This window comes from Rhinolophus sinicus, linkage group LG05, assembly GCF_036562045.2.
Source record: "Rhinolophus sinicus isolate RSC01 linkage group LG05, ASM3656204v1, whole genome shotgun sequence".
NCBI classification, from domain to species: domain Eukaryota; kingdom Metazoa; phylum Chordata; class Mammalia; order Chiroptera; family Rhinolophidae; genus Rhinolophus; species Rhinolophus sinicus.
In genome coordinates, this window is record NC_133755.1 from 68,507,502 (window position 1) to 68,790,997 (window position 283,496).

Genomic DNA, 283,496 nt, shown 5'->3' on the forward strand with positions numbered 1-283,496 from the left:
ATCTACAAAGAAATTTTAAAAATCTTGAAACAAGTAAGAACGTAAACATACATACCAAAAATTAAAGGATGCCAGCAAAAACAGTTCTAAGAAGTAAGTTCATAGCTATAAACACCTATGTTAAGAAAAAAAATATATACTTCAAATAAACAACCTAACTTTACATCTCAAGAAACTAGAAAAAAAGAGAACAAATAAGTCCAAAGTTAGCAGAAGAAAGGAAATAACAAATATTAGAGCAGAGATAAGTGAAATCAAGGTCAGAAAAACAATAAAGATCAGTTGGACGAAGAGCTAGTTTTTGAAAAGATAAACAAAATTGACAAACCTTTAGCTAGATTAAGAAAAAAAGAAAGAAGACTCAAATAAATAAAATCAGAAATGAAGGAGGAGACATTACAACTGATAACACAGAAATACAAAGGATAACAAGAGACTACTAGTATGAACAATTACACACCAAGAAATTGGATAACCTAGAATAAATGGATGAATTTCTAGGCATATACAACCTACCAAGACTGAATCATGAAAAAATAGAAAATCTGAACAGACCAAGAACAAGTAAGAACAATAAATCAGTAATCAAAAAACCTCCCAACAAAGAAGGCCCAGGACCAGATGGTTTAGTGGTCTTGGCAAGGAGTTTTTGGATATCATATCAACAACACAAGTAACAAAAGCAAAACAAACAAACAAACAAACAAAAAAACCCGGTGCGACTACATCAAACTAAAAAGCTCTGCACAGCAAAAGAAGCAATTGACAAAATGAAAAGGCAACCTATGGAATGGGGGGAAATATTTGCAAACTGCATATCTGATAAGGGGTTAATGTCATATATATGTGTGTGTGTGTGTATAGACATACATATATACATATATACATACATATATATAATAAGCTCCTATAACTTCATAGATAATAATAATAACAACAACAATAATTTTAAAATGGGCAGAGGACCTGAAGAGAGATTTTTCTAAAGAAGACATACAAATGGCCAACAGGTACATGAAAAAAATGCTGCGTATCACTAGCCATCAGGAAAGTGCAAATGAAAACCACAATGAGACATCATCTCACGCCTGTTAGAGTGTCTATCATCAAAGATATTAGCTCATATTATTGTTTCTAACCAGGACAGTACACTCTTCTTTAAGTCTTGTCTTTCAAGAAAAGTAATTGACGAATGTCTCCATCTTTAGTAAACGGCAGATTTTCTTTTTAATAGCATGTTTACTTTTCTGTACATCTATTTTGGGTACCTACTATGACAACTTGGGTTTGATATAATCCTCATGTAACATTTTGGGAAATTTGTTGAAAGTTTGCAAAGGGAAAGTATTCCAATGAAGCCAATGGTCAGTGAGCCAAACAAAGAGGTCACTATATCCTTTCAGTGATACAGTGTTTTTCCAAAGTCGCCATGCTCCACTGGCAATAGCAATTGAGTTAATTCTTGTACAATTAGAGAATGCACGTTTGTATCATTAACCTGGACTGTAAGTCTTCAAACATTTTTGTGGAATGTTTTTATAACCAAATTTGGGTCTGTCATATCACTGTGCATTTGCATCCATCATGCATTCATAGTGAGTTTGCAAATATGATAGTCAGCAGAAGCACCTTTCCCAGAATCATCTAACTGTGGTACCCAGATCCTCATCTCAGCTGTTTTGCTCATGAACAAGATCAACTGCTGAAAAGTGTTGGGAGCCGCTGAGAGAGTTCCTGGATTTCAAAGGGTATTTTTTCTCAAGGTGGTCCCTCTTTTGACAGACTCTACATTTTCATTTTTATATCACTGAATGCATGGGCAAGACACTAGGTAACTTGTCACAAACTGAGGTGGTATCGGTGGGTCTTGATTTATAGATTAAAATATTCTGGATCAGATATTCCTTTTAAGAACTCTGTAACAAACAGTTCTCTAAAAGGTAACTGTGGCTGTATAAATACTACTAATAAGTTAGCAGGAGCAAAAGGGCATGGTTGAACTGTATCACCTTCTAATATAATTAGCAAAATCATATCTCATAGAATTTTTGGAATTTGTATAGACTATCCCAACAGTTTCATTGGGATTAAAATAGAGGCCTACTTATATATGCAGTCCAATGCTTTTACCAAGGATTGCACTTGACCTGCAACTTGGGCAGTTAGCCCTGTCGCCTAACAGAGCAAATAGCACTGGTCGATTAGGGAACTCTTGCGCCAAGTCTGGACTGAGTTTCAGAGTCCTTCTCAGCATATTACTCTAGGCTACCACTGCCAAAGGATCAGACTTGACATGTTGGCATCTATTAGTCATTCTTAATTTTTTTTGGTCTTCCTCTTTCTACTAATAGCAGCCAAAAACATTACAGTATAATATGTTAAGATGATGACTTTGAGGAAATACTATCAGGGAACCTGATGTGTGACTGTTAGAGCCATACGCATGTGACATTGGACCTGGGTTATTGCTCTGCAGGTGGGGATTAATGGAAATCCACAAGAATGCAGGAGACTGCCCTAGATGTGTGTGTGTATGAGAGACCAGAGGGTGAGGATGAGTTCAGGGAGCAGGGAGGTGGCAGGAAGTAGATGATTACATCAGAATTTGAGATAAGGAACTAGAAACAGGAAAGGAAAAAGACACAGAAAGATTATAGGAATGATTTAACTTTGGATGTGGTAAATTGTTTACTTCAGCAAGAAACTCATCTGCACTGGCCTTCAAAAAAGCCATAAAGAAAAGCTTGGACAGAGGAAGAAACATCTGAGGTGGAGATGTGTCTAGCAGATCTGAAATCACAAGGTAAGTGCAACCACAAGCGGGGACAGCAAGGCTGTGAAAAGGAGAGCTTGGATGGAGAAAGCAGGGGCTCTGTGTCAGGACAGATGACCACAGGTAGATGGTAGGTAGAGGAAGACAGCAAAAGAAACACAGAAAGGAGTTTTCTGTGCAGTATATTGTTGCTGAGAAACATTGAATGTAAACACAGAGTTACTGTCTTTAGTAAAGAGAGATTATAGAGGCAGGCTGACTAAAAGTGTCCATTGCGGCATCATCAGCAGAAGAGAGAAAATCTGACAGATTGCTCACTGGATTTTGAGGTCATTGGTGACTGTGAATGAAAGCCTTTGGTCTCTTTCTACCTTGCTTTCAGACACACTTCTTTCCATTTTCCACTGCGCTCCCACAATTCTGTGGAAACAAATGTCATGACAGGCAATTATTACCTCCCTGCAGTACTAGATCCTCAAACACCTTCTCACCTCGCCTCTCAGCATTGGACACTGTTGACTCCTCTCTTTTTGGAGATTTTAAAGAGCAAGTCATCTTGATTTTCTGTTAACTCTTTGACTGCTCTTTCAGGTACCTTAAGCCTCCTTTCCTTTCCATGGCTGTTAAATGTTTAAGGTTTCCAAAGCTTTATGCCCATCCCCCTTTTCTTCTCACAGTGTAGTCTCTCTCGGACCCCATCTACATCTATGGTTTAAATGACCCCTTAAATAATAACAACTCCCAAGTTTATATATCCAGACTCAGTTTCTCTTTTGAGTCTGGAGAGTCAGCTGCCTACTTGAGTTTCACTCAAATGTCTCAAAGTCTCTCCCAACTCCACATTTCCAAAACCAAATTCAAATTATCTTCCCCACAACACAAAACAAATAAACCCTGATCTTCTTCTGTTCTATAGCTTCATACATGACATTCTGTTACATAATCTGGAAACTTCTCCTTTTCCCTCAGATCAATTCTGTCACCCCGTCAGAATTGGGTGGGTGATTTTACCTCTTAACTATCTTTTCTCCACCTCTACTATCACAACCTTAGTTCAAGCTATACGCAGCCATCACCATCTCTATTGAGATAACCTTGTTATCGACTTTTCTGTTTTCAATGTGCCCTTGTGTTCTTTGACATGTCTCCCATGGAGAAGTGAGGTATGTGTTCCAGCCCCTTCAATCTGGTTGCATTTGGAACTACACTGCCCGATTGAGCATTATTAAAGCAGCACTGTGTGACTTTGCAGCTGGGTCATAAAAGGCAATGTAGCTTTACCTTGCTTCTGGAACTCTCATGCTGGAGCCCTGAGATGCTGACATCACCACGCAGTCATGAAACCAAGGGACATGCAGAGGCCACCTATGGGCATTTTTGGTTGGCAGTTCTTGTCTTTGTGTTTCCTCCGCCAGTGCCCAGAAAGTGAGTGAGCAAGCCTTTTAGATGATTCCATCCTCTGGCTGTCAATGTACCCCAGTTTTTGAGTCTTCCCAGCGGAGGCCCCAGACACTGTAGAGAAGCAGCAAGCCGTGTCCTTTCTCCCTCTGTCTTCCACCCCTTTCTACTTCTTCACCTTCCATCCCCCAAAAGCATTAAATCAGTCAGCATGATAAAAATGTTGCTCTAAGTTCATTAATTTGGGACAATTTGTTATGCAGCAATAGTAACTGTAACACTGACATATCCCATTTGTCTCTGCACATGACTTTTTTCTTTTCTTTTTTTTAGCTTAAAACAACATAAATTTATAATCTTACAGACGTGTGGTTGGGAAGTCCAAAATGGGTCTCACAGACTAAAATCAAGATGTTGGCAGGGCTGTGTTCCTTCTGGAGGGTCTAGGGAAGAATTTATTGACATACTTCTTTTACATACAGGCCACCCACTTTCCATGGTTTGTGGCCACTTACTCTGTCTTGAAAGCCAGCAATAGTAGACTGAATTCTTTTTATGCTGCCATCTCTCTGGTTCTCTGCTGCCTTCCTCTTTCCCTCTTAAGAACTCTTGTGATTACATTGGTCCCACCTGGATAAGCCGTGGTCCTCTCCCTATTTTAAAGTCAGCTGTTTAGCAACCTTAATTCCATCTGCAATCCTAATTCCTCTTTGTCATGCAATGTAACATATTCACAGGTTCTGGTGATTAGGACACTGGATTATAACTCACAAAGAATTTACTAGGCTTTTATTTTAAGCCTATAATGGTGGTGGCATACTATCTACGTCATAGGGTTATATAATTGTTGTGCGGGGCGACTTGCGGGGTCTCAGCTCCCGCTCCCCACATAAGAATGCAGGATGTGGCTAGGCCAAAAAGGAACACCCACGGAGCCATAGGTAGGGGAGTCATACCACTATGGTCTTACTGAAGGCTGGATTCACATGACGTGCGACCTGCTGTCCGCTTTTCTGCCAACTGACCGATAATTCTCCTCGACTCGCCAACGCAGCTGTGGCAGTTATATTAGTGGCCAATGGCTCAAGGATTACAGCTGATGGCCAACTAGCCACAGCTGACGGCCATTACCTGAGCCAACACCTTTCCATGTGAGGCCGAGAGCCTGGAAACTGCTCTCTGGGGCTCTGTCCCCACAATAATGAAATTTTCAAGTATAAAGAGCTTCTTAGGACAATACTTGACATACAGGAAGCTTTCAAAACTGTTAGCTAATATGAAAATTTTGGTCATCTCCTGTTAGTACTTAAATTTTTTGACAAAGAAATTGAGCAAAAGTCCTTTCTTATATTAACTACGACATGTACATTTCTAATTCATCCTTAACACGGCAGCACCAGAGTAGACTCCCAAACTAAAACTCTTCAGTTACGTCCCACTGCTCTTAAGCCAAAGAACAACATTTTTAATATGATTTGGAGGACAGGACAAGGAATCTCCACCGTCATGTCGCACACAACCTTTGCTTTCTATTGGCCAGCCGTAGTACCCTTCTTTCCTTTCTCTGTATTTTCTGTGTTCCTCCTGCTGTGGTACTTTACACAGTTCCTTTACCTGCAATGCTTTTTTCTCCTCTCTTCAACTTATTAAAGGCAATTCATCCTGCAAGTCACAGATCAATTATGCTTCCTTATGGAACAAGTGAGATGTTCCTTCCATTTCTATTTAATATTATATTATTCAGTATTATCCTAGCCAGTGTAATAACACAGTGTAATATTGGGGGAAGGGGAAGAAGTACCATTATCTCTTTTTTTCCCAAAGAAATGAGTGTGTATGCAAAAAAAAAGTACCCAAAGGAAGGGAGAGGAGGCCACTGAAATGGTCCAGGTTACGGCTGATGAGTGCCTGCATTGGATGTTGGCAGTGGAAAGTGAGAGAAGGCCATCTGAGGACATCAGATGTCTGTGTTGTTGGCATCAGTAAGGTTTGTCACCTGCTTGGACATGGGAGCAAGGGAGAGGATTCCTGTGTGTGGAATCAGGGTGCCACGGGGCCAATAATAAAAACAAAGACCTTCTACCTTTAGAGGTAGGAAGCGGGAGTGAAAGCTGGGGAGAGAAGTCAGTGAGGGTGCAGGAGAGATAGAAGAAAGTAGCAACTTGACTTGGTGCTCTCGTCTGATGGTTCAAAGCATGGGTGCTGTTGTCATATTAATGAGGGTTTGCATCTCTGTGTGCCCTCAGCCATCTCCCCAAGCCTCAGTTATATCATCTCCCCAAGCCTCAGTTACCTCACTTATAAAATGGGAAAATAATAGCTCCTTCCCTGGGTTGTCATGAAGATTAGAGTCAAATAGTCTGTACCTGTTCAAATGTGACAGTACCTGCCACATCATGGCAACGCGGAAACAACATCTTCTGTTACTGTTCTCAGAGTCCAGGGTGCCTGGAAAAGGCATGGAAAGGGAGGTCCAAAGGACGACGTGTAAAGGTGGGTTAAGGAGGGTTGATACTGAGAAGAGCCCACAGGCTTTTGTGTTTAGCATGTTACAATCTTCACTGAGAACAATTTTGAGAGAATGGCACGCAGGGTAACTGGATTTCAGGGTTAAGCAGTAAGTGGGTCATAACAAGGTGGAAACAATGAATATAGGGACTGCTTTCTTTGGTGAAGTTGAGAAAGCAAGTGATGGGGTGCAGAATATGCTACCTAAAATATGCCTCTTTGGCATGTGGGTTATTTTGATCTGAAGGCACTCAAGACCCAGAAGAATCAAGAAAAGCTTTTAACTCCCCCTTAACTGCCTAAAGTGAATTAGAAAGGGGGCCTGTACCAGGAAGAGAGCTATCACCAGAGGTAACTCTTTATATCTGAAAGATTAATCTGCACGCCAGGGCAAACATTTGTTTACCAAACACTTGCTCCTCTTACCTCCCTGTGAATTGTCCTCCCTTTTGAAGCCCCAGACCTTGATCCCTTTCCTTATCTCTGGATGGTACATAAACCTCAATTGCCTGCCTACCTTTGAGTCTCCTGTCTTTGTGGAGAACCCATGTGTATGAAATTAAATTTGTTTTCTCCTGTTAATCTTTTTATTACTGGGGGTGGGTGGGCTCTTAGCTGGTCCTCAGCTAAGAACCTAGAAGGGTAGAGGGAAAATGTTTTTTTCCTCCTGTACACAGCCTAGTGCACATATCAGGGAGTGGTGAGTCTGAGGAACATTCTTCTTTGTTCTAGCTTTTTTCCTTGGAGTAGGGAAGACTGCGATAGGCCTTAGACTGAGAGGAGCAGTCTAATAAAGGAAAGAGCAAGTGACAGGTGACATAAGATTTTGAAGAGATGAGAACAGGATGGACTGAGAGAAATTTTTCTTCTCTAACACCAGACGGGAAGAAGAAAAAAAAAATGGATGAGGATAAAGAGATCTTCAGTTGAGGAAAAGTTCAGGGGAATACATAATAGTAAAAGAGGAGACAAGCTGGTCTGTAGAGACTGGTGAAAGTGTGGTGCATACTGGCGGCATGTTGGAGAAGTGTAGTGTAGTCACGTGAGAGACTCTGACGAGGAAACCAGTAGAGGGGAATGAAAGAATGAGAAGCACAGTGAGGGCTGGTTAGGAAGGAAGGAGAGGTGACAAATGGCCCGTGTGAACAGGAATGCACTGAGGAAGGGAATGGCTAAGTCAGGACAAAGCAGCTTTAGGAAGAGTGGATAAGACAGGTACCAGGCTAGAAGGAAGTGGTCAGCAGAGAGATTTCCACAATACAGTTTTAATTCCAAGGACGATCATTTCCAGATTGGTTCCGACTATGCCTCTGCCTAAGTGTGTCTGAGGCAGGGTGGAGATGGGCATTGTTCAAAGTGTGGGAACTGACAGATGGAAATTAAATGCCACAAAGATGGAAGCAAGAGAAGTGGATCGGCCAGCACTGGGGCTCCACACTCACCCTTATCTCAGAGGGACGGAGGCAGGAAACACCTTATGAGAAGATGGTCAATCATTAACAAAAAGGCAATTCTGAAACCAATTCCTGAAACCAACGCTACGCCCGACCTGCAGGGAGTACGTCCTTGAAGGCCCATAGAGAGCAAAGGGAAACCTTGGCTCCAGAGTCAGGGAAAGGGGCCTCCATTCGCTGGTGATTAGCTTTGCTTGGGGAGAACTCTCTGGAGGGTCTAGGGCACCAAGTTGCTGTGTGAGCTGACACTTGCCAGAAGTAGAAGTCTCTTGTGTCTATAGTACCCATGGATCCAAGACTTCACGGAACCGCCACTCCAGTGGGAGAAAATGACTGCACTTCCCAGTCAGGCAGCATGGTAGAAAGGCTGAGGAGTTTTGAACAGAGGAAGTTTAGCCTCAGTGCTTTCTTACAAATTAACATGCAGTTTGAATGTCTGAAGCCTCCTAGGGGCATGATTTTCATTTGTATCTGACAGGATTGTTCTCACCCTAGAAATACAAGTATAAGACAGGCTTGAGGCAAGGTTGTGGAGTACTAGTTTGCCAGGGATCTTTTTACAGGCAAATTAACCTAGGTAACGCTGGTTAATTTGATCTGGGAATCACCCACTGAGAACTACTTCTCTAGGAACCCATTTCAGATAAAACCCCTCTCACCTATATGTGAGGCAGGAAAAGAAATCCAAACTGATTCATACTAAAATGTGAGTGACTAATAGGAAATAATTCTGTTCAGCCTCCCATATTTAGCTACATTTCAGCAGGAACACACACTTAAAGTTATGACATTTTAGTGGGGGCGATGGGGTGTCTTCCCAGGTCCACCCAAATCACATCACATGGCAGAGGAATAAAAAGCAACGTCCTTTGTGGATTTAGAATTCTCCTAAATCACACCCAGGCCAGATAATAGATCAATGAGATAAGCCACAGCTTATGACTGTAGAACTCTGTCATTTTATAAAGTGCTCTCCCAATAGGATCTCACTCCACCCCTCCAACTATCCTGTAAGTAACATTGCTATTGTTACTTCCCATATTTAGGTTCAGAAAGCCTGCTTTGCTCAAGAAAGTGGCAGAGCTAGGACCGAAACACATGTCCTCTCATTTTAGCACTGAATCTTCCTGGTGCTTCATAGCTGCCCATGACTTTATAGCTTAACTTGTTAAGACTTCTTCAGACTTGTCCTCCATCAGCATGGCCTATGGGCCACCACTTCTAACTTTCCTGCTTAACGGAGATATTTCCAGTGTTTGTAACTATTCAGTTAAATTTGTAGCAGATATCTGGTTTCATGTGTGTTTCTATTAGGAAACATATATCTTGAGTTGGAGCAGTAACAGCAGTTTTCATCATCTGCTGAATAGAGAAGTATAATTTGAACTTGAACAAACAAAGCCAAGCAATGCAGTTGGTTTTGGTGTGGGAGTGGAGAGAAGGGATACTAAAGACATCAGGAGGGAAGAAAGGAGAAAAATATGCACAAAGGAAAGAATGTGGGAAGAGGAGAAACAGAAAGGAAGTGAGTCAAGAGTAATTCATTTCAGGAAAGAGGGTTGGGGTGAGGCCATGTCACCCACCAGATGTCTGGTGGAGAATTTCCAAGCTGGGTGGCTGTGAACAGATGAACTTCTTCTTAGGACAAGTAGGTACATGGGGAGTGTGATATGCAACTGTCATGTGCTGCACATTTCCAGCTGTGATACCATCAGAAAGATGCACTTCTTGTTAATAGAGCTTTCAAATCCCTCTTTTTTGGAACCCTTGGGGAACATATTGTCAAAGCAGATTCTGGTGATCTGAACAGAAAGAGTATCTACTCAGAAATACAGTGCAGGTACTTTCCCCAGGATCAACAATAAAAGATTCTGCGATGGGAGGGGTAGCAGTTGCTTTAAAGGAACAGGGGTCATTGCTGAGCTGTCAGGGCAGGCAGAGCAGACCCACTGGTACATACTGGTGACTTAGGCTTATCTCCATGTGATGGCAATTGGGGCGGAAAGCCAAACCCTATGTATGTCCTTTACTGCTCTGTTAGATTTTTAAAAAGTGTCTTTGAGGGCAGTTTTATGGGCAGAAAAAAACTATTCATGCATTTATTTTGGTTTTAAAGCTAATATTCAATTTATCAAAGTTAGAAATTCAAAAGTTTCGTTTATTATGAATGAAAGTTCAGCTGAAAAACCCTTTAAGTCATTTATAAACCTAGCACATTTTAATAAACTTTATCACTAGATTATCCCATTTACAAATTTAGCAAACTAAATAAATATCTTCATGTATTTTTAAACTGCATTTATAAATTTAATATATTTTATTTTCCTGCTAAAATACTTGAACTAAAATCTTCCCTCCAAATGAATTAGTTCTTATATATTTAAATTCCTTTAGACGTTCCAATGCTACACATAAATGTAAATGCTATCTATCAACTTAGTAAGGAGTCCACTTAAAATTGCAAGTCTAAATCAATTATACCTTTTAAAATAAAGTTATAGGACTGTCATTCCAATAGGTCAATTTTTTAGTCATTATAAGTACATAATTTCAAATATTCAGATTCTTTACAGACACAGAAAATTAGACTATGGTCTTGATTCTTGTTATGTAAATGTGTATCTATCTTCCTGCCCAGGTCTAAATACCATTGAGTTCAACGTGAGTCCTTCATTGTTACCACCTCAAAGTGTGTGTGTGTGTGTGTGTGTGTGTGTGTGTGTGTGTGTGTGTGTTTTATACTAAAGAGTCAGCTGCGACTCCTGGTGACCCTGTGAATGAGTGACGTCCACAGTGTCCTGACCCCAACAGCCCTGCTCAGCTCCTGGAGACTCAGCCTTTGGCTTCTTTTATGGAGTCCATCCGTCTCATAACAGGTCTTCCTCTTGTCCTGCTGCCTTCTGTTTTTCTCAGCATTCTTGTCTTTTCCAGAGAATCCTGTGTTCTCATAATGTGCCTGAAGTAGGACAGCTTCAATTTAAAACTCTTAATGGATATTAAAACATGACCCGGTTACTTAAGGATATGCCTCATGGATTTGCTTTGATGTTTGGTAAAAAAAAATTCCAACGTTATTCTACTGACAAATTGTTTGTATAGAAATATGCAAAATAAATTTTATGTACTTCTCATTTCAGCATGTGTGTTTAAACATTTAACAAATCCATTTAAATTCTGCATGATGTACTGAGTTCGAGAAGCCCTAACTGCTACATAAAGATACTTAGTCTGGTCATATAGATATTCACATGTTAGAGTCAAGATGCCCAAAGCAAGCGAAATGAGGAAAGCAGCCTCTCTTGCACAGTGATGTTCAGTGTGTTACAAACCAAGGAAGCATTCAGGCTTTTGTGGTGAGTATTAAATGAGATTATCTGTAAAGTCATCTAGCAGAGATTCTGGTAAATACCAGGTGTTGAGAAAACTAGTTGGAAAGGAATAGATTGACGGACACATCGGAGATTTTTAATTCCCTGTTATGATCATCTGGTTTATCTCTGTCCTCAGCTTTACTTTTTTTTTTTTTTTTAATTAAAGCTTATTGGGGTGACAGTGGTTAGTAAAGTTACATAGCTTTCAGGTGTACAATTCTGTGATGTATCATCTATATGTAACATTATGTGTTCACCACCCAGAGTCAGTTCTCCTTCCATCACCATATATTTGATCCCTTTTATCCTTATCTACCATCCCCTTCTCCCCTTACCCTCTGGTAACCACTAAGCTATTGTCTGTGCCTATGAGTTTTTGTTTCTTCCTTTGTTTTTCTTGTTCCTTTGTTGCTTTCATTTTTATATACCACATATCAGTGAAATCATATGGTTCTCTACTTTGTCTGATTTATTTCGCTTAGCATAATAATCTCAAGATCCATCCATGTTGTTATAAATGGCACTATTTCATCTTTTCATATGGCAGAATAATATTCTATAGTGTGTATATACCACATCTTCTTTATCCAATCATCTATCAAACTTAGTATTTCTAAGCTTTGGTTGTTTCCATGTCTTGGCCACCGTAAACAAAGCTGCAATGAACATTGGAGCACACGTGTCTTTATGGATAAATGTTTATAGATTTTTTGGGTAGATACCCAGGAGAGGGATTGCTGGGTCATATGGCAATTCTATTCGTAATTTTTTGGGGAACCTCCACATTGCCTTCCATAGCAGCTGCACCAGTCTGCATTCCCACCAACAGTCCCATGCACAGTCACCATGCATGACTGTGGAAGAGACTATGAACATTCCCTAGGCAAGTTCTGTTTTAAAGTTGTTAGTCATGCCCAACATTGTTTAGTCACTCTGTGTACACGATGTGTTTTGCATTAGTCAGTGTAGAAAAAAGAGACCAAAAATAGAGTGGCTCAAACAAGACACACATTTATGTCTCTCTCATGTAACAATGCATGGGTAACCAGGGTCTCTGGCGGTGATAAACGGCTCTGCTTCATGAAGTCAATCTGAATCCTGGATTCCTTCTAGCTTGTTGTTTCCTGTGGTGTGGTCCTCATCCTCACGGTTGGAACTGGTTCACCACTGGTGTCACAATCATGGCCCATCTAGAGGATGTTTCTGCCAAACTTGATATAGAAACTAGATGCTTGTCATACGGTTATCCAAGAAACTTGGTATTTCTTACATAGATAATATAACACCTCTCTATAGAAATACTAAGTTTAAAATTTTATTCTGCTGCTGTTTAAATACCAGGATAAAGGCATAGCTTGTGAAGCAGGAATTATCCTATATTTAGGCAAGGGGTGCTATCCATGTGCTGTGTGATTGGAGAGGACACCGAGAAGTGATTTCTTCCTTAAAATAAACCCCTCTATATGAATTTTCATCATGAAGTATGGTTCAAATCTACAAATTTTTCTTATTGCTCCTGTGGAGGAAGTACATATAATTACTACCTTACCTAGTATAATCTATGTCAAAATGTCTAGTATATAGACATTTGAGAATAATGTCTTTATGTTTGGAAAGGAAATCAACAGTTATTAAGGGTCTACTATTGCCAGACAGCGTGCTAGCTTTTTCCACATTATTATCTTATTTATATCATCTAACAACTTGGTACTAGCCCTTTGTTACAGATGAGACATCTGTGACTTATATGAAAATTTAGGTGACTTCCTCTAGGTTAGATGGTTAGAAGGTTCTTGGGTGCAGCAGTGGTCCTAGGGAACAAAGGGAGAGCACAAGATATGAGTTAAGTACTTTGAGTGAAGAGTTCTGGCTCAGTAGCTCTGTGGGTCTGTCCTTGAATTTATTACAAATTAACTGTTGACTTGGACAGTCTATAGCATCGCTGGTCTTCGTTGCCAAATAAGGGACTTGGGTGTATATATTCTTTAGATTATATATTGTTCAGAATTTCTATTCAGTTTTCTCTACATTGATTTCTACTGAGTATTTTGAGCCAACGCTAGCTGATAAAATCCCTTTTACCAAGAAGGTTATCTGATGACCCTTTAGCTGAGTTTCTAAAACTGCAACATTGTCTTTTTTTGGCAGGCTTTTTGAAACAGTGTTTAAAATCTCTTATTTCATTATCACAGTTGGTCTTTTAATGCCAAGTATAAAACCAGTGACCTTTGAAAAACTCTGAAGCTCTCTTAGCTTATGTCGCTGGGCTGCTGGGGGCCTTGGCGAAGGAAAGAAGCTTTCTCTCTGATTTGATCCTCCAATCCACTGTGGGTCCTGGAAAATTAACTCCTTTATTCGGGAGTTGAACATGAAGTTTTTCTGATCTTGACCAATTTGGTAAATAAAAAATACAGTAATTTTTTAAAATGCCTTTTTCAAGTGATGGCTCAAAACATTTATATGCACTTATGGATCATTTGCATTTTTCTTTTGTAAATTGTCAGGTTTGTAGATTTTTTTACAAAATCATTTTTCTTACTGACTCGTTAGGCCTCTTAAGGATATTAAAGACCGACACATACAATGAACCTTTTATTTTTCTTCCAGTTTTCATTTGCCTTTTACTTTGTTTAAGGATTTATTTATTTATTTAGATCGTAGATGAGAAATGGTAAAAGCTTTCATCCCAGAGGTTTTGGTGACATAAAAATTTAAAAATTTTATGTGGTGATAGGTACATATTTTCCTTGATGCTTTCTTATGCATTTTATCATGGTTATTGTGTCTTCATGAAGACGGGAATTGTTTGTTATTTCATCTTATTCTTTTGCCAGGTGACTTGGAATACAGAATATGCATAATAAATGTTTCTTGGGTAAATAAATAAAAGGTGTATGACAAATAATTATCTTCTTTGCATATTTTCTCAATGGTCATCTTAGCACTGATTGAATAAATAAGATCCATGGTCTTCCATGGTCTTGGCCAAAGTGGGCTTGGACAACCTGGAATAGAGGTGATTGACCACTGGCAATCAGGTTTAAATTACACTAGGAAACTGAAAAACAGAGATTGTGAAATGCTTATAAATGATTACAGAAGGTTACAGAAGGGTTTTCCACAATGAGGGACATTATATCTCACATGCCGTTACTGAGGCATACATTATGCCATAATTCATTTCCTTGAGTCTTTAAAATAAGGGGATTCTTTGCCTGAATTAGGTTAGATGTCATTTTGCCTGGAATTAGAAGTGTTGAATTACCACTTACATTTATCTGAAACATGTCCTTCTGTGCACCACGCAAATCTTGGAGCTAAAATTCAGAACCTGGCCAAGGTCTTTACAAATTGTGTGTGTGTGTGTGTGTGTGTGTGTGTGTGTGTGTGTGCAGGAAAGAGGAATGCTCCTGATGTAAATAAGGGTACCTGAAGGTTATCTTTTGCTTTAGGGTATCACCTTTGCACTTTTGTGATATCCTTGCCCTAGGGCTATAGCCTTGACTTTTGAGCAGCACAAATTTGGGGTTTTTTATATATTCTAGAGTCTGCCCTTTGCAGTAATAGCAGTTTATTTTCCCAGACTGGAGTGTTCATCAACATGATCGTGTAGACATAATATAAAAAATATAAATGTTAACAAATTAAAGTTAAAAAATGTATTTATTACAACATATGTTCACAAATAACATATTTCATTATAGGGAAGTAGGAAATTCAGAAGGGCAAAAAAATGAAACAAAAATCATTCTCAGTACTACTCATGCAGATAACCATTGCCGATATTCTGGAGTTGTTTCCTAGAACTTTGTGTGCATGTGTATGTGTGTGTGTGTGTGTGTGTGTGTGTGTGTGTGTGTGCATATACATACTTGTGGGGGTGTGTGTTGATGATTATAAATTGAGATCATAACTTATATTCCATTTGAAACCTGTTTGTTTTTTTACAGGTTTATTGAGGTATTGACATATAATAAATTGCATATATTTAAATTGTACAATGTGATAAGTTTTGACAAGGTACAAACCTGTCAAACCATCATCTCAATCAAAATAACGGACATATTGATTAACCTCCAACGTTTCCATATATCCCTTTGAATTCCCTCCTTCTTGCTTCTCCAGGTATCCACTGATATTTTCTCAGTCATAATAAATTAGTGTTCACTTTCTAGAATTTGATATAAATGGAATCATACAGCATGTACTCTCTTCTCTGTGTCCTTTCATCCAGCATAATTATTTTCAAATTCATTCATGTTGTTGCATATATCATTATGCCATTCCTTTTTATTATTCATAGTATTTCCTATTATTTTTTAAATATCTGTAGAAACTAATGGTGTCATCTCTCTTGTTCCTAATATTTGTTTTTGTGTCTTCTTTCTTTTGTGTCTTTTTTCCCCAGTGTAGTTAGAGATTTATCAACTTTGTTCATCTTCTCAACAAACCAGATTTTGCTTTTACTGATTTTTCTCTATTGTTTTTCTGTGTTTTCTACATTGATTTATATTATTTCCTTTCTTCTGCTTACTTTGAGTTTCCTTTGCTTTTCTTTTTCTAGTTTCTTAAGGTGGTAGCTAAGAATATTGATTTGTGTCCTTTACTCTTTTCTAATAGAGGCATTATTAAGTGTTGTAAATGTTCCTCTAAGACTACTTTAGCAGCATCTCCCAAATTCTGATATGTTGTGTTTTTACTTCCATTCAGTTCAAAATACTTTTTAATTTCTCACTTGATTTCTTCTTTGACCTATGGGTTATTTAGAAGTGTGCTATTTAGTTTCTAAATTATTGAGGGTTTTCTAGATATCTTTCTGTAGTCAATTTCTGATTTAATTCCATACTTTCTTTGTATGCCTTCAACAATTTTAAATGTATTGAGACTTGTTTAAGGGACTGGAATATGGTCTGTCATAGTAAATGATCCAAGTTCATTGAGAAGAATTCTGCTGCTATGGAGAGTTCTGTAAATATCAGCTGGATTAAATTGATTGGCAATGATTTTCAAGTTTTCTATGTCCTTACTGATATTCTGTCTATTTGTTCTATCAATTATTGGAATGAGGATATTGAAATCTATGACTAATTCAAGATTTCTCTATTTTTCCTTGAACTTTTATCAATTTTTCTTTCATGTATTTTGAAGCTTCATTGTCAGAAGTATAAACATCTAAGGTTGTTATATGTTCTTGATAAATTGACTCCTTTATCATTATGAAATGATCTCCTTTATTCCTGGTAATCTTTTTTGCTCTAAAATCTACTTTGTCTGATACTAATGTGTTTCATTTTGTATAGTCTTGATACCCACATGAAGCATTTTTCATCTGAAATATTTTAGTTTTACCTAGGACTTCTCTTTGGGTCTTTTTCATATCTCCTATGTCTCTGCTTAGCACATTAGATATTTTATGTAGCTTTCTGAACATAAGGAATCTGAATATAATAGCTGCTTTAATGTTTTTTTCTATTAGTTCTATCATCTATGTCAATTCTGGGGTAGTTTTAATTGATCGACTTTTATTTTTATTAGGAGTACTGTTTTCCACCTCCTTTGCATGCTCGATAATTTTTTTAATTAGTTTCAGGTGTAGACATTTATACCCCTCACAAAGTGATAACCCCCTTCCCCAATCTACTACCCCTCTGACATCATATATAGCTGTTACAATTCCATTGACTCTATTCCCTATGCTGTACTCCACATCCCATGACCATATATATATATATATATATATATATATATATATATATATATATATAATTATAGTTGACATTCCACAGGGATATGAAAGACAGTTTGGGGAATATAATCAATAATGTTGTAAAATTTGTTTGATAATTTTTGATTGAATGCCAGACAATGTGAATTTTAACTTCCTAGGTGTGGTGTATTTTTGTATTCCTTTACCTGTCCTTCAGCTTGTTCTGGATGAGTATTAAGTTGTACTGAAGCAGATTGATCATTTTGATTCTTCCTTTTGAGTTTTCTTAGGTGTAACCAGAGTTGCATTTAGTCTGGGGTTAATTTACTACTGAGACAAAAATCTTTCTAAGTAGCCTATTTGATGACTCATGAATTATATCATTTTCCATTCTGGATAGAAGGAATAGGTATTATTCCTGGCCCCATGTGAGCTGTGGTTATTATCCCACTCTAATCTTTTCTGGGCATTTCTTTCCTTGGCTTCAGATAATTTCCTTACAGGCATGAACTGATCTGTACTCGGTTGAGTGTTTGAACAGACTTCTGCAGATCTCTTTATGCAGTGCTCTCCTTGTTGGTTCTCTGCTCTCTGAACTCTGGTTACCTTGGCCTTCACAGAATCCCAGCTCTGACTTCTCAATTGACAGTGACATTTGGGCTCCATTTCTTTCTCCAGTGCCACACCCTAGAAACTCTCCAGGCAGAGAGCTGGGGAAATGGAGGGTTTGTATCATTTGCTTCCTATCTCTGAGTTCATTTTTCATTGTCTGCTGTCCATATCTTGAGAGATGTTGGTTCATATATTTTGTTCAGTTTTCAGTTATTTTAGGCAAGCAGTAAATCTGGTCCCTGTTACTTCATCTTGGCTGAAAGTGGAAATCACATACCCTGCTCTTTTAAATACTTAAAGTGTGTCAAAAACCTTTCCTATTCCTTTAAATATTATTATTCTACATAATTTTTGGTGACTGTGGAGTACTTAATTAGTTTAAAGTACCATAGATTATTTAATCAATTGTTTAATCTGCATTTAGTTTTTTCTCTATTATCCATAAAATTGTTAATGAGAAGATCAATATTTTTGAACATCCATGATTTCCTTAACTATATTAACTGAAGAGCAATTACCAAGTTAAGGGTATTTTGATTCAAATTTCCAAATTGCCCTTTACACTTTTTGCCAGTATTGGATATTATAATTTTGTAAAGCTTGTTTTTACAAATTTGAAAGTAAAAATGATAATGTTATTGATTCTAATTTGTATTTATTGATTAATTTTGATGCATAATATTTTTGATTAGCTTATCAAAAATTTCTATACCCTCTCTTTCGAATTGCCTGTTCATACCATTTGCTTATTTTAAAAACTTAGGTTATTTTTTCTGTTATTGATTTATAAATTAATTTTTATAAAAGTATATATATATAAACAATGAATATAAGATATATATACTATATAGATATAGATATGTACTATATTTCAAATAATTCTTCAGACTATTGCTTGCTGTTTACAGTATATTCAGATGTAATGAAATTGATTTGATCTTTGCTATTATAGTTTCTACCTTTATTGTTGTGCTTAAAAAAACCAATATTACTCTCACCTCATAACCAAACAAATGTTTTATTCTATTTGTTTATAGCTTTAATTTGTTTTATTCCCCTTCTTCCACCTCACCGCCCTCCTCCAGCCCCCCCCCCCCCGACTCCAGTTCAAGCATTGTTTCTAGTCTGGTTGTGTAGGACACAGCTCCCTGGCTCATGCTGGTATTATGAGCCTTGCACTCCCCTGGCTGAGGCAGTCAGTCGCCGGTCATCGGTCATCGGTGGGCTGCTCACAGCGGCTCACTGGCAGCTCTCGCTGGCTGCCGGCCGCTCACAATGGCTGCTGGCCACTCATGGCAGCACATGGCAGCCCACTGCAGCCCATGACAACCTCCAGCTGCTCCCTGAAGCCCAGCTCCAGTTAGCTGTAGAGGGCACAGCTCACTAGCCTATGTGGGAATCGAACCGGCGAACTCGACATTAGGAGCACAGCACTCCAACCACCTGAGCCACTGGGCCGGCCCTTTAATGTTTTTTTTTAACTTTTAATCCTCTAATCCATTTGAAATTTAATTTTTTTGTCAATTGAACTTTATTTTTCAATTGCTTTAATATATGTTGTAATGCCTATATTAAAATTTTTATAATACTTAAACACATTTAAAATGGTCTTAACACCATTTATTTGAAACCTATTCTTTCCCCCAGATTTGATATGCTGGGTTTTTTTATCATCTTGTGATAAATTCTTATGAATGTTTAGATCAGTTTCTAGATTTCCTATTCTGTTTCATCAAGCAGTCTGTCTCCTCTTATGACTGTTTCATATTGTTTTAATTACTGAAACTTTATTAGGCAACAGTTGATCCAAGAGAGCATATTTAGAAGGATAAATCACCCATTCTCCTAATCTCTTACTGTTTTTCACATTTTCCCCAAGTATTTCTGGAAAGTAAGAAGCATGACAGATATTGAGTAATAGTACAGGCTTCATTTTCATAGTACAGGAGTCACTTCTCAGCTCCCCAATGACCAGCAGGGTGACTCAGCAAATTTATTCACTACTCCATGACCCAGTTTCCTTATCTGGAAATTGGGGATAATAATAGTCCCTACCTAAAAGTTTGTTACAATGATGATGAGTATTATGATGGGTAGAACCAATGACTAACACACATGAGCACTCAATAAACACTTAGTTTTAAATATATGGTGATGGAAGGAGAACTGACTCTGGGTGGTGAACACACAATGGGATTTATAGATGATGTAATACAGAATTGTACACCTGAAATCTATGTAATTTTACTAACAATTGTCACCCCAATAAATTAAAAAAAAAGTTAGGTTTGCTATTTTTATTTTATTCTTCAATTTAATTTTAGAATTATTTTGTTAAAGTCCAAAAGAAAAATCATTAGGATTTTTATTATTGAGTCTTCTCTTCTATTAGGTTGGTGCAAAAGTAATTGCAGTTTAAAAGGTTAAAACTAATTACAAAAACTGGAATTACTTTTGCACCAACCTAATAGAAACATAACAGGACTCTCCAATTACTTGTTTTCTTATATTTCTCTTTTATATCTTCTTATTGTTTGTGTATAATGTATATAATCTTACACATATTTATATATCTTGCACAATTATATTCACATGTACACTCTTAGAAATAATGCTGAGAGGAAATATGTAGCCATGTTTAAAATCATTATCTCTAAGTATGAGAGGTAATACTCAGACATACTCAAAATTTCTTTACTGAATGTTACTTATATTCAGAAATACATGATTTAAAAATGACTCTGGTGCCCTAACATTCTGCTGCTTTGTACTTCAGACCTGAGGGCAGCACGTGTTAGATATTATGCACTACATATTACACAAGTATATCAGCAAATAGTATTTTGTTTTTTTTTAATGTATTCTCAATTAGGGAAGTTGATTTCAGGAGAATTGGACAGAATCTTAAAGAAAAACACTTTCAAGTGGATGACTAAAGGGACTTCCTAAAAATGCAAGTTGTGGTCTCTGTGAAATCACCTTTTTTTCCCTCCACAATCGTCATTCCTTCCTAAGTCTCCATTTCTTTGAAATACTTCGAAATATCAGGAATTGATCTCAGAAGATAACCTGTCATAAATATTTACAGGACTGGAGAATTTCAACAAATGAAGTTCGTGTTTAAATTCTTACCAGCCCCAGGTGAAAGCATCTAGATTTTTAGGTTTCAGAAGACCTAGGGCCATGGACGAAAAAGTTGACATTTATTTAAATAGGAGGAAAAAAGGAGAACACTACCTACAGGTTGGCCTTCCTCTTAAGCTTTTACAATGTTAGAAGGTGAGGGGGTGTTATTGACACACCAGAGAATGAAAGCCAACGCACTGGGGAAGTAATTTTCCTCATACACTCTCACCATGTTAAAGCCAAAGCATTTGTTTCAGATTTCAGGGAGCAAAATCCACAATAAGAGGAAGGCAACACATCACCACAAGAACATTTCTGATCAAGGTGAAGACTTTCTAACCAAAGTCATGCACCGCTGGCCCAAGGCCAAGCCCCAGCTCCCATCCACTGCACTAGCTAATTCATGCCTTTCCTATTGCAACTTCTGCTGCCTGCTTGCTGTGCTCCTGGCAGCCACATGTGGATCACCTCATGGTCCATAGAGACCGTTCCCATGAGGCCTCTCAGAAGCCATTGTTGACCGGTGCTGACATGCAGTATATACCCTGGAGTTTGAGGCCGCATGATAAAGTGTTGCTTTCTATGACCAAAGGAAGTTGTTTCCTTCTGATACAGGGCAAAGATCTGTTGAATATATCAAAAGAGCACATAGAGAGAAGACAATTTATCTGGTTAGATGAGGGAAGGAGTGTTTTACTTCGGAGTAATCTCTAAGACAGGAAGTTTCCTTTGATAACAGAAATTCAAGAGAAACAGCAGAAGCAGCTTCTTGACAACACAGATAGCAAAAGGCCTATTCAGTAGGTGTGGAAGTTGAATTTTTGACTGCTCCATAAGGGAAATACGATGCAGAAAAAATCCATGAGGTCAAGTTGTTTCACACTAGCAAGGACCCCTGACTTCTACCTCTGTGTTGATAGATTCACAAGGAAAGTAGTTATAGACATAGTATTATCAATTATTTATTTACTTATTTATTTGTTTATTTATTTATTTATTTATTTATTTATTGGTGTATAACAAACTACTCTAAAATATAGTTTAAATTAAAAAATAAATAAAATATAGTTTCAATAAGTGTTTGTTATCTCACCCATTTTCTGAGGGTCAGGAATCTAAGTGCATTAGCTGGGTTGTTCCACTTCTGGGTCTTTCATGAAGTTGTGGTCAAGCTGTTGCCCAGAGGGAACTGAGAGGTTTGCCTGCAGGGCTGCTCATGTGGCTTTGGGCAGGAGGCTTTGGAACCTCCCCACGCAGAACACTCCATGGCAGTGGCCGCTCAGAGTGAGAGAGGCCGAGATGCCAGCCGCAGGCCTTTTGGGTTCTAATCTTGGAAGCGGCTTATTTTATATTTCTTTGGCTAACTAGACCTACTTGGTAGAGTTGGGTAGAAGACCATACAAAAGTGTGATTGATAGGAGGCAGAGATCATTGGAGGCCATCTTGGATTCTGGCTGCCACACCTACTAAAGGTTATTTTTACGGGAGCCTCACAATTTCCAGCTAATTCTTTTGTTTAAACTACTCAAATCTTGTTCCTATTTGAACCTTGTTAAAATGTGGAGAGATCTAAGTATTTTATAGAAAGCATCGACTAAACATTTTCCATTATTTTCTTTTGGAGAGGGAGGGGACGTGTGCGTGTGTTTGTGTGTGTGTGTGTGTGTGTGTGTGTGTGTGAGAGAGAGAGAGAGAGAGAGTGAGAGAGAGAGAGAGAGAGAATATAAAAATCAAAATTTTCAGATCAAAAAACTTTTTTCTTCCAGTTGAACATATAACTTCAACATAACTCTTCTTCCTCAACTCCCAAATCAAACACCTCTGCTAAATCTGAGCAAAACAAGGATTTTTTAAAACTTTGGAATATAGGAGCAAAAAGGAAGGGAGAGAACACTAGCTTTCATGCTTGGTTTTAATTTTTGATTTCTCAAAGACAGAGAGAAATATATGAATCCAAAGTCTTAGACCTATATAGATTATACTGGGATAAGTAGGAGCCAATTATTAAGGCTAACTGCTTCAGTAAAATCAAGAACAGCCAAGTAACCACCTGAAAATAGAAACTTTTTTTTTTTTACCTTTTACGGAATCATAAAAGATCTGAATGAACTCACTGTCATGCGACTATAAAATAAAACTGAGATATTTCTTGTTAAATATGATGAGAGGAAGAGGGACCCAGGGTGAACGGTGAGGTAGAGACATACAAAGCTAGTCTTATAATGAAGTGAAGTTTCTGGCTATGTATTAGATTTGATTAGAATTTTCTGGGTTAATACACTTATCCTACAGTTTTCTTTATTTTTCAGATGTGGAGATTCTTTTATAAGTCATCAAGACATTTATATGTATAAGATTTTTTAAAGTTTGGGTTTTTTGTTTGTTTGTTTTTTAAAGAAACTCTTACTCCTTGAGAAAGTAAAGCAGCAAGTCTTACTAGCGAACAAATTCCATGGGTTGTAACAACCAGGTAAGAGGTAAGAAAGTGCTAGAAGTGGGGAAGGGTGCACATGGGGAGGTGAAGGTGAACCAAAAGCAGATGTGACAGAAAAAAGGAATTTGCAACTTGTAGCCTCAGCTTCTTTCTAAAATGGGTGCAGTCTTTCTAGCTGCCTAGCATCTTGGTGGATTTGGGGTGTGCCCATATGGGGACAGACACTGAAGAGAAGTGAAAGGCTCCTGGGCACCTCTGGAAGGGGCGGGGTAGTGATGAGCAGGAATGAGAGGGGAGGACGGAGATCTTCCACGTAATGTACAAATGTTTAGATAGGTGTAGCACATTTTAGAACTGTTTGGATTTCTTGTACAAAATGGAGGGGCTGAGTTCTGGACTGATGCTGAGCGGGACAGAGATGGGACTCCTGGGCACAGAAGCCTGAGACAGAAGGGACCTTGAGATAATGAGCCCCAGGAATTAGTATACATCATAGGGAGGGTTCTGGGTTGTCATATGGTTGTGGAATTGGTAGTGAGACTGAATTAATTATTCCTAGTTCTCCAAGGTACAATGAAGACCAGCTAACCTTGGTTTTGGAAATTCAGTGAGATTTTTGACATTATCAAAGCTCATTTTGGTTTGGGTGCAGAGATAAGATATCCTCTCCATGTCGACAAAACCCACATGGCAAACACACAAACAAGCACCTGCACACACACACACACACACACACACACACCCCACAAATGTCTTCTCTTCCAGCAGCATCAATTTGTTGTTCCCATTTCAGATGAACAAGTTTGGCCAATTTTCATCTTTTCTTTCATGTCATTGAATGTCACAGATGATGTTCTGTTTCCATAAAGAATTGTCTTCTGTTGGTTCTGGGGCACTTGGTTTAGGAAAGTCACCTCCACGGGTGACAGCCTGAGGGCAAATCATACTTGGGGGGCACTGTCAAAGGCCTTCAGGCCCAGGCAGAGATCCTCAAAGGGGCTGGGCTGTTGTCACTCCTTGGCTCACCCAGTCTGTCCATCCCAGTTGGGTGCGTCAGCAGGAGTCTCTGAATTCCATTATGCAGAGCCCTTACGGATACAGAGATTATTAAAGAGGAACTTCCTGAAGCGACCCATGGCTGCTGAGGACACTCTGTTTTCCTTCTAATGTTACCTTCTTTATTAGCAAACCTGGTGGACCCTGACAGATGTTGGCCTCCCTGAACTTCACCAAATGTCTTGAACCATTGACAGAAACATTGGAAATGCCATTTATCATTTTAATGACTACCAAACACATAAGTGTCAATGCTGAGAGACTTTTTGAAAGATAAATTTCACAGCAGAGTTGGCCCAAGTTTTTAAATACTGTTGTCTTAGCACTGTGATGATAAAGGATATTGAGAGATCTAGAGTTAGGGTAGAACCCTAGCTCAACCATGCCAGAAATGTAAAGATTTCACTCTTGAATAAAGATGACTTCGTAGTCTCTCAATAACCTATCCTATTTTTTTTTTAAATTTTGAGATTGTTGCAGATATCTAATTTAAACTCAAAATTTTTAGATTTGTGAAATGCTACATTCCACTTCCCCACCTTTTTTCATAAAGTGCAAGTTCCTTGAGGTCTTACATTTCTCTTATATCTCACATAGTACCTGAGACAATGTTGAAAATATTAAACAGTACTGTTTGGTTTATTGTTTAAGTGTTCTCTAGTAGTGGAGGAATGACCTCATGTAAAAGCATACTTCGTGTAAAGATTGTAGAGAATGTAATTGGATTCTGCTGTAGAGTTTCATCTTTTATGTAGGTGACCACGGGTAAGGAGAAGAGGTGATTTGGCTTTCTAGGTCTTGATGTAAACATGAAGGAAAATAAATTTTGAAAAATTTTTTGTTGTTATTGTTTTAAGCACAATTGTCATGGGGAGACTTCTTTGAGTATATGATAGGACAAAAAGCCACCACTACTCATTAGTGTGGCTGACCCTGGCATAACTTTTCATTTAATATTGATAACAATACCTTTTGCATAAGGGATTTAGAGATGTGGGGAATTTGCTGAAATCACGTTGCTAGTAAGAGGAAAAACAGGTTTTGTCTAGAGGTCAGCTCTTTCTATCATATTAGAGAGTTTTCTGGCAGATGGAACATTCTGATTATTTGAAAGTTAGCAATATCTTTGGAAAAGAGATCACATGATTCAAGTAGTTTATCCAGAATTCTAATAATTGCAATATATGTCCAAAAATCTGTATTATAACCATCCAACACAGGCCATCTGGTGGCATGTGTAAAGAGTCCAGCTGTGGAGGCTTTGAGTTCTGGCTTTACCTGGTTCTGGCTATTACTTTGGGGAAGGTAATTAATCAGCCTCTCTGAGCTTCCATTATATGCCTCTGATGTAAAGGGAGAGCATGTGCAAAATCCTTGCACACACAGAGCCTAGAGCACATAGAGTGGAATATTACTCAGCCATAAAAAAGAGTGAAATCTTACCATTTGTGACAACATGGATGGACCTGGAGGGAATTATACTAAGTGAAATAAGTCAAGCAGAGAAAGACAAATACCATATGATCTCACTTATATGTGGAAACTAAAGAATGGAAGAAATGAACAAATAGACTCACAGATACAGAGAACTGACTGATGGTTACCAGAAGGGAGGGCATTTGGGAAGCTGCGTGAAAAAGGGGAAGAGATTGAGAAGTACAAATTGGTAGTTACAAATTAGTCACGGGGATGTAAAGTACAGCATGGGGAATATAGTCGATGATATTGTAATAACTATGTATGGTACCAGAAGGGTACTAGACTAATTGGGGGGATCACTGCATAAATTATGTAAATGTCTAACCACTATGCTACACACCTGAAAAAAATAAATAATTTTTAAAAAGCATGTGTCAGAGTTTTCGAAATATTGACATTGAGGCATCAGCAGTAAAACTTGCTGCAAAGATGTGTGCTGTTCCCCTCTAGCTGCAGCTTTCAGGAAGTTGCAGCTGGCAGCCCACTCTCAGGGTACTAAGTGATCTGCCACCTAGATGGAGTCAGGAGGTCTTGTTGAGAAATTCACCCACAAGGAAGGTAAAATATGGTTAAGATGAAATGTGCATCTATGGAGATAACGTCAAAATTGGGAGTACAGCTTCATCAGAGATCTTTTGAATAGAGAATGTGGTGGAAACTGAGGTTGACATTAACAGTACAGTTTATCAGTTTCAGTTTATCAGTAACGTGGTTCCTGTGTCTTAACAGATAAGGAAAATGGGAGGATTTTAAACAGGGGCATGTACATTTTATTGTTTTTTGCATAGAGCTGTTGGAGACATTGGTTTCTAGAGTTGATCAACTCTGTTGGTAGAAAGTTGAGGAAGAAAGCGCTCAAGTAGGATTTGCTAATGGTAAGTGTCTTTGGGGTGTTTTTTCAAAATACTTTTATCTCAAAGGGCATGGAAATTTGAAACAAAAATTTAGGTTAAAAATAATTGCTATCGATTTTTGGTTTATGAAAAAATAGTATTACCAATGGGAAAACCAAGTTACAAACTGAAGAAGTTCCTTGAAGCCTTGCTTGTCTGGAGTTTTGGCCTCAGGTATCGGAAAATGTTCTGATGGAGGGTGGGGAAGTTTGGGGCAATGCAGAATATAGACAGAGGGTTCATATTCCAGAATCATTCTTTTCAGAATCCACTAAAATCCAGAAGTAGAATCTCATCTACTCAGATGATGGAGAAGGGAAGAGAATTAGGAAGTAAGGAGCTGCTGGGAAAAGGGGTGAGGGAGAGGTGTGTGGTGTGAGGAGGAAATATAGGGTGGAAAATGAGAGTGATGGACATGAGGAGGTGGGTTGGTGAGGGCCATTCTTTTGGGGGAGTGGGTGGGAAGTGGTGGGTAGTGAGTAAGTAGTGACTTAATTTCACATTTGTCATAGGTGACTGCTTTGAACCTCAGGTTAATGGCTCCATTCTTTTTCTCTTTGAAGGCAGCTCAACAGTAGAGTTAGTAATGGCAGAGCAGGCCACCAAAGCCTTACCCACTGAGTGTCAGTTTTTCCTTGTAATTTTGTTGTTTGTTGTTGTTGTTGTTGTTGTTGTTGTTGTTTTAACTAGCTCTGGAGGCCAAACTATTCATGTGTAATTCCCCCCACACACACACACACACCTCAATAGTGATACTGTCATTCCATTTCTGATATGCTGTGTAGAGTATTGGAGACAGAAAGTTCTGGAGCTATGCAGAGCTGCAATTACTTCCTGCTTTCACACTTATGATGTGTAACTCTAGGCAACTCATTTAACCTCTTCAAGTCTAGTATTCTGTACCTATAAAACCAGCATATTACTATCAATACCAAACTCAGAATGAGGCTTTTAAAGACTAAATGGGTGTAAAGTACTTAGCACAACACTGAGCTGGCAGCGAACACTTAGTAATGTCAGCCCTTATCGTCATTATTTCTTTCCTGTCTTGCTCTGGGAACTCTTACCTCTGAGCCCTGCAGACAGGCTGTGTGGCTGCTGGCTTGAACTGGACAGAATCCCCAGCAGGATAATCAGCTTGTCTCTGTTCTTGAACATGTAGTTTGGAGGAGGACTTTGGTCCCAACATAGTTTCCTAACTGGATGCCTCTGTGTTTGGAGATGTGGACCAATAGTTCAATCGGATCATCTGAGGTGTCACTGGTTTTCAGATTCCTGCTTTCCTAGTAGGGGGACTCTTACATCTAGGTCCTTCAAGACACTTTTGCTATGATGTCTCTGCTCACCCCTTTCCACTTCCCAGTTTTCTGTGGGTGCAAAAGAGAGGCTCTCCAAAGATTTGTGTGGCACTGATATCCAAGGGAAAATTCACTCTACTGAGTGGTACATGGTGAAGGAGTCTCCCAGCAGTGGTGACACCAAGATTGTGTGAGTGTACACACATGTGCACATGTGTGCATGGAGTAGGTCCTAGTTCAAGGTGGAGGGAAAGAAAGGTCCCTGTGGTGTGGAACAAAACCCTAACCGCAACCAAGTCCAGTTCTCAGAAAGAGAAAGGACAAGAGTTAGACGGGTTGAATGGATTATACACAGAGGCCTTTCGTTTATCAAAAATATTACTGTGGTAAAAACCCTTAATGTGAGGTCTATCATCTTAACAAATCTTGCAAGTGTATAACGTCATATTGTTAACTCTAGGCACATTTTGTACAGCAGATCTCTAGAAATTATTCATTTTGTTTAACTGATACTTTATGTTGATTACCTCCTCATTTCCCTCTGGCTCCCAGCTCCTGGATACCATTCTACTCTTTGATTCTATGTGTTTGACTATTTTAGATACCTCAGTTATGTGGAATTATGAAGTGACTGGCTTATTTCACTTAGCGTAACATCCTTAAGGTTCAAGCTGAATAGTATTCCCGTGTATGTGTATACTACACCTTCTTTATCCATTCATCTCTCAAGGAACACGTAGGTTGTTTCTACACCTTCGCTATTGTGACTAGTGCTGCAATGAACATGGGGGAGCTGATATCTCTCTGAGATCCTGATTTCAGTTCTTTGGGATGAATAGTCAGAAGTAGGATTGCTGTATCATATAATATTTCTGCTTTTAACTTATTCAGAAACCTACCTCATGTTTTCCATAACAACTGTACTATTTTACATCCCCACTAACAGTGCACAAGGGTTCCAATTTCTCCGCATCCTTGCCAACGCTTGCTCCTTTTGTTTCTTTGATAACTGCCATTCTGACAGGAGTGAGGTCATATCTCATTGTGGTTTTGGTTTACATTTCCCTGATGGTTAGTGATGAGCATCTTTTCATAAACCATTTGTATGTTTTTTGGAGAAATGTTTATTAATAATAATAATAACAATAATAGCCCAATTTAAAAAATGGGCTCTTATTATTATTGCTATTGAGTTGTAAGAGTTCCTTATGTATTTTAGAAATCAATCCCTTATCATATATATGGTTTATAAATATTTTCTTTCATTCCATAAGTTGCATTTTTGCTCTGTTGATTGTTTCCTTTGCTGTGGATAAGCTTTTTAATATGATGTAATCCTACTGTCTTTTTTTTTTTTTTTTTTTTTTGCTTTTTGTCTATTTTTCTATGTGTTTGGTGTCATATCCATGAAATCATTGTCAAGACTTATGTCATGAAGCTTTTCCCTTATGTTTTTCCCTTATATTTTCTTTTAGGACTGGGCTCAGGCACAGGGGAGAATGGAAAAATGGGGGGTGACGAAGGGGATCTGAGCAAGGGGTGAGGGGGCTCCAGCTTGTCTGGGACAAAATTGTCTTTAACACGCTTGGAATAACATAGCAGTAACAGGAACAATAATTATTTACTGAGAGTATTCTATGTGCTAGACCCCGAGCTAAGTTCCCTCCATACAAAATATCCTGTTGTTCTTATGATAATTCTGTGAAGTAGGGGTGAAATCCCAGTCTGGCTGACTCAGATCCTGTGCATTCAACTACCGTTCCATGCTAACGCTGGTGAGAGCTTTGGCTCATGGAAGCAAGACTGAATGTGAGCACGAGAATGCTTGGGTTGGCTTAGTGGGATTGGCTCTGGAGCCGCGTGTGGCTGAAAGGGGTCAGCATGCTGATGGAAAAACACAGAGTTAAGATGGTGTCCACTAGAATGCAACTGAGATTTAGACAGGAGTTTATAGCATATTCCCAAGGTGCATGGATAACTTTCAACTTCATCTGCAGACCCCGACCAGGACAACTTCCTTCAACACCATTTAAGTGGATGTTAGGTGCCTGTTTGAACTCACTCTAAGCTGGAATTAGACTTCCATATACCTTTCTCTCAGAAGCCTTGTAGTCAAAACGATGAAGGGTCTGTGTGCTGGAGCCTCCACCCTCTTGGCCCCACTGCACCCAACCAAGGCTCCCAGGATGGGGGCTTATCCTTGAGGGAAGGGAATGGGATGATGGCTATGTATCTGAGGTTCCTGGTCGCTCTCCACGCTTCTCACTCTCTCTGCCCACCTCCAGGACCAATCATCACTTTCTACATAAAGAAAGCCTTTTTCACCTGGGGTCCTCAGTTGGTCAAAAAATAGCAGCCACCCTGTGTTGGAAGCTTGGCTTATTATACACTGGTGTGTGAATATCTTCAATTCACTGTCTGAGCAGTAACCTTAAACTCTAAGGAAAATCAGAATCTCTTGACTCCCAACTTTCAAGAGGGACAAGTTTCCTTGGGTTTCACTCTCTATAGGAATGGCAAGCATAGAGGTCAAGACAGAGACTTCAGTTGTGAATTCTCTCATCTTTTTCCTCTTCTTAAGCAGGACTCTGATAGATTTTGGGCTGGAATCTTCAAAATTACTTTACCTTCATTTCAATGCGTTTTGAGCACTGTTTCCTGAATATTTGAGCATCTCTCCCACCCACCCCAAGTCTCTGTTAGATCACTGCTGATGTAAATACCAACTTTTAAAAGACATCAGAGAAATTACTTGTTACGAGAACTTCCTAGTAAACTAGGTCCAATGCAAAGTGATTAATCTTTTGAAAGTGTGGTCTGCATTAAACTTCATAAAACTAAGACACTCTTAAATCATGGTGACTAAACATATGACCTAACCTTAGAATGGATTTGGCTGTCATTAAGGAGTAGTTAAGCAAGTTAGAGGTTAAATTCAAACATGACTCCTTTGGTTTTTCCTTTTTCTCTGTCCTTTCGTATATGCTTGTTGCCACTTTAATTCTACCCCACCTTTTAAAAAATCTGTTGGTGATGGTTTGTGCCTCTAACCTCTGGGTCAAATCCAGGGCTAATTCACCCACCTCCTATTTCTATTTCCATCTTTAAAATGAAAGCATCCTTAATTCTAACTTTCCTGTAAACAAAAGAATTCAATTCAGTAAAAGTATATTTGGAGAGGAAATTAATCATTATGCTTATGAAAAAATAGACCATTCATTTGTCCATTCAAAAGGTAGTTATTGAGGACCTTCCCTGGGGATATATAAGTGAACAAAACAGAAAATATATGTGACACATAAGTCATATGTTTTATAGCTAGAAGGCTATAAAAGCCATGGAAGAAGTAGAGCAGGGTAAAGGAATTTTGGAGTGTAGGTTTAGATAATGAGTGCAGACCTCATTTAGCAGGGGGTGAGGGAATGAGCCAGACAGATGTCACACAGATGGAAGAAGAGAATCCCGGAGAGAGGAAACAGCTGGTGCAAACGCTTTGAGGTGGGGGCCAGCTTGGGGTGTTCAGGGAACAGGGAGGAGAAAATAGTGCATGGTGTGAAATAAGGGTGCGGGACACAGGAGGACGTAAACAAGGAGTGCGAGGGGTGGCTGACCATGGGGGCCTGTTTTGTCCCTCACAAGGAATTTGGGTTTCACTGAGTAAAGCGGAGGTTTGACAAGAGGAGTGATTAAAAGGATCATGCTGCGTTTTGCTTTGAAAATAGATTATAGGGGGCAAGGGAAGGACGAAAGAGACAAATTGAGAGGCTTATTGCAATAATCCAGGCAAGAGATGTTGGTGGCCTGGATCACCAGTGAGGGCCATGACAAGTGGCCACATGGTCGAGGTCTGAATCTACTTGGAAAGTAGATTCAGAGGGGCGTGCTGATGGATTGGATGAAACATATTGGAGAAAAAGAGGTATAAGAATATCTTTGTGGGTGTTGATCTGTGTGGCTGTAAAGATGGAGTTGCCATCAGCTAACACGATAAGGGCTGTTGGATGAGGAAGTTTTGGCGGGAAGAACAGTAATTTTGAGAAGTCTGGGGTACAGACCAGTGGACGTGTCAAGTTGGCAGGTGAACATCAGGATCTGAAGTTAAAGGAAAAGTCTGGACAGCAGGTTAAACTCTGAGGTGAAATCAGCATGTGGATGATGTTTAAAACCAGGAAACAGGATGGCATCATGTGGGGAATGAATTTCAATAGAAACAAAAAGAGGTTCAAGGGCTGAACAATTAGGTGGTGGGGGGAAGTGGAGATGTAAAGGAGAGGTCAGTGGGGTCCTGAAAAAGATGGAGGAGAAATTGCTTAACTGGGACAGAGGCCGTTCAGAGTTAAAGATAAGGTCAAGACTGAGGACTGACATTGGTTTCAGTAGTTACATGGAAGTGATTGGTGACACTGACAATAGCCTAATGCCATTACAGTCTTACCGAGTTATTAACGAAATTAAAATTTAAAGAAACAAATAATGCAGTGTTTCCAAAGTGGGTTCAGATTCTATAAGATTATTTGCAAAACAATGAAGACAAGAAAGAGAAACAAGAAGAGTAGGGATCCCAAATTAAAAACTTATTTAAGCTCATGCTGAATTCTCAACCCTTTTGTAGTGTTTTGCATAGAAAGATACAAATTTGTCTGTCAGGGAAAGATGGCTACCTTTCCCCAGGGAAGTTCTACAGTGAAAACAAGTTGCTCTTTGATACCCTCATAGCCTATCTACCTGCAGTCTTGAAAATTTTCATTGTTATCTGGTGAATGAAATTAGGTAATTACATTCACTCACGTAATCACCACCCCAAACAACATACAAACATTTCTTTTTCCCAGAAAGTTTCTATCTACCCCTTTCAAATCAAATTCCCACAATCCCAAACATATGCTTTGTGGTTTCCAGCTTGATATTTGCATTAGCCTGTCATTGGACTTCTTATAAGTGTAATATGAAATACATACTTTCTGTGTTTGCTTTCCTTCACTTAGCATACGTTTTTGAAGAAAAGATTTATTGTTTTCTATTTTGCGACGAAGTCAAACTTACACAGAATGTAATATTTTTTTTGGGATTCATCGTTGTGGTATATCAGTAATTCCATCCATTTTATTGCTGAGTAGCTCTCACTGCCTTTTCTTTATGCACTCCCCTGTTGAGAGACTCTTGGATTGTTTGGAATTATGAATATGGCATTTATGAACATTCTTTTACATGTGTTTTGTGGACATGTGCTTTTCATTCTCTTGGATAAATACTAGAAGTGTAATTGTTATACCACAGAGTAGATGTTGTTTAACTGTTTTGTTTGACAATTTACCTAGATGTAAATGTACCTGCAATAAAGTGAACACATTTTAAGTATAAAGTTCAATAAGTTTTGACAAATGTATACCTTATGAAACCATCTTCTCAGTGAAGATACCATCCCATAAATTTCTCTCATGTTTCTTTATAGTTAATTGACCCCCCCAGCATAAGCTGCCCCAGGTGATCACTCAGTAGCTTTACAGTTTTAGAACATTATATAAATGGGATCGTAGAGTGTGCACTCTTCTACACCTGACTTTCTTCACTTGGGATAATGTTTCTGAAATTCATTCATGTTGTATGAATCAGTAGTTCCTTCTTTTTTATTGCTCAGTAGCATTCCATCGTATAACTATAAATAGTTTATCCAATTATGTGCTGATGGTCATCAAGCTTCTGTGAACATTCATTTAAGTGTTTGTGGGCATATGTTTTATTTCTTTTGGGTAAATCCTTAGGAGAAGACTTCCTGGGTCACACAGTATTTATCAGAAACTGCCAACTATTTGACAAAGTCATTTATCATTTTATACTCCAACCAGCAACGTATGATTCTAGTTGTACCACACCCTTACAACACTTGGTATTGTCAGTCTGTATAATTTTAGCTATAAAGTGGAATCTCACTGTGGTTTTAATTATTTACATTTCTCTCATGACTAATAATTTTGAGCATCTTTCTCATGTGTTTGTTGGCTATTGATATACTTTCTTTTGTGAAATCTCAGTTCAAGTCTTTTTCTCATTTTTTGATTGGGTTATTTTGTCTTCTTTATATTGACTTGTGAGAGTTATTTATGAATTATATATACAAGCCTTTCATCGGATGTATAAATTGTAAGGATTTTGTCAGAATCTGTAGCTTGCTCTATTCAAATTTTGATGATATCTTTTGAAGAACAGAAGTTCTTAATTTTGATGAAGTCCAAGTTGTTTATTTTTCTTTCATGGATAGTGTTTTTGTATCCAGACTAAGAAATATTTGTCCTCCAAGTTGTGAAGATTTTCCACTATGTAATTTTCTATATATACAGTCCATTTTGATTTCATTTTATGTATATAATGAGATAAAGATATTTTTCAATATAGATAGACAGTTTTTCCATCACCATTTGTTGAAAACACTATGCTTTCCCCATAGACTTATGTCGGTACTATTATAAAAATCAATTTCCTGTCTATGTTTGAGTCTATTTCTAGACTGTCTTCTGATCCTTTGATCTATATGTCTATCTTTATGTGAATACCACCTTGTTTTCATTATTGTAAATTTATGTTAAGTCTTCAAGTCAGGTTGTGTAAGCTCTCCAAGTTTGTTCTTATTTTTAAACAATGTTTTGGCTATTCTAACTTCTTTAATTTTCCATGTAAATTTTAAAGTTCTCACAGAAATTATAGATGCTGATTCTAATGCTGAAAAAATAAAGAATACATTGACCCCCAAGACAAAGAAAGATGTATAGGAACTAAGTAAAGGATGACAAATGCAATAGATTCTGTGGAATTAGTATAGGAGAGATTATATGGGTCATAAAATATTAGCCTCCAAGGGATCTTAGTGATAGTTCAGTCATTTCACATATGCAAACACTTAATGCCGGCCAGTTTTCATGTGACCAGCACCTCCATTTCTCCCTCCTGTCTGTCCTCAGCCCACAGAGCTCCTCTGACTTGCTGGATGCTGACTCTCTTGCTGGCCAAGGAGTTCCCATAGGACCTTTCAAGGGTGACTTAGGCCTCACCTTACCATGAGCTAGTACAAAACAGACAGAATTTCAAGGGAGAGATGCAAAAGCATGATAGAAAGTACATTGCTCCTGTTCAGACCCATATGTAAGTACTGTATTTTCACACCCCAAAATGCCACCACCTAATAGGTTGTACTGGTTTATTCAACAAACAATTTTGAACACCTATGTTGTGCGGGCACTGTTCCAGACACGTGAGATATGTCACTGGATAAAACTGACCACTGTATCTTTCCTTCTAGAGTTCATATTCTAGTGGGGGAAAACAGAACATAAACAATAAACACATGCCCTAGAAAAAGACCAGAGCAGGGCAAGGACATAGAGAATGGGGGAGGGGATACTGCAATTTAAAATTGATTTATCAGATACACAAATACTTAGGCACCAATGTCGGTAGTAGTGCTATTCACAATAGGTGAAAGCAACCCAAATGTCCCTTAAGGGATGAATGGGTAAACAAATCGTGGTACATACATATAGGGGAATATTCAACCTTTGAAAGAAATGAAGTACTGATACATGTTTCAACATGGATGAACCTTGAAAACACTATACTAAATGAAGGAAGCCAGACACGAAAGGCACTTACTGTGTGATTCCAATTATATGGAATTTTCAGAATAGGCAAATCCATAGACACAAAGCAGAAACAGGGGAAGGAAGAAATGGGGGAGTGTCTACTGATGGGTATGGGGTTTTATTTTAGGGTGATGAAAATATTTTGGAGCTAGATAAAGGTGGTAGTTGCACAACATGGTGAATGTACTAAATGCTGCTGAATGGTCACTTTAAAGCATTTACATTTATGTTATGTGAATTTTTCACCTCAAGAAAAAAAATAAACAACAGCGAAAAGAAAAGAAAAGAAAATTGTATAGGCAGGGTAAGCCTCCTTGAGAAGATGCAATGGGAGCAGTGACTTTGAGGAGGTGACAGGGGCCACTTTGTGGGTAACAGGAAGCAACAGTCCAGACGGGAGGAAGAGCGAGTGCAGAGGGGGAATCTCCAAGGGCATTCAAGGAATGGCAGGGAGGATACAGGATTGGGGAGGAAGAGTCAGAGAAGGTGATGGCCAGCTTCAGATTCCCAGGGTCCTCCCAGCTGCTGTAAGCATGTTGGCTTTTCCTTGGGGTGAGGTGGAAAGATATTGGAGGCCTATATGATTTGACTTGGATTTTTTTTCCCTTTAATTTATTGAGGTGACAATTGTTAGTCAAATTACATAGATTCCAGGTGTACAATTCTGTATTACATCATCTATAAATCCCATTGTGTGTTCACCTCCCAGAGTCAGTTCTCCTTCCATCACCATATATTTGATCCCCCTTACCCTCATCTCCCACCCCCACACCCCTTATCCTCTGGTAACCACTAAACCATTGTCTGTGTCTATGAGTTTTTGTTTCTCATTTGTTTGTCTTGTTCTTTTGCTGTTTTTGGCTTATATACCACATATCAGTGAAATCATATGGTTCTCTGCTTTTTCTGTCTGACTTATTTTGCTTAGCATCATACTCTCAAGATCCATCCATGTTGTCACAAATGTTCATATATCATATTTTCTTACCACCAAATAGTATTCCATTGTGTATATATACCACAAATTCTTTATCCATTCATCTATCGAAGGACATTTTGGTTGTTTCCATGTCTTGGCCACTGTAAACAAAGCTGCAATGAACATTGGAGCACACGTGTCTTTATGTATAAATGTTTTCAGATTTTTTTGGGTAGATACCCAGGAGAGGGATTGCTGGGTCATATGGCAATTCTATTCGTAATTTTTTGAGGAACCTCCACACTGCCTTCCTTAACGGCTGCACCAGTCTGCATTCCCACCAAGAGAGTACGAGGGTTCCTTTTTCTCCACAGCCTCTCCAACACTCGTTACTATTTGTCTTGTTGATGATAGCCATTCTGACTGGGTGAGGTGATATCTCATTGTGGTTTTTATTTGCATTTCTCTGATGATTAGTGATGTTGAGCATTTTTTCATATGTCTATTTGCCATTTGTATGTCCTCTTTGGAGAAATGTCTCTTCAGGTCCTCTGCCCATTTTTCAATTGAGTTGTTTGTTTTTTTGTTGTTGAGTTTCATGAGTTCCTTGTATATTTTGGATATTAGCCCCTTATCGGAGGCACTGTTTGCAAAAATCTTCTCCCATTCAGTTGGTTGCCTCTTTATTTTGTTGATAATTTCTTTTGCTGTGCAGAAGCTTATGAGTTTCATATAGTTCCATACATTTATTTTAGCTTTTACTTCCATTGCCTTTGGAGTCAAATTCATAAAATGCTCTTTGAACCCAAGGTCCGTAAGTTTAGTACCTATGTTTTCTTCTATGCAGTTTATTGTGTCAGGTCTTATGCTTAAGTCTTTGATCCATTTTGAATTAATTTTGGTACATGGTGACAGATAGCAGTCCAGTTTCATTCTTTTGCACGTGGCTATCCAATTCTCCCAGCACGATTTATTGTAGAGGCTCTCTTTCCTCCATTGTATGTTTTTAGCTTCTTTGTCAAAAATTATCTGTCCATATTTATGTGGTTTTATTTCTGGGTTCTCAATTCTATTCCATTGGTCTATGTGTCTGTTTTTCTGCCAATACCATGCTGTTTTGATTATTGTAGCCCTGAAGTAAAAGCTAAAGTCAGGGAGTGTGACACCTCCATTAGTGTTCTTTTTTCTTAAGATTGCTTTGGCTATTCGGGGTCTTTTGTGGTTCCAAACAAATCTGATGATTTTTTGTTCTATTTCTTTAAAAAATGCCATGGGATTTTGATGGGGATTGCATTAAATCTGTATATTGCTTTGGGTAATATGGCCATTTTAACTATGTTGATTCTTCCAATCCATGAGCACGGAATGTCTTTCCATTTCTTTGTGTCTTCTTCAATTTCTTTCAAAAATGCCTTATAGTTTTCAGCATATAGGTCCTTCACATCCTTGATTAAGTTTATTCCTAGGTATTTTATTCTTTTTGCTGCAATTGCAAAAGGAATTGCTTTTTGTATTTCTTTTTCTGAGATTTCATTGTTAGTATATAGGAATGCAATGGACTTTTGTACGTTGATTATGTAGCCAGCAAATTTACTGTATTCGTTTTTGTTTCTAATAGCTTTTTGGTGGAGTCTTTAGGGTTTTCTATATATAGCATCATGTCATCTGCAAAGAGTGTTAATTTAACTTCTTAATTCCCAATTTGGATGCCTTTTATGTCTTTCTCTTGCCTGATTGCTGTGGCGAGGACTTCCAACACTATGTTGAAAAGCAGAGGTGATAGGGGACAGCCCTGTCATGTTCCTGAATGTACAGCAAAGGGCTTCAGTTTTTCACCATTAATTATGAGATTAGCTGAGGGCTTGTCATATATGGCCTTTATTATGTTAAGGTATTTTCCTTCTATACCTATTTTATTAAGTGTTTTAATCATAAGTGGATGCTGTATCTTGTCAAATGCTTTTTCTGCATCAATTGATATAATCATATGATTTTTGTCCTTTTTTGTTTGTTTATGTGATGTATCACATTGATGGATTTGCAGATGTTGAACCATCCTTGTGTCCCGGGGATGAACCCCACTTGGTCGTGATGAATAATCTTTTTAATGCATTGTTGTATTCGATTTGCTAGAATTTTGTTTAGGATTTTTGCATCTGTATTCATCAGAGATATTGGTCTGTAGTTTTCTTTTTTGTGTTGTCCTTACCAGGTTTTGGTATCAGGGTAATGTTGGCCTCATAAAATGAGTTAAGGAGTACTGTCTCTTCTTCAATGTTTTGGAAGAATTTGAGCAGGATTGGTATTAGATCCTCTTTGAAGGTTTGGTAGAATTCACTAGTGAAGCCATCTGGTCCCGGACTTTTTCTTTAGGAAGGTTTTGGATGACTGATTCAATTTCCTTACGGGTGATCAGTCTATTTAGATTTTCCAGTTCTTCATCGTTCAGCCTAGGAAGGCTATATGTTTCTAAGAACTTGTCCATTTCTTCTAGGTTATTGAATTCGGTGGCATATAGTCCTTCATAGTATTCTTGGATGATCCTTTGTATTTCTGTGGTGTCCGTGATAACTTGCCCCTTTTCATTTCTGATTTTGTTAATTAGTGTCTTCTCTTTTTATCTTAGTGAGTCTAGCCAAGGGTTTGTCAATTTTGTTAATCTTTTCAAAGAACCAGCTCTTTGTCACATTAATTTTTTCTATTGTCTTTTTGTTCTCTATTTCATTTAGTTCTGCTCTGATTTTTGTTATTTCCTTTCTTCTGCTGACCTTGGGTTTCACTTGTTCTTCTTTTTCTAGTTCTTTAAGGTGTAACATGAGGTTATTTATTTGGGAGTTTTCTTGTTTCTTGAGATAGGCCTGTAATGAGATAAATTTCCTCTTAAAACTGCTTTCGCTGCATCCCAAAAATTTTGGTAGGATGTATTTTCATTGTCATTTGTTTCTATGTATCTTTTGATCTCTCCTCTAATTTCTTCTTTGATCCAGTCATTCTTTAAAAGTATATTGTTTAATCTCCATATATTTGTGTTTTTTCCTGCTTTCTTTTTACAGTTGATATCCAATTTCAAAGCCTTGTGATCAGAGAATATGCTTGGTATGATTTCAATCTTGTTAAATTTGCTGAGGCTGATTTTATGTCCCAGTATATGGTCTATCCTTGAGAATGTTCTACGTACACTAGAAAAGAATGTATAGTCTGATGTTTTAGGATGAAGTGCTCTATATATGTCAATTATGTCCATTTCATCTAATGTGTCATTTAGGGCTGCTATTTCGTTATTTATTTTCTGTTTGGATAATCTGTCCATAGCTGTCAATGATGTATTGAAGTCTCCTAGTATAACTGTGCTTTGGTCAATTTCTCCCTTTGGTTCTGTTAGTAGTTATTTGGTATATTTTGGTGCTCCTTAATTGGGGGCATAAATATTGATGACTGTTATGTCTTCTTGTTGTATAGTCTCCTTTACCATTATGAAATGTCCATCTTTGTCTCTTGTTATCTTTTTCACCCTGAAGTCTGTTTCATCTGATATTATTATGGCTATACCTGATTTTCTCTGAGTACCATTTGCTTGGAGTGTCAATTTCCACCCTTTCACTTTGAGTCTATGCTTGTCCTTGTAGCTGAGATGTGTCTCTTGGAGACAGCATATGGTTGGGTTTAGTTTTTTGATCCAATCTGCTACTCTGTGCCTTTTTATTGGTGAGTTCAGTCAATTTACATTTAGGGTGATTATTGATATGTGAGGATTTCCTGTCATTCTATCTTTAGTTTTCTGGTAAGGCTGTGTCTCCATTGTTTCTTTGCCTTTTTGTTGTTGTCTATTATTTCTGTGTGGTGGTATTCTATGATGTTTCCCTCTGTTTCTTCTTTTATTACAGTATATATTTCAGTTCTGGATTTTTTTTTTTTTTTTTTGAGTGATTCCCCTTACGTTTATGTAAAAGAAAGTTTGATAATTAGAATATTCCATTTTCTTCAGCACGCTTACTTTCTCCATTCCCATATTCCGGTTCAGGCCTTTACTCTCCCCCTTTTTGAGTTGTGGTTGCCACAAATTGTCCCTATTGATGGTGGTTGAATAGCCTCATTTAGTATTTCTTGTAGTGCAGGTCGTGTATTAGAAAATTCCCTTAGCTTCTGTATGTCTGGAAAGGTCTTTATTCCTCCTTCATATCTAAAGGATATCTTTGCTGGATATATTATTCTTGGTTCATAATATTTCTCTTTCAATAGTTTGAATATTTGGTTCCACACTCTCCTGGCTTGTAGAGTTTCTGCTGAAAAATCTGATGATAATCTAATAGGCTTTCTTTTGTAGGTTACCTTCTTCTTTTCCCTGGCTGCCTTGAGGATTCTTTCTTTGTCGTTGATTTTAGACAGCTTTAATACAATGTGCCTTGGAGAAGGCCTGTTGGGATTGAGGTAATTAGGTGTTCTATTTGCTTCTTGGATTCGAGGATCCAGTTCTGTCCACAAGTTTGGGGAGTTCTCATTCACAATTTGTTTGAATATATTCTCTGTTCCCTTCTCTCTTCTCCTTCTGGTATGCCCATTATTCTTATATTGCTCTTTCTGATGGAGTCAGAAAGTTCTTGTAGAGTTCTTTCATTTCTTTTAAGTCTCAAGTCTCTTTCTTCTTCTATCTGTGTAATTTCCAGTTTTCTGTCTTCGATGTCACTGGTTCTTTCCTTCATCTGGTCAACTCTACTACCTAAGCTGGTTATTTCATTCTTAATTTCTTCTATTGAGTTCTTAATCTCCAGAAATTCTATTTGGTTCTTTTTTAAAATTTCAATCTGTTTCATAAAATGCTCATGTTGTTCTTTGATTGTGTTTCTGAGTTCATTAAACTGCCTTTCTGTGTTTTCTTGCATCTCGTTGAGTTTTTTCAGAACTGCAATCTTGAATTCTCTGTCATTTAAGTCACATATTTCCATGTCTTTAAGTTCCTTTTCTGGAGACTTTTCACTTTCTTTCTGAGCTGTCTTGTTGCCTTGGTGATTCATGGCAATTATTGATTTATTATTTCTCTTCCTAGACATCTACAGGAGTGGCTTCTGCAACAGGTTGATAGGAAGAGGTCTTTCTTTTGTTTTCCAGTACTTCTTGGTAGAATGTTTTATTTTCTCTCCGTCTGCAGCCTTTTATTCTCTCTCACACGGTAGTGCTATGTTTTCTCTGCACTATTCCAGCTTCTCACACAATGGGGGGATTCCCTGGGAGACGGGCTTCTCCTCTGTTAATAGCTTGCCTGGGTCACAGGGCGCAGTGTCTGTGTGAGTATGCGGAGAGCTTTTGAAGTTCCAAAGCTCTTCCTGCACCAGATACAGAGCCCGTATGTTTCAGCAGTTGTTTACTCCTGCAGGGATCCACCCAGATAGGTGGGGACAGGAGCAGGGTGAGTTGTGAGAGGTGGCCCAGAGCAATGGCGGCGACTACCACCACAGCCGGTCCTGCTTCCACAGCTCCCTCCCCTTTGCTGGAACTAGTTGGGCTGCGAATCTGTGTCTGCGGTCCCCAGTTCTCAGAACAGCAAATATTCTGTTCTTTTGATCTGACACTGCTACTGTTCCACTTCTAGCATGGGGCAGGTGGGGTGGGGCGAGCTCTGGGAGGGTAGGGAGGGAGCGGCTAGTCTCAGTGCCTAAGGGTTCTGTTCTCTGCTCGGCAGTGAGGGCTTAAACCACCGTTTTCAGCCTTTTTTCCTCAGTCTTTTCTCCGAGGTCTCTGCCGTGAGCGTTGGGTTCAGCCGTGGTATATGCTATCCCCTCAGCCCTGCGGGCCATAAGAGGAGCCCGATTCTCCCACCTGTAGGTGAATTCAGTAGTGGGCCTCTTCATCTTGCATGTCTGCTGTACAGGGGGTCCTTTGTGGAGTTATTGTTGTTCGATTAGTTGTAAATTCCAGGGGAGCTTTACAGAGGCTCACCTCACGCCGCCATTTTGATGACGTCCGATTTGGATTTTAACAGGATGTCTGGAGCCTGTGTATTCGGAATAACCTGAAGAGGGGTGCCGGTGGAAGCAGGGAGGACAATTAGAAGCTATTGCTAAAATCTAGACAAGGAAGGTGGCAATGGAAGTAGAGAGAAGTGGTTGCAAGGAAGGTATACTTAAAAAGTGAAAACAACCTGATGTCCTGATGGATTGCATGTCAGATATGTGAGGAAGAGAAGAGTCAGTCATGAGTGGAAAGATTTGGCGTGAGCCATTGGAGCGATGGAGTTGCCATCATTGAGATAAGGAAGCCTGTGGGAAAAGCTGCATTTCTCAGGGGTGAGGAAGGAGATCAGGAGTTTAGTTCTGGATATATAAAGACTTTGTTAATTCCAGTTTGTCCTTGAATATATACCAGTTTCTTCTAGTTTTTGAAGGGAAAAGGTGCATACAGCCAAAAGGAAGATGAAGGGAAGGAGCTGAGCATTGAGTTCTCCTAGAGTTTGGAGTATGGAAAAGAATAAAAAACTAAGCGCTTTGCCAAGGTGACACAGGGAATGGAGCTGGGCCCAGAGACTTCTCCTGAGGCACAGGCCTCTCCACCTAATGACACATGCCTCATATGTCATCACAGGCTCTACAAACATTTCATCAGGACAAATGGGCTGAAAGTGGCATCTAAAAATGTTCTCTGATGAAATAGGGAAAAGATTTCCCCTTCTTCTTGTGAGAATTATTCAGTGAGAATCTGAGTCACTTAAATTTATGGAAGTTTAACAACAGAAATTTCCTGTTTTTTGATGTGGTTTATAGTAAGACTAGGCCAGCGCTGGATCGTAAGACATTTTTATTGTTATTTTATTATTATTTAGCTACAACACCAGCCAAGACAAATGAATAAGCCTCGCATGATGTCGTGGAAGTTACGAAATATCTGGGTACCCCATTCCAAATGCTTGTAACTAGCTGTTTCTCTGGCAATAAAGGGTTTTTTTTTGTTTGTTTGTTTTATTTTGTTTTTAGTGGAAATGTCAGCAAATTAGATTATAAATAGTGACACACAAGATTTCAAAACTGAAATCCCCAAATCAGGAAAAAGTTATGACCAAATTAGATTAGATTAAGAGTGGAAATGAAGAGTAATTCTGAGAAAACTTAAAAAGCTAGCATCTGTCAGAGAAACAAGCAGACACTAGAAAGTTTCTGATTAACTTGGCAGAAATTCATGGCTGCTCAAAATCTCTCTTTTATTTATTTATTAAAAGCCCTTGCCTTTCACATTTTGTCTTGTTAAGTTGCTATAAATGACTGTAGTTTTGCACTGGGTGGTGTCATAGTAGTTAGAAGTCAAAATGGTTTAGTTCTTTATAAAGAAGAGGCTCAAGAGAAATTAGACTAGTTTATTCTGTTATATAATAACCCAGTTGCAACTATAAGAAGGAAAGCTTTACTACTCCAATCTCTCCCTTTTTAAGTTGATATTAGAAAAAACGATTACTTTAGCTTTGAGATTCGACAAATCTGGTTTTGATCCCAGCCACAGCGGGGTGAGCCTTGTCAAATGATTTAACCAGCCTCATCCTTGGGTTTTTATTTTCATCTGTAAAATTTCAAAGATGTTGAAGATAAGTACTACACAGTACGGTACTTTGGATGTCAGGACTTAACTGTTGAATGGATGACTGAATTATTTCATACTAATAGTTAGACTTCATTAATTGCTTCTGTAAGATTTCATGGTTATTATATTAAAATTCTACCGGAAACCTTATTTTTAACGCAGAAATTTTATTTAAAACCAAGAAACCAATGTAAGTGTGGCCTAATTTCATGAATAAATGCCTACATTTAATAAAATGTTTACAAAGATGTTTTAGGATACAAAATATAAGTTCATGTTCAAGTATAAGACATTTACGTTCATATTATTTTGTTGATCAAACATTGTATGGAGTTTACTGTTCTAAGCATGCCTGATTCTGTGTTCTCAGTGCCAACACTCATATGGTCTTGATAATAAAAACTTTGACAACTAAGTGGAGAATAACAAGAAGCAAGCCTAATTCCTTGAATTTATGGCAAACATTTCCTGATGAATCTCCAAGTGGTGACAAGACTATATCTCTTCTGTCAGAGCACATGACCAGTGTCAAAAATCAGATTAAACCCCATGTAGATGAGGCAGCGTGCCAGCTGCAGTCAGGGGTGGGGTGGGGGTGGCGAGGAGATACTGCTATATCTGTCATAGAGGGAGTTGTAGAGAAAACTTAGTTGTTATTATTATTATCATTATCATTATTATCTGGAATTAGTCCCTGAATCCTTCTGGGATGTGCTGAGTTTCAAAATTAAGTTGAATTACTCATACTAGAGTCATACCAGCAATGTGTAGCTAAAACCAAATTTTGGAGATAGTCCAAAAACCCACCTAGAACTCTTGCAGCACATGTTCTCTCTCTCTCTCTCTCTCTCTCTCTCTCTCTCTTTCTCTCTCTCATCAAATATTAAAAAGAAAATTTTAATTATCTATAATATCACTTCCGGGGTAACTACTACTGTTAGCATTTCATTGTATTTCCTTTGAGACACAGGTACATATATTTGGATATATCGTAGATATTTCACCTTCCCTCCCCAGCGCCCACACACAGCGTGGGATCATAGCAGCTCTTAGGAGCGCCCAAGGAGCCCCTGGCACTCTGATGAGCTGTTGGCCTGTGACAGGAACAGTGGCTGCCCGTGCACAGCACCTCCGCGCCCTTCCCATCGTCATGCTGCCTCCTGGGCATGGGCAGTATGTCCTCTCTTAACCTTCCTCACCTGGTGGCATTATGGTGATTAGGTATCCAGCCTTTGGGGGCAGCCTGCTTGGGTTCAAATTCTGACTCTACGTCTCAGCAGTATGTGACTTGGACCAGTTGCTCTGACCTCTCTATGCCTCGGTGTCCTTATCTGTAAAACGGGGATAATAATAAGAGCATCATAATCGAGTCATACCAGCAATGTGTAGCTACAACCAAATTTTGTAATTAGCATGTACTTTACATGCAGCTCAAGAGTTGAGGGTTATGGGCTTCCGCGTTACTCCTTTGAGGCAGCCTTCTTACTCGCAGCCTCCCTCTATTTCTCTGAACTCCTTCAAAAAACTTTCTTCTTCCATCCAGTCTGAAAGCTCAACAAGGACTTAAGTCTGAGGAGCTGGAACCACAAACAAAACAGCGCCAGCCCCCCCTCAAATCCTGTTTACTTTTCATTGTTTATCCACACAGTTTGCTTTTGAAACCCTCTGCGCCAAACCTGCCAACACTGTCTGAGCCTGCCCAGCTAACATCTGCCAGATGAAGTTTCAAGAGCTGTCTGGAAGAGTGATGTCAAGGTCCCAAGATTTCAGGATTAATTAGAAACAAAAGGGTAATAACATGCGGGCAAAAAACAACAAGCATTATTCAGTTTGAGGAACTGATGCTAAAATAGGGGGAGATAATCTGATTACTTCCTGTGAAGGGATCATTCAATGTCCCTGGGTTTAAATATTTATATTTTAAGGTCAAGAATTCTTGGTACATTCTGTACAGCATTTTTGAACAAGTCATGAATTTTGGCAAAAGTCAAATTTCAGAGTGGGTGGAGTGGTGACTTGTAGGATGTGTTTGAGTGTCTCCCCTCTAAAATAAAAGAGGGTGCTGGTATGGGAGGAGTCTGCAAGAACAGAGCAACAGAGCTGGATGCTATCGTGGGTTCTGTCATTGACTTGCAGCTCATTGTGTTCTGTCCTTCAGCTCAGGTAAGCATCAATTATTTATGTAAAGTCTGTAATAAAAACGTTTCTATACATGTCATAAGAAAAGTATCAACAACTCACGTTTAAAGGAAATGTGCTTTCTTGAAATACATTAAAGGTGTTGTGTTTATTCTTATATTTGTCAAGTTCTGTATTGGTTCCACCCCTCCCCTGACTTTTCAAGAAAAAAAAAAAAGTAGTTCAGTGATTCTTTTGCTGAAAGAAAAATAGGGAAATCAGGTAATTATTTTCCACAGGTGTTCAAGTATTTTTAGAAAGCCTTTGGTAAGTCTTGGGGGAAAGCTGAGGCAGGGACAAATTTTGAGGGTTCATTGCAGTGTCCAGGGTAACTATTTGATTAATGATTTACCCATCAGTTTCCTATTCCTTAGTGGCTTTTTGATGACTATTTGCATGCGTGCCTGAGTGGGAGTCACATTTGTGCCCACAGCCACCACAACCTGTGTGGATGTCTGTGGTTTCATATTAGCATCTAGAATATTTTATTTTCTAGGGTCTTTTGAATTTTATGGTTCTAATGTTTTCAAATTAGGAACTCGTTTTCTTTCTTCCTAGGTTCTTTCAGTCCATTGTCATAAGATTGTGAAATACCATGACCATGGTCGGGCCTACCTGGCCCAAAGGTTCAGTAGGAATAAATACAAAGATGCATGTCTGAAACTCTGCTGTTATAAATATTTTACGTAACAAACACCTGTTGATTAATTCTCCTAGGGGGAGTATTAAGTAAGTAAAATTCATGGCTGTAAATATTTTGCTTGTGATTTTGCATGATTTCTTTTTTCAGTAGAGAGAGGCTGACAGCTCTTTCCAACCATAAATCTTAAGGAGCACGAAGGGCTTCCTCTGGGAGACCTGCACTATCGTATGTCACCGATTCAACTTGAATAATCTCAACAGTTATCAACACTTGCTCGACTGACAAACTGAGAATGAGACTTTGGGTCTTGGCAATTTTAACACTTCTCAAACTTTCCACAGTAGCTACGCTTAGTGAGTACTGCTTTTCAACTATAAGTTAAAAAATGTTTAAGTAATTCCAAGAACTTCTGCCTTATTTTAAACTGCTTGCTTCCATTTATTCCAGTTGAATCATAACCTGGAAAATTCATTTATGCTCTGTACTCATTCTTCATCACCAATCTATCAGGACAAATTCTGCATAATAAGCTATCATAATTTTAGTTTTACATATTCAAATATGTCAAAATTTAACTTGGTGCCTGTACATAGAAGGATTGTAAGCATTTGTTGATTGACAATGTATTTTGTGTGGATCGACATGGCTGCTTTTCCACTGGAGCAGTTTGGAAGACTTAGCTCCAAATTAATCCATTAATCTATAGTAACCATTAGAACATTTCATAAAAAATCTTAATCATTTGTTTATTCTTTCTTAGTTAAAGTATAACAAAGTATGGACCCTTTCTCAATTTAATCCTAGAAGGGAATATCCTAGAATATAGGAATTGTAATCTTTTCATATGATCCTTTCAGGATCATATTCATATATATACATATTTTTTTATTTGCAGGCAAATCATCCTGGGGCATGGAAAATGAAGCTTTAATTGTGACATGTCCCCGACAAGCACAATCTAGAAACCATGTGGACTGGTATTACTCAAAAACCAACAAAAGTATTACCACCCAGAAAGAAAATCGCATATTTGCCTCTGGGAAGCATCTTAAGCTTCTCCCAGCCAACATTGGAGATTCTGGAATGTATACTTGCATTGTCAGAAGGTAGTAATCCAGGCAGCCACCATCATCTTTGTACTTGCTCTCTTTTCTGTAAGGGTTGATAGTGTGAGCTGCCTTCACTTTCTTTCTTCCCTTTGTAGTATTTTCTGGAACAGTTGAATTTACAAAATGATTTGAATGAAAGAGTGCTTCTAGGAACACCACCAGGTTGGGGTTTAGGCTTACGATTATGAACTATTTGGATGGATAACCACAGGGATTAATTTGTAGCCCAGTTAGAAAAGGCCTAGCTTTCCTGGTGACCAAGAGAACTAAGACCAATTGCTCAATTTTGGCTGAAGTGAGAACAAACCAGCACAAAAACCAATAACCTAGGTGATGGGTATCCAGGAGGCCTATGGTGGGTGCAAAGGGGGCAGTTACCAGTGCCTTATGCTGAGGTAAGCTAAAGAGGGTTATAGGAGATTGTGTGCCTACAAAGCACTTACTCTATATACAAATTGTTAAATGTTTTGACTTTGTGCCAGTATTTGGTACATAGAAAATGTCAGATGAACTACATTAAAAGGCACGATGTGTGTAGTTATGTGCCTAGGTTCTGAGGTCAGACAAGTTTCAGTTTTAAATTCATGCTCACCAGGTAGCTGTATGATGCTGGCAAGTCACTTCTCTATCCCTCAATTTCCTCATCTGTAAAATATGTTGATAATATAACCCAGTTCAAAACATTATTGTGAGAATAAAATGAGTTAATGTTATCATGATGAATGTTACATAGTGAAATGTCAATGGTACATAGTGAACTGTTTATGCTAAGAGCATTATCGCAGATATAGTGCATAAAATAATGTTTTAGGGCTGTCAGAGGGGTTATGTTTTATCTCAAATGTATCAAAATAGTATTTAAAGCCCTAGATTTTAATTATTAATTAAAAAAAGAAACCAACCATTCTATCAGTTGTTGTAAGAAGAAAAAAAATTAGTAAAATGTAGATTTGGATGAAGTTATTTCATAATCCTAAGTAATTTTTAAAAGTTGTTTGATTTACTTTAATAGTTCTAACTTCAATAAGACTGGATATGTGAATATCACCATACATAAGAAACAACCAGGTTGCAAAATTCCAGATGACCTGATATATTCAACAACATCTACATCACCAGAAAAATCTAGAATATATTGTCCTACCATTAGCCTCTACAATTGGACAGCACCTGTTGAGTGGTTTAAGGTAAAAAGAAACTGGGGGGAAATAATTGAAAATTATTCAATGTAAATAGATGTAAGTAAAGAATTACTGAAAGTGTAATGGCATTTTTCATTTCAGGGTTGTACAGCTCTTCAAGGATCAAGGTACTATACACATGGGACATATTTGCTGATTGACAATGCAACTAGCAAGGACGCGGGCGATTATACATGCAAATTTATGCACAATGAAAATGGAGTCAATTACATTGTGACAGCAACCAGATCATTAGAAATTCAAGGTAAGCTACTGAATTTAACAAAATAGAATATTTGACAACAGATCACGTGGGAGGAATGGGGACCTTCTTGTTGATTTTCCTGTGCTTCATCTTCCTGTCTGATACGTCCTCCTGCTTCATCTAATTTGCATGGTCTCTACCATGATGCAAAGAGATTTTCTAAATACACTACCAAGATTTAAGAAATTTCAGAGGGAGATTACGCTTTTAATTCAAAGCCATATCTGTTCTCTCCTTTTTGACTTCATTTTTCAAAGATCGTGTGATCTGAATGTTACCTTAATTAACTTTTTTGAATGGCCATACAACTATTTGGAGAGCAAGGTTAACTTTCCTTCTCCCAATTTGTTATCAGAGGCTCTACAAATAGAAAAAAAAAATCTTAGCTTTTAATGTAACTCACTGGGTTAGCTTTGTAAAGATACATAGATATTGTTGAGCGACTTTCAATCCTGTTTTACAATGCTCTCAACATCATCAATAACTTCACGTAGGTCACTTAATTATATGTTTTTTTTTTTTCAAATATATTTTCAATTCTGTAAAAGCCCATTTGGGGGAGAGTTCACAATCAGGAGTATCAAATCTACAAAGATATGTCTCCTTAGCTGAGCTTGAGGTCTGGCTGTACATGAAGTAGAACCAATATGTGTGGCAGATGTCTTAGGGCAAAGCAGTAGTGGGAGAAAGAGTTCCCTGCAGTTTTTCAAAGCTCCACTGTAGAATAAGCATCATCAGACCACATTTCTATCAGTGCGTCTCACTGATTCACATCAAAACCTGCAGGGATTCTTAATCACACCACCCTGAGAACCAAGGGGTGTAGAAATGCAGCAGTGCTCCAGACACCCTCTTTTCATGTCTCTAGGCATCAGGGACACTGGGAATTAGAATTTCCTAGTAGGATGGGCTTCGATGGTGGAAAGCTGTGAGCAGAAGTGTGGACTTATGTGTTTATCATTCTCATGAGTCTTTTGAACTCTTCTTTCCTGTAAAATTATGGTTTTCTAACAATTGTTTGTTGATGTGATAAATTTAATGGGTTGGACCACTATTTGTTTAATGAGATAAAAAAGAATAGAAAGTATCAAAGGGCATTATAGGTAGTAAGAGAAAGTATTACTAGATTTTTTTTGTTTCAGTCATGAGTGTGTGTGTGTGTGTGTGTGTGTGTGTGTGTGTATGTGTGTGTTTGTTGTCATTGTCATTGTCAGAAAAATTTGAAAAATATTGCTATGGAACAGAATAGAAAATGAAAATACAAGCTTTATATTTATGATAATCCAAATGCTCTTCTAATACTTACACTCTTTTGTCTTTGATTTAAGATCAGGAAGGCTTTTCTGTATTTCCAGTAATTATAGCCCCTCCACAAAATGAAACAAACGACGTGGAAATCGGTAAGAAAACTTTAAGAATGCTGTAAATGTTGCCTGGAAAATCCAAATCCTTCCCTTTGACGCCTGATCTGAATTCCCCAAGTGGGGGTCATGCAATTAGCATAGTGGGTCTTGAGGATTAAATGAGATGTCGCGGGTGGACCCACCTGTCTTGGCACATGTTAATGTTAAGAATACGTGGTCACAGCAATATGCAGCGTTTACATTTGGATTGCACTTTGTACCTCATGGTGCCTTCACATGTACTGTTGTCACTTCTATCGAGAAATTGTTCCCACTTTACCCTAGTAGATACTTAGGCTCAGCTAGGGTCAACAACGTACCCCAGGTTGTAGATAATCAATGATGGAAGGACGAGAGCCCAGACTTTCTAACTCTGTCCATCTCTGCCTTTCCTGGTCCCCAGCAAGGGTGAGATACAACTCAAAGTTCTTAGCCCATACAATGTCCCCTCACCTGGTCTTCACCTTCCTCTTGGCCCATCTGCAGCCATTAACCCCACGTACCCCATGTCCCCCCACACTGACTGCCTCACAGCTCTTATGCTGATAAATAGCATTTCCATAGTCTTCCCTGACTTGCCCACGGTGTGCCTCCCTGTCACCTCACAACACTAAGCTCAAATATCACCTCCTCTCTGAAATCCCCCCATGCCACCCTTCTTCCCTGTCAGAGAGCATGATCAGAGCCTCGTTTTTATGGAGTCCAGGGCCATCATTTACATGTGCAGCATGACAACCCTACTCCCTGCAGTGATTTCTTCCCCTGTATTCCCATGTCACTTCGTCAATCTTTCCATTAGAACACAAGGATACCTTGTGTTCTAATTGGTTATTTATACCCTTGGACCCTTCCAAGAGACGCTGAGCCCCTCATCCCTCTTCAGATGCCTAATTCTAGACACAGGAACCAAGGGCTCAAAAGGGATGGCTGAATGCATACTCTAAGGTAGGAAGGCAGCCCTTATGCTTTCAGTTGTGAAAGGAGGGATTCTCCAGTTAAGGGACTTGGCATGGAGAGGGCTCTTGCTGGACCATTAAATACCAGGTAAAACGCTTTACTTACCAAGGTAGCTTATAGAGAGGTAAAGAGAATTTGGAAGGAGAACAGTGTGCACGAGAGCTGTTAAAATGAAATTCAAATTTATGGTAAAGAGAAATACTGTATCGTAATGGGGGACTGGTGAAGCTAGAGTCACTTGTGTCTACTTTTCACTGGGGATAAGAGGAGTGTGGGGAGCTAAGCTTCAACAGAATTGTTAGTGAAATGAAGATCACGGGGATGGGGAGGAGGAAAAGGGAGGGCATAGAAAGGAGACGGTGGTAAAGATGAGGAAGGGGATTGGAAATCAATTCATGGCGCATACTAGGTGATCAATGAACTTTTTACATTATAGTAAATACTAGTTGCAGAATTTAATTTTATTGATGAGTTTCTTTACTTCTCATCTAGGAAAACCAGCAAACTTTACTTGCTCTGCTTGCTTTGGGAAAGGCGTTCAGTTTTCAGCTGCCGTCCTGTGGGAGGTTAACAGAATCAAAGTTAGGAGGTTTGGTGAAGCAAGAATTCAAGAGGGGCAAGAGCAAAACCAAAGGTATTTTCCTACTGAAGTTAGTTAAAGCACCCCCGGCCCCTTCCACACAATTGCAACGACAAAGTAAGCATTAAAAGTAACAAGTTGCGTTCTTAGTTCTAGCAATGACCTGACTTGTCGAAGCATCATCTTAAGCATAGCTGACGTAAGAGAAGAAGACTTGTCGCTGACGTACGACTGTCTGGCACTGAATTTGCATGGCTTGAGAAGACACACCATAAGACTAAGGAAAAAGCCAAGTAAGAAGTGTTTCTGAGACTTTGGCCACCAGAGTGTGCTGTATCAGCTGTAAAGCTGAAACCATTTTCTTAGAGAACAAGGTATTGCAGTGTGGTTCCAGGGCGACCCATCAAGACAACAGAAGTGGCCCGTCTCATAAAATGGGCTTCTCCTCTTGCACACACTAACTTTCTGCAGTGAGGTCTTCTCATAATGTTTCTGTTGGTCTGGCTGCTCCTCTACTGCTTTATTTCCTCCTCTCCTTCCTCTTCTTCCTTCTCTCCCTCTTCCTCCTCCTGTTGGTGCCTCTCCAACACCCAACTGCTTCCTTGGTTGTCCTTCTGCTTTCTAACTTCATTAGCTCTCTTTGTATCACTGTATGTGAAAGAAAACACACCAATAGCAAACTGTGAATATGTTCTTTTGTCACCTTCTATAACATATTATACACGTTTCCTTTTATAATGTATTTTTTGTCATTAGAAAACCACCACACATCTTGTTAGTGAGGTTGGCAAAGTGCATACAAAGGAAGTATTTCATTACTGCCCATTCCAGTAAGAAACTCTTATCCTGACATGTTGCTTACGTTGTCATTTTAAGAATGTTCTCTGGTTACATCTGGGTTGGATTTGCTTTCCTATTATATGTACTTGGTGATTTTATTCCTTCTAGTTTATTTGTATTTGTTACCTTTCACCTGTTTTTCTGCAAATCAACATGGTTATACTCTGTTTCAACAGCTGTGTAAATTAAACAAAAATTGTTGCTACTCTTGTCAAATTGTCACAATGCATTCCTTTATTTCTAATCATAGAATAAAAGAAATTACAGCATGGTCTTGAATTTTAAAAACAAAAACTTAATAAGCCTATATCCTCATTGTATTAAATAAATAGTTGATACTCATAATAATAATATTACATATTTATTCATTGTTTCCTATGTACCAGGACCTAATTATTTTACATTTAATTTCTCACTTTTTTAAAAAAATCAATACTCCAGGAGGAAAAGACTATCACTATCATCTAATTTTAAAAATGAGAAAATTGGGGCAAAGGGAAATTGAACAATTTGCCAAGTACTAGAGTTACAGATCAATAATTCAAGCCCACATGGTGTTTTCCTGTTTATAAGCACTTATAGAAAGTATTTAGTGTTGTCATCACATAAAATAAATATTTATACATTTCTAAAGCCATTAACACTTGGGAAGATATTGAACTTCAACTTCCTCTAATGTCTTGGATGAACTGCTTTCCTTCAGTTGAAAACAGCCAGACACATCCACAATAATCTCCACAAAATGTATAGATTCCTGGCAAGAGAGTTTTTAGAAAAAGTCAACTGGAGAGGAATCCTGTTGAAATAATTTACTTGGGGAAAACCGAGCATGTAAACTGATGGCAGTGCAGACTGTAAGCTGCCTGCTCATGTTCAGTTCCCCGCCAGCTTTGAGTGACTTCACCTCAGTCAATCTTGATCTCACCCAGCTGCATAGTCAGGGAGCTGCTGGACAGTTGGGGGAAAGTTTCATACTGGCGTATGGGCCAGTAATCATCCAGGTCAAACAGGGGAGCTCGTGGAGACTTGAGATGAAAATCAAAAGAGAACTGTATAACCAATTCTCATGTGACGTCCTTCTCATGTTCATCAACAAGTGGGACTGTTTGTAAGTTATGTTAGTTGACAGTTCTAAAGAGGGAAGTAAAACGTAACACAGCCACAAATTCTATTAATGAGCACAGTTCTTATGTTTGACTTGTACATATCTGTTCCAAGCCCTTGAAAATGGGGACCATCTTGCATATGTATTTTGTGAAGCAGTGAGCACAGTGTAAAGTTCAGTGATGGCTAAATAATGTTCGCCATAGAGAAGTAAAGGGTATGCATGGGACCTAGGACCCAGCAGTGTGACTTCTCCATCAGATATGCTTCAGAGGCTTAAATGGTTCTTATTTCTTTCCTGCTTTCCTATGCCATCAACACCAGATGCAGTAAGTCCCTAGGACCTATGGATATCCCCAACTCAAGGCTTGTCCATTCCTTTCTCATTATTAAACAAGTTTGAACACTCATTTCTCACCCCAAGTACTGCAGAAACTTCCTGTCCATTCTACGCCAAGTCTCTTTCAACAGAAACCAACCTTCCATTGCCGTCAGATTAATTTTGCTTGAAAAACATTTTCATTGTTAATACCCCACTCATCACTCTTTGATGGCTCCGCTGACCTTCAGAAGAAAGGCTAAATGCCTCAGCTGGAGCCTCAATTTGGCCAGAAGCTAGCCCTGGCCCACTTGTCTATCGTTATCTTCCACTAATTCCCCAAATTGGATTACTCAAGCTCCTCATAAAACACACTTCCTCCCATCTCTGGCCTTGGGCTCACAGCATCATCTCATGTCAGGAGTAGTAGTACTGATTTCCTTTTTGGCAGTGAATGTGAGCATTTTTTTCAGGGGCCTCCTCCTCCTGGAAGCCCTCATTGTCCCATCCAGCAATGAGTGAGCATTCCTTCTAAACAGCTTCTTCAGCTAAAATCGTGCATTTCCCTCCTATCTTAGTTATGTTTACATGTGTCTCTATGCACTATACCCTTTGAGACTCCCCTACGATACCTAGCCTGGTGCCTTGCACAGAGTAGGGGCTCAATAAATGGCCATTTACTGATTCTTAGTGCAGCCTTGACAATTCTAAGTAGCTGTCTCTTTTATGAATCTCTGGCACCCGCACTGGAGGCCGGCATCCATGTGTTTGTTTATTTTACTTTGTTTTCATAATAATGATTTTTGTCCTCCCCCCATCTTTTGAATAGTTGATCATCAAAGCACCTACTACATACTTGCAGGATTTGGCATACTGTTATTGCTAATCAATGTCATGATGGTAATGCTGAAAGTGTTCTGGATTGAGGTTATTCTGCTCTGGAGAGACATAGCTAGACCTTACAAAACTAGGAACGGTAAGTGGCAAGTTTCAAGCTGTGCTTCAAAAGAAGAGGTCCTACAATGGCTGTTGGTTACTTGTCTATGAATCTTTTACAACCTATGCTTTGAAAACCAGATTCCCTGTTGCTTGCCAGCCTATGATCAGGAAATCTTTTTGAGTCCACTCAGAGGCCATTCTTCATCCCATCTCGTCACTCTCATGGTTCTGAGATTCACCTCATCAGTTTAAACCTCTTCCCCCATATGATTGCTGTTCTTACTAAAACCCCAGTAACAGACTGCCCCAAGCCCAGAAAGGTTTATACATTTGGGAAAAGGTGTGTTGGTAAAACTTGATGGAATTTAACACATTAAAAAAATTGTTCCTGTTTTCTACATGTGAAGAGGTTAGACAGGTTCGTCAGAAACCAGGTGTATTTTATCCCAAACTCTGTTCCATAGAGTCTTAACTCTGTACTTAATTACACACAGGAAAGAAGATAGTTTTGTCTGCTAAATATGAATATTATTCTTTCACTTAGAGGTAGATATACTTTAGATTTTTCCATACGGTCCATTCACCTAGGTCTAGTTGTTGGATTTGTGGGAAATTCAGATCCTTTAAGAAACTTTACTTGCTTGCCATGATTAGCCCTTTAGCATTTCCACTTCCCTAGGGAAAATGTGGGAGAAAGAAAAGATGAAATTGAGATCTGCCCAGCACACTATGCCTTATCTATGACTATACATAATTATTAATACATAACTGATGAAACTTGACAATATGGTTTAAACTAAGCTAGACAGGCTCTTGCCTGTTCTCCATCATTCAGTCCGAGACAGTAAAAAAGAGGACTTTGGGATTAAGATGTATTTCCTGACGACATTTTGTGGCAATAGACTGTTGTCATCATCTTTAGATTCTAGACTATTTTGGAGGATGGCATACAACAACTATAAAACTCAATGATGAATGTCTACTAAGAGTCAAATGAGAATTATTTAGAACCAAGTGACACACTTGTACTTCTTGCTCTCATTTTCAGATGGGAAGGTCTATGATGCTTATGTTATCTATCCACGGGACCAGAAAGATAGTCCGGAGGCGATCAGTGCTGTAGAGTATTTTGTTCACCAGATTCTGCCTGATGTTCTTGAAGATAAATGTGGCTATAACTTATTCATTTATGGGCGAGATCTGCTACCTGGAGAAGGTAATACTATCAATATACGTCAGGCACAGACATTTACTTCATGAAAAGGATGAGGGATAAGTGGTCTTTATCCCCGATAAGGAATTACAATCATTATTCCAGGTCTTGAGAGCACAGGTGATAAATACTGTCCAGAAGAAGGAGATACCTATTCTCTGCTCCTCCTGTCCCCAGTGCCGCCCTGATCATCAGGTCTTCACAGAGTGTCAGGGATGTGAAAACAGGGCAAGGCATCCTGGCTCTGTGGATTTAGCGGGACACTACCCCCACTTTACTTCCCAGGTCCCCCACTATTATTATCTGACATCTCTCAATTTCGCTAGAAGATTTGAAGGGAGACTTAAAAACCAAAGAATTTTGTTGTAATGTCCAGAGTCATTGGCTAAAATATTTAAACTCAGAGAGTTGTGTGATTTCCCTTATATTGGTGAAACATTTGCAAATTTATGTTCTCACAAGAACAGGTAGAACTGTATCTTCTGTTTCTTAATATTCCTAGTCGATTTCATGTACTTTGGAAAGTTGTGCCACAATGCCAGCATTTCAGTAGTCCTTCTTCTCTTCCCTTCATATTTGTGTCACATGCCTATGGACCCTCCTTACCCTTCTCGAATTCCACAGAAACCAGAGAGCATGTGGAATGTGGATGAGGCAGGGTCATCATGAGCCTAAGTCCAATAAAGTTAATGTTTAGCAGACTGAATGTAAACCAGCATTCCTACTGAAAAGAGGGGTTCACGTGCCTATAGATTTAAAGGTACTCACAAAAGGTGCATTTGATTTATTCTGGAATATTTGAGTACTGTTAATTGCCTAGCAATGGCTTGGGAGACTTGTAAAATGTACAGTTCAGGAAAATGTAACTCAAGTCTTCTCTGGAGGCTCTCTTCTTCCCCCAGGCCCTTTATTGGTGACCCGTGAAAGTAGAGTGATGAGTTGTGGCAAATGCCCTTTTCATGTTAAATGACTGGGATTCCAGCTGTTCATGATGTCACACCATGTGCTATATCTGGCCGCAAGCTCGTCATCTCTTCTGTCTCAGGTCCATCGGCCTCAGTTCTAGTTACTCCTCTCCCCAGCCAAATAAGAATGCTAGCTCACAGATGCTCAAGCCGGTATTGCCTCTGTGGTGCTGTTTTTCATTTGAGAAGGTTTCTCACTTCCCCTCCCTCAAGTATGTTCTCTGACCTTTCCCCAACCCAAGTACAGTGGTACTTCGGTTTTCAAACATAATCCGTTCTGGAAGACCGTTCGAGTTCTGAAACGTTTGAAAACCAAGGCACAGTTTCCCTGTAGAAAATAATGCAAAATGGATTAATCCATTCAAGACCTTTAAAATCAACCCCTAAAACTGCAAATTTAGCATGAATTTTACTATCTAATGATACCATAGATCCATAAAATTTATGGCATTCGTAAACCGAAATGTTCGTCAACGGAGACGTTTAAAAACCGAGGTACCACTGTATATCAAATCCAACAAAACAACATGAAACTTCACTCTTTCCTTAGAAAAAGTTATGACTGACCAGTGCAGCATATTTCTTCCCATGCTAGTTACATTCCATCTGCTTCTTCAGATCAACTTTGCAACCCCCTCCATCCAGTGGCCCTGGGTGGCTGATCATATGGAGTTCATCACTCCCTTGCTCTCTGCTCCATACAGGGTTTGGCCAATGGGAGGCACTGGCACATTTTAGGGAAGGAGCACATCCTTGCCCCTTCTGGGTGGGGTTTCCAGGGTAGCTGTACTCCTCTCTCCTGGAGCAGGGCTCCTATCAGCTGGCCTTCCTCAGGCCTTTTTACTCCTTGGTTGCTATAACTGCTTCCTCCCCTGCATATTGGAGGGTGTAATGGCTCGCTAATACTACCAGCTATGGGGTTCTATACCATCTCTTGTTGATTTCTCTTGGCTCTGTCCACATGTTTTATAGACTGTCCTTTCATGAAACCCTCTTTCGTCAGCCTTTTTGAGTGTGCCAAGTTTTCATTAAGATCCTGACTGACACAGGTCTCTTTCTGGCACTATTTATAACAACATTCAGTTCCTTATTTCAGACTGTGGGAATTGGCAGTCTTTTAGTCAGCACTCTCTAAGAATATCTCGAGTTGTTCAGTTCATGGTTGGGTTTCCTAATTGTGTTGTCACCTCCTTGCAGTGAAGACTGGGTGTTTCACATGTTCTTTCTATAGCCTCCCAGAAGTTAACTGAAATCTCCATGGAGCTGGTTCTTTATAAGCCTGACTTGTTAAGGGAATCCGTCTTCCTTAAGATTGTTCTAGTCTGGATTGAATCAGCTTCTAAATCAGATATTATTAGGGGATGAAGTGGCCGTTAGAGTCCTAGAGACGTTAGTCTGTTCAGAAGAGCAAGGGTTCCTGAATTTGCATTCTTTAATGTGAGCGTTAAACTCCTAAGCCCTGTTAAACCATGGCAGCTAGTGTCTTAAAAAGATAAAATGCAATTAATGACACTGAATTCTGTCTCCCCTACATACCTCTACATTCTCATTCAACTTGAAGGCCTTTGTTTCAGCGAGGGAAAGAATTCTCCCGCCAGATTATAACACTAACATTTTTCAAAAAGTTCAGAACATCGATGACCCAAGAATGCTGTTTCGCTAAAAATAAGACCTAGCTGGACAATCAGCTCTAATGTATCTTTTGGAGCAAAATTTAATGTAAGACCCGGTATTATATTATATATTATATTGTTTTAAAAACAAAGTCTTGTATTATAGTAAAATAAGACTGGGTCTTATATTAATTTTTGCTCCAAAAGATGCATTAATGCTGATTGTTCGGCTAGGTCTTGTTTTGGGGGAAACACAGGATTAGACTTAAAAACGCTTTGACAGTAAACCTCCGTGTCTTTTGTTGGCAGATGCGGCCACCGCGGTGGAAACCAACATCCGCAAGAGTCGGCGGCACATTTTTATCCTCACGCCTCAGATTTTACACAGCAAGGAGTTTGCCTACGAGCAGGAGATCGCCTTGCACAGCGCCCTCATCCAGAACGAGTCCAAGGTGATTCTGATTGAAATGGAGGCTCTGAGCAAGCCAGGCGGGCTGCAGTTCGGCGAGTTTCAAGATTCCCTCAGGCACCTCGTGGACACGCAGGGCACCATCAAGTGGAGGGAAGACCACGTGGCCAACAAGCGGTCCCTGAATTCCAGATTCTGGAAGCGCGTGAGGTACCACATGCCTGTGCCAAACAAACTTCCAAAAGAGCCTTCTAATTTGGCTTCCTTGAGTGTGCAGGGGCAGTCGTGCTAGCGCGGATGTGCTAATGTGTGAGCTCTTCCTGGCTGGACTAGAGACTGGATGGCGAGGTGAAAGAAGTAGGAAGGACAAGACTACTCAGGTCTCAGGTTTCATTGAGAAACTTTACTCCTGTTTTCCTGACTTTGGGTGGACAAAAAACTGCCCTTCCCCCCACCCAATTTCGATCCTTAGTCCCGCTCTCTCCACCCCACATTTCCTTCCCTTCTCTTTTTCTGGTCTTTCTCCAGTGTGGCCTGTGATCTTTTCCCTGTGCCCCTTTCCTCTTTTCTCTTCCTGTGCTCCCCCTCCTTATTCCTCATCAATATTCTACATTTTGAACATCCAACTCAGAGTTTTAGAGTTAAATTTTCAGGTAAGCTGGAGGAACACTCAGATTTCCCTCAAGCAGAGTGTCGGTAATAACGCTTGTTCCCACATTCTCAGATTTATTATATTTTATTTGATCGAATGCTTAGCTTTATGTCTAAACATTACCTGTTTTTTTGGAGCACTTTACCCAATTGCCCTTATCATCAAGTTTATTTTCAGTCCTACAATTTCTTTCATAGATTTTTATTCTCTTTAGAAATATTTTTTCTCACTATAAAAATGATAGTGCAGTAAGTATAAAAAAAGGAAATAATAAAAATTATTCACAAATCCATCATCCTAAGATTATGACTTTTAAACATTTTGGTAAATTTGTACTTTTAAGAAAACGTAATTTGTACTTAAACATACAATCTATACAGCTGAGATCACACAATGTGTAGTTTTTATATTTTTTCTACATAATATCATGATCAAAACATTTGACATGTCATTTAAATTTTAACGTTTTAAAATATTCGGTCGCCCATCTCATGGTTGTGCTACAGTCGTCCTTCCTGATTACTTGTTAGATACTTAAGTTGCATCCAATTCAAATAGCCATCATTATAAATAATTCTGCAATGACCATATCAGTATCTCTTATATCTCCCAAGTACATTTTTTTTTTAATTTAAGAAATTTTGTTTGTTGTAACATGTTTATGAAATTAGTTGGGCATTTTGACAGAACTGTTTTGGCAAAACTGAAGCGAATCTGCACAGTCAAAGCCACTCCCATCAGAACAACCCTGGAGTTCACATGACCTCAGGGACCACAGAGCCCATCAGTGGATCCAGAGCTAAGGCTGAGTGTGCCCTCAGGCTGGGAGTCCTGTTACAGCTCATATTTTCCAAGTGGCTGGACATTCTACCCTCAGCTAAACTGTTTAATAAAGTGTATTTAACTTCCGTATTTACCTGAAAACAAAACAGAACAAAACAACTGCACTCTAGACCCTTGACAGGGACTATAATCTTGAACTCACTGTCATTCAATACCTTGCAGAATCTTGCCTGAAAAGAAATCCTATTTCTGGAAGGTTGCCTAATAGATCTACAACTACTCATCCCTCTAGGTACCCTGTCATCTAAATCTCTACTCCCTGGCTTCGTGTTGCCAGATAAAGAGTAAGACATGAAGGACAGCTGAATTCAGAGGATGAAATTTCCCCTGAAATTCACATTTACTTGGGCGTCTTGTATCTTTATCTGCTACACCTGCTTACCTTACTCTGGTACATTATTGTACTCTTGTGTGGTGACATCTGATCTTTTTTGAATTACTGAAAAATTAGCCAATGAAAAGGATCAGTATAATTGATTGGTTAGCATCATAGAATTTGGGATCAACAAGTCATTTTCTGTGCAACCATGAGCAAGTTACTTACTTTACTTCTCTAAAACCTACTTACCTTAAGTGAAATGAGAATAATCATACCAAAAAAACCTTTGCATTTCTGTGCTAATCTAATGAAAAAAAAAAGTGGTAGTATTTGGACCAGAGTACGAATTCAATAAATGGCAATTGTTGTTATGGCACTTGGCTGTGTTTCTTGTAATGTGGATTATACTCCATCTCTCTCAACGAGAACCTCTAAAGAATAAATTCTCTCCAGCCTCACTATTAGAATCAATGTGTCTTTATTTCTGCTTCCCCACCCAGTTTGAATGACAGATGCATTATTGATTTACAGACACAAGACATTTTGGAACTGATTTTATTTCCCTCTTTACAGTAGCTTCTTGAAAGCATACAGACAAATCTGGGATCTTTCTACAGCAACTGTATAGAATATCATTAATAAGGAATTTATAATAATCTCTTTGGTTCCAGAATATATTTGTTTTTGATTTGCTCCATATTTCTTACTTTTAAATATATTTTAATTCTATATCATAAGCTTCTTTGCAAATATTTAATGAACATTTGCATTTTTTAAACATGCACTATCTCTCTGGGAGGGGCAGGGAGAGGAAGGGCTGCAAAGGAAAGTACACAGGTGAGTAAGACACACATCTTCTTACCTTATGGAGTTTAGAGGCTGCTGTGGGCAGGTGGAAGGAAGAAGGAAACACTTCAGAGAACCCAGACAGGGCTAACCGGAGGGGAAATGCTGACATGGTTGAGCTCTTTTCTCCATCATCCCTTTCTCTAAATTTGCATGCCATTTCCCACATCACCTGGGCTCTCTGGGCCTCAGTTTCAGTAACGGAAAAATTGGAGGATGGAGAAGAAGAGCTTTGAGGCTTCCTCGGCTCCAATAGCTTGTGATTCCAAGCTGCACAGTCATAGAGAGGAACTGCCAGATGACCTGGCTTCTCATACCAGCAGTGCCAACTTCTCTGTTTCTTCATCTGTACAGTGAGAGTAATAGATGCTTCACCTATTGCACAAGGTAGTGTGAATACCTTGTTGAGTGTCTACCACATGATTACGGTGAAAATTCCGGTGAATTATACTTGTTGAGTGTCTACCACATGATTACGGTGAAAATTCCGGTGAATTATAAAAACACAAAGAATTATTTTTCATTGAGTCAAGTTGCATACAATGAAATGCAGGCCCTAAGTTATATGAGTTTTGACAATTACACATATCTGTGTAGTTATCACCCCAAATAAGATAAAAATATTTTCATCACCATAGAAAGTTCCTTCCTTCCTCAGAGGCAAAAACTTTTCTGATTCTTATCTCCATGGATTCATTTTGTCAGGTTTGGAAATTCATATGAATAAAGTCAGGTGGCATTGTGACACAATGCAATATTTTTGAGATTCATCGATGTTTTGCCTGTGTGAGTACTTTGTTCCTTTGTATTACTGAGTCATTTTCCATCATATGGCTGCACAGCAGTTTGTATAACTATTTCCCTGTTGATGGACATACGGGTTTTTCCCATTTATAGCTATTATGAATACGGCTACTGTGAACATTCTTGTGGACATATGTGTTTATTTTATTTTTTGGGTTCAATTCCTAGGACTAATCATAGGTATATATTTAATTTTTTAAGAAAATGACAAATTGTTTTGCAAACTAATTGTACCATTTTGTATTCCCTGTAGTGACCTATGGGATTTCTGTTGCTCCACCTCCTCACCGATGGTTGATATTCTCTGGTTTCTTTTTACTTTAGTTATTTTAGAGGGTGTTAAACGAATCCTATTCTGGTTTAATTTGCAGTTCTCTGTTGATTAATGATGTTGAGCCTTTTTAACACTTTTATTAGTCATTCATATATCCTGCAATGAAGGTAAAATCTTTTGCACATTTTAAAATTTTGTTGTTTCTCTTTGTATTATTGATGTATATAAATTATGTTATATTCTGGATACAAGTTCCTTTTCAAATAGACATAAAGTGAGAATTTTTCTAGGCTTTCCTACTCATGTTTTTAATATTAATGAATGGTTTCATTGAATAGCAGACATATTTAATTTTGATGGCATGCAATTTAACGATTTTTCTTACATGGTTAGTGTTTTCTGTGTCCCAGCCAAGTTTTGTTTTGCCTACCCCAAGCTCATGGAGATAGTCTCCTATGTATTTTTTATGAACTAGTTACAGTTTCAGATTTTATGTTTAGCTCTATGATCCATTGTGAATTAGTACTTGTATATAGAATTAGGTAAGGGTCAAGGTTCATTTTTTCTTCCATAGAGATACCCAATTTTTCCAGCAACATTTGTGAAAGACTTTTCTTTCCCCAATGAATTGACATAGTGCCTTGGTCAAAAATCAACACACTATGTATGTGTGGATCTATTATTCTACTCTATTATTTTCCATTTATATGTTCATGCAAATATTACACTGTGAAGATTACTACTGCCTTACTGTAAAACTTCAAATTAGTGTAAGTCCTCTAACTTTCTTTTCAAGATTGTTCTAGTCTAGATTGTTTGCAGTTTCACATAAATTTTAGAAACAGCTTCTTAATTTCTTTGAAAATCCCTCCTCAGATTTAAATTGGGATTGCATGAAATATTTGGACTCTATAACCTATAGCTTTTAAAGGTGTATGGACTCTATATAAACTCCACAGTTTGTGGAGATTAGATATCTTAACAGTGAGTCTTCCAACCCTTAAAGGTGGTGTATTTTCCCAGTTACTTAGGTGTTTCCTTTCTCTCAGCAGTATTTTGTAGATTTCATAGTAGATAGCTTATACATCTTCCAAAGGATTCATACTTTGGTATTTGTTTTATGCTATTGTAAATGGTATTTCTAACAAATTTCATTTTCAAAATTTCCATTAAGAATGTATAGAATTACAGCTGAGTTTTGTTTATTGACCTTGTATTCCATGGTCTTGTTAAACTCACTTATTTCCAGTACTTTATATATATATATATTTCAAAAGGTGACCTACATAAAATTATATCCTCTGTCAAAACCAGTAGTTTTATTTCTTCTTTTCCAATCTTTATGCCTTCTATTTTTATTTATTTACTTAATACAAAATGATTGTCCTAGGCGAGAGCTGATACCCTTATCTCGTTCCCCAGCTTGTTCCCCAAACAACAAAGTGTTTCACTATTAATTATGGAGTTACCTGTAGGTTTCTTATAGATGTTCTATCAGATGAAGAAAGTTCCTTTGTAGTCTCAATTTTCCAAGCGTTATTAATCAAGAAAGGGTGTTGACTTTTGTCAGATGCTTTTAAAATTTCATTTACTGAAATAATTATGTGATTTTTTCTTTTATTATTATAGTTATTGTATATTATACTATATTAGTATTGCATGTATTATATTTATCATATGATTAGTTATTTTGATTGGATACAAAGAATGGAAATCACTGTCTCATTAAATCCCCTTTCCTGGTCAGCCACGATTTCATTCTTCATTTTTGTTTGAAAGATCCAATTACAGACCAGTCTAAAAATGTATCCTGAGTTCTACCACACTGTAGAAATTTAGGAACACACGTTCTCCTTTGGCCTCCTTTCTTCTAAACAGTTTAAAGTCCCCATTCCACAGCTCGACGCCCCTCTCAAGGGTGAAACCCCAACAATGGAGAAACCCCCATCCCTGAGGTTAATCAGAGGCCTCAGGACAGACCTGAGACCTCAGTGCTCCTGACAGTGACCTCCCCCTCACCTCACTTCACCGCAGGGACGGTTCTGTGTCTCTGGGACACTTCCTGAGCTTCTTTCCTGTCCCCACCCCTCCCCCAGCCTCTTCCCTTAAATGCAGATGTAGCCGCTCTGCCCCGCGCAGGTGACCGACTCCTCATCTTACTCTGGTGCACAGCGCTCGGCGGCCTGAAGGGTGCGTCCGAGCAGCACCAGCGCGCCTCCTCCCGGCCCTACAGCTCACAAGGCCACCACCCACCGCCCCGAAGTCCCGGGAACCGCGGCGCGTCCCGGGGCCAGGTCAAAGCGTCGGATTTTTCAGCTGCGCCGTCGCCACCGCGATCCAGTCGCTCTCCGAACTCGTGGGCCGGCGCCTGGGTAGAGGAGCAGCTCTATCCCGACTCGATAGCTCCAGCCCGGGAGCGCCCCAGCCCCGGGGTATCCCCGCCCCGGAGCACCTTCACAGTGGGGGGTCTTCAGGACCAGGAGCAAACCCTAGACGAGGAGCACTCTGGATCGGAGCGTCCCCCGACCAGGAGCTCCCTATGTCGAGGACGCTACGCGGTACCCGGCGCAACTGCCCACCCGCTCTTTCGCCAGCCGAGCTTCCAGCCTGCTGCTAACAGACGCCTTTCCTTTCTTATGACTTTCTGTTCTTTTTCTTTGTTCAGTCTTCTCTAGTTGCCTTATCTCTTTAATCACACTTGCCGCTCCTCTCTTTCGTTTCTTTTTGTCACAGTGCTAGGGAAGCAGCCTGTTGCTGTTTGCCACCTGCTTTCTGAACTGTCTCCCCCATCGCCACCAGTGTGAAGGAGGGACAGCCGGCCCCGCCCCAGCCTCCACGACACCAGTCTGAAGGTAAGGACAGCGCGGGGGTGCTGCCATCTGTACCCCCCTCCCCACTGCTCTCTGCCATCTGCCCTGGGGCAGGGGGCAGCTCACACTTACCTGGCAGGAACTCTCTCTATGTATATATCTATATCTATCTATCTATCTATCTATCTATCTATCTATCTATCTATCTATCTATCTATCTATCTATCCATCCATCCATCCATCCATCCATCCATCCATCCATCCATCCACCCACCCACCCACCTAGCCACCCACCCATCCATCCATCCATCCATCTATACGTGTATATATGTTTATATATCCGTGTATATATAATTTTAAATATCACTTATTTATGTGTATACAGACATACACACACCCATGAATAATGGTGAGACAGCATCATCAACTTCCCCTGATAGTATTGTTTTAGATGTTAAAACATTCCCCCTTTCTTTTCTGGAAAAGCGGGAACAGCTAAAATAAGTGATAATTTTCATTTATTAAGTACTAACTTTGTGTCTAACACTGTGTACAAAACATTTGGATGCATTATTTTCATTTGATCTTCCTACAGGCTGAATAAAAAGAGGTGAATCAAGGCGCAGAGAGGTTCTGTAATTTATCCAAGGGCATCCAGCTACTAAGTCATAGATCCCAGATTCACACCTAAATTTTCCCGATTCTAAAACCTTTATCTTTAATCCATGGTGCCTCCAGTGATTAGAGCCCTGGCAGTGTACAGAGCAGTGATGAGACAAGTTCATGACGGGGCCGTCTCAGGCAGATAGACACCGGATGATTGTGTTCACTTTACCCTCTTCCCTTGCTCATTCTTGGGACCTGGGCAAATACCTATTTGGTGCTATGCAGTGCTGGAATCTGGAGCACACTTCTCAACCCAGGGCTTTGGATGGACTGGGAGGGTACAAATTTTTGGGAAAACTGGGTTTGTGCACGTTCTGCCACAGTGTGACACCCTCCCCCAGCACAAAACCACATACAAAGGCTCTGGACAGCTGGTCTGGGAACGTAGTAGAAAGACAGGGTCCCTACCTCAGGGAAGTCACCAGAGAGTGGAGTAATGGGAACGCTCGTGGTGTAGGCTTGGACAAAGGCTGTTGGGAGCAGTGGCAGCTGGGAGCTTCTTTGAGATGGCAACCATTGAGCCAAGCTGCAGGGGCTGCAAGGAACCCGGCAGCTAGGAGAGACGCATACGGATAACAACAGACAGTTGTGTGGCCAGCACTATGAGATGGAAATGGCTCTCCTGGTCTTGCAGATGAGAAACGTAATTCAACATAAGTTCTTTGCTCCTTAGAGTGGAAGTGTATGCGTGTCATGCACATGTATGTATGTGCACATGTGTGTGTGTCCAAGGTCATTTTTCCTCTTTGCCTTTGGTTGTTTTAACATCTGAAAGGCTGAGTGAAATACTTATGTATGTTATGATTTTTATCAAGACAGTTTATCTTAGGAGATGCTCAATTGTATTTCCTTCATAAGAATGATTTACATCGAGGCAACCTACATCCATTTTTGTGAGTCACTGAAACTCTCTACAATCTGGACTTGACCATTTTGCCTGGTCTGGGCTCAGGTGCTCTATCAAACAGAACTTCGAAGTAGCTTAGCAACTATGGGTTTCTGTGCATTATTCTTTCTAGAGAATGGTAATGTTGCTCAGAATCAGGGTTTATGCAGAGGGCAGTGGGGAAGAACCAGGAGATGACTGTTGGGACACTGGAGGGGCATTGGACTGCACCACCTTGGGGGTACAAGAGTGTGGTCAGCTTGTAGCTGACCTTCACCCTGGGCATACACTATTTAGAAGAGTCCCTTTCGCATTTAGAGAAAACTTTATGCCATTGGGTGATTTGGGGGCAGTTTATGAGTGTTCTTTGTGTGTGTTTGTATGTGTGTATGTACATACATATATACTTACATGCATACACATACCCATATATACATACCCATATGCACATATTTAATATATATATAAAGTATTATTAAATACATATTAAGGTATATTAAATTTACTTTTAGAAATACAAGTAAGTCCTCAGTATCAGTGTCTGCCTGCCTTGACCGTGTATTATTATAGAATCACCTGGAGTGTTTTTACAAGTCAGGATGTCCAGGCTGTACTCCAGATGTCTGAGTGGATCCAGGTCGCATTTTTTCCCCAGCTCAGGTGAGAATGCGTGCCCTAGACTTCACATCAGTTGTTAAAACATACTTTTCAAGATGTCATGATTTAAGAAGCATTTCACAGGTAGAAGATTATGCAGATACATTCAATGGATCGGATGCTCACATAAGACTCCCAAGTGTATATATTTTATGAAATTAATGCATTCATTAATTCAGCAAATAAACAAGCAAACAAAGCTAAAATGACAGTGTGTCAGTTAGTGATAAGTGCTATAAATAGAAAGCCACGCAAGGTGGGAGAGTAAAGTAAGGTGTGTGAGTGAGTGAGTGAGTGTGTGTGTGTGTGTGTATGTGTGTGTGCATGCACAGATGTTGGTGAGTATTTATGCTGTGTTAGATTTTGTTAGATTTTTTTTTTATAGAGTGCTCAGAGAAGAACTATAATTATGATATCAACAAACTGTAAAGGAAAGACAGGACTATTTAATCATAGAAAAGTAATTAGCAGTTATTTGGGAAAAATAAGTTTGACCCTATCTTCATATCAAACAAGAAAGTTACGTTAATGAGTGGGGAAAAATTAAACGTAGAAAAATTAAATGTAAAAATAAAAAACTAAGCTATAGACAAAGGAATGTTCTAAATGTTTAAATAATGGAAAAATCACAAGGCAAAACAATGGTAGGTTTTAGTGCAATAATATAAAATTGTCCATATGTTAAAACATCAAAAGAGGAATTAAAAGGTAAACTAAATAAGTTGGAAAAAACACTAAACATCTAAAAACTGGGCAAAAGGCATAAAAGAATTGTTCATAAACATGGAAAGAAAATAGCTAAAAAAGTACATGATTAATACTTTGCCTTCTTTATACCAACAGAAATGCAGATTAAAAAAACCATGAGACATCATTGTACTAATTTAAATGCCTAATTAGATTTAAAAAATGAGACTGCTCAGTGCTTATGTGGGTGTGATAGGTGGATATTATCTTGCACTGTTGAGGGAGTATGATTATTACAACATTTCTGGAATGCTGTTTGGCAGTTTGCATTTATCATGTTTAAAATGTATTCTTTGAGTCATAGATTATACTGCCATGTAACAGCACCAGGAAAATAAGTGATGTAGATAAATAATAACATATAACCTTTAAGTGATATCTATTATTCACCAGATACTTTGCAATAGTAATTCCTGTAACCTTCACACCAGCTCTGGGAGGTAGTATTGTTATTCGCTTTCATAGAAAAAGAAATTGAACACAAAGGGTAAGTGACTTGCCCAGCATTACTCAGCTGGTAAAGAAGAGAGTGACAATTTCAATCCAGCCAGTCTGGCACCAGACACCATGCTCCAAAAACTGATCCATACTGCCTTACACAAGAAGATAGTCATGGGGTTATTTTATAATAAAATACATCTTGTAAATTATAATGTATGCATATGAAGGAATATTGTGGCAATCAAAATGATATTGACAAATAGATTTTTGTGACACAAGAAAAAGCTCATTTATTAAGTGGAGAATGCAGGATATGACATCATTTAAACATCATCATAATTATTTGAAAATGCATAGAAAAAGTACAGAAAACATGCTAGAGTGTTATGCATGTTGAGTTCATTTTCTTCTTTTTAATCTTCATTTTATAAAGGTACTATAATGGGTATGGATTACTTTAGAAATCAGGGAAGTTTTATAAAAGAAAGAAAGGGAAGCAGAAAGAAATTTTAAAATTATGTCAAGGCAAAAAAATGATATTGACATCAAACATAACACTGAAAAAAGTCCCCCAAATTTCTCCATGTAGGAAATTTAATATTTGTATCCTCCTATGTATTTTTTTATTATTAGGGTATCAACGGCATTTCTCATAATACCTTTTCTTTTGGAAGTGAGTTCCATTATTTAATATCAATGTTTTAAATTCACATTAAGTACATTAAATATGTTATGTATACACATACATAGAGTGGTGCAAATATCAGCTAATTTGTATACTGGAATCTTAACATGTTTCATATTGAAACTCAGAGCTGACTCATCAAAATGCTGCATTATCTCATAATAACTTCGTCTCTTAACTAGACCACGAAAATTGAAAAAAAAAAAAAACAAAAAAAACCCAAACAGCAGTGCTCTTTGCAAGGCTGTGTCAACCTTAACCAGAGGAAATAACACTTTTCATTCTACCCCAGATGAGAGAATAGATAGTTATAATAAAGTGTGGGTGTGCGTGCAGACTGGAGGTTGGTTTCAAACCATTAGAAATATTCTATTTGGTTATATCAGTTGGTACTTTCCATACATACTTATCCCTTTTGTCTTTACATTATTGATTATTATCTTGGAAATTACATCAAATGCTTGGTGATGGTGTTAATAGGATCAATGTGAATGGTTTGGCAGCTTTGCCATTAAACTTCGTCCAGGATTTGGGCATTCAAAATCTTTTTTTGTTGTTAGTATGGGAGGTGAGTGGTAATTGATGACAGAATTGTTTGAGACCGAGAGGCTACCCAGGCAGTCTTCATAAACATTAGGCAGTCTGCATAAACATTCACCCAGGCAGTCTGCATAAATATTAGCTTGTTTAACCATCCCGTAATTTGGGAGAGAAGCCTTCTTACCATCTCCATTTTGGTAAAGAGCAAGCAAGCTCTGAGACTTTTAAGTAAATTTCCCAAGGTTGCACAGCTTGTCGAGGCTAAGCTGGAATGCCAACCCAGATGTGTGTGCCCCAGAAGCCAAGCTCTTTCCATAATAATGTGTTTCCTCCTTCCAGTAAAGCTAGGTATGTGGTATACAAGGAATGTGGGATTGTTTACGAAGTATTCAGACTCAGTTTATGATCCCCAATACACTGTGCCCCATTTTCTGACCCCCAAGTTTGTAATTAGTAGGACAGAAGTTGGGTTGGAGTAAGATTGAAGTTAGTATAGAGAAGGAGTCTGTCTGGAGTCATGCGATCCACTTTGTCTCTCCATTTCCCTAAGAACACAGGTGGACATGTGAGGGCAGAAGCATACGCACACATCCACGCACCTATGATTCATTAACAAGTTTTCACGAGCACTTACTATATGCCAAGCGTGGTGCTGGACTTCAGTGATACGGTGATGGGCAAGACTTAGTTCCTAACTTATGAAACACAGGTTCTGAAGGAGGAAGATGAATATTTTAAAATTCAACCCCAAAATAAAGATCTAATTACAAATTGTGATGAACATGTTGGTGTGGTGAGAGAACAAAGCAGCTGGAACACACACACACACACACACACACACACACACACACACACTCCTACAGGGCAGAACTGCCGTATATATCTCAGTATATCAGACTGTCTATGCATAGAATAGTATATTTTCTAGAAATGTTGTCCTCAACTTTGACCTTGTAGGTAACATTCAGTAGACCAGGCCTAAAATACCTAAGGCTCTCTTGTAAAGAAAATTGCATTTTAGGCATTTCTTCTGGATTCCAAAATTCATTGCCTGAAAATGTTTATTGTTTTATGTGACTGAAAGATCTGAGAAGAACTGGTGACTAATTAAAGGATATGAAAATATCCTGGGCCCATTTTTCAAAAGTCTGTGTGCCAGAGATGTTTTAAAACCTCCTTTATAAGACAGGTAAACTTTCGTTTGAAAGTTGTAGCTGAACCTGCCATATTCTGTTTTCCAGAAAAGCTTTTTGAAAGCAGAATCCTAAACATGCATTGCGGACAACTACCCTTGACATTTTTGTTTCTTATATTTGTAAGCACCTCAGGTAAGTAATAATAGTTCCTCACAAACATACATTGTTGGGAGTATAGAAGGAATATAAAGATTTTGCTTTTTTTTTTTTTTTTTTTTAAATAGTTTATTGGGGAAGGGGAACAGGACTTTATTGGGGAACAGTGTGTACTTCCAGGCCTTTTTTCCAAGTCAAGTTGTTGTCCTTTCAATCTTAGTTGTGGAGGGTGCCGTTCAGCTTGAAGTTGTCCTTTCAGTCTTAGTTGTGGAGGGTGCAGCTCATCTCCAGGTCCAGTTCCCGTTTCTAGTTGCATGGGGCATAGCCCACCATCCCTTGCGGGAGTCGAACCGGCAACCTTGTGGTTGAGAGGGTGCGCTCCAACCAACTGAGCCATCTGGGAGCTCAGCAGCAGCTCAGCTCAAGGTGCCGTGTCCAATTTTAGTTGCAGGGGGCGCTGCCCACTATCCCTTGCGGGACTTGAGGAATTGAACTGGCAACCTTGTGGTTGAGAGTCCACTGGCCCATGTGAGAATTGAAATGGCAGCATTCAGAGTTAGGAGCATGGAGCTCTAACCTCCTGAGCCACTGGGCCGGCCCAAGATTTTGCTTTTTTATATGGAGGTAGCTACTGAAGATGCTGAATTTATTAAAATTAGTGATTTTACTTTTACTTTAGAAAGTTGCCGAATCTTTGGTGTTTCTGGCATTGAGAACAAAAATTCATAGGAATGGGAACAAATAAATAATTACATGGAATTACTGAAAAGAAAAGATGTAGCCTCTGAGTTTATGGAGAGAAACCAGGATGTAAACACTTGTATCCTGAAATAAATTACATTTGTCTGAGAGGAAAATCTGTTTCATGTTGTTTGAGGCCAAGTAGGTTACAGCCATCTTTATTATTGATTTTTTAGAGAGTTTTACACACGTTATCTCCTTCCCAAAATGAAGGCAAAGATCCATCTCATTGTGTAGAGAATGAAGAAAATGAGTGGGAATACCTTAGAGATCTTAAAGAAAATATTAGAGTTAGAGAGACTACATATAAAAGACACTTCTTAGACTAGGGAAGACAAGAGGCTTTATATCAGGTGTCCATTACCAATTTTAATTTACTAACAGTGACTGCTTGGCGATTTTTATTGGGAAAGATTTTGAGGCCAAAACAGGATTATTTGGAGAAGAGTTCCATGATGGATTAGTAAGGTTTTCCTTAGGCTTTAGAAGAGAAGGTGGGGGCACAAATATGGATTTGCCTTGATCTGTGATCTAGAAGGAAACACATGAGCCCATATCCCCTACTTTGAGAATGGCTGCTGAAGGGGTAGTGGAGTTCAGTTATTGATACTTTCAAGTAATAGTAGTCTGCTCTGTTAGGTTGCTAAGATCCCAGCTCCCTGTCCTTTGGTATTTGAAGAGCACCTTCCCAGAAAGGTTCATTCTAGGCAGATGTAACAATATTCTACATGGAGGATTCATTTAACTCAGTTGAAATTACATGATGACATCCCATTATTGTCCAAACTCAAGACAATTTCTGTAAGAATGGAAGTGCCTCTTCTGGAGGGTAGGGGTTGGAGTAGGGGTGGTCCATATGCCTTGAACTCCACTCATTTCTCCAATCAAAAACCATTTTTAATCAACAAAGGCTGTAGTGTTAAACATGGTGGTCTATATAGGAAGCCATTAGCTGCCGGGGGAATGCGAACTTTCAACTAACAACCATACATCCCTAGACAATATGTATTCCAGGTTTCTCCAAATGGTAACTAGCCCAAAGAGGAATGCATACATATATATGTATGCATATATCACAACACAGGCTTGGGTGTTTACAGTAGTTTTTTAAAGATTGGCCAAAACCTGGAAATAACCCAAATGTTCAACACCAATTGGAGGGATAAATTGTCAACTGCCAACACAATTGGAGACTGCATAACTACGAAAAAAAAAAGATCAAGTCCATGCTACGTGGATGCCAATTCTAGACATAATAATATACCAAAGAATCCAGACACAAAGGGCACACATCCTATTACTTGCACACTTTTTTATACATATCTCTAAAACAGGAAACTAAATTAAGCTGTTAATAGCCTTTTATTCTTTTGGGTGTCAATCAAAACTAACGCCCACATTTTCACATGCATCACACCTTCTGTGCTGAAGTACCAGTGTGTAAAGTAGAAATTCTATAACAAGGACCACACACAAGTTGCTTCATTAACTCTTGTGCTTTGAGGTAGCTTTGGCATTCATGTTTTCAAAGAATGCTTCCACCATTTGAGCCACTTCGTCTTTACAATGTGTTTAGCAAGAATGAATTAAAAGGGCCGCCCCGGTGACTCAAGCGGTTGGAGCTCTGTGCGCCTAACGCCGAAGGTAGCCTGTTTGATTCCCACGTGGGGCAGTGGGCTCTCAACCACAAGGTTGCCACTTCGACTCCTTGACTCCCACAAGGGATGGTGGGCTCTGCCCCTTGCAACTAAGATTGAGCATTGCACCTTGAGCTGAGCTGCCACTGAGCTCCCGGATGGCTCAATTTGTTGGAGTGCATCCTCTCAACCACAAGGTTGCCGGTTCGACTCCCGTAGATGGTGGACTGTGTCCCCTGCCACTAACAATGGCAACTGGACCTGGAGCTGAACTGCACCCTCCACAACTACGATTGAAAGGACAACAACTTGATTTGGAAAAAATCCTGGAAGTACACACTGTTCCCCAATAAAGTCCTTAAAAAAAACACACGAATGAACTATAACCAGGCTGTTGCTTTGAGACATACACCCTAACTATAGAAAAGGCATTTTCTCCACACCCTCAGAGAAATGCTCTACCCAACTGGAGGATTCTCATTCTCAGAATGAGGTTAAAGGGGACCTTGGAGCCACCCAAAGACAGGATATGGGAAAGGTGCCATCATTTATGCCGACTTGGAACTATCAGAAGTGCAAAAGAGGGATAATGACGACCCTGTGTAACTGAAAGGACCAGATAAACTTCAAAATCCAGAGTCTCTGGGTTAGTTAAGGAAGCATGAAGGAGGGAGGAAGAAGGGAGGGGTGGAGGGAGAGCATGAGGGCTCCTGCTAGCTCCAAAGGGGGAAGTGACGGACACCCAGATTTAGAATTGATATATTAATCACTTCTTGATAACCCAAGTGCTGAACTAGAGACGTAATGAATTTACATGCACTCTGAGCTCCATAAGAGCCCCTTGAACCATCCACACACCTGCCTGGGGAATGGACGACTAAGTAGACTGGTTGAGAGCAAAATAGGTGAGACTTGTGATGCTGCAAGTGGAAATCTCTGAGCTCTCTTGGTTTCTTGTTTTCTTTTCCTTGGAGCCTCCTCAGCTGGGATGTTTATGGGAAGGTGTGGCAACAGTGTGACTTGCGCAGCTTTCCTTATGAGGAAGTTGTCATGTGTAACCTTTTCTTTTAAAAGGTTACACTAGTTTTAACTGTTCTAGCTATGGTAGGTTAAGTTCTGGTACCCTCCTGCTTGGGAGAGGCTGTTAGAAGAGTTGTCTTCATTTATGTTCTGAAAGTGCCTTAGTGTGAGAAAATGACATTTGCTATTCTGTTTTTGATTTTTTTCCTTTTACTTTGCTTATCTTTTGAAGAAACCTGTTTGCTACGTGACACAATCTCTGTACTTGAAGGGGAACATTTCTATCTGAAACATTGCTCATTGTTACCTGAGGATAAGAATGAAACAGCCACCATAAAATGGTTCAGAGACACTGGATCACAAGGACGTGTTGAGCTAAGCTCAAGCAGTTCTTCCAGAATTACTTTCCATGATTATGTTTTGGACTTTTGGCCAGTTGAGTTGGGTGACAGTGGATCTTACTTTTTCCAAATGGGGTGAGTATACCTTCTCTTTGTGTTAGTATATTTTATGGCATTCCTGGACTCTGTTTAGCAAATCAAATATACAGTAATCTGAAAGGTCAGATAATCCATGCATTTTCTCTCCCTTACTCTTCCTTCAACATGAAATAGGTACTTCACTATTGAAAAATTAAATTAAATACTGCCCCTGTGTTTGTGTTCTTAGTGATTTTAATGAAATGAAGATGATCTTATATGATTTCCTTTTAGGGAATTCTTGCTAAAGATAAGTAAAGATTGAATAAAATTCATTCTAATATTTGGCAGTTCCTGTTGTCTGGGTGGCATCCTCAGGCTGGGGAGTAGGTTTGGAACTGGTGTAGTCCAGTTTTCAGGGGTTTTCTGAGAAGCAGATGGCAGTAGCAGTGAGTGATTTGTGTGTGTGGCAACCACTCAGAAACCTATCACCTGGGACCGTAAGAGAAGGGAGCACAGAAGGGACTTGACACAGCCTTCTCATGATGTAACCCGAGCCTGCCAGGGTGCTCAGAATCAGAATCATAAGTTCTAGGAAAGAGAACCAACTGAATGTAGCCAACTGAATAAGCAACAATTATTATAGTGCTTACTTCTCTTTATACTTTATTTGGTGAGGTGGAAAAGGAATTATCTATACGATGAACTGTTGGTGAGAACATCTGGTACATTTGTGATGTCCTTATGTATGTATGTATGTATGCATGCATGTATTTTTATAGAGACTTGAGACTGACATGCAGAAAATTGCTCAGGGTGAGGTGAGTGGCAATAGTGCCAAATGCAGTAGAATTCTTTCATGAACGCCTCTGGAATGTGTCCTGACCATTATCAACAGTGCTGTTGAAAGCAGAGTGAGATATCACAGTGAAACCTCAATATCACTTCCGTGGTTTTGCACAAAATTAGATCATTTTGGTTTGTTTTTATACATAGGCACTCCCAGGAGTCAGAAAGAAATTCAAGAGCTCTTTTTTTTAACCGATGAATTTTATGTGACCTCTTAAAAGAGATGATTCCAGAAATGGGTCACCACTGAGTCTTTTCACAGTAAGGCAGAAGGAATACTCACAAATGGGGTAGAGGAAAAAGAACATCTCTCTAATCCTGATTGAATAAAGGCATGCTTTAAATGAACAAAGTATTCTGGACAGGGCTGAAGGAGTAGATTGAGGGGAAGAACCGGTCGTCTACCAAAGTCACTTGCAGACAGATAGGGATAGAGGGCACTAACCATCTTCAGTATGGAAGGGGGAGGACACAGCCTGGGTTAGGAGGAAAAGTGGGATCATCAGATAGAGGTAGGATGTCAGAGAGGCATGGAGGGACAAGGTAGAAAGAGGTTGGGAGAGATCGCAGAAAATGAGGTGGCTCACAGTGGCTGTGGTCATGAACTCTGAAGGGTGTTGGAAGTTGATGGATAACGTGAGACCAAAGTGATAGTGGGAGGTGCACCCTTGACAATGGTTTTGAAAATAAATGGGAGCCTACATGGGAGCCTTGAAGATATAGACTTATTCAAGTATAGTGCAACCTGTGAACAGGATCCTGTGTTTGCCACGGGGGCCTGTGTGTGTGTGTGTGTACATGTGTGTGCGTGTGTGCACCACCTCAGGTGAGTGAGGCTTTGTGGTTTCATGTGGCATGTCAGTGACCAGACCCTCCTTCTGGATTCGTCTGCTTAGAACTACATCCTTTAATTTTTAAGGAGTCTATTGCAAATAACCAAATGCCTCTGGAGACTAGTACTTTAATCCTATAGTGAAAATCACTTGGTAAGATCAAATTTTAACTGAGAAGTCCCCTAAGAAGGGAGAGGATGCAGGAGAGAGATTTTGATAATAGAGGTGAAGAAATGAAGGTAGAGAGCAAAGCACATTGCAGAAATCCTACAATCAGGTTCTAGGTTGACAAGCAGCAAGGTTGGCTTAGTAAGGGACCTCAGAGGTGTGCACTAGAGTTTCTTACATCCCTCTATGTATGGCCAGGAGTGGTCTTACAACCTGGATGGGCTGGCCCTGAAGGGGGTGTTGATGGTCACAGCTTTGGGCCTGTTGGCCTCAGCATCACAGCAGCCTCTGAGCACGTCGTGGCACACGGTGTGTACCTGTTTCAGCATTTTGGTGCAGTGACTTGGACGTGAAGGTATCCCACCAGTCAGTATCTGCTCAGTGTTACAAACTGAGGATTGCAGAAATAGAGAACAATGTGGCCTGATAAGATGAGAATACAAGGTCAGACAATTAAGTTCACAAACTCATCCTAGGAAACGTGCTAGATACCTCATTGCTGCATATCACTAGGGTCACCTTTGAAGTACTCCTTTGGGACGTTATGCACCGATGCCAGCACCTAGTCCACCCTTCAAAGCAATTTGAAACTCCTTTTCTGGAATGGCCATCAGAGCTGTCATCCTATTACACTTGATGTCCTGAATGTCATCAAAATGTCTTCCTTTCAATGTTTCCTTTATTTTCGGGTAAAGAAAGAAGTCACTGGGGGGCAGATCAGGTGAGTAGGAAGGGTGTTCCAATACAGTTATTTGTTTACTGGCTAAAAACTCCCTCACAGACAGTGCTGTGTGAGCTGGTGCATTGTCATGATGCAAGAGCCATGAATTGTTGGTGAAAAGTTCAGGTCGTCTAACTTTTTCACGCAGCCTCTTCAGCACTTCCAAATAGTAAACTTGGTTAACTGTTTGTCCAGCTGGTACACATTCATAATAAATAATCCCTGTGATATCAAAAAAGGTTAGCAACAGCGTTGCAACAAGTTCGTGAACTTAATTGTGCACTTATGCGTGCACCTTATTCCTTGTAAACAATTTGACAGAGAGACTGGAAAATATATCTCTGTCCAGTACAGTGAGGCTGAAGTCAGGGAAATATTACAAAAATGCTGGAGAAGAGGATGCCACCAATGGGATTCTGAATCCTTTCCAAGGGCCATGTAGCTTGATGACGTTTCATAGTCACTGACCCAGTACTTTGACAACACCTGCTCTGGCCAATCTTGCATAAATTCAGACTGAGGGGAAGGGACAGATTCACATCAATTGAGATAACACAGTTTTGTGCAAAGTACTCCTGGCCTTTAGGGTCAAACAAATGTGGGTGTGCGTCCTGGTCCCATCACTTGCCAGGTATATGACTTGGGCAAGTTATTTAACTTAGCCTGAAGTTTAGCTTTCACCTAACGTAAGGAAAACAGTCATCTCCACTGCACACAATACACAGTACCTGGAACTCAGTGAATGCTAGTCTTCCATCCTATTGTAGATTTAAAGGGGAATTAGAAGAGCCAATGGTAGGTACAAATTTGTCAGGCACAGAGGACAACTTAACAACACATGTTGGTTGTATTTGGTATATGAATACAACATCCTGGTTGCAACATTTTACTTTTGAAAGTTTCTTTTTAAAAGCACTCTTAAATGTTTTTTCTCTTCTAGATTTCAAAGTTCTTTTTTTTTAATTAGTTTATTGGGGTGACAATTGTTGGTAAAATTACATAGGTTTCAGGTGTACAATTCTGTAATACATCATCTATATATCACTGTGTGTTCACCACCCAAAGTCAGTTCTTCCATCACCATATATTTGGTCCCTTTTACTCTCATCTACTACCCCTTTCCCCTCTGGTAACCGCTAAACTATTGTTTGTGTCTATGAGTTTTTGTTTCTTCATTTGTTTGTCTTGTTCCTCTGTTTCTTTCAGTTTTATATACCACATATGAGTGAAATCACATGGTTCTTGACTTTCTATCTGACTTATTTTGCTTAGCATAATAATCTTGAGATTCATCCATGTTGTTGCAAATGGCAGTATTTCATCAGCAGAATAGTATTCCATTGTGTATATGTACCACATCTTCTTTATCCAATCATCTATCGAAGGAAACTTTGGTTGTTTCCATATCTTGGCCACCGTAAATAAAGCTGCAATGAATATAGGAGCACATATATCTTTACAGATAAATGTTTTCAGATTTTTGGGTAGATACTCAGGAGAAGGATTGCTGGGTCACATGATAATTCTATTCTTAATTTTTTGAGGAACCTCCACACTGCCTCCCATAGCAGATGCACCAATCTGTGTTCTCACCAACAGTGTACGAGGGTTCCTTTTTCTCCACACCCCCTCCAACACTTGTCATTATTTGTCTTGCTGATTTTTAATTTCTAATCATCAGGAGTGACAACCATACTATCTATTCAAACTAACTTTTGCTCAGGAAGGCATTTGGAGTACTGATACGGTAGGCTGAGGGCAACCATCCTAGACTTTGGTTTATGCAACAGTAAGAAGAAAATTGGAATTAAATGCCCTGAGAAATACAGACACCCAGAGAGCAAGTTCAGAGGTGTGTTCCTGAAATCACTGCCACTCTCCTATCCCGGGTTAAGAATCTTCTTTGAATTTGTCCATCTCCAAAAATCATTGACATCTTAAACATTTCTGTCTTGAAATCCATAATTTATAGTCTACAGTAGGGTGTGTGTGTGTGTGTGTGTGTGTGTGTGTGTGTGTGTGTGTGTGACTGCACAGGTTTTTCTCTTTCACTGCCTTCTACCCCATCCCATGACAGTTGCTAAATTTCTTGCTACACTGAACCAAAAAGGGGTTTGAGCATCAATGAATGAGTCACTTTATACAAAGAGAAGAAAAAGAAAATTGTTGGATTGGTTACTGAAAGGGTATTTGCAAAGTCTCTGTACTAATTATAAAATATCTGTAAACCTTTATTTTATAGAAATACTACTTCTGAATGGAAATTAAATGTCATCAAAAGAAATAAACACAGCTGTTTTACTGAAGAACACATATTTAGTATTTGTGTGAATGTTAAAGAGTCTCTGAAGATAACCTGTGAAAATCGTTTCTCTGGAAAACTGGTCAACAGAACAACATTGTATAAGGTAATGCTTTTAACTTAAGACTTAGTAGAAAACACAGAATCCCAAAATGAGGGTCTGGTGGCTGTAGGGCATTTTGTTCTCGTGACATACGAGCTGTGTGCCTCCCAGGGCTCAGCTGGCCTCTGAGCTGGGTGGCCTCCAGAGTTGTTGTAATGAGCTCTTACACATAAGTCATGGAGCACAGTTCCTTCCTGTTTCAATGTTCAATACATGATAATGTATTCCTCTCTCTTGCCTTTCCTTCATTTTCCTTCTTGGTTAATGAAGTAATTTTGAGGAATACTAGTTTAAGAATTTTCATGTACTTTTGCCACACAGGCTTACAATTTAAAATTCTATTGTCTATATATTTTTCTGCATATACAAGTTTATTTTAGAAAATTAGAAGATTGAAAAATGAATAATGAAGATAGCAGAAATCACTTATAATCCCACCAGCCATAGACTTTGGTTTTCCTTTTTTCCTGTGTAAACATCTACTTTTAAAAAGTGGTGTTTTTTTAATGGCTTGTATTTTTCCACTAAAAATTATGTTATGATTATTCCCCCACATCTTTAAACATTCTTGTAGACGTGGGATTCCATTGTATATATACCTGTATCTGACTAACTACTTGTTACTGGACATTCATTAGTTTCTACTTTTCACTATTATTTATAAGCCCAAAATAAATATTATCCCCATAAGTCCTAGGGTGTATTTATGATTTTACCTTCTAACCAGATCCCTAAAAGTTGAATTATTGGATCAATGGCTATGAGCATGTTTATGGTTTTTAATCCACATTATCAAACTCTTCTCTAAGGGTTAGGCCAGTTTGAAACTTCTTTCCTCACGTGGCCACCACACTGGGAAGGAATACTCCAGATATTTAAAAACCTGACGTGCAAAATTTCTGTAACTCTTAGTAGTTTCTTTTTCTACATTTCTTCTCTTGATAATAAGTTAAACCTTTCTAATTATTTTCACATCTTACTTTTAGTATCACTTTTTTTGTGGATCGTCTGCTTTGTCTATTTCTTTGTCTATTTTCTTCAGTTGGTGTGCCTTTTACTTGAGTTGCAAGAGTTCTTTTAGACAACACTATAGAGATCATACACACACACACACACACACATATATACACATATATATATATATATATATATATATATATATATGTACTCCCATGTGTATTATATATATGTATGCATATAAACACACCCATGTACTGGTATGTTATATATACACATGCATATATATATACTCCCATGTAGTATGTTATACTGGGGGTGCCAAAAAATGTATAAAAGTGGACACTTTGGTCAACGTTGCTCAAGCAGTAGTTCACCATAATCAGAAGTGTCTGGATGCTGATAGTAACCACTTTGAGCACCTCTTGTAATTGCAGAAGTCAAACGTGACTTGTATTCATCTTTTGTTTTTGGTATATATTGAGTATTACAATTTTAATACAGTTTTCCTTTCTTAAAATGTGTGCATATTGTTTTTGGTACCCTCTGTATATACACATGCATATACACACTCCCATGCATATATGTATATATAATATACACACACATAGAAACATAATATACATGCACACACACAACAGAAATTGTATTATTTCCATAGAAGAACAAACTTGAAAAACGTGACTCAGTCATGGAACTATTGAAGAGCCAGGAGAGAGGTTGATTTGAACAGAAGACCTTGGAAAAATTGAAGCCCTAATGATAATTTCTCAGAAACTTTTGTTTGTCCCTTTTGCTCGAACACTGTTTACTTGTGACTTTTCAGAGAGAGCTCATAGGCAAAATGTTTTCTAAACATCTGAGTCAGTCCTGAGTTCACCTGACTTCATTTCCTGTCAAATGTGCAAATGTTCTACAGCACATAGAAATCTGACGTTCAGTGTACTAGGTTTTAAGAAATCCCAACATGCAGATAGTAAATTTAGAAAATAAATGTATTGAGGATGTTTTTAACTAGGCAGTTAACTGCAGGATTAAGTATTCTAAACTGTTTACGGATCATGACCTACCTGAGGGGAGGGGAGAAAGGAAGCTAAATCAGTAAACAATTGATTGGAAAAAAATGATATTTTAATATGCCTTTGAAAAAATTAGTTGGGGTGTATAAAACTGGTGTATACAGAAACAATTTACTGCCGTGAGGTACACATGTGGGTGCTTCACAGGCCCTTTCTAAGCACCTTTTGGGCCTAGCCCCAGTTTCCACCAGCTTTGGCAGCTTTGAGAGAGAAGTCTGCAGGGAGTCGGTTTCCCTTGTTTGGTGTTTGCAGGAACTAGCACATCGTCAGGGTTAGCAATTTAGTTCCCATTTTCCGCATCTGGTTCTAAGATTGTTTCCTAACCTGTCTATGGATGACTGATGGCTGGATTGAAGAAGGTGGCCTTTTTATTGTTATTAATTCCTGTGACATGTATGGAAATTTGTGACAGAGAGACATGTTTGTATGTGCCTATAGATTTGTATATTCTTGATGCATTTCAGTCCACTGTCTTCTGGTGGAGGACATCAAACAGGTGGGTAGTCTGCTAGAGACTCAGTTCTCTAAGTAATTCTGCTCCCACCCCAACTACTGACTCCAGAATGGGTAGTCCTGAGTACTAAAAGTGTTATGAAATAGAATTGTGCAGAAAGTTTTGACCCAAGCAGGATTTTTTTGTTGTTGTAGTTCTCTCTCTCTCTCTTTCTCTCTCTCTCCCTTTCCCTCCACCCTCCCTTTCCTTCGTCCCCACTCTTTCTTCATGTGTAAAAGAGATTAAAAGAAAATGACGAAAGCAGTTACAGCGTCCCCCCCATGTTCCTCTTCCCAGCAGCTATTAGTAATGATAAGGATAATAACAAGAATTGGGACTGTATTTCATTGTTCCAGTAGAAGCAGCGCCAAATCACTGGGACATTTACTCAGAAATTGCTGGTTTTCATTTGCTTTTCCTTTTCCTCTAAAGATCTTTAAGTTTAAATATTTGAATTATTGTAATATGATACTGCTTTTACTAAAACTATTTTAACTTGCCTTTTAAAAACCAGAACTGTGAAAAGATAGGGAACAACAAAAACCCGTTTTTGCAGAAGAATGCCGATTTTAAAGATCAGGGATATTACACCTGCGTGTTTTCACTTTATCATAATGGAAAATTATTTAACGCTACCAAAACCTACAATGTAACAGTTACAGGTAAGATAAATTTTAGAATCGGGAAGAAACAAATGTATCTTAGTAAAACAGAGTACTTTCTTCTAAAGCTGTACAGGAAGCCAGAGGCCGTTGGAGTTGTGACCACATCATGAGTTCAAATGTAAGGGTCAAAACCATTTTGGCACCATCCACCACACTAAAAGATTTTTAGGGGTAGTATTTGAAAATTTACATGGGTGAACCTCCCATGAGTCAGCTGTCTTATTTGGTATTTGAGTAAATTCTGGAGTCTTTTGTTGTCAAGTGTATGCTTTCACTGAACAAATATTTATTGAGGATGTTTATATTCAATAAACTACTGAGCATTGGGAGGGAAGGGAAGCAGGGAAATATGAAATATATATTCTCGAGGAATTTGATTATAGTCAGGAGGGGTGATAAGCCACATAGAGGTCCCATGGTGCAGGTGACCTTTGAACAACGCAGGGATTAGGGGTACCGACCCTGTCTGCAGTCAAACATCTGTGCATAACTTTTGACTCCCCAAAACTTAACTACGAATTATCTATTCTTGATGAGAAGCCTTACTAAGAACATAGTCAATTAATACATATTTTGTATATTATATATTATATACTGTATTCTTACAATAAAGGAAGCTAGAGAAATTAAAATCATAAGGAAGAGAAAATACATTTACAGTATGTATTGAAAAAATTCCACTTATAAATGGACCTGTGCCATTCAAACCCGTGTTGTTCAAGGGTCAGCTCTATGTGCAATGGGTAATCTGTGAGATGTGAAGGGGATGGAGGGAGTCCAGAGGAAGAACAGATGCAGGAGGCTCTGTATGAACTGGGTCTTCCAGGCTGAGTGTGATGGACAGCTGGAGGACATGCTGGGGGCAGGACACTCTGATAAGAGGATGTAAGGAGCACAGATGTGGTGGTGGAAAGGGGCTGTGCATTCTGGGATGGTGGCTAGTATATACGTATAATGAAAAACTGAAGGCTGGATTTTAGAGGTAATTTAATTAAGCCTCACCCAGTGAAGATAACCGTCACATGGCACAGCCAGTAATTGATCATCCAGTCCCTTCTTGGGAGTTACCATGGAAACTACCAAACCACACAGGTACAGATTTGAATATTTGATTGTTGAGAGTCATTTTCCCCTTGGAGTCCAATGTGCCTTCATGTAGTTGTCCACACTGGTCTGTGTTTGCCTTCAGTGACTCCACAGATTAAGTCTGCTCCCTTCTTAAGATGCCAACACCTTTGAGTGTTTGAAGATAGGTGGCTTATCCACCCTCCATGTTCTTTTCCGTCATCTGGGAAACTGTAAAACCCCTGGGATGACTCATCAACAACATGGTGGGCTCCCAGTGATTAGAACTCATTTGCTTCGGCAGCGTTTTTCCTCTTCACTTCAGCCACTTAAATAGTTATACTCCATGGGTTGCTGAGGAATAAATGACCATAAACTTAGTCTCTACACACAACACAAATGTGTTATCTCCTGGTTCTGAAGGTCAGAAGTCTGAAAGGGGTTCACTGGGCTAAAATCCAGGTTTTAGCAGGATTGTGTTCTTTCTGGAGGTTCTAGACAAGAGTGGGTTTCCTTGCTTTTTCCAGCTTCTGGAGGCCAATCTGCATTCCTTGGCTCCTGCCACTTCTTCCATCTTCACAGTCAACAATGTAGCATCTTCAAATCTCTTTCTCACCTTTGCTTCCATCAGTCATGTATCTTTTTCTGACTCTGACCAGTCTCCTTCCCTCTTATGAGGACCCATGTAACCACCTTGGGCCCATCTGGATAACCCAGGATACTTTCCTCATTTGGAAATCCTTAATGTAATCTCATTACAAAGTCAACTTTTGCCATGTAAGGTGTAATATTCACAGGATCTAATGATTAGGATGTGAATAACTTTGGGGGTGGGCCATTATTCTGCCTGCCATAACCTATAACCTGGGAATCCCATAACTAAATTATTGAACTCAAATATCTTACATTCTATATATCCTAAATTCTTCAGTTTTACTTTCCTGTGTGTGTGTGTATTATATATATATATATATTTTTTTTCCCCCTTTAATCTCATATAAATCTCTGATCTCTTGAGACTTCTACCACCAACACTCTCCCCTCATCCATCTTTACTTTTTGCCCATCAGCTCCTCTCTTATTCCTGCTTAGAAGGAGCAGTAAGACTATTCATTATCTAAAGAGCACTTACTATGGGCCAGAAACTGTACTAAACACGTTAATTGAATCATCTCATATAATCCTCACTAGAGCCCTGTGAGCTTGTGCCCTCGGGTGAGTTAAATCACTTAGCCTCTCTGTGCCTCAGATTCCTCACAATAAAATGGGACAGCTCTGGCTCGTCCCTCATAAGGTTGCTTTGATGACTGAGTGGGTGAATGTGTGTAAAGCATTGAGAATGGTGCCAGGGACAGGGAAATCCTATTGTTATCACCATCTGCCATTGCCTCACCCCTACAGCCCCGCACTGCTGCATGTGTTATTTTTCTGCCTTAACTACCCATCTTCATTATTTATTTTTTGTCTTCTTGGAGAAGACCAAGTGTATCTTTCAGGACTCAGCTCAAATGCCCCCCTCCTCGTGTCTCCATGGTTCACATTTCTGATTGCTGTCAGAAATGGGCTACACGTCTATCTCTGTCAGTAGACTGGAAAGTTCTTGGAAAGAAGAAATTTAACTGAGTTTTCTTCCTCATCTTTGCATCTCCCATACTTATGCCTGGCACTTGGCACATAGTAGGCACTTATTACATGTCTGGTTAGTGAATTATTGAGCCAGCGACAGTTCCTTCAACTGTGCCTCATTTGACAAGAAGTCTAGCCTATTAATCATCCTGACCATTTTCCTTTGGATTTGGTGAAGTTTGCCATCATTCTTCTGTAATGTAGAGCTGAGAAATGGAAGTCGGTAGTCAGGTGGTGTCATGGTCTATGCTGAGGACGGTGGGACCCCGAGCACCCACCTGCTCTGTGTTGTGTCTTTATTACAGTTCACCTGAGGTCATAGATGTAGGTCTCTCAGCGAGCATGTGGTGAGCATCGTAGCCTTGAGTCACAGTCTTCCTGTCAGCTGACATCTTATTTTCTGATCTAGTGATTGTTTCTCCTACTGCTGACTGTCTCTGTGGCATTTTGCTTCTGTGATATTAGCTTCCTACACAGACTAGGCATGCCAGGGGCATCCAATGAGGTGTTTTCTTCCTTTTGTTACCATAAATAGGATTGTACCCTTCACTTTATACCTCTTTTACAAATCCGGTGCTGCTTGGGTTCTCTGTGGTACACTTCAAGTTTTAGTAGATGGATCCACAGGAAGATAGTGAGTAGCAATTTTCCCCATTGCACAAAACCACCTCCTGCCCCTTTGTCCGTGAACCCACTCATGTTCCTCCACACTCTCAGAGCTGAGCATCAGAGCATCAGTTCTTTCTCTGGAGCCATTGCAGCTCCTTCTGCCTGCCTACATGAGTTCCAGGCTTGCCCAGTGAGTCTGAATCTCGCAGGAACCGGACCTGACTCAACCTGGGGTTTCACTGCCCTAGTTTCATTCTCCACTTTTGCCCACGTAATCCTCCACTCCCTTCTCTACTCTTCACTCTGTAGCACCACACCCTCTGTGAGAGCTTAGGTGTGGGTGCTGCCGGAGAGCTCCCGAATCACCCTCCATCCTCACACTCACACATTCTGTTTGCTGAGCGCCTACCAACCCCACAAGGCCTGCTCTGGACATTACTTGTAACTGCCCCAGAAACACCAGATGTACTACCAGGGAGAGTCCAGGTCAGGAAGAAAGTTGCCAGTGCTAATAATAGGAGCAGCGAGAACTCGACTATGTAGCAGTATAAATGTGTGATCACTGTTGCTCTGTGTTCTGCAGTTATTAGCCGCCTTAGGTGGTATGGTAGTATTCAGTGCAAGGCTGCTGGGGGATTACTTACTTCCTAGGCATTACTAGATGGAGCTAGAGGCGGAACATATTTTTATGCACCTCCAGTTGGGGACAGAAGTCACTGAGGGACAGAAGTAGAACTGAGCCTGCAGGTGTGTACACCCCAGCAGGGCTGGCACTAGGGTGAGACAAGTGAGGCAAGTGAGAGTGAGAGTGAGGCAGGTGAGGTATCCAGGGTACAAAATTGAAGGGGCGCTCCTCTCAGTGTCTTGCGAGGGGAGGTTGGGCACCTGAGAGTGACTACCTTGCCTGCCCCACCTGAGTCTTGCCCTTGTGCTGTGAGGAGTTGAAGAGGGCAGACAGAAGAAATAAAGGCAGAACAGAAAGGCATTTCCAGTGACTTTGCATCTTCTAAGTCCTGCAAGCTTGGTTGTCTCCCTGGATGAGCGTCTTCCTCCAGCTTTTAGCTGCGGTGAGCAGAAGCCACAGACAGAAATTGAGAGAAAACCAAATTCAGCGTGCTTTCTCCAGCAGCGTGAGCTTGGAAGTTGTTGCAATGTGAGCAACAAACAGTATTAGCTGCAACCATTATTTAATGAAAATACGACTAAAGTAAACGTAAAGTGATGACTGTTAGAATCTTTGTTGCATGGAATAAGCATATTACGCAGAATGCTTGTCTTAGAGAAGCTCAGTGCAACACTAACACGTTTTTCTTTTCTTTTTTCTCACTTTTAGATCACCGTAAAATAACTCCAGTTGTTCTTGGACCACAGGTTACCCATGTTAGAGTGGAATTAGGTATATTTTGACATACATGTATTCTGCATTTATGAATGTCTGTGTAATCAAGTCTTCCAAGGTTACATCTGATTCACTATTGATCAATAGTGTGGGGATAACGCACTCTATATTTAGTTAAGAACAGTACAAAAGCAGGAAAAGCCTGTCATTATTTGAATGTTGCCATTTTTAGACTGAGTAAAATGAACAGTCTGTTCAAACGACTATGGAACTACCTGTGGTTTGCAGATTAGGGTCTTAGTCACCCTATTTGTAGTCATTTTTAAACATGAAAATTCAGTGAGATTACTCTGGAGAACTGATTCAAATTTATTTTGTGGTTTGAATATTTGATTAATAGATTTATTTTAAGTCAATGGACTGAATTGACTGTACATTTAGAAATTGTCTAGATAGGTCTTGATGAATCAACATGTCCAGTTAACTAATTTCTTTCAAAAAGAAAACAAAGGACAGAAGGGAAGGAAAGAGGAAGGGAGGGAGGGAGAGAGGGAGGGAAGGAAAGAGGAAGTTCACATATGCTAAACCAGATTTTGTGTTAGGTGATCGACATATGTTATTGAATTAAATCCTCCAGACAACTCTGAGGGATGTTATTCCCATTTTATAAATTAAATGACTGAAGTTCAGAAACGTTAAGTAGTTTGTCTGAGGTTAATCCATTGGACAGTGGCAGAGGTGGAGTTCCAGTGTCTGTTGATTGTTTCCAAAGCTCGCACTGCACCTTTTGACTCCAGCTGGTTCCAGTTGTTTATATGACACAGGATTACTGTCACTTGGCTACTAAGAAAGGTGTGTGTGTAAGCAGATGGTGTGAGGACTTGATGCTGTCAGTCCAGTTAGGACTTGAGCTGGGTCATAGCTAGAATGCAGGTTTGTTAGATTCAGTCTGCCTCTCAGCTCCGGTAGCTGTGGGGAGACGTCAGTCATGTGTTTGTTGCAGGATTTTTCCTCCAGCGGGGGTTCTCTCCTAAGTAACATAAGACTACAGGAGAGAGAAACTGTTAGGCCTTGGAGCAGCCTCCTATGCTGCCCAGGTCCTGAGCAATAATCCTGAAAGCCAGTGGCTGTCAAAATCTCCACGGGACGCTTTTCTCTTTGTAAGATTCCCTTTGAGTACAACCAAAGAAAATTCCTCCAAGAAATCAAATGACTGGCTATGTCTGCTCACCAGGAAGGGCTTTTTCCTAGCTACACTTTCAGTTCAACCATTTGTTTTCCCTGCACTCTGATGTCTTTAATTTGTAGCCAATTAAATTAATTTTCTGTGTCTTAGCCATTTTGTTTTTTTCTAGAAGTTGCAGTGGAGGGTTGATCTGATGATACTGAATTGTATGTTGAAAAGAAAGTCCGCTGGCTACCCTAAGTTTTAATAATTGATTTAAACATAAACATTTGAAGAGAAACAGATTCATATTTTGGTGATGACTTGTAATTGCTACTTAAATTTCTCTGCTTTATAAATTATTTAAAATTTATAAACAAGGCATATCTGCTTTCTTTCTGGGCTGTAGCAGCATGTTAGCATTACATGTTAGGTTAACATATATTGATTAATTTTAAACTTTTGGGGAATACAAGTTTCTAAAATCAGAACATTGGTTGTCAACTTTTACCTAGGAAAAGATATACGGCTCAACTGCTCTGCTTCGGGGGATGAAAAAGATAGGATTGACTGGAACATCGGGAATAGAAGTAGAAATGTACATGAAGAGGAACAAACAAAAATTAAGTAAGTATATGTGATACATGATATATATCATGAGACATAAAAATCTTATTGTGTCATATGTGCCCAATATTAAAGAACTCCAACTCCTGAGTGGCTAATAGGATGTTTCGGGTAATGTAAATGATAACTATAATTTACATATTTTATCATGGTAATTCCCATGCTTTAGGTTGATGGATTACACAGAAATTCGTTGCTGAGATCGAAACTAGAGAAAGAAGGTCAATGAGGCTCTTTAGCATCATCTTGCAAAAGCAGCTTTTGGCCAGTCAGAGGGAGAGTGGGGATTTTACCTAACATCTTATCAAAGAACGATAACTTAATCCAGATTTTTTGGATTTTGAAAATTCTGCTAAGTGCTTTATTTTTTCTAATGTGCCAGAGAAAAGACCAGGTCAGGCGACTGTGACATGTTTAAGCTAATTTGGGTCCCTCGTGTGCCGTAGACGTCCTTCGCTGTGTTGCCCACGCGACACTGTGAGACCAGCCAGGAGTCTAAAGGTACAGACTCATCAATAGTACCTTTGCCTTCATGGCTCTGGGTGCAGCTAAGGCCGAGGGCAGGCCATCTCCTGCTACCTTTCCAGATCCTGTCCTCACACACATGCCTTTCTTTTTTCTGATTGTTGAAAATAATTCATCATAAGAAACTTGAGAAATCCTGAAAACCATCAGGAAAGAATTATCATTTGAAGACAGTTGCATAGGTGTGTTGGGAATTTCTCTGATGGGCAAGAGATTCTGACACAGGCACTGCTTCCTGCTCTGTAGAGATAGTTGGTAACTTCTTTTCAGAACATTCACTCCAGTGATTACCTTTCTTAAAGGTGTGAGTATTGAGGAATTTTATCAAGTATGGAAGGGTCTCCAGAGATGGTCAGATGTAAGTTACATCTCAAGCAAATACTACTGTAAATTACCAGTCGCCTGGATTGCCGTTGAGCAGAGTAATTATTGCAGCATTTTCCTGTCGATATCCATTCATGGAAATTAGGAACACCGTAAGAACAGGGAGGAGAAGCAAACTGGGCAATGGTTAGATATAAATATGAAGGAGGCAGTATTGGTGCCAAACATTCCAAAATACACGTATATTAATACTTAAGTGCCTATGGTCTTCCATTAAGAAATGGTCAGACTTATTAAAACAGCACATGCTAAGCCTGTGGTTATTTCAATGTTTCTGAATGCCTTCGGTACAGGACTGTAATTATTAATGTCCTGACACGCTCCGGTTCTAGTGAGTAATGATCCCCATGTGTCTATCACCTTCGCTTCACTTTTGAGATTCTTTCTGCTTTTTACACTTAAAAAAGATATTCCTTGTTATCATGCTGGTGGCTGTCCATTTGGGCTGACAATTGTCAACAAGCCCTTCACCCAGGAGCAGGCACGTGATTAGTGCTTGGGGAATGTTCCTGCAGCTGAATTGCATGGCTGTCGTGCCATGTACCCTGCCCTCAGTGCCTGGCCTTCACTAGAGACCCACATTTATGCATTTCCCCCTACTAACGCTCTTGTTAATCTTTGGAGCGACAGAAGACCAATTTACCAAACATTGAAAATGAAGCTTAGGTTAAGTTAAGAGACTAAGGAGGTCTTTCTTTACAGTTGGGTGTATGGACTTTTTATATCTCCTCAGTGGCCTTTTCTGCCTTGCTTCAGGATTTTTCATTGATGTTAGGGGGTTGATATTTCTGTATCGATGACTTCTGTACAGAATTATGTCCTAAAATGTATTTGAGATAGTTGGAGGCTACAGTGGGTACCATGTCTCAAGTACTAGAGACACCTCCTGCTAAGGGTGTCAGGAGAGTGTCACTGGGAGCGCTGAATGACATAGTGACACCAGAACCTGTCACTGGTGGGGAAGCAGATGTCATGAGCATTTGCCTTTCATTCAAAAACAGGACAATTTGAATCCTTTAAGGAGAGAAAGAGCTTGCTGCCAGGGGCTGTCTCAAGTGATTTTCTGACACTCACTAAACAGTTTAATTGGTATTTTTCATGTGCCTGGGAGTGTCTGAAAATTGTGTTGTTTTTAAATGTACTTTAAATGCTGAGCAAAATAAAAGTGATTTTACAATTGCAAAGTTCATATGAATCTGTGTCTATGCCAAGCAATTTGCAGTCTTGTCACATCTGGTGGAGACCTCACTGTGGAAGGAACAGAGTAGTCGGAGAGGAGAAATAGAGAGGGATAATTGAGAGAGAGAATCTTTTCTTGTATTTTCAACTTAGCATCATTACCTTCCAGGCATTTTAATTCTTGTCAGTTCACAGCATCGCCCCTGGATGGTTCAGGAGGACTATGTCTGTTGGCCCTGAAGCTTCCTGGAAGAGTGGGAGACTCATTGTGACAGCACTTTAAGAGTTCCCACCAGAAAGAGAAGATTTAATGAGTCAGCAAACCTGCTGCCTCTGAGTAGTTGCATATATGACACCCTCTCTCATGGATAATGTTGCTGGCAATGAACAAAGCCGATTGCTACATTGTTTTCCTCTCTTACAGGACGTCAGAAGGCAAATGGCGTACTTCAAAAATATTGAGAATTGAGAATATTAATGAAAAAAATCTAAATTTTTCATATGAATGCGTTGTGCAGAGCCGCAATGGAGATCAAAACTCCAAAAGCTTCATCTTGTTGAAAAAAGGTGTGAGGAACTTTCATTTGTGGCAGTCTGTGGAAACTTGGGTTGTTGCTGCTGAGAGACCCCCTCAAAAATCATCACTTCCTCATTTTACATACCAGGAACTGAACTCCTAAGAGAGGATTCATCTGTATCATAGGCGTTCAGTGGCAGAGCTGGTGGTCAGCCTGTGCTGGGACCCACCGTGCCCCGATTCCACGCAGAGAAGGACGAGTTTATTCGTTTGTCCTCAATCAAATTTTAATGTTATGTAGAAACTAAGGACCCAGAGCAGGGAGGCAGGTGGAACTTGGGGACAGGGATGGTGGGTGAGGGTCATGGGGGAGGCAGTCAGGACAGCTCTGGCACACAGAGAACAACTGGAGGAAACTCTGCAGCTCAGTGTAGATCGAGGCCAATGATACTGCCAGTAATTGCTGCCTCCAGCCTACCTTGACGGGGCAGTGGGCATGCACACACGGGACCCTTTCGTGTGGTCATTCATTCAATAAAGATTCACTGAGGCCTCTTCCTTGGGCCAGTCCTGGGGCTGGCGAGTGGACAGTTGATGGCTCTGATCAATGGACTCTTAAAGTTTTTCAATGCCCACCGAATGGAGCATTCCAGAGTTACCTACCTATATCCTCTACAGCTCAGAGCCTTTGGTCCAGTAGCTACTTTGAAATGTCTCTGTGTCCGGGGCCAAAAGCTATGCTCTCCAGTTGGTACCACTCATTCCCAGGTTGGGCTGTCAACCCCTGGATATGTAAGGAAAAGTTAGGATCTGAGAGAGAGACAGACAGAGATGATAGAGACAGACAGAAACACAGGGACAGGAAAAGATGTGATGGAGAGAGACACACACACGGACAGAGAGACAGAGAAATGAAGAACACAGAGGCAGAGAGGTAGAGGTAAAGGGAGAGAGAGAGAGAGAGAGAGAGAGAGAGAGAGAGAGAGAGAGAGAGAGAAACTGATTTTAGCTTTGGTGAGAAACAGAAGGAGTGGGGGAGAAAGGACCTAAGGCCAGAAGCCTCTCTAGTTGTGATATCCTGGTTACCATTAACTACTCACCTAGAACACCTGTTCTAAAGCTATCACTCTACTGTATGCATTAATAATAATAACTAAGAATCTTAGCTAACGTGTTTATTACATGATAGGCTTTGTGCTGAGATCTTGCCATTACTTAACCTAACCTTTATAAGAAGCTTTCATAGGTGAAGCAACTCACCCCATGTCACAAGTAAAAATATCAAAACTCAGACTTGCTTAACTCTGAAATTAACTGATTTACTCTGCTCTTATCTTCTATAGGAAATGTCACAAGTGTCCCTCTACCTCACATGAACATGCAGAGGGTGCCAAAAACATGTACACACATGACTTGTATTCATCTTTTGTTATCGGTATATAATGAGTATTACAATTTTAAGAAAGTTTTTTCCTTTCTTAAAATGTGCATACATTTTTTAGCACCCTCTGTATGTGCCTTGGTCCATGCATTTGTGAGGGAGAATCTTTCAAGTCCATTGTTTTTGTTTGCTCCATGGCCTTCCTTGAATTTTTGATCACTGCTTGTCTCCACGCACACTTCTCTTAGATCCGTGCATGACTGGCCATCTTACCCCTGCCAGAGAGGCTTCTGCCCTGATCACTTCTCCTTCAGTGCTCATAAATGTCATCTGGGGTATAGGGTTTTCCACTCCACCATTATCCCTGGAGGAGTGTGCGGCAGTGTGAGAGTGTGTGTTTGTGTATTTGTGTGGCACGGTTATGGATAGGTAAACCTTTAAAAGACACAGGAACCCCAGGGCCTGGCTTTATTCAAAAGTCACTTATTAAGCAACTATAGTTGCTTACTTATATCTTAATAGTTAATTTTACTGGAAAGATCATTCCTGAAAATTGTGCTAAGATGGCACGAGCTTTATGCATGTTTATGCTCTTTGATATAGAAATCCCCACACAATTAGAATCTACTCTAAGAGAATAATCAGAAACATAGATAACGGTTTATGCATATGTTCGTTGCAGCACTAGGTATCGTTATGAAAAATTGTAATCAATCTAAATATTGGAATATTATGAATTATAATTTTAAAGAACTAGTAAAATGCTTAGAATATAATGGTAAGTAATAAAGAGTGATTACCATATGATCCTAATTAAGTCAATATTTTTAGCCAAAAAAGAAAACCAAAAAGGACATATACTACTAGCATGCTAGCAGTGGCCATTACCACATTGTGGGATAGTTATTAAAAATTATTTTATCCTTTTTACTCCTTTGTGTTAGCTCAGATTGTCCATAATGAGCATAAACTGAATCAGTCTAGAAAATACATTTTTCCCCCGAAGACCACTTTTATGAAAAGAAGAAAAAAAAAAAGATAAAATTCTCAGAGCTGTGTGTCAGGTACTATGTTAACTACTATGTGTGCTATCTCATTTAATCTTGCTCACAAAAAGCAATGCTATACATGAGGCAGAAATCATTAACTTCGTATTACAGATTAAGACACTAAGAGTCAAGTGCATCAATGACATTTCCTAGGATACAAAATAAGTGACAGAGCCAGGCTGGGGCCCCAGACAGTCTCAGTTCAGCACTGGCTCTCAAGACTACATGCCTCCATTTATGGTCTCAATCTGCTCTCTGAGATTTATGTTTGGGTCCCTCTATATTTCACCCTAGTGGTTTCTAGTCCTGGAGACCTGACTTCCACAAGTAGGGATAAACTACATTACAGTGCTTTCAGTTCAGGTCTCTGAATATCCTTGTACACATTTTTATTCTTCAAAAATGGGACTAGAAAGATCACTGCTCCAAACTAATGGCAGGAATGCGGAATAACTCAATGGAACACATTGGGTACCAGTGGCAACATGATGGGGGAAGACACTGGTGAAATTTCTGTCATTAATGATTCCCATTTTCTTTTTCTTTGTAGAGGATCTGGACGATATCCCAGGCCACGTGTTCACCAGAGGAATGATCGCAGCTGTTCTGATCTCAGTGGTAGTTGTGTGCCTAGTGATTGTGGGTGTCATTTATAGAGTGGACTTGGCTCTATTTTATAGACATTTCATGGGAAGAGATGAAACGTTAACAGGTAACACATATCGTCATGCTGGGATTTCTTATCCCGTGGTTTTATTAAAAAACCTAACAAAGAAACATTAATCTTCATCTTATATTGATTATGTTGTTGATGTAATGTGTAGTAGAGGTTTCACATAGGAAAAATTGCTTCAAACGTATCCTCCATTATGAATGTTCTCTGTGCCACCTTTCCTTGTGCTTATTGATATGTTGCCAAAAATTGTTCTCTACTTGTTTCATGCACATATGTCGTGTCCTCCTAAATGCCCTGTGAAATGCTTGAGCCCAGAGACTGTACATATCACTGTCATTGTTCGTACACCATCTTGGACATGTTATGCGGTGTGCTCGCTCAATAAAGGTCATTTAAGTTGAATCGAATTGTATTATGGTTCATTATTTTAACCTGGCAAAAGAGACTGCATGATATACCTGAAGGAACCCTGAACTAGAAGCCAAATGACTTGGGATCTAGTTCCCTACATCTGCCGGTTTTTATCTACTACTATTTCTATCGTGGTGACTCTATGTCTTAGTCCTTCTATTTTTAAAAGGTGACTAGAAGTCCTCAAGGTTCATTATAATTACTGAATTAAAAAAAATCTATTTAATCCATCATACTTGCTTTGTGTGTGTGTGTGTGTGTGTGTTTGTTTGTGTGTGAGTGTAGGACACACATTGTTCCAACACAAAAAATCTAAGAATCAAAGCACAAAGAGTCTAAAAACTATATAGTAGAAAGTCTCACTGCCAGCCTGTTCCATGTCTGTTTCCCACCTCATCCTCCATTGATAGTACATTCAAACAAATATGAATATAGAGTCTTAGTCCACTTCTGCTTAATAAACAAATCTTGGTGTATTACGCATGCTATTCTGAACTTTGCTTTATTATGCCTTGAATATCCTTCCATATAGTTTATAGTCTTTCACTTTTTAGGGTTTTACTATGAATAAAACCCATACAGTTATTTTATTTCTGTGGATGTATCACTGTTTATTTAGTCACCTTTTGATGGATGTTAGTGTTGTTTGCACCTTTTTGTTATTATAGAAATGATGTGACGGATAGCTTTGTACAGTCATTATTTCATGTGTATGCAGTATAATGGAAGGGAAAATTCCCCAAAGTGGGATTGCTGGAAATACAAAGCATGTTTTTTTTGATAGATGTTGCCAATTTGCCCTCCATACTACTAACTACCTACCACCTTCAGAGGATGGGAGTAGCTTTTTTCCCATAGTCTTACCCACAGCCTTTGGATATTTGCCAATGGGATAGGTAAAAAGTTGTATCTCCATGTAATTTCATTTGCATTTCACTTACTATGCAAGAGCATGAGCAACTTCACATTTGTTTAAGACTCATTTGTACTTCCCTTCTCAAAGTGCCATCCATTTAGTCTGCCCATTTTTCTATTAGGTTGTTGTCAGTTTTTTATTCCTTGTTTATTTCTAGGGACAATTTACATTTAAGGAGATTAGCCTGTTGTCTATAATATGAAATGTAAATATTGTTCCCAAGTTATAATTCATCTTTTGACTTTGCTTATGTGGAAGACTGTGTCATGTACTCAAATTTATCCTTTCGTTTATGGTTTCTGGATTTCTGGTCATAAGTAAAATAGCCTTCCTAATCCAAGTTATAAAGCAATTCTTATATTTTTCTTTTGAGACTAATTATTGACATTTATAACTTTTAGTCTGTTAATATAAAATTAGCAAAGTTAATTAATTTAGCTTTGAAACTGCATGTTTGTGTGTGATTTTGCTATGGAGGGAGATGCTGTAACAAACTGGAGAAGGGGTCTGTATTTGATATTTTTATAAACAGGTCTCTCATAGACCAGTATGTATCTAAGAGTAGGCATTTGCTAATATTTCTGATTTTCAAATAAGATTTTTTTTTTTTTTTACTGTCCAGTTGTGTTTGACCTGATTCACAGATCATTTTTCCAATTCACATTTCTTAGTTTGCAATGTGGCAATGCACAGAGACATTTAGAGATGTGCTCTAAATTAGCTCTACTTAGTGTGGTCCATGGACAGAGATCAATTGTGAGAAAGGCAGAAATGGAGATACAAGTACAAAAATTAAAACTTTTATTGTAATTTGATATTGCTGCAATATTAAAAAATGGGTTCTGTACTGTTCTATGATGAATTGGGAATGAAGGAAACTAATTAACGAAAAACACTAAAATTAACTTAAAACGTGGTCATTCACCACACAGAGTTTGAGAAGCACTGGTCTAACTGACTCCTTATAGTTTCAAATATCCATTCACTTGATGGCTTCATTTATACAGAAGGAAAACAAACAAACAAAAATTATTACTTTCACTTTGTCAACTATCAAAACCACCAAACCTTTCATTACCTGAGTTTAAAATAAATTATAATATAAATTACAGATTTGCTAAACCGAGAAAGAGAATTGGTTAAAAAAAAATGAATTTGAAAGCTAATTAATTATCTTGAAAGCTAATTAATAGTTGAAAAACTAACTTTCCATGGGTAAGAGTAAAGCTATATAACATGCACATCACAACATAAATTTGACTGAATTGTCTTCCCAATTTATTGCAGTTAATTTCATCCTGATTATAAGAAAAATACAGCTTTTTTAAAAAGTGTGCTTCTTTATTTTTTACATCTTAGTGGCTGTTTTAATCACTGACCTAATGGCTATACTAATGGAAGCACTAACTCTTACTTATACTAATAAATAGCTGCATTTCACAGCAATCTAATAGAATTATCACTGATTCCACCAAGAACTGGCACTATTTTTACCAACTTTTCCTATCTTTGGTAGGCATGTGAATTCTGCAGATGTCTTGTCTTTTATGTACATGTAATCTGCAAAGCAATTGTTATAAGTCAACCGTAGGTTCTGACTGGAACTGCTGAACTAGAATGCTGTAAGCAGAACTGAATAAGCTTTTGTCCATTAGCAGAAAGTGTTGTTTTGTGAGTCTGGATGCTACTGAAGATACCGTGTTTCCCCAAAAATAAGACCGATTCTTATATTAATTTTTGCTCCAAAAGATGCATTATGGCTTATGTTCAGGGGATATCATCCTGAAAAATCATGCTAGGGCTTATTTTCCAGTTAGGTCTTATTTTCAGGGAAACACGGTATTGGGTGGGCTGTTGAGCATAAATGATGGGATTCCACAAGGTACATGTACCTAGAATGGTTTCATCCTATTAAATTTTAATAAAGGATCCAATAATATTTAGCCTTCAACTCAGTAGCAAATTCATTAACCCCAATAATAGACCCAAGCATAAATCTCTTCCATCATCTAACCAATTGTCAATGGACAAGGGTAGGACATTCCTTTACCACTTCCTCTACTTCCTGTACCATCACGATTAGCGTCTACTACATTATTTAAGACCTGAGTCAAAATTTACTTCTTTCAGAAGGCATGTGCACAAAGATCACTCCTATTCTCTGACCTGATTATTGCATTTGTTAGTTTTGTTTGTGTTACACTGTCTTGCATCTGCTAATGTGTTATTTGTAAAACTTTTCAAGTTGTTCCTTTAATATCCTGATCTATAACTCACATCTCTCTCTATCCCTCTGTGGTGTCAAAAAGTGGGAGTCTTAACTTACATGCTTAAAATTTTTTTTGCTAATTGGTTGCTTGATTAGCATATAAGGTTTTAGGATGCCATTTTTATTTTTAATAATAATTGAATTTTTCCTTGTTTTTGACAACTTAAAAAATCAGAAATAAAGTATAATGCATAAAAGAGAATCAAGGGACCACAGAATATTTGAAATATCTTAGGAATCACCTAGTTTTAAATATTCTTGTTTTATTTTTCAATTTGTTTTCCATCAAAAATATTTCCTTTTTTTTTAACAGCTTCATGAGGTATAATTGATATACAAATACCAATTATTGCACATATTTAATGTGTACAATTCAATGAGTGTGGATGCGAGGGTGCTTATCAACTTTTCTTTTTCATTGATTCTGTTCCCATTTTTCATGACTTGCACTCAAATCTGAGCTTAAATAAGCTTTTATTGACACACTAATTAAAATAACAAACCTTATCTCCTAGATGGAAAAACATACGATGCTTTTGTGTCTTATCTGAAAGAATGCCGACCGGAGAGTGGAGAGGAGCACACGTTTGCCGTGGAGACTTTGCCCAGGGTGTTGGAGAAACATTTTGGCTATAAGTTGTGCATATTTGAAAGGGATGTAGTGCCTGGAGGAGGTAAGAAAGGGAATGCCAGATAGAAAACGAGTGGGGATGCTTTGTTTTTAAAAGATAAATAGCTTAGCCTCCCAAAGGCTATCCTGTTTTGCTTAAAAACAAAGAAATGATCGTGGTCCTCTAACCAGAAATGACCCCTAAATCAACAGCAAGAAAACAAGCTAACTACGCTGCTTCCCGAAATGACCTCTCTAGGACCCGTCTCTTCATTGCATGTGACAGTTCTCCGAAATTTGGGGAAAGGGAGAGAGTATTACATTTTCAGAGCAAGGTCCAGGATTGCCATTATCATGAGGCATTTATTTAGAAGTGCCCCGCAGTACTTAAGAATTCCTCTTTTCATAATATTGTGTATAGCAGAACCAGTTCCTAATTTAAAACATCGTCCTTTGGACTATGAACACAGGTTAATTCTTACCAGAAAATGCTTGTTCTTTGTTGTGTTGACATTGGTGAGAAAAGTAAAGCAGAAAATAGGAGAGCTGGAAAAGGACAAGCAAAAGGAGATTGGTGGTTCATAACGTATTTTAGTTATGCAATTCAAAATTTAAAATTAATATAGGAACACAAATGGCATTAACACATATTTTGAAGGAAAGTACAGTCAGAATCAAAGAAACTTAGTAACATTTCCATGTTTTCTCTGAAGTCTTCCAGAGCAAACATTGGGAATTTCGCGTCAAAATGTTTCGGGTGCTGACGCATTACAAATGCAATACAAATGTCTCCATTGTTACCATCCTTCATTCACGGAGCATTTTCTGAGTGCCATCCTCTGCAAATTCTGAGCTGGGCATTGAAGATACAGCAGTAAATAAGAACTGGTACTTGTAGTACAAATTAGAAAGGGAAAATATTAATATTATGAATTACAAAGAGAAAATATACTGGTTAATTACACATAACTTCTGAAAAGGAATAATATGCCATATTGTCGAATGCATACAACACTGTGATATTTTTGTGTCGGTTCTTTGTATAAGAACTTAGAAAGCATTACTGCTTGCCTTTACATCAATTTGATTATTTTACCGTTATTTTCTAGGAGTTATTTTGAAAAATAAATTTCTTCTTATTTCTTAAATGGAAATATGTTTGTATTCTATTGTAATTAGTTTTGGTTAAAAGGGCCAGAGGTCTAGAACAGAGGTTGAAAAAAAAAAACAAAAACCAGAGGTTGGCAATCCACCACCCATAGGTTACGATGGACTTGTCACGCTTACTAAAACACAGCTACAGCATTTGCTTACATGTTTTATGGTTGCATTTTAAGTTGCAACAGCAGAGGGGAGTAGCTGTGACAAAAACAGTCATGACCTGCAAAGCCTAAAATATTTACCGTTGGACCCTTTACAGAAAACGTTTGTCAATCTCTGGTCTAGAATACTGGCAGGGTTTTCATTTTTGTTTTGTCTTATTTTTAAATTCTGATTTTAGCATGCTCCCTCATATGTGTGTGGAGAGGCAAGATAGTGTAATAGAAACATGTACTCCAGAACCAGACCACTTGGGTTCAGATTCTGGTTCTGCCATTTACTAGCTGTGCAACTCTGGGCAAGATAGTTAACCACTCTGTGCTTTGGCTTCCTCATCTGTAAAATGGGGGTGATGACAGTACTTTCTTCATAGGTTCATTATGATGACTAGATAAGTTAATATACATAAAACATTTAGAAGAGGGAGTGGCACAGAGTAAGTGCTAAGTAAGTATTCATCAGCATTGTTAACTAGATAATTGCTTTTACTAGATGTATAACTTTGAGAATAAATTGTTTGTCTTAAAGAAAAACTTATTAGTGAAGTTAAGAGTTAAATAGTACAAAATTAAACTGCAAAGTGATTTTTCTCTCATGCTCACCCTTTCAGTTCTCTTAAATTAATATTCCACATCTTGCATTTTCAGCTGTTGTTGATGAAATCCATTCACTGATAGAGAAAAGCCGAAGACTAATCATTGTTCTGAGTAAAAGTTACATGTCTAATGAAGTCAGGTATGAACTTGAAAGTGGACTCCATGAAGCACTGGTCGAAAGGAAAATTAAAATAATCTTAATTGAATTTACACCTCTCAGTGACTTCACAGTCTTACCGCAATCACTAAAGCTTTTGAAATCTCACAGAGTTCTGAAGTGGAAGGCTGATAAATCTCTGCCTCATAACTCAAGGTTCTGGAAAAATCTTCTTTATCTGATGCCTGCCAAAACGGTCAAGACTTATAGAGATGAGTCAGAAGTCTTGCCTTGCTTTTGCAGTCCTGATCTTCAGAAAAGCGGATTGTAAGAAAGAACTCCTGACGCTCTGGGGATTGAGTGGATGAGCCTGTTTATAACAGAATATTGCTCAAAATATTTGATTCTATGAAAATCCAACTCAGTTTGTAAATGAAACTTCTCATTAGGTTGCCAGGAATCAAACTGAACCTTGAGCTGTAGTCGTGTGCCCTCAGAAGACTCTAGAATGCAAAAGAAATGGATCTCCTCTTTCTCCCTCTTTCATAACTGGATACCGTGACTCGGAATGATGCAAAATAACTTATCCCTTACAAAAAGGGCACATCTTAAGGAGTTTTTAATGTTAACGATTGCATTAAAGGACTTTAAGTTTATGAAGTGGTGTTTTCTATGAGCCAGTAGGTGACACAGTGACTGGAAAGGTGCTTTCACGCTCCCACAAGAGCTCCGTACCTCTAAACACCATGTACAGTGGGAGAGAGCTGGCAGGATTGCGTGCCGATGAGGGGAGCAAGGCGTGTGCTGTAACAGGGCATTGGCCGCAGGATGTGTCCAAATGTCCCAGCCCAGAAGCAGGTCTGTGGTTCTTGGAATCCTATGAAGGTACTGTACAGGGCTTGCTTAACTGGGTCTATTTGTGGGAACCTCTTGAAAGGAACCCAAAATAACTTTTTATCTTTCATGAGACACACTCATGAAACTTTTTATCTTTCATGAGATTTTAATTCAAATATTCTCCGGCTCTTTCGAAAATGGTCAAAAACATTTGTTGGTTTTACATAAATGTTTATATACAGGATGGATGCCAGATCATATTAGCCATTAAGCAACAAGAAAAAATAGTTACTTGCTTGATTTTTAAAAAATTACATATTTAAAATGCCTTCAGGGTGGAGGCAGCACAGCAAATGGTTTAGTATATGCGCTGTACAACCAAGGTCCTGGAGCTCAAATCCTGAGTTTGCAACTCCTGTGACCTCTGGAGCATTTTCTAACCGATCTGTGCCTCGGTTTCCTCACCTGTAAAGCTATAATTTATAACATTATACCTACTTTACAAAGTAACTAAATGAATAAATCAAGTGCTTACAACAGTTCTTGGCATGGACTTAATATTCTGTAAGTGTTGCTATTACTATTATTGTTATTATTATGTAGGTCAATTTTTTAGCAGTGGACTAAAATGGAGGCAAGAAAGCAGGAAAGGAAAGATTTGGAGAGGAAGGCAGTTTGAGTTGAGGGCACTTGTACTTGTAGAGAGAAGCACATAGGTGAAGCATATCAGTAGAGCAAAAGAAAAAAAAAAATCTTCATTGGATAAGTGCAACTTTTGACCCTAGAAGACATATATTTATCTGTCTCCCTAAAGTGAGCCCAGCACAGTGGACTGTCATGACAGCCCCAGCAGTAATGGCCGTCCAGGAAAATCAGCGAGTGAGTGACAAATATCAGCCTAAAGAGAAAGGAAAGAGTTGGGTAAGTCTGGAAGGCTGCTTAGGGCATAGCGTGTAGCATGAATGTTCCAGAAAAGTTTAGAGCAGAGACTGTTTAAAACAGTTGTAGTAGATATGGCTGAAAATGAAAACATAATGAGATTTTCATTATATTTTCAGTGTAAGAAAGTAATTTTTGTAGTGCATACAATTTTGTGTGCCAATTGGGTGGGTAAAAAAAGTAAAAGAATTGAGATACTAACATGTTTTATATGTGAAACTATAAGGTCAGGAGAAATTTTATTGCTGTCATTATAGTCTCTAATACATAGAATCATTATGATTTTTTATTAAGTATGCTTTAAAATATATGAAATGCATTCTTTATTAAATGTGTACATTAAATATACGCTTTAAAATACATTAATAAATCATCGGCCCAGTGCCTTTATTTTTGAAGTGTCCTGACGTCTGTTTCATTTTACTTCTAAATGCAGATTCCCGCCTGTCTAATAAGATACGGGTCATTTCAAATGAACTCCTACATCTATCTTTTTTTTAAATGTCAAATCACTTTGTGTCTACCTTCTTCGTTTTACCTTCCATTCAGGAGCAAAAGAAGAATTCCTTTCCCTCTCTCACAAGGCCCCTCAATACTCAGCATAAATATTAGGTCTTTACATGCCGGTTAATTAATGTGCATACTTTTTAATTTAAGTGCAAATATTTCCAATAAATAACTTTTATTGATAGAATGATATCATTGTCTGCTATGACTTCAGATATGCTTAAATCCATTTCAGTCCATTCAGGGAATAACCAACTCTCTAAGATGTATGATGCATGTCCATTATGTACTGGAAGCATTTATTAAATTAGAGTTATACTCTTGTACATCAGAGAGAGACTTTATAACCTATATATTCTAAACCTAGGATCTTGAGACAGAGTAACTAACTTACTATGTCTGACTTGACCCGGGTCACAGAACAAGCAAGTGTGACAAGACTGGGATAGACAGGTGTTCATCCTCTCTTTGGAACTGCTTGTTGGACAGTGAGACTTGGGTTACATTTCTGGAGCCTGCAGGCACTTTCCTGGAGAGGCACCTTATACTAGGAGTGTCTAGGACAGGGTCCTGCAGAGTGGAAGCAGGGCTGCTTAGAAGTGGCTCACAAGAGGAAAAAAAGCACAAAGAACCCTCAGGTTTTCTTTTAGGCTACTAGGGTAAGGATGGGGGTGGGGGGTGGGGCAGAGGGGAAATAGCACTGAAGGGCTCCACAGGGTGAAAGTACCCACTTGACTGGAGCATGCCCACTATGGCGTCTGCCAAGGTGTGGGGAGTTAGACCCTGATAGGTACCAGGAGCTCACCTATATGGATGCCAAATTGTCAGCTTACTAGGACTATCTGCAAGGCGCAGAGAGGATGAGTTTCCCCTGTGGCTGTCAACATGCTTGTGTGAAGTAGGGACATGCTTGTGTGAAGTAGCTGACAAAACCAGTGGCCAAGGCTGAGTTGAAGCATAGCTTTAAATACTTAGAGGAAATAACTCATCACCTGGGCCTGAAGTGCAGTTCTGTGGGAGGGGATGCAGGGGTTGGGGGAAGCCATCTTTCTAAGCAGAAGCTACTCTAAGAGGCCAGCTTATGAGCAAAGGAGGGCTCTTCAGGAAGTAGTCAAGCAACAAATCTAACAGAAAACAGGATGTGTGTGCTGTGGTAGGATACAGGGTCTTTCCAGGCCCACCTACATGCCACACCGAGAGTGATCACCGTCCTGGGAGCTCGGAGACCACACCTGTAATTCTGAATGAGGCTTATGAAAACCAGCTTCTATCTCTGCGGGCTGTATTGTGGATTCACAGACTCACACAACCAGGGATGCAATGTCCCATTTATACAATTGCTACAACTTGATGTGTGTATTTAATAATTAATGGTGAGTGTTAAAAACAGACTTTCAAATTACGTTTTGGGAGTCCTCAGTTCCTCAGAGATGCCTCTAATTGCTCTTCTTGTTTAATTGCATTGGTAATTAAACCTCCAATGTAATGTTAAATGATAATGGATGTAGATACCCTTGTCTTGTTCTATCTTTAGTGTGAAGGCCCTAGTGTTTCCCCATTGAGTATAATATTATTTTACATATCCACACCACGAGTATATTTAAATAATTTAAGAACATCTCCATTAGTTCCAATTTTATTAAGTAATTTTTTAAAAACATAAATGGGTGCTGACTTTTGTTCAGTGCCTTTTCTGCAACTACGGAGATTATCATGTGATTTTTTTCTTCTTAGAAAATAATAATGTTTTCATAATGTCAAAGCATTCTTGCATTTCTGGAATAAATCCCACTTCAACATTTTTTAAAATAACCTTTGTATTGAAATCACTAATAGTTTATTTAGAGATGTGTGTATTTGTTTCTAAGCAAAATTGATCTCCAGTTTTGTGTGTGTGTGTGTGTGTGTGTGTGTGTGTGTGTGCAATCTTTAAATGTTCTTTAATGTCAGAGAACAGTGAAAAATCAGTACACATTTCAGAATGTTCTTCACTATGAGAAGTCAAGATTAACAATAAAATGGAGCTTGGAGGAAACGGAGATAAGACAAACAAAAAGCATATTTATAAACAAATTTTAATTTTTCTCAAAGAAATTATGTTATACCAGAGCATAGTAACGTGGAGTTGGAAATTACAAATAACTGAAGTGGAAAATAAAATATCGGAATTCTAGGATGGTGAAATGTCACCCAGAACATAAAACAAAAAGCTAAATACCTTGAAAATAGAGGGGGGAAAAAGAATTAGAATATTAGTCTAAATTAAAGTAATAAAATATAAAGTGAAAATAAGTAGACACCTTATAAAATGAGAATAGAGAAATTAAAAAAAATATATTTTAGAAATAATTAAAGAAAATATCTCAAAATTGAAGGACATGAGTTTCCAGATTTTAAGGGATACGAATTACTCAGCAAAATGACTAAAGAAATGCCTTCAAAATTGGAAGTAAAAATGATATGCTTCCTAGAGTTCTATATTCAACCAAACAATTATTTAAACATGGGGACAAAATAGAGTTTTTCATACATATAAGGTCTCAAGATATTTACTTCCCATGTACCCTTTGTGTGAGGTCTACTGGAAGAGGCAGGCCTCCAAAAAAGAGCATTCCCTAAGAAGAAAACAGTTTAGGGTGGAGAAATAGGGGATCCAACTTATAAGAGTAGTAAAAATTATCTCCAGGCTCTTGGCAAATGGAAACCTAAGAAAGGCAATTGTGCATAAGCTATATTTGAGTAGAAGAGCAAGTTCCACACAGACCATTTTCAGGAAGAAGATAGATTTCCTAGCGTGCTGAATGCACTGAGTGGCAATTTACATTTCTAGCGGAGAATTTAGAAATGAATTAACAATAGGTCTAGAGAAATGTATAGGTAACCCTTGTATAACACGGTTGTTAAGTTCCTAAAAACATTTTGTGTTATGCGAATCTGTGTTATACGAAACAAAGAATTAGTACAAAAAAAGGGGGTTAGGTTCCAAAACTTAAAAGAAATACCATTATATTTTTATAATCAAGAGAAATATCTTTCTTGGAGCAATTTTCACCAAAAGTAAAACATATTAATATGTATTAAATAATGTTTTCTTCGTTATCACTAGTAAGCTTTTATTACGTTCCGTGTTGTTCGGGGATTTCCCTAATTTCGAATGAGATAACTTTTGCTCTTAAAAGCTTTTATTACGCTCCGTGTTGTTTGGGGATTTCTCTAATTTTCAAACCGTGTTAGAGTGACACTGTGTTCTAGGACGCTGTGTTGTACAAGGGTTTTCCCCAATTCTCAAACCATGTTAGGGCGAAACCATGTTATAGAAGTACAGTGTTATACGAGGATTATCTGTAATCAAATGAGGAAAAATAATTATTAACTTCGAGTGGAACAAAAGTTGGTACATTCAAACAAATGTCAAATAGCGCTTGATGGCTCTGCCATAAATAATATTTACCTGGTCACAGTGGTGTAAACATTAAATATTTATTTAATTAAAATTATGATATAACTATATTTGGAGGCTAAACGGAGGGATGTGTGTTTGTGGTGGGACCTGGGGTAAGGCACACCTTTCATTGTTCGGAAGTCAACAGATTATATCTATTAATAAAACTTTGTTCCAAGTCAAGGTTCTGAAATAGGCAGGCTACCCTTTGCCTTCTCATTAATCCCTGCTCCATTTGTGGCAGTATCTTCCATACTCCAACATTAGTACTTGGATGGCCAGTACTAATGGAAACTTTTCAATCCTTCTGCTTGATTTCTCTGTTATATTCAATACCATTCACCCCTCTTTTCTTCTTGAAACCTCCCTTGGATTAGTGAAATCATTCCCTCCTTGTTTTCATAGCACCGTTTTAATGTTTCCTTTTCACATTACTTTAGTGGTTTCTATTTCTCTGTCCCATGCCCTCTCCCCCTAAAAATTTCCAGGTCCCTTTCTGGACTCTTCGTCTCATGCTTGCCTGTCACTTCATCTAACCTGAACAGCAAAATCTTTCTGCCTATCTGAGACCTGGTGTCTGAGCTCAAGAAGAATATATTCAGCTCTCTGCTGGGTAGCTTTATCTAGAAATGTACGTAGAATCTAAAACTCAACTATTTATACTGAACATATTCTAATTTCTCTAAGCCTACACTTCTTACTACATTCTCCGTCTTGAATAATAAAACCATTTTCTACCTAATGACAGAGCAGAAGTTGAGTATCATCTACAGTAGTCCTCCCATATGCATGTGTGCGGACAGAGCCAGGAGAGCAGTTTCCAGGCTCTCGGCCTCATGTGCTGGCTCAGGTAGTAAATGGCCATCAACTGTGATTGGATGGCCATCAGCTGTGGCTAGTTGGCCGTCAGCTGTAACCAGTGAGCCATTGGCCACTAATGTAACTGTGGTGGCTACGCTAGCAGAAAATGGGGACTAGCAAGAAGATGGTGTCTGAGCTAGCAAAAGCGGATTGCAGTTAGCACGGCAGATTGCAGCTATCAAGTGAGGTTGGTTGGCAGAGAGGTGGACGGCGGGTTGCTCATTGTGCGGCTCCTGCTTCCTGTGTCTCCAACCCAGCCTCCAGCGAGAATATAGTGGTATGACTCCCCTGTCTATGGCTCAGTGGGTGTTCCTGTTTGGCCTCATCATGTCCTGCGTTCTTATGTGGGGAGCGGGAGCTGAGAACCCGCATTTTACCATGGTTTCACATTCCATGGCTTCAGTTGCCTGCAGTCAATCACAGTCCAAAAAGTTAAATGGAAAATACCAGAAATTAACAATTTTTAAGTTTTAAATTGCAAGCTGTTCTGAGTACTGTGATGAAATCTCATGCCGTCATGCTTTGTCCCTGTCATGCGGGGCGGCCTGCAGGTTCTCTGCTCCAGCTCCCTACATAAGAACGCAGGACATGGTGAGGCCAAAAAGGAACACCCATGGAGCCATAGATTGGGGAGTCATACTACTATATTCTTGCTGGCAGCTGGGTTAGAGACATAGGAAGCAGGAGCCACACTATCCGCAACCTGCCGTCCACTTCTCTGCAATCCGCAACCTATACTCCACCGTGCTAACCGCAATCTGCCGTGCTAATTGCCAGCCCAGCCACCATCTTCTTGCTAGCCCCCATTTTCTGCTAGTGTAGCCACAGCAGTTATATTAGTGGCCAATGACTCACTGGTTACCGCTGATGGCCAACTAGCCACAGCTGATGGCCATCCAATCATAGTTGATGGCCATTTACTACCTGAGCCAGCACCTTTCCACGTGAGGCCGAGGGCCTGGAAAATGCACTCCTGGCTCTGTCCCCATACTCCACCCCTACAGGGTCTCACTCGCCTCACAATCTATGCGACAAGCGTCTTCCTTGAGGGGCCCTGTGTGAGGATCCTGGAGGTGAATGCAATATCCTGGACACAGCCAGGCTCTCTGGGCACAGCCAGGGTTTCTCAGGGCACCACCAGTCCTTCTGGGCACAGCCAGACTTCCTGGGCTTCTTAGGGTACCACGAGTCTCCCCAGGCACAGCCAGGGCCTCTCAGGGCACTGCCACACTCTCTGGGCACAGCCAGACTTTCTGGCTGTGGCTCACTGCTGTGGTACGCACAGTATGGGGACAGGCTGGCAAGCTGCCAGACACTGTGAGTCAATGGCAGTCATATACAGAACTTACGCAAATAATCCGTGAAATGGGTATGAGACATGCTATTTTTAACCTCAACATGCAGGGCCCAGATGACGAGCTTTTTACTGCCAGCATGAGAGATCTGGTTTTGGATACTGCACCTGCGAGTGCTTTTGGATCCTTGGTTGCTATTCTTACACCTTATGTAGGGCAACAGATTCATGAAGTTACAACTGCCATGGCCACCCTAGGGGATATTGAAAGCCGGAGGCGAAGGAAGTTAAGACAGGAGGTCCGCGCAGTTGAGACCTGGAAGCCCAAACCAAAGGTAAAGGGGCAAGGTCGCGGGCCTCAGAGAGTAACACGCACACAGATGTGGCGTGATCTCGTGGCAGCAGGGGTCGATCAGAAGAAAATAGACCGACAACCCAATGCACTCCTGCTGGAACTTTGGAAACAGTTGCGTCTGGAACAACAATTCCGGAGAAGCATAAAGGAGAAGTCTGGGAAAGCGCGACCCATGTCCCTCCAGGACTTCATGCAGCCGCTTGAGGCCGACTGCTTTCAGCTTGATTAGGGGTGGGGCCAAGGTACACTGTCAGAGGGGATGAGCAGGGACCGGAGGCCCCACGTGGAACTGTCCATACATTGGTCCCCTTCTAATGTGCAGAGGATTTTGGCCCTAGTCGACACTGGCGCAGACTGCAGTCTTGTTTATGGGAACCCAGAACTGTTCCCTGGACCAGCAATCTGCATTGATGGCTACGGGGAAAAGACTGTGACTATGAAAGCCGTTTCCTTCCCACTGGGTATACGAAGGCTTCCCCCTTGTACCTACAAGGTTTATGTCTCCCCCATTCCAGAGTATATTCTAGGGGTGGACGTGCTACATGGCCTCAGCTTACAGACGTCGGTAGGAGAGTTCCGTCTCCGGATATGGGTGGTGAAAGTGGTGACACGCAGTCATGCTCACCACCTTCCTCAAGTGTTGCCATAGCCCTGGCGCGTGGTTACAGAGCAACAGTACCGCCTGCCAGGAGGGCAGGAGGAGATTGGTCGTACAATATTGGAATTGGAGAAGGCACATATTGTGAGGCCAACGCACAGTCCCTTTAACTCCCCAGTATGGCCTGTCAAGAAGCCAGATGGGACCTGGTGAATGACTATGGACTATAGGGAGTTAAATAAGGTGACGCCACCCTTGCACGTGGCAGTGCCTTCAATTCACGATTTGATGGATCATCTGACTGTCCGTCTGGGAACGTATCACTATGTAGTGGACTTGGCCAATGCTTTTTTCTCCAATGACATTGCGCCCGAGTGTCAAGGGCAGTTTGCTTTTACTTGGGATGGGCGGCAGTGGACTTTTCAAGTCCTTCCACAAGGATACTTGCACAGCCCCACTATCTGCCACGGGCTCGTGGCCCAGGATTTGGCACAGTGGGATCGCCCATCCTCTGTGGCCTTGTTTCATTCATTAGAGAATGGTTGCCCTGGTCGTGGGCCAACCTATGGCAGTTTTGTAACCTTTATCACAGGGATGGATGCACTGTCACGAAGGCTAGCTTTTCCATCTCGCCTGGGGAGCAGAGAATGTTGTCTGCTCCCTCATCCCATAAACGTAATAGCCAAGCCGAGACTGGCTCTCCAGGGCGCTGTCTGTACTGCGTCCCTAGCTCCTGCAACTCAGTGGGAGTGTAAGGGGTGTAGGTCGTGAACTGAGTCACAGCTGGGTTGCCGGCAGCAATGCCCCCAGGGCCCAAAGGTTGCTCACGTTTTTACCCTTTGCTTCAAGATTGGCCGAGCTTGGGGGTTGGGAGCTACATTGTCTCCACTCGCTTCCTCCGCCTCTGCCTCAGAGTCTCCACTGTGGGGCCCCTCTTCCAACAGGCGGACCCGGGCTTCCAGCATTTCCAACCGGGACACCTGGTTCGGCACCCGGGCCACTTCATTAAGCCCATTTTCCGTGTTGAGACTCAAGGCCTTGAGGAACATCCAGCCCACGCGGCCAGCTGTAGCCTTCTCCTCCTCTGGCAACCGCTCAGCCAGAGCCTGCAGAGCCCTCTCCACACTAGCTGGAGAGCCATCTATGTCCTCCCACCTTTTCTTGGGGGTCCAACTCCTGAGAACAGTGGCCATCGGGCACCACACACTGTGTGGGAGCCACACATCCTCCTGCCCAGAGTCAGACTCCATTCATACCTGGTCGGAATCTTGCTCACCGTGCCAGGTGTCTGAGTGGGTGGAGGCCTCCGCGGAAGATGTCCACAAGCTTCGGATCCTAAGCCTGCAGCAGATCACCAAAATGTAGGCAACGCCTTCCATAGCCAAGAGGGTGGTGTGCCAGCTGGAGGCTTGAGTTTCCCAGGCAGACCGCACCTCCTGCTCCCAGTGTCACTGTGGGGGCAGAGCCCCAGAAAGTAGTTTACAGGCTCTCGGCCTCACGTGGAGGGGTGCTGGCTCGGGTAGTAGATGGCCATCAGCTGTGGCTGATTAGCTGTCAGCTGTAGCCATTGAGCCATTGGCCACTAATATAACTGCTGCGGCTACGAAGGAGAGCGGAGGAGAGTGAAAGAGAGTCGTCGGTGGGTTGCAGACAAAACGGACAGCAGGTCGCACGTCCAGTGAACCCAGCCTCCAGTGAGACCGTAGTGGTATGACTTCCCTACCTATGGCTCCGTGGGTGTTCCTTTTTGGCCTCACCATATCCTGCGTTCTTATGTGGGGAGCGGGAGTAGAGACCCCGCAGGCCATCCCGCATGACAGTCACTCTTCATGGGCCTCCAGAAGCTGGGCTCTCACACGCACAAACCCTCTACCATGCTTCGGTAGGTTTTGGCTGGCATCGTACCATGCTTACGAAACTGAGCTTTTATATGTATAAACTGCTCCAGCATAGTCCGGAGAGTTTCAGCCGACACCACACCCTGCTCGCTGCTCCATTTGTCACGCACGGCAGCCTGCGGGGTCTCTGCTCCCGCTCCCCACATAAGAACACAGGACATGGTGAGGCCAAAAAGGAACACCCACGGAGCCATAGATAGGGGAGTCATACTACTATATTCTTGCTGGCAGCTGGGTTAGAGACACAGGAAGCAGGAGCCACACTATCTGCAACCTGCCGTCCACTTCTCTGCAATCCACAACCCACACCCCGCCGTGCTAAATGCAATCCGCGCTTGCCAGCCCAGCCACCATCTTCTTGCTAGCCCCCATTTTCTGCTAGTGTAGCCACAGCAGTTATATTAGTGGCCAATGACTCACTGGTTACCGCTGACGGCCAACTAACCACAGCTGATGGCCATCCAATCACAGTTGATGGCCATTTACTACCTGAGCCAGCACCTTTCCACGTGAAGACGAGGGCTAGGAAACTGCACTCCTAGCTCTGTCCCCACAGTCCTACTAGGGATGTAAATTGTCTCTTTGCCCAGCATCTCCAGGTTATATATGCTACTTTCCCATTAGTCACTTAGCAGCTGTCTTGTTTATCAGAAAGAGAAACTACATTCACATAACTTTTATTACAGTATATTGTTATAATTGTTCCATTTTATTACAATTACTGTTAATCTCTTACTGTGCCTAATTTATAAATTAAACGTTATCATAGGTATGTGTGTATAGGAAAAATCATAGTCTGCTTAGGGTTCTGTATTATCCATGGTTTCAGCCATCCACATTCCCATGCTGGAATACCCTTTCATCTGCTCCCTATGATCTCTTTGGAAGAAGCCTGAAAAAACAAAACAAAACAAAACAAAAAAACCCTCACATCCGCCTGGAATCCTACTCAGATTCGTGATCAACGATGAATATACTTTGGGCTCATTTCTAGCTATAATTGCTAATTCCCTCTCCTATCGTCCCACCCTCACTTCAGCGAAACACTTCTTTGGCCTTCATCCCAAAGTGAACTTAGTCTCCATTTGTATTTTATGGTACTCTCTAGTTATACGTAGACATAGCCCTGGGGCTTTGATGTGCTCAGATGAATCAGCATTATCTTTGTTAGAATATCAGACTCGTGAGGGAGTGTGTCATCTGGACTTAACCAAGATGCTTTCTAGATAGGCCTCTTTCTGACCAATATGGTCTCAGAGTGTTATAAGGTCCTTATTAACTTAAGTTCTTCTATCAAAGGAACAGAGGTGTTCTTAATTATATTTTATATATTGAAACTTTCTCTGAATAAATAGGTACAGAAACTACCTTGGTGACTTTAGACTTTAAATTTATTTCTCTCTCTGTGCCAATAAATTCTCACTTCATATAAATGCTGTCAGAAAGAGATAATTTTTTCTTTCAGAATTCGAAAATTAAACACAAGAAAAGGTTTAGCTTATATCGTCAAGGTTATACTTTCAGGGAGAAGTATAGAAAAAAAACAAAACTAGAAGGTGAAAAAAACAACAACAACCCACAGTTGAGCAATTAAGTACTAATAGTCTTTACAGGAAATTCCTGTAAAGGAAATAGGCTTACTCACTTTTCAACTAAACCTAACCACAAACCTTATCTGTTGAAGGGTAGGCCAAAAAGTTTTAGATGCTTCATCTTCAAGGCATTTCCATCTACTGATAGAGGTAGTTATTTGATTTTCCTCTGTAAGACCATAGATTTGACAATACCAGTGGTCACTTGTCAAATCCGACAGCTTTTCTTTTTTCTCCAGGTGTAACCCATTATTTCTAAACTTGTGAGAGTTAAATGTGTCTTCTCCAGTTGTGTCTTCTCCAGTTGTTTTCTCCAGTTGTGTCTATCTCCAGTTGTGTCTTCTCCAGCTATTGTGTCTTCTCCAGTTATTTCTCTGGCTAGGAAGAGGTACAGTAGAACACTTTGAAAATTGATATTCTCATATGTTTTCCTTCAGATGGAAAAGCCGGCAGTCACTGAAATGACTTGAAGTTCCTTCCTCTTTTTTATGTCTTAAGAACAGGAAATGAAGGTAAGACAATAGTACTTTTTTCCCCCACTAGATTTCCTAACCAGAAAAGGTAAGCTGAGAAATGAATTGCTAACACAATTCCTTTTCATAAAATATTTTGTAATGATGGATGTGCTATTTAACTAGCAAAATTTATATCTCTGTATATCTTGAGGCTTCACTTTACAAAAATACTGGTGTTTATAAAATAAACCTATTTACAGTGCTTTGAGCATTTTGTGGGAAAAGTGAAGAGTAGAGGGACTCACGACGGTTGCCAACTTTGACAACTGCCTCCCCCAGTATTTTCTTCTCTTTCACCTTTTCCCATCCAAAGCTTTGGTCAGAGAAATTTTTAGTTCATTATCAACCAATGATAGTTGAAGCTGCAGCCTTGACTAACTGAGGTGGGTGAGCCTCAATCTCTGACAAAATAAATGTGGTTCTGAAAATGAGAAAGATTTTGGAGGAGAGACCCTTCAGATACTTGAAGCCCCCTTGTTGGGCTCTCGTCTCTTTCTGTGAGGCAACAGCATGTGGAGATGGGAAAATCAGATTCATTGAGACCCTCTACATCTGTGCATAAACTACCCTCCTAATACTTACCAGATGTGTGATTAGTATTACTAGTGGGGGCCACTATTTCAAGCAACATGAGCTTTGATTGTCCGTCAGTAAAACGAGAGGGCAATAGTCATCTTCCAGAGTATTGACAGAAAGTATGTGAGAGACCAGGGGCCCACAATATTCAGTGCCACTTGTCCATCACTTTACTTCCTGAACAGAGAGTCTGCAGCCTGGTTTGTATTCAAGTGCCCAGTGCTCGATAATCAATAGACTCTGCACATTGTGCAATTCCTTACGATTCACGGAAGCATTTTAGTGATGGTGGAATGAAAGGCACTGCATAGACATTAAATGGTCTTAAAGAGGTAGATGTTGACAAACAACATCAGTTGTGTTATCCCACATAAATGGAGTTTCCAGAATGGACTTGTTCTTGGGTTGGTCAGTTGCCAACAGTGCTGGCTACAGCTACTACAGCTCAGCATGGACCCACCTTCCCAAGCTCTATTCTTGTCCCTGAGGACAAGCATTCTTCCCAAGGGTGCTTCTTGGATCATAGCGATCACTCTGACGCTTGTTGATAATGCAGATGCCATGTTCTCCTTGAGAATCTGGAGATTCTCCAGACCGATAGAATTTGGAGAGTCCAGAAACCTGCGTTTGTAACAAGTGTTCCAGGTGATTCTTATAATCAAAATAATTTGAGAAACACTGTCTCAGAGACAAAACTGTCATCTGGAAACAGCCCCAGGCTGCCTGAGTTCCCAGGCAAGCAGGTGAGTGCATCTTAGAGAGAGCACTTATCCCCTCAAGTTTGGGATGGGTATTCCTGAGGGCTGAAGACTGCTGGGTGCCATGGTAACCCATTTGCTATAGTCTCAGACATTCAACCATGGAATCACAGAATGTTAGAACTGAGATGATTTTAGCAATCATGCAATCCCATGGTTTCCAAGTCAGGGAGCTTAAAAAAACACACACACAGATTTCCCAGCTAAATCCCCAGAAGTTCTGATCCCCTACCTCTAATGTGAAGGAACTACTGATACACCCAAATAATTTATTTTTCAAATAAGAAAACTGAAGCACAGAGAGAGGCTAGGTGTCTTAACTGGAGTCACAAAGCAAGTTAATGGTTAAACCTAGATTGTTATGCATTTGTTCTGACTCCTGAAGTGTTTTGCATTTATTTGAACAACAGAAGTGATGGTGATTTATGCATGAAAGTTTGTCCTGGGATTTGGAGATAAGATTTCTGAAACAGCATCCCTACTCTTAAGGAGCTCCCAATCTAACAGGAGAACACAATATCTGAAATAACAATTATACTTGCGTGTGGATAAATTATAAGCAAGGAATCGCTGAGCCCTTCTTGTTATCCAGGCAGTATTCTTGGAGAAATCATGAAGTCTGGAAAAGAGAGTCAGTTCCTACTGATATGAGCTTCGATTCTAGTGGGAGAGGAGTTTTCAAAACAAGATATTTTCAGACAATAATGTGTGCTAAGATAAAGTGATATCAGATGAGTTGCTGGCGAGTGCAGTGGTCAGGAGAGAGAGATGGGTTTCATTATGCAGGTTGTCAGGGAAGTTCTCTCTGGAGGAGATATCCAAGATAAGACATAAAGGAGCCAAATCAGGTCACACAGGGTTTTACACATGGTGCTTGGGAATCGATTCTTTATCTCATGCGTAGGAAGATGCCTCCAGGGATTGGAGACTGTTCATTGAGGGGCTTTGTGGGCAAAGGAAAGAAAGGCAAGGGGGGCAGACCAAATCTTGGAAGGCAGTTACTTTAATCTGCCTCATTCTTTGACTACAGGCCTCATAAGGAAGAGTCACCAGTTGTCACCAATGGGGATAAATAATGCAGTGACGCTAGTCTCTGCCCTGGCACTCTTCAAGGCTCTCCACCATCTATCTCACTGTGTCCCTTCTTCACTGAGCACTCAGCAGCCAGGTGGAAACATCCTGCCCTTCCAGCTCCGACCTGGGCAAACTGGTCTGGATAGACCTGCCCACGCTGAGTGGCTCTGCTTGCCTCCTGTCCAAGATAACCTCTTTGTGGTTTGCAGGGTGGAAACCTTCTCAGAGAAAACAGTCCATGAACCCGCTCCTCACTCTATTTGACCTGCTACCCTGCCGACTCATTCCCCTCACAGTGGAATTATGTCAAAACTCTCCTTAACAAATGAGCAAACACCTCCCTGACTGCCCTGCACAGTGTAGAGTGTGGCAGGCGTGACTTGTCCCCACTCCCCACACTCCTTCCCTTACTCCCTCATCACTGCACAGCTTTCCATCTTCTCATCCCTGCTGTGCGTGCTGATCTGACCATTGGAGGCCAAACCTAGTGGACACTTTTCAGTATTTTTGTGCCCGATTCCTCTGTAGCTCCAAACTTTTTCTGTGCTTAGTCTCAGGGTGATCTCTGTGTTCTGTATCTTTTCTTCCTTTTGGGTTTATCCTTTGCAATGTTCCCTTGGCCCTGACCCACCTTTCTAGGCTGGTGTTCCTCAAGGAAGTCTATCTGCCCTTTCCTCGCAGCTGACAGACTTCTCTGGCCTGAACACCCACCTATGCTGCTGACCCAGGTCCCTCTCTGAGTCCCACCCTGCTGCTTTTGGAACACTCCAACTGGATCCCCAAAGACACCTTAAGCTCTGTTTCTGCTAGAGAAACATTAATTATTGATAACTCATTTATAAATATTAAAGTTACTCCCTCTTCCTGCACCTGAAGACGTTGGAGACATGGTGTGTGAGTGTGTGTGTGTGTGTGTGTGTGTGTGTGTGTGTGTGTGTGTGTGTGTTGGGAACTGGTTGAAAATGAAGACTACTATAAGATGCGGAGAGCCAAGTATTTCTTCATAAGAAAAGATGGACACACCTGGAAAGAAATATTCTGGGAAAGTCATGGGTGGAGGGAGTGGTTGAAGGAATGACCAATAAGCGCAGGGAGGAGTGAGAAAAGGAACTTGCATGGCTGGTTAGATGTGGAGAGAGCGACATTGGTTTTGTGAGCTCCCAAGGAAACACAGATGTTGTGGGAAGACTTTTAAAGGCAACTTTCAGAGTGGCCATATGATATTTAGTGTAACTTATTCTTTCTTCCTTCCCTCCCTCCCTCCTTCCCTCCCTCCCTCCCTCCCTCCCTCCCTCCTTCCTTCCTTCTCTTCTTTCTTTATTTTTTCTCTTCTGTTATCACTGCATTTGTTTCTTTATTTAATGTTCCTGGAATTGTTTCTTTGAATGTTCGTGTTGACAAAGACTCTCCTTGACCAAGTTTTAGTTAGGCCCCTCTGAAGACTCTTGTCAACCAGGCTTTGATGTTAGCCCCAGTCCTATCTTTGTTCTGCCCAGCAAAGACTTCTGCTAAGTGATTCTCCCGTCCTTGATATTTGCTCAGCCTTGATATCTAAGCCCCTCACCTGCCTTCAGAAAGAACCCTGTTAGTCTTTTAATAAGAATTCCCCTGTCCTTGATGTTGCTGTCAGTAATTTTCCATCTCCTGATCCCCTCACCCTGCTCCTTGGCTATAAATCCTCACCTGTCCTTGTCGTATTCTGAATTGAGCTTGATCTTTCTCCCCTATTTCAATAATCTTGAACAAAGTCTTCCTTGCTGTTCTAATACATGTTAGAATAATATTTTTTCTTTGAGATTGTTTTCCACATTGTGTAAGAACCTTGAGTACAGGAGCTGTGCCATTTATTTTGCCTCCCCCCCAAAGAACCTAAAACAGCATTGGAGTGTTTTAGGTGAAAATTTTAGCTAAAGTTAAAGGGTTAAATTATCTTATTCCTGTAACACCAAGAATAATACACAGGTGGGTTTTTTTTATATTAGTGATAATAGTTCAGAACTCTCAGAGGCATAGACTAAACTGTTCTGTAGGAAAATTACTTTTATTTGCTTCTAAAAACAAAATTAAATGAAAATCAAATATTACCTACTGCTATGGTATGAATGTTTACTCACTCCCTTTCCAAATTCATATGTTGAAATCCTACCCCTCAAAGATGAAACCCCTAGTGATAGTATTAGGAGGGGGCCCGTAGGCAGGTGCTTAGGTAATAAGGGTGGAGCTTTCAGGTGTGGCATGATAGTATTATAATAGAGATTCCAGATAGATCTCTAACACTTTGCACCCAGTGAAGACACAGTGAGAGGGCACTGGCTTTGAACCAGGTAGAGGGCCTTCACCAGAATATGACCACGCTGGTGCCTTTATCTTGGACTTTCCAGCATCTGTGAGAACTGTGGAAAATAAATTTCTGTTGTTTATAAACCATCCAGCCTTTGGTATTCTGTTATGGCAGCCTGAATGGACTAGGACACCCTCCCAGGGTCCTTATCTCATCTCTTGTAAATGGTGTGAAAACTCTAATGACCACCCTATCAGCAAGGGGGACAAGACCCCCAGGAACACAGCCCAGGCTCTGATTCTCTCGCTTGATTCTATATTTCAGAGTATTGATAGTAATGCCAGCCAGCAACAACTGTCCGTTTTTTTATTTGAGGCACAGAGAGTGAAGCAACCTCTATTTTGTAACTCACAATAAAAATTAGTAATGTGCAGACAGTCTCAAACTTTATTAATTATTCATATGAGCTATACCACTAGCTTTCCTAAATGTGAAGAACCTGACATTTTCATTCATCTTGGGTCTTTTTTTTTTTCCCCGTGAAAACTTTCACTTAATTCTTTCCAAGTTACTCATGGAAATATATGTACTAGATAGAACATTAAAAAAAAAAAAATTCTGTAAAAAAATGGAGTCAAAAGAAGACACTGTGTGGGGTAGAGATCCAAGTGATACCATGAGCTTGAAATGTTCTCCCTCCTTCAGATGTGTAGGAAATGACACACACAAAGGGACTGCTATGCCATTGAAAATACCACACAAATGTGGACTTGTGAGGGCTCATTTGGGAGGACCTGCCCTTTCAAAGCTTCCTGTGTGACTTGCAGTTTGATCACAAGTTCCAATTTCTTCATTTCCCATTTTTTGATTTACAGAAATGAAGAGGATTCTCAGAGTGGGGCTCTGAATCGTGATGTCCTCCACTCTAGCAACAGAACAAATTTACTGAAGTGATGACAGGACCCAGGGAGAACAATGCTTTATTTGGAATGGTTATTTCTTTGGCTTGTTGCAGGAGAGAGAATTCAAGGATTTAATACTTCAGGTAGGGGTTTTCGCGTTTCATGTTAACACTGTGAGTCTTGTGGTCAAAATTTAAAGTGCCAGATAATCTGATATATCAGCGACATGACCTATTAATACAGCACATTTCCTTCCTACTGTTAAGGTGTGTGTAGGAGGAGAAATTATCGGGGTGAACAGTTTTCAGCTGATACCAAGCATGGATGAGGAAGCCAGTCATCATAGCTGGTGGTCAGTCGGAGCAGCGGAAGGGGAATGAAGGGTGGTTCGGCCATTTTTAACAGGAAATAACTGTTGCTACTGGTGACACTGGGAGGGAGTTAGAACCTGAACTTTTTTTCCCTTGCAAAATGGGAACAGTGAAGAGGAAAGACACACAACTACTCTTTGTAAATATGTTAGAGTTTCATCTTCTAATGTGTTTCTGCGTTGCTTTGTTTATTGGGTTTTTCAGATTGCTTCACCAAAAAACTTCTTTGGACATATTCTGAGAGAAGTGAGGAGTTTGTTTTATTTTGTGATTTATCAGAGCCAGAGAAATCCCATTTCTACAACAGAAATCAACACTCACCCACCCAAGGTCCTGAACACCTGCCCTGCAGTGGTAGTAAGGACCTATCTGACGTTCAGTGGTACCTACAACCTCAAAATGGAGATCCATTAAGGGAAATTACTAAAAACTATTCTCACATCATTCTGGACCAGAACACCCTACATTTTTTGACCGTGGAGATGAACAATGCTGGGTCGTATATTTGTAGACCCAGGATTAGGTAAGTCCCCAATGCATTCCTATCTGAAAACGTTCCTAAATCCCATATTTTCTGGATATAATATCTATGTTCATAAGACCTTGTCAACTCTCCTAGGAGCCCCCAGGATGAGGCCTGTTGCATTAAGATGGTCTTAGAAGTTAAGCCCAAGACAAACATATCCCATGTGTGCCCACATAAGAAATACCTTACTCTTGGTAGCATTGACGATATTTATTGCCCTAGTCTCGACTGCCAAAGTGATGTACAGAGCCCAGAGGTGACCTGGTACCAGGTAAGAATGACTTCTCCAAAATTGATGTAAGGCTATGGTTTTTATGGTAACATCTCCGTTTGTACTTTATAGAAATGTGGGTTTGAGGATCTGAGGTCTAGAGGTTGACCTTGTGCTTACAGAGAAGACCTGACTTTCTAAAATGGTCTTTCCCCTAGGCAGCCACAGAACCTGATATTCTAATTATTAAAATCATCCTTTTGATAGTGCCAGGAAAATGTCTAAAATTCAAGTATATCACATGTGTGATAAGTCATAAATTTACAACATCTGCTAATGCAGAAGGCTGGATTAGTCCATTTTTACTGCCCATGGAAAACAATGGGCATTGCTCAGGGGAAGGGAGCACCCAGCAAGTAAGACTTGAAGGGTTTTCAAAGAAATAGGAAACTAGAATACTTTCCTAAGCAGACATATCTGAAAGAACAGTTAAGGCAAACAGAGGATGGCCCTGAGACCTTGAAGAGGGAGTGCAATGTTAAGAAAAAAAAGGGAACAGGGGCCAGGAAAAGGCAAGTTTCACAATGATTTTGAGTTATGAAGCACATGTGAATAAACATAATAAAAACACTTCACATTTTCAGGTTTTATAATTATACCAAGTGCTAACAGATATACAAATGCTGTGTAAGCATCTCTTTCAACGTAGTCTTATGTCCTTTGACCCTTGGATGGTGGAATCAGGGAGTAAAATTTAAATTGCTTCCTACACTTGGCAATAATTATTTAAAGTCTAGTACTTTGCCTTAAAAAAGTATAAGAAACTTGACACTTGACTTCAAAATATATCTGTTTGTTAATATAAAAAATAATCATTTTAAATGACCACTGATTGAATTCAAGAAAGCAGCCCCTGTTTATATGGGGGCAGACTCAACAATTAGAGACTAGTGGGGGTACAATGACTGTGGTGTGAAGAGACATTTTCTCACTTTATTCTCTTGAGACTTGGCAACAGTAAGTGGACAGCTGTTATTATGTCCATTGTAGGGATGATGAGCGATGGGCTTAAGGTCTTACATTTGTATTTTAAAGTGACACTGAAAATATGCTGGTTTCAATAACATCCTAATTTAAGAAATACATTAATTTCATAACCTCTAAAATGAGGTTAGTAAGAAAAGTCAATGGTTCTGTTAATTATTTTCAGTTCTCTCTTAAGAACAAAACTTCGCTTGGTTCAAAAGTATTTGTAATTTGGGATAACAGATGTCAAGGTAGGCTGTTTCTAGCCCAGTAAAGCACGCTTGTCCCCAGTTATTTCAAATGAAAAAGCATTTGAATTTTCAGTGATGGTGTCCCTGAAACTAAAACTTATTTTCACTTTCAGATAAGCACAGGCCACAGAGTAGTTGCCAAATTACTGCACATATTGCTCTTGTAGGCTAAACCCTAAAGTTGTATGACATTTACAAAAGGAGGCTTTATGTCACTTCTCTGGAACCTTGACTGCAAATGTCAAGATGTGTTTAATGGTGAATAGGCTTCTGTCCTAAAAGCAGGTACATGATGGCTATCTTTAAAATCGTACCTTCTGACGCAGGTTTGAAGAGGTCATGGCTCAGGGTATGTTGCATGACTTGCGTGCATGTGTGCATGTACACACACACACGCACACATACACGCACGCAGTAACCTGGAAACTCACAGACCTCATGCTAGCAGTGTATTACTAAAAGTGAAGACATCAGCCAGGAAATAGTACCCTGTCCTTTTTTCCTTTCTTGCTAAACAACAGGTACTCAGGTGGTAGGTGGGTCATACCTAAGACATCTCAGAACAGAAAAGATGAAAACATAGTGTTAGTGAATTCAGATGAAACTACTTACCGGGAATGTATCTGTCAGATGTATAGAATAGCCAACTGAAGTAAATTTATGGGCTGGAGTCTCTAAAGGTTTCCAAAATATTTTTAATAGACATGTCAAAAATTTAGGCTTGGAGATTCTATTTTTTTTTAATTAAAAAAAATTTATTGTGAAACAGTGTGTTTTTCCAGCACCCATCAGTTCCAAGGCAAGTCGTTGTTTTTTTCAATCTAGTGGAGGGCATAGCTCAGCTCCAAGTCGAGTCATTGTTTTCAATCTAATTTTGGAAGGCACAGCCCACTGGTCCATGGGGAAATCAAACCAGTACCTGGGTGTTATGAGCATTGCGCTCTAACCAACAGAGCCCACCGGCCGCCCATCAGCAGCTCAGCTCCAAGGCTTGGAGATTCTTAATTGAAATATTTAATGACTGAGAAGTTGGAATTAAAGTGAATCATCTATTATTTATTCTAATAATGTTTTCTCTGTATTTTTCTAATTTCTAAAAATATAAAAAATAGTCTTGGCATAAAGAGACTTCATCTTAAGTAAATGATAACTACATTTAATGAGAGGGCATTTTATGTTTTTTAGCTAAGAAAACATTTGACGTGGGAAACATTGTAACAAAGGTCAATGGGAAACACTCTTCATGAACTCCTGTCAGTAAGACATGTGCCATGAGCAACATTTCCATTGGTGGTTTAAGACAATCTCACGCCTATACCACATTCGCTCACCACAAAGTAGCTGCCACGCCGTTTCTGAGCCCTGTGTTCCATGGAATTTTCGCACATAGGCCTCCACTTCTCCTTCTCATTTCCTTTTGGCCTAGTTCTCGCAGTAACTGGCACTTGTTGGCATTCTATGAGCATAGTGACATAGAGAACTGGTGAGAATGATGAGATTGGCTAGCCCAAACATCAATGTGACTCCAAATAGGGAAGAAGTAAAGATCATTTAGATTTGATTTTTCCAAGGTTGATACATTGGCCCCATTTGATTGTTCTCATGGTTAAATCTTAGAACTCAGACTCCTGGACACCTTCCTAATATCTGCTCAAGGCAATAATCTACATGTTGTCTAACCAATACTGAAAACAGAGAAACTATTGTCTTCCTTGTTCTGAAAGTATGTCATTGCAGTCTATGCTTGTATTAGCTTTGGTACAGCTCATTATATGTTTGATTCACTCTAAGTTGGCAGATAGATCTTTTTCATAAGAACTGCAATCAGACCAACAATTTTGTGCTAATAGAGTAGAATTTTTAACCCATGTTTATGATTATATTCATTCCTATTAAACTGTAATTTGTTGGTTCTAGCTCATTATTCTATGTGTCAAGCAGTTGGAATTCTGATTTTGAAATCTAACATATTAGCCATCACTTCTACATATAGGAGACTTGTAAATGAGATACACACATGATATGTCTTCACTGAAGCACTTCGTAAAAACACTGAACAGCCTGGCGCTGAGGACAGTTCTCAGTTGTTGACCCTAGGTTGACCTTCTAGTTACATATGGTCCATTAATCAACCCATAACTTTGGTGGATTGCTACTCTATTAACTAAAACAGTCAGACAAAGCCTGAGTCACTCAGCCCACATATAATATATCCATTTTATTTATCTAGAAGGTCATGAAAGTGTTTTCCAAATCACTCGCTGTAGTGAAGATATAGTGCATTTACTATATTCCTCTGAGCCTTTGATCTAATCATTTTGTCATGGAAGGAAACGAGAAGACGGCCATGATTGCTGTTAGTCAATGCAAGCTGGCTGATATTCAACACCTTTTCATTTTTTAGGGTTCATAAGCCATCTGTTTAATAATTCACTCAAGACTTTGGCTAGGTATTGACATCTAGCTCATCAGTCTATAGTTTCCATAATTTACCCTTTTCCTATTAAAAATAAATATTAGTACAAAATTCATGTATAAGTAGAACATTGTCAGTTGATGATTAGAGCAAGAGACTGTGCAGCTGCTCTTCTCAGGAATGTGCAACATAGGCAACGGAAAAAAGAAACATTCAGGGTACATCCCATTAGTGGTCAGCAGAGCAGCATGGTCGTGTAGTTATGGTGAGAGCTGGGAACAGAGGCTGCAGGTTGGTTATGTGGTGTGATTATTGGGTCCCAGTTGGGGTGGTTGAACTTTACAAGTGTGAGTCTTGATCCAGGGACCTAGCAATGGGAACAGAAAGAAGACGGTGGATGCTAGTGACATTTTCAAGGAATAAAATAAACAATCAAACGCTTTAATTGGGGTGTGTGAAAGAGATGGCTATCATATTTTGTGTCTTTGTGGCTCAAAATATAGTCACAGCATTTACCAAGTTGGAGAAAGTAACAGCTAATTCAGTTAGGGAAGAGGAGAGGTGACATGTGCAGAGGTGACAATGAATCATTAAAACTGACATGAAAATATCAAATCCATCAGGGAGGACAGAGCTTGAGATACAGATGCTGGAGTCTTCCCAGCCTAGGTAGGAAAAGCCCAGGTAGGAGCTCTCCAGTGTTGCCCAATTCCAGGGAGCACCAATCCCACTGAATAACACAATGTGCTTTGTGCTCTCTGGAGTGGTGGTATTTCCCGGTAGTACAAAAGCTTGATGATATTAGAGTATAATATTGTAATAATTACTCCTGGTAGAGTATGTTTCTTCGTTCTTCTCCTTGCTTCACACATATCTTTAAAAGTCCCTTTTTAGTGTCCTCAATTTCTTTTTTTTTTCATGCCTCAGTTCTCTCTAGGATTTACTGACACTATTTGTGAGAGGTTCCTCCTTCCACATTTTTGTTCGTGATTGTTTCATATCTGAACAAAACAAAGAATTCCCTGTGTAGGCCCAGTAGCACCTTTATTTCCTATTAGAATCACTTGTGATTGTATTATTAGAATGGGTTTCCAATCATTCTTTACACAAATTGCTTCTTAATTATCTCTTTTCTTTGATGTTTCCTTTTAGTTCCATCTCATAAAGTCTTAATAATACATCCTGAGCCATACGGATCTTTGTATGGGAAAAAATAAAACCAGGTCTACCTTGTTATCACCCATCTTACCTGGGGCTCAGCTGAGGTCTTAGTTCCAACTCTGTATTCTCTCCCTATTACCTTCTCATGTGACTTAAACACACCTCCACTCCAGTTTCTGCTCTTTGTATGTTATTACTGTGCTCTCTAGAGTTTTGTCTTTGACTTTTACCCCACGCTTTGAACCTTGATTCTTAGTTCTTCAAATCACCTCGTAGGTAATTAACCTTGTCTGTCCCTCCTCTTGGCCTTGTTTACCTTCCTACCTGCAGCTGCCCCTCCCTCCAATTTTGATCCCACCACACTCCTCCCCGCCACTTGGGCTCCTCACCACTGACTGGAAATCCCTTCTTGAGCCACAAGAACCACACCAGAGACTTGGAGTAGGGGAATCCCTGAGTCTACCAGTCAACAGACAAAGTGGAAGGGAAATTCCTCAATCAGAACCTGAAACTCAAAATCAGAAAACTTAGATTACTTTTTAGTCCTCTCACTTAACTAGCTCAGTGATATGGAACCAAACACAACTGCCAGAAGCTCAGTTTTCTCATCTGTAAAATGGAAGACAGAGAATCTATGCAACCCAAGTCAGAGAATCCTTCATACCATCATATGCGATAATATATGAGAAAGGACTTTGTCATCTACATGGAAAACAGGCTCTTAGTGTTTTGTTATTTTTGTTGTTTATTCTTTCCTTTTAACTACGGCGGTAAGAGATGTCCTCCTGGTACTCTTAGTTGGATGTTGGAAGGCTACGTGTCCCGTGGAGCTTAGGGGCTACAAGTTGATTGTCGCAGTGATCCTTAGTCATTCAACAAATATTTATTGAGCCCCTACTATGTCTCAGTTCTTAGTGATACAAAAAAGAGTATGAATAGTCTTTGCTTAAATTTACAAGAGCTTCTCTACTTAGTTGCCATTAAAAAAAAAAAAAAAAGTCTGACCTTTTGTGATTCTTAGGCTTCAAAACCTTTCTTTCAATTAGACATGCATTCATTCACTCATCACTTACAAGAGCTTACTATTGCCAGCCTGCCTGCTAAAGACTGGAGACCAAGATCAAACACAAGCGCATGCTCCAGCCCTTTCACCTCGGCCTTATTTCCTACGTACATGCTTTGCTTCAAATGTTCCTAAGGCACTTACACTCAATTGACTTATTCCTACATATTCTTTAAGGCTCTGAATAGACTGGAGTGGGCACCCCACTTCATATGCGCTGAGAGCATCATTCTCTGGCTTAGCACTCAGGGCCTGCATTCTTAGACTGAGAGCTCACTGCGGGAAGGGGTCTGTATTCATTCCTCCCAGTGTGTCTGGGGCCAGCTATAAGTCTCAACACAAAGGCCGCTCTCAACCACTACAGAGAAGGAGATCCCAAAACCCATAATTACTGTAAAAGGCCTACATACAATGGCGGAGGTGTGTGCTCACTGCTCTGGGAGCATGAAGTGACTGATATCTTGTCTCCACGAGAGGCTCCTCTGGAGGCACCTCTGAGCAGCAGCCTGTCCCCTGGGGAAAAGTGGAGGAAGACATGTGCAAGTGCGTGGACTGAGAAAGAAGGTGGATGTTTAGGGAGTGGCGCGTGGGATGGGCAGTAACAGGAACTAAGTCTGGGAACAGATGGCGAGGTCAGACTGTGAAGAAGTTTAAATTTTATCCTAAACGCAAAGCGGTGTCACTGATGGATTCTAAGTCCAGAAATGTTCATAATTGTATTTTAGTTCGCACTTGCCTTTGGGTCAACTGTGAGTTAAATAATTGCTTTTCAGTGATCAGTCATTCTTTGTCATATTTATGTACACCTGTTAAGTTATTTACTTAATATTTTTAATTTAAATGTTATTCTTTTAGTAGAGTGAAATTTATTTAAAAAGGAAATTTTATATTAGCCCCATACACAGAAAACCTATGTAGTTTCCAGGAATATGAATATATATGTATTTAAAAAATACCTTTAGGTATCAGCTATTTAGAACATGATGAGTTTTCTAGAATAGTCTCAGCGGCTTGGGAAATGCTGGGTTAACTAGTTCTTGGTGGGGCTGATTAGATTTGGTACCCTGATCTCCACACATAATATAACTGTATTTGAAAATGCCTCTCATTTAAAAAAATAATTTTACAAATAAGATTTTTGAACAGAATCTTCTCATAGCATGGCGGTATTTTTCTGATGTCCTTGTCTCAAACTGACTGTCCCCTTCCCTGGTTCAAATTCATTAAGTTTTTTATTTGTGCAATTATTATTAATAACAATTCTCTGGTTAAAGAAAGTTACATAATTTTCTTGTCTCTTGGATTAGAATGGAAGACTACTCTCTGAAGAAAGGAGTAACCGAATGCAACTGGGTGAAATCTATGACTTTCACCAGGGCACGTACGTATGTGATTATACTCAGTCAGATAATTCAAGTTCATGGACAGTCAGAGCTGTTGTTCAAGTGAGAACCATTGGTAAGTGAATTTTTGCTTTCAAGATTTGAGATTTGAACCCCAATTGCACAATTATAGTTACCTTTCTGTGGCTTAGTAATTTTTTCCTTTTTGGGAAAAAAAAAAGATAATCATACACTATAGTCATGGAAAGCCTTGAACATTGGCAAACATCAGGTTTTCCATTAACCTAGATTCTATTCTCCGAGGAAGCCCTAGTTCTGGATCCTACCGTGTTTCCCCGAAAATAAGACCGGGTCTTATATTAATTTTTGCTCCAAAAGATGTATTAAGGCTGATGTTCAGGGGATGTCATCCTGAAAAATCATTTTATAGTTAGGTCTTATTTTCGAGGAAACATGGTATTCAGGTTATCATAAGTTTGGTTCCCATGCATTGACGCCTCATTTGTTTTTGTAGGAAATTAAAAAATAGTATTAATAATTCACACACAGAAATAAGTGATACCCATGTAGCTGTCACCAACTTTAATACTGTTACCATTTCTCTACATGCTTAAAATCTCACTTTCTCTTTAAAGAAACAAAACACTGCAGATATAACTTGAGACTTATCCCCTCATCGCTTCCTGCACCCTCCCTTCCTCAACATAGTTCAGTCTTATAGTTTATATCCTTTGCATTTATGTTTTTATGCTTTTTCTACATGTGTGTATCCATCAATAAAATAGAATATTGTTTTAGGTTATAAAATGTGATTTATGTTATAGACATATGATATTATTCTAAGGTAGCATCCAATTTACACACCCATCAGCAATGAACAGTTTCTTATTATTCCGAAATAGTGTTTGATGTCTTCAGAAATTTTGATTGGTGTCAAGTGGGGGTCTCTTTTTTTTTAATAGCAATTTACATTTTCCTGAATACTAATGAAGTTGAATATTTTGTTATATGTTTATTGGTCCATTGGGTTTATTCTTCCATGACTTCTCTATTTTTGGCCCAGTCTTTCCTTTGGGCCTTTCTTACTAAATTTACAAGTATCAGCGTGAATAATGTAATAATTTAAGCATGGCCTATGTCAAAACATAACAGAGTCAGTCATTCATGCTGTGTATTAAACAGCTACAGAATGGTTGATTTAGCGCTTAGGAATATATTAATCAATTTTACCTCCTCTTCTTTTATTGCAAGATACAAACCACTGAAGCCGACTCAAACACTCCTGCTTGCTTCCTGGCCTTTACACTCTCCACTACTTTAGATCTCAGTATTTTAAATTTATATTAGATTGTTCTTTGGATAAGAAGTTAGAATGCAACTACCCCTTTTGCACCACTTGTCCCCTCCAAGTGATGTGTGATTGCTTTTTAACTCAGGTATGACAACTTGGCTCATCAAACTTTCAGTGGCAGGTTCTGCTTTTCTCTCTCCCAGAGGACTCTTTGCCACATGTGTTGCATCTCTTTCAATCAATCAAGCCTTCTCTGTCGTTATTCCTGTCTTTTCCATTTACTCTTCCATTCTTTCATTTGTTCCTTCTCACACAAATCTTTCTGGGACATCCAATATGCGTCAGGCACTGGGCTTGGTGCTAAGGATATAAGAATGAGGACCAGGACACTTCCTCTTGTCTCTCAGAACTTACTACTTTGTGGGACAGACAGAGAGGGAACAGGCTATCATGATACAATGTGATGAGTAGAGAGGAGAAGCAGAGGCCCCACCAAGCCCAAACCTGGGCACAGCGCATCACAGTGAGAACTGAGGGGTAACAACAAATTTGCCCAATGAAGGAGGGAAATATGCCATTCCAGGCAGAGGGAGCAGCATAGTTAACATCTGGAGGATGAGAGAGAGCTTGGTCATGCAGTCAGTGAGGAAAAAGACGGTCAGTTGAGGGGGAGTGTCTGGATGCAGAACTGAGATCACACTGTTCCTGTAAATTTGGACTTTATCCAAGAAACAATGGTGAGCCATTGAGGGTTCTACGCAGAAGAGTGTCATCAGGAGATTTGTATTTGAAATAGGCCACTCTGCCTACTGTATAGGAGATGTGTTTTAGGGAGCAAGAATGGAGGCAGGGAGAAGAAATAGGATGTTGCTGTGGTCAAACAAGCAATTGCTGACAGTGGCCAGACCTGGGAGTGGCAGTGAGGTGCAGAGAAGTGGACGGACTCAAGAAATATTTAGGAGGTACATCTTAAAGGATGTGGAAAGTGGGAATGAAGATCAGGGCAAAGGAGGGGTTGAGGATGAGAGCTAGGTGTTAAGTTGGGCGACTAGGCGGACTTCCTGTAAGATACTGAGAGAAGATAGCACAGCACAGGACAGCATCCACAGGGGCCGATGCAGGGCCCAGGTGGGAGACCAGCAGGTTTGATTCATGCTCTTAAAAGTTGTCTCTGGTTGCTTTTTGAATAGACTTAGCAGGGGTGATGAGAAATGGCTTAATTTGTGCATAAACAGCACACGATGATGAATTTTCTCTGGAAGACAAAAAAACACAAAACAAGGAAAATGAAGGATGTGTTAGTTTTCTGGCCTGGATAAGTTTTCTGGCCTGGTAAGTGGTGGCCCCATTCAATGAGACAGAAAAGGCTGGAAAAGAAGGTCTGAGGAAGAAATGAGGGATTAGGCATGAAAGGACTTTTGGTCATCCACGTCACGACATGTAGGGTTTTGGGTAAACTGGTCTGAAGATTTTGGGGCTGGTGATGTGAATGAGAGGGTGACCAACATAATATGTATCTGAAGCAAAAGGCCTGACATCAGCTAGCGAGTGAGTATAGAAATAAGAGAGCCCAGAACTGAGGCCTGGACCGTTCTACCACTTGGACAGGTGAGGAAGAGGAGGGTCCCCAAAGGACTTTCAATAGGGGTGTGGGAACAAAGGGAGCTGTTGCAGGGCATAGCGACTCAAGTGTCTCAAGGAGGAGGAGTGATGCTCTGCCTCTAATGGGGAGGCCTGAGAACTAATTATTGGATCTGGGAAGGTGGTCGTCATTATTTATATCATCAAGGGGGTGTCATCAGGAGGAAGGGTGGGGAGGAGAGCAGTAAAGGAAGTGAAATTGATGATGAGGGAAAGAGATCATTTTGAGGACCAAGACCTTCTGTAGGGAAGTTACCTAGAAAGTAAACTGCACCGCCCAGGGAGAGAATGCAAGACCACTAGGAGAGAACTAGGAAGAGATCTGATATTCAGAAGAGGCACAGAGGAGAGGCGCCCACAAGCACATAGAGAAGTGAGTAGAGATGGTGGAGGTGAGCAGGAGAATATAGAAACATGGAACCAAAAGAGGAGAGGATTCCAAACTGGGTGTGGCCAATGCTGCTGAGAAGTAAAGCTGATGAAAAACTCAGTTGTGCCCAGTGGATTGAGGTGCACGGAGATCACTGGTGACTTTAGCCAAAGTAGTTGCGGTGGAGTGATGGGGGCAGAAATCAGACTCCGTGGGAGGTGAGGGAGTGGAGGAAATGACCAAATAGCACTCTTTCTAGAATTTGGCTGGAAAGGAAGGAGAATGAATAAGGCAGGGAAGTGAGGTGGAGGGGTTTTGTTCTTTGTTTTAAATGGAGAGACTGAGACAGAGAGAGAGAGAGAGAGAGAGAGAGAGAGAGAGATTAAAGATATGGGAGAGAGATGGTATCATTGAGGGCAGGAGGTCCCTGAGAAATAAGAGAGGATGCCAGAGCAAAGGTGATGAATTTTCCTTTATCAGGGGAAGGAACATCTTCCAGAGGAAGTGTGACAGTGGAGGCACATTTGAAAGTTTGTGGCAGGAAGCTGAGAGATAGGTGATTAATGAACGATGGGACTCACTTTTATTTTGAAACAAACCACGACTTTAAGAATGGAGGGGGTAGAGTCCAATCTGGCTGATTTTCTTAGGTGAATTCTCCTTGTTGTCGGATTACTCAGCCAGATGGCACCAATACGCAATCTTGTAGGAGAAGATGGGACTGAGGGCTCAAGTCTGCCATGGGTGAGCCAGGCAGATACGAATTTAAGGACGAATGTTTTGCTAGTACCCACAACCTGATGCGACAGTCATTTCTGAAGGCATGCTTTTCACATAGAAACCTGCATTTCTAACCTTATGGAGTATAAACAAAATTTGCAGAGAGAGCATCAGAACATTCAGACCAATGTGTGATCATGCACATGTCTTCAGCAGGCAGGCTGTCAGATTTCTCAGTGCAAATAACTATTTTTATCTTTATCTTTTAGTGAAAGACACGCGTGTCAAACCAGACATTCTGGAACCCATCGTGGACACACTGGAAGTAGAACTGGGTAAGGTGGTGGTATTGTCACCCTTGTTTGACACTGCGCTCTGGGAGCAGGTCTAAGTGTGATAGAAGGAGAAAGCGTACTAGATGTCCAGTCAGAGAGAATTAGGTGTGAATCTTGACTCAGCCACTGACTGGTGTGATGACCTCACACAGTCACTTAATCTTTCTAAGCCTCAGTTTGTAAATCTGTAAATAGGCAAAATAAAAAACTGACCTCATGAGGTGACATTGTAGGATAATGTATGTTAGGTGGCTGGTGCGTGGTCAATAGATTTTAGGTTCTTCCTTACTCACCCCAGAAACAGGCGGTTACACATATTGGGTCCATTGGTTAAATCTATAAATTTAACCAATTTACCAACTTGAGTAGCATTGACCTTTAAACATATGATGTTTGGTCTGGTCTTCCAGATAATTTTAGGCAAATAATTTGTTTTCCAAAGTAGTGTCTTCTTTGGGTAGTGGGGCAATGTGACTTTCCTATGGTCCTCTTTCATTTTGTCAACTTTCATTTTGTCATCTTACCAAACAGCTAAATAATACCTGGTCTATTTAAAACCAAGTACTGGTTGTTTCAATAAAATAAGTTCTTTTAAATGTGAAAATACATATATTTGTAGAAAGAAATGTAAAAATAGATATTATGGTAAAAGACCGCTAGGTGGCGGTATCAGTATATCCTCATTATAAAAATGAAAAGACGAGAAACATCACAAGAAAGGAAGGAGGAAAGAAGAAAAATAATAATTAATTAGAAAATAACAAGTTACAAATAGTATCAGTGAATTTTAAAGTATGGCTGCAGGAGGGGACATTATTCAGGTGCAAAAATGAGTTTTCAAATGTAGTCCCTAACCGTTTCATGGTTAAAATATTGAGTTTGAGGCAGAGCGTGTATCTGGATACCCGTTACAGAGAAAATGAGGGGAAAGAGGGTGGTAGTGTGATAAGATGCATGCCCATCTATACAGCAGTATTCAAAATGCAGCTGAATATCTCAAACATGTCTTCCTTAAGTTATATGCCACAGTAACCTCATGATTTTTATTCATATGCAAGTATTGGTTTAAAAAATGTTCTTTATTGACACACCTGTACTTCAACAGCAGCATTAGAAGACCAGGCTGGTCACTGACACTTCTAATTTTCCTGGTATCTATCCTCAAACCATCTTAGTGCTATGACCACGCCAATCTTTTAATTTTTTTTATTTTAAAGTTTTATTTTTAATTACAGTTTTATTTGTTAATTACAGTTGACATACAATATTATATTAGTTTCAGGTGTACAGCATACTGATTAGACATTTATATACCTTACGAAGTGATCACCCAGATAAGTCTAGTACCACCTGACATCATGCATAGTTATTACAATATTACTGACTATGCTCTCTATGCTGTATTTTAAGATTGTATAGTCACGGTTTGAGATCTAAGTATTGCCCATCAGAAACAAACATACCTGGTTTCATTTGTTTCTGAATGAGAGACAGGTGAATGTTTGGTTATTTCTGGCACACCTGTTCTACCTGCAAACCTAACTGCACCAAGGACCAGTCTTCAGGTGGAGTGTTTCTCCTACACAGCACAAAGCGTTCTCACTTCCTTCCTTCCTATATTCTGTGGCCCCTTCATTTCCAGGAAAGCCTTTGACTCTTAACTGCACAGCGCGATTTGGCTTCCAAAAGGACTTTAAACCTGTGTTGAGATGGTACAGCAAAGATTCTAACCAGCAGTTGGAAATCCTAACCTCGGAGGGGAAGAGGTAAGAAAGAAACTAGCAGACAATATTCTCTGCAATCCACAGTGAATGCTTTTACCTTTGGAAACCTTTAAAATATACACACACAGCTGAATCAATGAAGTGGCCACAAGCACCGACTAGCGGCGAAAATAAAAGTACAGAAACACACAGTTCATGTTAATTTTAAACATGGGAGCTAAATGCAGTTTCGGACAGGGCCATAGAACAAAATATTTAAGTTATTTTAAAGCTTAATTTGTAGCAACAGTTTGATGTGGCTGCTTTAAACATCAAGCTGACAAGCAGAGAGACACACCAACCCAGGCTGCTTAAATAGAAGTAGCCTGTGCATCAAACGGGGAAGATGGTTACCCTCCATCCCCTCCCCATCTCTCCATTTCCCCCAGTGCTGTCTGTTCAGTGTATCCAAATCTCTGGAGTCATTAACAGTCCAGAATGTATGAAATGAGGAAATGGCACAAGAATAAGGAGTCTGACAAAAAAAACAACAACAACAAAAAAAAACGTGAAGTGAGGAATAGCTGAAGCAATGCCACCTGGGAAAGGGGACTCAGGTGGGGTATCTGTCTTGAAGGACTTGGCAGCTATTATGTTTTATGAGAAACTAGACTTAGGTTGTTGCTCTCTGGAGCACAGAACTCAGTAGCCAGAATTTACCGGGAAGGCAATTTGCCTCATGGAAAAGGAAAACTCTAGCCATTCGGAGCTATCCAACCCCTCACAGTTCCTGGAGGGTTAAGGACTTGAATCCGATCTGCCAGGCCTGTCGCTAAAAGATAGTCCCTTGTTTTTCCAAGATCTGTTCCAAAATAATAGTCTATGGATTAAGCACTTCCTTCTGATTTATAAAGCATTTCAATAAACAAATGTAATATTTTAAAAATATACAACACTACAAATAAAAAAGGACAGATTTGGGAGAACAGTAATAAAATTTAGCAAGAATGTCATGACAAGAGAAGTCATTGGGCCCCTATTAAGCTGATGTTGCATCAAAGTTCAAAGTAGCCCACAAAGAGGACATGTTCTGACTTCACACATCCTGTGTGGCCCTCAAACCCTGAGAACCTCCATCACACCATCTATAATCCACCTTGCAAGGTCCTTGTAAGGAGCGGATACAGTAGAGGTGATATGCTTATCATAGTCTCTGGCAGGTAAGAAACATTCTGTGATAAAAGGTTGGTATTATAGGCTCCAAGCAACACAGACTAAAGCATCATTTACCTAAACAATATTCCTTAACATGAAGACAGGCTGGAGATTGACAACTTTAGAGAATCCACATTGTGAATAAATGCTAAGACGCACGCTTCCTGGATGGGGCAGAATGGTGCAGGCCCAGGAATGAGGTTGCCACTTCTCAGTGGTGTGACCTTGGACTGTCACCCACCTTCTGTGTCTGGTCTGCATTGCTGGCCAAGTTAGGACCGACATACTGTTTCCACGTGGGGTTCCTATGAGGCAAGGAGGCTATCTGATACTCCTCATTTAGTGCCCAGAAGACTGCCTGATACACAGTAAACCCTCATTAGAAGTTAGTAGTTTTTAAGATTATTCTTAAGTTAATGTTATCATCTGTTCTCAGGGGGATTTCTAAGAACAAGAAAGGTCACTTGAGGTCCTCAAGTAAATTAAATTTCAGTGTCAGAATGATGCTTAGCAGATTCAATAATAAATAAATATACATACATACATACATACATACATACATACATACATACATAAATAAGAGCCTCCCTGACCATCTTATATCCTTCTGGCATCTCCTTATATTGTTTGATCTTATGACTCTTCTGAAAGCCAAACTGTTGGCTGCTTATATGAGCTCCAAACACTGCAAATAGATGACAGTTTATCTACTGAATGGGTGAGATGTTTCCCTTCCTTTCCTAGTGTTCAATCCACCTTCGAGGATGAAATCATCCAGCGTGTTGTCCACTTAAAAGAAGTCACTCAGAGAGATCTCCGCAAGATGTTCATTTGCTTCGCTCAAAACTCCATCGGCAACACAACCCAGTCCATCCAACTGAAAGAAAAGAAAGGAGGTGAGCCTGGAAGTTTGCTGCAGGAGGCATACAACTGCTTTTATTTGAGGGGAGAGGAATTTTCCTAAATGCTAGTGATGATGATGATAGCAGTTAGTATTTACTGTGTGAGACAATGTTCCAAGCGCTTTGCTGTGTTAACTCACTGAATACCTTAGCCAAGACCACACAACTACCTAGCAAGTTTTGTATCAATGATCCAGAGCTGGTCCTCTTAACTAATACTCCGTGCATGGGGGCTGTGTTGGAAAAGACTATCATTCATTCATTCATTCATTCTATCAATACCTACAGGGCATGCTCTATGTGGTAGGTATTGTGCTAGGACCTAGCTCCCTTTCCTGGCTTCTGAATCCAGAGGACATAATGGAGAGTGGAGGCAAGAAAAAGTAGTTTTGCTCAGTGTTCAGGGTGATAGGTGTATATCACAGATCATAGCTTTGTAAAGCTAGAGTAGATATTCCTGGTAGGGAATAGCTTTTATTTATTTTTTTTAAGAAGATGCTCAGAGATGTTGATTTCATTTATTCATTCAATTAATAGATGATTCTAGGACAGCAGGTTTTGAATGCCTATGAGGTTCAAAGAAGACAAAATTTGTGCCTGCCCCCTAATGAATTCTCCATAAAGGTGTGTCCCACGTATTAGGGGCCACAGAGGGGGCAAAATTGAGCCAGACATAGACTTCAGTAAGGACGACGATAATACATGATAATAATTTACAATATACGATGAGAGGGATGCAAATCTGTTGTGTAGAGGTTTATAGGGAAAAGAAATAAAAATGGCTATGGTCAGTTTGCCAGGCCACCCCAATCAGGAACTGCCCTTTTCCCCAGGTTCTCCCGAGTTCATTGTATGGTAGTTCCCTCAAGATGTGCTTTAAGACATTTCCAGATTCAAGAGAAATGCTTCCAGTAGCAGTGGTGTTGATAAAATAGAGCTGGAAAAGACACTGGTTGGCCTGAGTGTGGCCTTGTCCTAGGAATGCTGTCTCTGCGTTTGCTCATGACTGCCATGCTCTCCCCAGTGGTGTTCCTGTACATCCTACTTGGCACTGTCACGGCCCTGGCAGGAATGCTCATGGCAGGCGCTCTCCTCTACATGTACTGGATTGAAATAGTGCTGCTGTACCGAACCTACCAGAGGAAGGATGAGACGCTTGGGGGTAAGGTGATCCCCACTTGCTTCTGACTTTTCCTCTCAGAGCTGACTTAGAGGGAGGAGCTCCAGAAACACATGTTCCTTGATGGATAAGTCATGCCCTTCAGGCTTTGAAACTGCCCCTGGGTCTGGTGTTTCACACCTGAGAGGCCTGGGAGCAGGTGAAGAAACAATTTCTTTTCATTCCCGTTACCAGGACTCTTGTTGATGATGCTATTGTCAGACATGTTGGACTTGAAAATAATCTCGCTGCTAACAAACCTAAAGCAATATGGCAAATGACTTAACATCTTCATGCCTTAGTTGCCCCTTCTGTAAAACAGGGTTGTAATCACAATGAAGGCTGTGAGAGCCCATTGGGTTAACACAGATTAAGTTTTTAGAAAACTATCTAACATATAGTGAACACACAGTATAAGCCAGCAATTAGTATTTCACTTGTATTGAGTACATGCCAGTTATGTGTATTAGCTATTTTCATTGTCACAGCAATCCTACAAGCCAGGCAGAGACATAAAGTCACGTGCCCCAAATTGAACTGCTGGCATTTTTAGAGCTTGGGACTTGGACCCAGGCAGTTTGGATCAGAGCCCCTGTTAACTATTACCTCGATCAGCCTCACCTATAAAATGAGGAGCTTGAAGATGGTGGAAATGTCCCCAAAAGCTTGAAGTTCTGTAAGGTTCAAGTTCTATACTGTTAATGAAGTGTCTATCCATTTTCCCGTGAGACAGGATGATACCATTTACTAACGTTTGCTTCTTTAGAAGAGCTGCTTCTGTGTTTCTCTAGTCCGGGAGTTCCATAATGTTAGAATGTTTGCAATTTTAGAAGGGAGGGGAATGGCTATTTATCTTGGGATCACCGTGAGGCAGACACCAAGCTCTTCATACACGGTATCTCATGCAACCCTGAGAGCAACCTGCTGGGGAGTTTTCGTTGATTCATTTCACATGTGGGTATTCAAGTAGAGGTATGTGTGCCACCAGCTTTGTAAGGTACAAGGTGCAAGGTCTTAGCAGTGCTTTGCTCACTGGGTGGGATCATGCTTTGATGGCGCACACACTCTTCTTTGATGTGTAACTCATGAGACAGCAACAGCACAGATGCAAAGAAAGCTCAGAGGAACCCCCAAGTACATGTGATTTAATCACGGAAGGCCCCAGCTGTTTGATGTGACCTCAGAGAAACTGCAGGAGTGCTTCAGAAATTAGAATTCTATTCTGGGCAGTTACTACCACTTATCAGTGAGGTTTTGAAATAGACTCAGTTGTTGCTTTTCTTTCATTTTTTAACTAATTCAGTAAGGACCCCAAATGTTAATTCTTACCCATTTACCATATGGTTCGAGCATATGTAGGTATACCATGATAGCAACATCATGTAAATGGCTTACACTTATTATTGCTCCTCTTCTTCAGATAAAAAGGAATTCGATGCCTTCATCTCCTATGCAAAATGGAGCTCTTTTGAGAGTGAGGCTGGTTCATCTCTGAGTGAGGAAACCTTGGCCCTGAATCTATTTCCTGATGTTTTGGAAAACAAATATGGATACACCTTGTTTTTGCTTGAAAGAGATATGGCCCCAGGAGGAGGTAAGTCCTACATGCCAAGAGAGAAGACAGAACAAGAGGGATAGTTAAATACAAGTGCTCTTATCTTTTCCTGTCACTCTTTCTGTTGGGATATACATCTTCTGGAAGGTCTCCTGAGCTTAGAACATCTTGGGCAACAAGAAAAACACGTGTTGCACAGACATGCTCCATCATCCAAAAAAAATTCACCTTCAGAGGAAAAGATAATATCAGGTCCCAGGGAGGCCTTCCAGAACAACAGTGTCTTTCCCTGCTTTCTGGGGCACAAATCTCAGCACTTGGTCAGCCCTGATCTCCCATCAGATGTGCAGGCCTCATCCTGTCCCACTGACCTCCTCTGCCTCAGATACCCCACCCATGAGCCTGGAACACCCCTTGGCCCTTTGTCATCCCAGCCTACCTTGTTCCAACAAGCTTTGCTCCTAGAGGAACCAACAATTTGAGGAGACAGGACAGGGGAGGAATGTAAAATTGAGTCACTAGACACTAGAATCTATCTTCAATTGTCAATAGAGTTGACATAGCAAACGTGATATAGTCAGCCATGTTCCCTTTCCTCCTTTCATAAGTGTGTCCATCGCAAGGAACCTTCTGGGTAGATCTGGGGGATTCAGGGTTATTTAGACTCAAGGTTTAATAATAACACTTGTAATTAATAAGATTCTTTATTTCCAGTGTATGCAGAAGACATTGTGAACATTATTAAGAAAAGTAGAAGAGGAATATTTATCTTGAGCCCCAACTATGTCAACGGACCTAGTGTCTTTGAACTACAAGCAGCAGTGAATCTTGCCCTGAATGATCAAACATTGAAACTCATTTTAATTAAGTTCTGTCCCTTCCAAGAGCCAGAGTCTCTACCTCATCTTGTGAAAAGGGCTCTCCGGGTTTTGCCCACCATCACTTGGAGAGGCTTAAAATCAATGCCTTCCAATTCCAGGTTCTGGACTCAAATGCGCTATCACATGCCTGTGAAAAACTCTAAAGGATTCACGTAGAGCCATCTCAGAATTATACCAAGAATTTATTTCACTGGAAAGGACTCTGTAAAACAGAAACCACTGGGAGGAGCTCCCAGCTCAGGGAATGGTGAAATGAGCCCTGAACCACCTCCCCTCCAGTTCCTCGTGAGTAGGGAGGGTGATGGACCAAACACACAGCATGGATCGGGCTAATATAAAATGGAGGGTGTCCTGCCAGGTCTGAGCAAGCTTGACAGGCACTGGCATGACACTGAAGCTGTGGTTAGAGCCTCTAATTTCTTGGACTGGACAGAGGGAGAGTGAATTCTCCAGATACTAGCACACATTCAGCACATAGAACCCCTAAGATTTTCCTAGTTGTCTGAGCAGAAGCAGTAGATCTGGCCACTTTTGTGGCTATGGACTGTTATGTCTACTCGGTATTATATATGTATATTATATATATATTTGCAATGAAATAAATATTATTAGGAACGACTGATTTCAACTTTGCCAAAAGCTTCTCTGTAAAGAAGACAATGCTTACTTCATGTTCACCCATTAACTCTGGAGCACAGAAAGCAAGTAGGAAAGGAAGAGACCTGGAGATAAGCAGCAGAGGAGGCCACAATTAGTCTTTACTGTGTCCTTGTGGGAAGTACCCCTTGTGGGCAGATGAACTAGAGGAAGGAGCCCCTTCCGTGGGCTGATGCAGCCCTGTGTTGGGACATAAGGCCTGGGGAGCAGAGTGGGGTTCATTTCAGCTTCTCCTTATGCCCTTGGCCTTTGTGAGGGCATGCAGCACGCAGCCTTACTGTAGACCACTGCAAGTAGGCCAAAATGGTCAGGGCAATGAGGAGACAAGAACAGACTGACAGTTACACACAAATTGGAAAGGCAGTGGCAAGAGTCAGCAGCCAAGGTAAGAGTCTGAGAAATTAGTTTATCCACTGGTTAAAAGAGAATAAAAACGGGGCTTTAAAGAGCTTCCTTCTGAGCCATTTGCCCATTAGGCTGACACTTCTTATATGTGTGTCCTGACCTACTGATCTCAGTGGAAGTCTTCCTAAATAATGGGGTGATTTGCTGGAGGACCAAGCAGTTGTTCCTGGTAGGCTAATTTCATTTTCATAAGTTTGTTTTCCTTATGACAGTTCAATCGGTAGTTTAAATAGTGTTCTAGTTACATATAAATGCAAAACCTTCACGCTTTGTGATTCCTGATGGAATGGAATGATTTATGTGAATAATAAAGCAAAGAAACTTCTGGACTCGCTCACATGTAATGTGTCACATCCACTGTATGAATGTGATCCAGGCTTGGAGTGGCTAAAAGTCATTGTCATCTGGCCACTGATTGGAGCCTGCATGAAATGCTCGGCAGCTCTTTTTTCACAGAGGTGCCCACATCATAAAAACCACTGTGGCTTTGGCACTAGGCAACATCCTTGTTGGGAATTCCAGTGATAAAGTTAAAGATGAGTTAAAGGGTATAAATTATTCCTGGAGGAAGTTTCTTGTGGGTAGACTCATTGTAGGGTCTCAGTGGGGGAAGAACCCACACTGTCATTGTGCCATTATGCTATGGTGATGGCCAGAATCCCTAGTTTTCCTGCCAGCTATTCTCTGAGATCTAAGACTCAGAAACCTCTTTTGGCCAACTTATCCAGGTTTATTTTATTCTAACATAAATACTGCTACAACTGATCTATCCAGTGGTCCAGAGTTCTGTTCTGAGCTTAACAGAAATTCGAACTGAGCCTCAGGTTTATACATACACAAAAGAGGAGCCATCTAGGTCTAACATTTATGGAATACACTCTCTCCAGGTTAGTAGGCACACTGAAGATAACAAATTAGCATTTCAGACAAAGGTTTATTTATGTTTCTTACATGTAAATCAATCATAACAAAGTGGACAACCAAAACAAATTTTCTGTATATAGGAGGCTGATGGTAATTAAACAATTGAACTCAGAGGAATACAATGAGAAAGGAGTATTATCTTCCCACCATGTTTTCTAAATAAGGTGACAATATGTTCTGGTTCCTTGTTTACACCCATTGTCCAACTATAACTTTTATAGTCCAAGTGAATTTCTCACTCTGGTAATGTGCTCTAGTTTGGATAATGGTCACCCTCCCTCTAACATACAGTGTAGACAGAGTACTCCTACTCACCCTGGATGATATCCAGGCAGATCTCACAGCTTTCCTGGTCACTTCTGGGTTTTAATATCTATATTTACTATCTATGTTATTTTCAGATCACATTGATAGGTAAGGTTAAGTAAGCATATGTACCCTATCTCTCCCAGTCATTACAGCTATAAAACCTGGACAAAATGCATAGAAAAATAGTATAAGGATTCTTAAAAGTAAATGGAAGCAAGAAGATTAGACAAAACAGGAATTCAAAGTTCCATGGTTTTATTTTCCTCCAATATCCCCTGGCTTAGACCCACTGTAGTCACCCAGAAGTGGACATGAATGAGAACAGAAGAAGTTCCAGAAGAAACCCTCTAATTCTTCCTTGAAAACTGGGGAAAATGTTTTCTAACATTCCCATAGTTTTTCCTTTCTATGTCCTTTCACACCCAGTTCCTATGTAATTCTATGATGATGACAGTGGCACCGACAAAAGCAGCAGCAAAGGGGGCGCCCAAGTGCCTACATCTCTGAGGAAGGGGGATTGCTCACTGTAATACAGGAACTATGGTCCCCAAAAGGCATGACAAATCTTTATTCATGTTTTTTCTTTGCTGTTACCATTTGTCTGTAGAGAAGGAAGCAATTGCAGGAAGTACACTTCAGAGTGGGGTATATAAAACATTTTGTTAAAATATGATAAGCAGATTAAAATGGAATAACAACAATGTTCAAATAAACCAAAAGAAGGAAGAAAAAGGAAAACAGAACCAAAAAATTAAGGAAATCAATAATAAAATAGTAGGTATAAATCCAAACATATCAATAACCATATTAAATGTAAAATGTGTAACCATTAATAATTGAAAGACCAAGATTATTAGAATGAATTTTTAAAAAGTGATCCAACTATATTGCAACTACAATAAACACATTTCAAATATAATGATATGGATAGGTTAAAAGTAAAGGTTTAGATTAAAATGTATTATGTGAATATTAATTAAAGGAAAGTTAGAATGCCTATATTAACATCAGCTTAAGAAGACTTCAGAGCACAGAAAATTACCAGGGAGGAAAGCCAATATCCCATTATGACAAAAGGATACATTTGCCAAGGAGGCATAACAACCTTAAATGTGTATGTACTAATCAACAGAGCTTAAAAACATATGAAGTAAAAACTGTCAGAACTAAAAGAAGAAATAGACAAATGCACACTTATAGTTAGAAACTAGTATTCTTCTTTCAGATATTGATAAAATTAGTAAACAGAAAATCAGCAAAGATATAGAAGAACTGAATAATACCACTTAATTGGTAATTGTGAGATTTACTTGAGAATTATAGAACACTCCACCCAACAACTGCAGAATATACATGCTTTTGATGTGCATATAGAATATTTTCTAAGATAAGTCATATCCTAAGTCATAAAACAAACATTAACAAAATAAGACGATTATACAAAATATGTTCTCTATTTATAATGGATTTAGACTAGAAATTAATAACAGAAAGATGACAGAAACATTTCAAAACACTTGGGAAATTAAACAGCACATTTCTAAATAATCCCTGGGTGAAAGAGGAAGTCTCAAGGGAAATTATGTAATATTTGGAACTGAATGAAAATGAAAATGCAACATATCAAAATTTGCAGGATGAGGCTAAAGCCATACTTAAGAGGAAATTTAGCATTAAGTGCTTATATTAGAAAAGGAAAATAAATTAGTAATCAAACTCCCACTTTGTTAAGTAGAAGGAAGGAAATAAAGATAAGAACAGAAATTGGTTATACTGAACACAGAAAAAAAATGAGGAAATTGATAACAAAAGCTTGTTTTTTTAAAAGATCAGTAAAATTGATGAATCTCTACCAAGAAAGATCAAGAAACAAAAGAGGAAAGACAGATTACCAGTATCAGGAATGAAAAAAAGTAACACTACAGATCCTGCACATCTTACAAGGATAATAAGGGAATACTATGGATTACTATATGGACACATATTTGATAACCTAAGTAAAATAAACACATTCTCAAAAGCCCATGAGATATCAAAGTACACCCCAGATAAAACAGATAACCTGAACTGTGCATAACTAATAAGGAAATCAAATTCTTAGTTTAAAATTTCCAAAAAAGATATCTCCAGACCCAGATATTTTCACTGCTTAATTCTACCAAACCTTTCAAGAAAAAACAATATTAATTTCACAAAATTTCTTCCCAAAAATAGAAGATGAGGGAACATTTCCAAAGTTATTTTATGTGACCAGAATTTTTCTAATACCAAAACCAAAGTATAAAAAATGAAAACTACAGACATTCTTCATAAACATTGGCACGAAAATATTCAAGAAAATATTAGCAAATAGAATCCAGCAATATAGAAATATAATATACCATAAACAAGTGGAGTTTATCCTAGGTATGCAAGGCAGGTTTAACATTCAAATTTTTTTTCAATGTAATAGTTCATATTAACAGTCTAAAGAAGAAAATCCACATGATCATATCAACTGATTCCAAAAGGCATTTGACAAAATTTTCCATCCATTCATCATAAAAACTCTCAATAAACTAAGAATAGAAAGAAACTTACCGCGATTAAGGGATCTACAACAAAACTACAGCTAAAATTATATAGATGGTGAGAGATTATATGATTCCCCCTATTAAAGTTTGTACTAAAAGTCTTCATCAGTGCAATAAAGCAAGAAAAATAAAATGCTTGCAGTTTGAAAGGAAGAAATAAAACAGTCCTTATTCGTGACACATGATTTTCTACGTAGAAAATCCAAGAAAGTACAAACAAAATTTCTAGGACTAATAAATAACTAGCAAGATTTAAAGATACAAGATTAACACAAAAACAGCAAACATATCTCTGTCTCTAGCAGTAAATAGTTCAAAGCCAAAACTTGAAAAGTACTTCTATTTACAATAATTCCAAACCAACAACAAAAAAGAATTACTTAGGTGTAAATCAACGGAAGATGTAGTTGTTCTGTATGCTGAAATCTACAAAATAATTATGAAAGAAGTAAAATAATGATTAAATAAATGGAACTGCATAGCATGTTTATTGACATGAAGATGCAACATAGTCTCATATCAACAATTCTTCACAAATTTATTTAGAAGTTTCATACAGTTCCAATCAATATTCAAGCAGGGATTTTGTAGCGACAGGCAAACTGATTCTAAAACTTATATGGAAAAACAAATGACTTAGAAATACCAAAACAACTTGAAAAAGTAAATAAAGTTGGAGCAGTTACGCTACTTAATTCTATAAATGAATAAGATTTACAAAAATCAAGACTGTGTGATAACACAGGCAAAGTGATAGATCAATGAAACAGAGTCAAGAGTGCAAAAACACACCAACACAAATGTAACCTGTTGATTCTTGATAAAGTTTCAAAGAGAATTCAGTGAAGAATGGATAGTTTTAAATAAATGGTGTTGGAACAATTGGAAATAAGATGAACTTGTGCCTTATACAAATATTAACTCAAAATAGACAGCTATAGATCTAAATGAAAACTTAAACCTATAAAACTTTTAGAAGAAAGCATGACCTGAGATTAGGCAGAGTTCTTAGACATGACACCAAACGCGTGATCTATAAGAAAAAGGATTGATAAATTGGATTTTGACAAAATTAAAATCTTTTCTTCTGAGAAATACTTTTAAAAGAATGATAAAATAAGCTTTAAACTTTAGAAAATATTTGAAAATCACATATTCAGCAAATGTAATGACCTCTCTAAATACAATAATAAAAAGCTACCCAATTTTAAAGAGTGAAACACTTGAATAGACAATTCACTGAATACGATATACAGATGGCAAATAACTACATGAAAAAACAGTGCAATATCATTATCTATTAGGAAAAATGCAAATTAAAACTACAAACTACAGTGTCCAAAAAACAAACAAAAAAATAAATCTGACAGTACTAAATGCAGATGATAATGTGGAGCAACTGGAACTCTCATGAACTGATGGGAGTGCAAAATGGTCCAGCCATCTGCAAAACAGCTCAGCAATTCCTTAGAAAGTGAAATACCCACTTGCTGTGTACCCTAGAAATGTCATTCCTAGATGCCCAGCTCAGAGAAATGAAAACTTATGTTTACACACACACAAAACCTGTACCTGAATGTTTATAGCAGCTCTATTCATAATCGTAAATACCCGGAAACAACTCAATGACTTTCAACCAGTGTATATCAGTTTAGGTCCAATCAAGAGACAGAAACCACACAGGTTTAACAGAGAAATTTTAGTGTAAATAATTATTTGGCTATGAGGGAGTGAATATAAATAGGTAAATAGAACTTCAAAGAGTATCTTCAGGCTGGAGGAGAGTGGGAAGAGACACTTGGAAGGATGCCCTCCCCAGTCTGGGCTCCAGACGTGGTTGGAGAAGGTGTGGCGCTGCCCACTGAAAGTTCTCCTGGTTGTCTGCACCAGAGCTAGTCCACGGCTGCTGGAAAGCAGCAAGCAGACCACCAGAACATGACAAACCGTGAGTGGTGGAAAGACTTGCCGCATGAATTAGGGCATGACTACGGGTATGACGTCTGGAGTACATGGCATCCATGTTATGAGCGCTTTGGGGAACAATGCTTTGGTGTGCAGGTGTGGGGGAGGGGGAAGGGAACATGTGGAGTGCCACCATGGGCAGGACGCTTGGAGTGCACAGTGTCCATGTGGCGAGGACTGGCTCAGAACAGGACTGCGAGGTTGCTGAGAGACTGCTTCCTCAGCGTGCACGGCTGGAAAGGGCACCAAGAGATGTCTTTATGTACCCATGCTGCTGACTGATGCTGACCATGTTCCTGACTAATGGAGCAGCAGGAACAAGAAAAAACCCAAAATGCAACAGCTAGAACCAGAGAGCGCAATGCCCCTCCAGCTCCCTCTGCTGGTGGTGCTTCTTAACACTGTGCTCGCTGTGAAGGAGGTATGCTTCAAAAATCCAGTCCGTTGTGTGAAGAAGTTACTGAACAGTGAATTCTGGGCTGAGGATAAGTGGCACAGGCCAAGCTGTGCGTGCAAAACATTAAATACTTCTCAGCAATAAAAAAGAAATCACTACAGAGATGAACAACTTGGAGGAATCTCAAAGCATTATGTTGAATGCAAAAGACTAATCTCAAATGGTTACATTTTTCCACTTCTATGACATTTTCCAAAAAAAGGGAAAACTGTGGCAGAGGAGAGATCTGTGGTTTCCAGGGGTTAGGGATGGAGGAGGGATTGACAAACGAGCGCACAAAGGGAGAGCACTAAGAAAGTAACCTCATTGTCTTGTTGGTTATGTGAATCAATATATGTGTTAAAATTCATCCAGCTGTACACCCAAAATGGCCAATTTTTATTATATATTAATTTAAAAATAAAAATTTAAAAAGTCCAGCCCAATCTACTATCAAAACTTTAGTCTCTAATTCAGTTGAAACTTCTCCTCTTACCCTAGTGGGAGCCCAACCTGTGATTCTGCACACTAACAATACAACAGGTCAGTGTGGTCTACTTTCTTCTCCTGTCCTGCTTCTTCCTGTCTGTTTCTGCCATTTTCTTTATTGCATTTAGAGGGAGGAGGGACTAGCAGTGAAGTAAGGCAGGTCTTTTAACTCAGATGGAACTCTATGAAATTATCTCTTAATGGTGGAATGTCTTTTCTTCCACCTGATGCCAACACTCCTTCTGTTTGAGGCATTCTGGTGGGTCGTTTGGACGACCTCCCACCCAACCCCTGCTCCTGGTGTACTTCATGCAGGTGATGCCTTCCCTGGATGCCCCTCATTTCCTGCCCATGCAGTAAAGCCCCTGATGGTCAATTCTTTCAATGTGATTCATCTGACTCATGGCGACTCAGGTGGCCACTTTCCTCACCACTGTGTCCCTTGTTCCTCCTTGCTCTCCCTGCTTTCCCATTGTCATGGCGCTAGCTGATCTCCCAGTGATCCCTTGCTAAGGTTCAGGCACAAGTGTGATCTTTGAATCCCAAATTTAAAATATTGAACACTCTGAAGATTTTATTTTTTTGCACTTCAACTTCCCAATCCCATGGGAATGATAAATCTTCAGCTCTGTAAACCTTCAGTCAGGGGGTGAAACATCTGTCTTCCAGCTGGCAGACAGGCCTATCTCTGAGTTGTTCTCACTGGTGATGGGCCGGAGTGCCTCTTATATAGGTTGCTAAGGGATGTGATTTGGCAGTTAGGTTACCCTTAGCAAGACCTGCAGGGGTTTTGTCTAACACCTCTGTTTGGACTAAGGGCACTTATCTCTCACAGTCCTAAAATTTGTGACCTCTGCCAAAATTCAGAATCAATTAGAAAAACCCCATTTAACATCGTGATGGACTTACTCCCAGGTAAATTTCTGTGCCCTCTTAAAAACCAACTACGTAAAGGGAAGTTTCTGACCAGAATTTTGCACATTTATAGCTCACATACTGGCTATTCTTACCTTTCTAATCTGGCTTATTTCATGTCTAGGAGTTTTTCACAAGCCTCTACAGCTGTAACTAAGGTTTTTGGATAGGTTGAACTTATATGCAGGAAATGGCTTCATTCATCCCCCTTCATTGCCTCACCACATTCTCTAGGGTGTCTTTCATTTCACCTGAGTGGATCCCATGGGAAAATATTTACAAATCAACCATTCAACGACGGTTGGATGAGCACTCATGCAACAATACGTTCAGTCTAATTAGAGCTTACTGTACCGGTGTGGTAGAGACAATGTTATGTGTTCACCAAAATCATTTCATCTTTCTGAGCACACAGGAGGGCTATTTTTCCCAGCTTCTTTTGTAGTCAGTTGGGGGACATGTGACAGTTTTTTTCCAGAAGGTGAATGGAAGTGATATGTGATTTCTAGACTAAGGCAATTAAGTGCAGGTACACTTCCATACTCTCTCCCCCTGTCACTGTGACCTTGGAAGCCACATGGTTGCAATGGCATTGCTGTGTGATAAAGAAGGGCTTCATGACTAATATAAGACAGAAGACTTACCTGTTATTCTTAATATCTCAGAGTACTCTGAGGGTTTTGCCATCTGAAATTGTTTTTCAAAGTTAAAGAAAATTATACTGGAACAATTTTCTTTTGGTGGGGGAGTCCTGATTTCCCTCTGTGTTCTTCTGTCTCATTTTCCCCCTATGCTTTCTCCCTTTTGCCTTTTTATTCTGGAGTATGTGCCTGTGGAAGAGTAGTTCAGTTAATAATTGTTAAATTGAACGAGTTCTGGGGCTCTACATTATGAACTGCCACATAAGTGAAGATCCTGATGAAGAAATCCATCCCTTCTACCCCTAGACTAACACAAAGGTATTTACAACTTATTCCAGCAGGGGCTCTTCCCCACATTTCCCCAAGCCTTTATGTCTTACTTCTCTTAAAACTAACTAAATTCCTCTTCTCTTTTGTTGGGTAAATACAATACAGATGTTTTTCAAAAGGGATAGAAGACACTAGGATCACATAATTTAGCATATTTCTTAGTAAAAAGGGATGCAGTATGAGTACGCGGATATGGGTACCTAATTCATTGCAAGTGGGCTTAATTGGTGTGAGAAGATCACATACATCCACCCTACATTCTCAGTCTCCTTCCCCCACCACACACACACACACACACACACACACACACACACAGTGTGTGAACGCAGATGGACACTAAACGCAATGGAATGCAGTTGGCTGTCATAGAAGGAGCACATGCAATGTATCTTGTGGCTGATTCCCCCGGCTTTTTAGTTTCCTATTGATCCCAGAGTCAGTCACTTACTCCATTCAATGTGTTTCCTGCCAGAGTTGACAAAATAGCCCCATTTTTGGTACCCTACTTGTCTTGATCCTCAGAGCTTGTTCTACTATTCTATATAAAATTGCTCTAACAGTGACTTCTGCTTAAGGGATTTAAAAACCTAGTGTGCTCTTTGTTCTTGGATCAAATTCAACATTGGTTTGGTCATACCCCTGATTGGGGAGAAGGTAGAGACAATGTCTGGGCCCTGAATTTCACCTTTGCCCCTACTTTCTTGTGTCCCAGGATTCCTTTTTTTTTTAACCTCACAGAGAACATTCTGAGTTTGACTAAAATCTATCTTACCTGAGTGGTAGTAATAATGACTTTAGGCTAAGAATCATGTCTACGTATTCATTTGCCTACAATAAGACATGATCCCAAATGGGTTGAAGACTTAAACATAAGACCTGAAACCATAAAACTCCTAGAAAAAAAACATAGATAGTAAGCTTGACATCAGTCTCGATGATAATTTTTTTGGATTTGACACCAAAAGAAACGACAACAAAAGCAAAAATAAACAAGTGAGACTACATCAAACTAGAAAGTTTCTGTACAGCAAAGGAAACCATCAACACAATAAAAAGACAATCTAATGAGTGAGAGAAAATATTTGTACATCATATACCTGATAAAGGGTTAATATAAGAAATATATAAAGAACTCATACAACTCAGTAGCAAAAACAACAATTTGACAAAAATATGGGCAGAGGATTTGAATAGACATTTTTCCAAAGAAGACATACAAATGGCCAACAGGTACATGAAAAGGTACTCAACATCACTAATCATCAGGGAACTGCAAATCAAAACCACAAAGAGATATTACCTCATATCTGTTATTATAGAATGTGGCTATTATCATCAACAACAAAAAAGAATAGAAAAGAAATAACAAGTGTTGGTGATGATGTGGAGAAAAGGGAACATTTGGGCACTGTTGGTAGGATTGTAAATTGGTGTAGCCCCTATGAAAAATAGTGTGAAGTTTCCTAAAAACAAAAATTGATCCAGCAATTCCACTTCTAGGTATTTATCTAAAGGGAAGGAAAACACTAATTTGAAAGATATATGCATCCCCGTGAACATTGCAACATTATTTACAATAGCCAAGATATGGAAGCAACCTAAGTGTTCATCAATAGATGAACCTACATGGACACACACACACACACACAAAATGGAATATTATTCATATTATTCAGTCATTTGAAAAGAAGGAAAGAGGTTCAAGATGGTGGAGTACATAAACACTGTGCCTGCTTCCTTCCATGAACACATTAAAATTACAACTAAATTATAGAGCCTATAATTTAGCCTGGAGAACCATCTGAAGCCTAACTGAACAGAAGTTTTATAACTTAGGGTGTAAAGAAGAAGCCACGTTGAGACTGATAGCAGGGCCAGAGACATGAAACAGGCAGTCCCAAACCTCCGTGTGGTGGTTGAGAATCAGGAGTGGTATCTCAGTTGTGGAGGTTCCCCACCAGAGGAGTGAGTGTCCCCAGCCCCACACCAGGCTCACGAGCTCAGAGTACTGGTGCCGGGAAGAGGAGTCCCCACAACATCTGGCTGTGAAAAACAGTGGGGATTCCGACCATCTAGGTAGGATAGAAGGCTTCAGGAAACCCAGACGTCCTCTTAAAGGGACTGTGCACAAACCACTCACTCACAGGTACTCACCCTGGGTCTGGCAGAGGGGTGGTGACTTGGGGGGTGTCAAAAGCATATGGGGGTGCTGACTGAGGTGTATGGCTTCAGAGCAAGGGCTGGTGGACAGTCGCCATTTTTCCCTATGAGGAGGCCTCCTCCTGTGCATCTGGCAGGCAGGCAGGTGCCATCTTTCCTATGTTGAGCCTGCCCCCACAGGCCAAATCTGAATCTGATTGGTCTGGTGAACTCCCCTCCCAATGCCGGAAGCACTTTCTCACAAGCAGACAGCCCCACCCACATTGCACTCTTTATGGAAAACTATCCAAGTCCTCCGGCCCAATGTGGGTGGCGACTGGCCTCAGTGTCCTCTGAGACTATTGCTGAGTAGCTCCAGGCTCAGCATTGGCACCAAAACAGAGTGTAACTAATGTGGTGACCACAAATCTTATCACTCTAATGACTCCCTGAGACCCACCCAACTCAAATACTGCACCAGGCTTTATCAGCGTCTGAACCTTAAGGGAGCCAACAGGTGGCAGCAGACCTCAGGGTGCCCTGGCTTTTTGTGGAGCTAACCCAGGCCTGGTACTGGTGGCAGCCATCCTTGGTTCACAGCGTGGCCTCTCCTATGTGCCTCCAACTTTAGCACAGGCAGCAAAAAACCACATATCACTTTGTAGCTCCTACCATGTAGTCCCTAGCTGGTCACAAGCAGTGGGTGAACTGGGTCTACACTGGAGCCTCTCCCAAGAGACCCCAGGACCAACATACTTGGAGTTTGGCTTCAGATCACAGCAGAGCACGGCCCAATTAGCCCCACAATTAGCACACACGAAGGGTGGTCTCGACAGGCACCAGAGCCTACTGGGATGAATCCCACTTAGTGGGATAAGTCCCCCAAACAGTAGCCTGTAAGCTATGGAGGTGGCCAAACCCCATAGCCAATTTGCCTGAGGGCCAATTCCACACACTGACATGCCAATAGCAATCAAAACTCAAATATAACAGGGAGGCACACACAACCCACACAAAGGACACTCCTGGAGCATTCAGCATAGGCGACCAGGAAGACTGCCAGGGCCCCATAGGGCACCTACTCCATAAAGCCACCCAGACTAGACTGGGAGACATAACAGGTCTACCTAATACTTAGAAATAAACACAGAGAGGCAGCCAAAATGAGGAAACAAAGAAATATGTCCCAAATGAAAGAACAGGAGAAAACTCCAGAAAAAGAACTAAATGAAATGGAGCAAACAACCTGCCAAAGACAGAGTTAAAACAATGCTTATAAGGATGCTCAAGAAAAATAGTAAGAACTTCAACAGAGAGATAGTAAGCATAAAAAAACCCACATAGAAATCATAAAAAAAGAACTTGTCAAAAGTGAAGAATATAATAACTGAAATGAAAAATGCACTAGAAGGCATCACCATCAGACTAGATGAAGTAAAATGAATCAGTGATTTGGAAGACAAGATAGAAAAACCACCCAATTGGAACAGCAAAAAGACTCCAAAAATATGAGGATAGTTTAAGCGACGTCTGGTACAACATCAAGCCTAACAACATTCGCCTCAGAGAGGTATCAGAAGGAGAAGAGAGAGAGAGCAAGGGATTGAGAAATTATTTGAAGAATTAATGACTGAAAATTTTCTTAACCTGGTGAAGGAAATAAACATAAAAGTCCAGGAAATGCAGAGAGTCCCAAAAAAGATGAACCCAAACAGGCCCTCACAAAACACATTATAATTAAAATGGCAATGGTTAAAGACAAAGAGAGAGTCCTAAAAGCAGCAAGAGAAAAGCAACTAGTAACTTATAAGGGAGCCCCCATAAAATAGTCAGCTGATTTCTGAGCAGAAACTTTGCAGGTCAGAAGGGATTGGCACAAAATATTTGACATGATGAAAAGCAAGGACCTACAACCAAGGATGCTCTACATAGCAAAGCTATCATTTAAAATTGAAGGACAGATAAGGAGCTTCCCAGATAAGAAAAAGCTAAAGGAGTTCATCACTACTAAACTAGTATTACAAGCAATCTTAGAAGGACTTCTTTAAGATGGAAAAAAAAAGGATAAAAAATATGAATAATAAAATGGCAATAACTACATATCTTTCAACAATTACTTTCAATTGTAAATGGATTAAATGCTCCAATCAAAAGACATAGGAGGGCTGAATGGATAAGAAACCAAAACCCTTCAAAAGACTCAATTCAAATTGAAAGACACACAGAGATGGAAAGTAAAGGAATGGAAAAAATAAGTTAATTAATTAATTAATTAATTAATATAAATAAACACTAAAATAAATTTCAACAAGATAGGGTAGCAATAGTTATTCCAGACAAAATAGACTTCAAAACAAAGCTATAACAAGAGACTAAGAAGAACCCAGTAATCTTATTTCTGGGTATTTATCCAAAGAAGCCCAAAATGCTACTTCAAGGGGACCTGTGCATCCATATGTTCATAGCAGCATTGTTTACAATGGCTAAAATGTGAATGCTGTCGTCCTCAATGGAAGAATAGATAAAGAGGAGGTGATACATATATACAATACACTATTGTTTGCCCATGGAAAGGAATGGGTTCTTGCCATCTGCAGTGGCATGGATGGACCTGGAAGGTATTGTGCTGAGTGGTGTCAGACAGAGAAAGACAGATGCAATGTATTTCACATATATATGGAAACTAAAGAACAAAATAAACAAAACAAAACAGAAACAAACTCAGGGATACAGAAGACATTTTGATGATTGCCAGATGGGTGGGAAGTTGGGGTGTGGGTTAAAAATGGAGAAAGGATTAAGAAGTACAAATTGGTTGTTGTAAAGTAGTCATGGAGATGTAGGGTATAGCTCAAGGAATATAGTAAGTAATATTGTAATAACTATGCATGGTGTCAGATGGGTTCTAGATTTATTGGGGTGATAGATGGGAGGGGTTGGGGACAGATTGAAAAGGGTGAAGGGATTGAGAAATACAGATTGGTAGTTACAAAATAGTTATGGGGATGTAAAATAAAGCATAGGTAATATAGTCAATAATATAGTAATAATTATGCATAGTGCCAGGTGGGTGCTAGACTAGTCAGGGGGATCACTTCTCAAATTGTATAATATATATATATATATATACATACATATACACACACACACATATACACACAGGGGAATATAGTCAATAATATTGTGCTAGCATGGTATGGTGTCAGATGGTTGCTGGACTTATCATGGTGATCACTTCTTTAGATACATAGATGTTGAATAACTATGGTGTATACCTCAAACTGATATAATATTGTATGTTGGCTATATTTGTAATAAAAATATTTTTTTTTTAAATGAAGGAAATCTTGCCATTTGCAACAACATGGATGGACCTTGAGGGCATTATGCTAAGTGAGATAAGTCAGAAAAGATAAATACCATGTTTCCCCGAAAATAAGACCTAGCTGGACAATCAGCTTTAATGCATCTTTTGGAGCAAAAATTAATATAAGATCTGGTATTATATTATATTATATAATATAAGACTCGCTCCTATATTATATTAAAATAAGACAGGGCCTTATATTAATTTTTGCTCCAAAAGACGCATTAAAGCTGATGGTCCAGCTAGGTCTTATTTTCAGGGAAACATGGTACTGTATAACCTCACTTATATGTGGAATCTAAAACAAACAAACAAAAACACAGACTGATAGACACAGAGTACAGATTGGTGGTTGCCAGAGGTGAGGGATAAGAGCTGGGTGAAATGGGTAGAGGTGGTCAAAAGTTACAAACTTCTTATAAAATAAGTAAGTCCTGGGGATTTATATAGCATAGTAACTATAGTTAATAACATGGTATTGTATATTTGAAAGTTGCTAATAGAGTAATTCTTGAAAACTCTCATCACACACACAAAATATGTAATTATGTGTGGTGATAGACACTAACTAGATTTATTGTGGTGACCATTTCACAAACTATAAAGATATTGAATCATTATGTTGTACACCTGAAACTGATGTAATGTTATTCATCAATTATATATCAAGAGAACCAAAATAAATTTTAAAAAAGACAAAACTTATATAATCCATCCAAGCAGTTTCAATGATCAAAAAGCTGTATCACTGTAAGAGACTTTCTCTTATACTTGAGATGAGTTATTTGGTAAATACCTCAGAAACAGGACCTGTTTTCTAACTCATTATCCTCCCACTTCCAGCCTCACAAATTTTGGGGATCCACACATATTGTGCTACCCTGGACTTCCACATCCATTGTTCACCAATTGTCTCTTATCCACATTGTTTTTCCCTTCAGAAATCTCTCTCATCTGTCTGTCATGGAGGAGAAGAAGTCAACTTGTGAAACAAAGGAAAGCATTGCCTGCTGGTTGTGGGATTCCAGGCCAGTAGATTGTCAGGTAGCTGGGGGTCAGCATGGCTAGCATCCGGTCCATGTTAAAGAGGTAGAAATTTTATCTGGACCCCAACTTCCCTAAAAGACTGGGGGAAAACTAGCTGTGGAGGTTAGGAAACTAACTCTCTCCTTTGAGGCACCCTTGCAGATCGGTTAGCAACAGGAATGCTTGCTGGCCTCTGTTTCAACTGTCACCAGGCTAGTGAGCTACTGGGCGGTTTCTTCAGCTCTGTGGTAAAGGATTCAGGAATGAATGGTCAGTTTCAGTGATTTAATATAGAAGGTCCTTTGGAGAATCTGTCCAGCATTTCATCAAAAATCCTCCTTTAGCTGAAGGCTGAGAATCTTGACTGATATATCATTATGGGGTACAAAACTTTGTCTTGTAACAAAGCAACGGATCTCAGAAATCAAGAGCTACCTGAAAGAAAAGCCTTCCAGATGAGGGATATTGACAAATAGATTCTTCTGTGTTAGTCAAGTACCTAAGAAAACTCAGGCTCTGCAGGTAGAGATGGCAAAAAGAACAAGTTCTTCTAGAGGTAGCAACTAACTACATCACAGGAAGTCAGGAGCTAGGCAGGCAGTGGCAAAACACTTCCTGAAGTTTTCTGCTATCAACTGAATTGTATCCCCTCAACAGTCATATGTTGGAGCTCTAACCTCCAATGTGACTATCTTTGGAGATTGGTCTTTAGGAGGTAATTAAGTGTAAGCGGAGTCAAAAGGGTGCGTCCCTGATCTAATAGGATCAGTATCCTCAGAAGAGACACTAGAGATCTCATTCTCTTTCATGTGTGTGTACACAGGAGAAAGGCCATATGAGGACACAGCAAGAGGCGGCCATCTACAAGCCAGAAAGAGAGCTCTTACCATAAACTTAATCACTCAGACCGTTGGTCTTGGACTTCCCAGCCTCCAGAACTGTGGAAATATAAATTTCTCTTGTTCAAGTGACCTGGTATATGGTATTTAGTTCTGGCAGCCCAAGCTGATAAATACAGTTTTCCAACTCAACTAGGCATTTGGTGTTGGAGACAATGTAAAGCCGGCAGGAGCCTTGAAAGCGAACCGATTTACCTGGGTTGAGTCACAGAAAATGGGAGTTGATTCACTGGCATGCAAGTGGGCTCCCTGAGAATGAGTTATGGAAAAAGGTCACAATCCTGCTTTCTCCACATCCATCCACGTTCTCAAAGCCCAATTAGAGGGGAAGGTTGGAAATCTCTGGCCCATGATACCTCCCCACATCTCACTAGCTCATATCTGTCACTTCCATTTAATCAAACTGCCTGAATGTCTACCAGCAAGCTTCTGGGCTAACCAAGCGACCTTTTCCCAATAGCAGCACATATTATCCACCCACTGTAGTGAGAATCAATGTTCCATGAATTCCAATGTCAAAGTCACCCTAAGGGAATAGGAATTTTGTTAAGGAAAGAAAGAAAAGGAAGAGTAATTTCAGAGAGATGAGAACAACAACTGTCCTACTAGACATTCCTAGAACAAGTGACAGCTGTGGAAGAGGGTGGGGTTGTCAGTCCCTGGAAGGGACAGGAAAGAATATGGAAGTTACAGTTGTTAGCTCAGCCACATTAGTCTGGGCTCAACTAGCCTTGTGACTCATTTTCTGAAGCATGGTGACTGGTGATAATGTGGGTAGTTAGAGTAAGATTATATATTTCGTTTTAACCACCAGGCTGTCTTACTTCAGCCACCCAATTCGTTGATTTAGGGTGTGTTGTGGACAAGAAATTGCGTGGGCGTTATGTGAGCACAACGGGATTCTACCAGTATGGCGTTCATAATCTCTTTGAGAGAAAATGAATCTAACACTCCTCCAGTATCCACTAGGTACTAAGCATTTTCCTTTCTGTTACATGTTATGCCGCTTAATCTTAAAAGTATCTTTAAGATGGGTATCATACCATCATCATCGTCTTTGTCGTCGTCATAATCTTCACCTTGATAGATAAAGCTGCAGAGGCTCGGAGATGTTTAACACACACTCAAGATCACAAGCCTTCCAGTTTATCCCTGCTACAAGAGCCCTATTTCCTTATGGAAGTTCTCACGTTAGACTTGTAAGACCATGACATTAACCATAGTCTGGTGTGAAGATCTGTCCCATTCCAAAGCTCACATTCATGCCCACCCCACCCACCGGCACCACCATGGTGCCTAACCTCTCCTCCCTGTATTAGGAAATCTACCGGAGTCGATCACAGCCTTCAGCAAGCCCCTGTCTCTCTACAAACAGCAGAAGACTTTGGGAAGCAGGAACAGAGTTCAACTTTTTTGTCCTGAAAGCAGGGTCAAAGCTTTTGACTTCACTCCAGCTCAGGACTCAGGCTTTCAATTTAGGGGTATGATGTGCCAGAACTCAATCCAAGGCCGTCCAGCTTAATTGCTAGCTATGGGCTTGGAAAGCAAATCATGTTTCTGGACAGCACTGACCAATTCTCTATCACCGCTTTCTTCTTTTTCTTCTTCCTAAAAAAGGAATAGAAATTTGAGCCCAGACAAAGAAACAAGAGCTCAGGGGCAAGCAACAGATACTGGAGTCCCTGAAGTGCTGTGCAAATACTTTCTGATAAAGCCAATTACCACCACATGCTGTGGGACGGGAGGAAAGATGTGCTGATCGTTCGGTTGAAAACTATTCTAGGAGAGAGATGACTCTCCATCATGTGCAGCCACAGAAGAGTCCGTTTTGATCTTGTTTCTTTTTGGAGGTTTTCTAAGACAAAAGTTGCCTTTCGGAAACTGAAGGTAAAAAGGGCAGAAAACCAAACCCTCAAAACTCTGCTTCCAGCTGTGCACAGCTGAAGCCCTGGGTGATAGATTGCCCTGTTGGGTGCACCACCCTCAATTAGTCTCATGAGGGCGGACTGGATATGGTCACTGAAATTATAAGGGACCCACTGGGGACAGGACATCAGCCTTTCCTTCCTACCACTGGACTCTATGAGTAGATGAGTTTCCAAGAGCAGATGACAAGGATCACCAGGGTCCTTGGGACCTGGCATCAAAGAGGGTCAGAGCAGGCCAGGCTTCCACTGCCAGTACCATCATCCGGATAATTAGACCAAAAGCTTCGGATAATTCAGTAGCTTGCTACTGACCTAAAATTCCAGAATAATTCCTTTAAGTCCCTGCTTTGCAAGTGGAAGCTGTTTTTTTTTTGTTTTGTCTTGTTTTTCTTTTCCTTTACATTGCAAATCTCTTTGTCTATGTACAACTATAGGCAGGTAAGTGTCCATCACGTATGGTGCCCCGATGTCTTGTCAATCAATTTTTCCCCAGGAATTCAGTTAACCAATAACTGATATTTGGCTCTTATTACAATATAGGCATCTCAGGAAGAATTTGTTTCCATTAAACTATGAGAATCTAACTAAAGGCGTCTTCTTATCAATTGGCCTGACACTCCCTAAATGCCGGCATCCTCTTGGTTCCAGTCAGGAAATCTGCACAACCCAAAATATGTTCCTGAACCATCATATTCTCTTCCTGGAACAACATTTTTTCCTTCCTGTTATTCCCAGCAAATCCTTCATGTTTGTTAAATGAATGAAGAAAGGCTATTCTCATTCTCATTCCTTCTTCTCCCTGCCCCCCCCCCCAAACAAATTCTTACTTAGAGCTTGTGCCAGGAACCATTCTAAGCACTTTATGATTATTAACTCATTTAATACTTGGAACACTTGTGTTTATTATTTTCCTTACATTACAGATAAGGAAATTAAGGCACAGAAAGGTTAAGTAACCTTCCCAAGGTCACACAGCCAGTACATAGTAGAGCTGGGTTTGAACCCAGGTCATCTGGCCCTAGAACTTGTATTCTGAACCATTTCATGGCATTGCTTCACTAAGAAGCTTTCCCAAGATACACCTTTCCCAACAAGACTTCTTAGCATGTCTTCCTTAACCCTGACCCTTTGAAGGAAATGAGTTTGCTGTGAAACTTTGAAGAAGGAGATTAATGTTTCCTTATTGAGGAAATCAAATTGTGAGGCTGGTGGGAAAAACTTCCCATTTCAACATCTATCAATCAAGTGCAGCTCTTTTGTGCCAGGCACTGTAAACTCAAAGATAAGCATGGCAGCCTCTGCTTTGATGAGCTCGCCATCTGGTGGGAGGAGACAGGTTAACATAAGTCTTATGACAAACCCTCTTCCAGAGTGCAAGGAAGTGAGAAGCTTCTGCCTTGAGTCCTAAAGAACCAGAATGGATTATCCAGATAAAGGGCAGTGAAGGGAGATAGAACTGGGCTATTCCAGTTAAAAGGAGCTGTATCTGCAATTATGCAGGTTCGAAGAGAGAGGGTAAGATTTCTCCCAGGAACTGTATGTGGTTTTGGATAAGTGGAGCTGAAGAAGTAATCAGGAGTTAGAACCTGCAGGCCCCTTGCCTCCTGCTAGGGAATGGAATGATTGGGGTGGGGTGGGGCAGTTTTTTTACTAGACCTAGTTTATGGGCCACCACCGCCATCCCCCAGGATTTGCTTGGCTCCACTTGCTCTGGCTGCCATAACTAATTGCTTGCTGAACTAATCTTACATCAGATTGGTCTTCTGGGGCAGATGTAGCTACTGTTGGAACAGCTCATGAGTAGCTACTGTTGGAACACTAGCTTCTCACCCAGTAGACAGACAGTACACTTCAGAAGCTAGAATGCTCAGATCTTCTCCAAGTGCTTTAAGGTCAGCTTTGACAACCAGTGATGAAAAGCTGCAAGCGATTTCATGCAAGTCCCTGCAGCTCATTCTCCAGTGCTGGCCCTGTGGGCTGCAGCTTGAAACGGGGGCCTACAAATTGAAACCATCGGTTTCCCCAGCTCCCAGTTTTCCCTCCTTTTTTTCTTTCTTTTCTTTTTTCTAAGTTATTCTATGACAAATTGCAGCTTCTCCACTGAATTCTTCTCCAGCATTATCAATGGCTCCTGCAGGCTCAAACCCTCCACTTTTTTCAGCTTGGCTGGACCCGAGAGGCTGTGGCTTCTCCTACTTCCAGGCCAATATGAAGCCCTGAGGTGCAAGGTGTAAGATCCAGCTTCCCAGCAGACACCCTGTTAATGCATCTGTACACATAAGGGAGTTAGTGCCCAGAGGGGCAGTGGACCAGTAACACATAGGAGATGAGAAGGACTCTCCAGATAAGTCATTTCTCTTTCTCCCCATTTCTCATAGACTTCGTAAAGCATGGCGATTTCATGTGGCTTCCTGGAAGATATCCAATGGGACCAAGCAACCAATTGCATTTTCTTGTGATGCTCTGGCTGAGTCAGAACAAATTAGCTCCCTGTCCTGCCCCACTTCTAATTTTTCAAATAGCTTTATTGAGCTATGATACTGTATGATTCAGCCATTTAATGCTATATGATTCACCCCTTTAAAGTGTACAATTCAATGGTTTTTAGTACACTCAGAGTCATGCAACCATAACCATGGTTTAGAATATTTCATCAACCCAAAGAAAACCTCATAACCATGAATGAATAGTCACTCTCTAACCCCCTCGCCCCATTTCCGCTCTCACCCCAGGCCTAGACAACAAGTACTCTGCTTTCTGCTTCTACAGATATGCTATTCTGCTTCTACAGACATGTCATATAAGTAGAATCTTATGATTGGTGGTCTTTGGTGACTGGTTTGTTTCACTTAACATACTTTAGCATAATTTTTCAAGTTCATCCATGTTGTGGCATATATTAACACTTCATTTCATTGAGTGGATAGTCCACATTTTATTTATCCATTCAACAAGCTACGGGCATTTAGGTTGTTTCCATTTTGGGGCTGTTATGAATGATACTGTTAAAAACATTCGTGTACAAGTTTTCGAGTGAATATGTTTTCATTTCTTTTGGTATGTTGGGTCATGTGGTAATTCTGTGATTAACATTTTGAGAAACAGCCAAACTGTACCATTGAAAATTTCCACTAGCATTTTAGAGTTCCACTACATTCTTACCATCATTGACAGGATTGGTTATTACCTGTCCTTTTGTTTGTTTTGCTTGCCATTTTAGCATTGTAATGAGTGAGAAGTGATAGCTCCTATGGTTTTGATTTGCATCTCCCTAATGACTACTGATGTTGAGTACATTTTTATGTGCTTACTGACCACATGTATATATTTTTTGAGACATGTCTTTTCAGACTATTTGACCACTTTTTAATTGGGTTATCTTTTAGTTGTTAAGTTGTAAGAGTTATTTATATATTCAGGATATAAGCCCCTTAGCAGATCTGTGATTTACATTTATTTTCCCCATTCTGTGGGTTGTTGTCTTTTTTTCCACTTCCTTATTAATATAGTTTGTAGCAAAAATATTTTTTTTTACTTTATTTTGATGAAGTCCAATTTATCTATTTTTATTTTATTGGTTGTGGTTTTGGTGTGTATAAAAGAAGGCTTTGTCTAATCCAGGTGTGAGCTCTTAATTCTATTGTCTTACTAAGACGTTTCATCTAGATGCTACCCCTCCTTCACCCTTCTTACCTCAATTTTCCAATGATCTTTGAGTTTCTTGAAGGGGAATCATCTACGCTCACTAAAGTAACAAAGAAAAAAGTACAAATCATCCTGCAGTTTGATATGGAAGAGGTGTTGAGACAGTGAATTTGAATAATAATTCTCATTTTCAATTGAGCACTATTCATCATTGCAATAGAGTTCTTACTTCTCATGTAGAATAAGAAATGTGGTGCAAAATAATGAAAGTTAACATTTATTAAGTGCCAGATAGTATACCTGCTTTGTGTCATTTACACTCCTAGCCACCCCATGAGGTAGCTATTATCCTCCTCCTTTTCAGATAAAGACACTTTGAACGAGAAGTAACTGGCCGAGCTCACCTGGCCAGACGTAGCACTAGGAGGAGGTCCATAGACTCCACTTCAAAATTCTTCCATAAACACTCTTTGTCTTTTGAACAAATAGACCTGAATAAGTTCTTTAAAATGAAAAATTTGGAAGTACTGTGAAGTTTTTCAAAACTGGGATTTCAGATGTATTGCATGGAGCTTGTTCTGCTTATTGTTTTTGTTTTGTTTTGTTTTTAACACTGTGTAAGGTTTATGGAAAACTGGAACTTCATTCTTTCTTTGAGTCACTGCTCATGGAGCCCAGTCATGTGCTATGCCTCCTCTTCCTTCTCCTCCTTCCTTATTTATAAACACTATATGGCACAGTGTGCCAGGACATTCCTGGTTACGGTCTGTCACATATTGGTAGCTTTTCTTTATTCTCAGAAGTGGCCTGGTTTAGACGACAATGACATGGTCACCTCAGTGGTTTATCATTGAACACGCCAAAGTGTCCTATTGTGGCTGCCCACTAGGTGTCAGCAGTGTAACCCCCTGAGAACGCGCAGGGGAAGGCATTTCATTACCAAAGTCAAATCAGAGCAAATAATTAAGTGTACTTCAAGAGCTACCTGCAGCCTTGGCCATTCAAAATAAGGGAGAGGCAGGGGGAGGAGAGAAGGAGCAGGTGCACGACAGGTAGCTCCTAACTGGGCTCTGATAGAGAGGGAAGGAGTCCCTTCCTGGTTAGGAGGACTCCAGTGATACCTGGAATGAGCACCTTGGCGTCCTTTTTACTTTTCACTCACAAGATAAAACCAGTGTTCAGTGAAGTGAGCAAACAGCTCTGAATGGAGTGATATTTTCCCCTTTTATAAATTGCTTTGCAAATCACAATCAGATAAAGGTCCCCCAGGTAGCTCCCTGGGCTTGAATAAGTCTGCTGAATGGCTGTGTTTGAGCCAGAAGCTGACTTGCCTGAACACAAATATTTGAAAGGCGATTTGAAAACATCTGCACTCAGAACTCGGTGACACACTCGGACTCTTCTTGGAATGAGCCACGGACGGTACGTGTATTACCTGTGACCAGGTGGATGCTGCAGCTCTCCAGAAACCTTCCTCACTTCAGAGGTGTGGCTCACAGTGGCATGCAGGGTAGGAGAAGCCCACAGCATGGGTTTTCAGGTGTTTGTGCCTTTTTGTCCTTGGAAGGTGTTGCTCTTGCTAGTAGCACTCAAATGTTCTGAAGCAACTTCTGATTTGAACGAATCCACAAATGCCACTGCCCAGCATGAACCAAATGTTCGCTTTGCAGCTGCCAGCTCAGAGCCAGATGAGAAGATATCTGTTTTTGCACTGGATTATGACTATGTGCAAATTCCGTATGAAGTCACCCTCTGGATACTTCTAGCATCACTTGCAAAAATAGGTAAGTCCCCAAACAACTGGCTGTGAGAGTTGTTTTCCATATGAGATACTGTATGTGAAAATGCCTTATGGATGGGGAGCTAAGTGGATTGTAACTGTTACTGCTATTACATCAAAAATTCTGGACCCTTGAATCAAGGGAAAGTCATAACTACTTTTTGTAAAGCCATGTAATGCTTCAGAATTATACTTTGAAATGCAAGAGCATGCCTTTGGGTTCTGGGTTGTTTTGATTTATTTTCAAATGACAACCATGTAACATTATTTGACATGCAAAAATCTCAAGTTCTATGCTTTAAAAAATACTACAGAGTAAAGCATGTAGACCTCAGAACAATGGAAATTTCAGGAACCACATAATGATTCTTCTGTAAAATATTCTTCCTTCATTCTTGGCCATGTAACCAGGGGCTTCATCAATGGCTCCCATTGTTGATTCTTTAAAAGTGGCGTGTGCTCCCTGCAAATTGACAGAAAGCAAGGAAAATGACAGTCACAAGTGACTCTTACATCACTCAGTGATGGGCTACAGGGGCCCATCATTGGGTCCCTGGGATAATATCTGTCAGTAAAATATTGATTTACACCTCAGCCAGATGAAGCCAGTGGGGTACCTCTGGTTTCCTTGGTGAAATAAAGTGAATTCGAGTTAATGGATTAAATTCTAATCGAGGTTCTTTGTGTCAAAAGCCAATGTGATGGTTGATACTCTGTGACTATTTAATCCCTAACTCTACCCCCTTGTCTCCTTAAAACCAGCTTATTCCAAAGTGGGGAAATTGATACAATTATCTCAGTTATTAAGTATAACATCTCCTTTGCCTCAGTGACATAATTTGTTATTTGAATAAACTGCTTTATTAGAATCTATGAAACACTTTGATGCTCATTTGTACTTTCCCTCTAGGATGGGTGTGGAATATGAGTTGAGCCATGAGATCTGGCAGTTACCTCCTTGGCATCAGGATGGTGGGCTCTTTCTAGTCATTTAACTCTCCATGGATGTTATTCCATGTTCTTCCATGATTTGAAGAGCAATTTATGAAGGGGGTACTGGTGTATTCATTAGGTGCTGCTTCATAACTGCTATTCATTTGGAGCTAGTAAAGTCTGAAGCTTAAATGGAAATTATTAGTTTGAAGAACACTTGTGTGACTTGTCAAATGATTAAATTACATACAAGATCTCATATTACTTCTAAGAAGTGCTCAAGTAAAAATGGCTTCTTTGAAAAAGGGATAATAGTCTGAGTTCAAAGCTAAAAGTCTGATCACATGGACACTGAAAACATTCAAGGTGATATTAGGTGAATCTTAAGTTTTCCTTTGTAAATAATGCGAGAGATTCCCTATCCCCCAAAATCGGCCTCTCTTCTTCACAGTAAGGGGTGAAGTTGGTCTGAGAAACAGGAATTAAATCTTCCACTGACTAGTTAGTTACTTTGTCTTTCTAAGTCTCAGTTTGTTCATCTGTGAAATTATTTCTAAAATCTCTTTTCAGTGCAAATAAGATTTTTCTAATGAAAAAGAGTTTTGCATTCTATATCAGTAAATGTCTCAATGCAGAAAGCATATATTTTATCTTGGTTTTATATTAGCATAAAACAGCTTGTTCTTTAGAAGTACTGTATGTGACCAGACTCAGTGTGTCCAGTTTAGAGTTTTGTAAGAACTCTATTGTTTGTAGGCCTGCTAGTTTAAATGTTCTCGATTGTCATGTTGATGTAATTCAACAGACTATAGAAAAAGAAAATAACTTAAGTAGGTTATCAGGTCACGCTTATTCCAGTACAATTTAATATTTTCTAGCCTTTAAGAATTCAGATTATTTTTATATTGTACATGAAAAGGCCATATTTATCGTCTATATACTATGTGCCAAGTACTGGGCTTATAGTTTTATACATGGTGGCTCATTCATCTGGCGGGGGAGGGGAAAGACATAAAACTTATCAAGGAAGTCTATGTAGATTTTTTAGATTCTATATTATAAAACTTGAATCAAAATATAATTAGTAATCATTATTATTATTCGTTCTTTAGTCAGTCATTCTACCGAGCCACATTTATTGAGCACACATGCAATATGTGGAAATGATCGTGGTTCCCGGCCTCAAGAGACTTAGTCTGACAGGGAAGACAGATGAATCTGGCACTGCCTGGTAGGCACTCTGACAGAAAAACATCACAACTCTTCCCAGTCCTTTTAAAAACATCCAACTATGCATTTTATAAAAGAATGACATTATAGAACAAAGGTAATACAAAGTCACGTCAGACTTTGTTGTTTATCTTTTATTTCAGTTCCATTTCTTGGAACAATATAGAAAGATATTCCTTGAATCAATGGACAGAATGGAATGGAAGGGCCATCTCTAACTCTTAGGTAGGGCTTTGTTATTTGTGGCCACTTAAGTTTCAGGCACTGGAACTATCAAATCTCCAAGTGATCGACTACTGTCCATCATGAAAGGGGAGAAGAGTGTGAAATATGAAATGCACATAGTGTTTTCCTTTACAGTGCCATACTTACAGGCATCAAGCCCCCTCCTGCTACCGCTGTGTAGGTGCAACTTGGCTTAAGGTGGGTGCACATTGGTTCCCTTCCAGGAAACTCAATTCCTAGAAGCAGGACCAAACTGGGAAGACACAGGGCCTGAGAAAATCACACTATGGCTCTTCCACCTCTTTTACATATTAAAAAGTTCAATGTGGTTAAAATAAGCACTACAAGATGAAGGAAGAAGAAGCTGGCATTAGGAAATGGTGAGAGCAAGACTGTAGAAGGAGACCTTGAACTGGTCTTGAAGCCAGTGGGCTAGGCCTGTCTTTTAGGGTGCTGTCTCTTGATACTAATAATACTCCATTGTATTAACCTGCCTGCTATTGTGAATGGAGAAGTTCAAAGCTGTATCCAGGGAAACCCACATGCTCTTTGATTGGCTGAACCTAAAATTTCCTTAAAAAGCATTCAATGGCTCCCCATGGCCTTTAGGAGAAAACCTACACTCCTTAACCTTGAATTCAAGGCCCTTTATTACTTGGGTAGAGGCCAATTAAAAATTTGCTCCAGTTGGCTGGATCCCCTCAGTGAACATCAAATATATGTGGCTGGGCCCTACCTGTCTGTCTTCTTTTTCTCTTGGAGTGTTCCCCACCCAAAATGTGTCCCATTCTGTTGTCCAACTATGTAAGTCCTAGTCAACCTCCAACAACCTGTTTAACTTCTAGTTCCCACGTAAAATCTTCTCTGTTGAACATTTAACCCGTTCATTCATTCATGTTTGAGTATACACTTACAGATTCTTTCAGAAAATAGACCAGCTACTATGTAGTAGACAGCTTGCTAAGCATTTTGGGGAGACGTTAAGATGTCTATCATTCTGCCTGAGTTTGAGGAGTTTACAGTTCAGTAGGGGAGATACATCGTGCACAAAAAATGGTAGAAAGGGATCATCGTTGTTAGACACATACAGATATAATGTTATAATGATTCACAGGAAAGACATATTATTTCTTTAGGAAGAGATAGAGAAAAGCTTAACCTCTCAAAGATTGAGCAAGACCAAAATAGGTTGAAGAAAAGGACAATCCAGGTGCAACAATAGTGTATGAAGACAAGAAAGGTGGCCTGAAACACATGAAAAGGCACGTGGTTGGCTGAATGTAGGACGTATAAAGATAGAGCAGGTGTGAGGGATACTGACGTGGAGAGAGCTCCAGGGTGACCTGCTGGGTTCTGATCTCTTATCTTATTTGCTGGTATAGTCAATATGCCCTTCATTGTATATTTATACATTACATTGTTTTTGTTTTCTTATTTATTAGTGTCTCGTTTCTAAAATTTCATCAACACTTGGAAATTGTAGAAAATACGTTTGGTCCATTACCTCCCAGTCCTTTCTAGAGGATTGGTCTTAACCCAGGGATGCTTCATAAATATCCTCAGCTTAAAATCATGAGGTGCTTTGTGTGCCTTCAGAGTCATAGGTGGGGAAGGAGACAATCAGGTACACATGGTGTGGAACAGTCATCTGGCAGCAGGATGTGGAAGGGACTGGGGATTAAGGATGGGAGAGAACATCAGGAGGACAATGCACTCATCAGCATGAGAAATGAGGAGGCCCCTAAGTGAAGGCAGTGGCTGTAGAAATGGAGAGGACGGGATGGACGTCAGGGGCAGCTAATGAGACACTAAGTGATGAAATGGGAAGCTGGTTGCATGAAAGGGCAAAGGTGATGGAGGGAGCTCATGAGAATGTGACTTGATTTACCTCTTAAATGGATGACTAGGTGTAATGTCATTGATTAAGTACGGGAAACAAAATTAAGGACTTTTCATTGAGGTTTCTTCATTTGGTTGAGAAGGAAGTGAGTGCTGGAACAAGATGAGGTTTAGGTGAGGGTGATAGACCCTGCATGAGCTTCAAAGGTGGGCTTTGTATGAGTGCAGACGAGGTCCAGCCTCTTCTCTGCTCTTCCCTCACATGCCCTCTCAGATCCCCGTAAGATGGGGAAAGCAGGAAGGAGGAAGGGGGCGGGGATGGCTGGCTGAGAACCATCGATTCTGTAACCTGCACTGGGCCTGGCATGTTTAAGTGCTCGGACTTGTGTAAAGCCCCTGCAACACCTCCAGTTCCTGCTACAGATGGGGTGCTGGGCTCAGAGGGAACAGCCAGCTTGCCCATGGTTCCATCTGCTTTCAAAGACCTCTGTACACTGTCTCCTCGGATCTCAGTGGCAGAACCAAGTTACTAGCAATCATCTAAATGCAGTTCTCTGCTCTTCCCCAGGCTTCCACCTTTACCACCGACTGCCAGGCCTCATGCCAGAAAGCTGCCTCCTCATCATTGTTGGGGCTCTGGTGGGTGCCATCATTTTTGGTACGGACCACAAATCACCTCCAGTCATGGATTCGAACATCTACTTCCTGTATCTCCTTCCACCCATCATCCTGGAGGGCGGTTACTTCATGCCCACCCGGCCATTCTTTGAAAACATTGGCTCCATCCTGTGGTGGGCAGGCCTGGGGGCCCTGATCAACGCCTTTGGCATTGGCCTCTCCCTCTACCTCATCTGTCAGATCAAGGCCTTTGGCCTTAGTGACATCAACTTGCTTCAGAACCTGCTGTTTGGCAGCCTGATCTCGTCTGTGGACCCGGTGGCCGTGCTGGCTGTGTTTGAGGAGGCGCGTGTGAACGAGCCGCTGTATATGATGATCTTCGGGGAGGCCCTTCTCAATGATGGCATTAGTGTGGTGAGATGTCAATGACAGGTCCCCAGGAAGCTGAGGGGTCTGGGTGGGGCTGGGGACAGGAGTCTGTCCTGGGGGCTAATGGCTGAGCAGGACTGGGCCACAGCAGGATAGAGATTGGTTTCGGTCAATGCAGTGTGGCCCAAGTTTTGGTGACTTCCCTTAGAATCTGCATCGTGTATATAGTTGCTCACATACACTGCTTGTCATTCAATAGCCAACTAACTTGTTTAAAGAGTGAGAGAGAGAGAGAGAGAGAGAGAGAGAGAGAGATCACTGTGTAGTTTAATTCAGTTTTCCACTTTGCAAGCAGAAACTGTTACTAAAGGCTCTTCTGGGTTTGAACATTGGGGCAAGCAGTAGCTTAGGTGTTTATTTTCTCTCATTTACAGGACCTCACCCTCATTCCCTTTGTGTGTTTTTTCATTTTCTTAACATGATGTGTTAGATGATGAAGTTAAATAAAACATGGAGTAGAAATAGTGATGACAGAGGATTTTCAAAAATGTGTTAGCTTGTATATCAATCTCAATTGTATGACTCATTCGGAAAATGTGAAAGAAGGATTTTTGCTTAGGAGTCCTGGAGAAACGCCGAGAAGGGCTTACAGGCTAAATCAAGCATGAAGGCCCAGAAGATATCCTTGGCTGGTGGTGCTGGAATATTCTGGACTAGCCATCCCATTGTTCAGTTTCACTACATTACTATAAACCTTCACCAGTTGTTAGTGTATGAGATTTTTATATATACTTTGATAAGCTTTTCTTACTTTTAAATTTATATGACATCACATAATACCAGAATTAATTTTTAGTGCAGAAAGACTCAAACAGTGCAAAATTATATGGCATAAAATCACAAACCCTCTTCTCACCCTCTATGCAAGCGACCACCCCTGTGATGAGTTTGGCATTCTCCCTCCTGGTCTTTATTATATGCACATACATACAGACATCAATGTAGATGTATATTATCTTACATAAATTGGGTGGGATTATATTATATGTATTGCCTAGATGTAACAAGTCTTGCAATTCTTTCTAGGTCTTATCAACTGCGCAGTACTTCACAGATAAAATTTACTATAATTTATTTAACCATTTCCTGATGGATGCATATTCAAGTTGTTGCCAACTTGATGCATATTTAAGTTGTTTTCACTTAAAAACAATATTACAATGAATATTCTTGTTTCTGCAGGCATCCCTTTTTTGCATTTGTATTTTTATAGGACATATTCTAAGATGAAATGTCTTGGTTAAAAAGTATGTACATTAAAAAAATTGGAAAATGATGTTTTAATCACCTCCTCTTCATCAGTTGATGAGGGAGGGATTCCTGCTCCAGGGTTCGGGGGTGACCCTTGAAAATAGACAGATGAGATCAATAACAGTTTATTAGCCACAGCGGGGTTGTTGGGGGGAGACACCGCACACCATTCAGGGCCACAGGGGGCACCCTCAGGAGCAGAGTGAACAATCGGGGGTGTGGGAGGCAGGCTGTATAGTATTAAGAGGATGGGGTACCTCCTGCTTCCCACGGGATGATGTGATTGGCTTGTTTGAATAAGTCCAAGGGCTGGCAGGAAACTGACACGCACTATTCAGAGGTAAGCAGGTCCCCTTGATATGAAGGGTTATTGGCTAGGGGACCTTATCCATGGGGTCAGACTGGGAAGGAGACTTGGCAGTTACCACATTCAAGACCCTCCCCCGGTTTACCAAATGTCAAGGTAGCACATAGTATTGGACCTTAAATTTAGTCCTTACACCACAGCTGCCGAGATTTTCCAGAATGTCTCTAAGGGCCTACACTTCCGCAGTGTACTGAGTACATATTTCCCTGTATCATGACAATAAGGGTCATTGTTTTTCTTAATGTTTTCCAATCTAATGAGCAAAAACGTGTTACTCATGTTTGTTTTAATTTGCATGATGATATTAAGCACCTTTTCAATGATTATGGATCATTAGCTGTTCTCATGCTGTAAACTGGGAATTCGTATCTTTTTAGGGTTGCCAGACTTAAAAACAATGCAGGGTACTCAGTGAAATTTGAATTTCATATAAACTACAAAATTTTTTTATAAGTATGTCCCAATTATTGTAGGCAAATATTGCATCATGTCCATTTTTCTTGGGGACCACTTGTTTTTATTTTTAATTGGTTTGTAGGAGCTCACTAAGTTATCCAAATTTGAAACTTCTGAACAGTGCGTAAAAATCAAATACTTTCTCCCATTCTGTCCCTTACATTTTTTAGATTATGTTATCTATTATCCTCTACAAGGTTAAAATTTTTATAAAGTTAAACCTAAGAAAGCAATCTTTTATTGCCCCTGGGTTTAAAGTTTTGCTATGGGGGAGATTGTGCCTAGCCACAGATATGCAAATGCTCTGGTTTTTATTTTTTCCCCTTTTATAATCAATTATTTCATTGATCTGGCATACCATATTTTGTCATGATGACTTGATGCAAAAATAGATAGTACAGAGGGAAAAGGGCTCTTAAAAAGTAATCCAAAATATCTGGGGTAGATTCACCAAGTGACGGAAGCCCTAACTGAAGTCAGAAGTATATTTATTCCTAATGAGAATCTCTAGCTGTTGGACAAGATATTAGAGACATCAGGCTTGCCCATAGTTTCCATCTGGGCAAGTGTCACAAAAAGCCAAGTTGTCAGAAAGTTGTCAGACTGCTGTAGGAGTCAGATATTTGGTTTCTGAGAGTATGATCCTCAAGACACATGCCTCAGAAGCAGCCTGGTGGGCCTGACGTGTATTCAGACGTCCCAGACCTACTGACCTAGACTCTGGGAGGGGAGCTTGCAAATCCGTTTCTAGCAAGCACTTCAGAGGACTGCTGGTATTTGAGAACTACTGGTTTATTAGATTGAGAGAAGCCAATGTTTCTTGATCTAAAATGATGATATGTCTAGAGCAAAGACTGAACACCTGTCCTCAGACTGGGCTAGATTAGTCTCTGAGGCTCCCTTTCCCCCACCATTCTTCCTTTAGATATTCTCATATTTTCATGTGTTACAATGGAGTAAGTGTCTATGTCTGGGAACCTATTGCATCTCCTAAGGTGGCCATGATGCATTCATTTCATAGTTCATATCCCAGATATAATCTTATCTCACTTATATCCGAATCTTTGGGGGTACTTGTTTACTGTGACCTCCACTACTGGCGATGCCACTGAAAATGCTTACCTGTGATAACATCAGGCCACCACTTGGCAGCCTATTCCAAAGTAATTATTCAACCTTTTCTTCATAAATCATTAGAGAAGTCCAGAAATAACTCTCTAAATACCAACTCTGTAGTTTTCACAGAACACACTATTTCCTCATTGGGAACTTCACGATACAATCTACAAACATTTTTGCAGCACAGTCTTTATTAATTACCAATGAAAGCATTTGACTCTGCTGCCTCTTTGGTGCTGCTCCTGATCTTGAGATTCTGACCTCACCCTGGATTTTGTCTAGATTTTACATCTAGAACCAGTCACAGTTTGGCTTCTGGTTGGGGTTTCTTTGCTAGCAACATTTCTTTGACTTTCCCAAAGTTTAATTGCTTCTACTTGGACATTTTTTTTTTCATGATAATTTCAAAATAAAATTATAATTTTCAAGTGACCAGACTATCCTCTGAGGGCACTGCCCTGACCTCTAGTGGGCAGAGCTGCTGTTGCGTTGGCTCCAGGAGGGTTGCCCACACGTCACTCCCGGGTCACTCTGTGGTCACCCGCAGCACAGTGAGTATTAAGTGTGTGTTGGGGCACTTCTGCGTCCCTACGTGAAACCAGAGAAGCCCCAGGGCTGGATTTAGAAAGCAGTTTGCAAGCAACTGGTGTTTAATGCAGTCCAGTTGTATTTTGAGCCAAGAGCCTTGAACCCACCCTTTCATTGAGAAGGGAGCCTTCTCAAAGGCAACTGTCACAAGCATGCTTTCAGCAGAAAGTCTGAGTCACCTAGAAAGTGACCTGTGATTTGTGGGTTGCATGTGACAACTCTACAGATCTTTATGCACTAAAGAGTTGCCTTCTCACTAAAGAGAACTCTAGAGCTGCTCCTGAGCTGTCGTATCACTGAACCTGATTCTCCAGGTCTTTTGTCCCACTCATTTCTCCCTCTGGCTGAATATTTTAAGTTATGGCTCATCACCAGAACATACTCCTAATGGTGGGCAAAGGGAGCAGTGACAAAAGCCAAGTAGCTTTAAAATCATAACTAGTATCCCCAGTTTTTTTACTATGAGGAATGAATTTATACTAACATTTCACAAGTGAAAAAAACAAGGCGAAGGAAGTTAAAATGAACTGAATGAAGACATACTGTCTGGCCAGTGACAGACTGAGCATGGGTGCTCAGGTCGGTTCCAGTCCAATCTCTTTCCTTCCATTCCCACCTTTTGAATATTAAGCTCATAGAGGTGGAAGGGGCTGCAGAGAACCCACATGTTGCCGATGGGAAGACTGGGCTCATGTCCAGTAAGTAGTGAATCCAGGGTCTTTTCTCCAAATCAGAATTGGCTGGGTTGGCCAAGTCCAACGTGTGGCTCCAGGAAAGATTCTGATAATCTCTGTGCCTCATTTCTGTAAGATTGGGGATGATGATATTACTTAGCTCAGGGATTCACTGGGAAATTCATATTAAGCTCTTTGTACAGTGAGACCGTGAGTGCTAGCACACAGTGAGTATTTGATGCATTATATCTATTATCTTTATATCATATCTGCTCATGGAAACAGCATGGTGATTGGCTTGCTCTTAACAGGCAGTTAGTTTTAAATATGGAACTACCTCATTTATTGTGGGCAAGTTGTTCTTATATTCCTTCTTGGTTTTCCTGGATCAGTTTGCCGAATAAACAGCAAGGCAATGCCAGCAAGTATTACCCCCCATCCTTCCCACCTTCCTCCTCCTCCAACTCGTCTGAGAGATCCAAGGGCCAGGATGGGCCAGGGCTGAGATCTGAACCCAGGTAGCCTGGCTCCAGAGCATCTCTGATCCTAAGTGCTATTCCATGCTGTCTCTTCACCTGTCCTTCTCTACCTCCCATCTCTTGTCCTCTGGTTTTCTCTCCTTTCTCTAGTGATAGCATCATTTGGCATCTTGCAGTGCCTGTAGTCCATCCTCTAGGAATGAAGTAAATGAAAGAGTCATAGAGGTGTGCAAACTAAAATTTTGGAGCACAGACCTAGGGACCCTCTGGACCCAGATATCAGGGTTCACATAAGTATACTGGCCCTTCTTGGTTTTGGGGCCTCTCAGGTGAGTACAAGATCTCCATGTGCTTAACTTTCCTCACTGATGTTTTCATTATAAAAACACAGACTGTCAAAGAAGTAATTTATTTATTGAATATAATTTATTCTATGTGGCTCAATATCTAAAAGTTATACTGAAAACTTGTCCTCCCCCTGCCTTGCCCAGCCAGCAATCGATAGTACCAGTTTCTTAGCAGAGATCCTTCACCTTTCATTCAATTTGCCCCTCGATCATGCATTTTTGTTGCTGGCATCAGATCCTAAATTTCCTGGTCCCTTCTGCTAGAATTCCTTTGCCCTCTTCTTTTCTCATTTTTCCATCCCATTATCTAGCTGCTTGTTGAGCCTCCTAGTTTCTCTCTGAGTGGCTCCCGCTGGCCTCATAGGACCCAGCATGTAGCACTGAGCATTGCAAAGGTGCTGAGTAATGACAGTACTGCAGGAATGAATGCTGCATGAGGAGTGAACAAATGAATGAGAGATGAGGTCATGGGGACTAAGACAGGCTGCACAGAGGCTGTGCTTACCCTGGAGCTGGCCTGCAACGTTGGCCATCTCCCATGACCACAGCTCTCCTTCCCCTACCCTCAAGAGTGACACTCTGTTTGAATTTGGATTTGTCCGCAAAGCTGTGAGCAAACTGGGATGTTTTCCCTCTGAGAAACCGCCACCACTGAACTTTGGAATTGCTCCCTGAGCTTAAATGCTAGAGGTGGGATGAAAGCAGGGGTGGGCATGGGGGGGACAGATGGGGGCAATGTCCTTTTCCTTCCCACACCTTCATGGAGCACCTGTCCACACTGGTGCTGTCCTGCCCTGGGGGTGTGAAGGTGAACTGTGCGTGTCTGGCACATAGGTTATCACTCGGTGGTAGACAGAGAGACATGGACCCTGCTCGTGAGGATAAGATGGTGAGTTCAAGCCAAACTAGAACGATAGGGAGCATTTGCCAGAGGAAGCTGCCTTTGATCTGGGAAAGATAAAATAACTTCATTTGGGGGTGAATTTTTCTTTAGCATTCTCTCTGGTTTATATTTTCCTGCCTTGAAGGGGTCCTCGCTCCAGGAACCTCCCATTCAAGAGGCAGAAAGTTATGGCCAACAGCATGGACAGAGGGGCTATATGCTTCAGTTTAAGTCTTGGCTCCACTACTTGCAAGCTATGTGACTTTAAGGGAGGTACTTAACCTCCCTGGGCCTCAGTTTCCTTTCTGTAAAATGGAGATTTGGTTGTGTGAAGGCTAAAGTGGGTTTTTACATATAAAGCATTTGAAATAGCACCTGGCACAGACTGAGTACAGAGTCTTCGGTGTTATTTTTTTAATTATTTTTTTACTTAAGCAGAGTTGATATGCAATATTATATTGGTTATATCCGTTCCAGGTGTACCTTTTTATACCTTACACTGTGATTACCACACTAATTCTAGTAACCATCTGTCACCGTGCAAACTTACCGCGATATAGTGTTTGGTGTTATTAATCAAAGTCTACCTTAACTGAAGTCTACCTACACGAGTGCTTCTGAGTCACAGAGCTCCGCTGACATGCTAAGTGACACCACATCCTCTTTTCCGTCTGTCTGGACTTTGCAGCCTCAGTTTTTCCCAGAGAAGCGCTGCGTACAAACATGAACAGACTCCCGGGGGCGGGGTGGTAGGCAGTTTTCTCCCGCCCTCTTTTTATCTGTTTATTTCCTTTCATTTTACTCAGGTTCCTAGGATAGGAGGTCAGAAGCTCCAAAACCCGTATAAGTCGACAGTTTCTTCTGGCCAAGACTGTAGGGAGCTCAGGTATAAGGTGGATTTGGCCCCACGAGCTGTATGATCTTGAGCAAGGGACTCGTCCCTTTTGTGCCTCTGTTTCTCATGTGTACAGTGGGAACGGTTAATCTGACCTCTAAGGGTGGTTTTGAGGAAGGTGTGAGATGAGCCCCACAGGCACCTGGCCTCACATGGGAGAGGAGGCTCCACACAAGAAGGCAATCTGGTTGGTGTCTGTCAGCAAAAACATGGCGATAAGGCCTAAACCCCAGAGAAACAGGGCTATGCAGCCTCACTTGGTTGACCTCAGGCGCTGGGAGTGAATGTCACCCACAGCAGGGGCCCTCCGAGTGCCCCTGAATTGTGAGGCATTTCCCCCCAACCCTCAAGCTGCTTCTGACACACTACGGGGGAGGGCAGGTGTCTGGCGCCCACCCAGCCCAGGACCTAGACATTTTTCTTCAGACATATTCTCTCAGCTAAAACCTTTGCAGGTTTGTCTCATGAGCTTCTCCTTAGAACAGCTGTCATTGGTAGAGCGAATGGTGCTGGCTATGGGGGTCTGTGGGGACAGAGTCCCAGAAAGCAGTTTCCAGGCTCCCAGCCTCACATGGAAAGGTGCTGGTTCGGTTATTAGATGGCCATCATCTGTGACTAGTGGCCATCAGCTGTAACCGGTTAGCCATTAGCCACTAATATAACTACCATGGCTATGCTAGGGGGTTGGTTGGTTGGTAGAGAAGCAGATGGCGCATTGCGGCTAGCAAGTGTGGTTAGCAAGCGGATTGTGGATTGCAGATCATGTTGATCCTACTTCCTGTGTCCCGCCTGGCCACCAGCAAGACTGGGGTGAAGGAAGATCCCTCGTTGGGGTACTGGCAGATGTTTGCTTTTGTGTCTCGACCAGCCGCCATCGAGAATATAGTGGTATGACTCCCCTATCTATGGCTCCATTGTTTTTCCTTTTGGCCTCACCATATCCTGCATTCTAGTGAGGGGAGAGGGACCGGAGACCCTGCATTACATCGTCCTTCACCCCCAGGTTGGGGAGGACTTGGAGTCCTCGCCCTGTGGAGAGGGCACACATTATGAGACCAATGTACAGCCCTAGTGAATGACTGTGGACTATGGGGAATTGCCTTCCATCCCTGATTTGATGGACCACTTGACTGTTTGCTTGGGAATGTGCCACCACGTAGTGGAACTGGCGGATGTTTGCTTCCTATGTCTCGACTGGCTGCCGTGGAAAATATGTAAGCATCTTGGCTGTGAGCCACTATTGTTCTAGTATGGTACTCTGAGAACCCTGGTTATGCCCAGGAGGTCTGGCTGTGCCCAGAAAGGCTGGCAGTACCCTGAGAACTCTGGCTGTGCCCAGAGAGACTGGCGGGACTCTGAGAAACCCTGACTGTGCCCAGAAAGTAGGTGGACATCAAGGGACGCCCCTCGGGACATTACTTGAACTGGACTGAAACTCTTTCTCGTGAACCAGGTTCCTGGCACGGGGCCCCTCGCGGAAGGTGCTTGTCGCGTAGATTGTGAGGTGAGACCCTGGAGGGGTGGAGTGTGGGGACAGAGTCCCAGAAAGCAGTGTCCAGGCTCTTGGCCGCACATGGAAATGTGCTGGCTTGGGTAGTAGATAGCCATCAGCTGTGATTAGTTGGCCATCAGCTGTAATTGGTTAGCCAATTAGCTAGTGATATAACAGTTCTACCACCCGCAGAGTCCCTTTAACCATCAGCCCAACAGGCCTGTTCCTTAGGTGAATGTTAATAACTCTGAGGCATACTGAAGTAATGAAGATTGGAGAGAGACACTTCAACCATTATTTCATTGGAATTCCTCAAGTTGGATGCCTAAGTACTTTTTTGGTTCATTTTCTTTTTGTTGAAGAAACAGAATGATTAAAGTTTGAATTGGACAATTCAGTTTTCAACGAACCTACGTTGTGAGCCACTTACAGGTGGTAAGAACTCACTTCGGTTCACAGATGTGAGAAAAAAAGGACAAAGCCTTGCTGGTTATCAAGTTGTCCCTTTTTCAGGAGGTAGGGGTGGGTAGGAGGTAGTGATGGAGAGAAAAGCAAACTCTTTTTCAATCTTTAGGAAATAATCAGAATAAACACAGAAAAGCACGTGAAAGCCGTGTTTTTTCTTTCAAAGCCGTCAGCATCCCACATTGCACACCAACTGTGCTAAGTGCCAGGCACACAAAGGCAAACAAGCATTGTCCCTGCCTTTGAGGAGCCACACCTGGGAACATTTGACTTACTTCTATTCATTTGTAAATTCTTCTTCCTACCTTACAACCATGGACCTGCCTATTCTTCTGTATTTTCTTACAGCCCTTTCAAGCCATAGAGACTTCCTAGGAGATTACATAATACATGAATAGAAATCACTGACTTGGGAGAAAAGGCCACAACTGCAAATACAGCCAAGCATTTCATACTTCAGCGGTTTCCAACAGACCCCTCCACACACACTGCCAACAACATGTGTTCATGAATTCTCAAGGGTGCGGTGGGTGTGTCAGGCCATGCTATGGAAAAAAATATGCTTAAAATTATGTGAAAAGGCCCATAAGCTGGCTGTTTGGGAAGAGCCAGTGGACAAAGTTTCCCCATAGCTTCCTCAATGGTGATGTAAAATGAACGGTATCCAGCAGAACCTGTTGTGCAGGCCCACTCTATAATATTACATCCAGGCAACGGGTCAGAGACCAAGCCGTTTATTCTGGCTCCAGGCTGTGGTTATCTATGTGTCACTTCTCATAACCCAGGATCAGCTTAGGTCCTAAGCACTGGATGGAACTGGGAGATCATGAAATCCAACTCTTATTTTGAAGATCAAGTTCAATCCTGTTTGATTGAGCCTGAGTCCTCCTGAGACTGAATCATTTGTTGATTCATTCTTCATTCACTCATTTATAAAAATTATTACAGAGCAACTACTTTCTGTCCAAATTGCTTTTTCTACTATGCCAGAGTGACCTCAGAAGAATCAAACCGCCAAGCTAATCTTCAGTGAACTTAAGTCTAGCGGTCACGACTGACATTTGCTTTGATAGTTTAAGAAGCTTTGAGGTTAAATCACCATTAAATTCCTTTTCCTGTCATGTTGGTGTACTGACACCAATGGCGAAAGATACTCCCATGGGCATTTGCTCCAGGTGGATGGGGGGTGAGGAAGGGCCAAGGCTGATAGACTCTGGAGTGCTTGGCTGGGACAGTTCCTTGGAGGGCATCAGGGTGAGGAGCTGGTGTTGGTGGGAGGTGGGCGATTACTGTTAGGTTAGTTTTGAACAGCTGAGTTTGAGAGACCTACAGGACATTAAACATTTTTTTCAGTAGTTTTAAAAAGAGGTATCTAGATCCTGGGGAAAGAGAGAATGGAGATTGATTATTTGGCAGTCATTGGCAAGTAGCTGGTAATTACAGCTATGAAACAGGGCAAACCATCACCCTGCCATTCTTCAAGGTGAGAAGAATTTTCCAACTTTTTCAACTGAAAATGAGTTCCTTAAAGGAATGTCTTTGCTTTGCCCTAAATCAATAAAATTCTGCCACTGACACGTCTCTTTATTAAAATTTCTGACGTCAGTTCAGTTTATCTTCCTGGCCTCCATTCTCTGAGGTTATAAGCAACCAATGTTCAGGAAAGGGTACTCTAGGAGCATTGGTAAATCCCATTTTCATCTCCAGCCCAGGGTGGCAGATGCTCTTTTTCCTCCCTTCTGTCTTTTGGATCATTATGCAGTGACTGCTAAGTGATTGCTGGTTTCTTAGTGATTTCCTTGAACAGTCAGAGCAAGTGTTGTCACGGAAATACTCTATGACTGAGTTTAATGTACCAGTACCCCTTTATATAAAGTAGAAAATTAACTGGATTCATTTTTAATTTTCTGTGTAAAGTTGATGAATACAGTTCTTTGTGGCATTCTCTATATCTTTCAAGTATCTAATCTGCAGTAAAGATCATTTTTACTGTATCTACTGTAACTCTGAACTTTCCATGCTTATTAGATGTGTGTAGTGTCAGTAATTAGGCTTTTTGTTTCCAAAGAACTGAATTTATATGGCAAGCTCAAGCAATGAGGATTCATTAAAAAGATACACAAGGCAATTGGGAAGACATGGGTCCCATATTAGTCCACTAGGGCTGCCATACAAAATACCACAGACTGAGTGGCTTAAACAACAGAAATGTACTTCTCCTAGTTCTGGAAGCTGGCAGTCCAAGATCAAGGTGCCACTGACCGGGGTTGGTTTCTGGTGCAACCTCTTTTCCTGGCTTTCAGGTGGCTGCCTTCTGGCTGTGTGCACTCCTGGGATTGCTTCCTTTTCTTATAAGGACATCAGTCTTATTGGACACCCCACCATTATGATCTCATTTTAACTGAATTACCTCTTTATAGACCCTATTTTCTAATCCAGTCATATTCTGCAGTACCAGAGGTTAAGAGTTCAATATTTCCACCCACAGAAGACCATTTCCACAGACAGGGACACAATTCCGCCCACAGAAGCCCCTTCAGGAGCCCAGGAAGGGGAAGTGCTTTACAGGGTATTCTCCCAACAACTGTAACTAGAACCAAGCCAGTTTTAAGGCTTTTGGAAGCAAGAGTTTATAGATTTTTTCTGACAGTCAGGATGCCCCAGGTTATGATGTGGTAATAAACATCCCTGCAAATCTTACTCCCCCTCTGTTATAAGATTTTTTTACTTTATGTGAAACAGTATAATTTTAATCCAAAATATCCTGTAAAAAGTTAAGAATGTTATATTGTACAGTACTAGTTAACATAATGAAAAGAGGTAGCTAACAATAAAATTAAAAACAAAACCTATAAAGTATTCAAATAATCAAAATGAATGCAGGAAAAGAAATAAAAGAGGAAACAAGTAATAAAATGGTAGTTCTAAATCCAATCATAACAATAATTACATCAAGTGTTAATAGACTAAGATGCTCCAATTAAAAACCAGAGATTCCCAGCACTAATTATAAAACAAGACCCAAATATATTCTATTTACAAGAAATAACGGTTATAAAGACACAGAAAAGTTGAAAGTAAATGGATACAAAAAGATCCACTAGACAAATAGTAAGCATAAGAGTGCTTGTGTGGCTATATTAATATCTGTTAAAATAGATATAAAGATAGAAGTTTCACAGAGATAAAGAGGGATGTTTCATAATGACAAAAAAAGTCAATTCATCAAAAATACCTAGTGATTATGCATGTGATAGGACCACTAAATACATGAAGAAAAAACTGACAAATTTAAAGGAAAGAAACGACAATTCCACCATAGCAGGAGTTTTAATTTCCTCTTAAGAGATGATAGAAAAAGTAGGTAAAATATCAGCAAGAAATTGAGGATCTGAACACTATCAAATATCAGTCTATCCTAATTGATATTTATAGAATGTTGTGCCCAACAAATGTAAACCAAACATTCCTTCCAAGTGCATATGGTATGTTCATCAAAAACGACCATATATTTGACTATAAAAGAAACTTCAATAAATTTAGAAGGCTAGTGGCCAGAATATGTTCTTTGTTCACACCAAAATTAAATTAAAATAAATTACATTAAGACATCTAAGAAAACCCAAATATTTGGAAACTAAACAGCACACTGCTAAACAATCCATGATTCAAACAAGAAATTACAAAGAAAGTTAGAAAATATTTTGAACAAATAATAATGAAAATACAACACATCAAAATTTGTGGGATGCAGTTAAAGATATAATTAAAGGAAAAATTTATAGCTTTAAATGCTTATATTAAAGAGTTGGAAGATTTAAAACCAATGATGATAAGGTCCTACATGAAGAAACTAGAAAAAAGTACAGCCAAGTAATTCCTAACTAATAGGAAGGCAATTGTAAACATAATAATAAATGATAACAGTACAATAAGTGTTAAATTAATAAAAGATAAGGTACTGTATCTGTATCTTAAGGAAGAAATAGTTATTCTCCATGAAACCTTTCAAAAATAGAAGAAGAGTAAGGGCTCTGGGCAGAAATTCAGTTGAAGGTGGTGGGGGATGCAATGCTCAGACACCAGCTCAGTGTCCTACAGTTCAACTCAATTCTGACACTATCTACAATGAAATAGCATCAGATGCCACAAATTAAGGGCTCAGGCCTGCAAGACTGCCCCTCACTCACCCACGTTAGACACCAATTGCAAGTCCAGGCTGTCACTTGTGCCTTTGATCCACCAGCTATAGATTGGAGATTCCAATAGCTCCCTCCTTGGGTATGATTGATTTGCTCAAGTGGCTCACATAGCTCAGATCACTAGTTTATTATAAAAGGATATAAATCAGGAAGAGCCAGATGGAAGAGATGCCAATGTAGGGAAAGGGTGCTGAGTGTCCGTCTCTTCTTCATGTGTTCACCAACCTGAAGCTTTTTGATCCCAATCGTTTGAGGTTTTCTGGAGACTTCATTACATCGGCTTGATTGATTAAATCACGGCCATTGGTGATTGATTCAATCTCTAGGCCTTCTTCCCTCACCATAAATTAGAGGGTGGGACTGAAAGTTCCAATCCTCTAGCCCAGTTGGTCCCTGTGAAAACCAGTTCCCATTCTTAGGTATTTTCCAAAAGTTATATTATTAACATAAACCCAGTTGTGGTAGAAAGGGACTTGTTATGAATAACATTTCATTTTCAGGGCTTTGAACTAATTTCAGGAACTGAGAATAAGAGACCAATTATTATAACAACAGATGCACCTATTGCTCTGATATATCAGGAAATTCCAAGAGTCTTTGGAGCTGTGACCCAGGAACCCTGGGCAAAGACCAAATGTATATGAGAAATATGTTTTGATCATCTGAATGACCCAATATATATTTCTTATAAATCACAATATTGCAAGGAGTGATCATTTTCCAACTCACATTATGAGGCCAGGTTTATCCTCATACCCAAACCAGGCAAAAATAATGCAAAGAAAGAAACCTATAGATCAATATTCATCATGACTATAGACCAAAAATACTTCAATAAATATTAGCAAATCAAATTCAGCAATACATAGCAAGGATAATAAATCATGACTTTGTAAGGTACATCACAGAACTATGTTTCTTTAACACTGGGAAAAATCTATCAGTGTAATTCACAATATGAATAATTACAATAAAATAGAATAACTGATTGTATCAATAGATGCAGAAAACCAGTTAACAAAATTCAATACTCATTTATGATGGAAGCTCCTGGCAAGGTAGGAAGAGTAGGTAACCTTTTCAGCCTGATAAAGTATATTTATAAAAACCCTAACATATTGCTTAAGGGTATCCACTGTCAACATTTCTATTTATTAGGCAAGGAAAAAAAGCCGAAAGACAAGATGACTAAAGAAATAGTGTATATGTTTATTTGTGTATGATATTATGGTGTATGTAGAAAATCTTCAGAAATAAAACAACTACTAGAACCAATAAGTAAATTTAACAAGGTCACAGAACATGAGATGAATGTACAATAATTAATAGCACTTTAAAATAGTAGTGACAACTTTAAGGACTAGTGTCAAGAAGAAATTTTAAAATTCCATTTATGAGCACAGTAAAAAAAACAACACTTAGAAGTAAGTTCCACAAAGATGTTTTGTTTGACCGTTTTACTGAATATTACAGAATATTGCTGACAGGAATTAGAAGACCTAAAAAATACCTTGTGTTTTAATGGAAGACTCAGTATTACTAATAAGTCAGCTCTCTCCCAATTTATCTACAGATTCAATAAAATTACAATCAAAATCACAGGAGAATTTTTTTTTTGGTAGAAATTGACAAGCTGATACCAAAATGTGTTTGGAAGTACAAATGGCTAAGAACACACAAAGCAATTTCTAAAAAGAAGAACAAGGAAGACTTATTTGAAGAGTTGCTATAGTGCCACAATAATTACAATGAAGCAACATCATAATATTGGTTAAACAATATATATATGACATCGAGGAGGAGAACAGAGATCCAGAAATAAACTTACACAGTTGATTTTTGGCAAAGAAACCAAAGCAATTTAATGGTGCTGAAGTAAGTGGATATCATGTAGAAAAATATGAAAATTACCACAAACCAAATTTTAAAATTACCACAAAATGTATCATAGACTACATGTAAAAGCTAAAATTATAACTCTCCTGGAAGAAAGCATAGGAAAAAAACAAAACAAAAACATTTATGACTTTGCAGTAGGCAAAGGACAGGGGGGAAAAAGTACGAATAACAAAAAGAAAAAGGTAAAACATTGGATTTTATCAAAAGAAAAAAATTTGCCCTTCAAAATAAACTCTTAAGTAAACAAAAAAGCAAGGCACAGAATGGGAGAAAGTATTCACTGTGCATATATCTTACAAAAGACTTACACCCAGGATATATAAAGAATTTTATAACTCAATAATAAGAATATAAACAATTCAAAAATGGGTAAAAAATTTGATTAGATACATCATTAATGACGATATACACAAGAGGTCAATAAGCACATAAAATTATGCTCAATGTCTTTAGTAATCACGGAAATGCAAAATAAAATTCCAATGAAATACCACTATACACCCATTAGAGTCGCTGGAATTAAAAAGACTGACAATATCAATAGTTTACAGGGATATGGAACAACTGAAAGTCTCCAGCATTTCTGATGGGAACAGAAAATGATTCAATGACTTTGGAAAACAATTTGGCATTGCTGTAGACTGAATGTTTGTGTCCCCCAAAATTCATATGTTGAAAACTAATCCTCAGTATGATAGTATTTGGAGGTGGGCCTTTGGGAGGTGAGTAGGTCATAAGAGTGGAGCCTCATGGATTGGATTAGTGCTCTTGCAAAAGAGATCCCAGGAAGCTCCCTTGCGCCTTCTGCTATGTGAGGACTCAATGAGAAGACAGCTGTCTAAGAACCAGGAAATGGGCTTTTACCAGACACTGAATCTGTTGGTGCCTTGATCTTAGACTTGCCAGCTTCCAGAACTGTGAGTAATAAATTTCTGTTGTTTAAAAGCCACCTAGTCTATGATATTCTGATATAGAAGTCTGAATGGACAAGAAAGCTATTTCTTAAAATTTTAACTTGTATCTATTGCATTATTTAGCCATTCACTCCTAGATATGTATCCAAGGAAATGAAAACCTAAGTCTAGACAAAAGGCTTATGAATGCGCATAGCAGTGATATTCCAACAGGAAAAACTGGGCAGTGCGGGGAAGCAGGGAACAAATGTCCTTCCACAGGTAAATGGATGTATAAAACATACTCTAGCCATATACTACTCAGTAAAAACAAGAAGGAACCACTGATACCTGTAAAAAACACAGGTAAGACCCCAAAACATGCTCAGTTAAAGAAGCCAGAGAAGAAAGAGTTCATATTTTATAATTCTATTATATAAAATACAAATTAATCTATAGTGACAATAATAAATCAGTGGTTTCCTGGGTTTCAGGGTTAGAAAAAGGGATGCACTTTAAAAGAGAAATAAAGACCCTTTCTGAGTTTGTGGAATTGTCCTAGATCCTGACTGTGGCAGTGATTTTATATATAAAATGGTCAGAATTCATACATTTTTAGATGCAGCTTATCATATGTAAATTATTCCTCAATAAAATTGATACAGAAAAAAATATCAATATCACATTTGAATCAACTCTCCACCTCTGCTAAGCATTGGTTGGTGGACTGGTGTCTTTAGTCACTATTCTTTATGTTGAAAAGGTTTTGCAAACTTTTACAGTGGTATCTGTTAAAGGGTTGCCATTAATATGATCTTGTGAGACTTGTGAGACTTGGAGAGCTTGTTAAAGGTAACACTAAAGGAACATTTCCTGAGACCTCCTCTAAACCGTGTTGTTTTTTTTTTTTTTCACACCACTTCTGACACCAAAGTGTAGGTGTTTTTTCTCATATCAACCAATTCTCCAACTCTCCAGACTCCAACGTGGTGTCCTCCAATTTAATTTAATTCTGATAGTAACCACCCAGAATTAGCACCAACCCCACAAGTTAAGGACTCAGTCCCATAAGACCGCCCCCCCTTTAGACACCAATTCCATGTTTCAGCCACCCATATTTCTGACTGACTGCCTGTGAAATTGGGGGTTTCCACAACCCCTTCCTCAAGTTCAATAATCTGCTACAACAGCTAACACTAATCAGGAAAATAGTTTACTTTCTGTTATTGGTTTTTTATAAAGGATGCAAATCATGAACAGCCTGAGGATATAGTGCAAGGTATGGGGGAAAGGGCGCAGAGCTTCTATGCCTTCTCCAGTTATACCACCCTCTCAGACCAACCTGGAAGCTTTCTAAAAATCATCTCTTAGGGGTTTTATAGAAGTTCCAACTCATAAGCATGACTGATTAAATCACTGGCCCTTGGCTATTGAACTCAATCTTAGCTCATCTCCTTTTGCTGAGGTCAGGGCCAGGCGCAAGGGCGAGAGGTGTGGGATTGAAAGTTACAAACCTCTAATCACTTAATTGGTTCTTCTGGCAAAGAGCCCTGACCCTTAAACTATCTGGAGCCTAGCCTGTCATCTCATTAGCATAAACTCAGACATGGTTGAAAAGGGCTCATTAAGGATAAAAAAGAAATGCTCTTCTCACCGTATCACTCAGGAAATTACAAGGTTTTATAGGAACTCTGTGTCAGGAGACAAAGACTATATATATATATTTTTTTATTTTTTATTTTTTTTTATCATAATATCACATCTCCACATTGAGCGAAGACAATAAATCTAACCTGGTTTTCCATTAGTGATGTGAAATTGTTTGAGATTTAATCTTGGCTATTTTCCCTCCAATATGTGAAAAATACACACACGGAGAGAATGATCCAAGATGGTAGAGCAGATAAATGCTGTGCTTGCCTCTTCCCATGAACATATCAAAATTACAACTACATTATAGAACAATCAACCTAGAGAACCATCTGAAGTCTAGCTGAACAGAAGTTTTATAACTAAGGCTATGAAGACGAAGCCACATCAAGACTGGTAGGAGGGGCGGAGATGCGAAATGGGCTGGCTCCAAACCTCTGTGTGGTGGATGAAAATTGGGAGGGATATCTCAGCCACAGAGCTACCCCTGGATGAGAGAGGGACCTCATCCCCACATGAGGCTACCCAGCCTGAGTACTGGTGCTGGAAAGAGGAATCCCCACAATATTTGGCTGTGAAAAACTGGGGATTCTGACCATCTGGGTGGAACACAAGGCTGTGGGAAACCCAGCCATCCTCTTAAAGGGCCCCCACACAGGCTAAGTCACTCTCTGGCACTCACCCTGGGCTCCAGCAGAGGGACAGTGACTCGGGGGGCATTGGAGACATACAGGGGGCAGACTGAGGCGAGGGCTGGAAGATAGTTATCATTTTCCCTGTGCAGGGTCCTCCTCTCATGCAGCCTACAGGTGGGTACTATCTTTTCTGTGTTGAGCCTTCCTCTATGCCTATATTTTGAACTCTGTATCTGGTAGGTTGCCTATGGCCAAATCTGAATCTGATTGGTCTGGTGAGCTCCACTCGCTCCACCCTGGTGACTTATTGAGAACCTGCCACACCCACCTCCATACCACTTTATTGGTGGCTGAACCTCATGGGAGCCAGCAACGAGCAGCAGGCCTCAATGTGTCCTGGCTTTCTATGGAGCTATCCCAGATCCGGTACTAAAGGAAGTCGTCCTCAGTTCACTGTGAGGCCTCTCCCACATGTCTCCAGGTCAGCGACCAACTGTGGATCACTTTATAGTGCCTACCAGATAGTCCCTGGTTGGTCACAGGCAGTGGCTTACCTGGGCCTGCACCAGAGCCCCTCACAAGAAGCCCCAGAACCAACGCACTTGGAGGTTGTCTTCAGACCACAGCAGGACACCACCCAATTAGCCTCACAAGTGGCACAACCAAAGGGTGGTCTCAACAGGCACCAGAGATCACTGGGGGAATCCTGCTCCATGTGGTAAACTCCCTATACAGCAGCCCATGAGCTTTGGATATGGCCAAACCCCACAACCTGAGGGTCAAACCCACCCACTGTCATGCCAATAGCAATCAAGACTCAAATATAACAGGAGAGCACACAAGGAACACTGCTGGAGCACCCAGCACAGGTGACAAGGGAGACTGTGCCACTGGGCTCCACAGGAACCTACTACTACTTGGCCAAGACTGGGAGATGCAGCAGCCCTACCTAATACATAGAATCAAACACAGAGAGGCAGCCAAAATGAAAAGAAAAAAAAAAAAAAAAAAAAGAAGAAGAAAGAAAGAAAAAAAAAGAAAGAAACAAAAGAAAAACAAAGAAAAAGAAATACATCCCAAATGAAAGAAAAGGAGAATACTCCAGAAAAAGAACTAAAGGAAATGGAGGTAAGCAACCTACCAGATACAGAGTTCAAAACACTGGTTATAAAGATTCTCAAGGAACTTAGTCAAAACTTCAACAGAGAGATAGAAAGCATGAAAAGAGACTTAGAAACCACAGAAAAAGAACAACTCAGAAGTAAAAAAAATATAATAACTGAAATGAAGAATGTACTAGAAGGAATCATCAGCAGACTAGATGAAGCAGAGGATCAAATCAATGATTTGAAAGACAAAATCGCAGGGGGAAAAAATTGAAACAACAAAAGGAAAAAAGAATTCAGAAAAATGAGGATAGCTTAAGAGACCTGGGACAACATCAACTGTAACAACATTCACATCCTGAAAGAGAATAGAGAGAGCAAGTGATTGAGAACCTGTTTGAAGAAATAATGACTGAAAACTTTCTTAACCTGACAAAGGAACTAGACATACAAGACCAAGAAGTGCAGAGAGTCCCAAACAAGATGAACCCAAATAGGCCCACACCAAGTCACATTATAATTAAAATGGCAAAGGTTAAAGACAAAGAGAATATCCTAAAAGCAGCAAGACAAAGACAACTAGTAACTTATAAGAGAGCCCCCATAAGATTGTCAGTTGATTTCTCAGTGGAAATTTTGCAAGCCAGAAGGGATTGGCAGGAAATATTCAAAGTGACAGAAAGCAAGGACCTACAACCAAGACTACTTTACCCAGCAAAACTATCATTTAAAATCAAAGGATAGTTAAAGAGCTTCACAGGAAAGAAAAAACTAAAGCAATTCATCACCACCAAACCAGTATTACATTAAAAGGAATGTTAGAGGAACTTCTTAAAAAATATATATATGAATAATAAAATGGCAATAATGACATATCTATCAACAATTACTTTCAATGTAAATGGATTAAGTGCTCTGATAAAAAACATAGGGTGCCTGAATGGATAAGAAAACAAAATCCTTACATACGCTGCCTATAAGAGACTCACCTCAGATCGAAAGACACACAGACTGAAAGTGAAGGGATGAAAGAAGTTATTTCATGAAAATGAAAAAAACAACAACAACAGCAACAAAAACTACTGGGGTAGCAATACTTACACCAGACAAAATAGACTTTAAAACAAAGGCTATAACAAGAGACAAAGAAGGACCCAGTAATCCCACTTCTGGTTATTTATCTGAAGAAACCCAAAATGCTACTTTGAGAGGACATGTGCATCTGTAAGTTCATTGCAGCATTATTTACAATAGCTAAGATGTGGAGGCAGTCTGGCTGTCCATCGATGAATGAATGGATGAAGAGGAATTGGTACATATAACAATGGACTATTGCTCAGCCATAGAAGAGAATGGGTTCTTGCCATCTGTGGCGGCATGGATGGTCCTGGAGGGAATTGTGCTGAGTGGAGTATGCCAGACAGAGAAAGATGCAAAGTGATTTCATTTATATGTGGAATCTAAAGAACAAAATAAACAAACAAAACAGAAACACACTCATAAGTACAAAGAACATTTTGATGGTTGCCAGATGGAAAGGAGGTTGAGGGGCATGGGTGAAAAGGGGGAAGGAATTAAGAAGTATAAATGGTTGTTACACAGTAGTCATGGGGATGTGGTGTATAGCACAAGGAATATAGTCAATAAATATTGTAATAACTATGTATGATGTCAGATGGGTACTAGATTTTTCGGGGTGATAGATGGGAGGGGTTGGGGAACAGGGTGAAAAAGGTGAAGGAAGTAAGAAGTACAAATTGGTAGTTACAAATTAGTCATGGGGATGTAAAGTAAAGCACAGGGAATATAGTCAATGATGTGATAACAGCTATGTATAGTGCCAGGTGAGTAATCCAGGAGGTCGTTTCTTAAATTGCACAAATGTCGAAGCACTATGCTGTACACCTAAAATTAACACAAAATAATATTGACTGTTAACTGTAATTAAAAAATATAAAAAGTGGGGAAAAAGTTGAAGGGGAATAAGATGCTCAAATTTCCAGGTTTGAAACAAATAAGTCATGGGGATGTAATGTACAACATAGGGAATATAGTCAATATTGTGATAGCATGATATGGTGTCAGATGGTTGCTGGACTTATGGTGATCACTTCTTTAGTGATATAAATGTTAAACAACTATGCTATACACCTGAATCTGATAAAATGTTATATGTTAGCTATATTTTTTTAATAAAAATCATTTAAAAAGTACACATATATTATTGTGATTTAAAATGAGTCCAAAGAAAATCTTTTACAACTATAATGACATCCAGAGCCTGGTAATTTGAAAGATAAGAATTGTTTTTCATGTAGTAATTGTGTCTGTAAGTGTAGTCTTCTTAATTATATGTACTACTTTAGCTTCTGAAACTGCCATGGCATCTTCCGGGTAGGGCACACTGGCATCCAGGGACAGGGCTGGCCCGATTGGCTTTCCCAGGCCCTTGGAACAGAATGGGTAGCTACTTATAATCTGGAGAGCTATGCAAAAGTGTTTTGGTTTGTGGCAACAACATGCAAATCTTTGAGTCTCAATCACTTTCCCTGAGTTTTCTCTGGGTTTGAGAGTCAAATAAACTCCCAGATCCCACCTGGGAGTTTGAATGCATTCAAACCTGTCCTTTTGGGGTCTTGTGGAAACATCTGTCTCCTTATCTTGACTTAATTCCTTGCAATGTGAGCACAACTCCAAACGTGCAACAGCCAGAGCTTCTGAGACCTGTATGTGGCTTGCTCCGAGGTCACGCAAAGGGTGAAGTTGGACTAAACAAACTCACTGAGTTGGGATACAACCACTAAGTTTCTTTTGGATTCATTTTAAAGCCATAAGTCACAATTTTCTTTCATGCAGCCAAGATTTTTCTTGAAACATGGCTTCATTTTGCTTAAATAAAATAGACCAGTACTATATCAGTTCTGTAAAATATAGTTGATACACAAACGTACAGATCATTGATTCTATTTCCTTGAGTGTTAACTTCTGCCCCTTCTTTGATTTTTTAAAAATTTGTATTGGTATAGGAAACACAGGCTAATAGGTGTGTGTTGTGGTTTTGCAGGACCCTTTAGGGCTTGATATTCTCAAAGGACTGCATTTTCTACAGAAATCTTACTTTACCTATTTTATGTGTCTCATTAACTGTGTGACAGCTGCCATTTTGCAGAAGTTCAGTTTAAGTTTTAGGCTTGCCAAGTGACATGAAATCGTGATATAGGATTGTTGCAACTTCATAGAAATGTTGAAGTAGTAGAGAAATAGTAGGAATATTGGAAGTGTATCACATGGGCTAGAGTTGTTTGGGGGTTCCAGTGAGATGATATATATGGAAAACATGGCTGACAGAGTCCAGGAAGGAAAGAAAAACCACACAGGTAAAACAGAGATATTTTAATATCAAAATTATTAATTACAATAAAGGAATAGCTACAAAATATGAGGAGACTCTATGGTAACATAGGGTTCAGGGACAGCCCACAAAGAAGGACAAACTTGGAAGGGGTATGGTACAGATCTCACTAGAGAAAGTATAGATGGGCCACTGGACAGCAGAGAAGCTGGCTGGCTTAACCAGACTGGAGCTGGTCTGGAGTTGTTGGACAAACCATAAACTACCCTCTGGAGAGCAGAAAGGCAGCAGGCATCAGCATCAGTGTCGCGGGACATGCAGTGAGAGCCTGGGCTCAGGACAGGGTAGAGGGCTTTCAGAGGAACAGTCTGCATGGGCTTAGAGAGGGAGGGCTACTCAGGTGGATACCCCTGCCACAGGCATGCTGCACATGGGCCATGTTTTGGGGTTTTTTTGTTTGTTTGTTTTATATCAAGAGGCCTATGGACAGTTTATCACCAAGCAGAAGACATAAAGTTGCAGAGGGATGACTTTCAGGGCCTGTGGCCCTGGCAGGCTCCACAGGAAGTCCCCACACACATGGCTGACTTCTGCTAGGCAGCCTAGGAAGTTGCAGGAAGACCCTCCCTCCTGCAATGTCCCTTCAGCGCCCTCTACTGAGAGAGCTTAACATGGTGCTCATGTTAAGGGAGAAATAATAGGAATCCATTGTTGATTATAGAGCTCATGTTGAAGAGTGCATTGGGAGTTGAGAGAAAAGAAATGGACACAGAGAGCTTAGCAAAGGGACTGGCACACAGTACGTGCTCAGTGATTAAAAACAGTGAGTATGACACTTATTCAGCAAAACTGAATGAATTTAAATTAGATGGAATGCATTTAAAAATCAGGCAGCCGTGTTAATATTTATTGCCATTTCAGTTATTGTTGTGTATTATTTAACTAGACATAAAGTTAAGAACCTGTATGTAAAATCTTTCTCATTTCTAATTCATGTTTCTTTCTTTCTTTTCCCACTTTCTTTTTATCCAGGTTTTATACAATATATTAATTGCCTTCACAAAGATGCATAAATTTGAAGCCATAAAACCTGTTGACATTTTGGCTGGATGTGCCCGATTCATAATTGTGGGGCTTGGGGGAGTATTTTTCGGCATTGTTTTTGGATTCATTTCTGCGTTTATCACACGTTTTACTCAGAATATCTCTGCAATTGAACCGCTGATCGTCTTCATGTTCAGCTATTTGTCTTACTTAGCTGCTGAGACCCTCTATCTCTCTGGCATCCTGGCGTGAGTACAAACCAAAGACCACCTCTAGTAGCAAAATAAGAGAATTTAGAATCACATTTTGTGGATCAGCATCTGGAAAAGGCTTGACTGCTGACACTAATTCTCAAAGGTGTTGCAGGATTCAGAGTTTTTAAATGTTTGTAAACTCTGATTTAGGTCCTTTGCCAAACAAATGTTCTCTCCAGCATTTGCATTTGCTCTCTTCTCATGATTTGCCTAAGGAGAGTATAGCAATTATAAAGTCATGTTAGAATGCTCAGAAAAGCTGCTAAAAAGAAAAGGTGGGAGAAGTTCAAGGTTAAAGTCTCATCTCAGTAATTTTTTTCTTTGAAAAATTCATTATCTTAAAGGGAAGCATGTCATGAGAAACTATCATTGCTGGACTTTGCCTTCTGTTATTTCCTTTAAATCACATCACAGCTGCAGGACTCATCGGTGCAGAATGAAACTAGGTAGATGGGATAAGACTAGAAATCCATGTTTCTTTTTCCTAATGAAAATATTTTTTAAAATATTTACCTTGCATAGATCTTGAAATGAGGCTTCTCAACTTGGCTTACTATATCTGGTCATGTTTTCTCTATGACCAGCTATCCAGGCAGGAATAGTTTATTGTATAAAGATACCCATTTTAATTAAATATAGTAATGTAAAATCTAGACACTCATTAGTTTCCCACCTTAAAAGTAATCAAAACTACCACCTCCCACCCAAGACTTGTTAAGCGGATCTAGAAGAGAAGTATTTCAAATGAAAAAATTGTCATTAAATTGTTGTCAGAAATATTACTCAGGTGGAGAAAATGAGAGGTTTTGCTGAATTATTCTTTCTAGGTAATTGCAACAAATTTATTGGGGTTTAATGCAGAGTGGAGTAGAAGGTAGGAGGGGCGTTGACAAAGCTCTCGATCAGGGAGAGCAAGATAGAATCAGTTCAGTTTCTGGTTTGTGTAGAATTGCCCACCATTTTGTTGTGGGAAAGCCACCTCCTTCCCTATCATACTCAACTTGTGCAAACCCCTTGGGGAGGGAGAAGAAGAAGAAAGAAAATCTGTGGAAAACTGCCATCAAAGAAGGGACAGAGAAGATGTTCTCTGGGTATAAAAACAGAATTTGTGTATCTGTGGCATTACCAATAGGGAGGGTTTTTCCAGGAGGGGCCAAATCTTGTGCTTCTCTCTGAGACTGTTCCTTTTGCAGAATCACAGCCTGTGCAGTGACAATGAAAAAATATGTGGAAGAAAACGTGTCCCAGACATCCTACACGACCATCAAATATTTCATGAAGATGCTGAGCAGTGTCAGCGAGACCCTGATCTTCATCTTCATGGGCGTGTCCACCGTTGGGAAGAACCACGAGTGGAACTGGGCCTTCGTCTGCTTCACCCTGGCCTTCTGCCAGATCTGGAGAGCCATCAGTAAGAGACAGCAGGGCCCCCAAGAGTCTCTTGCCTGCTGCTTTTTAAATTTTCTCTTATTCCATTCTGCAGTGTAAAAGCGTAAGTAGTGAGGTGAGGCTAACTGGTCTTACTGGTTAGGGGAGTACAGGCACATGGTGGTGACCAGGAATGTTCTGTTTATTCTTTCAAATGTCAAAGTCATTAGTTGACTGATAAGGTTCTGCCCTGAAGCAAGGAGTATTTTTTTTTAATCGAATAGAGAATTTTCACATCTACACATATAAGTATAACAGTAAATTCATCTCTTGCTCTTCACTTCTTTGCCAGTTTGTCCCCTATTGCACCTTAAGTCGGATATAGATTATAAACTTCAGTCATTTACACTTTTGTTACAGGAAAAGTGAGATGTCACAAATTGTGTTCTATGTAAGGCAAGTACTGTTAAAAAACATTTCCCTAAATAAATAGGTGGTTTCATTTGAGGATTGAGTGTGATATATAGAAAACCGAGGACTAGGAAGTGAATCTTTAGTTTTAAAAAGTGCTTAGTATTAATTAGTAAAGGGACCTGTATAATGTAACTGGCATCACCCTTATGAAATGTGCCTAATTAAAAAAAGAGAGAGATGTCTTGACTAAGGGCTGGTGATTTATCTTGTATATTTATACTTCTGGAGCTAGAAAAAAAAATCACTAAGTACTGAACTACAATATACAAGTTGCCTTTTGATTAGAAGCAATTATAGGTTTAAATGATTTGGACTAATATTTGAAGCATTTTTTAAATGACTTTGGTCAATAAGGTCAAGCCAATTACCAAAGGAATTAGGAGAAAAACTGAGAACTTACCTTGAGCATATCAATTCTAAATGAATTGATCTAGAAGAGAATAAGAATAATGTACAAATATTAAAATATTCATAAAGCTAAATCTGAATATATGTGCCTATCGAGTCCCCAGGGCAGAAAAAGAATTGAGGAAACTTAGAAATTTATAATCTCACATCCAATCCTGGCACTATTACTAACTAACTATTTGACCTTGGACAGACATTGAAGTACCCCAAATTGTCTTCCTCAACCACAAAATGGTGGGTGTGGACAAATTTCTAAGGTCCCTTTCAGTTGTAATACTGTAGGGCTCCATAGGGGACTAGAGCTAATGTGAAGAGAAGTAATACTACAGAGCTTCTGCACAGCCAACAAGACTAGAAACCATCTAGGAAAAGACTAATATTGTGGCTCTCTCAACATTGTTGACCTTTGGTCACCATCCAGCCCAACTCCTTCATCTTCTCGCTGAGGGAGCTGATGGAACAGTCACCGAGTGAATGGCTGACTTGGCCACGTCACAGTAAGGGACAATGCCAGATGTAAGAATCCAGTTCTCCCACTCGTAGCCTGTCCTTTTTCCACCCTGACTCAGCGTAGCTAATAATAGTTCACACTCATGAAGGCCTTATAACATATAAGGTCCTGCTTTATGTTATTTATAGATGTTAAATTTATTTAAACTTTACATCCACGTTCTGAGGTAAACACTGTTCATCACTTCCATTAACCAGATGAGGAGACTGAGTACATGACAAAATTAAGAACCTTGCTCGAGGTCACATGACTAGTATGGAGAGGAGCCAGGATAAACAATACAAAATGAAAAAAATTCAATGTAACTGCCTCTTGGGCTACCAATGTGCCTTCAGTCAGGGTTGCTTACTGTGGAGTCTGTGTGATTGGAAGTCACATGAGGATGCTGAGAGCTTTATTACGTGGCAGTGAAACCTCTTCATTATTAGTGAGGGCTTCAGTGAAGGGACCTTTCCCATCACAAGCCACTTCATTGCTGGTAGCTAAGCCATGTGAGCCACTTGGGAGTAGAAAACCAGTGTGGTAAAAAAACACCTCTATGTTTTAAACAAGCTCTCCTGCCCTCCACCCTCCACTTACTGACAGCAAGAATCCCTTCCTTTGAATTCTTGCCAACATCCTTTCCTGTCTGCACTGAACCTCAAGAAGAACCAAACCAACTGCAAAAGAGTTGTTCACCCTGCAGAGACCACAGTCCCCGAGAGGGCTCCTCTCATGTTGAAAATTACACACCTCCTTTGGTTACTCGGCGAGAAGATGAGATGATAAAAAAAAAAAATTTATACCCCAGGCAATTACCTAGTTTGGAGAGACAGAGCAAAAATTATGAGTATAGATTAGAAAATATATGCCATTTCCTATATCAAAAATTATCAAGATTTTGTTACTTTAAGCACACACATACACCATGCATACACGCACTCACGGTCTATGAATGTTCTGTTTGGGATGGACAATGGTGGGTGTGATGGAATTCAGCTGCCATGTCTTGAGGGCACATGCACACGACTTGGGTTCACTAGCATTATATCTCTACTCATTCATGACCCTCTGCTCTAATATGTGTTTCCCCCTTTCTAGGCGTATTTGCTCTCTTCTATGTCAGTAACCAGTTTCGGACTTTCCCCTTCTCCATCAAGGACCAGTGCATAATTTTCTACAGTGGTGTTCGAGGAGCTGGAAGTTTTTCACTTGCATTTTTGCTCCCTCTGTCTCTTTTTCCTAGGAAGAAAATGTTTGTCACTGCTACTCTAGTAGTTATATATTTTACTGTATTTATTCAGGTTGGTAGATTTCTTTCATGTTTGAAATAAGTAGATTCTTTTAGGATTATGCATGAAATTAGTATAATACCAAAAAAGGGACATTTCATTTCATCTTTAGAAATATGCTCAGTACCCAAACTAAATCCCCAACTGTTTCTAGATCATGTCTGTGGTCACCTTTAACCTCTAAAATATGTTGTCTTTTAATCAATAAAACATATTAATGAAAATATTCCTGGGTAACAAGGAATGACAGCTACTCTACTGCGTATTGTTGAAAATAAGATTCCAGTTCGTACTAGATAGCACAAGTTTTTATTTTAGCTGGAGTTATCTCTCAGGAAACTAACGAGAGGTTATTTTAAGGGATGAAACTAAATACCTGCTTTAAAATACAGACATAATGCCTTTCTTTATAGCAGAATTTAAAAGAATTCAATAAGAACTAAAGCAAACACTGGAACATTTATCCAGTAGAAGCTAATACAAAACAAAAACATAAAAATTGAAAGTTCTAATAGTTTTGCTAATAGATTTGCTTTCTATAATGACAGTCTTCACTACAACAAAACTTTTTAAATTTTATTATTTATGTTCCAGGGAATCACAATCGGCCCTCTGGTCAGGTACCTGGGTGTTAAAAAGACCAATAAAAAAGAATCAATCAATGAAGAGCTTCATATCCGTGTAAGTTATCTCTTTGTCATAATTAATAAGTTAATAAGATGTACCCCAATTTGCCACCTATGGGTGTCATCTAGAGCTTTGATGAGATATGTACATGTCACTAGACATAGCCTCTTTCTTCTCTAGCTCCACTTAGAGTGACTATACTGGTTCCCTATTGCTGCTGTAGGAAATTATTAGAAACTTAGTGGCTTTAAAAAAACCACAAAGTTATTATCTTATAGTTCTGGAAGTCACAAATTCAAAATGTGTCTCACTGGGCTAAAATCAAGATGTCACAGGGCTGCATTTCTGTCTGGAGGTTCCGTGTTCTTACCCCTTCCAATTTCTAGAGGCTGCTGGCCTTCCCTTCCATCTTTTTAGCTAGCAGTGGCCAGTCAGGTCTTTCTCATGCTGCATCACTCTAATATGGACTCTTCTGCCTTTCTTTCCCATATTAAAGAGCTTTGTGATAATATTGGGCCCATGTGGACAATTTGGGATATTCTCTCTATCTTAAGGTCAGCAGATTAGCAATACAAAGTCCATCTACTATCTTAATTCTTCTTTGCATATAAACTAACACGTTCACATGTTGTGAGGGTTAGAACTTGGGCGTCTTTGGGGACCAGTACTCTGCCTACCTCTGTCTGCTCTGTGCCCCTCAGATTCATGTGTGTTCCACATGCAAAATACATCAACATCCCCAAAGGTTTCGATTTGTTATCGTGTCAGTTTGAAGACGAAAAATCTCATCTAAATCTTATCAGTTCAGAAGTCCCAGATCTTGTCATTTCAGTCATCTAAATCAGGAAGGGATGAGGCCCTGGGATTAATGCATCCTGAGACACAGCTCCTCTCCAATTCTGAAAACTCAAGAAATAAGTTACTTGCACCCAAAATACACTGGTAGGATGGTCAGAGGATAGCAGCTGTAGATATTCATTTTCCAAAAAGGGGTGGGGGAGGGGGGTGGTGGAAGGGAAAAAGGACTCATCTATCCCAAACAAATTTCCCAGTCCACCTGGGAGAACTCTTTGGTTTCAAGGCCTGTGAACTACCTTCTGCGATTCTTTGCTCCACCATCTTCTTCTCTCAACTCTACCCTCTGAGTCATACTTCCTTTTTCACGAAAGGCAGCATGTTTGTAGCTCATTAGTTTGATCAGCCTGTTTCTTGTCTGTAGAACTTTGGGGGTCCAATAGCCTCCTTTCATTTGGTCTTCTCTCTCTTCCTTTCAGTCCAAGCTGGCAGTGTTTCAAGGAAGGGAAGCAGAACCAGTAGGGAATATATAGTAAGAGCTTAGTTGCAAAGAATTGGCTTACCTACTGTGGGGCTGTCTAGGCAAGTCCAAAATGTGTATGTAGGACAGGCCATTAAGAAGGGTAGACTGGCACTCTCAGGCATGAGCTACAGATGCTGTGCGCAACTGGATGCCTCTGCTCCACCCTTCAGGCCTTTCAACTGATTAAACCAGGGCCACCCAAATGATCTAGAATAGTCTCCCTTACTTAAAGTAACTGATTATGGACTTCAATCATATCTACAAAATGCCTTTTCAGCTACTTCTAGATTGGCATTAATGATAACTAGGGACTAGCCTAGCCGAGTTGACATCTCAGGAAACTATGACAGTGACTAATGTTCAGAGTAGTCCTATTTGGTTCTAGAATCATTGTTCTAATGGAATATGGGATCCTCTGCTCTTTCTAAACTTTTAATTAGGAAGGAGTAAAGACTTCTGCTACTTCTGCAGATGAGGCCTAGTAGGAGTTTTCAGTGAAAACATCCAACTCTGACAAAGATGAGAGTGAAATTGAGCATAGTTTTGACTTGTTTCTTTTAAGTTCAACACACTAGTGAAAGGATGTCATTCTGTATGGCTCCAGGGAATAGAAATGAGAATTCAAGTATGGAAGATATAGGGAGAGAGACTCCGTCAATGAAGAGCATTGTGACAGTTGTTTATTGCATGGCACACCCATAGGTGAAACGGATGTGTGCAAGCAGTGATTGGGAATACTTAGCAGAATTGTACAGGCAGTTGAAGCTTTGTGGGGATGATTAGCCCAGATAATTTTAGATTTCTTTCATGCCTGAGAGTTCATGATTCTAATGCTGGAGAAACAGCCAAAGTCTTTCAAAATCAGCCCTGAAATTCATGGCCAAAATCACCTAAGGAAATAAAATAATTAAATTCAGGAAACCCAAACCAAAATGTTTCAAGGCCATTTGAAAATATTCAATAGATGGGGATAGGGAGGGAGTGTTTTAAAATAAACAATGCTTTAAACTGATTGAAGATTTTTGTCTCTGCCTTTATGCCCTTTGTTCATTCTGTTGAGAAATTAGATACTATTCCTAACACAATGGAACTTGTATATTTCACTTCTTATTTGTTTTTCTCAAAAATGTTTTACTTATTGGTAGAAAGTGAATCAATTAAGTATTTCAGAATTAATTTAGCATTTTAACTTATTTTGCAAAAAAAAAAAAAAAAAAAAATGGAAGCCAGAATGAACTTTAATGTTTACAAATTTAAATTATTTGAAGTTAAATTCATCAATTTTGAAGAGACTGTGCTTTTACCCTAAATTCCTATAAACAATTTGAATAAGGCAAATGTATAATTGGCTTGGATGGTGAAATGTAAATAGTGAGGCAAAAATCATCAGAAAGAAAATGAGGCATATAGATAAATTTTGTTGTTATGTGTTATTGTTATAATAGAATTGTATTTCTAGAAACTGCATAAATTGGATATTGGCATTTCCTTTTTTCTTTCTTTCTTTCTTTCTTTCTTTCTTTTTTGCAATGAAATGATAAGTAAAAGTTAATTATTAGGCTTTATATCCATATGATTTCATAATGAGAAATTTCTTAGATCATTCTAGAAACATTATTCAAAGGAAATGGCAGGTACCCTGTTTTCATTGCAAGTTACGTGCATTACTAAGGAACTTATCTACAGAGTCTTTGAATCATGAGACTAAGTTGAATTACTATGCAAGGCATTATAAGTTTCAGTTACATGAACAGAGTGATAGAAAAGAGGATATGCTTCAGGATATTAAAGCCTCCTTTGTTTTCCAAAGTGTATCAGCTTTCCTTGTGTGTCTTTTAGAGTTAACATTTCACCAGCAATCATTTTCTTGTGTTTGGTTTGGCAGCTGATGGATCACTTAAAGGCTGGAATTGAAGATGTGTGTGGGCAATGGAGCCACTACCAAGTGAGAGACAAGTAAGGAGACTGAGGGTTTCCCTATCTAGGAAGGATCTTTGTGGCACGGGGAACCGCAAAAGGCTATGTTGGAAGCTGAGCATCAAATTAGAAAGAATATAGAGGAAGGGGACCAGGAAGGTAAAGGGCCTGGGAGCCATGCCATACAAGAAGCAGGTGGAAAATAAAAATGACTCTCAGATTTCCAGGTAGGGAGTCTAGGGAGGTAACAATGCCATGGTTAAATTTGTATGCTATAGAAGACAGATTAGAGTTAAATAATGGATTCTGTTTAAGATGTCTCCAATATATATTCAGCCCCATTTTGGTATTTAGTCTCAAGTTTAGGAGGAAGATCATGGCTGGAGATAATGGTTGTGAGTTGTCAATGAGTATTTGCTAACCAAAGCCACGGGCATGGGTGTGGTCACTACCAGGGTGAAGAAGGAAGCTGACTGAGGACAAGGCTCCGAGAAGCCTCCATTCCCATTCCCATGTAAGAAAGAGGAAGAGGAAGGAGACTCAGAAGAGGCCTACAGGGAGACTGAAAGGGAAACAGGTGTCAATCAGGATGTGGAGGGCTCAGAGAAAATGCCTCAGTAGCACATCAGGAGAGGCCATGTGACAAGGAGGGCAAGGGCAAGGGCAACCACAGGCATTGAATGGTACAAGGTCAAGATGAGGTCAGTGTGAAGAGTGTCAGAGAAGTCCCGATGGTTGGAGAGCCGATGACAGTGATGAAGGAATAAACAGGAACAATAGACTCTCATGAAGAAAGTCAGAAAACTAGAAGTCTGAGGGGTGGACTCAGTTGGAGCAAGAGTGAGCCTGGTAGGTGCCACACACAGGTCACAAAGCTCGAGGATTCACAGGCTACTAAACCCGGAGGAGACCTGACTCATAGAGTCCATTCGCCTCACAGACCAAGAAACCAATCACCAGATGATAAGCCAGCAGCCCAAGGGAGTTATGTTCCCCTCCAGAAAGTAAAGTAGGCAAATTACTCTCTGAATGTAAAATGATGGGAAGTGTTAAAAATTGCGACTCCAAACAAACGGCCAACAGGGAAGGCACCAATGCAGACATGCAGCTCAGTCTAATGGGTTGGCGAGAGGTTCACTACAGTGATCAACAGCCATGAGCATCCAGCCTATTTAGATTCTGTGTCATTCATATTGTCAAGATATATGTGAGTTCTTACCGCCACCCCTTAATTGGCAGGATTTAAAATGATCTGCAGCATAATGGGCAAAACTACTCTAACCACTGGGCCATTTAAACTTATTGGGTTCTGGTTGGACAGACCAGTGTTACTTTAAGTGCAGCTGCCACTGTTTTGAGCTATTAGAATGGAACACTTGTTCAACAGCCTCAACCCCCTCATTTCTTCTCTTAACAATTGGATCTGAACTGAGCTGGGCCTCTCTCTCTCCCTACTTATGCACTTTTTTGCCCTGCTTGCAGCTTGTCCCTTCCTTTTGTTTAGTTGGTTTTCAATATATTCAAACCAGTAAGCCATTCTTTTACTTTTATTTTTTTAAAAAAGTATAAATTCTATGATATTTTTCAAAAAATGTGTTCAAAGGCTCTACATTCCAGGCACTATCCTGGTGTTTTTCAGACTAGAGTTAAGTAGTCATTTATTTTAAGAAAAGTACGTACTTACATAACACATACAGCATTAGACATTTCCAAATGTTGGTTTTCATTTTTAGGTTTAAGAAGTTTGATCACAGATATTTACGGAAAATCCTAATTCGAAAGAACCTGCCAAAATCAAGCATTGTTTCTTTGTACAAGAAGCTGGAAATGAAACAAGCCATTGAGATGGTAGAGACTGGGATCCTAAATTCTACATCCTTTTCCATACCCCATCAGTAAGTCATAGCTGCTCTTTGATCTAGGCTTTCAATGTCAGATTCAAGGGACACGAACTCACTATTCTACTTATACTGGGAGTGAAGAGGCACAAATATGAGGAATGCATCATGAAAAAAAAAAGAGAGATGATCTAAGTCTTGGCATTTTATAGCTTGGCCATGCTCAATCTGTTTCACCTAACTTCTGAAAACTACTTTTGAGCAAGAGTTGCCTACTGTAGTTGTATGCCACCTTTCTTTGGGGAGGAGGGGGAACTGAATTTATAGAATTACAGCAAGACTTTCTCTTCCTGATTAGAACTCTCCATGCTTTAACCCCTGTTCATTTGATTTTGCTTATCCTACGGTTGCATTCCTCCCATGAGTCATTTCTCTTCCACTTTTGTATGAGCAAAGACCAGGTCAGCATTCTGGGAGGCTAACTTAGATTCAGGGATGAGTGGTGGTAGTGTGGTGATCGGTGGGCTATTTAAAGAGAAAGCTGTGTTTATAATTGTGTCTGAGGCAAAAATCTGTGTGAGATTGTGAGATTTGCCTTAAGTCTGTGTGAGAGCAGCTTGGAATAGGAGCAAGGAAGGGACTGGTTTCCTGTGGAACAGAGGCCTTAGGGAGCTGGTGTAGAAGCAGGGTGTAGGGAGGGGTAAGACCCATATATATGTCCATCATTACACGACGGTTTCTTTTGAAGCATAGCATTTCTATTGGAGCATCTGGAAACCAATTATCCCAAAAGCTGTCTAGACATTTTTTTTAAAATGTCTTTTAATGTGTTTAAATGTTTTTTTTAAATGTCATTTTATTGGGGAAGGGGAACAGGACTTTATTGGGGAACAGTGTGTACTTCCAGGACTTTTTTCCAAGTCAAGTTGTTTGTCCTTTCAATCTTAGTTGTGGAGGGTGCAGCTCAGCTCCAAGTCCAGTTGCTGTTATTAGTTGCAGGGGGCGCAGCCCACCATCCCTTGCGGGAGTCGAACCAGCAACCTTGGGGTTGAGAGGATGCGCTCCAACCAACTGAGCCATCCAGGAGCCCAATGACAGCTCAGCTCAAGGTGCCATGTTCAATCTTAGTTTCAGGGGGCGGAGCCCACCATCCCTTGCGGGACTCAAGGAATTGAACTGGCAACCTTATGGCTGAGAGCCCACTGGCCCATGTGGGAATCCAACCGGCAGCCTTTGGAGTTAGGAGCATGGAACTCCAACCACCTGAGCCACTGGGTCGGCCCCTGTCTAGACATTTTTAAAGTTGCTTTAACTCTCTGACGTTTAGCAAAAAACCCTTCTATATCACAAGAATTAATTATCCCTCCCCCAACCCCCATTGGGAAAAATTAGTGAGAACATATATTTAGGACGAAGAACACAGGCCCCTTCATCCTGTCATCTTTAGCCAGTAAAGACACTTGATCATGAGCTTCAATTACATCCTCACATTTGAAAAGCAAGTTTAGAGAAGGGCTAAGAATAGATAGAAATAAAATTGTCACTGATGCTTGAGTGTTATTTCTCATCCTTTACTTGCTAATGAATCAGAAACACCATGGCCTTTCTTACATGGGCTGGGACCAATATAAAGTACCAGTGTCCCTGAGGCCCTGTTGATATAAACAGAAAGCTTTCTGCCTTATTTTTCAGTGAGACTGTTTTTGTGGTTGGTTGGTTGGTTGGTTGGTTGGTTGGTTGGTTGGTTGTTTGTTTGGTTTTGGTGCTGCCCATTACATGGCTTTAAGAAAGCTTGTGACACTAAATTGAAAATGTACTAACAAATTTTTATTGGCAGTGCCATGCTGAGCCATATTGGGGCCAGAGGCAGAAGGAAAAATCAGTAATATTGATCCTGTCTTTGTTTAAAATGTTCTTGATATTTTATTCATCATGGATTTTTTTTTTTTTTTTTACATTGACCTTTGTTGTCTAAAATTCTGTGTTCAAATACTATGTAACTTGACTACTGAACTTTTTTGGCATCCTCTTACCAGACGCGAGCGCCTCACTCACCTCACCTTAGGCCCAACCCCGTTCCTTGGGCACCTGTTGTGTGGAAACAGACACCGTCTGTGCCCTAGCAAGGTCATGACATTAATACAAAAGGTGATATTAATATTTAAAAAAAGGCCACAAACATATAATCCTAAGCTATAAGAGTACAAGAAGTGAAACTCCTCTGGTCCCCAGGCGTCTGACCTGCTCACTGAAGGATGAATGGACTTAACTGCAGGAGGGCTAGACAGGTTCAGGCAGCTTCAATCATTAGGAACTTCCTCAGGTGGTTTGCTTATTAGTTATGTGAGCACTTGTCTAGGAATGTAGGGGCACTTATCTCAAATGAGAATCAGTTATCCTGTATGAAAACAGAATTTGAATCTCTGCATTATGTGGCCTGGGTTATAAACAGTTGCCCCAGTTTCTGACCTCAAGACAATTTGTAAGCCAGCTTCATTTGGAGGGGGCCCTTCTGTTGAGTCAATTATTTGTTCAGACAGTTTTTCAGACACCGATTCAAGATTAATAAGAGAACCTTATAGATAAGAGAATTTTCCCGCCCCACCTATAGTCTAAACCAGTTAACTGGGGTGGGAGAGGAGCATTTTTAAACTAATATTTAATACAGGTTTCATATTTAAATTGCATTTATTTGATCTCATCAGAAATCTGTAGGACATCAAGCAAAAAGGAATTCCTCTCCTAAGATCAAAGCCATTAATTTCTTAGTAAATAAACCTTCATACAATAATAGGAAAAAGAAGTGTGTACTCAGCTCACTTTTTATTATTCTGTATGAAATGATAACAGCAAAATGCACATATATTTTTTTTTCTTTAGAAGTTTAAGCAATTGTTCTACAGGGGTTTAGATTTCCAAATGACCTTTCAGAGAACACTCCCACCAAAAGTTGTCTATAGCATATTGCACATGGTGTTGGTTCTACAGAATTCCATTACCTTGATATGCATTATTTTAGTTGACCTTAAAACAACCCTATGCAATAGGTAGACTATGTACTTGAATGATTCCTCTAAGTAAAAGACACCTCATTTTACCAGTGAGTAGTCAGTTCTTAGAAATATCAGAAGATACAGGCTCAACATGATTAAAAGTATGGAAGCTTTAAAAAATATTTCATTACTATAAAAGAGATATTGAAATATTTATAAATTCATAGGCGTAGCACACTTTAACTCTACAACTTCAAAATATCATATTCAAAAACTCCCAAATAATTTTACATGCCACTTATAGAAATGCATACTGTAATTTATTATAGTTGAAGAATTTTTAAGTTGATCACATATTGACAGGTATAAGTTTATATTAATGCATTCTTACGCCAAAGACCCTGGAATGAAGATTCTGGTGCCATTTTCACTTCCTAATGGGACATTGTGTTGTGGGCAACCAGGCCTTCTCTGCCACTCTTCGCTCATTTTAAGTGTTGGTCATCTTGGTGACCTTTCTAAAAAGACACAAAGCATCCACACTCACACAAGAGCTGTGGGCACCAGTGTTTACTCAGTGGGCATGTCCTTCAGCCATCTTAGCATACATTTCCCATGGATTTCATGTGAAAAGCTATAAGAGGATGGATTCTTCTAAATGAATCAGGGTATAGTATTTGATTTTTTGGGAATTCATATTATGGTATGAATATAACATTGATAAGAGTTCATATCTATATTGCTATGTTTAGAATTGAACCCTCTTTTTACATTTTTGTAGCATCCGATTTTTTAAAAAGTTAAGAGAAATGTGAACCTTTGATTCAAATACATTTAGATTCAGATTTTCCCAGTTTGATCTGAATAGCGATGAAATTACCACAGGACTTTTATTTAAGGTGACAGAGATCTCTTGTATGGATCATGAATGAATGTTTCAATGACAAGAGTCTTTCAGTTTCTAATTTTACTCTTTTGACCTACAAATTATTAGCAGTCAGTTTTTCTAAGAATCATATCTTGCCTGTGCTCATACTATGATTATTTCAGAGATGATTTTGCTAATGAAGTGACACGTGGAAAACTCCAGGTACACCTGGCCCAAGTTAATAATTTGTCTGTATAATTTTATAGCTGCAGCTTCTCGGTGTGGATGAGGGATGATATCTGAATTACACATCCAGCCAGCAGCCTGAAGGGACCTTAATTAAGTCTTGTCCTTCCCATCATGGTCAATTATAAACCAGGGAGACTGCCAAGTTAGATCTACTGCTGTCTCAAGTTTAACTTGACCATTTCCTCTACCAGTGGGTTTTCATATTTGGTTGTTTTATTATGTATATAGAGAATGGAACTGTTTGATTAGTTGCTGTTTCTGCTTAACAATAGATTACTTCCACAATAATAAAGACATATGTTCAGATTGTGGGATGTGTGGGTGTATCTAAATAAGAATAAATTGTATTTGAAGGACTTTTTAACTTATATTTGAAGGATATTTAAACAGGTTGAAATGCCCGTCTAATAATGTTTACATCAGTAAGGGTGGTGACTGAATATCAATAGTGTTGGCATTTGCGGAGCTGAGATATGGAAACTCTGGTTTCAATGATAGTGTAAAAAGGGCATTAGTCAGTATACTGATAGCATTGCTAAATAAATCCTGGCATACTGTGATATCCAGTATCCAAGTCCTTAAAAATCTTTTACCAATTGTACACTACTTACAAAACGTCTTTGTTACTTATAGCTATATTGCTACTAATATTTGGGAAAAAATACTTAAAAAGTGGCCTGTATCAAAACTAATAACTAACTACTCATCTCCATGATCAATTACCCGAAAGCCTTTGCAGGCAGACATGAGCACAGCAGCTCCTTTATGCATTCTGAAGAGCTGCAGCTAGAGAAGAAACAAAGCAAAACTCTGTAAGGGTTTATACCAAGATGTTAAGGGAAGTGAAGTAGTAAAAGATAAGTTTAATTTTCTTTAGTTTTGTCTTTAGTTCTTATGTTCTACATGGAAGATATATTACTCATGGAATGGAATAAAAAGTTTTTAGAAACTACCTCCACTAAATTGAAATGATTGAAATCAAATATATTTGTCACAGGTGAATTGTGCACATAGCAATGTCATGACTTTGAAATCCTCAGAGGACAATTGTGCATTGACTGCTAACCTGGGCATGACTTGGTTTTTGAACCCTTTTGAGGGGGGTGGGAGGGCTAATGGTGAAGGAAGCCCTGGGGAACTGGTCAGTGCGGGGGCAGTGAGCAGTCAACTGTTTCTAGATTCGCACAGAGTTCCCAGTGTCTCAGAACTGGGCTGACTTTTCAGTGATGAAAATAGTCTAATTCTCCTTGTAAAATACGATATTAGTTTCTTACAATTATTCTTTAGCCAAAGATAGAATCCCTAAAGGGACAATTCCAAGATAAAGGTGCTCCTAAGCGTACTCATAACGTTTTAATACTCTCTGAGCTCAATGCTGCTCAAAATGTGGTATGTGGATGGTGTTGTCCATGAGCTGTTTGTCACCTATCCTCGATTCGTACAGACGTAACCAAGAGTAGGCCTTGACTGAGTAATCCTATTTCTGTCTAATCTAACAGTAAAACATATGGCTGGCATTTTATGGTATTATTTTGTAATTTTGTTTTTATTGTATTTTGCAAACATGTCCATTCATAACAGATACAAGGGGGAAAAATAAATGGTTTGTCACCTCCTTCAACCCCTTTTGAAAATGAGCTATCTATTCTGTTTCTCAAATAAAAGCTAAAGGCAAAGAAACTGTATTTTCAAAATGTAAATCAAGATGCATATACTGACATTTCACATGAACTTACTAAAACAGTAGGAAAGACTATGTAAAAACAGGGGTTCTGGAACTTAGAACCCCCACAGGTACATTGATACTTTTGTAGCACTCTTGCCAGGATGGAAGAATAATGCTTACCTCCCTTCAATGATGTTTCCAGGGCCCAGAGGATACAAGGAACCAAAAGGCTTTCCCCTGAAGATGTGGAGTCCATGAGGGACATTCTGACACGCAACATGTACCAAGTTCGACAAAGGGTGAGTATAAGCCATCTGACCTGTCCCTATTGCCTGTGCTAGCAAGCAATCCTTCAGGAATCAGTTCTTGGTCACAATATCCTCTCTAAAGCAGCCTCCTTACTAAACAATTTCTCCCTGCTTAGTTTGCAGAACAGAAAATTAATTGTTATGTTTCTGCTGCAAAATTGGCACCTGTGGTATAAAAAGAAATGCAAATCCAGTTGCTGGCCCTAGAGGTCAGGCTGCCCCTAGCCCTGCAACCTGGTGTTTCCCAGAACCAGCAGTTCTCCCTCTCCCTCCAGAGATGGACAAGTGGTAGAGTTCACCCACCGCATCACAGAAAAAAGATGGCACTAGGACTCTGATGATAGTCACTTTCTCAACCCGACTGATTGGAACAGAGCTCAGAAAATTGAGATGGTTTAGATTAGAATATTGAAACTACAATGCTGAAAGCCTAAGTAAAAGGAGACATATTAGGCATACTATTTCTCAGTTTTGACAAAAGGTATGAAGTTTATACTAGCCCTTGGGAACTGGTCCAAAGTGCATTGTAAGAATATTTCTGGGGTCGGTGGGTGAGGTGAGTCCTTCCTAAACTGTGATCTAGTCAAATGATATGTAAACTTGTGTCCTTTAATTAGGAGTGTTTGTTTGTTTGTTTGTTTGTTTGTTTAGTTTGAGGATTCAATTGAACATCCCAATTCTTGAGTACGGTTATAAGTGAATTCAATTGAGAGCCTTGGTTTTTGTGACTATATCATAGATCGTAGTCTTGATGGGACCAAAAAAAACCCATCTATTTAGTTGAAGCTCCTTGTTTTCAAATGATGCTGAGGTTAGGGGAGTTGTTTATCGGACTTGTTTAAGGTCACAAAACAAATCTAAGTTAAGAGCCTACATCTTCCAACTGCCTGCCCAACGCTCTTTCCATGACTCCAGACTTACATGATCTAGAGAAAGTGAACGTTTCCTGGCTTCCTGCTTTGGAAAAGTCAGTGATTAAGGGGCCTGTGTCATGGAAAGGCTCTGTATCTGCTGAAAGAATATAGGTCAGCATCAATCATAGCACACTGAGAGTAAATCCAACAGCTTTCAAACCATTCCAAGTGAAACTGTCTCAGTGAGACTATCACATTCGGCCTTAGATAAATAGTTGAGAACTTCCTGGTTTGAAGAATGTGGATTAGCTTGGTGAGAGCCACAGCCTCTCCCCAGGTTGATGAAGGTTGAATTTAGAGAAAGATCCAGAAATGGAAATAGAGATCCTGTGACTCCAACCCAGTCTAAAATGAGTTTAACTGCCCAGAAAAAAGATGCCACCTGGACACCGATGATACTTGTTTCAATCTGATTGACTGTAACAGAGCTCAGAAAATTGAGATGGTTTAGATTAGAATATTGAAACTACAATGCTGAAAGCCTAAACAAAAGGAGATGTTTTAGGCATAGTAGTCTCAATTTTGGAAAAAGGTATGGAGTCTATGCTGGCACTTGGGAACTGGTCCAAGGTGTATAGTGGGAACATTTCTGGGGGCGCTGGATGAGTCCTTCTGAGACTTTGATTTAGTCAAATGATATCTCTTGTTTATTCTTTTATGCAGATTCTCAGGTAGCCACACCCTTCGTCATTGATCAGTAGGCCTAGTCAGTCTGTCTTCCAGGTTTCCCCCTTCTAAGCTATGCAGTATCCCCTTGCCTTGTTCCCCTCAAATAAGCAAATAGGTCCTGAGAAGTCACATGAGAACATATGAGGGGTTTCCAAGCCTCTGCGATGGCTTTACCTCCACTTTTGTTATTTGAGAGAGTGAAACTTACCAGTCCTTTCCCCTCCTGTCTTTCCTTTCTCACCCCATCTTTTATGTGGGTCATGTGACTTCTGACATCCACTATGGTCCTTTTGCTCTCTTGAAGGAAAAACTTTTCTAAACATGCAATCCAGGACAACAGTCCATCTGCTTTGTTTCTAGCGGGCTATCTACCATTTTGAGGACTGTCACAAAAGGTAACATCTGTAGTCCTATAGCTTGGGTTATAGGTTGGTAGGTCTCACACTGTAGTTGGGGCATTTTTCACAGTTCACAGCTTGGAAGATGCCATCTTGGGAGTCAAGTTATTTTAGGGCAAGGCTGGGATGAGTTCGGGGTTTAACTCTGGGAGATCCTAATACATAGTTGATCTGAAACTGAACTCATCTTGCTGGGTCTGTTCTACTGGGAGAAGGGGGGGGGGGGTAACCTCCAGCCACTCCTGTTTGAAGCCACATCCCTCAGCACATCCAGTACAAGATTTTCATTGGCAAGGAAGTTGAAGAACTAACCTTTGGAAATTCTCAGCAGGAGAACCTCAGCAGAAGCTCTCTGGAACTCAGTGGGGATGGAGATTGGGAAACACTCTTTCTAAACTTACAAGGGAACAAACTGGCCTCAGCCCAGACCCTAAGGATAAGTTAGAGACTGATGGGCCGTCCCTGGGATGGTGTGAATGATCAGGTCACAGTCAGAATTTCTATGTACTTTCAAAGAAGGAAAACAATTTATTCAACTTTAGTTTACTTCAGCAAAGATTGAATGCACATGTAGAATACACATCTTTCTCCCATAGAGCTCAAGTGTTAGTGAGAAATACAGGCTTTAAACAGTCACCAACTCCTTCATCAAAAGGTAGAAAGGGATGTACACCTGAAACTAATATAACATTGTATGTATACTGTAATTGAAAAAAAATTAAGGGCAAACAGGGAGGAAGGAGAGGGAAGAAACTTGGGTACACATTATATGCATAGGACCTAGTATGCTTCCTGAAGACAGGCAAACTAAACAAGCACACGAGTGATGGGATATGAAGCAAAATCAAAGAAAAAGTGTCCAAATGTTCCTCAAAGTACAGCCTCCCCTCAAATCAAGGTATAGGGAATTCCTACTAGCAATATGTGTATACACACACACACACACACACACACACACACACGTATATAGTGTGTGTGTGTAAACACATGCACACTGAGGTTATTTTGCATGAATTTCACATTGATGAAAAATTGTAAAAGTTTGTCTCCATATTCTAGATGCTTAATTTTTAAATATTTTTTATGACAGTGTCACATGTCACTCTTTAATATTTCAATGTATAAAAGGCACTGAGGTTGAGGTCCATCATTGGCAATGCTATATAAAAATCCATATTTCAACCTGGCTTCAAAATTCAATATTTTTGACCAAGTTCTTGTCAGATTGGTTAATTTGTCAAGAGTGGCTGGTAAAGAACTATCAGCAGAAGGAAAAAGTTGGCTTTGCTGATTCCTCATGTTCCCTTGACCGCCAACCTTTGTCTCCATTCTGGAACTACTTTTAGACAATTGTCTATTTTGTGAGGATTAGTTAACTGTTATTGAGTTAATAGATAATAATGGCCACAAAGATACTTAACTGGATGTGTATACACTAAATCACAAACAATAAACTAAACACCTTGTTACAAACATCCTCTTCTGTTCTGACAGGAAATTTGACCATCTCATATATGGATCAAGTGAGGCTCTATTATAAATCCGTATATTAAGTACTAATAAAACTTAATCTCTTTTGTATTTTTTATGGAAATGTAAGTATTAGTATTTTATTTTCTCAGACTGGGGATCATCTGTGTGCACCCCACTTAAGAGACCCTTGGCCTGGAGGATGTAGTCTCCTCTCTTGGCAGGTTGTCCCCAACTCCTTCCTGTACCCCTAGTACCCTACTTCAAATAAAGTCTTCATTCTTCTGTGATAACAAATCCCCAGCTCTGCTCCAGTGGCCCCACCTCTCTCTTCCCCAGTTGTTTCACAGCTATGTCTTGTCTCATGTGTTCCCACTTCCCTTCAGCTTCTAAGACTCAGCTCAGTGCAATGCATCTTTCCTGCCCACATCTGGATTAAGTGTCCTTTGCCTGTCCTCCCTGCAGACCCCAGGGTCTTATCATTTACCTGAGCACATAACCTGCTTATTTGTTTAACGCCCTCAGTAGACTATAAGCCTTTTGAAGACTGTAACTCTAACTTGTTCATTTTTTTAAATCCCGTGTCTATTATGACACCAAGCACCTAGAGCGTGTGCTCTTTTGCTGTTGAATATCCTCACTAAAGCATCTGTTAAGCAAGAGCAATAGTGGCTACAGCCCTGATCGATTATCCATTGGGACCTACTGACCAAGCTGAAACAGGATATTCACTGGTGAAGCCTGGGTGAGAAGAAGAGAGAGAAGGTCCGGTTAAGCACTTTGCAAACATCTAAAGACTGATGTTGGTCTATGGTTTAAGACAGGTTTCCACTGGCCTGAGTGAGGACAATTTTTCATAAGGCTGAACTGATTCAATTTGAAGGACTGCTCTTTATCCGAGATGATGTCCTCCCTCCTATTTTGGTTAAAAGACCTCTTCCTTTTTTAACTGGAGCTGGTCATAGTGATTGGTTGATTTTTTAAAATGTATCTTTAATTGCCAAAATTAAAAAATAGCAACCTCATAGAAATTCCCAAAGTCATTTTGACATTTTCCTGATCCATTAAATCCCAATGCTGAGTAACTACTGGCCTAACACAAAAAATACAACCCGGGAAAGAAAATGTGTGTATGGGGCAGCCAAAGTCGGTGGGTATTTTAGGGAGAGGGACCACCACAGGATAACAAAGGATCAGTACAGATGGAGAGCACTGCTCTGTGAGCCAGTGGGCGCAGGCTCCAACCACAGGTCTGTCCTTCTAGGGGTGGCCTCGGTCACACACCTTTCTTCTTGGGGGTTGGGGAAGGACACACTTGCTCCTCTGTAATTAAAGCAAATGCTCAGATGACTTTCACTGTGTAATCTTGCTCTAGTATTCTTAATTTGTGATATTTCCATGGTTTCCTGACATTGAAAGTTCTACCGGAGATACCCTTATTATCCTTATGTATTTGACATTCTGTCTTTCTGTAGACACTGTCCTACAACAAATATAACCTCAAACCCCAAACAAGTGAGAAACAGGCTAAAGAGATCCTGACCCGCCGCTATAACACCTTACGGGACAGCATGAGGAAAGGCCATAGCCTGCCGTGGGGAAAGCCGGTAAGGTGGGGGGTATGGACTCACCGGAGAGCTGGGCCAGGGCCTCCTCAGGTGATACCATCAGTATTTAAGCAAACAAACACACCACTGCCTTGTTGTCAGAGAAATACAGAAGTAAGAGGGCTCGGGACACCACACATGAGTGTCCCTCTTTGGGCCCCTGGCCTTAGTTACCTGAGAAAGTCTGTCCAGGGGGTGGGTGGCAGCAAACTTCCCTCCAGAATGTATCAGTGACTAGAACACAGTCACTAGGCTGTGAGTCTAGACCAGACGCTATGGTGGCCCGATACTGAACTTTTAAGGGGACCTCTGTGCACAGGAAACCCTGGCTCTGGAACACTTACTTCTGTCCCAGGAAGATACAGGGAAGAATCTGTTTGTGCCAAGACACTCATGCTTTACGTTCATATCACCCACTATGCATCTGAACTATTCTATTTGAGGTTCTATTAAACCAATCTTCCTCGGACTTCTGGGTGGAAGCTGCATCTGAATTGTCCTCTCTACCCTAATCTCAGTGGGGCTGTGGGAGTAACTTTGAGAGATTTGAATGCTCTGTTTTATCATGAGAGGGAAAGGAAATACATATTGAAGGCTGAAGCACTCTGTTTTCTTTCAACAAAAGTAACTGAAAGTCATTAATCGAATCCAAACAAGAGGCCACAGGATAGGTCTGTCTGTGCCCTTCACTTTGTTTGCCACTTGAAACTCCAAATTGTAGTAGCTAATTCTGCTTTTATTTCTACTTATTTCCCACAGGCTGATACCAAAAACATCCGCTACCTCTCTTTTCCCTATAGCAATCCTCAGCCAACAAGAAGAGACCTGAGGGCTGAGGAACTCGCAGGTAACCTGTGTGCCTGGCTGCATTTCTTTTCTGTAAAGGGTTGAATGGTAAAAATTTGAGAGCTCGTGGGTCAAAAGTCAAGAATATTATGTAGGTACTTATATGACAAGAAGAAGAAAAAAACACTTTTATGACTCTAATTCAGAAATTTATTGATGGATACTGAAATTCAAATTTCATATTATTTTTACCCATCATGAAATATTCTTTTTTTTTTTCTTTATCAGCCATTTAAAAAATGTAACAACCATTCTTAGCTCGTGGGCCATACAAAAAGAGGCAGTGGGCTGGATATAGTCATAATTTGCTGAGCCTTGTCTTAAAGAAAGAGAAGATGGGCACTTTTTTTTTTGAAGTTGTACAATTCACCCACACTTTAAATATTAGCAGAATTCTCCAAAGTTGGTTAAATTTTGCTAAAATAATTCCGTCAAATTTACTGATTAAATATTTCCCACTTAAAATCTAATTCTTAAGTAGAATTCTTAGAATTATTGAATTGCCTATTGTTCTAATAAAAGCCAAGTTGTTATACTTAAAACATGTACATAGAATGATTTCTATTATCAAAAGGTAACATACTATATGTAACAGACCATGTTTTCTATTTTAATTTTCTTAGAATTTTTAAGACTTAAAATCACATTGGAAACTCAAAGAAACTAAATGCATTGGAGTTTAGAATTAAATCTTTGAACAATGAATATAATTATTCTTTAAAGTGAAATTTTATTATTTTCTGATTTTAAAATATGCTTGATATAAAATGAAAATATGTCAGTATAGAAAAGCATAAAAAGAAAGTTAAAAACATTTGAAACCCAACACCCAGATATAATCACTATCGAACATTGTTCTATAATTCTCTCTACACCATCCTGATCTCTACCCTGCCCGTACCTGATACAAGAAACAAACAAACAAAAGACATAACACATCAGCATTATAGTATACCAAAAAAATCATAGTATAGTCATTGTTTTTTAACTTATAAATTGTCTAGTTCACTCAACTGTTTGTTGTGGACATATTTCCATGTCAATACATATGAATCTAGTGATCATTTTTAATGACTTAATAATAATCAATTATATAAAAGCTTCATAGTTTATTTAGCTAAATCCTTAAGAAATATTTAATGTATTTTTAATTTTTAATGAATAAGTACCTTGGATCACTTGTGATGTATTTTTGCACAAATAGCCAATTATTTCCTTAGTATATTTTCCTGGAAGTAAAATTTTTAGGTAAAAAAATTACATATATTTAAATTTACCCTCACAGCAACAGTGTATGAGAAAGGACATTTCTGAACACTTTTATCATTATTGTCAAATTTTTGAGTAATCTATGGTATAATAGGATAAAATTTATATACCATATTTAATTTTCATACAAGTCTTTTTTAATTTTTAGTTCCATTGAACATTTTTTTGTAGTTTTAGAGGCACTGTATTTGTTTTGGAGAAGTTTTTCTTTTTGCTTTGCCCATTTTTTTTCTGTTTGGTTGTTTGTTTTTTTAAAATGAATTTGAGGAACACTATATAGTAAGGATATCATCCATTGTCTCATATTTGTTGCCAATGATTATTCCTCAAGTTTCAAATTTATCTTTTAGTTTTTAGACGTACTTGCCACTCAGATTCTGATTCATCAAATCTGCTTGATCTTCCACAGAAATATTAGAAAATGATTTACCCAATATTTTTCATTTAGAATTTTAATAGTTTAATTTTCTCATTTAGATTTCAAACCATCTGAGATTTATCTTTGTGTAAATTAAGTGAGAGGTTGTTTTCAAGTAGTTATGCTCCTGTCCCAACATCATTTTTCCTTTAAGATGAAATGCCACCTTAGTTGTACTAAAGTCATTTCTCCTGAGAGAGTTTTGGTCTCTCAATTCTGTCTCATTGATCTATTCATCTATTCCCAGGTCACGGTCTTGTAACTAGTATTATGTCATAAAAGAGCTATTCCACAAACAAAGGCAAACAAACAAAAGAACATCAATTATAGGGTGTATAATGGATTAATTTTTCTTAAATTTTCCTGGTACAAATGATCTGGTGCTATTTACGTTGTTGGGGTGAATAGAGAACATGAAACGCTCACGGTCACTCTCCTGAGACAGCCTCAATAGCACATGCTATGGGAGCAGGAAAGCACCACCGAGCAGCCTCACCTAAGCACTAATGCACACATCTTAAATAAAGCATTAACCTCGTAAACAGCATACAGCAGAACATTAAAGCAATATTACACCTTACAGAGTAGGGCTTATTTCAGAGGTGGGGTTGTCTAATATTTGGAAATGTGTTTACATTAGTCACCAGATTAACAGGTTAAAGGATCCTATCCTTTCAGTAGATGCCCTAGAAGGCACCTCTCTCATACTTTCAGTAAAAATCATAAAATCCTAGGAAGATATATATCAGACTTACATGAAGAAAACATAACACTCTACTTCTCTATGCTGTCATTTTTCCTCTATAAAGGAAAGAATTTTGGTATCTCCCATATACAAAAGTGCTGCCCTGATGTGAAACCAATCAGTACACAGTAAAGCTCTTAGAACAGGGCCTGGGACCAAGTAAAGGTGCAATAAATATTAGCCATTATTATTATCACTATTGAGGGGTATCAAAGAAGACCTGATAGGGGTCGATAGAGATGTTCTTGGAATGGAAGACAACACGTCAGAAATGTCAGTTCTACATGAATTAATCTTCATCCCAACAAATTTTTTTTACTTTCAAATGTGCTCAGCTAGGTGAGCAAAAAGAGTGGTAAAACTACAAATCTAAGAAGGAAACATAATGAAGTGGGACTTATCCCTAATAAGCTTTAAAGAATTATAATAACAGGGTGAGACTGAGATAATCCTCAGTGCATATCTAGGCACAATGGTTTGAGTCCATCTTCTCTGCAAACTTGAAGTTGTTCTGCATAAGGACAAGGTCAGGGAATGGCCAGGGCTCTAGGAGAGAACACGGAGAAAGATGTCCATCCAACAAGTAGTCCCTGGCTGACCGGGCGAGGACTGTGCAAATAGGACAGGGCGGTCCTCACCCTTCCTCCTTTTTCTTTCCTCCTTCCACTTTCCAGCCAACTACTTCTTCCCCTTTTGGACAGATTGAATGATTTAAGTTGAGTTCAACCTTGGAAGACACCTGCCTAAGCTTCTTTCTAGGGCTTGGAGCCCACTTTTCGACAACCAGAAGGTGGTCAGCAGACGGCAGCTAGAATCTGTCTGATGATGGGAGCATACTTGTATGTTGAGAAGGAGTGGTTGGAAACCAAAACGGGGAAGAGGGGCATGAGAGGAAGGGTCAGCTTTGGGGGCAGACGCATCCAGGCCGTGGTTTTCTTAGTGTTCCACACACCAAAAGACCGAGAAGAACTCTGGTCCCAAGCCAGACTATAGAGTGCAAATTAAAGGGAGGTCATGAAAAAAATGGACAAACATACTAATGTTTTCTGTATTCAGAGCATTGATTCTGGCGTCCTGCTCCCCCTCAACTTCCAAGCTACCTTCTCAGAATAATTTGGTCACATTTTGGAAAAACAGTTTTGAAGAGGGTATTTTAAGATTTTCTGATGTCCCACATCCTAACACATTTTGTCAAGTATAATATTAGTTCTAGTTTGGGGATTTTGCTTTTTGTTTTGTTTTGTTTTGCTTTGCTCTTCTAAAAGGGAAGAGAGAATGGGAAAAAGAGCCTGCTTTCAGATTTAAAAGTCTTAAAATACCTAAATTCTCAGGAGAATATTTACAGGGAAAATAAAAAGTAAGCTTAAAAATGTGAGGAAATGAGAATTAAAAAGATTTGTGAAAAATATTCCTTTGAGGATGTATGCACAGTGAAGTAAGGACATGCAATGTCCTGGGCATAGCTTAGGTGTTAGGAAGGTAACCCAAGAGGGGCATTAATTACATAGATACCCAATGGCTTTCTCCTCTCATGACGCAGCCCTCTGGACCAGCACATGACATATATGAAAGAGGCCGTGACAGGCTGACAAAGAGTGGATGGATAGCTGGACAAGCTCTGCTCAAACTCCAGTTCCATCCTCACTGTGTGACACTGAAAGTCACTTAACCTCTTGAAACCTCAGCTTCTTTACCTATGAAATGAGCATCATAATTTCACTCATCACAAAGGTTTATTATGAGGATTAAATGGCATAATAGATATAAAATCATTAGCACAGTGACAAGCACATAGTAAGTTCGCAATAAATAGACACTGTCATCATATCATTGTCATTGTGCGCCAGCCTCAACCTGTTTATCTTACCTCTTTTGAAATGAGAGCATCTAGTCACAGTTGTTTTGCCACACATGGCTCTCTGCTGTGCTCATACCCCATCCCTGTTTCTCCAAGACTGGGTAGTTCAAAGTTAAAAGGATGGAACTCAGATTTAATGCTTTCTGATGACTACTGATTAAAAAACAAACAGAGATAAACCCACCATTTTCATATCACAGAACCACGTAACCTTCCATTTAGCTTTGGTCTTTGACAACAACAAAAAGCATCCGTGTGCCTTATGGCCAGTTGTTTTGATGTTGTAAAAAACATTTACTAGGGGAGATGAGCTTGATACACAGGTTTCTGTGCATTTCTATTTATGTATAACAGTGCTCATTTAGCTTCTGCAGTTGACTCTGGACAACACAGGTTTGAACTGCATATGTCCACTTATACGTGGATATTTTTCAATAGATATGTACAGTGGTGTAAATTTTCTCTCCCTTAAGATTTTATTAATGACATTTTATTTTCTCTAGCTTACTTTATTATAAGAGTATGTAATACATCTAACATACAAAGGACATGTTAATCGACTTTATATTATTTGTAAGGCTTCTGGTCAATAGAAGGCTATGAGCAGTGAAGTTTGGAGGGGGTCATAAATTATGCATGGATTTTCAAATGAGCATGGAGTCAGCACCCCTAACCTCCATGTTGTTCAAGGGTCAATTGTATTCCACTCCCCCTTGGGGTAGCAAACTTCAAAAGAGAAAGTCATGATGATAAGAAAGTTGAGTGTTAGAGCTGGAGCCTCAAGAAGTACTGTTTTTTTCTGAGCTCTTGACATTTGGATATTAAGTCTTCTCTCTGATCTTAGGTCTTGTTCTTTCCTCTTCTTGTCATATTTTCCTAGATAACAGCAGCAGTGATTCAGACCTCTCATTCATCATGTTCAATGCAAACTCTCAAACAAGGTCGCTTCAAGAAAGACAACTGATACAAGAAATAATCCCAATGAAGAATTTAAACAGAGGAGGGAAGCCATCCAACTTTGGTTATCCAAGAAGTACAAGCCAAGAAGAGCGTGTTGGCAGAGGCAGATGGGCAGCTTTAAGGCCCAAACCTCTATTTCATTCGGTAGATGAGGAGTATGAATCTGGAGCAGAGAGTGAGGAAGAGGCCTCAACAATTGGGTCCAGGTGGTCAGCTGAGCACAGACGCAGAAGGGACCACAGGTCTCACAGTCCTTTGCTCCAAAAAAAATAGTTTTATTTTCCACGAGATTTTTCTGTGCTTCACAAGAATCCATCTTCCTCTTTTGTGAAAGAAGGATTTTCAGAATTCTAAACAAAGCTATTAGGTTTACTTTTTTTTTTTTAAAGGTATTAAACATGCAACTGTAAGAGGCAAGGAAAGTTTTTGGAGGACTGGGAGAAAGCTTGCAGGCTGCGTCACATTCTTAGCTGATGTACTTTGTAGATAATTCCCTGTGAGCGATAGACATTCATCACCTCAGAAATTATTCACTAAGAATGTCTAAGAGTATGTGGCCCATGGACTTTATTGAGATACAGTGTGATTGGTGAGTGATTCGCTTGGCAATATGCATGTGCAACTTATAATCAAGGTAGAACTGAGAGGAGCCTTAGACATGTCTTGGCCCGAATGGGGGCATCTTGCCATGGTCATGTGGTGAGTTGCTGGCTTCACAAACTGGTTGGCCTCCCTCCCAAGAGAATGCATTCAATTTTTGACTTTGATATGCACTATACAATAATTACATTTATGGAGAGAGGTAAAATTTATCATAACATTGCTGTGTTTAATCAGTAGCAATAACAGACATATGTGATACAGACTAAAGATTTAATCTATGAACAAAGCATGGGTTTGTCCATTTTACATTTGGAATATTTATTTTAAAAACAAATATTAGACACAAAATAGGCATAAGTATGCTTGAATAGCAATGACATGAACAACAGGTTTATTAGATGTGCATTTGCAGAGTGTAATATTTTGCCCTAGGGATTGAAACTATTTTCCAACTTAATTTTCCATCTTTATTGTCCCTAGACTTGACCTTGACCCTTACGTTGCAGCTCACCAACTTTGCTAGATGACTTTATCCTTCCTCCCTCCTTCCCCTCTCATCTTCTCTCTCTTTTAGCCATCTATAGATTAACAAATAATTATTAATTGCTATTCATTGTACTAAATGGCTAATCTATAGTAATCGATTAACCACAATGTCCTTTATCATTGCTGTTCTTGACATGTCTAACTACCCCAATTGATTTAATCTTATGCATCTTCAAAGGTCACAATCCAATGCACCTGGCTCCTAGATCTGCCTTGATCCCCTTAATCAGAAGTGCTCAAGTGATCCCCTTCCTCCTTGGTGCCACCATAGCACTTTGCACAGGTAACGGAACTGATCTGGGAATCACACTTTACACGTGTGCACGTGTTCACTCCGATGGTCCTTGGCCTAACGGAAGGGAGGATAATTTGTTTCTTGGCTTTATCTTTTTCTATTTGTTTTAGCTTTTTCAAAGTTATGACCGTGCCTTGTATGGTAAATTATCTATAAATGTTGAAGTGATGATGATATTTTAGAGCTGGATAAGACATTAGAGACATTGTCAGACATTTCTTATTTTCCAGGTGACAAAAATGAGGTCTTGAGAAGCTACCAGGTACCAGTCCAGGGTCTGCTTTCCCTTGAAGGATGTGAGCTTATCCTCTAGTATAATCCATGGGGCCACTGATTGACAAAGGATAAATGACTTTCCATGGATTTATAATTTGTGAGTGGCATTCACCCAGTTTCCTGCTGCAGTGATAGAAATGGCAATCAAAGGAGCCCACCTGTCCTTTTGCTTTTCTCTGAGATGCTGGTGCCATTTGGGAGAGAGGTGGTAGGATTTAATGAGTAGATTAGGACTTGCCACTCACCTGGTAGAACCATGAATAGAGTTGTTTACCCCAAAGACTTTGTTCATCTAGATGCTGGCCAGGGCTGTCCGAGTCTGGGAAGTGGCCCTGGAGCTCCTGCCTGAAAGGTGAAGAGGTTGAGGGTATAAGTGGTCCTGGTAGCTCTGGTAGACTTGAGAGCTCATATGGAAATGGCCTTTTTGTTTATTATCCAGCATTGTTTCAAAATGCAGTATGATCTGATCTTCATTCCATTAGTGACAGCCCCTCTGTGGATTGGTTGAGGGTATAATAGGTGCCCCAGGAATGCTCTTGGGAATCAGCTTTGCATGATGAGTTTTTCCAACAGGCATCATACAGATCAGCAGAGAAAGTTTCCCCTTGGGTGTTGAGGAAGATCTGGTTCTTCTCTCCTCAACATGGAATCCCGGAAGGGGTGTTCTCTTGGGACTGACTTCTGGTCTACTGATCAGTCCACCTTCTCTGCCAGTGGCTGAATTTGCCCTTTTATCTTCAACCTCAAAAAATAGGACAAACAACCCACAAAAAAACTAATTTTCCTTCGTAAGATTTTTGTTTCTTTTTCCAAACCTATTTATATTGTTAGGCTGAATGTTTTGGGGTTTCAGTGAATTCTGAAATTGGGTAAAAAGTAGCATTTCTTTGCATTTATCCTATACCACCTTAAGGTTTTCCACATGTTCTCTGGTCTTTGGGATGTTGTAAATGTTCTTATTCACCTCCCCAACCTTGATGTGATGCAGTGGGCACGTCTCCCATCTTTAATCAGCCTGCTAAAAGAGGAACCTTGGACTTGAGCTGCAGAAGGTGATCTGCTATGACAAAGAGGAGATGAGATTCCGGACACTTGATTTTGCTTTCTTCATGCTTTTGTCTTGCTCATGAAGGCCATATACTTCTGTGTTTCTCTTTTTGGGAAAAGTTACTGGGCCATGGGAAGTAGGGCTGAAATTATCACCTGAATTCGGTGGCAGAGTTCCCATTGCTATGTAAGAGTTGACTTCCATGGCAGGGGTGCAGCACAACTCAGGTTTTCAGCTTACAGTGTTGGTTTCAGCCTGCAAAGAAGCCCTCAGAAGAACTTCTCCCTTGTTTGAATGCCTGCCACTCCAATCATTTAGATTTAAAAATCAATATAATTAGTTCAGAGCTCAGGTTCTGAAGTCAGAGCACTTGTAGATGTGGGACCTTAGGCGACTTATTTATCTTCCCTGAAATTTACCAAAGGATATTATAAGGTAATAATTGTATCTACCTCATGAAGTGATCATGAAGATTAAATGAGATCATATGTGTAAAATTCTTAGCTTAGTGCTTGTTTTGTAGTAAGAGCTTGATGACTGCCAGCTGTAATTATTTAGGCTAAAAAAATACGTACTCCTGAGAGAAGACATACATTGATTGGATAACATGAAGAAGTATAGATAACAGAGATCTGAGACTTTTCTGAGAGGCCATTTGATTAACACAATAGAGGGCACTGGGGAGATATTGTGACAGAAATAGAGAGCACTGAAAAATGGGATCACAACGGTACCTGGCCATGTCTCTATCCGGCATCCATCAATCAATAGCAAAGCCAAAGATAAGGTCTGGATATGAATCCATGTTTTTCAATCATAGCTTGTTTATTTTTGTGTCATTACCTCAAAATTATTTCATTTTCCTACTTTGAAGACAGTTACTCCTAATCACGGTTTATTCTCACAGAAACAGTGGATTTAGAAGCCCTATCTCTGATAGATTTAGAACCTATCATGATAGGTTCCCAGTGAAGAAAGGGAACACTTCTCTTTCTTGAGGAAACATTCAGTGGGGTTTGATTTCTCAGCTTGGAATGTTTATTAGATTCCCTCCAAAAAGACCTTCCCTCCAAAAAAGTGATTTCTCTTAACTTACGAATATTGATTAAAGAGATAAGTGTTTAAGAATTTCCAGCATGGAAAAAAAATAGTTTCTAGTATGTTTCATAACTTTCTAAAATTAGGAAGAGTAATTTTTTCATGAACAAAGTCAATGAATGTGTGTTGGTGTTGTCTAAGGTTTTTGCAAGTATATTTTACCCACAAATAACACAGCTGGTTTACTGTAGTTTTTAATTTTTTTTTCTCCTGACTAAACTCTGTCAAGTGTCTTATTTCTAACTCCTTCTGAGAAAATCCAGGAGTGCAGACAGAAACCTTCCTAGTAGGACATCAGTCACTGTTAATTGTTAATTGAGCCATAAGCCAAGAGGAATAAAAGAGATGCCTGCATCAGTGCTACTCACTCCTGTAATTAGCAAGTGATATGTTGTTTCATCTGTGCACAATATTTGATTAATAAATTGTTTTTCTTTCTGAGACTCTAATGAGCTTCCAAGCCAGGGGTGCTCAAGTAAGTATGACAGGTTAGAAATAAAAATTTCCATTGCCCAGCCTTCATTAGGGTTTGCTCAACAAAGTAATTGGAGCCATGGTGTCAACTGAACCAAAATGATCACTACTGTGTTTCCAGGCACAGCAATACAGATCTCGAATCAAAATGGGTGGTTCTCAAATCAAGGTATATACCCTGTGTTCTAGGAAATCGGTCTTGATTAAAACAGTAATAATAACCAACATTTATAGAGTGCTTACTGTATGCCAGGCACTGTTCAAAATGCTTTACATTCATAAGGCAGTATCACCCCCTCCTAAACGAAAAGAGACAGGTTTAGAGAGATTAAGTAATAGGTCCAGGGTCTCCGTGCTTACAGAAGACCTTGGAAACTGGGTGTGTCTGGTTCGTAGTCACTGACCTAAACTTTCTCCCTGAGAAGAATTGGGAATTTAGTAAGTGACTCACATCCACACATAGTTCTCTTTCTCACTTGGGAAAGAGCCAATGGGGAGAAACCAAGAAGCCCCATCCTACCAAAAAAGAATTTTAGAATGGACAAATAAATACACTGTAAGATGATATGATTTTAAAGATCTGTTTTTACAACCTTAATGGATGGTCTAAAAATTAGATGATGAGCAGGATAGATCATTTGTGTCATTATTTTTTGGACACAAAGAAAATGCTTTGTGTCTTATTTTAAACTGAGTTTCTTTTGAATATCAATTACATGAGGTTTCAGAAAAACCTCTGTGCTTGGTTCCCAAATGAAGGCCCGAGGAAGACAATTTTCACAGCCCTGGACAGCTCTGAAACACTGCACTATGCAATTTACTTTCAACGGAAATATCAACCAACAACCCACCGAAGGCTGGAATGGGGTAGGGAGAATGACTGTGACTATTGAAGCATTCCTATGATTTTAAAGAGAAACTTAAATTTTTCGTAAGCTCTCTGCCACCTTTTTTGAAAACACTCTGTGTCCGGCTTGTTATTAAGAACTTTATATACGTCTCTTTAAAAATAGAATTCTCCCTTAAGGTTTTCCACATGTTCTCTGGTCTTTGGGATGTTGTAAATGTTCTTATTCCACCTCCCCTACCTTGATGTGATGCAGTGGGCACGTCTCCCATCTTTAATCAGCCTGCTAAAAGAGGAACCTTGGACTTGAGCTGCAGAAGGTGATCTGCTATGACAAAGAGGAGATGAGATTCCGGACACTTGATTTTGCTTTCTTCATGCTTTTGTCTTGCTCATGAAGGCCATATACTTCTGTGTTTCTCTTTTTGGGAAAAGTTACTGGGCCATGGGAAGTAGGGCTGAAATTATCACCTGAATTCGGTGGCAGAGTTCCCATTGCTATGTAAGAGTTGACTTCCATGGCAGGGGTGCAGCACAACTCAGGTTTTCAGCTTACAGTGTTGGTTTCAGCCTGCAAAGAAGCCCTCAGAAGAACTTCTCCCTTGTTTGAATGCCTGCCACTCCAATCATTTAGATTTAAAAATCAATATAATTAGTTCAGAGCTCAGGTTCTGAAGTCAGAGCACTTGTAGCTGTGGGACCTTAGGCGACTTATTTATCTTCCCTGAAATTTACCAAAGGATATTATAAGGTAATAATTGTATCTACCTCATGAAGTGATCATGAAGATTAAATGAGATCATATGTGTAAAATTCTTAGCTTAGTGCTTGTTTGTAGTAAGAGCTTGATGACTGCCAGCTGTAATTATTTAGGCTAAAAAAATACGTGCTCCTGAGAGAAGACATACATTGATTGGATAACATGAAGTATAGATAACAGAGATCTGAGACTGTTCTGAGAAGCCATTTGATTAACACAATAGAGGGCACTGGGGAGATATTGTGGCAGAAATAGAGAGCACTGAAAAATGGGATCACAACGGTACCTGGCCATGTCTCTATCCGGCATCCATCAATCAATAGCAAAGCCAAAGATAAGGTCTGGATATGAATCCATGTTTTTCAATCATAGCTTGTTTATTTTTGTGTCATTACCTCAAAATTATTGCATTTTCCTACTTTGAAGACAGTTACTCCTAATCACGGTCTATTCTCACAGAAACAGTGGATTTAGAAGCCCTGTCTCTGATAGATTTAGAACCTATCATGATAGGTTCCCAGTGAAGAAAGGGAACACTTCTCTTTCTTGAGGAAACATTCAGTGGGGTTTGATTTCTCAGCTTGGAATGTTTATTAGATTCCCTCCAAAAAGACCTTCCCTCCAAAAAAGTGATTTCTCTTAACTTACGAATATTGATTAAAGAGATAAGTGTCTAAGAATTTCCAGCATGGAAAAAACATAGTTTCTAGTATGTTTCATAACTTTCTAAAATTAGGAAGAGTAATTTTTTCATGAACAAAGTCAATGAATGTGTGTTGGTGTTGTCTAAGGTTTTTGCAAGTATATTTTACCCACAAATAACACAGCTGGTTTACTGTAGTTTTTAATTTTTTTTTCTCCTGACTAAACTCTGTCAAGTGTCTTATTTCTAACTCCTTCTGAGAAAATCCAGGAGTGCAGACAGAAACCTTCCTAGTAGGACATCAGTCACTGTTAATTGTTAATTGAGCCATAAGCCAAGAGGAATAAAAGAGATGCCTGCATCAGTGCTACTCACTCCTGTAATTAGCAAGTGATATGTTGTTTCATCTGTGCACAATATTTGATTAATAAATTGTTTTTCTTTCTGAGACTCTAATGAGCTTCCAAGCCAGGGGTGCTCAAGTAAGTATGACAGGTTAGAAATAAAAATTTCCATTGCCCAGCCTTCATTAGGGTTTGCTCAACAAAGTAACTGGAGCCATGGTGTCAACTGAACCAAAATGATCACTACTGTGTTTCCAGGCACAGCAATACAGATCTCGAATCAAAATGGGTGGTTCTCAAATCAAGGTATATACCCTGTGTTCTAGGAAATCGGTCTTGATTAAAACAGTAATAATAACCAACATTTATAGAGTGCTTACTGTATGCCAGGCACTGTTCAAAATGCTTTACGTTCATAAGGCAGTATCACCCCCTCCTAAACGAAAAGAGACAGGTTTAGAGAGATTAAGTAATAGGTCCAGGGTCTCCGTGCTTACAGAAGACCTTGGAAACTGGGTGTGTCTGGTTCGTAGTCACTGACCTAAACTTTCTCCCTGAGAAGAATTGGGAATTTAGTAAGTGACTCACATCCACACATAGTTCTCTTTCTCACTTGGGAAAGAGCCAATGGGGAGAAACCAAGAAGCCCCATCCTACCAAAAAAGAATTTTAGAATGGACAAATAAATACACTGTAAGATGATATGATTTTAAAGATCTGTTTTTACAACCTTAATGGATGGTCTAAAAATTAGATGATGAGCAGGATAGATCATTTGTGTCATTATTTTTTGGACACAAAGAAAATGCTTTGTGTCTTATTTTAAACTGAGTTTCTTTTGAATATCAATTACATGAGGTTTCAGAAAAACCTCTGTGCTTGGTTCCCAAATGAAGGCCCGAGGAAGACAATTTTCACAGCCCTGGACAGCTCTGAAACACTGCACTATGCAATTTACTTTCAATGGAAATATCAACCAACAACCCACCGAAGGCTGGAATGGGGTAGGGAGAATGACTGTGACTATTGAAGCATTCCTATGACTTTAAAGAGAAACTTAAATTTTTCGTAAGCTCTCTGCCACCTTTTTTGAAAACACTCTGTGTCCGGCTTGTTATTAAGAACTTTATATACGTCTCTTTAAAAATAGAATTCTCATAACAATCTTATGGAGTAGTTATCAGGACACCCAAATGGCCGTATATTTACATTTAGAGCTTTCATACTCCAAAGCCACTTACTCTATCCACTAAGATAGAGGAACACGCTCATAGCTGCTCTAAAGAATACACTGAGTAACCTAACAAAATGAATATGCTTTATGCCACTGTCGTATGAATTCTTAAGATCACTGCACTAAATCAAGCACTAGTTTTGGTCTTGTTTATGTACCATTGTCGCTACCACACATTTCCTTTCTGTTTTACTTGATGTTGAAGTGCTAAAGGAAGCTAAGAGTGACTGTGGCAAATCATTGACTCAGGAGTCTGTGTCTTGGGTTAGAATATTCACTATAACTGAATCTTTTAAATTTCAGTATTTTATTGCTATTGGATTTTATCTTTGAACTAATGGAAATGCTGTAAATAAAGTCAGTTAGAAACTTTAAAAATAAGGGGTCACCTAGCACCATGGTCCTGGAGCAGTTTAAAAGGAAGGAAGGCCCCACAGTGTTTCATTTATTTTGTTTCCTTACAGGAATTTTTCTGGGTAACTGAGAGCGAGTGAAACTCAGACTCTGGGTTTCGCTGGTGTACTGTTTCACCAGTGAACGCTGGCCTTGTTTTGAGTTTGTGCTTGTCCTGGACCTGTTTCAGGACGCAGCCCTATTATCTAACTATGCCATCTTTAAAAGGGGTTGTGTGTATAAAGAAGGGGATGTCCCCAAAGTTATAAATACAGAAGTTAAAAACAGCAACAACCAATCAGAAAGAGGAACGGAGGACAAGTGTTCTGTCCTCCTAAAAGGGGATATTCTTAAAACAAGATGACAAAAGGACAGGTCCTCATCCAGGAAAACGCCCACGGGAAAGTCACACAGAGCAGGGCAAGTACAAACCATCATCTTAAGAGCCTGGGGTTCCGCAAACAATGGTCGCTGTACTCCACCCACACCCCTGGAGCTGAATTTCAAGTTCTGAATTCAGACAATAGAGCTGGAATTTCTGCAATTTTACTCCACAACGCATGGAGCTCCAGGCAGCTCTCTGCTAAAAATATCTGGGCAAATATTGCAAGAATGAAAATGAATATTTGAAAAGTAAAATACATCTGTGGTGAATTCTTCCAGGCCGAATAAGAGAAAATCATCTATTTGGAGAGTACCTCACAAGCAGGTTAGTGATTTTCTAATGACTTGAGGAGGTAGGATCAATCTGTTGGAGAAGAAATGGTATGATTGTGATTATATCACATTAGACCTTTCCTGGCATTTGGGTAGACTCAGGAAAACCACATACACAGGAAGATAATTTTATATTTGATCAATCATTTGCAAGGCTTGGGGTGGTACCACGCAGTATTCCATCCTAGACCATAAACTCTTTGGAGTGCTAGACACAAAGAAAGCCCTGGGGAAATGTTGCTTCATTTATGAGTCCTAATAAGTCCTAAGGTCTAAATATCTTAAAGCAGTGGTCAAACCTTGGTCGAGCACGCCAGGGTAAGCCCTTCCAAGGCTTGTGAACTCTCTCCAGGATTACAATGAATGTTGTTACCTGGTAGTAGAGTCCTTCATTGGGCATCAGCACCTGTCTGGGGATAACCTCACAGCCTCGTTCTCCAACAGAGCAACAGAGAAGAATTCAGAATCAGAAGGTTTGGGTTGGAGAACTAGCTCCATCACTTAGTGCTTGTGTGATGTTGACCAAGCCCTTTGACCTCTCAAATTGTTCCATACCACTCAACTGAGGGTAACGACATCTACTCCACCTGTCTCATGAAGTGGCTGTGATTCTGGAGTAAGGTCAAGAGCTGAGCAAACTCTGAAGTAGAGAGCCCCGCATCAGTCTTGAGCAAATACTAGAACATTGTGTGGCTATGAAAGAACTTAAGGTGGAAATGAAACACAAGGGTTAAGAGCCAGAGGACAGGAAGAAAGCTGATCTGAATTTAAATCTTTTTTCTGGGGCTTTGTAGAACTTTACTTAGGCAACTTGTTTAACCTCTCCAAGCTGTTTGCAGAGTATTTGTGATATAGTTAGTGCCAAATAAACTTTACTTCCTACCACAGTGGAAGTGTTAGTATAGTTTTGTGGTTAAGAATGTGGGCTCTGGAGTCAGATGGCCTAGACCCTGTGAAAGGATAGATTTTTTTTTTTAAGAAAAAGGTAAAATCGTGACTCTCAAAAATAAAATGAATGCTTGTTAAACATTATATTTAACTCATTAATTAATACAATGCTTCAAAGGAGAATTCAAAATACCATACACTGATAGGCAGCCAGGAATGCTAATGTGAAATTACTGATAGATGCAAAACAAGCTGTTAACACATTAGGAAATCAGTGGTCTCTTCATCGGACTGAATCCACTTGCACATCTATGGACAAGAATCATTTGCACCACTATCAGATTTTGCAATTTATAGAGTTGTAATTAGCTGAACGACAACACAATAATTCAAAGACAATGAAAGCCTAAACCAAAGTGCTTAGAGCAGATTAAAATAAATCTAGAAATGAGAGAAAGTGACATTGTTTGCACCCTAATGTTGTGAACCTAAATTCCCATTTGCTAAAACCTGACGGGAAATACAACCCAGAAAGTTCCTGTTTCTCTGGCAACCAGGATTGAACAGCCTCATCTAGTACCTGCAGTTTAAATTTGCGTCTAATGAAATCTGACTCCTTTACCTGTTTCCAACAGGTTTGACACTTAAAGAATCCACGCAGGTCCCTGATCCAGCTGACTCTCAGGAGTGTGGGATCAGCAGTGGCCTGTGCTGGACTATCACTGACTTGGTCAGCAAATGTTCTAAGACACGGTTCATTTTAGCTATCTGTTTAAAACCCTTTCTCACCCCCAAATTGTCTCTGTGCTTGCTTTTAAGCCGCTTCCAACTTTTGTAACACTGCTCTAAAATGACAAAGTTTTCTTCCATTCCATTATTCAGACTGTTCATTTCATTTGATGTATTGGATATGGTATGGGTTTAGGCTGATTTAGAGGTGTGATTGAGTGCTATCAAATTATAGCTGCATAACATTCTAACTATGGGAACTTAGACAAGTTACCATAACTGTCTGCACCTTGTTTATTGATATATAAAATGGGAGCCATGATATTACTGCTGATGTGAGAAACAAATAAAATAATGCATGTAAAACCCCAGGCAAGACTTTATCAGGCCCAAATGGAAAAAAAAAAAAAAAATAGCTACCTTTAGCCTTTATTTATCCAGGAAGTGTGTAAGTGTGTGTAAGTGTGTGTGTGTGTGTGTGTCTTTGAGAGACAAAGAGAAAGAGAAAGAAGCAGAGAAATTAAGGTACTAACAATATTTCCTTTGTGTAACTGGTTCAGGGACCTCTGAGCTCTTCCTTGAATGAGATTTCTGTGCATGCCCTTTTGCCTTGTAAGGATTGGGTGTGGTATAGGAGAGGTAACAAATAGACAAATTTTCTCATATTTCCTCAAGAGAGAAAGCTACTTCATTTTTGAAAGCACTGATAAAACTGAACCAGCAATTTTCAGTTTTTTATCTTTCAATATAAAAAATAGAATAATAAAATAAAATAATAAAAATAAGCTCTTTGGTATAAGGCAACACATGATGACACTTAACTGGAACCATTGCCACTGGACTGGTGAGCTGTCTGTCTGTGTATACTTTTTCTCTCATGGTCACACAAGCTCCCAGCTCTGACTCATTTGCTTCATTGATGTATAATTTTTCTACGGTGGGTTAAAATTTAGTTTGTGGGTTCTGGGATTAAGAGAAAACAATTCTAATATCAGAAATAGTGATGTATACAAAAGTACTAAGAAGAGTATAAGTAACCCTCTTGTACCCGTCACCAGCTTCAACAAATACTAACTCATGGCCAACTTTATTTCAGCTGCACTCACACCTCGGAATCACAGCCACTAGATTATTTTATGAAAAACTCAGAGATCACATCAATTTATCTATAAATATTTCAATATTTATCACTAACACATAGTAACAGTGGTACTTTGAAAACCAAGTTAAAACAAAAATCTGTAAGCCCTTCACATAAATGTTGACTAGGATTTGATCAGAGTTAAGAAAATTTTAAAGATTAAATTAATAAACAAGTCTTTTTTCTACATAATATTTTTACTATATTATATTTAGGCATAAAAATAATATATGTAACAAAATGCAAATTGTTAAGCAAGACAGCAAAATAATCTTAGATGAACTTACAACCTACTTAAAGAAATAGGACAATTTTGATTTCATTGCATGTGCTCTTTCTTTATCCCAATTCCTGCTTCTCCACTTGGTCCCATGGTGAACAATGTTCTGTATTTTACATTTATTTTTCTATGTTTATGGTTTTATCCCAAATGTGTGCATTCCTATATGATACATTGTTCAATTTTTGTTAATTTTCAAACTTTATAAAAATGGTGTTATGCCATATATAGTCTTTTGAAACTGACATTTCTTCAATGTATATTATGTTTCTAAGATTCCTCTACAATGTTGCATTTAGCTATAGTTCATTCATTTTTACTTCTGTGTAATATTCCATTGTGAAAATACACTACAGTTTGTTTACTATGTAAAAAAAATACCCAATATTCTCTAGGGAAAGTTGCTAAAATGCAATTGCTAAATCATAGAGTATGTGAACAGTAAAATTTAAAATATATTGCCAAATAGTGTACCAATTTATATCACCACTAGAAGTGTGTTAGTGTTCTTGGTATATCATATTTATACCATTACTTGGTGTTATTATACTTTTTTCCCTCTAAAAAGTAGTGCACAAGACCATTTTGGAGAAAATCATAAAACTTTTTGTGAATTATATTAATGATATTAATGAGGACTCAAAGTGAGAAGACAGATAGGAAGAGTCAACATATAAATATGCAATTCTCCCTGAAGCTGTCTATATATTTAATAAAATTTAAATAGAAATCTGAACATGTTCAATATGGAATTTATCAAGATTGAAAACTCTTAAATTTGAAAGAATAGTTTAAATTTATAAAAGTGCAAAGACTCAAAAATAGACAAAGCTTAAGAAGCAGAAGAAGGAAGAAGGAGGAGAGGGAACTTGCATAGTGAGGTAGTGAGGAAAGCTCTATTCTCATCGTGTTTGTCAAAAACGATCAGCAGCAATTATTTAATATCACACCTACCTGAGGCTTGTGATACCAGTTTTGGCAACAAGAACTAGCCAAAACTTTAAAACGAAGATCTGGAAAATGAGATATCCATAAGGGCTTTAAAAAGCTGTGACACAGAAGAATTCCTTGTAGATCCAGGATGGCAGAGTAGATAAACACTGTGTGTGCTTCCTTGTAGTGACTCTGAGACCCTGCCTCACCCACTTGTGTACTGCCCAAGGCTTTATCAGTGGCTAAACCTTAAGGTTGCTGGCAGGTGGCAGCAGGTCTCGGGGTGTCCTGGCATTTTGCAGAGCTACCCCAGGCCTGGTACTGGTGGCAGACGTCCTCAGTTCTCAGCGTGGCTACTCCCACATACCTCAAAGGTTAGCACAGGCAGTGTACAACTATGGATCACATTGTAGCTCCTACCAGGTAGTCCCAAGCTGGTCACAAACAGTGGGTGTCCTGGTCTTGTGCTGCAGCTCCTCCTAAAAGGCCCAGAACCAGAATACTTGGAGGTTGGCTTCAGACCACATTGGAGTACCACCCAGTTAGCCCCACAAGTGGCAAATACAAAGGGTGGTCTCAACAGGAACCAGAGCCCACTGGTCATATGATCAGTATGGGCCATTGTCCATGTTTGCAGACCAAGGTACAAGATATATAGGTCAAAGTTCTGACCACTGGGACAATTTCCATCCTCTACTGTAAAAACGGGGCCATTTCCACTTGCAGTTGTAATGCTGAAATTTTCCATTCCCGACTCATGCCAGCATGCAGGGTAGAGCTATTTGTACTCATAAAGCAAAATCAGTTTGCCAAGAGAACTTCTATGGCATATATATATATATATATATATATATATATATATATATATGTATATATATGTATAGACATATATGTACATATATATGTGTATCTATATATATATGTGTATCTATATATATATGTGTATCTCTCTCTCTCTATATATATATACACATGTATATATATATGTGTTGGTGCAAATATAATTGCAGTTTTAAAGGTTAAAATAATTGCAAAATCTGCAATTACGTTTGCACTAACCATATATATATATACACATATATATATGTATATATATATAAATAAACACACATAATGCAGATGCCAAAAAAATGTATACACATGACTTGCGTTCATCTTTTGTTATTGGTATATATTATTACAATTTTAATGCAGTTTTTTCCTTTTTTAAAAAGTGTATGCTTTATTTTTGGTACCCTCTGTGGATAGATAGATAGATAGATAGATAGATAGATAGATAGATGATAGATAGATAGATAGATAGATAGATAGATAGATAGATATTAATTATAAGTAATTGGGTCATGATTATGGAGGCTGAAAAGTCCCACAATTTGCTGTCTGCAAACTGGAGACTCAGAAAAGCCAGTGGTACAGTTTCAGTCTGAGTCTAAAGGCCTGAGAACCAGGACTGCTGATGGTGTAAGTCCTGGTACAAGGGCAGAGAAGAACTGATTACTGAGCTCCAGCTGTCAGACAAAGAGAGGGAGGAAATTCCACCTTTAAATTCTAAACAAGCCACCAATGGATGAATGATACCCACCCTCATTGGAGAGGGCAACCTGCCTTACTCAGTCCACCAACTTAAGTGCTAATGTCTTCAAGAAACTCCCTCATAGATACACCCAGAAATAACTAGATATTGGGGCATCCTGTGGTCCAGTCAAGATGACACCTAAAATTAATCATCATTGCTTCTAACCTCAGAAACTGTGAGATAATAGATTTGTGTTGTTTTAAGCCACTATATGTGTGGTAATTTGTTACTCAGCAATTGAAACCAGTACTCTATACAAACCACTTCTATTCTTTTAAGAATCACTGAGTCTCTGACAGCATAATGGTCAGGAAGAAGAGCTCCTTGTTTTACAGCCTTAATTATCTGGAGAGTCTTCTCTTTCTCTGTCCCTCACTCAATTTTGGCAGTTTCGTGAATCACCAGGTAAATATAACAGAGAACCCCTTACAAATGCAGCATATATAGCACCCCACATCCAGGAAATTGTTGTGCTCAAGCCCTGATTGTAATGGTTGCAGACTTGCACCTCCTGTTAGATGCTTACCCCTACCAGGTCACTTATGCTAAGAACAAAACAGGTATAGAAACCTGAGACCTCAATGGCAATACCTGCATAGGAAAAACAAAATGAGTCTGAGAAATTTGGAGCTGCAAAACATCCTCTGCATCCCTTAGCAGTAGAAGGAGACCCTGTCTTCTTATTAGAAAAAACGAGCTTTCCTCTGAAAAAAAAATACTTAATAACTTTACCTGTGAGAGTTGCTTCTCACGAGGATAATAATTCTCAGCCAGACCTACTTCTTCACCCGTCAGTATCTCTAGTTTCATAATTAGAGTTAGGTACCAGTACAGCCCAGGGAGAAAAGTGCAAGCCCTGGTTTAAGAGAAAATAAGCGATACTGAAAGAGTGCCAGGGCTTTGCTCATCTGTTTGGCTGGCAATCTGGAGACCACGGTTAGGAGTGAATTCTAAGGGCATATTATCAAGAAGGACAGAAGGCAGCTAGATCTGGATAAATTATTGCTAAGAACATCTTCAGCTAAGACTGTGGGCACTATAGGGGAGTGTGTTCAAAAGGAGACGTGGCCTTCAGTATGTGCATTCTTTTATGCTGCCAAACCCAGCCCAGCCACCGGGTAGCTGGGGAAATAAATACCCAAATCTCACCCTGCTCTACCTCTTATCTACTATTAGTGGCTCCAACTGGCTGAACACAGTCAGAAGCCAGAAGGCAAGGGATCCCATTGATGCAATTAATAACCATCATTGATCCAGGGCATGAGAAAGGTAGAGAAGGGGAGATAGTATATTTAGAAGTTGAAAGCAGCAGGAAAGGAAAGAGTCACCATTCTGGTAGGGGTAACTGAATGAGTGTCATGAGGGAGACCCTGCTCGCTGCGCCATGTGTTGTGCAGGGTGTCATGCAGGGTCACTGGTCCCACTCCCCATATAAGAACGCAAGATATGGTTAGACCAAAAAGGAACACCCATGGAGCCATAAGTAGGGGAGTCATATCACTATATTCTCTCTGGCGGCATCCGCCTCTCTGCAATCCGCTCTTCTTAGCTCAGCCACCATCTTCTTGCTAGCCCCCACTTTTTCTGCTAGTGTAGCCACGGCAGTTATATTAGTGGCCAATGGCTCACTGGTTACAGCTGACGGCCAACTAGCCACAGCTGATGGCCATCCAATCACAGTTGATGGCCATTTACTACCTGAGCCAGCACCTTTCCATGTGAGGCCGAGAGCCTGGAGACTGCTTTCTGGGGCTCTGTCCCCACACTCCACCCCTACAGGCTCTTGCCTCACAATCTATGCGACAAGCGTCTCCCACGAGGGGCCCTGTATGAGGAGTCTGGAGGTGAATGCAATATCTTGGACACAGCCAGGCTCTCTGGGCACAACCAGGGTTTCTCAGGGCACCACCAAAACTTCTGGGCACAGCCAGACTTCCTGGGCTTCTTAGGGTACCACTAGTCTCCCCAGACACAGCCAGCATTTATCAGGGCACTGCCACTCTCTCTGGGCACAGCCAGACTTCCTGGACTCAGCCAGGGTTCTCAGGGCACTGCCACTCTCTCTGGGCCTCTCAGGGTAGCAGCTCACATTCAAGGTGCTTACATATTCTTGATGGTGGCCAGTCAAAACACAAAAGCAAACATCTGCCAGTTCCATTACATGGTGGTATGTTTCCAAACAAACAGTCAAACGGTCCATTAAATTAGGGATGGAAGGCAATTCCCCATAGTCCATAGTCATTCGCCAGGGCTGTCCTGGGGGTGAGGGACGAACTTGACCTCACTCTCATCTCTCATGGAGGACTCAGCAAGTGTTTCCTCCTGGGACTACAAGTCCTGCATCCGGGCTGCCTCAGCAAGCACTTCCCAGCCCTCAGGGCCGCAAGGACCTTTGCTTTCTCTAGCCTATGCTGGTTGGGGGACCATCCACGTCTTTCCACTCCTCCACGGGGGTCCAGCTCTCCAGCAGCTGCTCCTCCTGGTCCTCCCAAGACCGAGTGTTCATACACACAAACTGCTCCACCGCCCTTTGCAGAGTTTTGGCTGGCACCGTATGCTGCTCGCTGCACCGTTTGTCGTGAGGGAGACCCTGCTCGCTGCGCCATGTGTCGTGCAGGGTGTCATGCAGGGTCACTGGTCCCGCTCCCCACATAAGAATGCAGGATATGGTGAGGCCAAAAAGGAACACCCATGGAGCCATAAGTAGGGGAGTCATATCACTATATTCTCTCTGGCGGCATCCGCCTCTCTGCAATCTGCTCTTGTTTGCTCAGCCACCATCTTCTTGCTAGCCCCCACTTTTTTTGCTAGAGTAGCCACGGCAGTTATATTAGTGGCCAATGGCTCACTGGTTACAGCTGACGGCCAACTAGCCACAACTGATGGCCGTCCAATCACAGTTGATGGCCATTTACTACCTGAGCCAGCACCTTTCCATGTGAGGCCGGGAGCCTGGAAACTGCTTTCTGGGGCTCTGTCCCCACAATGATTATCAAGATCCTGTAGGGCTGTTCTTACTAAATGGGGGCAGGTAAGAATATGTTAGTCCCCAGTGATCCACTGGGACTCCTCTTGGTACTTATCTTACTAAAGTTTGTGGCAAATGGACAAATGCAGCAACCACAACCTTAGAAGAACACAGGAAGCAACGGCTCAAAGACATCAGGCTTGCGGGTCTGAGCTATCCCCACTCGGAAAAGCCACTTAGATGAGCAGAAGTGCTTGATGACAATGAGGGAAATGTAGACTTAACAATACAGGAAGGAGATGAGGGGTATTAGTTGCAACCCCGAGACCTGATACAGGAGTGGGGGCCACAGTTTATCTCACTAACCTTCCTTTGTTAAGATTTCCCCAGAATCCTGGAGTAGCTGTTCTCAGACGGAGTCACCTTATTATACAAGGCAAGTAGATTCAAGTGGTGCAACGTGTGAAGTACATCAGATCCCCTAGTAAACCTCCCACATTCCCCTTCAGCATATCCATACTCTTTTCCCAGCTTTCAAGAGTGTTGCCTGTTGAAGGCTGAATTCTTCCCTAGAAATTGCCCTCAGGTGAAGAGATCTGCCTTGCCAAGTTTTCTCCCCTTCCATGGAGGCTAACTCATCCATATGGGTCCAGTGACTCATCCATATGGAGACAAAAAGGCCCATCCCTCCTATTTAACTCTGAGCATTTCTGAATTATTCTGTTTTTGAATACCCAGTGAAACTGGCTGAGGCTTTGTTGCAACTACATTGCAATTCAACTTCTCTCTCTGTCCCAAATTGCTTCACAAGTGTTGCTCCTGACAGCACTCTCCAATAAATTGTCTGCACATAAGTCTCTGTCTTAGAGATTGTTTCCTGGGAACCTAACCTTAAAAAAAAAAAACGGATTTGGGAAAGTCAGAGTAGATTATAAGAGGCCATATCATATTGTGTGTTAAATTGCAGCTGCTGTTCCACATTTGGTAAGTTTACTGAAACAAACGGACATAGTCCCGTGTATTTCATATGCAGTCATTTAATTAGAAAATGCTTTTCTCCTCTATTCCAATAAGCAGGGAACACCAACAGCAGTTTTCTTCTACTTGGAAGGGATAGAACTATATATCACCATTTTGTTTTAAACTATAACAATTTGGGTTTTATTCCATAAATTTGACCACAAAGACTTTGGCTATTTTATCATCCCACGGGACATGCTGGTCCATTACAGTGATGGCATGCTGATAAGACTTGATGATCCGGAAATAGCAAGGAGCACTGATGGCTTGTTAGGACACTCATGTGTGAGAGAATGTCCAAGTCAGTGAGGTTTCTAGAAGTCATTAATAGTATGAGGCAGGTTATTCTTCCTGGTATTTATTAGGGTTCTGCTAAATACATGGTCAAGAAACCATGAAACCCTCATATATTGGTAATTAAGGATTGTTTAATGAGGGATCTATTTAGAGAGGTGAAGACAAAGTTAGGAACATCAACAAGGGATGGTGAAAAGCTGTTGGGCCAGCAAGTGTGGGAAGTGTTTTCCATCCCTAGACTGAAGAAACCTAGAGGTGCAGGGTCCATGCCATCTCCTTGTGTAGTTTACTTGTTCCTTTAGCCCTGTCATGCCTGATCCCAGATATACCAGTTTGATAATTTTGATTGTTTTTGGCCCACCTAAACTTGTGGTTCAATGCGGGTCTGACAGAACTTGGCTTCACAATACACAAGTTGACAGCATAGTCATTTGATGTCCCATGAGCAGATGCAGTGAGATCCCAGTAGCAGGCCACAAGTAGCCCTGCTGACACCTTGATTTTGACTCAGTGAGACCTGTTTCAGACCTCTAGAATTATAGAAAAATAAATCTGTATTTGTTTAATCAACTATATTTGTGGTAATTTGTTACCGCAGCAGTAGGAAACTAATACAGGCCAGTTCCATCAGACACCTGAATCACTCATCCTTGATATTTGATTGTAAATATTGAACAATACCTCTGTGACTGCCCACTGATCATGCCCCAAAGCAAGATCGATCCCTTCTAAAGACTTTCTACGTAGCTCCCTGCAGGGTCAGACCCACAGCCTGCCACCCCTATCTTTACAGTGCTTTTCAGAGATGCTGGTGTTACCCTCATCATGGTGAAGAGAAGAGCTTCAGAGTTTTCTTTCAGGAATAGAGCTATGGATCGAGCAATAAATTACACAGACACATCTACTACATTCTTTATGTCTTTGGAGTTCTTCCTGTATATTACCAGTGTATTCCTGGCCTTTGACCTACATTCAGTATAGACCACCATTGCATTCAGATATCAGTCAACAGAATGAGCAAATAGTGTTTCTAGTTACTCAACCAAGTACATGGAATCTAGAATCTGCAGTATCTATATTAAAGTCATTTTGATGTAAATTTTATTTCTCTCTCCCTGGTTTGGAAACCTATGAACTCAATTGCCATAAATATTTTCTATGTTTAATCAATATAAATTAGAAAATACCTTGCAATTGTTTTGGAGAGTGAAACTTCTCCTAAGATTGGCCCCCTGCACCTTGCTGGGACATGACAAGGACCTGTGGTAAAGTAGCTGCCCTGATGAGGTCATTTTACAGGCTTCAAACAAGGCAGGACTTCATCATGCAGAATCCAAGGAATTGCTTCTTCTGTCTAGAAAGATTCAATGGAGATTTTTAATTTGGGGCATTTTGAACGATTCTAGTGTACCTTAACGTACCCACTCAAGTTTTCTGCCTCTCACTCTTTTTCAAGCAGTGCCTATTATTTCACATAAGAGAATTTGTGAGTTTAAATTCAAATCGTGTTTTTAAAAAGCAACGCATATGGTTGTTTAAACTAAAACAACGGGCCCCAAATGAAGCCCCTTATGTTAAGCCCCATGTCTGCAAACTGAGACTTAGCTTAATTACACCTTAGTGTCAACTCTCCCAGAAATGGAATTTTAAGCCAGTCAATTAGGAATCCCCCGCCCAGCACTGGTTAGTTAATCTGCCTGACGGATCTCTGCCATCCTCTAAAGGAAAGGGACCTTGCAGTAACCAATCCGCTTTTTTTTGCCTAGCCTAACTTCCTGGTTCCTGCTCCCTTCTGACTACAGACGTCATTTTGTGCAGCTCCTCGGAGTGCCTTTTTATCTGTCAGACTGGATGCTGCTTGATTCATGAAGCGCTGAAAGCCAGTAAGACCTTTAAAATTCCTGAGTTGAATTTCGTTTGCTAACATGATCAATAAGGTCATATGATTTTCACCTCTGTTGGTTCTGCAGGTCTGTGGGTCCAAACCATTCTCTTAGGACAATCACAGAAAATTCTCTGCTTGTCTGACAGTGCTGTATTAAGAGAATTTAAAATGTTGAACCTAACCTTGTGTTCTTTACATGCCCCAGCGCAGTTATAAGCAGCAGCACTGTCTGCTTATCCTTCCCCACGGCCCTAAGGCAGCGTCAGCCTGTCCTCCAGGCCTTGTCTGCGCTGGGCATGTTATTCAAAGTGCGCACTAATGGTAAGGACATTCTACCAGCGTTGCGTGAAATAGACCACTGGATCCCATCTTCTATTTCTGTTTCCAAAGCAGTTTTTTTTTCTGGTTCTGATGTAGCAATATTTTCCTGTGTTTCCCCAAGTGATGTAGGTGATGTTGGATCTGCCGGCAGTTTCTGGGTGCGGGCCAGGATCGTGTCTCGTGAAGCCGAAGAACGGAAACACGGACCAGGGAGAGGCAGAGTTTTAAAAGGAGGACAGTTTATTAGAGGCAGGAGAAGAGGTTGCAGCTCCCGAGCAGGAGGGGGTCCCGAATGGGGGTGCCCCCTGACTGAGGCAAAAGCTCTTACTTTTCTACCTTCCCTTGCCTGCTTGGGGAAGGGGAGCTGTTTGAAGAAGGGAACTTGTTTGAAGAAGGGAACTGACACCTTCTAATGAAATTTGTCTACCAGGTTTGTTCTGCTTGCCCACCCTAAAAGAATTAGCAAAGTAACCCACTCCTATCTATCAGATCTGCTCCATTTATCAGGCCAAAATGAATTCTATGATTAACCTCAAGGCCTTGTTACATTATGTCCTGGAGCGAAGGAGTGATTTCAAAACATGAAGTTTTAGGATATGGCTGTCTTTTCTTTATTTTACCAGGGACCTCCCTGTCTACCTAGCAATCATACTAATGAACCTGTCTCAGTTCAACAGGGCCAGAGAAGCAATATCAGCTTCTCGTGTCAGTAAAGGCCTGTTCCCTGCAGTCACTCCTGGGAATTATAGGTTAAGGACCTCAGTTGCAAGCAATGCAATCCACTATTTAGTTTACAGGGGATATATTAATTAATGTGCAATAGCTCATTTGGGAGAGAACGAGAAATTGGCTTGGGACTAAATGTCCACATAGAATGCCTAAAGTCCCCACAGAGGGTGCCTGCTGAAAAATTTCTGCTTCTGCCTCTCCTGCTGCTGGTGCCGCCATCACAGATGACAGGTCCTGAATGCCAGGAGCTCAACTATTCTGATGCCATTTTTGTATCATGGGTTGGACATCACGATCCCTAAAAAACAGGCCTACCACCATCCTTATCAGCAAATAGGTGTGTCTACAGAACCAACTTCCTCCCTCTGCTCCCTTCCAACTCAAACCCCACACTAGTACACCTGACCACAGGAGCTCAAGTCCACCTGTGTTACAGCTACAAGGCGTACAGATTGAATTATGTTCATGGCATGGAATGTTGACATAATAACATGGGAATATACTCCAACATAGAAGGGCTTTCCAAAGGATGATATATGTCTTCAAATATTAAAACATAAAATAAAAACTCCACTACATCTTACAACATGAAAAACATTTATAATATGGTGGTAGTTCTAAAAAATCAGAGTATACCACAATGCACAGGCTTAACTTATTTGCTTATTTGTGTGCTTATTGTTTGTTTCTTCCATCTATAGTGTAAGCTTCGGGTCCAGCTAGGAAAGAGTCTCAACCATAATAAATATTCAGAAAATATTGAATGGATTAAAAAATAATAAATACATACCATCTAGCTAGGCTTCTTGGTATATGGCCTGCCATATTACACACCAATGAGTGCAAGATTTACTATTACTTTTTTTTTTTTTTAGATTTTAATACAGTTCCTGAAATATATTATAGTAGCTACTCAATTAATTGTAATTATTACTCTGAAGTAGAACAAATACCATTGTTTTCCCATTGTTAATGGAGACACGTGATTTTGGTGTTAAAAATGCAAATTCTGCAGTCAGTGTTTTTGTACTGCCAGTATGGTTTCATCTCCTACAAGCTGGGTGGCCCTGAACAAGTTACTCCACTTCTCGGTGCCTCAGTTTCTTTATCTATGAAATGGGGGGTAATAGTAATAATAATAACATCTACTTCATAAAATTCTGGTGATTTGTAAAAATTAAACGTAAGACCCTAAAACCATGTCTGTCATGTGGTAGGCATTCAACTGCTATTTATTATTTTTACAAATGGCCAATTCATTCAAACATCAAATATGGGGATGTGGTTCCTGAAGTTGTAGGATCCTTGCTTCTTCTGCTTAGTTTTCTTCTCTGGTATTTCTCTCTAAATGTACAGAATACACAAAGGTCCATTAACGAATCCCCCCCTGAATCATTAGCTGCTGGAGGGCAATTTAAGTCTCTTTCATCTCTTTTTTCTTAAAGCCTGTGTGTTAGATACAGTACCTAACCCAGCCTAGTACACAGTAGCCAACCAAGTACCTAACACATGCAGCAAAAAATGATGCAGCTTTTTACCTGTCATGCTCTCGGATAAAGGAGTCATACATATCGTTTACCCCCCATCTGTTGGTTAAATATAAGAATTTTTTGTGTTTTTTGAGAGAGAGTGTGGTTTGGTATATAATAAGGAAAAATGAGCATGAGTCTCTCTGAAACTTAGATATCTCATACAAAGGAGAATAAAGAAACCAAGAAACAATAATGATAAATATGACGCAGAAAGAATGGTAAAGAAACATAGTCAGAAAATGTAGCCGCCCATCCCTGCACAGACTGGTAACAAAGAAAGCACATAGATTGACTACAGGGTGGAGAAGTGTTTGTTAAAGGAGAATGGGGAAAAAAAGAAAAACAAAAAGGGTATTTTTGCTGTTAATGAGATGTTTACAGAACATGTGCCTCAGAGTTTTGCAAACAATACGATTGCACACACCCTTTGTAATGTATAAATGAACAGTAGATTTGGACAGAATTTTATGAAAATTCCTCAGATACGTATACCTTCTGGCTGCTGGGGCTTATTTTAAAGTGGCGTGCCAAGTAGAAAATGTAACAAGAATTACTAAGATCAAATGTGGGGGGAAAACACTAAGAAAGGAGGTGTCAGAGTGTTTGTTCTGGGGGAGGCAGATCTAGATCAGTAGTTAAGAATGTGGGCTCTGGAGCCTGACTACCTGGGTTTTTATATCAGCTTTTATATGTATGATGTTGGACAAGTGGTCTTTATTTTTCATCTCAAAGGTGATGATAATGGGCATGTGAGTTGTTGGGGAAATAAAAGATATAGTTCTTGGAAAACGTTTAAGATATTGCTTGGCAATAGTCACTGCTCAACACATGGTAAATGCTGTGATTATTTCCGAACAAAATATGAACCTCTTTCAAACTTTCTTTGGAATTTCAGTAATACTAATAACTAGTATACTGTCATTTTAAGAAGTGTTTTCCAATCTAAACTGGAATGCAATTGTCTCCTTTGTCCAGGAGAATTATACAGCCACTCTCATGGAAAGATGTGGTACACTTAGATAGGGAAGGAGTCTTCTGTTGAGCAAACTGAAAACCCAGGTTTTTCTTAGCTCCTTACCTTCCATCCATCCCATGTAAAGACATTGTTTCTTGTCACTAAAACTTATTTTCACACCTCCAAGTGTCCAGTGTTTCAGTTTGGGTGGGGATTCCATGACTCTATAGCTTTGAATTTGTAAGTCCAGCCTTGCAGATTTCACATTGACCCACTTGATCTTGAATAGGTAAATCAAAAAATACTAACTATACATGTGTGAGTCTACTATACCTGGACCCTCTTTTCTGCGGCCCTGAATTGTCGTCCGTCTCTATTGCCAATATCACTGTCTTGATTTCTGTATGGTAAATCTTTATAGTAAATCTTGAAATCTGAAAATGTAATGCCTCAAAAAGTTTTTTTTTAAGATAGTTATGAAAAGGGAATCAAATATATGGTCATGGAAAGAGAACTGACTCTGGGTGGTGAACACACAATGTGATTTATAGATGACGTAATACAGAATTGTACACCTGAAATCTATGTAACTTTACTAACAATTGTCACCCCAATAAACTTTAATTAAAAAAATAAAAAATAATAATAAAAAAGATAGTTATGACTATCCTTGGCCTTTGGCATTTCCATATAACTTTTAGGATAAGCTTGTAATTTCCATTAAAAAAATTCTCATTGGAATCTTGATTAGTATTGTGGTAAATCTATAACTCATTTTGATGAGACATTTCAACTGAAAAATAATGAGTCTTCCAGTTAATGAATACAGCATATTTCTTTATTATTTAGGTCTTCTTTAATTTAATTAGTAAGATTTCATATCCTTTAATGTAGATGTTCGCACATCTTTCATTAACTTTATTACTCAGTATTATGAGATGTCACATGCTTTTAAATTATTATATTTTAATTTTATTTTCCAATTATTTGTTGCTAGCATATACAAATACAGAGGGCACCAAAAAAAAGTATACACATTTTAAGAAAGGAAAACTGTATGAAAATTGTAATACTCAATATATACCAATAACAAAAGATGAATACAAGTCACGTTTGACATCTGCAGTTACAAGAGGTGCTCAAAGTGGTTATCATCAATGTCCAGAAACTTCTGATTACGGCGAACTACTGCTTGAGCAACGTTGACCAAAGTGTCCACTTGTATACATTTTTTTGACAACCCTGGTATAATTTAATTCAAAATTGACCTTGTATTCTATGACCTTGCTAAATTGACATGTTAATTTTAGGATTTTGTTGTTGTTGTTGTGTGTGTATGTATTAAGATTTTCTACATATATAATCACATTATCTTCAAATAAAGATAAGTTTGTTTCTTTCCAATATTTATAGTTTTTATTATTTTTTTCTTGCCATGTAGCACTGACTAGCATCTATAGGACAGTATTGAAAATATGTGGAGAGAGGGGAAATTGGTCATTAATTAACCATTAAGTATGAAGTTGTATGCAGGTTTTTTTCACAGGCTTCTGTGATCAAGTGGAATAAGGTCTCTTCTATTTCTAGTTTAATAATTTTTATCATGCGTGGATGTTGAATTATGTCAAATTTGTCATTGACATCTAATAAAATAGTCATTATTTTTCTTTATTTTGTTAATTTGATAAACTGTATTGATTAATTTTAAAATGTTGAACCATACGTGCATTCCTGGAAAAATCCAACTTGTTCATACAGTATCTTTTTAAAATACTGCTGGATCCTACTTACAAATATATTTTTGAGCATTGATGCATCTATGTTTTATATATATATATATTCATGATTATATTTGTCTGTCATTTTCTTCTCCTATAATGACCTTAACAGGTTTTAGTATGAAGGTTTTACTGGCTTCCTAAAATGATGTAAGATTGTCCAGACGGTTTTTTCCTGCAGGCAACGCCGCTAGGAGCTTTCCATCCCCCTCCTCCTCCTATATCTTATGGGAGAAATTTCCTGCAAACACAGCAGTTAGAGTCTTTCCCGTCAAAACAGTGTTGAGCGATCACAGCTGTTAGGGACGGACCTCCCCAGCACCCCAGCCAGATTTAACCAATCCCTAGCGTCGCAATAGCAATGGCGCAAAACCCCCCACCCGGAGGCCTAACCCTATAAAACAAAGTGCCCGACCCTGGTAAGTGCTCAGTCTTTGGGAACAATCCGCTGAGCCCGCCAGCGTAATAAAGCTGTGATCTCCCTGATCTCTGCCTGCCGCTGGAGTCTCTCGGTTCTCGCCGCTTTTCCGCAACGTTTTGGTTCCCTGACCGGGAAACCCAACCGTGCTGGCCCCTTGCGCCACCGGTGTGGGGTGAGAGGCGGGCCACGGAGCCACGGGAGGCCTGAGAAGGGTGTAGGCGCGCCCCGTGGATTTTGGCGGACCCGGAACCGGACCTTCCCGGGCAGCCGCCACCCGGGCCTCCCCAGCTGGACCCGCTGAGAGGGACCAGGGACAACCAGCTGGATCCACCTCCCGTCGGACCAGGTAAGCCTCGGGGCCGTTGTCCGAGTCAGTCTTTTCCCATGTGATAGAAGGGGAGCCTGATCACCTCCCGGTAGGTTCTTATAACCTACCCAGGCAGGGACGCCCATGGGAGGGTGTCAGCCCGGTGTGTGAGTGACTGACTGTGTGCCTGAATGTTTGATTCCACTGCTTTAGCTATTTAGCTATGGAAACCTGAGTGTGCTTCACCCTGATTCTCGCAGAGCGTCATTTGGCATAACGGTGATTCACTCCACGGAGTGGCCTGGTCTGGAAATTGTTCTGTACACTGTAGCCAAAAAACGCTCCTAAGTTCCCGCGAGGGACGCGAGCAGGGCAGCACCTGAGTAAATCCCCCTCCCCACCGTCTGCGACATCGTACACTGTGGGAGGGAAGCAAAGTAAGCCTGCAGTCCTAGACTGCATATTAAAGAATTTTAAGAAGGGTTATGGAGGAGATTATGGAGTCTGCATGACCCCAGGAAAGTTAAGAACCCTCTGTGAATTGGAATGGCCCACTTTTAACATCAGTTGACAGCAGAGGGAACCCTAGACCTGGCCGTCGTCCGGCGCGTTTATATTGTGGTGACCAGCAATCCTGGTCACCCGGATCAGTTTCCATACATTGATTCCTGGTTGGAAATTGCCAGGACCCTTCCACCTTGGGTATGGGTCTGCTCTAGTAAAAAGGGACAGTGCAGGATTCTCGTAACCCAGGCTCTGAAAGGAACTCCCAATGCCCCTCTGACAAAGACTATACACCAAGGGGACCATGAGGAGGAGCTGCAAATCCTGCCGCCACCATACCTCCCACCAGTGCTGCCAACCGCTCCGGATGCAATTCCAGACACCCTGCTGCCCTCCGTTTTCCTTCTGGCCGCTCAATCCGAGGGTCAGCCCGCTGAGCCCACACCCCCGCCAGCCGCTCAACCTGAGGGTCAGCCTGCAGAGCCCACACCCCAAGATTTTACCCGCCACCTTCGGCTGCTAAACATCCCAGCTCTCCAGATGCCGCTCCGTGAAACCCGAGGGCCCGACCTTATTGGCCCAGACGGGACTCCTCTTCCTGGCCAACCTATAATCTACTACAAGCCTTTTACCACCACTGACCTCCTGAACTGGAAACATCACACCCCAGCCTACGCAGAAAAGCCCCAAGCTATGATTGACCTCATGGAATCCATCTTCCAAACACACCGGCCTACCTGGGAAGACTGTCAACAGCTCCTTCGCACCCTCTTTAACACCGAAGAGAGGTGGAGAATCCTCCAAGAAGCTCGGAAGTGGCTCGAAGAGATGGCTCCAGGAGGCGCCATGGACACGGGGAGATGGGCTAACGAGGCAGCTCCTGACACCCAGCCCGACTGGGACTTCAACACGGAAGAAGGTAGAGGTGCTATCAGGAGATATCAAGAGGCCATTCTGCAGGGCCTCGACAAGGGGCCAAGAAACCGACTAATATGTCAAAGGCAGCTGACGTAACTGAAGACAGTGAAGAAACGCCCGGAGACTTCTACAAAAGACTATGCGAAGCCTTCTGCATATACACCCCATTTGACCCAGAGGCACCAGAAAATCAGCGAATGGTAAATGCGGCTTTTGTTGCACAGTCGGCCTCCGACATCTGCCGAAAACACCAAAAACTTGAAGGCTTTGCCAGGATGAATATCACCCAACTGGTAGAGGTGGCTAACAAAGTATTCCGCAACTGCAACAAGGTAGCCAAGTGAGAAGCTGATAAGAGGATGAGACAGAAAGTAACCCTATTAGCAGCAGCACTCCAACAAAACACCAACCAAAGAAAGACTGTGGGGCAGACGAGAAATCCGACGCAGCCTCGTGGGACACTCAAAAAGGATTAGTGTGCCTATTGCAAGGAGATGGGGCACTGGAAAAATGAATGCCCCAATCGGTGACAGCCTCAACCCAGAAGCCATCCGCGGCCTACCCCTCCTAGTGAGAAAGAACCTGAGTTCATCGGCCTGGCCGGCATAGACTCTGATTGATGGGGACCGGGCTCTCTACTGCTAGGCCCCCGCGAGCCCACGGTTGACTTAGACATAGGGGGCCAGAAGATTACCTTTATGGTAGACACAGGAGCAGAACACTCAGTGGTTACTTCCCCAGTGGCTCCCCTTACTAATCAGACTATAGCTGTCATGGGGGCCACCGGAGACCAGGCAGTAAGTCAGCCTTTCTGCTGGTCTCGAACCTGCAAATAGGAGGCCACGTTGTCTCCCATGAGTTCTTATATGTACCTGAGTGCCCGATCCCACTGCTTGGGAGAGACCTACTCACTAAGTTAGGGGCACGGATTTCCTTCGAGCAATCCGGCCAAACAACCATGACCTTGAGCCCTGCCGAGCCATAACTCATCCTATCCCTCAACCTCCCCACCCAGGGACAAAGAATGGAGATTATTTGAATCAGAGGCCGCTGGAACAAACCCTGAGTACTACCGAACTAAGGTACCAGGGGTATGGGCAGAAAACCATCCTCCCGAACTTGCCAGCAAACAGACCCCTGTCATAAAGGCTGGAGCCCAGCCACAACGGCTTTGACAATACCCGATTTCCAGGGAAGCTCAAATAGGCATTCAGACACATCTTGAATGGATGAAAGATGCTGGCATCCCTGGAACACACCGCTACTCCCCGTCAAGAAGCCAAATGGTGAATATCGCCCAGTTCAGGACCTCTGTGCATTGAATCAAGTAACTCAGTCTTTGCATCCAGTAGTTCCCAATCCCTACACCCTTCTCAGCCAGGTCCCACCGGAGGCCGCCTGGTTCACGTGCCTGGATCTTAAGGGTGCCTTCTTCTGCATTCAACTAGCCCCAATAAACCAACCCATCTTTGCCTTTGAGTGGACTGACCCTAATTCAGGGCGTCAAATGCAGCTCACCTGGCCGAGGCTTTCACAAGGGTTTAAGAACTCCCCCACGCTATTCACTGAGGTCCTGGCTTCTGACCTTGCGAGTTTCCTGCAAGAACAAGTCAATTGCACTCTCTTACAATATGTAGATGATCTCCTCATTGCCTGCCCGACCAGAAAGGCCTGCCACCGAGCCACAATTGCCCTCTTACAACATCTGGCCAACAAAGGGTACCGGGTGTCCTGGAAAAAGGCTCAGCTCTGCAGACAGGAAGTCAAATATTTTGGCTTCATAATCACCCAAGGAAAACGGGCCCTCAGCGCAGAGCGAAAAGCAGTTATCACCACCCTCCCACAGCCCACCAGTAGGCAAGCCCTATGTGAATTTTTGGGGGCAGCTGGATTCTGTCGGATCTGGATCCCTGGGTTCTCGGCCATAGCCCGACCACTTTATGAGGCACTCACAGGACAGGACAAGCAACCCCTAAAATGGGGAGAGACACAGGAAAAGGCCTTCACAGAACTCAGAGACTTGCTCGGGAGAGCCCCATCTTTAGGTCTACCCGACATGGAAAAACCTTTCTGCTTATTTGTCCATGAAAAAGACAAAACTGCATTAGGACTCCTAACCCAGACAGTTGGACCCTGGATGAGGCCTATTGCTTACCTGTCCAAAAGACTGCACCCGGTTGCTTCCGGGTGGCCCCCATGCCTGCGGGCCTTAGCCACTACAGTATCCTCGTCCAGGAAGCTGACAAGCTCACCCTCGGACCACAATTCACAGTCAAGTTTCCCCATTCTGCAATTACGCTCATGAACTGTCAGGGTCCACGATGGCTCTCCAACGCCAGGCTCACCCAATACCAGGGGCTCCTTCTGGAAAATCCTCGCATAAGCCTCCAGACTGTTCAAGCCTTAAACCCAGCAACCTTCCTCCCCACAGCCAAAGGCGAGCCTGAACACAACTGCCTAGAAGTCATTACTGAGGTCCATGCCACACGACTGGACCTACAAGACTCCCCTCTGCAGGACGCAGAGGTTATACTCTATACTGAGGGCAGCAGTTTCCTACAGGGTGAGCTACGTAGAGCTGGCTATGCTGTAACTACTGCCTCGGAGGTTCTGGAGGCAAAGGGACTTCCAGCCGGGTGGTCAGCACAATGAGCCGAACTCTGGGCTCTCATACTGGCACTGTAGCTCTCAAAAGACGAAAGGGCTAACATTTACACAGACTCCAGGTATGCTTTTGCGACCATGCACATACATGGGGCCATCTACAAAGAACATGGCCTCCTCATGTCTGAAGGAAAAACCATCAAAAACAAAAGCGAGATCCTACAGCTACTAGAAGCTGTCTGGGCACCCCAGGGCCTAGCTATTATCCACTGCCGAGGGCACCAGAAAGGGAACGATGAGCCGGCTACTAGCAATCGCCTCACCAATCACGCTGCAAAGGTGGCTGCCCAGGACACAGATGCAGCCATCATTGCTTCCACCACCCCAGCCTCGCCAAGCCCTACCTACACCACAGCAGAAGACAGCTGGGCACAGAATGAGGGGGCCACCCGGCACCCTCAAGTTTGGTGGATACTGCGTGATGGCCACTTATTCATATTGGCTGCCCTCGTTCCCCTCATCATTTCGGAACACCACTCTACTTCCCACCTAGGGAAGACTGGACTTAAAAAGCTGCTAGCCAAAAACTTCTATATAGCCAGACTCACAGCCCTATGCCGCTCTATCACGGAGTGCTGTGCCACCTGTGCTGAGCACAATCCCAAGACCGGACCGACCCCACCACCTGGGGTCCAACAAATGGGATCTGCCCCTTTTGAGGATATCGAGGTAGACTTCACAGAAATAACCCCTCACTGAGGGACAAAATACCTTCTTGTCCTAGTCTGCACCTTCTCGGGCTGGGTAGAAGCCTTTCCCACCTGAACTGAAAAGCCAGAGAAGTCACCAACGTTCTCCTCCGCAAAATCATCCCACGGTATGGGCTTCCCCTCACCATTCACAGCGACAATGGACCAGCCTTTGTCTCAGACGTGCTACAAACTCTGGCCTCGGCCCTCAATGTCTCCTGGAAGCTTCACACAGCCTACCGGCCTCAGAGTTCAGGGAAAGTAGAGTGCATGAACCATACCCTCAAAGAAACATTGTCTAAGATATGCCAAAAACAAAACCTCCCTGGATGGATGGATATACTCCCCTTAGCCGTCCTCTGCTTCCAGTGTATTCCTCGAAAGGATGGATTTTCCCCATTTAAAATTCTCTATGGCCGGCCTCCCCCATTGCTATCATCCATCCCAGGCAGCCTCAGAGTAGTAGACTCCCACCTCCAAGATCAGCCTATTGCCCTAGGAAAGATCCTTACGAGCCTGCACTCACATCTACTAGAAAGAATTCCTATCTCATTAGGAACCCCTGTCCATCCCCACCTTCCAGGTGACAGGGTCTGGGTAAAAGATTAGAGACGTGAGCCCCTCCGCCCAATATAGACGGGCCCACACCCAGTAATCCTTGTCACCTCCACTGCTCTTAAGGTCTCTGGAATCACACCGTGGATTCACCACTCTCGCTTCAAGTGAGCAGAGTCGGACCAGCCTGCCTGGACTTCTCATCCAGTGCCCGACGAGCCACTGAAGACCACGCTTAAAAAAACCGCCTGAATGCCAGTTCTCATCTGCTCCTCCCTAACCATCTCAACCCTCTGTCTACTGATTCTTTTAGCCTCTTTTCTTCTTATCTCTCTGACCCTGTCTGATTGGACCCCAGCCCAAAGAAGCCTCCTCCTGTTTGGGTTTCTACTATGGATCTTTCCCCTATTCATGCTCACTTGCTTATGGCCCTCTGCCTCTTAGGCCTATTCTACCCTTCCCTGAGCACCCCAACCCAGCAGACATGTACCTGCCGCGGGTCCCCTTTCTACCCGACTTTAAGATCCTCCTTTTTCTCCTATGACTCCATGACCCCGGATTGTTACCACGGCATCTTGCCTTTCCTCTGCGTAAAGGACGGTAAGACCTACAGGACTGCCCTTGCTACACAGCCCTCCTCGAACAACTGCAGGTTTTATGGTTAAGGGTACCTCTGCTGGAACAACCCTGTCTGCACACCAGATGGCTCAAAATGTCCCTGCACCCGGGGGTCCGGGACAAGAGCCCACTTCCAACTCTTTACTCTCATGCCCTGGGAATGCTACCAGGGAACCACGCCGTCCACCACGCACCTATTGGACCGCCACGCTGACTCAGACCTTCCAGTCCCTCTGTAATTCCTTCCCCCGAGGGCCTGTCTGCTGGTCCTACCTGGCCCAGGCCGGGTCCTCCAATGGTGGAGGTGCCCAAGACACTGCCCTCCACAAAGTTGCAGCAACCTGGATTGCTGCAATAGCTCGGGCCACTCCACCCTGGCCCCGCTATGGGCGCCTTAACCCTTAACCTCACCTCTTTACACCGGCCACCACTCCTTAGCTCCCCGGACTTCACTCAACACCTCCTCAATACATCTTACCAGCTTAGGCTCAACTCCACTTCTCTCCGTATCGGTTCCCCCTGTTGGATTTGTCTGCCCCATATCCGTTCAGCTTTCTTTGGAATACCCGTTCCGCCCAAGTGGCCCCTCCGCAACTCCACCAACACTTCCGCCTCAATAGTCACCGAACCCATCGGGGATCCCATCCCGCTGGCTTCACTGGCTCTGGCCACAAGCCTCAGCTGTTACCTACCCCCTGGCCTCACTCAGGCTCCCGACCCCCGCTGCCAGGGCTTTTCTGCATCTTTACCCTTCTGCACTCCTCCCGGCATATTTCTCTTCTGTGACGGAGGCTACCCATACAGTTGTCGGGACGCACATCACAATGGAAGTTGCTGCATCCTCATTTTGATTTCCCCTTCTGCCGCCATTTTTACTGATGGTGAATTCAAGTTGCAGGTCTTTCCTTCCCTTCGCACCCATTGGGCAGCTTTCATCCCTTTCCTCATAGGTGCTGGCATCTTTACAGGGGTCGCCGCTGGTGCCTCCGGCCTTGGGACTTCCATCGACTTTTACTACAAACTTTCTCAAGAAATCAATGATGACATGGAGCGGGTCACAGAGTCACTCACATCACTCCAGACCCAACTCTCCAGCCTGGCGGCAGTTGCCCTCCAGAACCAGCGAGCCCTAGACCTGCTCACGGCTGAAAAGGGTGGGACCTGTCTCTTCCTCCAAGAAGAATGTTGCTACTTCATAAACCAGTGTGGGATCCTCGCCACCAAGGTCTGTGAGCTCCGGGATCGCATATAGAACCGCCGTGAGGAGCTCACCTCCTGGGGGTTTGGCTCTCAGTCCTGGACTTCCTGGCTCCTCCCTTTGGCAGGTCCCTTACTCTCCATTTTTCTCCTTGCCACCATTGGCCTGTGCAGCTTCAATGCCCTTGTCCACTTCATCAAAAATACCATCTCCCATCTGACCACAGCCCGCATCCTAGCACTACGGGGCTTCTGCCCTCTCAGTTTAAATGATGATCTTCAGGGTTCCCCTTCCAATCCTCAACAGGGGGAACATGTCGGGATGGTTTTTTCCTGCGGGTACCGCCGCTAGGAGCTTTCCATCCCCCTCCTCCTCTTCCGATACCTTATCAGAGCAATTTCCTGCAAACACAGCAGTTAGAGGCTTTCCCGTCAAAACAGTGTTGAGCGATCACAGCTGTTAGGGATGGACCTCCCCAGCACCCCGGCCAGATTTAACCAATCCCTAGTGTCGCAATAGCAATGGCACAAATCCCCCCAAACCCGGAGGCCTAACCCTATAAAACAAAGCGCCCCAACCCGGTAAGTGCTCAGTCTTTGGGAACAATCCTGCTGAGCCTGCCAGCGTAATAAAGCTGTGTTCTCCCTGATCTCTGCGTGCCGCTTGAGTCTCTCGGTCTTCGCCGCTTTTCTGCAACAAGATATTTGTACTATTCTATTTTCCAAAAGTGTTTGTGTAGGTTTGGTGTTTTTCTTCCTGAAATTTTTTGATTGAATTCATCTGTAAAATCATGTGAACCTATAATTTATTTATGGTAAAAAAATTTAAATAAATTCAATTTCTTTAACAGATATAGGGATATTTAAATATTTTATTTCTTCTTAAATCACTTTGAATGATTTGTGTTTTCAATAAATTTTTCAATTTCATCTAAGTTGTCAAATTTATTAGCATGAGGTTACATATATTAGCCCCTATTGTACTTTTATAGATTTTAGAATCTCTAGCTTTTAGTAATTTCTATTTTCCTTCTTTTGGGGCAATCAATCAAAAATATTTTTCAGTTTTTTTTGTTTGTTTTTTTTTCCCTTAACCTTTTCAAAGAACCAACTTTTGGCTTTGTTGATTTGCTTTACCATGGGACTGTTTTCTATTTCATATCATTTCTTCTCATATTGCCATTATTTCCTTTTTTCTACTTACTTTAGGTTTAGTTTGCTTTTTTGAATGTCTTGAGATGGAAGCTCAGAACATTTAGTCTTTTAATACATCATTTAATGTTATAATTTTTCCTCTAAGCACTATTTTAGCTGAATCTCCAAAAATTTCCAGTATCATTCAGATTAAAATATTGTTTGATTTCCTTTGTTATTCTCCTTTGAACCACATGGGATTTAGGAATGTATTGCTTAATTTTCAAATATTTGGGAGTTTTCTAGATAGTTGGTTATTACTGATTTCACCAGAATTTCATTGAGGTCATAGAACATACTGTAAGTTGTTTCAATATTTTGAAACGTATTAAGGCTCTTTTTATGATACAGCATATTATCAGTCTCAGTGAAATGTCCACATTCACTTGAAAATAATATTAATATATATCCTGAGTTTGTTAGCTATCTTGCTTTATAAATGTCAATTAGATCAAGTTTGATAGTGTTCAAATTTTTCATATTATTATAATGTTTATAATGTTTTTGTCTTCATGTTCTATCAATTACTGAAGCAGAGATGTTAAAATCTTGCATTATGAGTATATCTTTTACTTATCCTTATATTTTAAACTGTCTGTGTCCTTATTTTTTAATTTTTTGTGAATAGCGTACAGTTGGTACTTTTCTTTTTGTCCTGTGTTTATCTTTAACATTTTATTGGAGTGTTTAGTCAATGTATTGGTAATATAATTACTGATGAGTTTAAGGTGTTTTTTTTTCTATCGGTCCCATATATTCTTTCTTCGTTCCTCCTGTTCTGCATTCTTTTGGATTCACTGTAATTTTTTTCTTTAGTATTGTTTATTATCTCCTACATTATCTGCATACTGTGCTCCAGGAATCAATTGGATAAGACTGGTATAGGTGAGGGAGGCCTGAATGCCATTAGTCAAGGACAAAATTTTCCCCAGCAGGTAGGTTTGAACAAAGAAACTATGAAACTCTTGTTTAATTTTAACTTTTTGTCCATCTTACACTAAAAATTATCAGCCACCTGTTATATTTATCTAGCTTTACATTTTCACACATACATAATTCACATAGTAACCCTGGAAAATGAGCCAGATAAGGGTCTCTGGTAGCCTTATGGACTAAAGAAAAATATGGTGAAGACAAGATTAAAATTAAAATAATACTAATCACAAAATATGTGTAAGTATATATAGCAGAACTTTCACTGCTTTCCTTAATACAACTGTGATCATTTTTCTTTTGAAGTATCAAATGTCACATTAACAAAACAAGACTTTATTTTGAAACTCTTCTTTTCCTGGTGCCCTCCGTATTGTGACATGTGACAAACCTCCATATTGTCTATACATCTCTGTCTGGGGGGTGGTTTTATTTCCACTTACCAAATAAATAAACTAAAGATCTGAGCAATTTTCATCTGCCCAAGATCACACAGTTAGTAAGTGGCAGAATAAGGATTGAAACCTAAGTAATTCAGTAATTTGAGATTAAAGTCACTGGTGTTTTACTTTATTTTTCAGTTTTTGCTACAAATTTGCTTGGGTGGTTCGTTGGTTGGTTGATTTCTTCCCTTCATTTTACACTGCAAGTACCTGGAACTCATCTCACCATTGAGTTCTACCCTATCTTTGGACATCTCCCAAACTCTACTTTTCTGATTATATGAGCAGTACATTTTTGGCCCCAATGGACACCTCCCATTAACTCCCTTGATTTGCAGAATTTAGCAGATCCTTCCTGTGAAACCAAACAATGAGCTCTTCTGGATTTTTAAGCTTCATTTTAATATGGTTCTTTATATTCATTTCTGGCAGTAGCAAAGATTATAAGGGGACAAATGAGGGCTGAAATGACTAGTTAAAGTAGCATGAAAAACTGGTTCAGCTCTTACAAAAAAGGAGCTCTCTAGTTTATTGTCTACTTGTGTTCTAAGGAATCAGCCTCAAATAGCTCTCCAGGTAGCCTCTCAACACTGTTTTCAACTTGATCTCAATGTTAGCAAATTGACTGTGAAAATTGTGATCAAGTACTCAAAGTCTTGAGGTCAATATTCAAAAGGTATCATGTAATATCAGTAAGAGAGAGGAAGGGAGGATTCCATCAGGTCTAAAGGTCTTCAGAGTTAAATAAATAAATGTTGTATATCTTAAGAGCCAAAGAAACACACAGTTTGACTAACTCTCTGAATTATGGTATAACTTCTGGGGTGGGAGGGGGTCTTTCTCAAATAATTAGTCCCTGTATAATTAACTCTGTCTTGGGGACTTCCTGTTGACCTCCTTTGAGTAATGGAGTTATTAATGCAGCCACTACAAATAGGGTCAGTTATAACCCAGTAGGGTCAGAGAAAAGCATCAGTCATATCTTGCCTGAAATCTCTGAACATTAAAAAACTCACCAAGTAGGGAAGGCACCCCATAAAATTATATAGAAAAGTAATTCCCAAATTGTGTGGAATGCTATAACTGTTTCCTTAGTGGATACATATCTTTCAATAGTGGGAAGACTTAAAACTAAACATAGAATATATTTGTGAGATCTAATCTGTGGTATTAATATGGGAGAGCTCCCTCTCTACAAAAGATTTAAGTCTCCCTCACTATAGAAATTTTAAGTCTCCTTTTCCTTAGTTTCTTAGCTCCTTAGCACCTGACTTTGATTACTCTTCTAATCAGTTTCTGAGTCCTAGACTAAAGATTGCTCCTGGCCTAATTCACAGAAAGTCTCTCAGATAACTACGTAAAAGCCTGTGACTTCCCAACAACCCCCAAGCCATTCCAGACCTCCCAGGCCAGTATATTTGTTGATTGTAATCATTGAAGCCTAATGTTCTTTCCACCACATTCTGGGCCCAGCTCCTAGACAATTAAGACCACCTAAATGACTGGTTGAATGGCCATAGGCTCTATAGAGCTAATGGATTTATTAATTAAAATCTATTTTTCCTCATTTAGGGACCTTGGGGACACAGAGGATACCCCAGCAAGACTGCCAGTCGTGACCAAAGAAGCCAACGTGGTCTTCCTGGCGGATCTCAAGACCCCTTCCTCTCATCTAAGATCAGATATGGCAAGAGTTCTGTGAATCCCCCAATAGGTAGGGACAGCTCTATGTCCCTGCCCAGCAGGAAACAGATACAGAAAAACAGACCTTCTATTCCTCAACTTCCCATAGAGATTTTATGGGGATCACATCTCTCAAGGGGAAAAGAAGGCAGGCAACTAGACATTGGCATCGGGTCTCTGCATTCCTGCATAACCCATAGTATCCAACTGCCTAAAAGACCTCTCCTCTCCACCCAAAACTTCCCCTTTTCATTGTAATTATCTACCCATATGAGGAGCAAATGGGTACAAAATGCCCAACTAGATTAAACCAGCCACTCACACCTGCACAGTAACGGCCGTTGTGGCCCTTCATTTCACCTGGGCCTCATTATACCATTATTATAATATCACACATATGCCTGGAAGTTCATTATAACAGACTGAATTCTGGGAAAGAACATGCACAGTCTATAAAGATCAAGTAATAGACTCTTGTCAATCACAGGTGTCAATCAAATGGTCTCACACCCGGAAAGGAACAGCCCATTCTAGAGAAAAAAGGATAAAAACTCCAAGTCCTCACCAGTCTAAGTCCTTTGAGTCTCTTGAGCCTTGGTTTTGCTCAGTGGCCTGCTCCAAACACTTTGGATTGTACTTTTCTCCTAATAATGCCACCTTGGGCCTTTGAGCCATTCTCTACTGCTCGGGTCTGCTTCTATTTCTTTGAAGAGCACTATCTCTTCTAATAAACTACTCTTTCACCACTTTATTTCTGTGTCTTGTCCAATTCTTTGCTCGAGACGCCAAGAATATGGACATCACGCTGAGAAGGACTCACTCTCCGTTAACAGTATTAGTGTTTTTGAATTAAGGAATCTGTGCATAATTGGTACTTTACATATCTGTATTATTTGAGATTTTAAATTGATAGAAACAACAGATTAGCCTTATAATTCCAATGTAAAATGAATATCTAAGCAATTGAAATAGTCCCGTGGTTTTTAAGTAGACAGTAAGATTACAAATAGCAATGGAGAATTTCAGAGACTTTAAGCTTCTCTGTAATTACAAGTTCGATTCATCAAAGGTGGACTGACCTTAAAAGTTTAGAGAAATAACTGAGTGCTTGAATTTGAAGTCTGTAACTTTAATAAATTTATTATTAACTTTTCGAAACTAAAGTAAACCTCTGAATAGCTTTTCCATGTACAATACTGCCCTTCAGGGCACAAAAACACACTTATTTAATGTGAACTAATCTCTTGCTAAGCTTTCTGCCTGTTTGACTTTCCATTTGGCTCTTCTTCAAATCCCCCTAGAAAATGCCTTCAGGCTTGGGGATGGGAGTTGAGGACAGAATTACTAGGTTATACCTGAAGACCAAGAAGAGTTACCAGGTGGGTAAATACTGTCAGGCGGTAAACTAGGAGAGAACCGGAGGACACTTTGGGACTCTTGAGACCTTTAACTACAATTTAGAGATTACCAAGTTTTAACCCTAGTTCATGCTGTACCCTTCTGCCATGGGGAATCAGTTTCCAATGTTTCCTCGTGTTATCTTCAGTGATAAGAAATTAAGACCTAGAGTGTTTCACTCTGAGAGCCAGTGTAACGACTTGCTTCTGAGATTACTTTTTGTTAGCCTTTGCTGGTTGGGGTTTTGTCTTTCCCTAAGGGTGAATTCCCTGGCACAATGGCTCCCTCCCTTCTAGATGCGGATGCTTTAGCTGGCAAAAGAACTGAGGGTGAAATTTGAGATTGGCTTTATGGGTGAGGTTCCTGTTTGTTCAAAGCCACCTCCTATCTTTCCCCTCGGAAGCCACCAAAGAAAACTCTGAAAATCCTGGAGTGACCCTTAATTAAGGCAGCCCAGGGAGGAGTTACAGAGTCGCTAAAATAGAACGCCTTTCTTTTTCTGTATGGCAAATATAGTGCGGTTGAGAGGCTTTCATAAACTAATCAGTTCTCCCTGGTTTGATCTATTATCTGGGTAAAGTGAAACAATCTTTCCTCTGTTCTTTTTAAACAAGGGGCCAGATTTTGAGCCAGTGGTTCTATTAGCTCCACTGGCTACACTTCTGGTAACACCTGCAATTATCTTCAAACGGTTATTGCTTTCCCTGTGGGGAAAGACATGGTAAAACGGCAGGACTGGTTCATGGGAAGTAATGAAGGGTCAAGGTCTTCTGAAGTGATCCAGCCACTTGGTGCTATACATGCCCCTCCCCTCTTCCAGGCCTTGTCCTGCTCCCCTCCCCCTTACTTTATCAAAATACATTCGTAAGAAAGTTCAGAATAAGCATCTTAGACTTTGGTGTGTTAAACCTCTCAGAGCCTTAGCATTTGAGATTCATTTGAGAAAAATAAATGTTAGGCATCAAAGTAGTTGAAACGGGTTTTTGAGGAAAAGAGGGACTTCCTTCCCAACCTAAGGACAGCCTTCTAAAAAGAAAGGTGGCATGTGCATATCTGTGTACAAATCCAAACCCATACAAAAATTGGTCTGAACCAGTGTTTTAGCTGAACTTGAAGCAATCACTTTAAGTCTAATCTATTGAAATAAAAACTAGAAAGTATTTATGAGAGTATTTTTAAGCTTCATTGAAAAGGATGTAAGAATATGCCATCTTGTTTTGCCACACAATTTTAAATTGCTTTTTTTTTTTTTTGAGGTCTTATATTAGAGGCAATTGGACAAGTAGAAAGGTTTAAAAGGCTATTTTTCTGGACATTTGGACACTAAATGTTTTCTTAAGAGTAAGGATAATCACTTATAAAATAACACTTGCTTGTTAACCAACATTTTAATTGAATGAGTCTCAAACTTTCTTGTGCTTAAGAATCACCTGGGGAATTTGTTCAAGGCACAGATTTCTGCACACTCTCCTTCCCTTCTCCACCCAAAAGATCCAAAAGGTCTGCGCTGGGGCCTAGCAATCTGCATTTTGAGACATATACACAGAATCTGATCTTAGTAAACTGGAGGGTTTCATTGAACCTGCAGGACTATTTAGTTAATTCTGACTCGAACGCTCACCCTCTTTCTTGGCCTCGCCTGTACTCACCTCCTCTAGTTCTTGCTCCTTTTGCCTGCTCTGCGTCTTCCCCTGGGGAGCTAAGCTCTGGTGCTCCACACATCGAATCTGTGGTTGTGACTTAGGTCCTCTGGGTGTGTGTGGGTGACACGGAAAACAAATTCTCACTTGCTGCAGCTTCATTTCTCCCAGGATAAGCTTTATATCCTTGAGAAAATCACCCACCTAGAAGTATGTCATGTGGATTTTGTTACCACACTTTAAGAAAAACATAACAGATCTGGAAAAGAAACTATAAGATTAAAACGGTACAGAAGGTTTCATAAGAGGCAGAATAAATAGATTAGAGTCTAAAATTCCCCAGTAAGACCATCTTCCCCAGTAAGACCATATTCTCAGAAGAGTAGAACCAGTTGGTACCATGGGGATCATGGAATGCTAGCCTCTCACTTCAGAGTCACTGAAAAACATGTAAATAAGAACAAAACAAACTGGCCTTATCCCCTAAAGAAAAACACCTATCACAGCTTGGAGGAGACAGGTTTGGAAGATAAAAAATATATATATTTTACTCACAAATTTTGGATTACATGTAGACAACTTATTATTAGCAAATAAGTTATGTAAAAGATTTTAAGAACATTCTTGAGATATTTATGTGCATTGGATATATGAAGAAATAACTAAGGAAAATTATGTATGTTCCAACTAATCTCTAACATTTGAAAGAAACCAGCATCATTTCTCCCAAAGGGATTTCTTCTTTCTGTACTTTTTCTTAATCACTGGTTTGCTAAAACTGGACATTTCTCCTTCAATCAACAGGTAAAATGAAGCCTCAGGACACCTGTAAAGTAACATGCATGATATAACAAGAAGCATGGCGTGCAGCTCTCTGGAATGTCTAGTGTAGTTGGGAGATAAAGCATGTCCATGAACAGAAAATAACCCAACATAGCACAGCCAGTAGAATTCTCTGTAGTTGAGGAGAGGAGCCCCACACTATGAGAAGTAGAATTGTCTAATTAGTCCAAAGTGATGAAAATCAGGATTTAGAGCCATACTTTTGAACGGCTTCATTCCTCAGTTTCTTTATCACTCATATAATGTAGAGATGATGATACCTACTTCATAAGGTTATGTTAAGATCTGATTAATGCATGTAAAATGTATCACATCCAGTACAAAAGCGTAATAAATAATAAGGCCTTTGTTATCACTGTACCCTTCTTGTTGAATGTTTCCCATCATTCCACACTTTCTTTGAACCTGGCTAACTCTTACTCATCCCTCAAAACCCTGCTTAAATCACACCTACCTCAGGAAGTTGGCCCTGAATTCCTGATTTGGTTTTGGAGTGCATTACTCTCAGCATTGATCACTCAGTCTTTGGTCTCTTCCACTAGTCTCCATGCTCTCTGAGGACAGAGAGCAGGAATTATTTGACTGTGTCCCCAGAGCCAAACAGCATGCTCAACACATAGCAGATATCATGCACATATTTCTTTATTAAATGAAATAACGTTTCTTAAATAGGGAAGGTGGTATTTTACACTAAATCACGAAGTCCAGGTAGAATTCTAAAGGACAGAAATAGGGTGAGGGAAACAAAGTCTAATAAATGAAAAACTATTGGTTTATATGCATCTTCAAAAAAGTTACAATCCCCTTGTCCTGCTGGTCCTTATTCTTCTGTTGGAAATTTACTCACAGGAGTACAATATTAGTTGGGGTGTTGATGTCTAGATTGTTCCTCTTTCACCAACTAATTTAAAGGGGTCTGACATGGAATTTCTACTTCACATGGTTATTATTATCATTAAATCTAATAACAAATATTTGGAAGCATAGCCACCCAATATTGTTGCACCCAATCTGAGTGCACCAGTATAAGTGAATAGCACTTATATCAATCTAACACTTCTGTCTTATGTTTGGAATATGAGCCCCATGAATGCAGGGACTGTCTTTTTCACCACTATAGCATACACCTGGAAGTGTCTGGTCAAATTAGTGCTCAACAGATATTAGCTCATTGAATGAATGAATAAATTAATGGGTAAAAGGGTATGAATATTTTTTCTCAACAAAATGATTTATTTTCACTTCCCCAACATGCCTTCTGCATACATGTATTTCTTCCTTGGGTTGGTCTGCATTCTATAGCTACATAAATTTCTGCCTGCTGATATTGTCCTCTAAATTTCATTTAGGAGGCTTTCTCCCTCATCTTAAACCCTTACTAAATCCCTCAATATGAATTATTGTCTCTCCATCTTAAGTCCCATAACAACGATTACTTCTATATAGCAAAGATCGCATGCTGTTTGACTGTTGCTCATCCTTAACTAGATCTTAAGTAACTCACCTTTGTACCTTGAGCTTTGAGTTGACTCATTCTTGGTTAAATGTATGGCATGAGCTTTCCCATGTTGCTTCAGAGATAATTTTTAAATTATAAAACTAATGGTTTTAAAGTATTCAAGGTATCTTAATAATGCCTTACATATAGATGTAATTGCTGACACAATGTATTATTAGACATTTAGATTCAATTATTTACCAAATATTTTTATTTGTGGATATTTAAATAAATGGATACCCTTGCTCTATTTTCTAATTTTAATTTTAAGAGAGTGTATTACTTTTTGTGGATTTCCTCTGTATTTACAAATTGTTCTATAATTTTAATATTTATTTTTTATTTCATAGTGTTTAACCAGAATGTTACAAAAAGATTATATTATTGTATTATAGTCATTATATTAATATTACCTGGTTGCTATTACTTAGGGTATGAATTTTATAAAGCTCTTAAAAGTATTGTAAAATTAGTTTTCCAACATTTTCTGCCACTTTGTGTGGTCTCCCGCCATGGACAGATATACTGGTTCCATTTATATCTTCACCAGTACTATGCATTATAATTAAAAAAAATTAACTTAATAGAGAAAATGCACTTCATTATTGCTCTCATTTGAGATCTTTCATTACAAATTTGAGCAATTTTCAATTTACTTACATATTTTTATTTACTTTTCACATACTTTGTCCATCATGTAGTAGAAACATTTTAGCAACTTTTATGCATTAAAAACATTTTTCAATAAACTACATGTCTAAAACAATCTTTTTAATCATGCTGACAGTTAGTGTTCACATAGCCTAAAGCTCACTGCAATGAAAAAGGAGTCATTTCACTTATGAAGGAAGCATAAAAATCAAGCCATGTATCTATTCTCATTGTAATGAAAACCAACTGATATGCTGGCCATTAGGGGCTCTCTATCAGTCAGCTCCTGTTATCAATTACAAATCAGGGGTGGGTGGTGGGAGAGGCAGTTTCTGTTCTAGACCAAATGAAGAGAAAGGAAGGTCACTTATCTGGGGAACGCATAGCTAATCAAACTCTCTCCTGTCCATATTCCACCTTTGTTTGCTCATTTAACCAGGCAAAAGTACTTAACCACACAATAAAAAACAGCTTCTACAGTATTGACAGAAAACTCATTTCTGGTGACCCACAGATAATTGCTGGCAACCCTCAAAAGGCAATCAGCTCACAAGGCCACCATTTCCTCAAAACCAACTGCAGCAGCAGCACTGTCTGCAATTTCTCTTTAGACCCAAATGAGATTCCATTTGTCAAGCAGTTTCCATGAAAATAAACTTTAAAAAAAATCAGTTTTAGTGTTGGACAAGAACCCAATTTGATGACCACAACTGAAGACATCCTAGGGCAGTAGCTCTCAATCTTGACAGCACAGTGGACTCTCCTGGGAGTTTTAAAAGATAATAATGGCTGCCTCCCACCCCCAGGCCCCAATCCCCAAGGTTCTGATGCTTGGTGTAGGGAACTTCCATTCTTAAAAGATGGATAATAAAACCTGTTAGTTTATTTCTCAAAGGAAGCGATTCATGAGGATTTTTTGTCTGTTTGCTTATTTGAAAAAATGCCCATGAGTATTCTGAAACATAGAAACGATTAAAATGATGCAAGTTAACCCAATCTTTTTAAAAAGTAGTTCTTCATGCTTGAGACTTCACATAAATGCTGTTAAGCACAATGCTTACCAAATATGAATAGAACATTGATGGATTTTGCCAGTGATCTAACCCATATTCATTGTTTTAGCACGTTTAACTGTATTCTCCTTTTCTACTTCTACAATTTTCAGTGCTGTTGAGACCACTGCCTTCATACACCTCTTTATCTCTAGTGTTTGATACCATCCCATACATGGTTGTTGACTGACTGACTGACTGCATTTTTCTATTGTTTTGCTGGCTGGATAGACTGTCAATGTAGTAGCACCACAGTGACCTCTCTTGATGAAACCAGAAAGTGCAATGACAGAAACCCCAGGAAGGAATTCTTGTAATGACAGTCAAGTTGAGGTTGAAATGTGAGCTATTCCCAGCCTCAGCTAGAACAAAAGAGGAAATGGCCGGCCATCAAAGGCCAATGAGTTTATGGAAGAAGGATCATGTTGTGGGTCTGTCTCCATAAGCAGCCCAGCCCAGCGTTTTTCTTAGAAGTTTCTTGTCTGATTCTCGCTTTCTATGGTCACCTATCAGAGGCGCAAGCTTAAAAATCACTCTTTTAAAGGATTTTACTTGTATTTCATCATTCAAAGAATTATGTATTTCATACTGTGCATTGATTTCTCATGAGAAGCCACCCAGGCATCCTAATTAAGGCAGTTTAAAAATTCCACACCACATTTTAGAAGAAAAAGTCACAGGACTTTAGAGGAGTTTTTCACAACTGTTCTTACTGTGAATTGGATCTGTTCTTGTTTGCATGCCAACGCATGGAGCCCTTGTTCTCCATCTCCTCAGCCCACAGATCCTACTGCTTGGTGTAAAACTTAGAGGAAAGAGGAAATGGAAGAGACTGCCTTGGATGACATGGTGACAACTATTTAAGAAATTGAACGTGAGAAAATTTAATGCTATGAAAGAAGTAAAAATGGGAATACTGTCAACAAATCATAAACACACTATCGGGGACCAGCCAGCTAAGGGTTAACTTGGAGAGTCTAGTTCTGAACTAAGTGTTCCAGTTTCAACCTTTGCACCAACTCAATCAGTTAACTTTCTGCCTAATTAACTCGACTTTCAGATGGGTCTACATGTAAAGCATCCCATATGGACAGTGGTCCTATTTCCCCCATCTAAAAAGGAGGTATAAAATTGATTATCTACATAGTGATAAACTTAAAGGTTAAAGAAAAAAAAATCAGGAGACAGGTTGTATATTTGAATAGAAATGCTATATGAGCACAAATGTTATTTGAACAAACTGATGATTTTAGAGGTGGTGACAAAGGAAAGAGTACACAAAAAGCTAGGCGAAGATTCAAATATTATCTTCCCTGAATGAAGAATGAAAACAGACTCATCCTCACTCTGTTGCTGTGTTTTGGGGCTGCAGCCATGGGGCCACCTTCAAAGTGGGCCTGTGCTTGCAGACCTCCTAATAGCAATAAATAAGCCTTTAGCTGCAAATCCATTTTAGATGGAACTCAAAACAAAGAGTTCCCTATCAAGTTATCACACTATTTTTGTAATACTGCAGGTTTAGTCTATTTATTGTTCTTTACACACCCTGTGCCCAAAACTTTTGAAGAGTTCTAAAAGATACAAAACCTGAGGAGATAATAATAAAGCAGAAGCAACAGAAGAAAGGAAACTAAAGATGGGGTCAGAAAATGGAACCAGAAAAGAGGCTAAAAATACGCATCAGCTCAACACTTATGTGCTCTCTTACACGTGTGTGAGCCACAAACGTGGCTCTGAGCCTTCTAGCAGCCAAGGTGAAAAGACTAGCCTGGCTAAGTCCTCCTGTACAAACTCTCCAACATGAAAACAAATACGTTTCACAGAAGACAACCAATTCTTCCTGGTATTGAGACCAGGAAAAAAACAAACAAATAAAAACGTATGTTTCATCTCTGTGATAAAGAAACTACATAATATAATAAACAATGTCCTCGACAATATCTTAATACAATGTTTCATAGGACTTTTCCTTAAATCACTCCTCTGGATGGGGTGCCCAGGTTAATTTGAATTTCAGAGGAACATAGGGAGATATACTCCCAATAAACAATTATTCATTGTTTATCTGTGATTCAAATTTAACTGGGCACCCTGCAAAATCTGGCAACCTGGGTGACGGCCTCATATAGAAATGCAAAGCCCTACATCGGTGCATGTTTATAATACCGATCAAAATATATGACAGCAGGCAGGTAACAGCTATGGGCAAATGAGTACTACAGTTCAGTGATCTTGAGTATCGAGGGGGAAAATATTCACCCAAACTCAAAAATTAAAACATTTGATGGGAACACCCTTTTTGTGGTAGTTGAGGACTCAAGGAGGTTTTATTTAAAATGCATGTAAATCACTGTATCATCAGGTCATTACTGCTCACCTACAAACAATTTGTGGAATGACAGTGTTTTTGCTTGTTTTTCTGTTTTTGGTACCATATAACATGATTGCACAGGGATATAGATTAGTATCTTAAAATAGAGCTTCCAATTAATATAACAGAATGTGAGAAGCTAGTAAGATAGACCAATAGCATTTTAAAGCAATAATTGTTAATAAAAAAGCACATGACACAAATAGCATTGCACAAAAAAAATGTAAGTGTTTTTACTTCAAATGCTTTAGATCTGGCTACATAATTAATAAACAATATTTTAAAATAAAGCTTGCAAATATGTCTAACCACTATTGAACTATTTAGTACCACATTTTAAACTAAATTTAGATGCTTAGGAAGAAAATGCTATCACTAAAGCCATTTGTTTGCCCTTTTTTTCCTAGGTGAATTGCTCATGTTTAGTTGTTGATATGAGGAAGACTAACTATAGATAACTCAATTATTTAATAACTTATTCTATTAATCATAGCCTAAAATAATTAAACATTGTGGTTTCTCAGTGTAACTACTTAAATACATAATCAAAATGGGGGACTTCATTTTCTCTTTTCTCACATTCAGGTCAATACGTATTCTCAAAGGTAGGGTTAAAAATCTGACTTCTAAAATTTTGCATCTGTAATAACAAAATAGACTCTCAATATGTTAAATTTCAAAATTAATCTTTGATTTGACATCCAAGAATTTTATAGAATTGACCAAACAAGAATTTTGAATTGAAAATTCCTTGATGTTTATTAATCTGCTAAGAAACTGGTCAATCGGAGGAGCCAATTCCTTCAGTCCATTAGTGCCAAGTTTCTTTACAAAGCGATGTGGAAACCAGTCCAACAGAACTGAGGGAAACAACACAATTTATTCTAGTTAAGCTTGCATTGAATCTTAGCTAGAAAATGAGAAAGTTGATGTCTCAGATCAGTAGTACCTGGGACAAAAGGGAATTAGCAGTCTGATCAGGAGTCTGCAAAGCCCATGACCCCACCTTGGCGGGCTCGGCTCTGATGTCTCAATGACTTCACTTCTCTGATTTTCAGTTTTCAAGTTCCTAAAGTGGAGTTTCCTGTCAGTGAGCACCATGGAAGTTATAAAATTTAATTTATATAACTAATATTAAGCGCTTAGAGTTATTATGGATTTTGCAATAATCTATGTTTGTTTAAACTGTTTGACTATTCTTACCGACTACTATGGTATTTCCTTCAGTAAAAGATAAGATGTTGGATATTCAACTTACAAAGAGATGCAATGTAAAATTCCTTTATTTTATTTTATTCACTTGAAAAAGTAATACAGTCATGGTTTTAAAACACTAAATAGAATCTACTCCAAATCTACAGTTGCTTATCCAGAAGCAAAACTGATTGACAGTTTCCTGTGACTCATTTAAGAAAATGTCTAATCATATATATATGGGCATAGATGTTATATATGCCTCCCTTCTATCCAATCTTTTGTTTTTAACACTTTTACTTTAACAAATGGGTACATACTGTGCAAGCTTTTTTGCAATTGGCTTTTTTAACACAAGAAAGTCTTCGGAGATCTTTTCATATCTACAAAGTTTTTAAAAGCTTTTCATTGTTTGGAGGTACCATAAGTTACTTGACACTATTTCTATTGATGAACACAATTTAAATAGTTTACCTTCTATTGATGAACACTTAATGTAAATGGGTACTTATCTTATTAGGTAATTCACTTCATGGACTGTGTCAATGCCTGACCACTGCGCTGTACACCTGAGGCTGAAGCTGAATAATATTGAATGTCAACTATAATTTATATATATATAGAATACATATATATGTAATATTTATGGGATGTGGAGTACAGCATAGGGAATAGACAGCATAGTCCATGGTATTGTAGCAGCTGTATACAATGTCAGAAGGATAGTACATGGGGCAGGGGGGTTATCACTTTGTGAGGGGTATAAATGTCTAGCTATTACATTGTTTTGTATACCTGAAACTAATAAAAAAAATTGTTTCTCATCTGTCTTCCCTTTTATAAGCAGTGCTGCCGAGATTACCCTTGCAAATTCGTTTTGCAGATATGTGCTAGGAAGGTATGTGAACCTTCAATAAAAAGTAAATTGAAGGTTCAAAGCGATTGTACAGTTTTAAGTTTGATAGAAATTACCAAATTGCCCCCTAAATCAATTAAATCAGTTTACCGGCCACCCACAGACTAGGAGACTCCCTTTCAGCACCGTTAGTAACAATACTATACACCTTTTAATCTTTGCTAGTCTTATAGGTAAAAGAAAATTAATCTCCATCTTGAATAAATTTGAAATTAATTAATTATGAATTAAGTTGTAGTTGATATTCGTCAATTTTCGGCTGCCCAGCATCCATCCCCCATTTTGACACTTCCAGTCACCTAAGGATGGCTCTGTGAAGGACTGCGCCACCCTGTGTCTTTGGAGTAGGAGGTAGAGTCCAAATGTCTCTGTGGAAACTATAGGGTTCCAAATGTACACCCCCCCCCCCACTCCATCCAGCAAAGGAGGTGATTCCATGGGTCTCTGTGGGTCTGTTATTCTCGAATCAGTGGGCTAGCACAGCCATTCTCTTCTCATGAGAATGGCTGAGACACCAAAAGACCAGAAACATTCAAGATTTCTTGAGTTAGATTGACATAGTGTCACTTTCTCATCAATCTATTGACCAATGTATGACTTGGGCTGAAAGCAGAGTTAAGAGGTGGGGAAATACCCCTGCCCACAGTTAGAGACCTTTGCAAAATTACTTGACAAATGGCATAGACACAGGGAGGAGTGGAGAATGGGAATTAATGAAATCTATCACACACATGTAAAAGTAATAAGTTTATAAATGCACTTTTTAAAAATTTATGATAGATAATAGACATTATGAATAATTTGTAGAATATTTTACCCTCATTCACTGCCTTGCTGAGAGCTTGATGTCCCTCCCTCCACCCAACTTATTTCCATTAGTCTTTCAGAGTCCTAAAACAATTCACTCTTTTATGAATTTATTTAATAGTTATTTAATGTGCTTTCTATGTGCCAGGTACTGTGTGCTAAGTTCTAGAACCATAACAGTAAACAAGACAGGCAGAGTTTCTGAAATTCAGACGTGGATGGAGACAACTAAGTATTAGGTTGGTGCAAAAGTAATTGTAGTTTTTGCCATTATTTTTAACCTTGTAAACCGCAATTACTTTTGCACCAACCTAATAGAACACTTCCATTTGGTAAAATGCTAAAGGAGCCCATTGAGAGGGCAGTTTACCCAGGCTCAGCGTGTGAAGGGAGGTTTTACAAAGAAAAACACATCTCAGCTAAAGTCAAAGGAAAATATGTGAGTTTAAAAGGCAAAGGTGGAGGAATTCATTAGCTTGTGCAAGAGGTGATGTTCGGTCTGATGACTTAGAAGTTAAAGTAGTTAAACGGAGCCTGGAGTTTGAATGGAAAGATTACTATGAGCACAGAATGGAGAGTGGATCTCAGAAGTGAAGGCAGGGAGTCTGGAGGGATTGGTAGAACAAACGGGTAGATTCGACAGGCATGGAGAGATGGGAATGGATTCCAGTGATATTTGGGAGTCACAATGAGAGGCATGGGAGTTAGAATTTATGGAGGATGTAAGGGAGAGTAAAAAATCAAATATAATGCCAGTTTCTTGATCTATCAGATGGTCTTGCATTTAATGGAATCAAGATTCAAAGAAAGGATTGCATTGCATTGATGAGAGGAATAGATAATAGATTTTATTTTAAAAATATTGAGTTACCTGTGTTAAAAGATAAATTGAGGCATGTTAAATATTTTGAGCAAAAATCATTTCAAATTGGGCAGCATCCAGTCTAGCAGATAAAAACGCGCTCCAGGTTGCTGTACAAAATGGAAGACTTTAAAAATATATATTATTAGTTTCAGGTGTACAAAATAAAAGACTTTTTATAGACAGAAGGGAGCGGGAACAAGGATTATACCAAGTGAAAAAGTGGATTGTTTATGGCAAGGTCACTTTCCTTTAGGCAATAGCAGGATGGATCAGGCGAATTTCCCAATTAGAGCTGGTCAGGTGATTCCTCATTGAGTGGGTTAAGATCCCATTTCAGGGAGAGCCAAAACTGTAATTCAGTAAAGTCTCACTTTGCTGACATGGGGGCGTACCATAAGCAACTCCATTTTGGACCTGTTGTCATGTTTTTAACACCTATAAGATATCTAGGAGGCTTTGTCTTGCTGTTAGAAATAAACATAAATATGAAGTTTAGTAGGGAATTTAGGGCTGGTGGTAGATTTATGTATCACAAGTATTGCCAGATTTGAACACCAAGGGAAAGGGTAGAAAGGCTCATGGAGAGTCAAAGAAGAATGATGGCAGAATGATGAGAAATATCAATCGGCAGATAAGGAGATCTTGCCAGGGAGGCCAAAAAGTGCAGCCAAAGCCCTAAGAGGAAGGTGATGGAGGAAATGTGGATGCCTGCTTGTAGGGAGGAGATAGAGTAGCAAAAAGCAGGAGAATCAACAGTGTAGTGCTATTCTTGACAAGACCCAAGAGAATGAGATTTGAAGCAGAGATGGAATAACAACATTTAGATAGGAATCGAGACCCCCTTCAGTAGAGAAAGAGAAAAAGTGTGTGTGAAAGCAAATAAATGATTAATCTGCATATGTGAGAGAGTTCTTGTTGAAAGTTGTCTCCTTTCTTTTCCTTCCTTCCTTCCTTCCTTCCTTCCTTCCTTCCTTCCTTCCTTCCTTCCTTCCTTTTTTATTTTCTTTCTTTCTTTCTTTCTTTCTTTCTTTCTTTCTTTCTTTCTTTCTTTCTTTCTTTCTTTCTTTCTTTCTCTTTCTTTATTTCCTTCTTTCTCTCTTTGTTACAGGAGGGTAGAGTGGTGTGGAGAGGAGATGAAGTATTATCTTTGAGAAAAGTAGAGAAGATTTGGGGAAAAAAACAAAAATGGGAGAGAAAACTAAAAAAAGTTAGTTGTTGTTGCGGCAGCATTCAAGACCCAGGAGTGGCGAACACTGTGAATTTATCATGTCTCAAATCTCAGTGGGTGTGCCCTTTTGCACCAGTGTTTAGGTGCATGCACAGAGAAGGAAGACATTTGGCTTGATCTAGGTAAGGGGTTTTCCAAGTGTCTGCCAGAAGGACAGAGCAAAGGATTTTAGGATGTTGGATGTATTTTGCTCAAAAAAATCCTTCATTTTGTAATTTAAAGATTTTCCTAGAATTGATTGAAAATTTCAGAATTTTGGTGACTTTGGATGTTTCTCAAAAATAGTCAACTTTCTAATCAATGGTAAAGAAATACAAATGGGTTTTCCCATAATAATGCATGTTTAATGGCTCAATCTCTTACTGACATTCTTATGTTTGCTTTCGGGTGACTGGAGTGGGGACAGAGAATGTGTTTTTCCTGTTCTCTTTGTCCAAATATCTAGGGACATAACCTATACAGATAGTGATATGGTAATTTACCATGACACCTTCAAAGTTTTTGAAAAAAACTGTGTATAGATCAACATTTTATGGGTTAATACATCTAGCTAGGAAACATATTTAAAAGGGGCATCATTTCAAGCATGGCCTTTTGGATCAAGATACAACCACGCGCAATGAAGCAGTTTCCCATTTCCCAGCGTGTAAACACTTCTCAGGATAGAAACACAATAAGATGTTGGTGTTAACCCAGAAGAGGATGCCATTAAATTCATAAATTACAATAAAGCCTCTTGCAACCAGCAATTTGTGGGTTGTTTAAATGGGAGCCATTTAGTCATAAAAGGTGGAATCCAGGTACTAGTAGAAGAATGCAGGTCTACCTCCAGGGACAATTGCATAATCTAATAAAAAGATTTATAAAAGTAGGCTCTTGTCTTCTTGTTGCAGCCTAATAGAGGAACTGGTTTTACAGCTTTATTTGATGTCTGTGAATTAAACAACAGGTCTTAGGAACAGGTATATAAGAACAGGTTCTGAAGTGGTAAGAACTGGATTGTACTGTAGGCTTGTTTTTCAAATGTAACCTAACTCTTACCTTGAGTTGAATATACACAAGGTGAGTGAGCCAAAATATTTCATATATTTTGGCTGCTTTCACACTCAATCTCACTATGACTCAGGTAGTGAGGCCCATCAGTTGTTAGAAATGATTCAACTCTAAGCCAAATAATTCATTCTTGTGAATACAGCTTAAGCACTATTTTTAGGTAAACAGACATGTCCTTTTTTCCCTTGTAGTCTTATTTCCAGGTTTTCCTTGTCATTGGTACAAGCCTAAATCCTGTAATATTTCTGCTCCAGAACCGTAGCAAATGAGGTTGAGGACATGGAGAAGTTGAGAGGAATCAGAGAGCACTTTCTGAGCAGCTAAAAATGCAGTAAAACCCTGGAGCAGATTAGATTTGGATTGGATTATAAATAAAATGAAGCATGCCTCCTTATTCAGATGTGGAAAAGTTATGGGGATGGAGGTAGGTAGGTAGGTAGGTAGATAGATCAATAGAGTGAGCTAGATATCAATATATTACCATAAAATAGAATCATTTAACTCTCTATACATAGCTCAAATTGAGATTTGTGTGTATGTATGTGTGCGTGTGTGTGTGTGTGTGTGTGTGTGTGTAAAAGTAAAAAGGACAGAGAGAGAAAGAAGAGGAAGAGAAAGAAGTAGGAAGAGGAGGGAGAAGATACAGGGACACCATGAGAAAAAAAAAAAAAAACCTATGAAAAGCACATGGCCCAGTCCTTGTCCACCCTAAGCAATAATTTTATTTTCCTTGCCTTTTTTTGACAAAAACATAAAAGGGAAGACAAAACACATAAACATACAGAACTGATGAAGAAATAAGTAAATTTAAAAATATGTATTATGTACTTGAATACAATTCATACTTTGGACCTTCCAATCATACAGGAATGGAAGAGTGACTGCCTTTATCCATCAGAAAAACTAAATGGACAAGTAAGCTAATCAGACAGGTGATTTAGGAAAAAAGTGATAGCTGACATAACCATTTCTTCCTTTTAATTCATTCATCCAGATAATTTTTAAAAAGTTCTCACTTGTCATTAGGTGCCCAAAGTTTAAAAAAGTAATGATGATATCATTAAGTGAGTAAATATAGAACGGGGGGAGGGGCGGAAACCTGGATTGCGATTTCTAATTTTGCTCCCTCCTGATCAACAACTATGGAGATTCTTATCACAGCTGACCTTGGTCCTAGGCTTTACCACGTGGTAATTTGTGCTTAGTCACTTGAGCCCTCCTTTCTGCAGCTGTTTTCCGGAAGAGGGGCAGGCGAGCTTGTGTGAGGCTAGAAAATAGGACATGGGAGGCAGCAGGTGCCAGTGTCAGCAGACTTCCCTGTGGAGAATCCAGGCCACAGCTGAGCTGTGTGTGTGTGTGTGTGTGTGTGTGTTACAAAGTCAAGTTTCTTGGGTTTAGCTAGATTTGCTTTCAACCTCTGACTGAGCCTGTATTTTCATGGAAAATCAAGACCTTACCACAATTCTCTCTCTTCTGTAGGTCAGGAGGATGGATTGACCAGGAGGTTCCTACATTCTATGGGATCAGAAATATCATTTGAGTTTCTCTTCTGTCCTTAGCTCATTCTTCCTGAATCTCATTTACTTTGATAAAAATATTCCATGATGACCATCCAGTGTGAAATCTCGTACTTGAACATCTGTGATTATGTTTTATTCATGTAACATTTTTATTTAGGCCACACGTTCACTGACTTTCCAGTTAATCCCAGATAGATACTGGAAACCTTTAAGGTACATTAATCTGTTTGGACCATCAAGCTACCAGGGCTGTTAGGCTGAATAGGAAGAGGCCCAGCTATGAATTACAAGGTCAGAATTCTTTACTTGGATGTGGCACTGATCTTTGGGCAACTCCATGCATTTTTTAGGATTTCATTCTCTTGTAAATGCAATTGATGGAGTGGAAAAGATCGTGTATGTGCACATGTGTGCATACGTGTGCGTGTGTATATATGTGTGTAAATTTTCTTCACAAGAGGAAGACCCAGCTTTTTTCTTTTTCAGTGTCTTCCTTTTCCAGTTTGTTACCTTGCGATTAGTTTATGAAAAGATAAGTGTTGAAGACACTATTCCCCAGAGCTGGAATATGGACATCTCCCTTCCTTGTTTTCTTGTACTGTTCAGTAGGGATGTCCCATCCCACCAGAAATATTACTAAAAAGTCATCTCAGCCCTTTCAGTTTCAGTGATTCATCTGGTTCCAGTTTATAAGCCAGAATCATGTGTTGCAGAGGCGTGGTGCAGCTGCTAAACACAAACACCTGAGAAAGCAGTGTCACTTTCACAGGCAGCCCCTTTGATGGCTGTAGTGTGTGTCCTCCTAACACATCATTGTTGGAAGTCCTTTCTGCTAACCTTTAACTTCAAGGACCACACAGTGTTCCTAGATAACTGAGGCATTAACTCCTTAGCTTAGCATCTATGTCAACATTTTCAAGTAGTTGGAAACAAATCTGAGTAGACCTGAATTTAATCTAGAACTCAAACCTGAATAGGTCTGAATTGAAACCTAAATAGACATAAAATTAAGTACTGTAGAACAGAAATGGGATTTTTAGTATTTGCATACCTAACAGCATTTGTCATGCTTAATAGCCAATGTATTTATAGAATCAAAGTAAAATGGTAGACTGAGTACACAGTATAGACTGGTGCTTTGGTCAATTACCCTTCCCCCATTCATTTTTATTTCCTTCTGATTGTTTCCATAGTGACCAAGTAATTAGAAAACTACAAGTAAGATCACAAGTTGATTCTGACTCCTTGACAATTTAAGTCTCTTAGATCCATAAAGACAAAGAATTCTGTTTCCTAATCACACTTGTGAAAGAGTTATGCTATACTTCTACAAGTTTGGATTGGCGCCACCTGTGTAAGTGGAATGAGGCTTAGTCTAAATATATATTTGTATAGTTCCATGCGATTCATATAGGACCCAAGTGTTACTGACCACTATGGACTGTCATTAGGTTTTGCATCATGTGATACAGAGAAACTTTGGGCAGGGACCTCCAGGGGCCATGTAGGGAGGACTGTTTATATGTAGTTAAAGTATACTCTGTTTGTATGTAGTTAGTTAGTATACTCTGTATACTCTGCACAGACCTGTGCGAGGTGTGTAACATACGTTTTTACAGTCCATCCTGGCAGCAGCTCTCTGGTGTAGACATCTTGCTCCAATTTCAAAAATGAAGAAGTAAAGAAATTGAGGTCTGGGAAGCTGTAGGAATGTGCTCACATATGGACCTGCATAAATCTTATGCACATTCATGATACCTACCGTGTTTTCTTTGCTAGTCTTTCTTTTGTACACACATTTGATTGTGTATATCACTTTTTTCTATGACAATTCCAGGATAAAAAAAGATATTCACACTTATAAAGTTAAAGACAAGTTCAAGACAAAAATATGGTAAGTATAAATTTTATGTTGAATCACCAAAGGAATGATAACAATAATAAGCACTGATAAACAATTGTTTAATATTTGATCAATTATTCCAGAAAAGGGGAATATTTATAAAAGGATGACTTTACTTCCTCAATAGAATTCTCAGAAAGCCTCACTGCTTTGTGAAATTTCATGTCCAGGGTCAATGATTATGCATATTTGAGTCATTGATGATGTCATAATGCCTTTCATAAATCAATCTCTTTTGGGATGTTTATAGTATGTTTGTCTATTTTATTGGAAATATACTGTTAGAATACATCATCATCATCATCACTTCTATTACAGGCAACCATGTTAGGTTGCCTAATTGTAATTATCTCTTCAAAGCTCTTATAGTATGTTTCATAAAATTAAATCTGTATCCTAACCTAGAATAGCATTAAATATACTAAATGCATATCACAAAATATGCATTTTAAATATGTTAAATGCGTAACGTGAAATATGCATTTAAAAGTAGTTTCAGGGAGTAAAACTTTCTTGAAATTCGAAACACAATTTGTGTGGAAGCTGTGTCAAGTATCTTTGCAAACAATGTATTAATATCTGAATTGTCTCATTTCTCGAAGCCCAGTGTTAGCCAAATATTCTCTCCCTGAGATTGTGGCATAAACAGGAAATATATATTGTTTTCTAAAAATGTAAAAAACTTAAAATGTAAGTAGCATATTAATCAAATTAGAAGTACTGTACAGCATGGTTCTGCATTAATTTCCAACTTTCTTTCCAAAGGAAACCCTTACTTGAGGTGATAGGAACTGTCTTTATCCCGGTTTCCTATGGTCCTGCTTTTATATCTATATATCAGGTTCATATATTTTTTTTATCTCCCATTGTCATAATAAATTTGAGATCTAGTGTTTATATACTCAAGGCTTAAAATACAAAGTTTTGACTCATCTAGAATAATTTGTGAGTATCTATTGTGTTACAGGCACAGTCCTGGAACTCAGGCAGCTGTAGACAGATGATTGCAATAACAGTTTCATTGTAGTATTGGAGATGTTACACTTTGAATGGAAGATGTTTTTGTTTTTCTGAAGGAAGCTTTGCAATAAACTCCATTGGAAAGGGTAACATAAAGAGGGACAAAGGAATTGGCAGTCACCTGAATTGAGGTATGTAATTGCTTTTATACTTTGCTTGGAGGTTTTCATAGAAATCGATCGTTTCATTTCCTTTCAATTTAGTTAACTGACGTCTTCGACCTAAGCTTTAATCCCTTCACCCCCTACCCCCAGGGACAAGAAGAAACAGAGGGAAGCTTCTCTCTGCTGATCCACTGGCTTTGGGATCAGAAGGGCATATTCAGAGAATCGAGACTTCGGTGACCACCCCAATCTATTCTCACCCTCACCTTTACTTGAGATGATGTTGTTCATTTGCCTAACAGTAGATGTGCTCTGTGGGCAAACTTAATGACTCACCAAGCAGTGCTCTTTGAAGCACCTAATCTACGTTATGTTGTCAGTGTCTATTATTTTGCCACTTGTATGAACAAAAATTGCTTGAAGACTGGTTGGTTCCACAACTCCAGAAGTAGACCACTGAGCTGAAGCATTGTTGGTAGTCCACACAGTTATGTTCACCTAAGGAGGTGAGGGGAAGTAGAGTTCCTCCCCCACCCCCCACAATATATCTTTTGAGATATTGATTATTTTAAGCTGGTTATTTTCAAGAAACAAAAGACTCAAGAAAAGTCTTTGATCTCCCCCCTTACTGCCTAAAATAATGTAGACAGAAGACCTGATCCAGGAAGGGAGTTATCATCATACATAACTGTAGTTTAATATGAACTGAGTATGGTAGACAGGGAGGAACCTAGTAAGGCTCCTTTGATGAAAGTCCTCTCCTGTCCCATTGTTAAAGAAGGCCCAGCAAACATTTATTTACCAAACATTTGCTTTTCTATCTCCATGAATTGCCTTCCTTCCCTTTGAAGTTCCAAAGCTCCACCCTCACCCCACCCCCACACACCCTTTTCTCCTCTCAACATGGCATTGAAGCCTTACTTGCTCAATACGCCCTCGGGCCCAATATTTTTATGGAACACCTGTGTGTACATACGTAATACATCTTGTTAATTTCTCCTGTTAATCTGCCTGATGTTAATTGGATTATTAGTTCAAACCAGAAGAATTTAGAAGGGTAAAAGGGAAAGTATTTGTCCTCCCCCTCTGAGGGAAGCCATGAGTGGGACAGTCACAATTGGTGAGGTCGCTCCCAGGACTCTTGAGTAGAAGTCAGTGCTAAGCTAGGATTTACATATTATTGGCTCAATTTCCTTTTCTTTCTCTGGATACTTTTCAAGGACGAGAAAAGTATGTGAAAAGATTGAAGGAGAGTTTAGATGAAACTGCAAGGAGTGAGTATGACAAACAGAATGAAAAATAATACTCTGAGAATTAAATAGGAAATGACCAGACAGCAAATCAAGGCCAGTCACTGAATTTTCACTCATTTCAGCATGGGCTGAGCGTTGACTATGTGCCACCATTCTACCAAACACCACAGCATCTGCTCCATAAGCTCACATTCTACACAGGAGGTACCCATATCAATGGATGGGGACAATGATGGATGGGTGTCATGAATGAATACAGGGAGACAGTCGTGGGTTATCTTGTAAGCAACTAATTAAGGGCTCCTCATAATATTCCTCAGAATTCCAAGATTGATAAAACTATCTCTAAGCAATATCTATAACCCAGAAGGAAGTAGATTCCTAGAAAGAGGTCAGGGTGATTTTTTTTTTTTAATAGTCTGGGTGAATTCTAGCTCAGATTAAGTAAGCATTGGAAATTATTAGGAAATATTTTATTGAGTTTCAGCACTTTAGGGTATTCAAATCTTGCTCTAAATTTGTATAGTTTTTGAAATGTATGTGCTTGTATTAGGGATAAGTTACTATTTAATACAAATAGCACATTTTACTCAGGTACAGAATTCTGAAGAAATCCAAGGTTGTGTTTCTGTGCAATAACCACTTGCGATCTACATTAGTTTATAAATTTGAGTTTCCAAGGCCAGTTTCTATAGGATGTTCATTTGATTCTGGAGCCAGAACTTTCTTCAAGCTTGAATTACCATGTAAGCTTTATGCCAGTCCATGAGAAAGTGAACTTCATTAGTTAAAATGAGTGATGTTGTACAATTATGAGTGTCTATCACAATGTCTAAAAACTCAGTTGAATAATCATTTATTTATGAATAAATCAATGCGTGAACACATTTCAAAAATTAATTACATTTACCTTTTGTAGCCCTCTTCTCATAAACTAAAGTATACATTAAAATAAACATATTCATAAATAAATTCAAATGGAAGGTTAATCCTTCCATTCTCTACTTCCCCTTTCTTATCTTTCCAGTTGACTTCCTTTAGTACCCCGACTGCATGAATGTTTGCTTCCATGGCACCTGCAATCCATTGATCCTACCTGACTTAAATGCCGTGCTCCATCATTATACCTCTCCTTTGCACAATCTCTCAACTGCCTTGCTCCTTCCTATGTGACTTGTGAAACTATGATGTGGGTTAATCTGATCTCTGCCCACTGCGTGCCTCCACCTGTACAAGAAATACAGATACAGAAAACACACAGCTGAGCTGACTGGTTCCATGTTATATGCATGGTTACTAACCTCAGTGTACTCTAACTCTGTTTGGAATTCATAATTTATATCCATAGTCATTCTCTCTTCCATTCTCCTTAACAAGCTTTTCATATTTTCATTCTTCTCCTCAGATCTCCAATGTCTCTTTCCCCATCCTCACTCTCAAGGAAAAATTGAAGTGGTGAGACGAGAACTTATTAAACTGCTCTCAATATAAATGTTCACCGACCTGTCTCTGTGCCCTTCCTGTATCTGTGGTTGTGGCTTTGTCCTTGCTCCTAGCCAAGCCCCATCCCTCCACCAGCACACCAGACACTATCCGTCTCATGTAACCAGAAAAGTGCTTCAGCAATTTCCGGTTTTCTCCTCTAACTAATTCATTTTCCCGCCTTTGCATTGGATCATTCCCATCACTATGCAAATACGCT

The 283,496-nt window shown here is 39.9% G+C and overlaps 4 protein-coding genes across 12 annotated transcripts; all 4 read left to right on the top strand.

Annotated features, from left to right (window-relative positions):
- The first annotated feature begins 2,668 nt into the window (after positions 1 to 2,668).
- IL1RL1 (interleukin 1 receptor like 1) lies at positions 2,669 to 62,215 on the top strand. Of its 4 annotated transcripts, none has more exons than XM_074332458.1 (12): positions 2,669 to 2,803; positions 45,874 to 46,015; positions 47,194 to 47,399; positions 47,942 to 48,152; positions 49,168 to 49,342; positions 49,439 to 49,601; positions 50,930 to 51,001; positions 52,454 to 52,595; positions 52,692 to 52,834; positions 55,634 to 55,780; positions 56,792 to 56,959; positions 59,844 to 62,215. In XM_074332458.1, the coding sequence occupies exons 3-12, from the start codon at positions 47,339 to 47,341 to the stop codon at positions 60,233 to 60,235; spliced, it is 1,674 nt and encodes a 557-aa protein (XP_074188559.1). In that variant the 5' UTR covers positions 2,669 to 2,803; positions 45,874 to 46,015; positions 47,194 to 47,338; the 3' UTR covers positions 60,236 to 62,215. The 4 variants fall into 4 exon arrangements, with proteins under 4 accessions (XP_074188559.1, XP_074188560.1, XP_019609363.2 ...); XM_074332459.1 differs by lacking the exon at positions 2,669 to 2,803 and adding an exon at positions 26,698 to 26,793; XM_019753804.2 differs by lacking the exons at positions 2,669 to 2,803; positions 45,874 to 46,015 and adding an exon at positions 46,232 to 46,388.
- A 3,552-nt stretch (positions 62,216 to 65,767) lies between these two features.
- IL18R1 (interleukin 18 receptor 1) lies at positions 65,768 to 104,930 on the top strand. 4 transcript variants are annotated; one of them, XM_074332463.1, is made up of 13 exons: positions 65,768 to 66,239; positions 66,415 to 66,533; positions 68,556 to 68,703; positions 72,355 to 72,441; positions 76,036 to 76,279; positions 81,036 to 81,201; positions 84,242 to 84,389; positions 89,026 to 89,088; positions 90,712 to 90,823; positions 93,336 to 93,478; positions 96,409 to 96,570; positions 100,646 to 100,804; positions 102,708 to 104,930. In XM_074332463.1, the coding sequence occupies exons 3-13, from the start codon at positions 68,643 to 68,645 to the stop codon at positions 103,082 to 103,084; spliced, it is 1,722 nt and encodes a 573-aa protein (XP_074188564.1). In that variant the 5' UTR covers positions 65,768 to 66,239; positions 66,415 to 66,533; positions 68,556 to 68,642; the 3' UTR covers positions 103,085 to 104,930. The 4 variants fall into 4 exon arrangements, with proteins under 4 accessions (XP_074188564.1, XP_074188563.1, XP_074188565.1 ...); XM_074332462.1 differs by having other exon boundaries at positions 65,768 to 66,533; XM_074332464.1 differs by lacking the exon at positions 68,556 to 68,703 and having other exon boundaries at positions 65,771 to 66,239.
- A 10,224-nt stretch (positions 104,931 to 115,154) lies between these two features.
- Positions 115,155 to 142,717, top strand: IL18RAP (interleukin 18 receptor accessory protein). Of its 3 annotated transcripts, XM_019753915.2 has the most exons (12): positions 115,155 to 115,226; positions 115,514 to 115,588; positions 121,156 to 121,325; positions 121,758 to 122,076; positions 122,173 to 122,350; positions 129,515 to 129,665; positions 133,842 to 133,907; positions 135,550 to 135,673; positions 137,570 to 137,721; positions 138,752 to 138,889; positions 140,307 to 140,480; positions 141,156 to 142,717. In XM_019753915.2, the coding sequence occupies exons 3-12, from the start codon at positions 121,256 to 121,258 to the stop codon at positions 141,476 to 141,478; spliced, it is 1,695 nt and encodes a 564-aa protein (XP_019609474.2). In that variant the 5' UTR covers positions 115,155 to 115,226; positions 115,514 to 115,588; positions 121,156 to 121,255; the 3' UTR covers positions 141,479 to 142,717. The 3 variants fall into 3 exon arrangements, with proteins under 3 accessions (XP_019609474.2, XP_074188567.1, XP_019609475.1); XM_074332466.1 differs by lacking the exon at positions 122,173 to 122,350 and having other exon boundaries at positions 129,515 to 129,588; XM_019753916.2 differs by lacking the exons at positions 115,155 to 115,226; positions 115,514 to 115,588; positions 121,156 to 121,325 and having other exon boundaries at positions 121,911 to 122,076; positions 122,154 to 122,350.
- Positions 142,718 to 164,992: 22,275 nt separating this feature from the next.
- On the top strand, positions 164,993 to 226,349 carry SLC9A4 (solute carrier family 9 member A4). Its single transcript, XM_019753793.2, has 12 exons — positions 164,993 to 165,751; positions 170,543 to 171,006; positions 194,807 to 195,066; positions 196,266 to 196,483; positions 198,914 to 199,116; positions 199,699 to 199,785; positions 202,935 to 203,005; positions 204,700 to 204,861; positions 210,783 to 210,879; positions 215,815 to 215,946; positions 216,706 to 216,793; positions 221,963 to 226,349. The coding sequence occupies exons 1-12, from the start codon at positions 165,496 to 165,498 to the stop codon at positions 222,313 to 222,315; spliced, it is 2,391 nt and encodes a 796-aa protein (XP_019609352.2). The 5' UTR covers positions 164,993 to 165,495; the 3' UTR covers positions 222,316 to 226,349.
- Positions 226,350 to 283,496: the final 57,147 nt, after the last annotated feature.

Excerpts from the sequence above, each read along its gene's own strand:
- IL1RL1 (XM_074332458.1), top strand. The coding sequence starts at position 47,339 with ATGAGACTTTGGGTCTTGGCAATTTTAACACTTCTCAAACTTTCCACA. Across the intron at positions 48,153-49,167 it reads TATACTTGCATTGTCAGAAG|TTCTAACTTCAATAAGACTG; the intron begins GTAGTAATCCAG and ends TTACTTTAATAG. Across the intron at positions 52,835-55,633 it reads AAGACTAAGGAAAAAGCCAA|TTGATCATCAAAGCACCTAC; the intron begins GTAAGAAGTGTT and ends TCTTTTGAATAG.
- IL18R1 (XM_074332462.1), top strand. The coding sequence starts at position 68,643 with ATGTCCAGGCTGTACTCCAGATGTCTGAGTGGATCCAGGTCGCATTTT. Across the intron at positions 84,390-89,025 it reads CTACAATGTAACAGTTACAG|ATCACCGTAAAATAACTCCA; the intron begins GTAAGATAAATT and ends TCTCACTTTTAG. Across the intron at positions 100,805-102,707 it reads GGATGTAGTGCCTGGAGGAG|CTGTTGTTGATGAAATCCAT; the intron begins GTAAGAAAGGGA and ends TTGCATTTTCAG.
- IL18RAP (XM_019753915.2), top strand. The coding sequence starts at position 121,256 with ATGCTTTATTTGGAATGGTTATTTCTTTGGCTTGTTGCAGGAGAGAGA. Across the intron at positions 121,326-121,757 it reads TCAAGGATTTAATACTTCAG|ATTGCTTCACCAAAAAACTT; the intron begins GTAGGGGTTTTC and ends TGGGTTTTTCAG. Across the intron at positions 135,674-137,569 it reads CTAACCTCGGAGGGGAAGAG|TGTTCAATCCACCTTCGAGG; the intron begins GTAAGAAAGAAA and ends TTCCTTTCCTAG.
- SLC9A4 (XM_019753793.2), top strand. The coding sequence starts at position 165,496 with ATGGGTTTTCAGGTGTTTGTGCCTTTTTGTCCTTGGAAGGTGTTGCTC. Across the intron at positions 199,786-202,934 it reads ATGAAGAGCTTCATATCCGT|CTGATGGATCACTTAAAGGC; the intron begins GTAAGTTATCTC and ends TTGGTTTGGCAG. Across the intron at positions 215,947-216,705 it reads GCCTGCCGTGGGGAAAGCCG|GCTGATACCAAAAACATCCG; the intron begins GTAAGGTGGGGG and ends TATTTCCCACAG.